Below are 288,358 nucleotides of genomic sequence, written 5' to 3' on the forward strand. Positions count from 1 at the left end.
CTGACTGTTCATTTACTGTTTTCAGCAAGTGTCCAAATCAGATCTGGGCCTGTTCAGACTAGGCCACATTATTGACACACCTGACAGGTTGCTGTTTGCCTGGCACAGCCAGACTTTTCTCCCCGTATTTTTCAAACACTGTGAGAAATAGTCTGGAACCCAGCCCATTAACGGCCTCTCGAGTAAGGTACAAAATCAATCGTCCAATCAGATTCGTTTATTTGCGTGACGTGTTCTTAACGAGGAACGTCACTCTTGCGCGCCGAAAGTCGTGTCTACAACAACACAGATGGCGAACGGGAGAGCCGAGAATATGTTCCAATCCGCGGTAAAACCAGTTTTAAATGACCAAAAACACATCGAAACAAGTCATTGACAACAGTCAACATGGTTCGCGCAAGTCATGTTTAATAAACTTCTCCATTCTCCGCTCACGCAAATTACTTGTCGCTTTAACAACGTCACGTCTGCCCGTCGCTGATTGTTCCACTCCGCTGTCTGTTTGCTGTGGCTTGCTCCGCCCTCGGAATTTTATCCGCCGGACGGTCGCCAGACTCAATCGCTGGAACAGCGGTGAGTCTGGTATACCAGGCAAGGTTGCTGTGGCAATGAAGGCGCCGTCCAGCATAGAGAGACGTCACGGTCAAAACCCGTCTGAGCTGTTCAGACTGAGAGCATTTTGTCCATATCTGATTTGAAACTACTTCCCGTATCTGGTTTCAATCAGTCTCGCAAAAATCTGATTTCTGTGATTTGTGACCGATCAGACTACAAAAGAATCATCCAGTTTCAATCTGAATGGGCTAAAAATCTGATTTGTGCTGCTAGTCTGAACAAGGCCGATGTCTCTAAACGATTCATCAACAATCAAATTGATACCCATCAATTTGCCAATCGATGAGTTGTCGATCTGTCGTGGCAGCCCTAATACCAGCTCATCATTCGATTGCTGCCAACTCCTCCGAGTTAAAATAGACTGGACGTCCATCGGTGGCACAGAAACACCATAACTGCCAGCCCCTCCAGTTCAAATGAATGGCAGTGAATGTGTTAAAATACAAACCTTGTAAAATATCCCCTCCATGCAAGCGAAATGCACATTAGCTGATCAATACCCGGGCAGTTTTATGACTTCTTACTGGATGAAAAGATTCCATTTCATATTGGACTGTGGTCTAGCGTGCACCAAGGAATACAAATAAAATACAATGACTTGACTTATGACTTTAATTACTTGCATGACGGTGTCTGCAGCATGGTGGGGTCATTAGGGTCATTGAATTACTGTACCAGTCTCTGCAGCGTAGCCTTTTCACGCCAAACTTGATCCATGTTTTAATCTATGTGTTCTTGTACTTATTCAAGCCACCAACAGCGAGCTCAACATAAAGAATCTAGCCGTGCGTGTTGTCACGTCACTTTGCCAAGGGATGAAGTTGACATTTCTTTTAGGGATCGTGTATAGTTAGAAGTTTGTTCGACGGCTACTTTTGAGACGGATTTTGTACTCTACGAGAAAATAGAAATGATTCCAGGATGGACAAAAGTTGGAAAAAGTTTGACCAACTGAGGAGTTTCAGGTTTGCATGACGCTAATTAGCTAGAGCGACTGGGCTAATGAGTTTTTGGGGATATGAGCACTCGTTTGCCAAATTTTTACTTGGAATTTCAAGCTAATTATGAGAAACGAGCGATATGTCTAGTGAATATGAGGAGATAAAAGCTGTCTTTCAGGCAACCTCTGATAGCGTGAATTGAACATATGATTTGAGACAAATTACTTTTTTTTTTATTTTTTTTTTTAGATTTGACTTGTGATTAAGTACGAGTGAAATGCTTTATGAATTTTCATGAAATCTGATTTTAAATTTAAATTTAATCAGATCTAAATGTCGCCCTAAAATATCATTAATTCTACAATTAGGATTGCAAGCAAAATCTGAGCTATGTGTGCGCTTACTACACGGACGTATCATAGGGCGCTTTCACACGAGCACTATTTGGTCCGTTTTAAATGGACCAGAGTACACTGACGTATCATAGGGCGCTTTCACACGAGCACTGTTTGATCCGTTTTAAATGGACTAGAGTTCTTTTTCTCCGATAATCCGCTTCATTTTGTAAATTTGAATGCACATTCGAACTCTAGTTTGGAACAAACAACCGAACTCTGGTCCGCTCAAATATTGTGCGTCTCGGTCCACTTTAAACGCACCCTGCTTCGCTTGTGAATGCAACTGGAGCAGGGTGTGCTTTTGCTACTTTATGTGCAGCGTCACAACGTGGAGCTGGGATGCCCTAGGCTGTGATAGTACACGCTGGGCATCCTTGGAGGCGGAAATATAGTGCTGACGCTATTCAAAATCAAGAATGGCAAGATGACAGACAATAAGCTTTGGCCAAATGTTGTTGTGCTGCGCTAAGCAGTTGCATTTGATACACAGAATCTGGTTCTAATTTTGCGATTGTGTTTTGCATGCTGTTGCTGAACGTACCATGTGAGAATGACTGGCCGAGACAGGAAGAGCCTCTCGGGGCGGCTATTTTGTGAGTGTCGCTCTCCTGGAAGTGGTGACAATTTGACAGTGCAAAAAGTCACGAAAGTGAGAATGATCGCACACCTGTGTGACCTTGTTTAATTTTTCTTTATGCATTTTTTTATATACTCCAGTTTGCTCGGAGAGAGGGAGCGACACTGCCGCTGGTCATGCTACATTGCGTTTATTTTTTCAAACTTACATGCATACAAACTTCTGCTTCACATAACAGTCAGTTGACAAAAAATTAACACATACAAATGCACAGTTTTATCATCATTGCGAAATGAAGGATTGTAAAAAAAAAAAATCCTATATTCAGTTTAACATGCAAAAATAATGCTGTGCTACATTACGTGCAGCATCATAGCACCACACTTTGACACTCCAAGCTCCCTCCCTCCCCTCCCAAGAGGGAGGTATTTCCTCTTCTATTTGTCCAACCAGTGAGGGCGCCTTTCGTCCATGTATTGCTACTTTTTCAAAGACTCATTTGTTGGCGTGAGGTAGCTCTCCAACCCGACCCTGGTCCCCTTGGTCTAGTCTGAAAGCACTCTTAGCTTACTACCTGCCTTTCACAGCGATAGACGTTCGGTTTATTTGAACTAGCAGTACTAGTACTAGTTGGAGTACTTTAAAATAAAATACAAATTAAACCTGGAAAAGATCACAAAGTAAGTTTTCTGTTTCAAACGTTATTTTAATTTAAAAAAAAAAAAATTTTCAGAGCCACTGACAGCACTCAGTGTCCAAATTTTTTGACTGTAATTATACATCATAGATTAAATACAATGTTAATAAAAGCTACATTAATGAAATTAAAAGTTGACTCATTGCATGCCACTGACATAGATATACAGTGGGGCAAATAAGTATTTAGTCAAGCACCAATTGTCCAAGTTGTCCTACTTGAAAAGTTTACAGAGGCCTGTAATTGTCAACATGGGTAAACCTTAACCATGAGAGACAGAATGTGGAAATAAAACAGAAAGTCACATTGTTTGATTTTTAAAGAATTTATTTCCAAATTACAGTGGAAAATGAGTATTTGGTGACCTACAAACAAGCAAGATTTCTGGCTGTCAAAGAGGTCTAACCTCTTCTAACGAAGTCTAACGAGGCTCCATTCATTACCTGTATTAATGGCACCTGTTTTAACTCATTATCGGGATAAAAGACACCTGTCCACAACCTCAGTCAGTCACACTCCAAACTCCACTATGGCCAAGACCAAAGAGCTGTTGAAGGACACCAGAGACAAAATTGTAGACCTGCACAAGGCTGGGAAGACTGAATCTGCAATTGGTAAAACGCTTGGTGTATAGAAATCAACTGTGGGAGCAATTATTAGAAAACGGAAGACATACAAGACCACTGATATTCTCCATCGATCTGGGGCTCCATGCAAGATCTCACCCCGTGGCATCAAAATGATAACAAGAACGGTGAGCAAAAATCCCAGAGCCACACGGGGGGACCTAAAGAATGACGTACAGAGAGCTGGGACCACAGTAACAAAGGCTACTATCAGTAACACAGTGCGCCGCCAGGGACTCAAATCCTGCACTGCCAGACGTGTCCGCCTGCTGAAGCCAGTACATGTCCCGGCCTGTCTGCGGTTTGCGAGAGAGCATTTGGATGATCCAGAAGATGACTGGGAGAATGTGTTATGGTCAGATGAAACCAAAATATAACTTTTTGGTAGAAACAGAGGTTCTCATGTTTGGAGGAGAAAGAATAGTGAATTGCATCCAAAGAACACTATGCCCACTGTGAAGCATGGGGGTGGAAACATCATGCTTTGGGGCTGTTTTTCTGCAAAGGACCGGGACGACTGATCTGTGTAAAGAAAAGAATGAATAGGGCCATGTATCGAGAGATTTTTAGCGAAAATCTCCTTCCATCAGCAAGGGCATTGAAGATGAGACGTGGCTGGGTCTTTCAGCATGAAACTGATCCCAAACACACAGCCAGGGCAACAAAGGAATGGCTTCGTAAGAAGCATTTCAAGGTCCTGGAGTGGCCTAGCCAGTCTCCAGATCTCAACCCCATAGAAAATTTGTGGAGGGAGTTGAAAGTCCGTGTTGCCCAATGACAGCCCCAAAACATCACTGCTCCAGAGGAGATCTGTATGGAGGAATGGGCCAAAATACCAGCAACAGTGTGTGAAAAGCTTGTGAAGAGTTACAGAAAACGTTTGGCCTCCGTTATTGCCAACAAAGGGTACATAAGAAAGTATTGAGATGAACTTTTGGTATTGAACAAATACTTATTTTCCACCATGATTTGCAAATAAATTATTTAAAAATCATACAATGTGATTTTCTGTTTTTTTTTTCACATTCTGTCTTTCATGGTTGACGTTTACCCATGTTGACAATTGCAGGCCTCTCTAATATTTTCAAGTGGGAGAACTTGCACAATTAGTGGTTGACTAAATACTTATTTGCCCCACTGTACATCTGATTCATTTAAATTGGGAGGACTGGCTGCCAATGATTATCTTTCAATGCTATTGATAGCGCTGAGCGTCCAATCCATTTTGACTGGGAGGGGTGAATGTCCCAGTCAAAATGGGTTAGACGTCGTCAGTGACAGTCAGTGAGTTAACACCTGTAATAAATACATTTTTGTTGGTCAAAACTATGTTTCCGATATGCTTTCCTGCCCCCCGACCTGCATGTTCTCAGGCCTCCAGCTCTCACGTCGTGTTTCCACTAACAACAGTAACAAAAGCCGCACTCCCAGCGTCATCCGGCTTCCCCGCTGAGATTCGGACAATGCGTGCCAGCTAGGGGAATATATAGCGAAGGCAGTGGGGGGTCCGGGGGGGGGGGGGGGGGGTACAAGGTTGTGAAAGAGGCTTTAATACTGGAGCCAGAGAAGGATGATCTCTTTATGAAAGCCGCGCAAGCTGTCACCCAGTTCCATTGCAAACTTCCCATTCATGTATTATCATTCCGTTATTAAGGGAGCAGCGAACCAGTCGTGCGCTCCAAAAAGACGTCGCTGACCCTTACGTGCATTTCAGGTCAACTTTGACGGCCATTAAAACTGCCCTCAATGGAAGTCTTTCACCCTGAAATTTGTTGAGTTTTACAAAAGTGACTAAAAAACATCATGAACAATGTTACTTTGGGGGAAATTTTGCTGGAAAGCTTTACAGATTTCAAATTTGTGGACAAAAAATTGATTATAAATTTGTCATTTTTAAAAATCTCTCTGTAATACCCATTTTTATTATTTCGTTTTTTGCGATTTAAAATTCAAGTGATTTTTGTTTTATCACTTGTAAGCAAAAATGTGGGATACAATTTTTTTAAATAACAGATTTCTGTGATCAAAAAAAAAAAAGCAAAAAGTAAACATTGTACAATATTTTGTGGGTTGTTGCTCAAATGTCAAATTTTGTGGACAAAAATTGATTATAAATTTACTGCTATATGTTTTCTGTGATACCACTTTTTATTCAATACCATTTTTTTTTTTGTGAGTAAAAGTCAAAAATTTGGAAAACAAATGCTTTTGAAATGTCAGATTTGTGGTGTAAAGATGGTTTTAAACTCACCTTTTTGTTGAATTGATGTTTTTGTGATACCAATTTTTATACAACAGCAGTTTTGTGGTGTAACATTACATGGAAAATGGCAATAGGGCCCTACCCCCTTCCGACTCGATTTTGGATTAGCGTCCTGTGATGAAAACCTCCCAGCCGCCATCTTTGTTTTGGTTTAAGCCCCCGGGAGCTATTTTTAGCATGCGGGGCGAAGGCGAGGAGCAGCTGGGATTAGCCCTTGAAAAAAGATACTGCTAATTCGCCTGCTAATGCTAACAGAGCTAGCGCTAGGCTGGCTTCAAATTCTTTTTCGGGGAGGGGGTGCAAGGTTGTATATATATATAACATTATTTGAAAAATGAGGAGGCTATATTGGAAGGCTGATGACATCTTGACAGTCTGTGTGTGATGTTACTGTAAACAAAAGGAGGACATCAAAAATGGAGTCGATGACATCATCAGGGTTGACTTGATGTCAAGAAGAGAGCCAAATAGCAGGTTTGAGAAGAACAAGGGAGTCAACACACATAAGTAATTATGTTAATATTTTATTTCAAACAATAAAATAAAGTTGTTCAAGTAGGCTTTTCCTAATATTTATGGAACCCAGGCTGAAATCGTACTCCTCATTTGAAACCCGAACCTTGGTTTGAAACACAAAAGTTAAACTCTACAACTAACTTGCAGTCCCATCCTGGATTTTTTTAAATCCCAATTTGAAACTCCTAAATTTGTCTTGAAACCTTAATTTGAAATCTTAACCCTAATTTTCCAACCCAAATCTAAACTGCTTTTTTTTCAACTTTCAAATCCAAGACCTAGTTTAAAAACCATACAGTTGTCTTAAAACCCGAATTTGAAACACAACCCAATTTTAGAACCATAATCCAGAATTTTTTACTTTAACCCGAACCCTAATTTAAAACCCTCAACCTTGATTTGAAACCTTAATTTCAAAGATGAATATTGCCTTGAAAGCCTTAATTTATAGCCTATTTTTAGACTCAACCCTAATTTTAAACCCCCATCCTGGGCTTTTTTTTTTTTTTTTTTTAAACTTTGCAACCCTAACCCTAATAGCGTACCGCACGAATGCTATTTTTAGACCGTGACATTGCCATCGTAACGTGAAAGTGAGTCATTATAGACAGGCCCTCGCATACAAGCCATGTTATTTCTCCTTGTTTTCCTTGGTAATCTTTCAAAAAAGAACATGCCGATCAAACACTGCTGGTATGGAACTTTTACAAACGACTCTAGACATTACGACATATCTTCGAAGGACGTTTTCTTCATACGTTTTCCGAAACCAAAAACCGGAGGAAAAAATGTGAAGAATACATCAACTTGCACGGACGTCCAAAAGACCAGTTAAACGACAGCAAGGTGAAGCCATTCACATTTCATATGCAATAAACATTTTTTGGGGGGCTATAGTCCTAGAGAGGATGAAGAGGTAAGCCATTTTCGTATTTTATTTTTTAGCGTGGCGTTTTGCCGTGCTGCTTCTGTCTGACAATGAAAGACCTGAAAAAAATTAAAATGGGATCTGACTGCCACTGTTACGTTTCCTGTTGTAAAAAAAACAACTTTAAGATGAGGGAAGTGTAAATAAAGTGTAGAATTAAGATTTGTTATTAGTGAAAAAAATTAAAAGTGTTCGTTGGCTGTCACTAAGTAGCATTCGCGACCGCTACACAAAAATAGCAATGTAAATTGACCCCAAGAACGATAAGAAACGTAAGACAACCAGAGGATATAATATATAAGAAAGACAGGGCATATGGTGGTAAAGGATAGATTGTTGAAACAGGAGAATGTAATTGCCAGTGGCGTAAGGCAATGCACACAAGAAAAAGGTGTCGATAAAACAAGCTAACTCTGGATCAGGTCATCTTTGTTTCCCGTCTTTTTCAGCTCTCGAAACACAAGCCATCTCTTTAACTGAACATTTGTATGTTATTCCACATCTTTACCAGGCACCAGGGACACAATTGTCGGACACAATTGTTAGGTTTAGCTCAGCAAACATCTCATTCGTGCACTATTTCCATGCATTTGCTATTAGGGAAAAACAGGAGGTTGACCCGCCTAGCAACAATTGCTAACGTCATGAATATTAATGAGCAAAAGTGACGTGTTGCTTGCGATACGCCATTGTAAGCCACTACTCTTTTCTTGAAACCCTAATTTGAAACCCAACCCTAATTTTGAACCAACACCCAACATTATTTTTTACACTTATTAAAACCTCAACCCTAATTTTAACCACAAACCTTGGTTTAAACTAATTTGAAACGCTAACCCTTAAATTACAGAATATGAACATGGTATCTACTTAGAACCAACTTTTTATTGTTTTTTTTAAACGTCTATTGAAGTAAAGCATGTTTGTTTCTTGAGTCTCTATCAGCAGCCGTGTCAGATGTGACACCAGCTGCCGGCGTACGACGTCAAGCGTAGTGCATATTTAGGATACGTCACGCAATCGTGTAAAAAAAAAAAATCACGCTGCGAGTACACAATCTGTTATATACGAGACAGACAGCTGCTTCTGTACTCTGACAGACAAAATTTAAAAATCCAATCTTTCCGACGCGCCAGAGCTTTTCCAAGAATTTCAAGATGGCGCTCACATTCTCATGTTCCAAGTGTTTATATCAGGAAGCATATTGAAATCATTGGGGCGGACAGTTGACACACGTCAACGGTCCCCGACTGAACCAGGAGTTCCATTCTAAAGCTTCTTCCGACTTTGAACAGCTGTGCACAGAAATAGAAGCTTTACGGCTCACGTGGACGCGACAGCCGCGGAAACCTCACCTTGCACACCTCCGGCCAGGTGGGACGCAGTTCGACTTTGATGGCTGCTGGCGCGCTATTTCGGGGCTTCGCGGCAAAGATTTTGGGGGGCACACTTGATCTATTTTGTTGTGTTTCCCAGATATTTTGGGCGTAACACCACTGTGCACCATGAGATGGTGGAAGTAAAAACACTGTAAATAATGAGTAACTGAATTAAAAATTTAGAATATTAGTCAAATACTGGTAGCTCTGATTGACAGTATATTCTTAACAATATCCTATTTTATTCAAAATTTTACACTTATTCAATGGTGGTCAGTGTAAGTATTGATACTTCCCGTATTTACAAATATTTAAACAAGAATAAAGTAGAAATATGCTTGTCTTTATTAAATCCTTCATTGAGTAAGTCCACCCAAGTCACTTACACACAATGAGTTGCCACAGCAACTGTTTAACAAGCTAAACGATGATTGACGCGCGCATCGCTCTGCAGTTTCGGCTTCCAAGCTTCCAGGCGAGATCAAACCTTAACGACTGTTAATAATCGTTAAATTTAATAACCAACTCCAGTGCAGTGCCTTACCATGAAAAACAGCAGGAGGGAGAGTGATCAGATTGGGACAGCTCATCTGTATTTATTAATTTTTGTATTGAAAAACAATCTGCGACGGACTGAGGGCGCGAAGTTTGAAGCGCAAAGTAACGAGGATCACTGTATTTAATACAGTAAAAGAACATTTTGGGATTTACACTTTTAATTGTAACAATAAATACTGATCATATACACATAACTTAGTTTAAAAAAGTATTTAATTTAATTTGTTATTCAATCTATTTAATACAGTCACATATTTTTTTTTGTTTTACACTTATTTAACTGTTCTGATGGTAAATATTTATTATTTTACGGAAAATTATAGTATTTTTCTCCAGTTCTTCAATATACATTTTACCTAATAACTACGATTTTTTTATGTGCGTCTTACCTTTTTATTTTATTTATATATCTAACTAACCTTTCACAGTACAAACTCACGCTGTTAAACAAAACTCCATAGCACTTTATTTGTAAGCATCTTGTGTAGGGATAGGAATCGAAATCCGATTCCAATTCCCAACCGGTTCCTAATGTTTCGAGGCCTCGACATCACAATGAAAAAGCCTTAACGATCCCTTTAACGATTCCCAAAGGCGCGTATTGCGTCGTCACGTGACGCGACATGTCTTGTTGTCCAGACGCATCAAACTAGCATGGCGCCAAGAACCACTCGCTCCAAAGTTTGGCTACACTTCACCAGGAAAGTGGGTGAAAATAAAAGGTTACGATGGTTTAGCACGAGCATTGCAGCCGTAAATATAACAATGACAGCACATAGTGTCTACACTTCACGAGGAAAAATTACAACAAAGCGACTTGCAGTCATTGCAAGGTGGAGGTAACTGCGTCGGGAGGGAATACGACTGTACTGTCCTCATTGAGACGCAAAGGCTCAGTCGTGGCTATACAGAAACTAAACTCCCAAATGACGATGCAGAAGAAGTTGCTATAATATGCTGACTTTATTCAGCCGTCGTTATGACACCATCACTTGAAGAGTGAAACTAAAAGGAGAAACAAAACAAATCAATTTCATCCCCAATAACAAACAGGTTCGCAAAAAAAAAAAAAAAAATAGCAACAACAACAACAACACAAAAGATGATACATACAGGCGTTGCCGCTGTAGATATTTTACAAACATGAACAAAGAACGTAGGCTCGTAGCAGTGTTTCCCTCTCTCACTACCTCGCTCACTCGCTTGGTTTCTTTGTAGCTGCACTTCTTCTTCGTGTGTTAGCACGCTTTTTTTCATGCGAGCGCGTTCTTCTTCGCGTGAGGAAGCGCAAGGGCGCCCCCAGTTGAGCGTGAAAGCACTCTAAAAACCACAGGTCCCCATACTACGGCCCGCTATCTGGCCCCCTGAACGATACCAGAGAGCATTTTGATTTTTTTTTTTTTTTCCCAATAGTGTTATTTATTTCCTGGCTTTTTTCTGTGAAGAACCCAGAGAGGGTTATTTGGTTATTATCTATTTAATTAATAGTGTTATTTTATTTTATTTTATTTTATTTACTTTTGTTCCGTGAAGAATCCAGAAAGGGTTATTTGATTGTGGCTTTCTGAAAAACAATACATTTTTACATTTAGGCACTCCTGCAATCGTCACACTTTTTCTGTTCATTCTATCATCAGAGAAGGGAAAAGTTATGTGGCCCTCACAGGAAAAGGTCTGGGGACCCCTGCTAAAAACTAAAAGGCATGCATTTCAATATAATGGTAAATAATACACTTTGACACATATTACCAAAGGCAGAACAACGACCTATGTGCCGTGTACCTTTTTTTAAAATTTCTATTAGAAAAATGTTTCAGTAAAATGTTACACATTCTTGTGTATTTGCCACCTATTTCGACAGTTAACATTGAGACCTTGGGCCTCTTTTGACCTCGTTGTGAGTTTGTAAGGTCGTGACTTCTGATTAAGCAAACTCGATGCCAATAAAAACGTTTGTTCTTCTTTCCCCCCAAATTAGAATCGATAAGAGACTCGATAAAGAATCGAATCGTTAAGCAATATCGATAATGGAATCGGAATCGTAAAAATCCTATCAATTCCCATCCCTAATCTTGTGACAGTGTCATAAGACTATCATAATAACCCAGTTCCTGCACCCTAACCTCAACCTAAAGATGTTTGAAACAATGTCAACTTTTTCATCAAAAGTGACATCATTTATTACATGACACTTAATAACATTTATTCACAGGTGTCATGTCATAATTATGACACTGTCAATAAAAGTATTCAAATAAAATGTAACCCAAAACTCACGACTCAGAAAATGTTCTGAACCTTGTGCAGGTGAAATTTACTCTTTGGTTGCCATTGACGGCCGTAGATGTCCAATCCATTTGAAGTGGGAGTGGGACGGGGGAGGGGTCCCACCTCCACCCCCGCCCTCCCACTTCAAATGGATAACTTCCACAGTTAACATTCCACAGTTAAAATTCTAGCACCAATGTCTGACTCATACCCCACAAACTTCTATCATGTTGTAACACTTGTCTTCAGAGGAACATCTTCTTCTCCTTTTCCACTACACAAAAATAGAAAAATCACTCATCAGCATTAAACTATCACGCTAACGCTTACGACACTAGTCACGCGACCCACCATCTGGCCCGCTCCACGTCCCCAACGGTCTCTGGCAGCCGGACGTGGAGGGTCTCGGGCAGCCAGAGCGCCACCAGGCCGCAGAAGACTGCGCCGGCGCACAGCAGAATTTGAGGGAGGAGCGTCCACACGTTGTCCAGGAGGAGAACCAGTGGCGCCATAGATACTCCCACACGACTCATCACGCTCGTAAAACCCATGCCGTTCTGTCTGAACACAAAAACGCACGTAATACTCACGCAATCTTCAATATTGACAGCATTTTTACCTGAGCACAGTAGGGTAAAGCTCTGTGGTGTACAGGTAGATGGTCGTGAAGGATGCTTCGGAAAGGCCTTTTCCCAAAACCGCCACCGCTGATCGCACGTGCCACAAATCTTTAACAACATCCAAAAAAATTTGTTTTTTTTCTTTCAACAAAAGCTGCTCGACTCAAGCCCACACATGCCATAAATAGTGAAAAAATATGGATTCTTCCGCTGCTTAAAAACAGTCCCTCATGGGAAATTATTATATAATGCTTTATTTTTTTATTTTTTTATTTTTTAAATAGCTACATACAAAAAAATTGATTTCTGGAGTTTAACCCACCACTACTTGCTAACATATTTCTCACAACCTTAATGGAGTATATTTATGATATACGTTTAAAATGTGACAAGCATAATTTCAAATACTAACTCCAATGTACTATATTTACCTTATATTTAATGTCCTCAATGTCCATCTATATTTACAGTACATTACAGTATATTTCATGACTGTACTCCTGGTTTTCATACGTTTCTCATTTAAGACATTTATATTATAGTTCAATCTAAAAACTAATAAATACATTAATTAAAAAATTGGTAACATTGAAGATAAAAACCATACTTACAAACTAATTAAAACAAAAATGTGATAAAAAAAACTTGAATTTCAAAACAAAATAAACAAAATAATACAGTATATATTTAGATTAATATATTTTTTAAATTAAGTATATAATTAGTAATAATTAATGTACTGAAATTTTAAAAATTCAAATAAAGTAAAATAAATAAAAAATAATGTGTATACACCACAAATGTAACATATTTGCTGTCGATACATGCCATTTTCACTTCATATTTAAGTTCATTACACCTTTAATGTAATACTTATTTTCATTGTTATATTTTTTTATTTATTTACTCACTCACTTCTAATGTAGCATAGTCTTCTTGATATGTAATGCTCTCTACATCTGGTCTATGCCATGAATGTTTATACACCTCTAATACGCCATTTTTTACATGTTTTTAAATGTACCATCCAGACAATTTATGTTTATACATCTTTAATATACTGTAAGAACATCTTTTCATCTTAGACATTCAATCATGTGGCTCTTTTGAGCTGCCGAGTTTGTCACTAGTAGATGTTCAATCCATTTGAAGTGGGAGGATTGGCAGATAATCGCTGCCAACCTTCCACTTCAAATGGATTGGATGTCCAGTGCCGTCAATGACGACCAAAGAATTAATATCAAGACAAAATATTTACCCCATACTGAATTCCTGTAAACATCTGGCGTGTCATATTACTATACTTATATACTATAATATAATATACTTGACATGATATTCACCCCTTGGGACCAAAATGTTGAGCCCGATGCAGGTTCCTGTCAGCACCAAGGTGCTGACCAAACACGGCCGGCGACCGATCCTGTTTATCAGCACGGAAAGCAGCAGCTTGGCAGGAACCTCCACGGCGGCGTAAACGAAGTGCGTCAGGTACAAGTTGAGGCCGAAGCCGCCCAAGTTTAAGCTGATGCCGTAGTACGTCACTGCCGTGCCGTACCTGCCCAATGAAAATCAAGATGGTAGATAGATACACAAATTTTCTTTTTTAATACAAGTGGCAACTACCATGCGATTCCGGTGATCAGCGAGATTTTTCTTAGCTTTGGCGTCTGGAACAGGTGAAGGAACGTGTACTTTTGGTCCTTATCCGAAGTTTCCATGTCGGACAAAGCCTGTGACCACAAACACACAGAGACAATATTAACATTAATAAGCAACAGAACATTCGATCAAAGCATCGTGATATTTCTGACCTCTGTGACCTTTAACCCACTCGTTTCTCATCATTTAACCTACCTTATGAATTTGCGTTCAATGAGCTAATCCGTTAGCAATTTATCGGAAAATTCCTTGTCTGACCTCTGTGACCTTTGACCTCCTCATCCCAAATTTGAACTCATTAGGTGCCACTGAAAGCATTAGACGTCCAATTCGTGAATGAATGAATGTTTATACGCCCCTAGCGACGTAAATGGTACTACAGGATAAGCATTCACCGATAGCCCTCATCCTTTCATTACCCCTCCTACTACAAATGGATTGGATGTCCATCGCTGTCACTTCAGTGAATGAGTGAATAAATAAACATTTTTTTTATTATTATCATTTTAATTAAAAGAGCATATTCTCTAGGGTCTGGCATCGTTTGAATTAAAACGATTTCAATTCCACGTTTTGATTCCGGTTACGAACGATTCTTGATTCCGATTCTTTTAAGAAGCAGGGTCAAAAAAAAAAAAAAAAAAAGGGTCAGGGTCAAAAAATGTATAGTTTAAAAATTTATTAGTTTGTATTAATGTCTTAACTTTTCGATGATTTTTTAAATGAAATGAAATTAAAATAAATTATGATTTATGATTATTATTTATTAATTATTATTATAATTTATTGTCAATACAATTAATATGAAATTTATGAAGTATATGAACTTCTCACAGGGCTATTTTTAACTTGTATATAAATATCGGTCTTTGAACTTGAATATGATGATGTTTCTTTCCACAGGAGTGCACTTTCACAAAGATGTTATTTTTCAAAAGCTCAGAAAACATTTACACATTCTTTTGCCATACATGTACCTTAGCAGGGAGCTACGACGAAGCATTAGTATAAATTCTTCTATTGATTATAATTTGAAGATTTTTTAATACTGTTGATTTTAACGGTGGCATCTACTGCTCTAAGATGGCGGCTGTTTACTAACGCCGGCGAGTCTGTCATTTCGCATCTAGTTCTCTATACATGTTTTAACGCCGCTGAGTCTGTCATTTCGCATCTAGTTCTATATACATGGGATATCTACCATAGCCCGACGTAATAATACGACTTATTTTACTATTCCTTCCATTAATCCATCCATCCATCCATCCATCCATCCATCCATCCACTGCTTAATCCCGGGTCGGGTCGCGGGGACAGCAGAAGACAGAGGTTTTGTTTGTTTTACTTACCTGGTTCTGACGGTGCAGCCATGGTTGTCCATGGTTGTAATTAAGTTGCAACGAATAAACATGCCTTTCTTGTGGCTTCTTCGTGGTTTTCGGCAGCAATTTTTTCCGCTGAGTGTTCAGGGCATCGAAACATGGAATCGAAATTTAAAAATTCGAACGGTTCCGGGAGCATCGGAGTGTTAGAACCGTGTCCCATCGATGCTCGATGCCAAACCCTAATATTCACAGTTTGTCTTCCCTCCTTTTTGGTTACATAATGGTAGAATTATCTACTGATTTCTCACTTGTTTTATTTGAAAAATTAAAAATAAAAAAACAAAAAGGAAATATTTGCTATTAAGAGACTTTAAAAAGTGGTATCACATTAAAAGTTTGTTTTTCATTTAGAAAAGTTTCTAAAGTCAGACTTTTTATACTAAAAAAATGTACATTTGAAATGTTACAATGATCACTTGACAAAAAATGATTGACCACAAACATACCTCCATTTGGACTTTGGACAGTTTAGGTCTGTTGTTAAGTCTGGCGCATCTGTCCAGGTAAAATTTCGCTTTTTCCGCGTCGCCATTGGTCAGAAGCCATCGGGCCGACTCAGGCACCCACCTGCATTATGACGATAGACGTCATCACATTCCGGCATAAGACGTTGTCGGTTGTTGGGTACTGACCACCAGGTGAGGATGCCAAAGGCCAGCGGGGTGGTGACGGCCACAACCAGCGGTCGCCAATCATTGATGAAGAACGCAAAAGCGCCCAGCAGCATGTTGCCTAGCGACCACGTCAGGCTGCCGATGATGCACATGGACGCACGGTGAGATGAGTCCACCCACTCGACGCCTAAAATTCAGTCGTATGTAAAACGCAGACCTCCGATGGCCAAAGCGCATACAACACAATGAGCTGCGCAATGTCCATTAAAATATGAACCGTAAATGGTGTCTTTCTTTGAATGATCATGTTCCTCTGCGATTGACGGCGATTGACGATGGCAAATATTCGCTGCCAGCCTCTCCCGGCTCAAATGGATCGGATTTTTATCGCCGTCAATGGCAGCCATCGAGTTAAAACTTTTTGGAAAAATTGTGGACTCACAGAGGGTGATGGAGATGAGGCTGAGACCCGCCAGTGCAGCACCGCTGAGGAACCTGAGCACGGCGAAGACTACGTAGGATTTGGCCGACGCACTGGCCAAGCCGAACGTTAAGGACAACACGTACGAGATCAACAGGCTCCATTTGCGCCCGTAACTGCACACATAAAACAGCACTGAGTGACAACTTGGCCAATCTATTCGCTTGGTGTTGACATACGAGCAAGTTTCACACATTGCCCAAAAAATTGCATCTTCTAGAACAGGGGTCGGGAACCTATGGCTCACGAGCCATATCTGGCTCTTTTGACGGCCGCATCTGGCTCGCAGACAAATCTTTAATTATTAAAAAAAAAAAAAAAAAGCCTCGTTATAATCCTTTGCGCGTTGCGCAAAACAGCAACAATCCCCGGCAACTAGAAAGCCGGTTCGCAGTTATTTTAGTGGGAAAGTGGCAAACATACATGTCGTTGCGTCTATCTATGTATTTATCTGTCTATCAATCGCATTGGCAACGCAGATGATGCAGACATTGATCGAGTGGGGCCGCCGTATTTTGCTGTCAAAAAGAGCGGCCGATGTGCGCATGTGCGTAGTAATTTTCCCACAGTTTTAGTATCGTTTTCCCCGCTAATTTTAGAAACCCCTTTTGAGAAGATGGCAAAAAGAAAAAAAGACGATGAGTATCGTACTTTTCAGCAGGAATGGACAGAGGAATTTGCCTTTGTGGAGAGAGCAGGTTCTGCGGTGTGTCTAATATGCAACGATAAAATTGCATCTATGAAAAGGTCAAATATAAAGCGGCACTTCGACACCCGCCATACTACATTTGCATTGAAATATTCGACGGGGGACAACAGGAAGAAAGCATGTCAAGAGCTTCTTACAAGAGTGCAAGCTAGTCAGTAGCAACTCCGTGTTTGGACCAAACAAGGTGACTGGAATTCGGCTAGCTTTGCTGGCGCTTTAGCAATTGTGAGAAACGGGAAGCCATTCGCAGATGGGGAGTACGCCAAAGCATTCATGCTTGATGTTGCCAATGAATTTTTTGGCGACTTTTCGGATAAAGACAAGATTATTAAACGGATAAAAGACATCCCCTGTCAGCAAGAACTGTTCACGATCGTACCGTCATGATGTCAAATCAAACTGAGGCAACGCAAGTGAAGGACGTAAATTCGGCTCCATTTTTTCACTCGCTTTGGATGAGTCAACGGACGTAAGCAATTTATCACAGTTCAGCGTGATCGCAAGGTATGTTGTCGGTGACACATTACATGAGGAAAGTCTGGCAGTTTTGGCTATGCAAGGAACAACAAGAGGGGAGGATTTATTCAAGTCCTTCATTGAGTTCGCTAAAGAAAAAAAATCTACCAATGGACAAACTTGTTTCGGTGTGCACTGATGGTGCTCCGTGTATGCTTGGAAAAAACAGAGGATTCATGTCGCTTCTTCGTGAACATGAAAAGAGACGTATCCTAAGTTTCTCAATGCCTGCATCACGCTTAACCTCATCAAGTATCAACCAGACTACAAAGCCATCAGCAACACCATGCAGCACCAGAAGTCGCATTAATGGTATGAAATATTCATCATTGATTAGCAACAGCATAACAATGTTATTAAAAAGAATTCAGAGACTTATTGTACTTTAAAAATGTTGAAATTACATAAAATGCACACATTACTCATATTTTTAGTTTTAAACATATTGTATGGCTCTCACGGGATTACATTTTTTTAAAATGTGGTGTTTATGGCTCTCTCACCCAGAAAGGTTCCCGACCCCTGTTCTAAGGAAGATGGTGAGATGCCGCCAAAGCACTAATTAGTCAATTGCATTCCATATAGGTATGGTCTTCCAAAATGAACCTCCCTCGATCACTTTAGCATACAGTAGTTGTTCATACCGAGATGCCACGAGAAAACGCTATTTTCATTCGAAATAATACATACTTTTCCTAAATGAAACTTTTTTTGCAATTAGATGACATAAAGCACCGATTTTCTACTCCGTACGATTACAGTCTTCCGAAATGAAACTCCTCCTCTCACTTGGATTTAGTTTTTTTCATGAAGATGCCATACGATGGCACTAAAGAACTTCTTTTGCCTCAATGCACCCCTGTTTGGCCAAAATAAAGCTCATCTTTTCATTAAAACAAAAACAAAAAAAAAACAAAACAAAACAAAAAAAAAAAAAAGAGTTTTTTTTTCACTAAATTGCCATTAGGTGGCGTCAAAGCTCTACTTTTTAATAGCCAACAAACCGAGAGGAGGAGAGAGGGAGAGAGATGGGAGAGAGGAGAGAGAACTATGATCTCCCACTTCAACATTTTTTACACAAGATGGCGCCAAAGCACTAATTTTAATCCACTACGCCTATTTTCGACCTAAATGACGCTCCGGCTTTAACCCTTTCAGCGAGTTAAAGCCGTGCCAATGTTTATTCTTGAGTGTTCTTTTATCCTTGTTTTCCTCATCAGACAAAACTTTTCGTCTTTTTTTGCTCTGCCACCCTTGCAGATTTCGTGCAAAAGCATTCGCATTGACATCTTTATAATGAATAGGGAAAGGGGAAAATGATGAATGCTGTAAAGCAGTCAGCACATTTGTAGTTTTTTTTTTTGTGTGTGTGGCAGGGTTCCTGCACCCTCCTCAAAGTTAATTAGTGCTGATGAAAGCGATACATACCCCCTCATTCAACTAGTTGTCAGTCGACATATCATCAAAAATGTTAGGAAAATATTTCATAAAGGTTGAAAAGTTGCCTAGTGTTGGTTTAATAAAAGCTTAATTCAATTATATTAATCCTATTATAAAACACTGTTTTTTGTTCAGGATATTAAACTCATGACATGCTCTCTGTAAGAGTTTAAAAAAAAAAAAAAAATTGTGAACGAGAAGTTCAACAGTTTTTCTTTTCACTCACTAAGTTGCCACAAGATGGCAAGAAAGCTCTTTTGGATCCAACAGACCTACACTGCTGGCAAAAAGTTTTGGCACCCCTGCAGTTCTGTCAGATAATGCTCAATTTCTCCCATAAAATGATTGCAATTACAAATAATTTGGTAGTAATATCTTCATTCATTTAGCTTGCAACGAAAAAACAAAACAAAAACAAAAAACAATGGGGAAAAAAAATCATTATCATTTTAAACAAAACTCCAAAAAATGGGCTGCACAAAAGTATTGGCACCCTTTGAAAAATCATGTGATGCTTCTCTAATTTGTGCAATTAATAGCACCTGTTACCTACCTGTGGTACATAACAGGTGGTGGCAATAACTACATCACACTTGCAGCCAGTTAAAATGGATTAAAGTTGACCCAACCTCTGTCTGTGTCCTTGTGTGTACCACATTGACCACGGAGGAAAGAAAGAAGACCAAAAAACTGTCTGAGGACTTGAGAAATAAAATTGCGAGGAAGCGTGGGCAATCTCAAGGCTACAAGTACATCTCCAAAGACCTGAATGTTCCTGTGTCTACCATGCACTGTGTCATCAATAAGTGTAAAGCCCTGTGTGGCTGACCTCCCTAGATGTGGACGGAAAATAAAAATTGAAGAGAGATTTCAATGAAAAGTTACGCGGATGGTGGATAAAGAACCTCGACTAACATCCAAACAAGTTCAAGCTGTCCCGCAGTCCGAGGGTACAACAGTGTCAACCAGTACTATCTGTCGGCGTCTGAGTGAAAAGGGACTCTATGGTGGGATACCCAGGAAGACCCCACTTCTGACCCAGAGACATAAAACAGCCAGGCTGGAGTTTGCCAAAACTTACCTGAGAAAGCCAAAAACGTTTTGGAAGAATGTTCTCACAGCAGATGAGACGAGAGTAGAGCTTTTTGGGAAAGGGCATCAACATGAGAGTTTACAGGGAAAAAAGCGAGGCCTTCAAAGAAAAGAACACGGTCCCCACAGTCAAACATGGCAGTGGTTCCCTGATGTTTTGGGGTTGCTTTACTGCCTCTGGCACTGGACTGCTTGACTGTGTGCATGGCATTGTGAAGTCTGATGACAAACAACAAATTTTCCAGCATAATGTAGGGCACAGTTTGAGAAAGTTGCCCCCCCCCCCCCCCCCCCTCCTTAAAGCTCATGGGTTTTCCAGCAGGACAATGACCCAAAACACACTTCAAAAGCTCTAGAAAATGGTTTGAGAGAAAGCACTGGAGACTTCTAAGGGTCCAGCAATGAGTCCAGACCTGAATCCCATAAAACACCTGTGGAGAGATCTGAAAATGGCAGTTTGGAGAAGGCACCCTTCAAATCTCAGAGACCTGGATCATTTGGCCAAAGAAAAGTGGTCTAAAATTCCAGCATAGCATTGTAAGAAAGATGGACACCGGAAGCGGTTGTTCGCAGTTATTTTGTATAAAGGTTGTGCTACCAAGTATTAGGCTGAGGGTGCCAATACTTTTGTCCGGCCCATTTTTTTGAGTAAAATGATTGATTTAATTTTTTTCCCCATTCTCTTTTGTGTTTTTTTTTTTTTTTTTTTCATTGCAAGCAAAATAAATGAAGATATTATTACCAAAGCATTTGTAATTGCAATCATTTTCTGGGAGAAAATGAGCATTATCTGACAGAATTGTAGGGGTGCCAATACTTTTGGCCAGCAGTGTATGTTCAGCCAAAATTAAACTCCTCTGCCTTTTCAATTTTTTTTTAGTTTTTTTTTGCACCAAGATGCCACAAGATGACAGCAAAGCACTATATTCCACAGATATATTTTCTGCCTAAAGGGGCCTCCCCCTCTCTAGTAAACATAGTTTTGATACAAATTAATGTCCTTTCTAAGCAGTAAACATACTTTATTTACAAACTATGCTATTTTTTTTTTCATACTGTTTCTGAAAATGACTTACTTATCTGACAACACGCCAAACACCACAGAACCGAGCGTCAAACCAAGGAAGAAAATGGTGTTGGTGGTTTGGGGGAGATGCTTCCAGTCACAAACTAGATCCCACTGCAACAACATAAAAAAATCAACATGAGCATACACTGCAGGGGCGGCACTTAGGGGGTTGGTTGCTGAGGGTGCAGCCGCACCCGGGGCCAGCCCTCATGGGGGCCCAGTTTGCGGGTGTAAAGGGGGTGTGGTTGGGTAAGGGGAGGGTCTAACAGAAAGGTACGATGATGAGCGGAGCTGTAATATAGTGTTATAATATCGCTGTCAGCCCCCGCATCTGAGGGGCCCACAACAAATTAGCACCCCCTCCCCCAACAGACACACTACATAGTCATTTAGAGGAGGGGCCACAAAGGAGTGGAGTGGCCCTCAGATAATTGTCAACTAGCAACCCCGCCCTCTGTCGGACAGTCAACTCAGGGGGCCAGTTTTTACTCATCGCACCAGGGCTCGTTTCACATTTATTCCGCCACTGATTCATTGCCAACCCTCTGTGCTCATATGGCAAAATCGTACCTCAGTTGCGATGGTGGAAGAAAAAGTGGAATTGTCGTAAATCCACCCGTAACGACACCCGGTGGTGGGCGTCTCCCCGGAGTCATTTGCCGCTAAAATTTGGCATGATGTTTCGTCACCCAGGTCCGCCGACGAGTCCCATGGACCGATGCGGCACCGGTGAGATGGCACGGCGGCGATGAAATTGTTGAGCAGGAAATTGCAGGGGAGAACGATTCGTGGGATCACCGCGAGAGCCACCAGCACCCCCTGGAAGGGCCCGAAAGAGCCCACCTCAGCGAGGATGGTGTCGAACGACATTCCAGCACGGTGCGCTTTTGACTCTCACCAGAAGACCAGTTTTTCATTTAAGGAGGCGTACTAATCACTAACACTACCTTTGAACAACACGTGGTTACCCATTACAGGACAAATGGTTGACTTAGTGAGAGACGTGAAGGATGCACAAAATCAGTCATTTTGACATATAAAAAAAGCTAAATTGTTGAGACTTTAAATTTGTTGTTGCAGATTAGAAATGTCTCCATTCGGTTTAATTGAAAAAATGTTTCCAAACCTTTGAATGGTGGTGTATTTTAACACTATTTTCTGTATAAAAGATTGACAAAACTATAATGGAGCCTTGAGAGTTCACACAACCTAAGATGATGATGAACGATCAACCATTTGGTGTCTAATCATCCTTTTAGGGCAGGGGTCCCCAACGACCGGGCCGCAGACCGGTACCGGTCCGTGGCGCATTTGGTACCGGGCCGTGCAGTTATAAATAATTTATTATGACTGCATTCTGGCCAATTGACTTTGACCTGTGCCGCTTAACACACCAATATCCCTGTCTACTCTAGATATACAACTACAGGATAGGAGGTCGTCATAGAAATGCATTGATTGCGCTGTTAGCACAAAATCTCTTTTGTATATCTATGCGCGCTGGACTCGATAATAACGTATGACGTAGGTCGTCGCCAATCACATTTCTTCCCGGAAATAATTAGCCCCCACACTACAGGGTGACCCAAAAAAAAGTTTACACTGCCATAATACAACTTAAATGCCATGTTTATTCATCTTAGAATTAGAATTTAATCACAAATTATACATTATTGTAAAGAACATGTACAGTACACTCTATTTTTCAATGTGTCCTCCCTTACATGTCACAACAGCCTCCAGGCGCCTGCTGAACGCTTGACAGGTCTTCTTTATGTAGGATGCTGTCATCTTTTCCCAAGATCTAACAATGGACCTCTCCAAGGCTGCCACAGAAGTTTGTGGCTTCTTACAGGCACTGCCCTCCACAGTTGCCCATATGCTATAATCCAGGGGATTGAGATCTGGACTCTGGGGTGGCCACATATCACCTTGTCAATCAACTTTTTGGTCCGCACGGATCGGGTTTTCCAGACCCAGGTTTTCGTGAGGCTGTTCCAGTATCTTTCAACTTCTTTTTAACTTTGTAGACTGCACATCTGGATATTCTCAGATTTGCTGCAATCTCAGTAGGTGTCAGACCGGCGCGCAGCAATTCAGGTACAGCTAAAGTTTTCTTCATTTTCAGCAGAAGCACAGGAATTGTAGAGACGAGAAATTATCAGCTGCATTGAGTGACCTTAATGAATCACTTAAGCATAGCAACCTATTTAGATATGTTTCAATGGCTTTTAAACAAGCAGTCAACTGAGTGTAAACTTTTTTTTGGGTCACCCTGTAGAATGACTGAATAACAGACGTCTTTGGACAGACTTTTTACGGGGAAAAGGGAACCTGACGAGCCAGAAGATGTGCCTACAACCTCGAAGAAAACAACATTTATGCTACTTCCCAATCACTAAAGACCCACGAACTGCGAAGGAGTGAATTCGTGACCCGTATGTGAATAAACAGAGTTATTCGAGCATGTCTGTGGAACAGGAATATCAGCTTGTAGAGATCGCAAATCACGGCGACTTAAACGTACATTTGAAACAACAACTCTATCGAAGTTCTGGATTAAAGTCATTTCGGAATATCCTGACATCGCTAGGAGCGCGCTGAAAACTGTGCTACAATTTCCAACATCGTGTATTTGTGATGCTAGCTTCTCACTCTCCCATCTCGGGACCATCTCGTCTCAACGAAACAAACTCAGGCCTCCCACTGATTCAGCGGGTGAGTTGCATTTTTTCCCTGTACTTAACACGACGGGGCTAAAAACAAATGCTATTTTATAGCTGCTGTATTTTTCTGCCGCACATTGCCGGTGTTCTGACAAAGTTGGCATGCGCGTAACTTTAAAAAGGACCGCAAATGCAGCGATTCCAAAGTACACACTACAAACTTTCTTTAAAGAAAGGAATATTAACTTACGTTTGCCATGTCAGGTGCACACAACAACTGCACGTAGCCCTCTCACTTAACGACTTCGCCGTGTCGTTAAGCATTAATTTATGCCATTTCCGTGTTGCACATGTATGTTTATGATGTAAATAGTTTTTTAGCACCATTGGATAACATTGAGAGTCCAACTGAATATAAAAGACGGCTTTTTTCACCGCCACAAAAGCTTTGAGAGCAAAATTTTATAAGGTTGCAAAATTTGACAGGACACCGGTCCTTGAAAAAAAGACCCAAATCACACCGGTCCGTGGTGCAAAAAAGGTTGGGGACCCCTGTTGTAGGGTGAATTGAAATGAATGTATCAATAGGAGACGTCAAATCCATTTGATGTGGGAGGGATGGCATTTGATCATTCACTGACACCCTCCTACATCAAATGGATTGGACGTCTAGTGCCGTCAATGGCAGCTAATGAGTGAAGCAGAGTCTGACCAAGCCATGATAGAATTACTTTACATTCAAATCAGTATGCAGACATTTTGTATTAAAAAAACTATGCATATGGAGGAAAACACTCAGGTGACTTGAAGTTCCGTTCTGAGACCCCCAATTTGGCCAAATTTCAAAATTGTCCGATATGCATGTGTCATTGGAAATCTTAAAATCTCAATCTCAATCAATCTCAAACAGCAAAACCCTAACTGGAGGCGAGAGCACGCGAGAGCAGGATTAAAGACGCCACTATATTATCGCGTACCTACCTCGCGATCCAAAAACTCCATGTAGCATGTATCAACGAGTTTCAAGACACAGCTGTGAATGGCCACAGCCAGATTTTTTGGGATTTTATGGGTGAAACATGGTGATATAACAAGGGTCGTGATGCAGAAATAGCAGACAACAAGGAGTGGTTGAGATTTTCTTTTTCATATAGTCACCCTTTTAAACGTTATTTTTCAATTTTTCTTTGTTTGGATCGATTATTTATCATCTAACATATTGGGGAAAATGCGATAGTAACAAAAAAAAAAATACAATTAGGCGATAGTTATGAGGTAGATATCCGTGACTTCTTTACAGACGCCAAATTTTTCATTGTGACGTAATTCGTTTAAAAGTTTAAAATATGCGAGTGAATAATGTTTTAAAGTCGTTTTGCTTTTTTAAGCTAAATATTAGACATCAATTAATGATTCTAAGCTAAAAATGACAGACATTTTGAACAATAAATATAATTACTTACCTTCTTTTTATGGCTAGGTTGAAACATAAGCGGTTGCGCGACGCACGTAATCGAGGGTTTTCAGGGTAAAACGGACAAATTAAAAATAGTTTGGGGGCTTATATGGGCAGCATATAGACATATTGTTCTATCAAACACAACAGTTGTTTTGGCTTTAAATACTGCAGTTTCTTTTAAAGAGGAGTGCAAGAGCAGAAACTGCTTTTCAGTCTTGTCCGTGTTTTCCGCCATATACATTTTTTTAACGTGGTATAGGTGCAGTTTTGGATGATACCACACTGAATTGAAATCGTGAGCCAAGGATGGTATAGGTGCAACACAAATTTTTAACCTGAAAAATGACCTTCTTTAACTCATTGGCTGCCGTTGACAGCGAAAGACATCCAAGCCATTTAAAGTGAAAGGGCTGATCACGCTGAAAAAAAAAAAATAATAATCATAGTAATAATAAAATCTTTGCATACAGGTGATAAAAGTTAACTTTGGTTACCATTGAAGTCTGCTAAGGATAAATAAGTCAATTATATTCGTAGCAGGAGCATGAAAAGAGCCACATTATTGGACGTCTACAGCCGTCACTGGCACTGAAAGCTCTTCCCTCAAAGCCAGGCCTCCCAGTCAATATGTACCGTAGACAGTCACAGCTTAATCATTATGCTATTGGTTTGACAAAATGAACTGCAAAACATTTACAACATAGATAGCTTTAGGAGTTACTGTGGTGAAACTAAAAATAATTTAACTTGACAAACTTGCACTTTGCACTTTGATTTGGCCAATCACAAAAGCTGAAAAACACCTAAATGTTTAAAACCTTTCAGATTTAGTTTATAGGCAGATTTTTTTCTTCATCCATGCATCAGTCCTTAAAAACAAAAAACAATGCATAAATGATGCAGCCACACTGATGACCTCTAGAGGTCGACAGTCTAACGGCGAACGTCAACCAGACAGCCAGATGTTGACTTTCATACGTTGGAAAATGATCATTTTTCGATAGATATTCCTAAAGGACCTAATTTCTTTAATTAAAAAAACACAACCAAAAAATAGAAAATACAAAAAACTTCATCAAAAGATAAAAAATAAAATTTTAAAAATGGAAGATTAAAAACAATTTAAAAGAAAATAAAAGGTAATAGTATATTATGATATATATTTATATACATTTAAATATTTATAACATAATTTATTCATGACAAAAAAAAAAAAAAAAAAACAGAAAGGAGAACATTTCTTTTTAATCTTATTTTTTACTAAAATATATACTATTTTCACTGATTTTTTTTTTAAAAGAAAAAAACTTTTCCCAAAAACTTTTGGATTCCTCAAATTGTTCGTGTATATTCTTTAAATGTAAACTCAGACATCAAAGCGTTAAGAAAAAACATTTCCATACAATACGTAACATTTTTGCTTTTTCTATAAAAACACTGAAATACTGCATTGACATGCATTAAAATATGAAACAGGCATGACTGCAATGTATGCTTTTGGAAAAGGCTACTGTAATTAGAATTGTGAGCAAGTAGGTAATACTATCAAGACAAAAAAGAAAAAAAAAAAAAATGCTGTTTTGGAACCGGCATGTCAATCAAAATCTTATTAACAGTATTTTTTCCTCAAATTGTCTTTCATTTGGAATGAAATGGATTCAAATTTCAAGGCGAGACGGCAAATGTCCAGAAAAAGACACACAAACAGAAAGTTCTCACGAGAAAGCTGACACCGTGCCTCCGCGGAAGTCTGTCCGCCTGCTGTGTTTGGCTTGACGTCCAATCCGAAAGCCGATGAAGAGGCCCCACACGTCATCGCTGCCTCTCGGGGGTCTACGCTAAATTGGCCACCAAAGTCAACACAAAAAGGTCAAGAATTCATTTGAATTGTGGCAGCAAGGGACAAGTGGTAGCATCCACTCTTTGGAGATGATGATGCTAACATTAGAGCTGTCATCAAACGATTATTTTGATTATCAATTAACCCGTTGATGCCTGAACTTAATCACTGCCATGGACAATGATAGACGTTTAAAACAATTTGACTGGGAACGTTCAAGCGCTGCTAGTCCTCCCAGTCAAAATGGATTGGAGTCAGTCGTCTTCAATAGCAACCAAATACAGTGGTACCTCTACTTAAGACATTAATTGGTTCCGGAAGTAGTCTCCTAATCCGAAAATTCCATAAAGTAGAGATTGGTTTTCCATATAAATGCCCTAATCTGTTCTAAGCGCTCAAGGAACGCCACATTATATCTTATAATCGAGGTAAAACCGGACTAAAGCAACAGCAAAACACATTTGAATCATTTCATATACCTGACCTGTTAATACCTGTTATGAAGTAGATAATAAAACAATGCAAAGGGAAAATATATATATATATATATATATATATATATATATATATATATATATATATATATATATATATATATATATATATATATATATATATATATATTAGGGCTGTCAAACGATTACAATTTTTAATCGAGTTAATTACGATTAATTAATTTTTAAGCTGTAATTAATCGCAATTAATCGCAATTCAAACCATCTATAAAATATGCCATATTTTTCTGTAAATTATATATATATATTCTGTAAAATAAATTGTTGGAATGGAAAGATAAGACACAAGATGGATATATATATTCAACATACGGTATATAAGGACTGTAGTGGGCATTTCACTCTACTGTCATTTAAATCTGTCTATGCTGTCCTCACTCCGAAGCGTCTACTTTTTCCAAAGCTAGACAGCTAGTGAACAACGCCTTAATAATCAGACTTCTTCCTTTTTCATCTGATCTATTAATAAAATGGCCTCAAACCATTGTTCTCTTTAGACCGTAGTGAAACTACAAAAAAAAGTACACATGCATTGCATTAGCAACAACGTTAGCTTAGCACGCTATACAGGTTCACTAAACATAAACAAAAAGCGTCTCATACAAAAAATATAACATTTTGCTTACTAACATAATATGTACATTCTTTACAACAACCGTACTTACGGACAAATCTTGTCCAAGGATCATATAAGCACAACATTACAACGTAGGCGTCAGCCCGAGACATCATGCAGCCATATTGAACTGGCAAGAAAGCAATAAACCATGTCGCAAAGCGACCACAAGAGTTCGCTGTTAGACAGCACAAAAAAACCTTGCTGCTGCCCCCCGGCCGGCGGAGTCGTTGGCGGGGCCTCTTGGGGCCCGCGGGGCCTTGGGTGAGGCTTGCTGTCCCTTGCCGGTGGGGTGGACGTCCCCTGGTCGCCGGCGCTTGGTGTGGCGCCTGCTCGGGGTGCGGGGTGGGTGCTCGGTGGTGGGGGGGGGGGGGCGGTCGCGGAGGCGCCGTGGGTGGTCTGGGGCGGGGATTGATCGGGGCCCTGACACCTCTTCTGCCCTGCGGCCGGTGGTTCTGGTGGACGGGGCCACGCCCGCGGGAGCCTGCCTCTTAACTCACGCACTTCTCACTTCGGCACTGTAAATATTTTTCACCTTGGCACTTACATGCTCATACATTTCTCCGGGGAGAGTTGGGACGGGGCTTTACAGTCCCGGCCAGGCTCCCCCCTGTTTTTAATGCACCACACACCAAGGTTGTGGGATGGTTGGGACCTGTTGGGGGTGGGGGTACCTCACGGCTGCCTCCTCACCACAGGCCCCGCCATCTCTGCACCTTTTTTAAATGCACCACACATCATACTCCACAGGAGAGCTCTGGCAAAGGGCGGTGGGACGGGCGGCTGGGCAGAAGCTCCATGCTGCGGTCCCACTGCCCCAAGCCAAGCTCTCCTATTTTAATGCATACATTGCACTACCCTCCCCTCACACCCCCATCACGGTGCTGGGTGATGGCTGCCAGTCGGGAACCTGGCAGCCACAGTAATAGGGTGGTAGGTGGGTCCCACACTTTTTTATATGGCGTGGCTCCTGGGGTGTGGCCTCCCCTCTGCCTCGGCTGCCGGCCGCGGGAGTAGGTTGGGGGGTCGGGTCCCCAATCTTGCATCGCCCCGTGGCAGTTCCTGGGCGTTCTCCTGCCTCCGCCTTCCCCTCTCTTCTCTGGCTGGGCATCCGCCCTGCGCTCCGTCGCGGGTCGCTGACTGGGCGCCGGTGTATCAGCGGGGTGTCGCCTGCACCGGCGGGGGACCCTGCCTTGCCTGGGGCTTGGTGGGCCGCTGGGGGTCCCGTGGCGTGCCGTGCCGGTTGGGGGGCTGTGGCTCGTGGCCCGGGTGGGCGGGCGGGAGTGGGTGTAGGCGTGGGGTTGGTGGTGCGTCCCCTCCTGCCATCCCTGAAGGCCGGTTGATGGGTGCGCGGGTGGCCCGGGGGACCACCCTGGGTCCCGGGGGGGGGACGATGGCTCCTTTGCTGGGCTGCGGGAGGAGGGATGGGCTGCGCATGGCCCCCCGCCCCCGCGCCCGCCCTCCCTCCCTCCCCGGGCTGGCTGGGTGGGGGCTGTGGCCCTGGGTTGGCGCCCGCGCGGCTTCTCCGCCCGTCTGCGTGGCTGTCGCGCGCCCGGTGGGGCCTGCGTGCTGCTGGATGTGGTAGGGCATTCTCGGGTCGGGGGTCCCGGTGCCGGGATTGGCGATGCGGCGGCGTAGGGTTGGTCGCCAACGGGCTTACTCGTAAGAGATTCACACGATTACTGGGTTCTAGATCACAGAACTGATTTGTGCACACTCTACCCCTTTCAATCACTTAGCTTATAGGCTTATAGACACCCCCACCCCCATTCTCCTCTTTCACTGGCCAATAGGCCCCCACATGGTGTAAACCGGAAATACATCTCGCTGACGATAGCACCAGCATTTTAGTAACTAGTTTAGATGTTCAATGTATATCTAGTTGTTGTTTGTGTATGTGTTTCTTTTCCTTCTTCTCTTGTATTTCTTTTCTTCTGTCCCCCCATAATCCCTTCCTGTTCGCTGCTTTGTCATAATAAAAAGGTATTTTGAATGATCACAATGTGAGTATGTCAGACTCTCAATGTGAAACATTAAAACTGTTCAGAATCTGGGCACTTAGACTTCCATTCTCTGTGTCAAACAGCTGAACAGGACAGGTTTAAAAAAAAAAAAAAAAAAAAAAAAAAAAAAAAAACCTTGCTGTAAAACTTACCAAAAGGCAGAATACTGTCTGACATGGGACAGTGCAGGACATGTGCGTTAATTGCGTCAAATATTTTAACGTGATTAATTAAAAAAATTAATTACCGCGCGTTAACGCGATAATTTTTGACAGCCCTAATATATATATATATATATATATATATACACACAATATATATACATTGGGGAGAACAAGTATTTGATACACTGCCAATGGGAAAACCCATTGACAGTGTATCAAATACTTGTTCTCCCCACTGTATATATACAGTATATCTTACCTTTTGAGTGAGGTAATGTCCTCTTTTACGTGATCGATGATACCTATCGCCTATCTCACTCTTGGTGACACAAAAATGCGAGGTGACCTGTGCTTGTGCTCTAATGTAGTGAAGCGTGTGTGGGTTTATTTAAAAAAAAAAAAAATTACTTTGTGAGACAAAAACACGAGACTTGTGCTCTTTTGGCTCAGACGTCGACCCGCCATAACAACACTGTCGCGCCTGTGCACGTCATCATACTACGACACCCAAATTGATATGTAATCAACAATCGGCCAATAGGGAAGCAGATTACCAATAGTAAAGCATGATGGGAAAGATTATGACCAATAGGACAACAGGATCTTGGGGCGCAATATTTAAAAGAAGAAAGCAGGAGGTACATATGTATCTTTTTCAAAATTGCATACATACAGCATACCATTTTTGGTCCAAAATGATACATTTTGGGTCAGAAAGGGTATGTTTGGTCAATAGAAGGTCAATTTAGGTTTAACAATAATGGTAACGGTTTGGTCAAAAAGGTGATCTAACCCCTTCAGACCTGCATTTTTTATACCGTTAAAAAAAAAAAAACATCTTTGCTGACTGTGACTCTACACAAGCACCAGAAAAAAGTGCAATTTTTTGGTCCGGGATATTTTATGCTTTTATTGGTTGTTTTTAATGTGAATGTTAATATTAATGTTTTTTTGATGAGAAATGAGCACTTTATGTTAGCCTTTTTGAAGTTTGATCAACCATTTTCAAAGAGACAAAAATAACAAAGAGGGCGTGTCAAACATGATTTGATTTCGGTGGGGAAAGTTTCGTCCAATTATCTCTCAGAAGTGGCAATAGCAACTAAATTCAGTGTATCTATTGGTTTAGAAATGCAAACACGTCATGTCCTTCAGGACATGACGTGTTTGCATTTCTGTTTGTCTGAAGGTCTGAAGGGGTTAAAGGTGTGTGTGTGTGTGTGTGGGGGGGGGGGGTAATCTAAAATGCGTAATTTTGGTTTTAAAAAAAAAATCTGATTGGTTGGAGTGGGGATTGGTGTGAAATGATTCATTATGGTAAAAAATGATTGTTTGGTCTTTAATTTGGGTTCTGAAAGGAGGCAATTAAAGCAAACAATGACAAAAAACTTTATCCAAAATATTTCATTTTTGTTTGAAATGTTTGGTTAAAGAAAAAATATTGTCCGAAATTTTAATTTTCCGTCAAAAATAGTCAAAATTGGACTGAATGGCATGGCAATGAAAATAAAACATGATCATTCAAAGCCAGCCATCCCAGTTCAAATGGATTTGATGTTAAACCTTGAAAATGTTGCTTTTTCTAAAGGGTCAAAGTTCAAAATACCTCATCTGTTCAGGCCTAGGCCTTCCAAAGACATATTACATCACCCAAATAATTTACAGTGCGCCATTGTCTCCTTTGTCCGTGTTCAGGAACTGACAAGAAATGCGATGTTTGGCCCAAACGGAGCCCAGGATTGTCTCGGGGAGCATTGTTGCTCTCCGCCAGAAAAAGTGGCTTACGCAAGCATTACTCAACCATCCTTCGCTTTCGACCTCTTCCTGAGGAAACCTATTCAAAATCCATCTTCCGTCTTGGATGAAGACAAATCAGCAAAATATGGCAAAGGTGTCTATCAACTCATTGGCTGCTATAAACAGCGCAAGAAATCCAATTGTTCATCCTTGCCAGTTAAAATGAAGTGGACATCTAGCGGCACTGAAAGATGAGCATTCAAAGACAGTCCTAGTTTGAATCAATTGGATTTCTATTGTTGTCAACAGCAGGCCGGGCGGCAAGAAAGACACTCGCTTAATTACAAGAATTTTGCCATACTGTATATTGTTTTGTTTACTGTCGGAAATTTTGCAGTGAAATAGAATACCATTTGGCACATCCATCCATTGACGATGATGATGAGTCAAACTGACAAAACTCATTGTGATTAACCCCTTGATAACTGAATTCACATTTGACAAATATAAATATAGCATTGGAGGAATATGTAAGTACATCAAAATGGTATTCATTAAGAAAGAATAGAAAATTAAACAGTTAATTTTGCGAGATAGAATTTTATTAACAGACTCATTGTCCAAATTACAAAAACACAATAGGAATATATTTAATGTGCCTGTGGCACAAAAAAAGCATGCTTATTTCATATTACACGTGCTATTTTATACTCCTGAATGAAATGGACCGCTTGGATGTGTGTGGAAGCGATCGATATATTAATTCAATTTTTTAAATCCCGCGCCATGAAAATGAGTGACTTCCGGCTAGAGTCTGGATTGAGGAAGAAGGCGAATGTGACGTCAGCGGACTAATCATCTTCACAATACAGTCTTTACTATAGTATGCAGAAGGACTACGGATTCAGCTGATTTGGTGGATTAATTTGTCTATTTTTTGCGTCACCCAAGCCCAATGTGCTGCAGGCTTTTGTTGCTACACCAGGGAGAGTGGTGTGAGGCTTTTTGGATTACAAAAAGATCGTGTTCATCGCTTAGCATAGGCGAAACAAGTCCGACAATCTAGGGACCATTGGACGGATGACAAAGTGAGTAAGCTATGTGTTTTATCTCATGTCAAATATTGAGATCATGGCAAACGTTTTAATAAGGAGGTGGCTTGCATCTTGTGGGTAACAATGCTCCCTATCCATGGAAAAGGCCACTCGGCAGATGACCTGCGGCTTGTCGCACACCATGATCGCTGGCAGATAAAGGCTTGCCCGGCTATAGAGCGCTATCCTCGGCTTGGGCCCAGAGAGCCCCTGCTCTAGTCTCTGGTTCTCAATTGTGTCGAGCCTTAAACCCCCTCGGCCCTCTTCACGTGCCTGCCTAGAGAGCGCTATACTCAGCTTGGGCTCGAGCAGCCACGCGCTCCGACATCGACTGGTTTGTCCAACGAGAATGCACCATTTTTGGCGTTCATTCCCTACTGCATCCCCAGCGACTAGCACTGCCTGCCTGCCGGGGCGGCAGCAGGGGAACGACGAGCCGAAAGTTGCTCGTCGCAGGGGGCTGGCCGATCGGTTAAGACAATGAGCCCTGCAGCGTTGTGTGACATGAGTCGGGGTAGTTTTGTTTGATTTTTCGTTTTTGAAAGGCGAGGAAAAGACTTGGAAGAGCCGCTCAGTTCGGGTTAGCATGTCGCCTAGCTCTCACGCCTCCTGTTTTGTTTACGCTCTTTTCTTCGTCTCGGAAGCTGTGCCAGACTAACTCCGGTGGTATAAAATACCGGTCGGGAGGTTTAAGAAGTCGGCGGTTTTTACCATTATGCAGTCATTTAGCCCTGTCGTACTAAATAAATGCATTTTTGATATTTCATATTCCATTTAGCACAATACTGTTATTTGTCATGACCATACAATTTATTTAGCAATTGGGGAAAATATACTTAGACAAAATGAATATCCTGTAATAAATATTGGAGTAAACAGATTAAAGCAATGAAGACATTTTTCTGCTCTCTGGCACATTTTCCTCATTCTGAATCTTCCTCCTCCATTGGGTTGAATTCTAAATCAACTGAAATCGTTACTCTGCTGACGTCATCACCCAGATGGCGGCGCTGGAGCGCTATAATGACAGGAGTAGCTAAACGGCAGATTGAAGGACTCATTTCTCATCATCTGCGCTTTGCCAAATTGTTGTATATAGTTGAATCGTCTCAAAATATAATTTTAATTCACATAATAATGCTATTTAAGATTTTTTATGGTGTCACAGGCACTTTAAATGTTACCACACAACAAATGTCAAAATGAAAAGGAGGTAATAATAGACCCCAATCACGTGTGTCACAACTCCGCCTCCCTGACTGGTGCCGCCATATTGTCCGTCAGCTCATCGTGTTTACATATTACCGCTATGTACATTCCTCCTATTACTGCGTGTTTTTCTGCTTGTCTAAGGAATCACCGCCTAGTAAACGAACCCAAAAACCTTCCTGACAATCGTTAACAGTGATTAATCAAAATGGTGAAGGCATGTGTGGTGGTTGGCTGCAGTAACAAAGAAGTTAAACCGTCATTTTAGTAGTTGCTGTGTGCCCATTCTTAAAAGGGCAAATCTCGAAAGCAGCACGATTTGTTTATCCGGGTCCATGATGCGTTTGTGTCGACAGCCGTTAGACAGCGGCGAAAACATCAATATGATGCCAACACGATCACAGACATTATCAGACGAAGACTACGAAGCTCGTCGCCACGGTCGCACAGCAAGAAGGTGAGCGCAACGTCAAGTGTTGTGCCGAAAAATAGCCGTCCTGCGTGAAATGTCCCGCCCAAACGGAAACGACTTTCTTGTTCCGTGAATATGTATTATTTTACTCTGCTTGAACTAATAAATGTCATACCTGTGTGATTGTCATTGGGATATGGTTGTGAAAACCTGTAGACTAATACATTTCTGTTTAAAGATTGTTATGTGGCCCAGTCCACGATTTGTTATTTAAATACAGTACTAATATTTTGTGTAATTTAATTATTTAAAACTGATCTTACAGTCGTAAATCCATTACTGTAATGCGTCCATGAAAACGTTTGATGTTTTCACGTCAATAAAGCGTTATAAACAAGCGCTCCAGTCAGGGGGGACATTTCACACGGGGCTGCTATTTTTCGGCACACACCGGCCCGTTGTCGATCAAGTTTCATTTTACAGTCGTGACAACGGTGACGCTCAGCTGACCAAATGTCGGTTTATATTCGGGCCGGTGCCGATTTTGGGTACCCGACTCCTCATCGTGACATAAACTGGAGTATGATTGGAAATTTTGTGGTCTCAGGACGAGCTCTGATGCACGGGACGGGACCGGACGGGAGAAAACATAGGTTTGGGCATCAAATATGGATCTGGCGACTAGATCGACCGAAGCTTTTCCAAATAACAGCTTTTATGCAACTCATCCAATGAGTTTACAGCGTCTGATAGCACCGGGGCTTCCATAATTTGCAAGTGAATCCACCTTTAGAAACTACGACAATACGGACACACAATGACGGACAATATGGCGGCACAATACAGTGATCACCTGATTGTGTGACGTTGGTGATTGGAGTCTATGAAGGCCTCCTGAATATTTAATATTTTCAAAAAAATAATTGTAATTCTAAAAATCTTAATATTTTTTTTAATCAATTGTTTTCCATCTCTTATTTCAGCCATTACAGTTAAAATTGAGGCAAGGAAGGCGATGGAACAATCGCCATCAATGGCAGTGAAACATGATCACGCAATGTCAGCCATCAGTTCAAATGGATTTATGTATTTGTCAATGGCAGGGAATCAGTTAACTATTTATGACTGAAATTAACAATTTGCAACCAAGAATTAACAATTTAACCATGCCGCCATACCCTTCAGTCCAAATGGATCAGACGTCTATCGTTTCAATGGCAGCCAATGAGTTAACAGTGTTTGTGCAGGGACAGGAAGGCTGTGAAGAAGGTCAAGCCTTCCCAAACACAAAAGTGAGTTCCAAGTACGTAGAGCGGCAGTCTCGCGGGAACAAAAAAAAAAAAAAAAAACTCCAATGGAAAATCATATTTCAAGCCAGGGCAAAATGTTGTGAAACAATTTGATGAACTCATAAACTAGATGAGGAATCTTGAAAACAAACATGGAGGATTTCAAACATGGGAACAAGATTCTTTGTTTACTGTTTCCATGTATTTGAGGGGCGCTCAGGAACGGAGCAAGGCATGAATGGGACTTTGACAAACTTGTGGAGATGAGATCATACCGTGCGTTAATCACGAATGGTTTGATTGCTGCTGTACAACCATCTCAAATTCGGACCAACTGTGTTTTTAAAAGATTCAAAGTGGGCTCTAGTGTGGTCTAAGAAAACCAATAGGCCTTTTATTAGCAGATGTCTAGTCTGTTGAGGGTTTTTGGTCTTTTAGTAGTCGCAGGATGCCCGAATTGATTCATGGATTGGACGTCCAGCGCCATCAATGGCAGGTAAAAATGTAGTTTCTTCTTCCTCTGAACAAGATGAACCCTATTTGACTTTCAATCATTCGTAAAGTGGATCCTTAAAAGTTCACCCTTCCCAAGATGATGATAGATGACCAATTGTTTGACGTTTAATTGTTCTTCGGCGGTGAATTGAAATGAGTTTATCATTAGTAGACGTCCAATCCATTTGGCGTGCCGGGAATGACAGACAATTAGTTAAGCAGTGTCTGACCAAGCCACGATAATCAATGACTTTACAGTCAAGTGAGAATGCAGTAATTTAGGAAAGAAAAAAATAATTGTCTATATGTATTTTTAAATAATGTGGATTCGTTACAGTATCAGTATCGGGAGACCAAAAAAATGGTTTCGATGCAACACTACAGGTAGTCCCCGAGTTACGAACAAGCTCCATTCCTATGCTGTTGACATAACAGAATTTCCATGCAAGTCTGAATTAACCCCTTTAAGTACCACTAAATCTCAAAATATCCATCTAAAACGTCCAGCAGCATTGTACTGTATTTTGTTTAATGATGGAGGATACACTGCCCTCTGGTGGCAGCGTTGAGTCTGGCTGGACTGTCGCCATGTATGACTTAGGAGCAGACTCAGACATTTGACATAGATAAAGGAGAGCTGCGTGCCAATTCGGCCCACATCAGGCTGTAAGTTTTTTCAACTAGTATATGTTTGTGTATAGATTTGCAATTAAGTTTCGAGCTACAGTTTGTGGAGTTATGTGTGAGCGATTTGCTATGAGATTTGTAAATATGTTAGCATTTGTAGCATTTAAGCTAGCGGACTTTGTTAGGCTTATTTAAATCTACATGTTGATCAGACTAGATGGATGTTTGAACACATTGTTTTGTGTCGTGTTTTATTTTTAAAATGTGCATTGTGTTACAGCTTTAGAAATTGTCAAAATTGAAGTGAGAAACTTCGAAAAGCACAATTGCCTTGTTTGCCGTCTGTAAAGCTGAACAGCTTCATACTTAGTGAGGACAGTACACGTCATATTAATGAAGTAAAAAAATAAGATCCTGTGAAGTACAATAAGGTACTGTTTATTTAACTCAAAAAAAAAAAAAATGACTGGAGACAAAATGGCGGAAAAGACTGGCGTCGTAAATTCGAAATCGCGAAGTTGAGTGCGTCGTAACCCAGGGACCTGTACTTAGAATTTAATGTCCTCAATTCTTAAAAATAAATAAAGAGCTAAATGTAAAAAACTTCAAATCTAAAATAAAAACGCATAGTATATTTATGGTTACCCATCTGTTTAAAAAATTAATTTAAAAAAATGTATATCTTGAGGTCAACGTCTCTAAATTGTTTGTTGAAAAATATGAGCAAATGAATTGTCGTCTATTTGTCAACATGGCAGCTTTAGTTTACATGCCATTATCATAAAGAACAATTTCCCCCCAAAATTTGTATATTATGTAAAAAATGAAAATGAATATATAAACAGAATATTTGTTTTTCTTTTAATGATTTAAAAATACATTTCAAAAAGAATATATACAGTTTCCCACTTTTTTAAAGGGAATCAAAAATTTGAAATTAAAAAACGAAAAGAAAAATGTTATTTAAAAGCACAAAAAAAGGTTAACTGACTCATCTCTGGTTCTAACTTGGCACATAGCATCTACAAATGCATAAAGAAATCGATGAGCCGTGTTAGATCAATAGTATGCTTTAATAACAAGATATCAGTGCAGAAAAGACAACTTTTGAGCGGATAAATTCCCCATGATAACAATGGTAATATACGGTAAATTATAATGTTTATATACCGTAATCGAAAATCAACAGGGATTTGTGGCATATACAGACGCGGAATGGGCTCAGCAGTTCAACGCGGATCCCAGAGTGAAAAACCAAAACCCTGTTTTTTGATGCAAAAGCACAACATGCTGACATCGTTTTCCTGAGCTCCATCGTTCCGGAATGTTTGGAATGGGAATATAGGAACTAGGGGGCCTTTAAGCAGCACTAACGCTGGTGCCAGTTCTTCTGTTGTCAAAGTAATGTTAATAAATCCGTCCATGTCGGGACTTTTTCCCCCCCGACGTGAATGATGCGAGAAACGGTGGATTTTTACCTAACGTTCCAACGACGCCACTTTCGTTCACCAACTCTTCCCACGTACGATTACACAGTTCAGTCAATCTAAATCAAAGGCCATTTGTTTGCAAAACCCCATTTTGAATACACAGTCAGAACCATCAAAAAGGTGTTAGCCACTCTCACCAGGGGGTTGGTTCTAGCAGGGACAACAAGTAGGGTCAATTGTCGTTTATCTGGTTTGAACGGTTTTCAAAGAGACTACAAGGCTTCTATTAGGGCCGTTGTTTTAACAGTGACAATGAGTGTGGATATTTGGGATGAAAAGATACATCAACGGATGGAAATCGATAGAAACATAAAACATCCATTGACATAGGGGCCGTTTACATGGTGACTCTCCGAGAATACGAAAAATTACAAATTTGTATTTGCATTTGCGTCTCCATTCAAACAATGTCGCAATTCCGCGTGAAAACAATGTAGTATTCATGCCAGGCCCTAGGGGGCAGTGCAGATTTACAGGGCGACAGAGTATAATGCACTTTGACCCCACCAAGCTCCCTCAGCCCGGAAAAAAATATGCTCGCCCACTCGAAGCAATTGCATTTTTCTTTTGTTCAAAAAGGCACAAAAATGGAAACATTCAACATATTTCATTTAAATTTTTTATTAAAACCGTAAATTAAAGTCGACATTCCGCCACATTTGCTGTTTTTAATGTTTAGTAACACCACTACGCACGCCCAATGTGACGTGTACGAGTGCTGACGTTATCCGCGCGAGCGCGCTGCGGGAGCCTTTGATATGCATGTCAAGGAAGCCCCCCCTCAATCCCCCGCAATCGGATTCTTCCACTTTGGAGGCAGGATTCAGAATTTTTTGTCTTCACCCACACCACATTCACGCGAGGCGAGGTCCGCTACTCAGTCGTTGCGTCTTTGTGTCGCAGAGTCGCCATGTAAACTGCCCCATAGTTTTGTGTAAAACTTGCTGTTCAAAGGTCGGATGTGCTTCAGCAATAAAAACCTTCCAACTGCTTTGTATATATTTTTGGTGGAACGGAACTGAAATTGAGGAAACAAATTCAATCGAATCGTGGCAGTGTTTGTAACATTGGCAAATGTTATTCACTGTAAAATAAAAAAAATATGCTGTAATTCAATAGTTTAAATAAACTGGACTTGTATTTTAAGTAAATAGGACTTAAGTACGGTAAATAGAACTCTAAATATTAAGCATACTACATTAATTTGATAAAATGAGTGAGGATTATCATATATAGCATAGAATTTAAGATTTTGAGTAATGCCTATTTACAATCTTATGTTAAGATAATTTACTGGAAGTTTTTTTTTTTTTTTTTTTAAACAGTGTATCATCGTCAAAAGAATTGATATCGCATTGTCATGAAATCAGTGATTACACCCCTTGCTGAGAGGTTTGTTGACACTGTTGTTTCTAAAGAGACCAACAAAATGGATATAGACAACATACTTTGTGGGTTCTGCATTTTGATGAATGCAAACAATTCTAGATATAACAACGCGGATTAGAAGTGTCTCATAACTGTACTAATGGAAACCTCAGGGGGACCATATAGTCGCGACTTTTTGGGTTCTGTCCTTTGACTACTGTTAAGGTTATAGAAATGACAACAGGCTAGGTGTTACACTTGTCTCCTAACCGTTCAAATGGGGTGATAAGTGATAATGTTGTAATAGAATAAAAGTCCTGTGTTTTGGAATATAAAATTCTAGCAACTTTATTGGCTCTAGTATGGTTCTGGTGCACTTCTGGGGACCTCAAATGTGGGCTCAAATGGCGGATTACAATTGTTCCTGTTTTCTGACGCTGTGAGTTCTAGAAGTGAATAACAAGGGTCAGCTAAAATTAGCAGCGGTTCAAATAGGGATTCACTGCCATTGACAGTGATCGGCAGATCCATTTGAACTTGGACAGCTTTTAACACTACTGTCCGTGCTAGACATCCGATCCACTTTTACTGGTGGTAGCATTTGAATGATTTCTGCGAGCCTTCCAGTCAAGATGGATTGGACATCTATCGTCCTCAATGGCAGCCAATAAGTTAGAAATTTTGATTGTTTCTACTCCAGTTAATTAATGCGTATCAACGCCACTGAAGTCACAGATTCACTTCCTACCCGTTCCAGTACAAACAGATCGGACGTCTGTCACCGTCAATGGCAGCCAATCCCGTAAATTTGAAAAATGGGATCAAATAAGGCACATTTTGTGGGAACCGAATGAAACTTCAAGGAAATCATCAGCATGATGTGAAGCAAATAGCACTTATATGTCAATTTTCCACGTTACAGGACAACATGGCAGCCGCACCTCCTTTACAATATCCAAAAAATGCTACATATCTGAAAAGGCAAAAGAACATTTCATCCTTTTTCTACTTTAAAGCACAAAGGAAGGAAACCGAAAGAGTACTGGCCAACCAAAAGGAGAGCAAAAGAAGAAACCAAAATGGCGAGGACCACGTACCAAGAAACATCGACGCTACGAGTCCACTGTCAACATTCTGAATGCGCCGTGCGCACGTGTGCAAAGCTCTACGGGTGAAAAGTGGTCACCGTGAGAATTATCTCAAAAAAAGAAGAGAAACGCCAACACGAAGGCATAAATATTGGAGATAAATAGAAATGTGAGAAGGGCAGTATATGTCTGCGGCTTGAACGACAAGGGTGCATCTGGAAATACGGCCATACGTCACAATAAAACGCTAACGCACAGAAGTATTCCTAAACATCTCCCAGATTGACCAAATTTCCGTTAACATCTGCTTAAAAAATGGCCACCTAACTTGCTTCCGCAAGCTGCCATTTGGCGCTGAGTTGACGGGAGCATGATTGATGTTAGGGTTACAAATAGGGTTAGCTATTGACCCCTTGCCACTGGCTAAATTTACATGGACAAAACTTCTTTAATCTGATCAGAGTTCGGATTCAAATCATGATCAGATGTACTGTGAAGTACTGATTAGGATTTGTGTTTATGTGTGTTTAGCCACTTCCATATCAACAAAACAACAAAGCTGTCCATTTGTACTTTAAACGTTAGCGATATTTAGCTAATTTTTCCAATTTTTCTACGATCAAGTCTTTGAAGATTGTTTAATATATCCGGCAACATGTTTGTCAGGCAAGTTGAGTTTTCGCGGCCGCCACTGTGCTTCTAATAGCTTCTGGAAATAACAAATGCCTTTTAGTACATAGACGTAGCCTGGAGTGGGAACCTCTGGCTAGCTCACGATACGATACGAGGCTCACGATAATGATCTCACAATAAATAAGGGCGTAAGTTTGGTCTCAATATTGGTAGGGACGATAGAACACACTTTTTCCTGGGGACAGGACATTAATAAGACCAAACAGATTGGTGAACGGGGGTCAGGGCTACATTTCTCACCAATGTGAACCTAATTAATTTATAGGCTAAAGGATTAATGCAAAATAAATCTGTATTGACTTATACTTACTTTTGCACTGCATATTTATAACATCTGATTTTTCTTAAACCTAGTTGAATAATTTTCTCCATCTTGTTTTGAATGTTAAAGGTTAGTTAACAGATAACAGATTCATGCGTCAGATTTTTCCCTTACTTTAAGAAAATGTTATTTTTTTCTTATTAAGCCCATTCATCTAAAACTTAAATTTTTTTTCACCTAAATCAAGACACAAATTGCATTCAAATAATGTTTCGATTAGGGCTGTCAAACGATTAAAATTGTTTAGCGAGTTAATCACAGCTTAAAATTGTAATTAATTGCGATTAATCGCAATTCAGACGATCTATAAAATATGCCATATTTTTCTGTAAATTATTGTTGGAATGGAAAGATAAGACAAGACGGATATATACATTCAACATATTGTACACAAGTACTGCATTTGTTTATTATAACAATAAATCAACAAGATGGCATTAACATTATTAACATTCTGTTAAAGCGATCCATGGATAGAAAGACTTGTAGTTCTTAAAAGATGAATGTTAGTACAAGTTATAGAAATTTTATATTAAAACCCCTCAATGTTTTCGTTTTATTAAAATTTGTAAAAATTTCAAACAAAAAATAAACTAGTAGCTTGCCGTTGTTCAGCACCACCAATTCTCATGGTGCTGAAAACCATAAAATCAGTCGCACACAAGCACCAGCAGAGGGAGACAAAACTCCAAAAACACAAGTAACAAGTGCACATGACACTGTACTGTCATTTTAATCTGTTTGAGAGGGGCATGTGCGTTAATTGCGTCAAATATTTTAACGTGATTAATTAAACGAATTAATTACCGCCCGTTAACACGATAATTTTGACAGCCCTAGTTTCGATGTAATGTAATGTTTTGAACAACATTTATCCTTGAATTAAGAAAATTTCTGACAAACAAGCTTGTTTGAAAGATTAAATATACAAACTTTTTGCTAAAAATAAGTCTGTATTTGCAGCCAGCTATTTTTCTTATTTCAAGAAATCTAAACGAGTAAAATTAACTTGAAGCACTGGCAGATAATTTTACTTATTACTAGATTTACACTGAAAACAAGGGAATTTATGTTTTAAAAAACTACTGAAGAAACAAGAAAGTGCGTCTTAGTGGCGGGAGGAGGGGGCGGGGGTCAAGTCATCAGCCAATCAAATGTGTGTTTGAGGGAAAAAACTGGACTGGCACATTCAGCTAGTGAAAAGGGGTCAATTTAAGTCTGAACATAATGAAAATAATTCACTTAACAATGGTAGGGTCAATTCCATCCTTACAGAAGACAATCTAAATTGCCTATAGAACCGAATTATATAATGCAAATAAGGTTTCTTAAAAGTTGGTGGGGACAATTTGAGCATGCTGAAAAGTTGGTAGTGTTATGTCCCTACCGTCCTTATGCAAACCTACGCGCTTGCGACAAAACTATTATCAACGTGTTAGCAACTATTATCAATGAGTCAGGAAATCATTACAGGATATTCTACAAAACAATAAACAGAAAAACACTATTTTTATCCTTCTGCTGTGAATTGGAATGAATTTATCACTAGTAGACCTCCAATCCATTTGAAGTCCCCTTCAAATGGACTGGATGTCTATGGCGGTCAATGGCAACCAATGACTTTAATTTTGGGGCATTTCAGGTCATTTGCTGTTGATTTTCAGTCACGTCCTATTTATTTTGGGGCATTTATCCATCACTTCTTGTTAATTTGGGTCACTCCCTCGAAAATCAGAAAGACTGGCTATCAATTCTCTGGTTTCGAATGAACCAATGTTCATTCAAACTTTCTAGTCTAACTGGATTGGGTGTCTAGCTCTGTCAATGGCACGTAGACACTATTCTAGTGGAAGACTTTGGTAGCAACTTGTTGGTCCCTTTTTCTTTTTAAACCGCGACACCTTTTTAAAATGTTATATAGCGACTCTTAGCAGGAGCATACCGATAACCTTTGGGATATAAGGTATAACGATATTTTGTCACACCTCTACTGACGTCCCAAATACTGTAGATTTTTTCCTAATATTTTGAAGTTGGTTTCCATTTGCGATGATCAGATTATATACGAATCGACATAAACACCCCTTTCTTCGGAATAAAATCTTGGATCGCGTGAGAATATTCTAAATGCTGTGTGTACATGACAGATTTTTATTCCGATCAGGTTTTTAATCATAATAAATGTGTCAATGTAAACGTAGCCAGTGACGCATTCCCAGACGCGCCCTTATCTCGCAAGCTGCAGACAGACCCTTCTGGAGAAAGGCAGCTTTGATTGACACGTTGAGGGCAAGATTAAAAAAAGGGTCCAATGGCATTAGTCAGACGCAAAAGTTGCAGTAATTGGAGCAAATTCCGCTCAGTGACCCCTTCAACCACCGCTGCCCCCGACAAAGAGGATTAGGACCACATTGAACAAAAGAGAAAATTAAACCCGAATTGTCCAAAAATGACCAAAAATTAAGAAGTCAATATTTGCAGATCACACACAAAAAAGGTAAAATTTCAAGGAATCAAAATTGCAAGATCGTTAGAATGAATAAATAAAAAAAGTATCAAAATCAGTCATATTACCGGAATAGTTGAATATATTCAACATTTTTGATTCCAATTTAAAATATGTTCAAATATGGATTTTTTTTTTTATTTTTTATTTTTTACAAGAATTAAAAATAAAGTTGATTGTAGGTTGGTTTGGTTTATTTAATTTTTACGATGAAATAGTTTAAATATTACCATAGTAAAATAGTTTTTAAACAAAATAGAGTAGGATTTTATGAAGCTAAATTGGCAAATTTACAAGCTAAAAGCCATTATATTATGGAGGAAGTAATCATTTTCTAACAACAAAGTCAAAGTAATAGTAACAAATTTAAATAAAAACATAGTTAACGTTTATGGGGGAAAAGTTGGAATAAAAAAAACAGTTTGAGATGGAAATGAAAAGTAATACAAAATAAAAAAATAAAAATAAAAAAAAATGGTGAGAAAAAAAGTACTTTTTTGTAGTCATAAAAAATTTTGTAAGGGACAAAAAGTCATCATTTTACATAAAGATGTCATTTCATAAGAGTGCAACAGGACTATAATTAAACAATAACGTCTCCATTTTAAGAGATTAAAATCATAAAGTGGTCTTGGGAATTAACAAATGTTGTGAGAAATAATTATTTTTTGCGGAGTTTGTCACTGATAGACATCCAATCCATTTGAAGGGGGAAGGGTGGCAGCGAATGAACAAACATTCGCTTTCAAATGGATTGGACGTCTATAACAAACAATGGCAACCAATGAAGTAGTAACACATTTTAATGAATATATAATGTGAAATGGCAAAACTATGGCCGATCATGCGATTCATAGGGCTGTTTTTTTTTTTTTTCAATGTGGCTGTAATCCTCTCGTGACGGTGGTTAACTTTTAGCCTCATCACAAATTGCACAACAACAACAAAAAATACAAAAACAATAACACCCTGTGGTCACGCAATAAAATAACATCCAACAAAGTAGAAGTATACAAGTGGAGCATATCAAGATTGTACTTGTATTGCATGTTTTTTTTTTTTCGTTTTTTTTTTTTAATGTGTGAATACTTCCCACAGATTGGATAATAGCTTAATATATATAAAAATGTTTTATTGTCATTTGACAGCAGCTAGCGCTTGTGACATTGTCAGGGAGATAAATAAGTTTTATTTTGCGTTGTTGAGAAAAACATGCTTTCACGTACGCATTTGGACTCTGAAAACGTACATTTTGCATGCTTCTCAAGCGGGTAAAGCTCTTTTCAAATGTATGAATTTTGTGTCCAATTTTTGGGATGAGCAAAAAAAAAAAAAAAAAAAAAGCTATTTTGTCAATTTGAGAAATGTGTTTTGTACAAATTTTGTTTAAAATGGAGTTAAACTTTTTCTTTTCTCAAGCGAACAAAAATCAGAACTTTGACGAAAAATTTGTACGAACCAATTTTGGACTTTAACCCTTTTGATGCTTTAATTAATGCTGCCTTCACATGACTTGGGAAAGATGATCCCTACCACTTGAATTACGAGTGTGTCCTGTTCATGTGATTTTGTTGCGGATCTAGAAAAATATTTATGAGGTAGCTAGAGGGAGGCAGCAACTTTTCGAAGGTGACAAATATTTCTTGATGATATAAAACATCAGTGATTCTTTGAACAATGATACGGTATTCTGCAGCGATATGATTCAAAGGCCTTCGATCGATTGTATACAAAATGACAGACACAATCAGTTCCAATTTATCTAAAGCGATAAAAAATGCCCATCAGTTTTGATCTAAGAATTTTGTTGATTTTTTTTTTCACAAAATGGCATACCAAAAATGGAATCGTTTTACATTTTGATAGAATTCAATTCACTTGTGCTTAACTTTTTATATTATTATTATTATTGTAAGAATATTCACTGACACCCCAACTTAATCGATGGCAGTAAATATAAAATTTAAGTTTTCATCAGTGCCGACTGGGGTGGCAATTGGGAGTGGCAAGCCTATCATTTAGGGTGGCAGTTGCCAACCCCCCTCCCCATGTCACTGGTGGATCCGCCCCTGATTGGAGGAGAAAAAAAAAAGCATGCAAAAGAATGCATCAACATCCAAAAGGTAAGGTTTTGTCTGTAACTGAACATTTTAGCACTTAATCACACTTGGTATAGAAATTATTATTTTATTAATGTGTACAAAACATTATTATGCGCCATCAAAAAAGTCAAAGCTGGTTATGAATAATCTTAAAAAACTTCTAGTTTCTTACCATTCACAACTTCTTGTTTGTGCACCGCCATTTTGAAAAGTAAAAGGTCCACTCATCTGGGAAACTCCGGTATCATCATAAAATCCCAGTTCTCCAATAGAAAATACGACTAGAGGGTGCGTTCACTTGCAGTTTTCCACTCGACAAGTGGTAATTACCATATTTACGACACTATATGAAGGCAGCATTGGGACTTAAAGCGCTCTATTTTGTCTTTTGTCATGAAACAAAAGCAAAAAGCTTTTTTCCAGACTGTTTGTTTTTAAATCCGGATTGTGTTTCTCATAAACAATCTGACATTTTGTGTCAAAAGAAAAACCTCTCTTTGGGAATCAAATTTGTCATAAAGCATCTTATTTTCATTGACATTTTGGCTGGATTTGCGTACTGAGTGGTCCAAATATATTAACAGCAAGTGTCATTGACGATGATAGATGTCAAATTATGTGTATCTTTTGTCACTCATATGTAATACCACCGTCAATGGCAGCCTGGCAGCCAAGGAGTTAAAAAACAAAACAAAACAACAACAACAACAAAAACGAGTAGGCTCTCCAACTCTCGGGAACAATTTGGCTCAAATTAGCTTGAAAAAGGTCCAAAAATTGCGCAGGTGGGTCGGGCTTGCAAGTGTGCACATATGTGTAATATTAGCATTAGCCACCTAGTTAGTGACTGGAATGACAAAATGGCTTTAAGGCAGGTTTAGTGTGCATGAGGCGAATGCCTGTTGGGCGGTCAGGGGCTTTGCTTCTAGGTGGCCTGATCCAAAGCTTGGAGCAGGTCGCAGCCTTGGAGCAGGTGCAGGTTGCCCTGCAGCGGAACGTTGACTTCGCATTCGTAGCGGGTCAACTCGGGCAGGAAATTCGGCTCCAATGATGGGCCCAGAAGACGACTGGCAAGACCTGCGAGGGGGAAATATGTGAGGAAAGCGGGTCACAAGTCGCTAACGTCGAGCTGTGCCTCACCCGTCATACTTCCGGGATATTCAGACTTTCGGTGCTGGGGCGGAGCGCTGAAACACGGGATTCTGGTGCCGAGCATCATCTGGATGGGCGAGACTGTATCGGGCAAGGGTCCCGCTCGAGTGTCCGTTTCACCCCTCATTTTCTTTTGCAAGCTTCCTGGCGCCCGATTTTGACCCTTAACACAACAACCAAAATAAATAAATTAGCCACATGGACAAAAGTATACAGAAAGCGAAGTCTTGTGGGGTGCTTTTCCAAGAGGAAGCACTTGTTTTCATATATTACTGTAGGGAAAGTTATTGTCCTAAAAAAAAACAACAACTCATTAACAGTGCAAATGACAGTGACAGACGTCCAATAATCTGGCTCTTTTCATCTGACTCTTTTCATCCGACTGCTTTCTATGCGTTTAAATGATTTTATAAACAGTAGATGAATGGCAGCGAATGAACGTTCCTTCATTTGCTGCCAACCCTTCAACTTCAAACTGATTGGACGTCTATCACCATCAATAACAGCAAGTCAGTTGAGAATATTGGACATCCATATGTTTGAATTGGACGACAGTATGTTCATTATTTTGACATCACTTTATGTAACTTGTAATCCTCCGATACCTGTTCATGCATAGTCGCTGAATGTTAATTAACTCACCATCATCTGCCCGAAGGAGCGCTTGATGTTTTTGACCGGACTCGCATCTCTGTAGTTGCGCCCCAAATCTTCCACGGACCTAGGCAAACACACACGTTGAATTCGTCGACAATCATGGATAATAAATGATGCTCTTTAAGGTGTGTTGTTTTATTCTCGTCGTGTTTTAGAATTAATGTGCACAGTTAACATTTACGCTTTCCTTACTTCACCAGATAGGATAACTTCTGTCGAATCAGCCTTTGCTTTGTCCTTGGCCACGTGGCCCCAATGTAGTCCATTCTATTCTACTGTACTCTATGTTGCTTTCCTGCCCCTCACATCACATCTTTTTGTTTTCCCCTGAATAAAAAGGGTTGAAATTACAGCAACCAGAGGGAGCAGCTACCAACCTTCACAAAAGCTACATCGACCTCCTGCGTGGTCTTTTTAACCAAGCTAGGTATCTATCTATCAATCAGTCTAACATTTTCTTGGTCCTTTCTTGCCTCGCCGCAACCCTTTTTGGCTGTGGCGACTTTCCAGCAACCGTTTTTTAATAATAATAATTAGTGCTGTCAAATTTAGCATGTTAACTATTTTTTTAATTAATCACATTAAAATATTTGATGCAATTAGCGCATGCATGGAATGACCCGTTCATGCGTTGCTTCAAACAGTTTACAATGACGCCGTTTTAGCACATTGAGAGCGAAAAGGCAGAAAAATACGAGCAGACACAGGCGTTCATTGGACCGCCCCTTATATTGGCTAAAGCTTTGGCAACTCTTTCACAACAAATATAAGTACTGTGGCGAACGACGTGGGGAAGAATGACAGGAGACGATCTTTTTCTTAACACGCTTAATTGAACACAACGCAAAACATACTGTATACCATTTGTAGCCACCACTGACAGTCACCACTGAGGCTGCCCAACTTCCCATCATGCATTTGGGCAGAACAGTTAAGTCGCTAATTTTATTTTATTAATACGACAACATTAAGAGGGGTTTTAATATAAAGTTACTATAACTTGCACTCACATTTATCTTTTAAGAACTACAAGTCTTTCTATCCGTGGATCCCTTTAACAGAAAGAATGTTAATAATGTTAATGCCATCTTGTGGATTTATTGTTATAAAACAAAAGCAGTACTTATGTACAATATGTTGAATGTTTATGTCCGTCTTGTATCTTATCTTTCCATTCCAACAATAATTTACTGAAAAACATGGCATATTTTAGAGATGGTTTGAATTGCGATTAATTACAATTAATTGTTTTTTAAGCTGTGATTAACTCGATTAAAAATTTTAACCGTTTGACAGCCCTAATTATAATAATAATACATTTTATTTCTAGAGCGCTTTTCAAGACATGTAAAGACGCATCACAAGAGAGATAGGAACACAATACCATAACAACAATAACAAAACAATCATAAAATTAGATTAAAAGCAGGACAAAAGGACATAAAAATTTAGGCGGTCAAGATAAAACCGAGATAAGAATCATGGTGGGTAAGAAAGAGTAAACAGGTGTGTTTTGAATCTTGATTTGAAAAGTGAGAGGGTAGATATATTGTGAAGATCGAGGGGTAGGGAGTTCCAGAGCTGCCGAGCACAGTGACCAGTGTTGTTAATCTTACTTTAAAAAATTATGGTTACAAATTACTTCTCCCAAAAAGTAATTGTGTTAGTAACTCAGTTACCTGAATGTAAGAGTAATTAGTTACTTGGCAAAGTAACTGGTGATTATTTTCATGTTTTTTTTTCCTCAAAAAAAAAAAAAAAAAAAAAGGTCACACAATGTGAAGTTTAAAGGGTTTTGGGGACAATTGGCCCTAGCCCAATTCTTTACCCTAAACTTAACTATACACAGGGGTATTGCAGATATTGCGATAACTAGATGGTAATCTTTGCTATGTGTGGAAGTCATTTAATGTTGTGAATCAACTGTTAAAGTTGTTAATATTGCTGCCGTTATTTCATTAGTTCCCTTCTGTCTACTTTCGACATGTGTAAGTTTTAAAACTGTTTCATCATTTAAATATAGATTTAAGTCATGATTTTGCTGATTTAGGAGCATTTTAGATAAAAACACTTAGGTTCGCTGGGAGGTTTCTCTACAACAGAGCCTTTCTGAGAGGTCTACTGCTTTAAGATGGCGGCTGTTTACTAACGCATCTAGTTCTTTATACATGCTGCTAATGCCACCGTGTCAGTCATTTGCATCTAGTTCTATATTATGTGACATCTACCATAGCATCATGTGGGCGTAGTTTGTAGGCTATCAGCTACAGTCAGGTATTATGGGAGCCACCTAGCATCGCGTTTGCAACGCCGTCACAACTCCCTTGCCTCCTACCCACTCCTGCTCTGCTCTCTCGTCTCCGTTAGTCAGTTTCTCTCTGACTTTTCTCGTGTCATATAACTACGTTGCCAAGATGAGAAATTAAATATATTACTCAATACTAAAAAAAATAACGCCGTTATATTCTAACGCTGTTAGTAACAACACTGACAGTGACCAAAAGCTTTTTTTTGGGGGGGGGGGGGGGGGGGGGACTTAAAGGTGGAGGATAGAGGAGGAGCGAAGTGAACGGGGGAGGGAGGCGCATTTAATACAGAGGAGATTGTATAAGTAGGGAAGGGCCAGGCCATGGCGGAGCCCGAAGAGCAGTGAGTTACAGTAATCGAGCCGGGACTAGTAATCTAGTAAAGTGACTAGTAATCGAGCCGGGAAGTGACTAGACTGCAGACAAGAGTGGAAGTGTTATGGCTGGTGAGAGAAGGGAGGCTGCGAGAAATATTGCGAAGGTGGAAATAAGCTGATCTGGTGCTGTCGTTGATATGGGAGCTGAAGGAGAGCGTGCTGTTGAGGAGGACACCCAGACTCTTAACCTGAGTAGAAGGGGAGATTGGTACATTGTTGATGGTAATAGAGAAGTTATTGCCACTAGAGCGCAAAGTGTTGTTTCTTACAAGGAAGACTTTGGATTTTGAGCTATTGGGGAGGAAGTTGGAGAAGAACCAAGTGTTCATGTCTTCTAAACAGAGGGTGAGGGAGGAGGGTCGAAGGGAAGACATTGGCATTGAGGAAATGTAGAGCTGGGTGTCATCCGCATATCAGTGGAAATGAATATTGTGTTTGTGGAAGATGGAACCGAGGAGGAGAATATAAAAAATGAAGCTAGTTTTCATTGAGGAAATGTGATTTTTCTGGTTTGTTGGCGCCTGAGGATTGACCCAATTCCAGATTACATCAGAACAGTAACATCATGCAATCTCCTTTTGATGAGCTTGTGGAACAGTGGAACTCGTACACGGAGCAGTGTGGCTATTTCGTGGAAGCTTACAAAATAGCGGAAGAGAACGTAATGCCCACGTTTTTTAGCTGTATTGGGCCAAAAAATTGGGTTCCGATACAATGTCAATATAATTGCGTTTGAAGGGTGTAATATTAGGAAATCAAAATCATATTATTACACATCTTAAGACGTGCAGAGTTTAACTTTGGTCCAAACGCAGCTTTTCATTGCCACAAATTTGACCCGTTCTGCTAGTTGACAGCAATCAAAATACCCCCGTTTCTTTAACATATTCAATCATGGGTGTCGTCACCTGTCATTTTGCATGCCATGCAGCAGGTTCTGCTGGAAACATGGCTGCCGCTCGGTCGCCATAGAAAATGTCTTGTTGACCGCTTGTTGATGGTAAGTCAAAAGAGGGTCCGGGGGCCACTGCAGGTTCTGAATGCCACCCATTGAAGACAGGGGGGTGCTGGCCGGTGCCCGGTAAGGCGGGTTCTGCGCGTGCCCAATCACGTAAGCACTGGCCCTCGGGTCCAGAGCCCCTTGACCCCGGGCCTGCTCCTCCGCCCAGGAGGGGGCTGCGGTTGGCGGACAGTAGCGCTCTTGCCTGCGGGGCGGGGAGGAAAGGGGCTGGAAGAGGCTGACAATGTTGCTGAAACTCTGCTGGGACGGGGGGTGTCCACCGCCGATCAGCGGGGAGCCTCTTAGGGGCCCCGCGTCCAGGGGCTCGGCCTCGGGGTTGATGGGATTGAGCTGGAAGTCTTCTCCGTCCATGGGGATGTACGGAGCCAACGTCTCCAAGTCAAAGTCGCTCAAGTCCCGCTGAGATAAAAATTCCAGAATTTGAAATTCATACAAAACACTCTTGTGCCATTGCTGATGATAGAAAATCATTTGGTTCTTTTCATCCTTCTGCTGTTTATCACTAGTAGACATCCAATAGAATTTAAGTGGGAGAGCCGGCAGCAAACAACAACTACTACAAATGACATACTCTTAAATTAGTAGCAGAGGGATATCACTGGACGCCAGATGATTGGATGTCTATCATTGTCAACAGCACTGAAAGAGTTAATTGGCTATTCTACTAGTCAATGAATTAGATATTGTTGCCCTAAAAACCTTTTTAGCCTCTTCAAAGTAACACCCTCGTTGATTACACAAACCATTAATACATAAATAATTACATAGGTAATGATTACATAGGTAATAATAATTTTTAAAATTCAATTCAATAATTCAATAATTAATTACAAAACAAAGTCTTATTGATATTGTATTTTTTTGTTTGTTTTATTTACAGTAGATATTTTTTATTTTTCTTTGAACATAAAATGGGGAGAAAAAAACGGTAAATATTCTTATTTCTGCCGTCCTTGAAGAAAGCTGACTGATCAAATTGGGTTATTTGCTTTGGAAAACTATCATAGAATTACATGGTTCCATAGTATTTATTGTCTTTCTTCAGCACACAAGTTTTGGTTTCACGACTGATTTTCATAAGGCGAATACTCTATTTGAGTAGTCAAATATGAAAATGATCATTTGTGGCGGCCCTTGTTAATATACAATTTGCTGGTTGAAATGTAAAACCAGACAGCACCTAATATTTTTCTTAAAAGGAAGCCAATTTACAGCTTTTTAAAGATGTTTCTCTTAATTGCCTTCCCCAAAGGAAAATGACACACTCACACACCTGAGTCTTTGCAGAGTTGTCGTCCTCCGTGTCCAAAGCGAAAAGCTTTTCCGTCAGCTCCACCTTCAGTTCTCCGTCGGTAGTGTTGAAGTAGTCGCCGGGGCTGCTGGGCTGAAAACCACCACCAAAAGATTCTTTAAAATGTCACTTTCGCTATGTTAGGGGGCGCCGTGGCCCACTCTCACCGTGGAGCAGCTACTCAGACTAGGGGTGGCACTGCAGGGCGGCGGGATCTGCTGTGCCGTGAAAGTGGAGGTGGCAGCGGCAGCCACGCCGGACACGTCGCCAACCGCCGGAGGGGTGGCGGCCTCCAGCATCTCGTCGGCCCAGGTCGGGGTGCCCCGGACGGGCATGGAGGCTGAGGGGTGCTGGGCATAAGCCAGCGCTGGTCTCTCAAAAAGAGGATGGCCTACCACAGCACAAACAAGTAAGTAAGTAAGTCTCTTTAAGTAAGCCAAATCTGCCAATTTTTATGTCCACTTCATCCAAAATGTAAAAGCATGTTTAATGAATTTTTGACTTTTGACTTTTTTTTTTTTTTTATCGCTTTTACAAAGGCCCTTTTAAGCAATTTTAAGATCGCTTCCAAGTTGTCACATTAGAACTAGAAGGATGTAATTTAACTACAGTTATCCCTCGTTACTTTGCGCTTCAAACTTCGCTTCCCTCGCTCTATTGCAGATTTTTTTTAATGAAAAAAAAAGTGCAGTATTTCATTTATCAATTTATAATTTATCAAAATATACATATAATTTTTTTTTTTTTAAGTATACTTTGGGGAAAAAGGGGGAAAACATGTCTAATCTCTACAATGCTTTTAAATCTGAATACATTGAACACATCAATTTTTTTTCTTATGTAAATAAGCTCTGCCTCTACACATTCAAAATAAAGTACAGTTGATTTAAATGATTTTTCTATTGTTACTACTAGGACTAATATTTATTTTTTTACAAAATATGATGCCTGTATTTTTATTATATAAAAAAGAAAGTAAAAATAAAGCTTACATTAATTATTTTTTTGGTGCCTGTATTTTGCAATATTCTATATCTACAATTCTTTTTTTTTTTTTTGAGAACACTTTACTCAAATTTCAGCCCCTCCTCCATTAAATACCCCCAAAAGCGGGTGATATTCGGATAAATTTGCATATAAATAGCTTCTTTCCCCCCTCTTTTTTTTTTTTTTTTTTTTTACAAATTTGAAGAATATTTTCCCAAAAATTCAGACCGAAATCAAGGCTGATGATGGTGTCTCCCGCTGTCGGTGCCAGCTGTGCAAGCTCTTCAGGTTCCTCCTTGAGTTTAGTGAAGAGCGCCTCGTCGCTCCCTCCGTTCTCCCCGGTGAAGAACACGCCGGCCATTTTTGGCTTGAACAGCGCCTCTGTTTGCTCCAGAGAGAAGATGGTGCTTTTCTCCTCGATGTCACTGTGTTTTTCAATTAAAAAAATAAAAAGTAAAAAAAAAAAACACTGAAAATGTATTTTTCGGGTTACTTAACCGGGAAAGTTCCCTCGAAATTTGGTCCCACCTGAGCACGTAGTTGACACAGACGATGCACTGAGGCTGCGAATTGCGGCCGTTGTAAATGACCGTGGCCTGCGTCTCCACCCACACATAGCCACCGCTCTTAGCTAGCATTCGGTACTGGCTGCTAACTGCTTGGCCTTTGCTGCACACTGAACAAAAAAACACATTAAAAATGAGCTCGAAACAATAAAACAATATCAAACTTTCTAGCAACATTTTACACGTCCATCATCATTATCGCCATAAATAGACCTGATCCTGCAATGACATCTTTTCCAGCAGATGGCGCCTAATTTGCAGTGACTTGCAAAATTTTGGGACTATGACATCTCTAAATTGGTTCCCCCACCAACTCTATGTGAATAATGGGTGCAAGGCTATTGAAAAAAGCAGCACAAGTAATCCACACAATTAGATCCAATATCAATATTAATGAATTTATAATTAAATAAAAGACATTACGCTAACTTAATATACAGCAGTCTTATGTCAAAACTACTAATTACGTAAGTATTAGTAGATAATTAGATATCTTTACATTGTAGGTTAAATATGCATGCTCCTCCTTATTTGATAGTTTTAGTTTGCAGCACTACTTCATGCATTTAACATTTTTGGCCAGTCAGTTTAATGTCCACTCAAAAAGTCAGGTGCGGAATTTGCATTACTATATCAATTTTGAGTGCATTCCATCATATTTGCCACTAAAAACATTTTTCCCCCCCCATAGTCATGAAAGATCTCCACCTCCATTCTGGGAAAATTGTAACCTCTGAGATGAACAGAATGTTTAGTAAATGGCCCAAAGTGACATTTGCTACAGTGCGTGGGAAGGAAGCAGAGGACGCCAGTTCGTTGACCGGCGATGAAGAATGTTTTGTAGTTTGTGTGCGTCTTACTGTTCTGGTGACTCTTAGTGACGCTGTCCAAGTCCAGAGCGTGATAAAAGTCGTAAACCGACCGGCCCAGGAGATCGTCGGGTGTGTAGCCCATCAAATCGCTCACTCTGGAAAAAATATCAACACACACATTATGAATGGTCATGTTTCGGTGCCAATGTTTTTGGGGCAAATTGATGTAAAACTGGCAGCCTCTGGGTCAGTTATGGCCTGCCGCATCTAGTTGTGCAGCAAGTGTAAGTCAATCAAGTGTATTGACCTCCTGTTTTTCGCTAGAACAGAATTTATGCTAAATTGTCTTACTGAGTTCATTTTGTCTACACTTATAGATTAGTTGAATTTTTCTTTTATCCCAGACAATTGCTTTAGGTTGTTTTAATTACCTGACATGTTTCGGCGAACACTTCCGCTTTCATCAGTCACTGGTGTTTGTGTGATCAACTAATGGATGAATGCGTGACTCACCTGTCAGATTGACAGCTGATAAAGACGCGTCACACCAACACCAGTGACTCTCTGATAAAGGTGGAAGTGTTCGCCGAAACATGTCAGGTAATTAAAAACACCTAAAATAATTGTGTGGGATAAAAGAAAAATTCAACTAATTTATGCTAAATTGTCCGTAGTCCAAAAATAAAAAAATATTGACCGTTTTTTATTGTTTAGACAATTAAATTGAAAATTACAGCTAAAAATGAGAAAATCCTAAGGTAATCATTAAAAGATAAAAGAATAATAAAAGTAAACATGGAATATTAATACTTAAAAAAATTTGTAAAGTATTTAACAACTTTCTTTTTTCCAAATAGTTTTATAAAGGAGAATTTTAAAAAATATATTAAATTACTATTATTTTTGTGTACTTATGCATTACTGCAAAGCTTTTTTACTTTATTTATTTATTTTTTGTTAAATGAAAATTCAGGCATCAAAGGATTAAGAGAATAAAAATTAGGCTAAACAATTTTGAGGTTAATGTCTCTAAACGGTTAATTGACAATCAAAATAGACGACTCATTTGCTGAACGATTAGTCAATTAATTGTGGCAGCCCTAGTTTACCTACCATTGACGGCACTAGACATTTTGACATTTAGACTTTCAGTCATAATGGATTGGCCGTCTATCGCCCTTCAATGGCAGCCAAACGAGTTAAAAAAAAAAAAAAAGAAAGAAAGAAAAAAGAAAACGGGTTTTGCGACATAATCGCCTTCCACGGGGATCGTGTCTGCCGCCCTCTACTGGCCATCCCGTGCAAACCCTTATGCGTGCTCGCCAATGACGCACGACTTTTTGACAGGAGGCACTTTTGACTAAAAAGTGCGAGTGCATGTGTGCGAGTCCTCTAACGAGCGCCAGCACCTTCAATAACCTCATTCATTTAATTGGATGCAGAATTCGAGGCGCCCAAATTTTGGATGAAAAGAAAAATGGACCCTTGTTTGTAGGGGAGTCGCGCACGCGCGTGCGCATACGAGCGCAAAAGAAACCTTTGTCCCGCATGAGCAGCTTGAAAAGATTACAAGTCTGCATGCACAAGGTTGTGTAACCAAAGAGTGTGTGTTTGTGTGTCAATAAGATTTCAAATGCTGGTTCCTTTCACTGGTTTGCTAACCAAAAGAGCAGCACGGAATAACAATATATTTAAATAATTTAAGGTATCAGTTTTTCAAGATGCATTGCATTTATTGATGTATTTTCGTTTACACAGTTGTTAAAAAAATAACTTTAGTTGACTTCCAAATTTGCATTTATTTTAATTTATTTACTTTTTAAAAATATATGTATTTAAAATTTTATTAACAGTGCTGGCCAAAAGTATTGGCACCCCTGCAATTCTGTCAGATAATGGTCAATTTCTCCCAGAAAATGATTGCAATTAAAAATGCAGTTTAGTCTTCTTTGGCCAACTGCTCCAGGTCTCAGATTTGAAGGGTGTCTTCTCCAAACTGCCATTTTCAGATCTCTCCACAGGTGTTCTATGGGATTCAGGTCTGGACTCACTGCTGGCCACTTTAGAAGTCTCCAGTGCTTTCTCTCAAACCATTTTCTAGTGCTTTTTGAAGTATGTTTTGGGTCATTGTCCTGCTGGAAGACCCATGACCTCTGAGGGAGACCCAGCTTTCTCACACTGGGCCCTACATTATGCTGCAAAATTTGTTGGTAGTCTTCAGACTTCATAATGCCATGCACACGGTCAAGCAGTCTAGTGCCAGAGGCAGCAAAAAAAAAAAAAAAAAAACATCAGGGAACCTCCGCCATGTTTGATTATGGAGACAGTGTTCTTTTCTTTGAAGGCCTCGTTTTTTCCCCCCTGTAAACTCTAGGTTGATGCCTTTTCCCAAGAAGCTCTACTTTTGTCTCATCTGACCAGAGAACATTCTTCCAAAATGCTTTGGCTTTCTCAGGTAAGTTTTTGCAAACTCCAGCCTGGCTTTTTTATGTTGCTGGGTCAGAAGTGGGTTCTTCCATGGGCATCCTACCATAGAGTCCCTTTTCATTCAGATCCCGATACCCCAACGGATAGTACGGGTTGACACTGTTGTACCGTAGGACTGCAGGACAGCTTGAACTAGTTAGGATGTTAGTCGAGGTTCTTTATCCACCATCCGCACAATTGTTCGTTGAAATCTCTCGTCAATTTTTTTTTCTGTCCCCATCTAGGGAGGTTAGCCGCAGTGCCATGGGCTTTACACTTATTGATGACACTGCGCACGGTAGACACAGGAACATTCAGGTCTTTGGAGATGGACTTGTGGCCTTGAGATTGCCCATGCTTCCTCACAATTTTGCTTCTCAAGTCCTCAGACAGTTCTTTGGTCTTCATTCCTCCATGCTCAATGTGGTACACACAAGGACATAGTACAAAGGTTGAATCAACTTTAATCCATTTTAACTGGCTGCAAGTGAGACCACCTGTTATGTGCTACAGGTAAGTAAAATGTAATTTTTTTCCCTTTCCCTTTTTCATTGCAATCAAAACAAATGCAGATATTACCACCAAAGCATTTGTAATTGCAATCATTTTCTGGGAGAAATTGAGCATTATCTGACAGAAATGCAGGGGTGCCAATACTTTTGGCTAGCCTTGCATGTATGTATTTATTTCGACATTTAATTATTTTGTTATTCGTGTATTTATTTCCATTGAATTGAAATAGAATTAAAAAGTCAAATAAATAATGAAATTAATAATGAATAAATACTAACTGTAATAAAATGTTGGAAGTATATCAAAATTGACATAAATCAATAAAAATGGAATAACAACATACTGTATTTAATGATTATTTAACTCCATCCAATCATCCTTCTGCTCTGAAGAGTTTACACGTTTGTTCATTCGGTGCCAGCCCTCCCACTTCAACTCAAAGGCAGCTAATGAGTTCATTACTGTAATTTTGGTATTCGTGGTCTTTTAAAGCAGTGTTTTTCCAACCACTGTGCCGTGGCATACTACTGTGCCATAGTGTAGTGTCTGGTGTGCTGTGGAAAATCATCAAAAATGTTTTGGGGAAATGAATGTGCAAATGTTCCTTCCATTGCTGAGTGTCTGATTTCCAATGGTTGGTAATCATGCAATACTATTCCATATCAGTAGGTGTCAAAATAGCAATTTACTTTGTTAAGTGATGCCGAAGAGGTCAGAGTTATGACGGTAAGAGCGATGGTAATGGTTATTACAAAACAAAGATGCTAACTCAAAAATAGACAAAATTAATTGAATTTCTGTCAAAAGGAAGCAAGGATTGTTTCCTCTTGGAGAGTCTCTCTTGTGAGGCAATAAACAAATGCTACCCTTCATTGGAATTTACCATAGATTGCAAAGTAACGGGATTAACTTTTATCGCGGATTATACCAGTGATACCTACTCCAATACACCAGGTTCCGGTGTCACACTGAGTGAGTAACAATATGATTACCGTTATTTTCGGACGATAAGCCGCTACTTTTTTCCTTCATTTTGAATCCTGCGGCTTATAGTTCAGTGCAGCTGTTTTGTTGATTTATTTGGGTTAACAGGTAACACTTTATTTGACAGCAGTGTCATAAGACCGTCATAATTATGACATGACACTATCATGGGCATTACTGAATGCTTATGACAGATGTTATTAGGTGTCATCCGGAAAATTATGTCACTAACTCCATTTATGTCCAGCTCAGATCTTTTACATCCATTCAAAAGTGAGATCATTTGCCGGATGACACTAAATGACATCTGTTATAAGCATTCATTAATGCTCATGATAGTGTCATGTCATAATTTTAATTGTCTAATAACACTCTTATTGCGCCACTGTCAAATAAAGTGTTACCAAATAACATAACTGGCAATTAATGAAAGAACTGTCACATTAACTGAAGAAATAATTAGCACAGAACACAAATTTTGATAGTTATTTACATCTGTAGTGCTGCAATGCATGCTAGGAGGCATGTTGGACAGCAACAGTGTTGACAGCAGGTGGCAGCAGAGGTTGACCGTCTCCCCCAAGGGATTCCCTCCCAGTGTTGGCCAAATGAAGCTCCTTGAAGCAATGAAACTTTGCAGCCAATTGGTTCAAATCTGGTGGTTCATTTGGTCTTATGACAGTCGGATGATGCCGCTGTCAAATAAAGTGTTACCGGTTAATATCCTGGTGTAAATATCCCATACAGTGAGGATAGCCGCGGCTTATAGTCCAGTGCGGCTTATCTATGAACAAATGTCATTTTGGTGTAAAATTTGGTGGGTGGCGGCTTATAGTCAGGTGCGCCTTAGAGTGCGAAAGGTACGGTAATTTGTGATTGTTTTATGCTTATTCAATACAGTACACGGCTGTATAATGTTAATATAGATTACAGAAATTCATTTTTACATTTTTTGCTGGTGGTGCTCAATAAAGGTTGAAAATCACTGGTTTAAAGCAATGAAAGCCAGATAAAAACATGGCACACCTTTCATCACAATAGGTGAACTTCATGTCCATGCTGTGTCGGCTGAGGAAGGTCCTGCTGTCGAGTGGTGCGTCAATGTTGGTCGGGTGCGGGATGGGTTGGCACAGGAGAACTGTGCAGGTCATCGCCGGCTCCTTCAATCTGCACAACGGAAGCTGCGGCAAGCCCGTGTACATCTTCAGCTGGCCCGTGCAGTGCAGCACCTGAGCCGCAAGTGATTCGTGTTAACAGCTGCTTTTATTTCGCGAGCTTTCTTTTTGTCGCTCACCTTCCAGCTAGCGGACTTGAGGTTAACAGTGCGCCCTCTGTTGGTCACCGTGCATTTCATCCGCATGAAGAAATCCCGCTCCACGCTCTGCTGTTTGCCCTTCTTTCCACCTCAAGAAAGAAAAAAGGCATAATTTAAAACGTTATTTAGTTGGTCATTGCAATTCTGAAAAACTTAATCAAGTATGCAAATGACTGAAAGGTTAAAACATGTTATTGGGTGAAAATATAAGAATCTGTACAAAATACTAGCGTTGTACACATAAGGCACTAAAATGACATCATCAGTAACGAGGAGTACTATGACAAAGCGTGCTGATGCTGTACAATACGTACTTTTGGAGATCTAGTTTCAAACCGCTGGCCGCCCTACCCATGATGGCCGCCAGCTACGCACGCCGCCGTAAAAAGCACATATCAATCATCGTCCAGTCTTGTGCCATCCAATCATTCTTCTGCTGGGAATTTCAATGAGTTTATCACTAGTTTAATCCATCTGAAGCCGGAAGCCGGTAAATAATAAATAGAAACATATGGTGCTTGTGCATAACAGTGGCGATCCTGGAAGTGGCAACAGTTTTGACAGGCAGAAATGTCGTGATAAAAACTGAACGCATGCCTCTTTTACTTGGAGTATTATGCAGGTCACTTTTTTGGGTTTAATTTTCCTCAATGCATTTTTATAGACCCATGTTCGGTCGGCATCAAGTTGGGAGGGGCCAGCCCTGCAGCTGGCTGATTGGAGATAACGCGGGAGACGAGCTCTGTAAAAAACGCTCATCTACGCGTCATCCACGAGAGGACCATAAATGGGCACTGAATTGAAGCATATTATGGCGACATAGTTTTTAGGTTCGAGACAAATGTGTGGAAAAGAAAAGAGCGAGAATGCCACGTCGTGATCGTCCGCCTCCGTTGTTTACAATGCACGGCATGACGTCACTTCCTTAGTATCCGATTGTTGTATGGAGACAGATGTCTATATTAAGCGGCGGGTAATATTACCCGGCTACATTATCCGTGAACAACTAATCCGGATAATAGGCATACTAGTGTAGCAGACATGCTGTATAGTCCAACTAATTACACGTTTAAGGCTTTTATCCGTCGTAGCGTAGACGTAGCCGCACGTGAGAAAGATCCAGCTGCGGCCCGCAGTATTCACCAACCGCACCCCCTGGTTTCAACGACTATTCAGATCAAGCATTCGTCATCCACCAACCGTGCCCGCTGCTTTCAAAGACCAATCAGATCGAGCGTTCAACATCCGCCAAACGCGACCTCTGCTTTCAACAACCCTAATCCTTAAACCCTAACCCCTTTTCTGAGTCATGGGACGCAGAAGGCACCAAAAAGGGGCGTGGAAGGATGGGTGTGGAAGGCGAGTACTGCGTGACGCAGCTGGGCCTACTTGAAGTACGCCAACTGACCCATAAATACACCAGTGATTCCCTCTTGGCAATTTCATTTGGCCTTTTTATACTCGACCATTATTTTAGCTCATCCCCAGCCCAAAATAAAATTCAATCTAGTCTTCTCTGTCCATCTTGTAGCTTTATCGGAAAGAACAAAAAAAATGTGCTCGATGTGTTTACCCTAGTATTCTGTACGGTGCTAGATCTACTTGAGTGCGCTGTAACGACTTCGTGCACATGAAATGAATACTTGGTGCATACGAAGTAGTAGCTCGTGCACATGAGCAATTTGAGCGTGCGCACGAGTTTTTCATTTTCTGGGGCTCTGTACTAATAGAGTGAAAATATCCTTATTTTTTTATTGTGGACTTTTGTTATTATGTTTTGTTGACAACCCATTTTGGTCGCTGCAATATGAAGCCTTCTGATTGGCTAACAGCAGTTACGTGTCACACTTCACTTTAATTTGAAACCAAAACCCGAGAGGCTCGTAAATACGCCCCTTTTCATCTTCTTGGACTTTTCATTTCTCGCCGTGCGTCATTTGTTGGCAAGCGCGTGACTTTTTGGGGCGCACTCAAGGATGGTGACGAGAGGAAAAGCAAGTAAGAAACAAAGCAGATTGCTGCGCTTGCGCCGCTGATAAGCTATCAACGGCATGTGCGTAGTGTCATGCGTGTGTGATTTTCTCTCACACTCTCACAGAGTTGCAGTTTGCTGTCGACACGACCTCTGAGCCCGGGCTGCGCTAGCATGTCACTCTCATGAGATAGAGGACGTTACGTAAGCAGTATGGGCTTTACTTTTGACCCACAAGCCCATTGAAATTGGGTCAATGCTGATGTCAGCACCATGTGTATACAGTAATGGATCGGAAATTTAAAAAAAAAAATGTAAACGTGCAATAGGCATCTGATTCGTTCATTCGCCCCTTCCGGTCCAAATGGATCAGACGTCTATCGCCGTCAATGACGGACAATGAGTTGTTTTATGTGTAAAGGAGATGGATAAGGAAAAAGTGACTTGGAATTGGCAAAATTTATTAAAATTTAATCTGTGTTTATTTTTTCCATTTATATTTTATATATTTATTCATTTATTTCAAGATCCTTTCCAAGTTCCAAATGGTTCTTTACATTTTTAAAAAATTCCAATTAAAGACAAAAAAACATGTTTATTAAAATCCTTCATTCATTCATTCAATTTTACATTATTCCGATTTTTAGCTAATTTCATGTGCATGTATTTCTATGCATTTACTTCATGTTTTTTAAATTTGATATATTTATGTACTTACAAGTGTCAATATTTATTTGATTTGATTTATATTTTAATAATCGTTAGAATCCTACTGCAAACGTAGCCAGCCACATTTACTGTGAAAACCAGTTTGAAAATGTATTTGTCTACATTTTTAATACATTTTGCTAGCAGTATTTTTATTTTAACATTTATTTTAGGTATAGTATTTATATGTATGTATTGTATTATATATGTGGATTTATTCATTTAAGCATTTATCAACAGTTTTGCTTTATTGAACCTTATCTATTTCGTTAGTCATTGTCATTAATTTACTTTTTTTAAACATTTATTTCAAGTTCTGTTTGTATAAATTTATAGTTTTTTTCTACTTTGATTTCTCTTTTTTTCCCAACTACATACTAAATGATTATTTCAATCTAATCTAATTCAACATTTATTTTAACTTCACTTTATTTCAACATAAACGATGTATTTTTATGAATTCATATTTATTTTTCTTTTTATATGTATTTCAATTTGTATTGATTATACGATTATTTCAATTTAATCTATTTCAAGATTCATGTACTAAATTTTTATCACTATTTTACAATGTTTTAAAATATATATTTATTTCACTTTTTTCCCCCCCGACAACAGTGGTGTCTGAAATGATAAAATACTAATTCACACATTAAGCTTTTGATTGCCTATGACTGACTGGTCATCGTTAACAAAAAAAAAAAAAAAAAAAAAATCAACAAAACGTGTGCATTTGTCAACTAAAAACGACTGACTTGCTGTTTTGAGGCTGAGGTTCTCTCTGATCTCGTCGTGGTCACACGGGTGCGTGAAGTCGAAGATGCTTTGGCCGGTCAGCTCCACCTGAATGTAAAAAAAAAAAAAATACACGTTCAACATTCCACACCGATGCGAGGAAAAGCTTTTTGGGAGCCCTGAAAATAAAGCAGATGACGCTTGGTCGCCGTGGTTACTCACACCAACACAAAAATGGCTTGATGATGAAGATGATGATTGGTCTGGTCTTAAAAGCAACGCTGGCTGAGCGACTAATCTGTCTGTTGCTCGACTAAATTTCATTATGTAGTCAAACGGACTTTTAAGATACGCGTAAACATGTTAGGAGAAAACATAAGTGCCATTTAGTGGCCCGACATGCGGAGATAACGCAATTATCTGTTTATTTATTATTTAGGATTTTGGCTGTGAACAGATGATAGATGAGGACCGTACTAAGGGACAGGTGGCTTACTCATTTTTAACTCATTGGCTGACACTGACGGCGGTGGACGTCAAATCCATTTTGACGGGGAGAGGACGAATGAATGTTCGTTTAATCGCCCTCCCCAAAATCAAAATGGATTGGACGTCTAGCGCTGTCAATGGAAGCCAATGAGTGCCTTATAAATACATAAGATGAATGGTAATTAAAATGGCGTTGAAAGATGAGCATTCACAGCCAAGGATTTGGCATCCATTGTTGTCAATGGCATTCAATGAGTTAAAAAAATCTATACAAACCATTTGTGTAAAAAAAGTGTGATGCCCAACCCTTTATGGGGCGCACATTTCATAAATACAGTACTGTGAATTTTACAAAACTTTGGAAGTCTATTGTGGGCAAGAACCCTAGTTTATTTCAAATGGAAATGCCCCCAAATCAACAGGAAATGACAGTAGGATTTTGTTTCTTTTAATTTACTGGTCTGCAGAGCTAAGCATCCCTACATAATTTCTCCAGAATTTGCCCGCCCCCGCCCCCCAAACCAAAAAAAAAATCATCATAAACCAAACTTACTATATAGAAAATAACTGAAAGGTCACATAACTAAAGAAAAAAAAATCCTTCAGGGACAATAATTAATTAATTACAAACATCAGAGTTAGCATTTTCTAGTAAATTAGGTTACAAACATCAGAGTTTGCATTTTCTAGTAAATTTAGTTCAGTGGGAAACTCAAGAGTCACATGAATGGACGTAAATCATCATTAATGGCGCTGAAAGTTTTTATCACTCATTAAAATCCCAGCTTTTTCTTTTAAACATTCATGATCTTATTGGTGTGGAGACAACTCAGCGCCTCCTACGGTCATGGAGGCCAAACGACAAGGGGTAACTGAAGCAGAATTGCCCCATGACGTGATTAGTTTCACTTGTTTTTGTGTACCTGCGTAAGTCCCATGAACTTGCTGATGTTCTCCGACAGGAAGATCATGTCGCCGTCCGACGTTACCACGGTGATGAAGCCCTCCAGAGAGTTAAGGTACAGGCTACTCATCTGCTTGTCGCCGCCACCGCTGTGGCCGTCTAAGGGCGAACACAAAAACACACACATTAGGGCAAACCTGTTTGTGTGCACATGCTACAATGCCCGCACGATTTGAACAATTAGTTCTTTGAGCATGAACACTCTTAACTCATTCCTGCCATTGACCGCAATTGACATCCAACCCGTTTGTGCGCAAGAGCAATTTTTGAGCAAGTAGTAGGGTGACAATAAGTCGTTGATAACAGACCTGACATGCAAGAAAAATCAGCATGTGAATTTAGTCAGTCATTCTGACTCTAATTTGCGACAAATGCAAATGTAAGGGTGAATATGTTTACAAACCTTTTGTAGTAACTCTTTCAGTTGATGATAAACATTTAAGTGAGTCTGTTACTAGTAGATGTCCAAACGATTTAAACTAAGAGAATTTTTTTTTTTTTTTTTTTAACAAACATGTTCAGCTGCTGAGACATGAAGAATGGAAATCTGAGTCTCTTTATTGGCCGAAGAGTTTTTAATGTGCCACATGGGAGTTTCCCCATAATGGTTGTTTATATTGTGTTGTTTATTCAGAGAGCAGCTGGAGAGAAAAGGGTTTTGGAGGAACAGAGCAAAAGCAAGAGTGATACAAAAAAACAAAACAAAAAACAAACAAAAAAAATCACTAAATATATTGCTCCCTAATACAGCACAGTTGCTGTTGCCGGTCCTCTGAGAATGATGTGATTTCTGATCACGTGATAAGATCAGGTACGCCCATTATTATTTTGTAATTAATTATTCTATTTTTTGTATGGTACATACATACACACACATGCACATATGTTAACAGCCCGATGTGATGTCCACATGACAATGGCAGTTCTCAATTATAACTTTTTCTTATTATTAATATGTCTATTTTTATGAATAAAAAGATACATTAACAAAGTGTTAAAAAAAACACACAATTTATGAAATAAAAACACAAATACACTCATGCTCATGGTTAATAACACTCTAAAGTAGATATATTTGGAATTTCATAGGTAAGTGATGAAGTCATTTTGATTAGTCGACAAACAAGCCACAAAATTGCTCTAAAAAGTTTTCAGATGTGGACGCTCTTTTCAGACAACAGGTAGCATGAATCCATGCCAGAATACAAAACTTTAAAAATGCAAAAATTAACGCAAAAAAAAAGTTTGCCTATAATTTAATCAACCATCATTCAAGCACATTTTTGTGTGTGCATGTGTGTGTGTGTTTCTTTCCCCACAAAGGAAAGTAGTAAACGTGGGAGGGGTGTTTTGTCCAAGGGGAAGATGGCAGTTCCTCCAGTGCTTCCCTCCGATAAGAATTTGCCTTCTCCAAACTTCCAGTGTGTCCATGGGGGACCAGAATCTGGCCGCTGGCCCAAATGGTGGCTGACGCCCCCTGGGTTGGGGCGGGGGGGCGGTGGTTCTCACGGGGGAGACTCTGGGGTCCTGTCCAAAAGGCTGGTGGCGGACACCTTTGGCCTACATACGAAGCGCTGATTAGTGGACTTTTGCGGCCCGCTTGCACTTTTCCTCTATTCTTCTAGGGTTGCATAAGCCATTTTCATGACCGATAGGGAAAATGTTAACTAACTAATTAACTGGCCATTGACAGCGCTAGATTGGATGTGTATGGCTGTCCATGGCTAGCAAGGCAAGTGTATTAAATTTGTAAGGGCTCGGGCGGCGCCATTTTGGATTAGCCGCAGCATCCTCATTGATTAAGACCTGTAAAAACAGCATTGCAATAATCCAAGCTATTAAAAATGAATGATTATTCTATTTTATTTATTTTTCTTTAAAAAAAACAAAACAATTAATATACTCTGGTTTCTGTAGTCTTCATTAAATGCAAATGAGTTTTTTTTTTTCATTATTAAATTATATATCTCAAATATACTGTATATATCTTGTTCTTATATTCTCTTTGCTTATTTTTTTTTTTAAGTATTTGTTGTTTTATTTATTTTTTTATTTGTTATTTATGTAAAAAAGATAATACAGTGCTATCTCGACATACGATCGCTTTGACACACTATCTTTTCGACATCCGACATAAAATTTGACTCGCCATTTGTTCCTACATTCGATGACATGCTCGAAATACGACGATTTATGACCGCGCCGCATTTTTGTTAATTTGCCGTAAGACGGACGCACGGCGGATTTTCTTGTGAGAGAAATCAACACTTGTACCAAGAAGATTAGTGCAGGTGGTGAAAAAAGGAAAAAGGTGACGCTTACCATTGAAATGAAGATGGAAATGATAGAAAAATATGAACGTGGTGTGCGCATCCATGAACTGGCTCAACAATACGGCCGTAGAATGTCTACAATCTCGACAGTCCTCCTCCGACCTCCGTTCGCCAGTCTTTAAAAAGTTGACAATTACTTTGTCAGGTTTTTAATCATTTATTCCAAAACTTGTGCAACACAACACTCCAACAGTCCTCCTCAGTTAACTGCATCAAAACATTAAAAGAGAAAGTAAAGTCTCTACCGCACTCTATCTCACTGTCACATCAGCCATCTGGTGCGTTCAGGTACAGCACGCAAAACACGTCAGCCACATTAGAACCCGAGTCGCTACATTATTACAGGAATTGTTATTGTTATTTTTATATCATTATTATGATTTTTATTTATAATTTATTTGTTTTCCTATGTGTAATAGCCATTTGTAATCGTACCAGCAGTATTTATTAAGGACTTAGTGCAAAAATTTCAGGCTATGGAACAAATTCATGGAATTCTAATGTATTTTTATGGGAAAATCCTGCTCGACATACGACCATTTCGACTTACAAACAGGGTCCTTGAACAAATTAACTAAAACATTTTGCATACACTAACCTAACTGTCAATAACACTTGGTTTTATGTATATGCAAACCGACGAGTAACTCATTGCCAAAACAATCAGAAACTAATTGACTCTGAAAACAATTGGTTTTGTTTTTTTTCTAATTGTTGTGTGAAATAAGCTCCAATTTGCAGCAAAAACCTAACTTAAAGGAACGTGCGCAAATCGGCGCCATGTAGCGGGTATGTTATGGCTTGCCGCCGCAACACGAGCAGCCAGTCCTTTACTTCCTCTCCAATCGGTCCTCGCATCTCCCAAGCTTTTTAATCATGACTCTCATCTCACCCTGTCCTCATATGCACTTTGTGTACCTCCCCACTCCTCCTGCCTTTCATTCACTCGGCACAAAAGAAATTGCCATATCCGCAATGTGAAAAACAAGACTTGTCATGTGGAGCTCAGGTGCTTTAAACCAAAACTGCAACTTTGACTCAAATTTACCAGAATATTGCAATCTTTGAGTGAACGATCACTGCCAAAATGGCTTCAAACGCTTGTGTTTGAGTGCCATTGATGGCGCTAGACGTCCAATCTGTCTTGACTGGCAGGGCGTGAATGAACATTCCTTCACTCAAATCAGCGACTGAGTGCGTACTAGGGGTGCGACAAAATATGGAAAAGGTGATATATCGTGATATTTTATATCCTAACAGGTTATCAATATATGCTCTTGGCAAGAATGGATATATCATTTTAAAAAGGAGTTACTTTAACCCTTTAACACCGAACGTGTCGGCAGCGACGCGTTTACGCATATTGTCTTTGAAGCTTCGTCACGCTGTAATTACGTCACCCACGTGCCGCTGGTTGGTCTCATTTGAAAGTGCGGAAGTTGATGTCCACACCAGTTTTTATTTGAAGTCAATCGACCAAGAAAAACGCAAGATAATGTCATTTGAATTTGATATTTTTATTGCACTCATAAATATGCATTAAAACGCTGCATGGACCATGTATCTATCTCCATATTTCCATCATTTCTTGTCCTTTGTCAAACCCGAAAGCAGCACAAAAGACTACATATCCCAAGAGCCATTGTGATGTCAAGAAGGACGAACCGAAATTTCCGAGCGAGGCGCCAACTAATGAAAGGGAGGCATGCGAAGCAAGCAACGGCAGGTTGGTTTGAGCGAGTGACTTTGAAACGTGCAGAATAAATCTAAAACTACATTTAGTGCAAGCTAATGCATTATTTCATAAACTCAAGGAAGAAGATCAGCCGTATTTGTCGTTGTTTTCTTTGGATGAGTCGCCGTCTCGGCGAGTAGAAGTGACAGCAGCGCGCAAACGGCGAAAGAGTTGGCTGTGTGACATTGTGTGTGACGCAGCTCCGTGATTGGGTCACATGCCTGAATTTGAATTAAACTGAACTACTTGTCAATATTTTTTAAAATACTTTTTTTCAATGTTATATTTTTTTTTTCTTCACTATAATCTTTTCAATTTTATGTAGATGTGTGTTCAAGATGCTTGATTGCATGTACGTATATACTTTTAATAAGGTGATGGGTACAACACCTAACTTCACAAAGAGATATCCTCCAAACCCTTTGTGTGTTAGATGATATATATATAATCTTTTTTCTCACTATTTTCCACTGTATATAACCTGTTTTGACCATAGTATGTGTAAAGGCCAAAAACGCCTATGACCATACCTGCTGTTTGTGTTAAATTGTCAAACATAAAACTATTCAATCTTATTTTTTTCTATTGAATGTTTATCCTAACAAGTTGAATAAATATTATCAGGCTTCAAAATGTTTGGTCGAGCATGTTTGATTGTCAATGGGACATCAACATTACAAATTTTGGAAAAAAAGATTTTGGAATTTTTTTTTTTTTTTTTTGTCTTTTTGGGTCCAAAATGTGGATTATAATTTGTCAGTGAAGAAAACAACAGTTTGGACATGAAGTTCAAGGTGTCCTGAAAAAATGGACCCAACTTGGCCATTGTAAACATTTTTTTCTTTGAAATATAAAGGCAACATCAAATGCATGCAAATTCAGCCAAAATAGGCTTAGGTGTTAAAGGGCTAAAAAAGGAACCAAAAAGTTGCTACCGAAATCTTCAAGGATAGTGTCTTTGTTGACTCAATGGCTACCACTGACGGCACGAGACGCCCAATTCATTATTTAGACTAGGAAGGGTGTTCATTGGAAACCAGAGCATTTGCAACCAGTCTTCCCGATTTTCGGTGAATTTACAGGTCACTTTTTGTTCATTTTAGGGCATTTGCAGGGGATTTCCTGTTGTGTTTGAGTCACTGCCTATACATTTGGAGAGATTCCCGGGTCACTTCTTGTTCTGTAACCAAAAATTGACAAGAAGTAATCCAATAGTGCCCCAAAATCGACAGGAAATTACCAAGAAATGCTACACAATCGGCTGTAAGTGACTGAAAATTAACAGCAAATGACGGGAAATGCCCCGAAATTCAACTCATTGACCACCATAGACGTCCAATCCGTTTGAAGTGGGAGGGTGGCGGCGAATGAACGTTCGTTCATTCGCCGCCACCCTCCCACTTCAAACGGATTGGACGTCTACAAGTGATAAACTTAATTTAATTTACAGCAGAAGGCTCTTTATTACTTGTTGTAAAATATTGTAAAATGATTTCCTGACCCATGTATTCATCATTGTTATATCGCTATATTGTGAGATGATCGTTATCGTGAGGTATGTATCACGATTTGCATCGTATCGTAAGTTACCCAGAGGTTTTCACCCCAAGTGCGTACCTGTGCCGAAGAGTCGTCGCGTGCGCAGGAAGCTGATGGCCAGCCGCATGATGGACGCTTTGTCCAGGTGAGCGCTAACGCTGTGCGGAAGTGGAAGCTGGTGGGCCAACTCGTAGAAAACTTCGGTCTCTTTGCTACGGCGGCAGCGAGCGGCGTCGCGGGATTTCTCTTTGCGACGCTCTGAGCTGCTCCTGGCAAAAATTGGGATGTAAAAAGCCATCAAAACTACATTAGGAGAAAAAAAGTCATAATATTGCGAGATTAAAGTCATATTACGAGTTATAAATCGGACTACTGCGAGATTTGTTATATTATTCATACTTACATACCGTATTGGCCCGAATATAAGACGGACCTGATTATAAGACGACCCCCTCTTTTTGAAGACTCAAGTTTGAAAAGAAGACTTTTTGAACATTTTTATACAGAGAATAATTACAGTACATCCGAAACAAATGATTATAACAATATATTTGAGAGAAAAAGCATGTTATTTTGCCTCATTCAAATCTTAATATCTGAACATTTAAATATGTAAACTAAAGTGCAATCACATTCGTTAATGAATGGCTTCTAGTTTTTGAAATGTAAATAAACCAATCAATTATGATAAAACAACAAAATTGCAAAAACTGCATTAACCATCAAAGTGAAGTCTAACTGTAACTGTAGTCTTGAAACAAATCTGAATAGGGAAAACCACTGCAATAAAATAATGCAAACTGGTTAAACTTGAGCGTAGCTGAGATCTGTCATGACAGAACATCGCTTCAATAATATCTGGCGCCATCTAGCGTCGTGAATGGGCATAACATCTAGACCGCGAATGTAAGACGACCCCCTCTTTTTCAATCTTATTTCAATGCAAAAAACACCGTCTTAAATTCGGGCCAATACGGTATTACTTGAATAAGCTAAATTAGCTACTACGTACTTTACGCAGCCTGTCTGTTGAAATGAATCATAAGTGAAACCGATTCTTAAATACAGTCTTAGAAGATGCGCAATAATGTTTGGGTTAGGGTTAGGCTCCTCCCACTTCAAATGGATAGGACATCTATCGCTGTCAATGGCAGTCACTGAGTGAAGGGGTGGGCCGTATTAAATCTACACCCAACAGAAACAAAGATAAACACAACTATACAGCCAGGGAACAAAAGAAGAATATGGGAATTAAAAGTATGTGGTTCAACTGGTGAACAAACACAACAAAGAAAAACATACAGTCACATGTGGTGTGACATTTTAGGGTGTATTTCCAAGAAGGAATTGCCTGAGCTTGCCTTACACATCAATATGGACAATTTCTTGTTCATTATCACATGATTTTTTTTGAGTCTGAGCATTTTCACCAAAAATGTATATCAGCCACAAATAATTATTTAATCCGTTCATCCATATACAGTATAAATCACATCATATTGATGCCTGCTTAAAAAAACAAGGAAATCATTTTTTAAGAATGACTTGCACATGTTTTGAGTGACGATTTTACTGTCGTATATACAGTGCTGACCAAAAATATTGACACCCCTGCAATTCTGTCAGGTAATGTTCAATTTCTCCCAGAAAATGATTGCAATTACAAATGCTTCGGTAGTAATACCTTTTCATTTATTTTGCTTGCAATGGAAAAACACAAAAGCGAATGAAAAAAAAAAATCTTTATCATTTTACACAAAACTCCAAAAATGGGCCGGACAAAAGTATTGGCACCCTCAGCCTAATACTTGACAGCACAACCTTTAGACAAAATAATTGCAAACAACCACTTCCGGTATCCATCAATGAGATTTGTACAATGCTCTGCTGGAAATTTAGACCATTCTTCTTTGGCCAACTGCTCCAGGTCTCTGAGATTTGAAGGGTGCCTTCTCCAAACTGCCATTTTCAGATCTATCCACAGGTGTTCTATGGGATTCAGATGTGGACTTATTGCTGGCCACTTTAGGAGTCTCCAGTGCTTTCTCTCAAACCATTTTCTATTGCTTTTTGAAGTGTGTTTTGGGTCATTGTCCTGATGGAAGACCCATGACCTCTGAGGGAGACCTAGCTTTCTCACACTGGGCCCTACATTATGCTGCAAAATTTGTTGGTATTCTTCAGACTTCATAATGCCAAGCACACCGTCAAGAAGTCCAGTGCCGGAGGTAGCAAAGCAACCACAAAACATCAGGGAACATCCGCCATGTTTGACTGTAGGGACCGTGTTCTTAACTTTGAAGGCCGCGTTTTTTTTTTCCCCCTGCAAACTCTATGTTGATGCATTTTCCCAAAAAGCTCTACTTTTGTCTCATCTGACCAGAGAACATTCTTCCAAGAGGGTTTTGGCTTTCTCAGGTAAGTTTTGACAAACTCCAGCCTGGCTTTCTTATGTCTCTGGGTCAGAGGTGGGGTCTTCCTGTGTATCCTACCATAGAGTTCGTTTTCATTCAGACGCCGACAGATAGTACGGGTTGACACTGTTGTACCCTCAGACTGTAGGACAGCTTGAACTTGTTTGGATGTTAGTCGAGGTTCTTTATCCACCATCTGCTCAATCTTGCGTTGAAATCTGTTGTCAATTTTTCTTTTAAGCCATGGGCTTACACTTATTTATGACACTGCACACGGTAGACACAGGAACATTCAGGTCCTTGGAGATGGACTTGTAGCCTTGAAATTGCCCATGCTTCCTCACAATTTTGTTTCTCAAGTCCTCAGACAGTTCTTTGGTCTTCTTTCTTTTCTCCATGCTCAATATGGTACACACAAGCACACAAGACAGAGGTTGAGTCAACTTTAATCCATTTTAACTGGCTGCAAGTGTGATTTAGTCATTGCCACCACCTTTTATATGCCACAGGTAAGTAACAGTTGGTGTTAATTACACAAATTAGAGAAACATCACATGATTTTTCAAAGGGTGTCAATACTTTTGTTGGGCCCATTTTTGGAGTTTTGTGAGAAATGGTAATGATTTAATTTTTTTTTCATTCTCTTTTGTGTTTTTTCATTGCAAGCAAAGTAAATGAAGACATTACATTTGTAAGTGCAATCATTTTCTGGGAGAAACTGAGCATTATCTGACAGAATTGCAGGGCTGCCTTTACGTTTGCCCAGCACTTTATGCACTGTTCTATTAATTGAGGCTAAACATTTTAGCTTCAAATGGCCATTGAACGCAAAAATTATGCACCGAAAAAAGTTGAAATATCAAAAACATTCAAATATGTAATTAGCAAAAGCATATACAGTAGTACCTCAAATTACGATCACTTCAACGCACACGATCTTTGCGACATCAGACATAAAATTTGACTCGCCAATTGTTCCTACATCCGACAACATGCTTGAAATACAACGATTTATGACATCGCCGCAGACGGACGAACGGCGGATTTTCTTGTGAGAGAAACCAGCAAGGATTCAAAGAAAGTTAGTGCAAGTGATGAAAAAAGAAAAAAGTTGACTTGAAATGAAGATGGAAAAAAATGAGTGCGCGTCCGTGAACTGGCTCGACAATACGGCCGTGGAATGTCTACAATACTCCTCTGGCCTCCGTTTGTCAGTCTTTATAAGTTAAAGCGACAATTATTATTTTGGTAACATTGCCAAAGAAATTGTTTCGTCAGGTTTTTCATCATTTATTTCAGAACGTGTGCAACATAACATGCCTACTGTCCGCCGCAGTTGACGCCAACAACAAAACATTAAAAGAGAAAGTAAAATCTCTACCACACTCCCTATGTTACTGCCACGTCAGCCACACAGTGCGTTCAGGTACAGCATGCAAAACACATCTGCCACATTAGTAGTCGATTTATTACATTGTTACAGGAATTATTAATTATTATTACGTCCTATACTGTATTGTTATTCCGATTTTTATTTATAATGTATTTGTTTTTCAATGTGTAATTGCCATTGGTAAAACATCGCCAAAGAAATCGCCAGCTTCGTGAGGTTTTTAATCATTTATTTCACAAGCTGTGCAACACAACATGCCTACTGTCCGCCACAGCTGACGCCAACAACATAACATTAAAAGAGAAAGTAAAATCTCTACCGCACCCTCTATCTTACTGCAACGTCAGCCACACGGTGCGTTTAGGTACAGCACGCAAAACACATCTGCCACATTAGGAGCCAATTCATTACATTATAACAGGAATTATTAATTATTATTACTATACTTTATTGTTATTCCGATTTCAATTTATAATGTATTTATAATGTATTTGTTTTTCCAATGTGTAATTGCCATTGGTAAAACATCGCCAAAGAAATCGCCAGCTTCGTGAGGTTTTTAATCATTTCACAAGCTGTGCAACACAACATGCCTCCTGTCCGCCACAGTTGACGCCAACAACATAACTTTAAAAGAGAAAGTAAAATCTCTACCGCACCCTCTATCTTACTGCAACGTCAGCCACACGGTGCGTTTAGGTACAGCACGCAAAACACATCTGCCACATTAGGAGCCAATTCATTACATTATAACAGGAATTATTAATTATTATTACTATACTTTATTGTTATTCCGATTTCAATTTATAATGTATTTGTAATTGCCATTTGTAATAGTACCAGCAGTATTTATTAAGGATTTAGTGTAGGTTTTCGGGCCGTGGAACGAATTAATGGAATTATAAAGTATTCTTATGGGAAAATCCTGCTCGAGGACCATTTCGACTTAAAAACAAGGTCCTGGAACGAATTAACTTTGTATGTAGGGGTACCACTGTATTTGCAAATTTCTCATTTTGATTAGTTACCAATTGAATCAGTCTGCTTTCATTAAAAAAGACAATTCTGAATAATTAGTGGGTTTTCCTTTTTCATTTTTAATGAAAAAAAAAGTGGTTCCTTTGGATTTTTTTTTTCATTCATCTTCCAAGCTGATAATTCTAACAATGGAGGTGGGGGTGCTGGAGCCTATCCAGCTAACTATGGGCAGTAGGCCCATTTTTTAAATTAATTAAATTATATATATATACAGTATTTTAACTAAATATGCACCGATACCAGTATCGGCAGGGGGGGCCGATCCGGCCCGAAATGGTATCAGCGAGTACCAACACAGAGGGCACCGATACCATTTACCGGTCCAGTATTACAACACTTGACCGCAACCTGTTCTTCTCCTGATGCTCACTACACTCTTTGTTGTGTGATGACCCGTGATCTCTTTGCATGTCAAGTAGCTATCGCTATTGGCCTGCTCCAGACCAATGAGAGCGGGCCAATAGCTGGCTCTTAACCAGTGCCGGGGCAGCTTTTTCATATGTAGGAAAAACAAACTACAAGAGGAAAATGTCAGCGGTCGGGAAATATTTCAGCTAATAATTTACGCCGAGTACAATGGCGGCATGCGAGATTTGCTGCCTGAGAGTTTCTAGAGGTGGCGTTAATTCGGCAAGTTTCAATACCTCGAACCTGATAAAACATTTGAAGCCGAAACGTGAATGGACACAAAGAGTTTGAGGCTACAACAGCAGCAACTGCTACACAGAGAAGGGGCTGGACCGGAGCAACAAACCCTGGTCAGTTTACCTCGTCTACTTTACTTTGTCTTTTACTGAAAGAAACGCCGCAGTAATTTGAGACCTGTCTCAAAAGTAGGGTTGCCACCTTTCAAAAATAGAAATAAGGGACGTTCCCCTCAGGCCCAAAGCCGTACAGGTGACGAAAAAAGGAACATCACCAAAACTCCTAAAATGCAGAGAAATGTATCTATTTATATATTCCGTATTGGTTCAATACGCAACGCAACTTTTAACTCCCAATTCAAAACGATTCCTTATTTCAAAGGATCGGTGGTAAGCCTATTCAAAAGTGCTGTAGAAGTAAGCAAAGCAAAGTACGCTAAGCTAAATGGCTAAGTGTGTGTTGCTGCTGTTGCACAGAGAGGAAGGCTAATAGAGAGACAGGATGCTGTGGTCAATTATCATTACTTATAATTTCATGAAAATTGCACTGTTCGGCCTTTGAGAGCCAAAACTCAGGGTTTAAAAAAAAAAAAAAAAAAAAGTTTATTGATTATTAAGTCAGTGTATTGATTATTAATTATGGGTAAATGGGTAATGGGTAATGGGTAATGGTTAATGGTTAATGGTTAATGGGTAACGGGTAACGGGTATGGTATGGTATGGTATGGTACGGTATGATATCTGTATTGGCCGATACTGCACAACCAAGTATCGGTATTAGGGCCAAAAAATTGTATCTGTGCAACACTAGTTTTAACCCTTAAGATCGATTTTGATTACTTTTATATCAATTATTATTGTAGATTGTTTTTATTCTTACTATACGGCGGAAAACACAGACAAGACTGAAAAAGCAGTTTCTGCTCTTGCACTCCTCTTTAAAAGAAACTGCTGTATTTAAAGCCAAAACAACTGTTGTGTTTGATAGAACAATATGTCTATGCTGTCATAGCAGATTCATGGCGCATTAAGCCCCCTATTTTTAATTTGCCCGTTTTACCCTGAAAACCCCCATTTGCAGACGTCGCGCAATCGCTTTTGTTTCAACCCAGCCATAAAACGAAGGTAATTAATTATATTTATTATTCCAAATGTCTGTCATTTTAAGCTTAGAATCATTAATTGATGTCTCATTTCGTTTTTACAAAAAAAAAAAAAAAAAAAAAAAAAAAAAAAAAAAACGACTTAAGAAAATTATTCACTCGCATAAGTTGGGGGAAAAAACTTTTAAAAAGGTAAATATATGAAAAAGAAAATGTTCTCTCGCCTCCAGATAGTTTTTAAAACAGCAAACCCTTTTTTTTTTTTTTTTAAATGCCCTCCTTTTCAAAAATTTTCTTCCCCCAGAAAATGGAGATTTTAAGCTTTCCAATGATGTATCACACATGCATATAGGACAATTTTGAAATTTGGCCAAATTGGGGGTCTCAGAGCAGAACTTCAAGGCACCTGAGTGTTTTCCGCCATGTATATATTATTTATTGTACAGGGTGACCTAGGAAAAAGGACTCAAAAATTTGAATATGTGTAATTTCTGTAATGTAGCAGTAACTTCAGTTTTTTTTTTTCATAATATCATACATCATACTAAAAAAAAAAACTAGTTTACATCCAATTAATTTCGACAGGGACAGCAAATGAACAAAAGTTCAAATGAACGCTCAAAATGAATTGACGGCTAGCGCCATCAATGGGAGCGAATGAGTGCCTTATAAAGGGTTAAATACATCAGGAGAATTATGATTACATCCAATTAACAAAATTGATTGTAGTTTAATTTTATCACCATTTATTTCTCAATTGGTCAACACATCCCCAAATTGGTCAATTTTGAAGAATAAACAGTGTGTTTCCAACTAAAGGCAGACGCTCACAGAATGTCGATGACAAGATAACATCCTGGAAAGGCTGAGAAGAGAGCTCTATGATTTTTTTTATCCAATGTGCCATCATTGTGTCTCTGTGTTGTTTATACTCATTAACCTACACTAAATTGTGAGTGTGTGTGGTCACTCTTTGATTGTGCGCGTCTATTGTCAACGTATACAGACGCAGGATGCCAAACAATCGGGCGGCGGCGGCAGCAGGACTCCTGGCGGGGCACGGATGCTTGTGATGTACTCGCAAAGCATTTCCTGTCTGGAAGGCCAACATGTGACCGAGTTCAAGCGATAACGTTCAACCGTGTGCCAACTAGTGAAAAGCTTCCTGCTAGGCAAATGTTGTGAACTTTCAGACTCACTCGCAAAGGTTGAAAATAGATTTTTGCACCAAAAAGTCTCATGGCTTAATTCTAACAGATAATGTGAAACATCTTTTGACAGGCAAACCGAATTCATGAATGTGTACAATCATGTAGAGTCATGTTGTGTACAAAACAATTCTCCTAGCTTAAAGTGCGTACGACATGAGAAAAAAAGTCTTAAATAGGAAAATTATGTGAATTAGATTCATATTTTGAGACGATTCGACTATATACAACAATTTAGCAAAGCGCAGATGACAAGAAATTAGTCTTTTAATCTGCTAGTTAGCCACGCCTACCATTATACGGCTCTAGAGTCTCCAACGGGTGGATGACGTCAGCGGAGTCACGATTTCATCTGATTTAGTATGCAGCCCATTGAGGGGGAATTATTCACAACAAGGAAAACGCGAAGAAGGGAGCCGCAAAATGTCATTGTTTCAGTTTCTCTACTCCAATATTTTTACAGGATATTGTTTTATCCAAGTATTTTCCCCAATAGCTAAATAAATGGCTTGAGAAGGACCTGTGGGCCCATTGAGGGGGAATTATTCACAACGAGGAAAACGAGAAGAAGAGAGACGCAAAATGTCATTGTTTCAGTTTCTCTACTCCAATATTTTTACAGGATATTGTTTTTATCCAAGTATTTTCCCCAATAGCTAAATAAATGGATTGAGAAGGACCAGTCAGCCCGTTGAGGGGGAATTATTCAGAAAGAGGAAAACATGATGAAGAGAGCCGCAAAATGTCATTGTTTCAGTATCTCTACTCCAATATTTTTACAGGATATTATTTTTTATCCAAGTATTTTTCCCCAATAGCTAAATAAATGGCATGGTCATGACAAATAGTCTTGTGCTAAATGGAATATGAAATAATAAAAAAGCATTTATTCAAGAGGACATGGCAAAATTACTCCATTATGGTCAAAACTGTCGACTTCACCTTTATTGTCGCACCTCCCGAACGATATTTTATGCAACCTAAATCGGGCTTATGTCATTTCCCTTCCCCGGCTTCGGAGAATGTAAACAAACCAAGAAGCGTGACAGCTAGCTGACATGCTAACCTGAACCGAGTGATGTTTCAAACTCTTCGAAGCGGAAAATCACACATAACTAGCCTGGAATTTCACATGACGACTGGGTTGTCGATTGTCTTCGCCGATCAGCAAGCCGCCTGGCGGAGAGCAATTTACAGCTAGTTCCTAGCTACTACGGACAGGGGAGCTCGCCGGGGAAGCACCTGGACAATGACCGCTGCCAATCAATGACAATGAAATGCCAATCCATGATCAAACCTGAGTAGTCCTTTATTTAAAGAAAGTTTTTACTGTTTACTTTGTAATCGCTGTATTTCGCGGCTATTTTTAACTCCTACTTGCAATTTCTGATCAGTCGGAATATTTGACAGAACACCGGGCACATGAAGAGGGCTATAAACCGAGTATAGTTCTCTCCCAGCGGGGGGATGTGCGACAAGCCGCCGGTCGTCGGCTGAGGGGACAAGGAGCATGTCACAAAATGCAAGCCACCAACATATTAAAATGATCCCAGTATTTGACATAATACAAAACACAATGTTTACTCATGTCCTCGTAAGTCCCATGGTCCCACAGTAGTAGGGCTTGTTTTGGCCAATATCCACCGGTGAATGGGAACCTTTTAAAACCCCAAAAAGGCACACACACCTCTCCCTCGTGCAGCAAGATTTTTCTGCAGCCGTTTGGCTGGTGTGATGTGAAAAATAAATGTATTAATCTGCAAAATCAGCTGAATCCTTAGTCCTCATACAACAGTACAGTTGTATAGTGAAGAGGACTCCTTCCTCCGTACACGTCACAGCACCCTCTTTCTCAACTCGAGACTGTTGCCGGAAGTCACTCATTTTCATGGCGCGGGATTCAAAAAACTAAAATATAGAGATCGCTTCCACACACATCCAAGCGGTCCATATCATTCAGGAGCATAAAATACCGCGTGTATTATGAAATAAACATGCTTTTTCGTGTCACAGGCACTTTAATGCTAAATGACAATATGACACATATTTTATTATAAATTAGCACATATATCTTCCAGACATACTGGGGATGTGTAAAAGTAGATGTGTTCATCATTTTGACACCAAAAAAATCTTCTAGCTTCATGCTAACGGATTATGTGAAACATCCATGATATGCTAACAGAAATTAGCATGAATATCTTCTCAGACTCACTTGAGATATGTGAAAATAGATTTAGTGTTTATCATTTTGGCCCTCAATAATCTTCTAGTATCAACCTAATGGATTGGAGTCTGTCAAAACTCTTTGACAGGCTAACAGAAATTTGCATAAATATCTCCCAGACTCGCTTGAGATGTCTAAAATAGGGTGTGCTGTGATCATTTTGTCTTCTAGCTTCATGCTAATGGATTATGCGAAACGTCTTTTACAGAATAATAGAATTTAGATCTTCCTTTACTTTCAGTGCAGCAAACTCACTCCAGAAGTTCAGTGAGGATCTCTGAATGATCCAATGTTGTCCTAAATGACCGATGATGATAAATAGAATCCACCTGTGTGTAATCAAGTCTCCGTATAAATGCACCTGCTCTGTGATAGTCTCAGTGTGCAGAGAGCATTATGAAAACCAAGGAGCACACCAGGCAGGTCCGAGATACTGTTGTGGAGAAGTTTAAAGCCGGATTTGGATACAAAAAGATTTCCCAAGCTTTAAACATCTCAAGGAGCACTGTGCAAGCCATCATATTGAAATGGAAGGAGCATCAGTCCACTACAAATCTACCAAGACCCGGCCGTCCTTCCAAACTTTCTTCTCAAACAAGGAGAAAACTGATCAGAGATGCAGCCAAGAGGCCCATGATCACTCTGGATGAACTGCAGAGATCTACAGCTGAGGTGGGAGAGTGTCTATAGGACAACAATCAGTCGTACACTGCACAAATCTGGCCTTTATGGAAGAGTGGCAAGAAGAAAGCCATTTCTCAAAGATATCCATAAAAAGTCTCATTTAAAATTTGCCACAAGCCACCTGGGAGACACACCAAACATGTGGAAGAAGGTGCTCTGGTCAGATGAAACCAAAATTGAACTTTTTGGCCACAATGCAAAACGATATGTTTGGCGTAAAAGCAACACAGCTCATCGCCCTGAACACACCATCCCCACTGTCAAACATGGTGGTGGCAGCATCATGGTTTGGGCCTGCTTTTCTTCAGCAGGGACAGGGAAGATGGTTAAAATTGACGGAAAGATGGATGCAGCCAAATACAGGAACATTCTGGAAGAAAACCTGTTGGTATCTGCACAAGACCTGAGACTGGGACGGAGATTTATCTTCCAACAGGACAATGATCCAAAACATAAAGCCAAATCTACAATGGAATGGTTCAAAAATAAACGTATCCAGGTGTTAGAATGGCCAAGTCAAAGTCCAGACCTGAATCCAATCGAGAATCTGTGGAAAGAGCTGAAGACTGCTGTTCACAAACACTCTCCATCCAACCTCACTGAGCTCGAGCTGTTTTGCAAGGAAGAATGGGCAAGAATGTCAGTCTCTCGATGTGCAAAACTGATAGAAACATACCCCAAGCGACTTGCAGCTGTAATTGGAGCAAAAGGTGGCGCTACAAAGTATTAACGCAAGGGGGCCGAATAATATTGCACGCCCCACTTTTCAGTTTTTTATTTGTTAAAAAAGTTTAAATTATCCAATAAATGTTGTTCCACTTCACGATTGTGTCCCACTTGTTGTTGATTCTTGACAAAAAAATTAAAATTTTATATCTTTATGTTTGAAGCCTGAAATGTGGCGAAAGGTTGCAAGGTTTAAGGGGGCCGAATACTTTTGCAAGGCACTGTATATATATGTATATATATATATATATATATATATATATATATATACACTTGTATTTTTAAAAAAGTCAAAGCAAGATGAGTTTTCAGCGACCCTATCTCTGATATAAGGGACTCAAACACATTCCAAAGCAAGGATCAATCAATGTACACTCACTCACTGCAGATGAGTTCATCAAAGGGACTCCAGCCAAATATGTCAATATTTGATAAGGTTTGCCTGAGCAACACTGTTGCATGCCAAACGATAATGTGGACTACAAAGGACTACAAATATGGATGAAAAAATGAGCTTTTGATGGAATGGAGTGGAATAATGCATCTGGACTAGGAACAAGGCATATGCCAGTATGAGATTTTGACGGTATGATAACCTGAAGCCAAAATATCACTGTTTCACGGTATTGCAATTACATCTCTTAAGCCTGAGTTATACTCCCGCGTTGCGTTGACGGCGTAGCGCCTACGGCGTCATTCGACATATGATAGTTCTGCGGCCAGGTGACGCGTTGGTCTGCAATTCACCGCCAAGCCACTAGAGGGGTGTAGCGTTGTAATCGTACGGTTTTGGGGCATGCTTGTTTACTTCCGCTAGTCGGAGAAATAAACAATGCAAGATGGGACTCTTGAAAGTAAATATTCTGCTCATCAACACTGAATAAATATGGAACATACAAATGTTGACGGGCAGGCGACGCAGAAGACGGTTTCGAGGCGGTCTGGCCGACTTTTGATGCCGCACAGAGAGTTTTAGACTCGGGTGGAGAGAGCTAGCTGTGGCGGCTAGCTTCAAACTGGCGTCGAGCACTGCGTTGAAGGTCTGCAAAGCCCTCCAGCCTGATTTGTTTGCCGTGTCCTACAACCAGCCAGTGGGAGGCCATAGCAGATTTCTGGCGTCTAGGAAACTTCCCAAACTGCGTTGGGAGGCTTGATTTTAAGGTTATCATAAAAAGCACCGAGGCACTCTCAATCAGTGATGATGTATTGTGTGTGTGAACTGTCTGTTATTGAAAATTAAAGATCAAAACAACTCTTTTGACACCAAATCTGTGCTTTATTCTTCATATACTTGAAACATATGTACACAGTAAATGATGAAGTGCACCAACCAAAAATACGACATAAAGTGATAAAAAGTTGGCAGTTTTTGGCCGACTGGGTCACCGCTTCGTGTGGCCACTCGATTCCGAACACCCACGTCTCGGTGGTTCTTCCATTTTTTTTCCCGATCGCCGACCTTGCCATTTGGCAATCACAATAATAATGTCTTGACGAGACTTGCTCTTCGATGACACTCCCGTCGGCTTGGTGCATTTTTGCGTGTAGAAAATAATGTTTGATTCTACTCTACAATGGCAGGGATTTCCCGCTGAACCGGAAACAACAGTGTGGGCGGACCAATCACAGTCCGTTTTCGCTACGTCATACGCGTCTACGCGACGCGAAGGTTAGAAAAATCGAGAGGCGCACGTAAGCCTACGGCGTAGGGTCGTAACTCGATTCTTCCTTGACGGCGTAGGTCTGACGCGGAAGTATAACTCGGCCTTAAAATGTGTTAGAGATATCTGGGTTTAAAAAAAAAAAAAAAAAAAAAAGAACCTTTTTTTCTATTGAACAGGATTTCTATTTTTCAAAACATAAGCAAATTGGAAAATAAGTATAATGTTAAGTTTGAAAAAAAAAAATAATATATACATATATATATATATTCTAAATAAAATTAAAATAACTGCAGTCCTTTAGGTGAGCCTAAACACCCACAGCCGTAGCTCAACATTCTTACCATCAGAACAAAAAAAATTGAATTATTTTCCATAAAAAGAATGTGTGTATGACTTGTATCAGGTTTACATTATGCGCGCACACACACACTTTCTCAAAACAGACAGGTGCCAGAGAGAAAAAAAGACAAAATGTTTTACCACCGCTAGACACACTAAACACGCTGGAGTTAACTCTAGTAGCTGCTAGGAAACGTTCATGACAGTGTTAACTAAGCCTTTAATTTTGTAAAAATGTGAAAACATATTGGAGGTATGCCTCCTCGGCAGCCACCCTCCCCAAAAATGTGTTACATGTCGGCCATCTGTAAATTCACTGCAGCTGAATTATTCCCATACCAGCGATTTCGTTTTCTTCGCTGGGGTAACAAGTTCAGGAGTTTCACCTCCTCCAGCCATCGTGTAGCACAGCTGACTCACTGACACTGAGCAACAACCGGTGGGGGAGGGTTTAGCCTTGCAGCAGCAAGCGAGGGATTTTTCCATGCATTTTTGGGACATAAAAAATATCTAATAGCGTAGGTACGGTATGATGGAATATTGACGCTTCCATACCAAGGTATACCTTGAAATCGGTAATCGGCAAATGTCTAATCTGGACAAACCTTCCAAAATTGCCAACAATTAACCCTTTATTGGATATTCATTGGCTGCCATTGACGTCCAATCTATTTGCTGGATCTATTTGGATGGCTAGAGAGCAAATGTTCATTCGATGCCAGCCCCCCAACAATACGTGACTACAATTATGGCCCGCAAAAAAAGTGTGCGATGCACACGTTAAGAGCGCAGATGTTTTCAAGATGTTTCAAACATATCGAAAAGCCCCAGGATGTTAGCGTGGGTGGTAGAGAGGAAGCCACTTGTGCCAAGATGGCCGCCAAACTCATGTTTTGCCGCACCAGATCAAAGTAAGGCGGCCAGCCAAAACGACTACAGTCATCCAGCTCGCGTTTCTTGCCCACCATCTTTCAGACATGTCTTTCCGCGTCTCGAATTAAAAGATGACGACAATAATGACGACTCCCAGCAGAACACGCATGCATTCTAAGACAGACTGTATCCTTGCATCCATTTTTCTACGAGAGATGCCAAAAATGATTATATTGATATTTTCACGTTCACATTTTAGCTTGAAACGAGCACTGGAACCAGAACAATGCACTGACAAGTTGGACTGTGACTATTATGGAAGAATGCAAGTTGTTTTCCAAAGCAAAAGCAGATGTTTGCGAATATCTTGATTCATTACTAAGATAATCATGTGCCTCCAATCACCACAAAATAATAAAATTAAAACAATTAAAAAAAAAAAAAAGATATATTTACTGTTTTTATCTTATTTCATTTTTATTTCGAATCAATACAATTAGAATAAAATAACAATTATACAAAAAAATATATAAATAAAAGACGGTAACGCTTTGACAGTGGCGACTAGAAATTGACCGATATGGGTTTTTCAGGACCGATGCCGATTATTATTAGTCAGAGGGGCCGATAACAGATTTTTTGGAGCTGATATTCATTTGCAGTAAAAGTGTAAAGATTGGCGTAAAAAAATGAATAATGCAAACAGTGAATGTCACTGAAATGCCAAAAGCATGTTTGTTGAATCAAATAGAAAATAATTCCAGAAGTGCCTGAATTTCCATGACTCAGAAACATCTTGAATAAAAGAAATAAATAGCTCTCTGAAATTTTTTCACAGAAAAAGAAAGCCTTGATGATCTCTAAGTATCCTTGAGCAAGATACTAAACCACATGTTGCCCCTGGTGCTGCGTCACCAGTAGGTAGATGAGGAGAACGTGTGAAGTGCTTTGAGGGCCTTACAAAGGTGGGTAAGTGCAATAAATGGTAAATGGTGTTACACTTGTATAGCACCTTTCCACCAACAATCAGAGGATGGAGTGGAACCTAGAGCAGGAGAGACAGGTGCGGCTGTATCTGAGCCGAAATAACCCAGTTTTACATTGATTTTTTTCATATCAGCCGGTCGGATAGGAAAAAAAAAAAAGGCCGATACCAATATACATCAAATTTTCAAATATCGGCGTCAATAATTGTCCCGGCCGATAATCGGTCTACCTCTGCAATAAAAGTCATCATTATGACATGACACTGTCATGAGTGTTATGGAATGCTTCTGCTTACTCCATTTATGTCCAGTCCGCATCTTATATATCCACTGTAAAGTGACATCTGTCATAAGCATTCATTAATGCTCATGACAGTGGCATGTCTTATGACAGCCTTATAAAGCCACCGTCAAATAAAGTGTTACCAAAAATTCTCATGGCTTTAATTAGAGATATCCCGATCCGATATTTGGATCGGATTGAACGCTGATATGGGCAAAAAAATGCACATCGGTATCGGATCGGCCGACGCGGAAAAATTCCGATCCAGTTTTTTTGTAAGTCCGGGTTTTCCAGCGCACCGATTTACATAATCCATTCCAATTTTTGCTTCGGTATCCCTGAAATCCGGTCCGCATTTCACGGCACACCTTCAACAAACTACATTACCGTCTCCCCATTTACCCAGAGACATTATAGGTAAAAATGTCAGCTGTGTGGGATCATTTCACCTTAAAGGACAACAAAGACGAAGAGGCAGAGTGCAACATATGCCACAATAAAGTCAAGCGTGGTGGTAAAGCTGTGATAAGTTTTAATACAACCAACCTAATTAAGCATATAGCGAAATACCACCACAAACAATATAAGGAGTATGTTAAGAAAACTGAAGACAAAAAGAAAGGTCCTGCGGAACTAACACTGGCAGAAACTTTTGCTATGCGTGACAAACTGGCACTCGACAGTCCCAAAGCCCAGGGAATAACAAGAGTCATTGCCGAAGAATTCATTCTGGATGACGAGCCATTATCTCTCGTGAGTAAAGACGCACCATCCAACACTTAGAACCACGGTACAACATGCCCAGCCGTCATTACATCCTTGAGCGATTTGGCTGTGGAAGATTCGAGAACGATTCACAAACATCCAAATTCCGATTATTGAAATATGTCAAGTAAAGCGGAACTAATACACAGCGCGGTCTTCGGGACGCAATGAGAAACTGACCGCATTGCGTCTCGAGAGTAAACATGCTTGTCATAGACCCGGGTAATGCCAATGCTCAACTCACGGCTTCAGCTCAACTCATGCCGCTGGATAAAAAACACAAGAATACCTGACTGCTGCTGACAGCCGCTACAAACTACGTCAAGATCGTTTTACTGGAGATAATAGATATCATATATATATAGAACTAGATACAAAACGACAGACTCGACTGCGTTAGCAACATTGAAGTATTGAAAACTAGATGCGTTAGTAAACAGCCGCCATCTTAAAGCAGAAGACTTCCTTAGTAGGCTGTTGTGAACCTTCCAAGCGAACCTAATTAACTTTTTATCTAAAATACTCCTAAATCGGCAAAATCTTGACTTGAATCTATCTTCAAAACAGTTCTAAAACTTTCACATGTCGAAAGTAGACAGAAGGGAAATTATGGAATAACGGGAGCAATTTTAACAACTTTAACAGTTGATTCGCAAAATTAAATGAATTGAATGTAGTTTAAAGCTGCTGATACAGAATGGGGACTTGAGCATTTTATTTACTGTTTTAAAAAGTTAACTTGATACTGAAATAGTCGTTTATTTAAACCTGAGAGGCTTTTTATACAATTATTGTAACTAATGCACGAAACATTAAAAGCATCTAATAGCTTTGGGGGGTGGGGGGGTTCCACTGAGGTTGTTTGTGTGTTTTGCTTTTTTAAGACAGTTTACAATATTATTTGCACGTTTTACTGACTGACTATGCCATTTCTGTTTGTTATTTATAATGTTTTGTGTTTGTCACTGAATAAACAGGTCAGTTTCTTGTTAGCAACCGTTGTGTGTTATTCAAACTCACCTAATTCAGCTGGCTAGTTGTTATCAAGAGTACTAAAACACTTTTCAAAATGAGTCTGACAACTAAGTAAGGAGGCTAAATAACTTTAAACTTTTATACATGCTCAGATAGGCTGGTATCGGTATTGGCCGGTATCGGTATCGGATCGGAAGTGCAAAATAATATCGATATCGGATCGGAAGTTCAAAAACCTGGATCGGGACATCCCTAGCTTTAATGGTAGTTTATGAATTGAATCTGGCTGCCATAGACGGCGATAGACATCCAATCCATTTGGACTCAGAGGGGCTGGCAGCGATCACCCAAATGGATTGGGCATCTATTACCGTCAATGGCTCTGAGTCATACAAGTCAATAGTCAACCCAGTTAAAATAGATCTGCTCTTTATCGCTGTCATTGCTGCAATTCTAGTTATTTACACATATTTGAATATACATACACACTTTCAAATACAACCACCTTTCACCCCCAATCATATGCTTTGGTGTCGTGTTTTACTTTTAAACACCCCCACTCACTTTCTCACACGCACACAAAGTATTCCTGGGCCTATACTACTGTTGTGATAACAACCTAACAGATGCGGCTCTTATACGAAACAACTAAATACACTGCTGGTGTGTGTGCAATTTGCCCATGTGACTGTGTACCTGCACTTGCATATCCTAATGTGTGCACGTATCAACTAGCTGCGCGTGTGTGTCAATTGCTACCACACTTCTGGTTCAGGAAAACAAGGGCCTCGGACAACTAATGGCCGCTGTTTGTTGTCCAAATGCTGACAGAATGGAACCATCTTGTGTTCATTATTCAAGACACATATGTATCCCAATTGGATTAGCAGGGAATAATCACGTTTCATCCAGGGTGATACAATGTTGTGCTTTCCTGGAAATTGTGAAACTGTTTAAGTAATCCAAACTATTAAATATTAGTGGCCCCGATTTTGACAAAAATAGACATTTATTCCTAGGTGAAACCTTCTATTTTCATATTGTCTGTAAAGAAACAAACTTTTCACTTTGATTGTTTTTCTTTTTGGTGGATGTTGAGCTGCCACAAACGATTATTTTGATATTCAGGTAATCAAAGATTTTTGTTATGAGTCAAGTAATCAGTTCAGAAATAAGTCATGTTAGTTCACGTATGATTGTTTTTCAAAGCAAAAACAAACCCCTACTGGGACCTCCCCACTCAAAAAAGGATAGAAAAAAAAACAAATTCCATTGCTATTTGTTAAAGAATATTATATGAATGTGCTTGTTCTACTATATGAACAAAATGAATCAAGTGCTATAGGAATAATTATTCATTTTTATTTAGAAATTATATCTTTCCCACAGTGTTTGGTTTGGTTTCATATAGTTTCATTTTTTTGGGAAAGTATTTCGCTATACTACGATATACTTTCACAGACTGAAATCCACAAAATGTATGACTTAGGGGCCGTTTATACGACAACGGCAGTGGGGGTGACAATGCAAAACTTTTCCAGAGAACCCCATCCTTTACACAGTGACGGCGTTTTGAGAGGCTGAAAACCCAAAAATTGAAAACGCCTTCCAGAGTGGAAATCTTGAAAACGCTCCCCCCGCCATCGCCATTTAAACAGTTTACAACGCAAAATTAAGTTTTGGATGACAACAACGTCAGAACAGTTGGTTGTGATAATGCTCCAATAAACAGAAGAATGGAAGGGTTACACGCAGGAATCAAGTTTTGGTGGTGCTGCCACCTACACATCGGGAATGCATACTACATCGGCAAATTGGAGATTTCATGCACTTTCGCACATTCTTGCATGCAGTTTTCCTTACTTGTGAACAAGGAATTAAAATAACAGCAAAACCGTGGTGGCTCGCGGACCGGGTGGGCGGTTAGGTGTTGGGGTTTGCGTGGAGGGCGTTGGCACGCTTCCCCTCATCCCATCCCTGAAGGCTGGTTGAGGGAGGCGTGGATGGCCCGGGGAACCACCCTGGATCCCAGGGGGATGATGGCTGCCCTATTGCTGGCGCTGCGGGAGAGGGATGGGCTGCACTGGCTCGACACCACCCCCATTGGCTGGGGAAGGGCCGTGGCCATGGGGCGGCTCCAGCGCGCCAGTTCCACCCGTTTGCAGGACTATCACGTCTGATGGGATTCACGCATGACTAGGTGCAATTACACAATCAAGTAGAGAAACTCGGTGTTATGATTAGTGATCAGGCAGCATAGAATAAGATGCCAACATATCCACACTCATAAGGGTTTCACACAAATACTGGATTCTACACCTCACATGGTTGATTGGCGTACACTTCACCCCTCTCAATCACTTATCTTTCTGACTCTTCACCCCCTTTCTACTTGGTCATCAGGCCCACCACATGGTGTCAATCGGAAATATAACTAGCTAACGATACCACCAACATATATAGTTAGTGTAGCTTTTCAACGTATTTCTTGTTGTTTGTGCTTCTTTTGTCTTTCTTTCCTATTCTGTTTTTTTTCCGTCCCCCCCATAACCCCTTCCTGTTCGATGCTTTCTCCTAATAAACGAGGCACCTCGAATGATCAAAATGGGAGTATGTTATACTCCCATGTGATACATTAAAACTGTTCAGAGCAATTAGACACTCAGATTTCCATTCTCTGTGTCAAGCAGCTGAATTGGACAGGTTCAAAAAAATAACAGCAAAACACTACTTTTGCATTATTACGTAAGATCATTGTCGTGTAAACTTGGCCTGATAGGCCTTGTGTTTCCCTATGTGCAACTGAAACATAAATAGGTGTTTTAATGACACAGTATTTAACATTTTTTATATCGTATCGTGACATATCACAAGACCCTGGGATATTTAGGTTCAAAGTATCGTGTATTTAAGTGTATCGCTCCATCCCTAGTTACGTATCAACCCCGCTTGATCAATAGTCTCAAGGGCAACGCGAGTGATTCTCAGCTATCCTCGACCCAATCGTCCGGTACTCTTGGAGGGCGCAAAAACCTCTGTTAGCCCAGGGCACCATTTAGGCCAGGACCGCCTCTGGTTAGATGTAAATTCATGCAGGAATGGCATAAGCAAACTGTTAAAAATAATCAGGAAATTCAGATTTATCAAAACTAAAATCCATTGTATCTATCTATTGTAACTTGAGTTCCCCGAAACTATAAAAACAGACTTAATTGAAAGACAATAAGACAGCAGATTGTTTTCTCCTTTCCCTTTTAAACTAGCCTACTGGCTCACTCTCCCACACGCATGCACCTTTCCTTGCTTCCAGTAAAGCGTCCCGCAGTCGTGGCGCCACACAAACAACACTTCAACAATACAACGCCAGCTAATCTGTGATCCTGCGGAACACAGAGTTCTGGAAACGCAGCCAAACAAACACGCATGCACGCGCGCGGCCCGATTGGGCTCAATCAGCGGACGAGCGATGCTAGAGATTAGCCGTGATTGCGACGGACCACCAAAAGAGAAAAAGTGTGCCGACTGAGGGAGCAATGGAGGACACAGGTGGCGTTCACCAGTCGGACTCCCCGTCGGAATACCAAACAGGAAGAAGAAACTGTTCTGTGTTCTTTGGAGTGACGTTTAACGCACCGCCAGCCATTGACTGGGATAGACGTCTAATCCGTTTGAAACCAGTTCAAACAGATTGGATGTCTATCGCCATCAGTGGCAGTTAAATGTGATCGTTCACTGCCTGCATGTTTTGCCAAAAACATGAGCGCATCTCTGGCCCGTCTTGTTATTGGGTTGCTAATGAACATGTCAGGTTATATGACGTCAGCTTGAAATTGCGTGCGAGAGTGATTTAACCCGGTAGAAGTATGTTGAATGTGCGCCACTAACAACAAACGTTGGAGAAGACACTTGGCACTGAAATATACTAAACAAAATCAAGTACTTTCTAAGGAGGACTAGGAGTGCCAAAATCTAGAAGTACTAAATACTAGTATATAACTAGAGAAGTAGCACTCTTGAGACTACCTAAGCACCCAAATTCGAATCACATATTTCTCAACTTTTCTCTTCAAATCAATTCACCTGGCCTGAAAATTTTAGCTGAATAGGTAATCCGTAATCAAGTGATCACAAAATTCCTTATCTTACCTCTCTGACCCTTGACCTCATGACCCAAATTTCCATTACATGTTCCAAGCATATGGTGTGCTGCAAGTTTCATCATTACAACATTTTTTTGTTTAGTTTTGTTGAAAATTCATTAATAATTTCAGTTCAGTGTAAAAAATGGAGATGGAAAACGACTAAATACTGAACTAAATACATAAAAACATAAAAATTTGAAAGTGTAAATCGTCACCCTATTTAAATAATTGGCCATGTCATTTTTTACAAATTTTGCTATAAATTGTGGTAAATCTAAAAGATTTATCAAATGGCTAATTTCTTTTTTATGTTTTCTCCAAAAAAACGTGAGAATTTTTAAAAGAAGTTTAAGTTTGAAGAAATTTGGAGTTATATTTTAAAAATGAAATGTTGTAATAAATCTTTAAAGAAATACAAAATTCAGTGTATGGAAATAAAGTGAAATAGCGTGAATAAATGAAATTCTAATCCATAAATAAATGAGTAAAAACCAAAAAGTTGGAATAAATAAAATGTAAATTTTTTAACAAAATGTTGAAATAAACACAAGATGAGATACATTACTGAAATACAAGAATAATTACATGAAATAACATGTCATGACTCATCATTATTGATTAAGCACTGGTTGGCGCACAGAATAAAATGTTAAAAAACTATTTTTTAAAGAGAAAAAAAAAACTATGATAATGATAGCCGCAAAATGTTGTAATGATATCTTCCCTGTGATATGAATGTGCTGTCACAAGATAACAATGATATCATATCTAAATCTCAGTAAGATGTCATACTTGCAAAATATATTAGACTAAATTGTAGTCTCACACGAATACCATTTCTTGGCTCCCCATACTAATTTCACTACCCAGCTGTGTGGTATCGGCCAATACACATACAGGACAGACGCCACATTTTTAAAAAATAAATTAAAAAAAAAAAAGTTTGTGTCAACAACATTTGTGACAACCTTGTATGGGTGACAATAAAAAAATAGTTGGTTTCAGGCCTAATAATTGTATTATACCCACAGTCAGTGTCATTGTGTTACGTTAATACAATACATTAGGTTAGCTCATCAGCTAATCAGTTACGCTAACAAACGACAAGTTCGATAGCCTGCTTTTTCTAGTTTTCCCTCCTTCAAATAAAGCCAACCTCTTTATAGACCCTCATGACAATGTCAGTGTTCATAAAACTTGGAAACCTGGTTAGTATTACCGTTTAATTTTTTTTACACAATTTAAAGTATAAGGCCACACATTGGTAATGTGATTTCATTCTGCAGCTTCTTCTTCTTGGTGGGCTTTTGTAACTGGCAGACACCTTGGAAAGGCAAGGGTGGTTAGAAAAAAAATCTCAGACACTACATATTGAGCAGCATCGGCGCATTATTTCTTAAACCGATAACAATGCCTGCATTTTAATGCCGTATCGGGGCGCTTTCCAATAAATATATCAGTACCACACTACTAAACTGGCTAGTCCAGTATTGGGAAAAATGCTCCTTAGTCAAAATATTACAATGATATTAATGTTGTTGTATACCCTTTAATTTATTCACTGCAATATTTTTTATGTCAGCTGTCAATCAAGTACATGCCCCGCCCTCAAATCACCTCACACAAAAAACAGTCAGTTTGGCGGCCAACGAGAAAAAAAATCATAAAAATGACTTCACAGGGTTTTTTAGCGCCTGTCGTTTGTTAGGCAGTAACAGCTGATAAAGTCACTAAAAAGAAGAGAAAAAAAAAACTGTACCCAAAAAATGCCTGGACCTACGCCAAGGCAAGCTTCCATTTTGTTAGCAGCAGGAAAGAAAGCATGAGAGCTGACGGCCGCCAGGAAGTAGGAAGTCTTGAGGAGACAGACATCTGAAGACGGACACAATAAGACCTCCGCCAAGGCCGACCTACTGATTTCAAGTGGATTAGGCAATCGTGTCAAAACGTTATGACATAAAATGACAACATGCTTTGTTTCATAACAGCAGTTCTGCCAATTTTAACCCTTTATTGGATACTCATTTAACACATTGGCTGCCATTACCGTCACTAAACATTCAATCCATTTTGACTGGGAAGGGTGAATGAATGCTTGTTCAGTCACCCCCTCCAAGTCAAAATGGATTGGACATCTAGCGCTGTCAATGGCACTAAAAATATCCCATTGGGAGGGTGGCAGCATGTCAACCCTCCTACTTCAAGTGGATTGGATGTCAACGGCAACCAATCATTGTTGTTTTGGTCAACAATGACGATTGTGAAAATATTTCATTGACCAACCATTTTTTCATTACCATGACATGATGATCAAGAGCTAAAAACCTGGTTTGGGAGACTAGAACATAAAGAGACGATTGCCAGTTTCGTCTTACGAGACGAAAATGTGACATAGTTTGTGTCATATGTTCACAATATGTGGTATTTTCATAGGTACAGTGGGGCAAATGAGTATTTAGTCAACCACTAATTGTGCAAGTTCTCCCACTTTAAAATATTAGAGCGGCCTGTAATTGTCAACATGGGTAAACCTCAACCACGAGAGACAAATGTGGGGAAAAAAAGAAAACTGAAAATCACATTGTTTGATTTTTAAAGAATTTATTTGCAAATCATGGTGGCAATAAGTATTTGGTCAATACCAAATACAATACCATCTCAATACTTTGTTATGTACCCTTTGTTGACAATAATGGGGGACAAACGTTTTCTGTAACTCTTCACAAGCTTTTCACACACTGTTGCTGGTATTTTGGCCCATTCCTTAATGCAGATCTCCTCTAGAGCTGTGATGTTTTGGGGCTGTCGTTGGGCAACACGGACTTTCAACTCCCGCCAGATTTTGTATTGGGTTGAGATCTGGAGACTGGCTAGGCCAATCAAGGACCTTGAAATGCTTCTTACGAAGTCACTCCTTTGTTGCCCTGGCTGTGTGTTTGGGATCATTGTCATGCTGAAAAACCCAGCCACGTCTCATCTTCAATGCCCTTGCTGACGGAAGGAGATTTTCACTCTAAATCTCTCGATACATGGCCCCATTCATTCTTTCCTTTACACAGATCAGTTGTCCTAGTCCCTTTGCAGAAAAACAGCCCCAAAGCATGATGTTTCCACCCCCATGCTTCACAGTGGGTATGGTGTTCTTCGGATGCAATTCAGTGTTCTTTCTCCTCCAAACACGAGAACCTGTGTTTCTACCAAAAAGTTCATTTTTGGTTTCATCTGACCATAACACATTCTCCCAGTCCTCTTCTGGATCCTCCAAATGCTCTCTAGCGAACCGCAGACGGGCCTGGACGTGTACTTTCTTCAGCAGGCGGACACGTCTGACAGTGCAGGATTTGACTCCCTGGCGGCGCAGTGTGTTACTGATTGTAGCCTTTGTTACTGTAGTCCCAGCTCTCTGTGGGTCATCCACTAGGTCCCCCCGTGTGGTTCTGGGATTTTTGCTTTGTTATCATTTTGACGCCACGGGGTGATATCTTGCATGGAGCCCCAGATCGAGGGAGATTATCAGTGGTCTCGTACGTCCTCCATTTTCTAATAATTGCTCCCACAGTTGATTTCTTTAAACCAAGTGTTTTATCTATTGAAGATTCAGTCTTCCCAGCCTGATGCAGGTCTACAATTTTGTCTATGGTGTCCTTCGACAGCTCTTTGGTCTTGGCCATAGTGGAGTGTGACTGACTGAGAGTGTGGACAGATGTCTTTTATACCGATAATGAGTTAAAACAGGTGCCATTAATACAGGTAATGAGTGGAGCCTCCTTAGATCTCGTTAGAAGAAGTTAGACCTCTTTGACAGCCAGAAATTTTGCTTGTTTGTAGGTGACCAAATACTTATTTTCCACTCTAATTTGGAAATAAATTCTTTAAAAATCAAACAATGTGATTTTCTGGTTTTTTTTCCACATTCTGTCTCTCATGGTTGAGGTTTACCCATGTTGACAATTACAGGCCTCTCTAATCTTTTCAAGAAGGAGAACTTGTACAATTGGTGGTTGACTAAATACTTATTTGCCCCACTGCATGTCCGCATGCATCGGTGCAGTGTTTAGGTCGTGCCGCTCATGTGAGATATGCTCCCTCACTCTCCTAGTTTAGGATGCGTTTTAAGATAGGCTACCTGCACTCCATCTTGCATGTTTGGAAACACATGGTAATATTTGTTTTCTTATCTTGGCAAGAGAGAACATGCAATGTTGCTTTAGCCTTTAAAGCAGTGGTCCCCAACCTTTTTTGCACCACGGACTGGTCTGATGTGTGACTTTTTATCACGGCAATGTGTGGCAGAAAATTACAGTAAATACAAAATAAAATGTAACTCACTGTACACTGAATCAACCTTTTTTAAAAGCGGCCTCTCCTAAAACTTGACGGCAAATCCTTGATCACAGGCGTGAGTTCTTCTCCAAACATGACAGGTTTCTTGGCTTTAGCAATACGGTTCGCCACGAGGTATGACACTCTCTTTGCTTTTGTTTCCTTGTTTGCTAGCTTTTAGCCACATATTAGGCCAAATGGACTTGGTTGTAGGCTCCTCTTCTGGCTCAGCAGGTGGCCTTTTCCCCGAAAAAAAAATATATATATATATATATATCTGTCCAAAGACGTCGACACCCGCAGCAAACCGCCAACAGCAGCTAATGTTACTGTTTACATTGACTGATGCTGGGCTGCTATATGTATGCAAACACTCCAGTGGCGTTCAACCAATGGAGGGCGACGTACACAAATCTCTACTAGGATTAGTCAATAGAGTAGACAAGCATATTGATGTGTCAAGAGGCACAGGCCAGACTGTCGTTTATTATTTCCTTGCAGCCCGGTAGCAAATGCGCCACGGACCAGTACCGGTCCCCGGCCCAATCACCGGGCCGGGGACTGGGATAGCTTTAAAGGTCTGTGCTGAGTGATCACCACTCCCTAAATGTAACTCGTTGCATTAGCTTAGCATTTCGCGTTGGCATCAAGCGTAGCGAGCATCCGCTCAGACATTTGGACAACTTTTTTTTTTTTTTTTAAGTTCATGGCTTCTAGGTGGTTTTAAATTAAAATATTGTAGCTACTGCTTTTCCTGCCGAGTGTGCTTTATGTTCACCAAGTTGTCGTTGTCCAATATATGCTCGTCTATGTTCATTCGAAATTGTATACATTTATTTTAGGACTAAAACTTTTGAATTTGACAGATGAAACATTTTTGAGTAACTGCCAACTAAAGCTAAAAAAAATATGACAAGTATTTTCATCCAAAAGACAAAAGACAAAAATTAAAAGGGCTGCCAAAAACAACACTGAAACCAATCAGTTAATCATGCCAACATTTTAAAAATGTTAACTTCACACATTAGCTCACTCACCATTTCCTCTTCCTAAAAAATAATCAATGAGTTTACTATTTCTCATAGACGTCCAATTCATTTGAACTAGGAGAGTGGCAGCAAATGAACGATTTCCTCTCCCTAAAATGGCCGAACGGTGTGATGAGGAGGAGCATGTGTGTGTGTGTGTTTATATGTGTAAAAGTCTGCTTCGAGCACAGAGGTGACAACAAAATTCAAAGATCCAACAAAGGGTTCATCAGGGTAACAAGAACGGGATGAAGTTCCACAAGATGACATCACTGACATTCAGAACGTATCGAACTACATTAAGGAAGAACAACATCATAGCCTATGTAATTCAATGTTCAAATTTTAAAAGTCAACAAAAACGTGTTTTATGCCTAAAAATAAAGAGTGAATCAGGGTCAATGTCATTACAATGTGTCATTAAGATGACCAAAAAAATTGTACACATACAAAAACACTTTTTTACTCATTCACTTTGATTGACGGGGCATTCTTGTCAATCCTGTTTTTTGATCAATTTAGAGCACTGGAACAATTTTAATGCTGCAAAACATCCAGAAGATGGAACTAATGCATCGTTTTTTTTTTTATTATCACCTTCTGAGTTGAAATGACAAGGTTCAAGGAAAAACAGTTGCATTTTGGAAAAGCAATGTTTTATTGATTACTAAACAATGAAAAAATGTGAAGCTGAAAATAAATCCATGTGCAAGAAGATAATATTTTACATTTATCATCAGAGAAATCAATACGTTTTGGGTCATGAAAAGTCATTAGAAATTCTCAAATGGCTGGCATAGAGCACGTTAATATGAATACACTATGATGTATTCGTTTTATGTCCTATGTCGAGAAAATTAATTATAAAGATGGCCCACACACGTGGGGGTGATGTAAAAGCCACCGCCTGTGAAAAATGATCTTAACAAGCACCGAATTGATCAATTTCAGGCCTAAGTCATTAAAAACATTTAAATTGATTATCAAAACTAATTGTTGGTTGCAGTCCTATATTCATTTATTTGACACGCACACTTTTCCTGCTACTAAAAATACAATTCTCATTATCATTTGACATTACAAAACAAAACTCAAAAAAAGCAACGACGCTATTAAAATGACCACCTTCCAATTGGGGGGGCAAAAAAAATTATTTCACATTTATGCAGCTATGGACATATTCAGTAGTTCAATATTCTTATGTCATGAATGCAATCGTTTCGTCAGATATCGGCAGGTATACCTAATCAAATGTCCAATCGGGCTTTGAAGCGGAAGGTTTAAAGTTTAAAGTTTCACTTTAATTTATTTTTCGACTGTGTGTTTTTTTTTTTAATGCATTCAATGCCTTTTTATTGCACATGCAGCGAACAAGAGTTGATAGGGCCTAAATTGCAAAAAAAAAAGTTTGCAGAAATATAAATTAAAAGCGTGATCTTACCTCTTTTTCTCCTTGTCGACGTTCATCTTTTACGGAAAACAAATCCACAGATCATCAGAAGACAGAAAAACAAACAAGAGAAAGAATTCAAAGTGCGTGTTCGTCAGGGTCAAAAACTGCGCCGCTTTAATCCGCTCGGAGTGAAGGTGAGTCGGTCACAAGCAGGACGGAAACTCTCTGGTTGCCCCGGGGAACAGGGCCGTACAGTCTCAGAGCACTGCCGAGGATTGCACAGCCTCTTCCCGCAAGAGACCTCCACAAGGCCCGCTGGAAAGGAAAAGTTGTCGGTCCGTGATCCAAACTGTTGCTCGATTGCTCAGTGCTCGTCTGACTCTTTTACTGATTGACTGCCTGGCCGGCTGACAGACTGGTAGCGGAGTTGCAGCTCCGGAGCGCCGATTTGCTGTGAGTCAGCGCAAGGGAACGCCCCATTTCCAGCTGGCCCCGCCTCCTGCAAACCTGCACTCCCGTTTTTTTATGCAACAGGTGGCACATACAAACGGAGACTCTATTCAGACTTTTTTATAATGACAAAGTATTTTGAATATATCAAAATGCATTCTTTAGAGGGAACCTCGGAGTTAAAGACTTGTAGGCTCTAATAAGCGACAATTGTTCTTTTTTACTACAATATGTTATAAGAAACACATCAAATATTGCCAATGATTTAAAAACCTATAATATTTAGTACATGTTTTGACCGACCAAGGGCGCCGTGTTTTATGTGTGCAATGGACGCTCGGGGTGATGACGTAAACTACGTCATCACCCCGAGCGTCACTCAACCTGGCGAGACGGCCAACAAATGCGCACATCAGTTAAAAGTGGCGAATACTTACTATTTGTGTTTTTATTGAGTCTTTTATTACTTTTCATTGCCTCAAAATACTTTTTGCATGTGTTTCCCTTTCATATTTTTAACTCATTTGCTCCCAAAAACGTATAAATACGTTCTATTTTTAATTGTTTAAGTGTCCCAGAGACGTATTTATACGTCTTTTAGGTTTTTTGGTTTTTTTTTACAAGAGACATCTCTGGGTTGTGATCAATTTAGCTCGAAAACACAAAGCTGAAAATCTATTTTAAACAATAAAACTGGCCACTGGAGGGCAGTAGCGCATTTGGTAAGACCGCAACCAGATTCAATGGCAACGAACGGCCGGGCCGCATGGCCGGTGCGCCGGCGGAAGACGACCGAATGGCGTCCAGGGTGCCAGGTGGCGGACGACTGAGCAAAACAACCTAGAGGACGCCCGGGATGCCAGGCGCTGGACGACCGAGCAGAACGACCAGGACCACCAGTGCAGCGTACGATGCCGTTGAGTCCGTGCTGCTCGCCGAGCAGACCCTCAGAGACTCAAAAAAATCCATCTATATGATACAGGGCAGCGATGAGGGAGAAGTTTACCCGGCTGTCACGGCCACAATAGCATCATCTCTCAGTTAGCTATGTGTAAATAAATTGTTACTTTGCTATCAAAAGCTCTATTAGTCTTGTTGTTTTATGTTATTTTGTAAAAGGAAGACATTACTGAGATGTTTGGGATGTAACTAAAGCAAAAAATAGCTGTGTTAAAGTCAAAGTTATGTTTGAAATGTATGCTTTCACAAAATGCTCAATTTCTCTGTTTTTTCATCAGAAATTGGAAAATTGCTCAAACTAAGCTATTTTCTAATGCGGATTTCTAAAGAATGGAAAAAGATATGAACTTACTTTTTTCTTGCTAAAAGAAGAGAGTCTAATCTTTCTTTTGGTGGGTTCCATGTTTATATAGCAATAGAACAGAATTTTCTGTGGGCCTTGCAAAATCAGTCAAAATCTAGTAAAACTGTCGGGAGCGAAGGGGGTTGCACTGGTGAAAATGGCTGGGAGTTAAGCAGATTTTTGATCTGTTGACCATATAAGTCGCATAGCGTATTTAAACCACCATTATTTGATATTACCACGTTTAAGTATTTTCTCAAGGCATGTTTAGTTTGTTCTGTCCGTATGCATCTAAGCAAAACAAGCTGAAAGTGCACGGTAGAACTTTAGGCGTCAAATTCGCCTCTTGTAGGACGTTTTGCCGGTGTAGCACATTTTGGCAGAACACCAGTTTTGTCCTACTCTCATCTCGTCTCATCCCGTCTTTTCTGTTCATTTTGCTTTTGCTACTCGTTTTGTAAAATATCGACAGTGCTGTCATGCTCATTAATGTTCCTCTCGGGTTCAAATTGAATGGGTTGAACAGATTACATGTTTGAAAGTGAAAACATCAAGAGGGGTTTTAATATCAAATTATTTTAACTCATAATAACGTTAATCTGTTAAGAACTACAAGTCTTTATATCATATATCCGTTGATCCCTTTTTAACGAAAAAAAGTTTTTTAGTTTTAGTCGAACACCGAGTTTTGCACTAACAACATTTTTTGGCTTATGACAACGATTCCAACACCTGGCTATGTATTTTCGGCCTATGCTGCTACGGTACCGATACCCTGTTTTTGTTGTTGTTTTTTTTAATGTACTTCTTCTTTTAATACTAAATTACTGCATACTCACTTGAATGCGAAGTAACTGCTATTGTGGCTTGGTCAGACATTGCTTTTTTTGGTCCTGTTTAACACGACGTCAGTGCTTAACTCATTGGCTGCCGTCGATGGCACATTCATTCATTTGCCCGTCCTCGAACCCCTTTTCCACAGAGCTGGAACTGGTGCTTGTTCCGTATATGCTTGGGTGAGCACCGGTTCTTTGTGTTTCGATCAGCCAAGCACGAGCACTAGCCCCTGGAAACTGGTGCCAGGCAGGCACCAACTCATTGCTGGGCCAGACGAGAGCCAGTGAAAGGCTAACTACATTAGGAGCCGGATTCATTGACAGCACAGGGGCGTGAGGTGGGGTTATTGTGCATGTAAAAATGCGTAAATTCATTGACAGCACAGGGGCTTGAGGCGGGGTTATTGTGTAGGTAAAGATGCGTAAATTCATACCGAATCCAACCCTTGAGCAGAATGTTCTTGCATTTTGATGTAAAAATACAAACCCTGGCTAATCAGCTGGACGCACGCGACAAGCTTTATTGTTTTTGTGGGCTTACTTCTTCGTTTCTTTTGACACCGCTAGTATGGTTTATGTATTAATGTACTGATGTATTCTGGTGACGTATGACGTGGCCCCAATTTGGATCCTTGGCACATGGAAAGCCAAATGGTGTTTGGGAAGCACGCAAAACGAACTTACAAAGCACAAGTACCAGCAACGAACGAGCACGCTCATTCTTTAGGTGGAAAAAGGGTACCAAGTCAAAAACGGTTTGGACATCTGTCGCCATCAATGGCACAGAAACATAAGCATTCACAGCCAGTCCTCCCAGTTCCAGTGGAATAGACGTCTACTACTGACAAACTCATTTAAATTCACAGCAGAAAGACTGGATGCCTCACGATTAGATGTCTATCATCATCAATGGCACTGAAAGAGTTAAACTGCATGATATTGAAGTTGCATTGATGTAAAGCAGACATGTCCAAAGTCCGGCCCGGGGGCCAAATGCGGCCCGTGGTCAAATTTCATCCGGCCCCCGGCCTCTGTCATAAAATCAATAACGTCTGGCCCACATACAGACTTAATAAATTGGTAAGCAGTACTGCTACCAGCATATGAAGTAGCTTAATAAATTGGTCAGCAGTACTGCTACCAGCATATGAAGTAGCTTACACACTGAATGCTGCTCCTCCTTTACCCACTAAAAGGCAGCAACACTGTAGGCAACATTACCCCATGTCACCCTTCCAATTTTCTAAAATGGCGACAATCAACAAAAAAAGAAAGTTGACTGCGACGGCCGACGCGCCAAGGATAGGTGGATATTGGACTATTTCATCACTAAAATACGCAACAACTGTGTCTGCCTCATTTGCAAAGAGACAGTCGCTGTTTTTAAAGAGTTCAATGTGAGGCGATATTACCAAACAAGACACACTGACATGTACGACAAGATTACAGGCGAGAAATTGAAGCAACTTGAAGCTAGTTTAATTTCACGGCAGCAGTATTTCGCAAGAGCCCGAGAGTCGAAAGAGAACACCACAAAGGCTAGTTGCGAAATTGTTGAAATTATTAATTATAAAAAATAATAAAGCAAATGTGACGCACAGAATGGCTTGCTAAACTGTGCTTAAATATATTGTTCTACGTAAAGGACGTCAGCCAAGGTCGGCCCCCACATTTTTACCACACCAAATCTGGCCCCCTTTGCAAAAAGTTTGGACACCCCTGATGTAAAGCAACTTGTTGCAGCAAAAGTTGTTTTTAGAAATGTATATAAAACAGAGTGGTTTTCAATGATTTTCGAGAAAATATCTTTTTTTTCCCCACAATTTAATTATAAAATATTGTTTCAAATTTTACGAAAAATACAAATTATATATTTATAATATTAAGAAATTAAAAAATAAGTCAATGTTTTTATCTACATGTCGTGTTGGAAAAGGTTTGTATACGTCTTGTTTTTAAATCACATTTTAATTTCTAAAAAATAAAATGAAGAAAAAAGATTAACAAAAAAAATTATTTTGCTACCAATCAACATTCACTACACCGTCTTGTATCTTTTTTAAAATATTGGTAAGGCCCCCCACATGGTGTTCATGTGTGAATATGTATAATTAGCTAACGATAGCACCACTATGTTCATAAGTAGCATAAGCCTGTAATAATGTATTCGTTGTTCTTCTCCCGTCAGTTTGCTTCCTTTCTGTCCCCCCAAAACCCCTTCCTGTTCGCGGCTTTCTCCTAATTAATAAAACATAATGGAAGCACATCAAACTCTCGTGGGACACATTAAAACTGTTCAAACCATAAGGACTCAGATTCCTATTCTCTGTCTCTATGAATGAATGAATGAAATAGTGGTAAGGAAGATTTATCAGTTACATATCTCTGTGTACCATCAGTACAGATCCAGAAAAACAACAACAAAATTTGGTTAGTCATGACATATTTAATTCATCTGCAAAACAAAAATACACATTTGAAAATAACAGTACAGTTGGCATCAGGACGAACCCACACAAACAGAAACAAACAAAAAATGTACATAAAATTTCACTAGTGCAGGGAGGCTGACAATCGCTAAAAGTTTCAAAATGGAACATTCTTGACTTTCTGCATTTCTTCCAGCATGATTTATTGAATTTTTTTTTTTTTTTTATGGTTCTTCATGAATGAGCCTCTGAAATTTCATTTTTCGACATTGAAGTTGCTTTGGGGGCTGATTTTTTAAACATTAATGCACTGACTTCTTAGTATTGTAACATGTTAGCATTTGAGCAAGTAAAGGCAAATGGTGGAAGAAATGTCGTGCATGTGGTTTTGGGATGGCCTCGAAAACGCACTCTAAACCTTTTGAACGAACTGGCCCTCCCGGTTCAAATGGATTGGACGTCTGTCGCCGTCAATGGCACTGAAACAAGTTCACTCGCTGCCAGCTCACAATATTCATATATATCAAAAACGAAGTTCAATAAATCATTGCTGAATTTCTTACTGCGATTTCTGGTGAAAGAATAAAAGATCACATGGAATTGATAAGTTCAGCTAACTTTCCAGCATGTAAAACGAAGCACTTGTTATGTTGGTTATGAAAAACAATTTCTATCATGCTTTGTAAGTCAATTTCACTGATTTAAGCATAAGTGGTCATTTTAACTACTTTTTTGGGTGTTTTTTTTTGTTGTTGTTGCTCAAAACACAGAGTATGGACCAGCCTACATACTATATCTTAATGAGGCTTATTGTAAATATTAAACATCAATTCAGTTTCCTCATATATTAAAACAAAATTCCTTCATAAATCTTTTACCCTGTATATGTTTGCCATAAAAAAATCGTACTGTTGCGCTTAATTTATAGTTGTGTTGCACTGGTGCGGCACCCAAATGTCAGTATCGGGGAGTACTTAAAAAATAAGCTCCTGATGCTGTGAAATATGTAATTTTTGAGATCTAGTTTCCATCCCCTTCCCAAGATGGCCACCATGCCGCCGTAGGAAAGGAGCACTCGTCGCCCTTCCCAATATGATGATAATATAAGTTCAATCGTGTGGCATCTAACCATCCTTCTGCTGTGAATTTTGATGTGTTTATCACTAGTAGACATCCAATCTATTTGAAGTGGGAGGGTTGCAGCGAATGAACGTTCACTAGCGCCATTAAAGGTAGCTACTGCTTTGACATATAATCTTTAAAAAATTGGTTGCGAAATAAACTAGGCTAAATTTAAATGCCAATACATTGACTATGATTGGAATGTTGTCCCTACCAACATGGCCACCCTGAGGTCATTTTGGTTGGAGTGATGAAAGGTCTTTTCATGGAGCTGCCATGAGTTGAAATGGGTTTATCAATAATATACGTCCAATCCGTTTGAAGTGGGAGGGTGGCAGCGAATGAACGTTTGCTGCCATACCTTCCCACTTCAAATAAATTGGACGTCAAGTGCCGTCAGTTGTAGACAGTGAGTTGAGCAATGTCTGACTAACCCATGGTAGCAATGCCTTTACCAAGTTTGTATGAAGTATAATTATCATTATTAAAAGAAAAAAAACGTGGTTTCGGTACACTTTTGGCATCCGCTGGGTGTCGGAATTGGTATTAGAAACCAAAAAGGGCATCAGTGCAACACTCATCTGCAGGTTTCTCCATGTAAAATTAACATAATTCTCCATTTTTTTGAATGCCTGGAATGTAATTAGCTGGATTCGCATGATTATTTAAGGGAATTTCTGTTTTGATTTTTTGGTAACACTTTTGACAGTGGCGTCATAAGACCGGTATGATTATGACATGAAACTGTCATGAGCATTAATGAATACTTATGACAGAAGTCATCAAGTGTCTTTTGAATGGATGCAAAAGATGGGCACTGGACATAAATGGAGTTAGTGAGATCATTTGCCGAATGACACGTAACGACATCTGTCATGTCATAATTATGACTGTCTTATGACATCACAATCAACTAAAGTTTTACCGATTTTTTTTTTCAATTTAGCTTTAGTCAAACTGAATTCAACCTGAAAAAAATTCGTCAAAATTCCACAAGAAGTGCATCAGTGACTCTCCTTGCCCGCATGTGAGGATATCATTCCAAATTTAGGCTCTTCACATGAAACAATTGGATCAAGCCGCAAAGTCAAGGGGAAAGCAGCCAAAATGTGTTATTATTTCTGGAAGCAAACAATCATATCTCCGTGCCAATGAAGGCGACGGATGTGAATTTTTGTTGAAGGATCAGGAAAGTGTCTACGCCACCACGTCATCTTCCAAGTAGGAGAAACCTTTGAACTCGTCCTGGTTGATCTGATTGACCACGCTGTCGTCCACCGGCGTCAGGACCGGTTCTTCTCGTGTGAAGTCCTGGTCAAAGTTGTTCACGTCCCGTTTGGTTTTCTTGAAAGAAAAAATTAGCTCATTCAATGTGATTGACGGCGAGAAAGATCCAATGATGTGGCTCTTTTCATAATTTTGCTGTGAACTTCAAAGATTCTATCGCTAGAAGACGTTCAATGGCAGCCAATGGATTTAACAAAAAATAATAATAATAATATTTGTTTGAAGTGGGAGTCAAGAAATGTTCATTGTCCGCCAATCTCCCACTTAAAATGGATTGGGCGTCTACAGCTGTCAATGGTCAGGTCATTTGCTGTTGATTTTCAGTCACTTCCGGTTGATTTGGCGGTATTCATGGGTCACTTCCTGTTGGTTTTTGGTTACAAAACAGGAGGTGACCTGTGACTGGACGTCTACTAGAGACAAACTCATTTAAATTCACAGAGGAAGGATGATTGGATCATCGTCAAGTCACCGGCTGCCAACAGAAACACTAAAAATTTACTGACGATTCGGGGCTTGAACGGCGGTTGGATCTGCCGTCCCTCCAGCAGCGTCCAGTCGATTTCTCGGAAAAAAGGGTGGAGCTTGATGGCGTCCTCCAGGCCGTTGGCCGCCACGCAACCCAGACGCTTGCTAGGACTTTTGGTCATGAACTGAACACAAGATGATGTCTCATGATGTCAATTTCATTCATAATTCAATCAAAAATTTCAGTATGTTTACGCTGACCTCTTTGAGTATTTGCACCGCCTCTTTGCTGAGCCAGACCGGGTAAAGGACGTCGTCGTGCAGGATGGACTCGAACAAGTCGTCCTCGTTGTCGGCCTCGAACGGAGGCTGACCCGCCATCATCTCGTACATCAGGACCCCGAGGGCCCACCAGTCAACCGACGGGCCGTAGTCCAGTTCCTGAAGGATCTGTACGAAAAATGGGCCAAGATTTATGGACTTCCTGCTCCTTATTTTGCCGATTTTACAACTAATTAATGATGAAATAAATTGATAAGGCTTTTGATTACGGGCGTGAACCTCTGGGTAACCCATGATACGATACCATTTGCGCTACAAGGCTCACGATTGCTACCATCTCAACATTGCGAAATAACATACATGGGTCAAGAAATAATTCTCCAATATTTTACTATACAAGTAATAAACAGAAAAACAAGCTCTTATTAATTTATTACTGGTAGACGTCCAATCCGTCTGAACTTATTCTGGAAGTTTTCAAAATGTTTTAGTAGTTTTGAAAACAAAGGTTTGAATCGAATGGTGTATCACCTGAACCAACAAATATGCATTGCAAAACCCCACCTCCGTAAAACTTGAAAAAAAATAAAATAACCAACTTTTAGATGTATGGTTTAACAAGAACAGTCATGTTAATTTAAAGTAAGTGGAAGAATCTGACGCATTATTCTGTGAACTATATTTAACACTCAAAACAAGATGGAGAAAATTATTCGACTAGATTTTAGAAAAATTATCAGTTTAAATTGTTATAAATTTACTGTGTGAAAGTTAGTACGAGTCAATTCAGATTTATTTTGAATTGATCATTTAGCCTATCAATTAATCAGGTTCATATTGGTAAAAAATGTAGCTCTGACTCATGTTCACCTTATCTGTTTGGTCTTATTAATGTCCCGTCCCCATCAAAAACTGTACATGCAGATTATGCTGTTATATTGTCCCTACCACTATTGAGCCCAAACCTACGCCCTTTCCTAAAATGAACAGAATGTGACCTGTAAATGCCCCGAAAATCGGAAACACTGGCGTTCATTTGCCCCTCCCAGTCTAAATGGATTTGGCAATGGCAGCCAATCGAAATACTACCATTCAAGTGGAAGATTTTGGTAGCAAATTGTCGGTTTCTTTTTTTAAACTGCGACACCTTTTTAAAAGGATATATCGATTCTTGGCAGGAGCAGGAACCTTTTGGGATGCAAACTTTCACGATATATCACCATTTTGAAATTTTGTCACGCCCCTACTTCTGATTGACATTGTTGACCTAAAAATGATCCAAATCCTCTTTTTTTGAGCCTCTTAACTCATTGGCTACTGTCTACTAGTGACAAAGTCGTCTGATTGGACGTCAATCTTTGTCAATGGCACTGAAAGCGTTAATTAACATACTTTGAGCCCCGCTCAAACAGATTAAAATGACAGTACAGTGTATTGTCTGCTTGTTACTTGTTTTTTGGTGTTTGGCGCCCTCTGCTGGCGCTTGGGTCCAACTGATTTTATGGGTTGGTACCATGAGTGAGCATGGTGTAATAATTGACATCAACAATGGCGAGCTATTAGTTTATTTTTTGATTGAAAAATTTTACAAATTTTGAGAAAACGAAAACATTAAGAGGGGTTTTAATATAAAATTTCTATAACTTTTACTAGCATTTATCTTTTAAGAACTACAAGTCGTTCTATCCATGGATCACTTTAAGAGAATGTTAATAATGTTAATGCCATCTTGTTGATTTACTGTTATAATAAACAAATACAGTACTTATGTACGTATGTTGAATGTATATATCCGTCTTGTGTCTTATCTTTCCATTCCAACAATAATTTACAGATAAATATGGCATATTTTATAGATGGTTTGAATTGCGATTAATCACGATTAATTAATTTTTAAGCTGTAATTAACTTGATTAAAAATGTTAATCGTTTGACAACCCTAATATATATATATATATATATATATATATATATATATATATATATATATATATTTTTTTTTTTTTTAATGAGGAAAACACTACACATTCTGATTTCTGCAGTCTTTGATGTTACATTAAACACAACAAAAATGAACTTTCATGTGCAGCACAAAATGCTACAGCTACAACGCGAGTTTGACACCTGTGTCTTAAAGGGTTTTGGATTTCACCTCTGGTGCGATGTAGTCCGGCGTCCCACAGAAGGTGTTGGTGCTTCCCCCGTTGAGAATTCCCTCTTTGCACATTCCGAAGTCAGCTAGTTTACAGTGTCCGTCTGCGTCTAGTAGGATGTTGTCCAGCTTCAAGTCCCTGAAGGGAAAAAAAGTTCACAAGAGCTTTTTTACAGGTTTTAAGTGTGGGTTACGACTTTTGAGGACCACTTAGAAAAGAACTTAGAATTTAATTTTTGCGTCACTTCGTTGTTAACACATTTGCTGCCAAAGGTGGATGTCTATTGTTGTCAATGGCAGGTGATTTGTTATTTTTAGGGTACTTACAGGTCACTTTCTGTTGATTTTGGGTCACTTGTTCTTCATTTTGGGGCATTCCGGGTTCACTTCCTGTTAATTTCAGGTCACTTTGTTGTTGATTTTGGGTCATTTTTTTTGATGATTTGGGGGGATTCTCTGGTCACTTCCAGAGTTGGGTAGTAACGCGATACATGCACGCCTGTTACATTTACTTGAGTAACTTTTTGATAAAAATGTACTCCTAAGAGTGGTTTTACTAAGCTATACTTTTTACTTGAGTAGATTTGTAAAGAAAACATGCTACTTTTACTCTGCTACTTTGGGCTACACAAGAGTCGTTGGATTTTTAAAATCTTTATTCTATATATTCATTTTTTCTTTTCTTTTTTTTGCCAGCAATGCTAAGAGTAGTCACGTGTCTGGTGTATTACCGGGGTATCTTTACAGATTCCACCAATGAGACGTCGCAACAATAGTCACATGACTCCATTATCATATTAACAATCAGACACAAGCTTGCCGTCCTATGTTCACGCAACCCTGTTCAATAATGTGGTGTCTTTAACGCACCGTAAAAAATGAAGCATTTGATATAGAGCGCTGCCCTCAACATGACTCAAAAGCGCAGATTTTAACCTCTCTCCCAGTTTTTATTTGGCACCGATTGACCACGGAAAACGGGAGAATGATCCTTTTAATTTCAAAATAGAAATTATGAAGGAACGCTTCACTATTCCAACCGGGAACTATTTTCTTCACCAGAGGGCAGTCATGCTCTTTGGACGAATAATGCTTCATTTTTTTTTTTTTTTTTTTTCTCTCGTCGAAATTCAATTATTTTTATTATCTTATTTTCTGTGTATTTCTTTGGCTTAATGTGGTTATGTAATGGGTTATTGTACAATATCATTATAACAACAGTCCATATAGATAATTTTGTGTTCAGAAAAAAAATACCATTGTTTAAAAAAAATATTTTGCCTTGCAAAAGTATTCGGCCCCCTTGAACCTTGCAACCTTTCGCCACATTTCAGGGTCCAAACATAAAGATATAAAATTTTAATTTTTTGCCAAGAATCAACAACAAGTGGGACACAATCGTGAAGCGGAACAAAATTTATTGGATAATTTAAACTTTTTTAACAAATAAAAAACTGAAAAGTGGGGCGTGCAATATTATTCGGCCCCTTTACTTTCAGTGCAGCAAACTCACTCCAGAAGTTCAGTGAGGATCTCTGAATGATCCAGTGTTGTTCCTTAATGACCGATGATGATAGATAGAATCCACCTGTGTGTAATCAAGTCTCCGTATAAATGCACCTGCTCTGTGATAGTGTCAGGGTTCTGTTTAAAGTGCAGAGAGCATTATGAAAACCAAGGAACACACCAGGCAGGTCCGAGATACTGTTGTGGAGAAGTTTAAAGCCGGATTTGGATACAAAAAGATTTCCCAAGCTTTAAACATCTCAAGGAGCACTGCGCAAGCCATCATATTGAAATGGAAGGAGCATCAGACCACTGCAAATCTACCAAGAGGCCCATGATCACTCTGGATGAACTGCAGAGATCTACAGCTGAGGTGGGAGAGTCTGTCCATAGGACAACAATCAGTCGTATACTGCACAAATCTGGCCTTTATGGACGAGTGGCAAGAAGAAAGCCATTCCTCAAAGATATCCATAAAAAGTCTCGTTTAAAGTTTGCCACAAGCCACCTGGGAGACACACCAAACATGTGGAAGAAGGTGCTCTGGTCAGATGAAACCAAAATTGAACTTTTTGGCAACAATGCAAAACGATATGTTTGGCGTAAAAGCAACACAGCTCATCCCCCTGAACACACCATCCCCACTGTCAAACATGGTGGTGGCAGCATCATGGTTTGGGCCTGCTTTTCTTCAGCAGGGACAGGGAAGATGGTTAAAATTGACGGGAAGATGGATGCAGCCAAATACAGGAACATTCTGGAAGAAAACCTGTTGGTATCTGCACAAGACCTGCGACTGGGTCGGAGATTTATCTTCCAACAGGACAATGATCCAAAACATAAAGCCAAATCTACAATGGAATGGTTAAAAAATAAATGTATCCAGGTGTTAGAATGGCCAAGTCAAAGTCCAGACCTGAATCCAATCGAGAATCTGTGGAAAGAGCTGAAGACTGCTGTTCACAAACACTCTCCATCCAACCTCACTGAGCTCGAGCTGTTTTGCAAGGAAGAATGGGCAAGAATGTCAGTCTCTCGATGTGCAAAACTGATAGAAACATACCCCAAGCGACTTGCAGCTGTAATTGGAGCAAAAGGTGGCGCTACAAAGTATTAACTCAAGGGGGCCGAATAATATTGCACGCCCCACTTTTCAGTTTTTTATTTGTTAAAAAAGTTGAAATTATCCAATAAATTTTGTTCCACTTCACGATTGTGTCCCACTTGTTGTTTATTCTTGACAAAAAATTAAAATTTTATATCTTTATGTTTGAAGCCTGAAATGTGGCGAAAGGTTGCAAGGTTCAAGGGGGCCGAATACTTTTGCAAGGCACTGTATGTATCCAACAAAAAAAAGATAAGCAGTTACTCATAATGTTAATCATTACTTGAGTATTCTTTTCACCAAATACTTTTTTACTTGTATTTGAGTACATTTTTTGGATGACTAATTTTACTTTTACTTCAGTAATATTATTTTAAAGTGACGCCACTCTTACTTGAATAAAAAATTTTAGCTACTCTAACCACCTCTGGTCACTTCCTTTACATTTTGGATCACTTCCTGTTAATTTTGAGGCAATTTGTGGTCAAAACTAAGTAATAATGACCAATAGAAAGTTTTTGCAGGTTTGAGTTGAAAATCACCAGGAGTGAATGGGAAAAAAAATTACGGGAATTTTTATGAGGAGGTTTTTGTCAAATTTTGGCAGAACTGTATGTTTTTGCCAAAAAATGTTTGAGAATGATTATTTGGGGGATTTTTAAAGTGTAAATTATGTAAAGAACAATCATGTAGTACAAGTAGCATTTTGAACATTTGAAATTCTTAATGCTTTTGCTATTGGAAATGGATGGGGCAAAAAAATAAATAAATAAAAATGTTTTTGCGTAACCGTGAACGATACGGGTGAAATCGAAAGAGCCTGCGTTACTTGCGTTTGCTTTGCAAGCAGATAAGAGTCAACGCGTTGAGAGATTCCAGAGTCGACGCTGAATGCGACCGCTCGGCGCTTGATGGTTGATTGCGAGAAAAATGTCAACACTGCGACTGACTTTTTTTTCTGTCAAAAGCGTAGCTGCCCGGGCAAGCCCCAGGTAGGAGGGGAGAAGGGGAAGTTGGCTCCGATTTGCTTGTGCAGCTGTTTGTAATTGGGAATGCCGCGGATAAAAAAGTTCATTAATCTTCCTTAAAAGGTAATTTGCTAACTTAAAGACTATACAGCATAGCAATAATCACATGCTGCTCATGCATTTCTTTTTTTTTTTTTTTTATTCAGGCAGCATTCCCATGAAGCTTAGTAAATCTATTAGTGGCGATTAGTTGCTAACTTTTATGTTAATTCATTTGACGCTCTCGGGTGAATCTGGATGAAAATGGACATACAGCGGGGCAAATAAGTATTTAGTCAACCACCAATTGTGCAAGTTTTCCTACTTGAAAAGATTATAGAGGCCTGTAATTGTCAACATGGGTAAGTCTCAACCATGAGAGACAGAATGTGGACAAAAACAGAAAGTCACATTCTTTGATTTTTAAAGAATTTATTTCCAAATTAGAGAGAAAATAAGTATTTGGTCACGTACAAACAAGCAAGATTTCTGGCTGTCAAAGAGGTCTAACTTCTTCTAACGAGGTCTAATGAGGCTCCATTCGTTACCTGTGTTAAAGGCACCCGTTTTAACTCATTATCGGTATAAAAGACACCTGTCCACCCTCTCAGTCAGTCACACTCCAAACTCCACTATGGCCAAGACCAAAGAGCTGTCGAAGGACACCAGCGACAAAATTGTAGACCTGCACCAAGCTGGGAAGACTGAATCTGCAATTGGTAAAACGCTTGGTGTAAAGAAATCAGCTGTGGGAGCAATTATTAGAAAATGAAAGACATACAAGACCACTGATAATCTCCCTCTATCTGGGCCTCCATGCAAGATCTCACATCGTGGCGTCAAAATGATAACAAGAATACTGAATTGCATCCGAAGAACACCATACCCACTGTGAAGCATGGGGGTGGAAACATCATGCTTTGGGGCTGTTTTTCTGCGAAGGGACCAGGACGACTGATCTGTTTAAAGGAAAGAATGAATGGGGCCATGTATCGAGAGATTTTGAGTGAAAATCTCCTTCCATCAAGGGCATCCAGCAAGAAGATGAGACGTGGCTGGGTCTTTCAGCATGACAATGATCCCAAACACACAGCCAGGGCAACAAAGGAGTGGCTTCGTAAGAAGCATTTCAAGGTCCTGGAGTGGGCTAGCCAGTCTTCAGATCTCAACCCCATAGAAAATCTGTGGAGGGAGTTGAAAGTCCGTGTTGCCCAACGACAGCCCCAAAACATCACTGCTCTAGAGGAGATCTGCATAGAGGAATGGGCCAAAATACCAGCAACAGTGTGTGAAAAGCTAGTGAAGAGTTACAGAAAATGTTTGGCCTCCGTTATTGCCAACAAAGGGTACATAAAGTATTGAGATGAACTTTTGGTCTTGACCAAATACTTATTTTCCACCATGATTTGCAAATAAATTCTTTAAAAATCAAACAACGTGATTTTCTGTTTTTTTTCCACATTCTGTCTGTTTACCCATGTTGACAATTACAGTCCTCTCTAATATTTTCAAGTGGGAGAACTTGCACAATTAGTGGTTGACTAAATACTTATTTGCTCCACTGTATCTTAGATTCCGTTGTAATGAACATGCAAGGTGGCGGCCAGTTTATAAAATTTAACTGCGAGGCTGGCAGTGAATGAACGAACTTTTGCTGCCAGCCAAAAGCTACATGATAAAGATTAGACGTCCAATCGTTTGGGATCCAATCATCCTTCTGCTGTGAACTGAAATGAGTTTCTAACTGGTAGACATCCAATCCACTTGAAGTCGGAATGTGCCAGCGAATGAACCTTTGTACAGTATATTAGCATTAGCAGCCAATGAATGAAGCAGTTTCTGACCGAGGCATGATATCAATGACTTTATATCCAAGAGACCATGCGGTAATTTTGTATTGTAAGGAATAAAATGTACGTATATTAGTCTGTTAAAAAACATGGTATCGGAACAGTATCTGCATCACAGCCAGCTATTGGAATCAATAATGGGAGTCAAAAATATGGTTTCAGAAAAAGACTACTCAAGCCCGGCAACACTCTCTAGGGGGATCGAGGGGCGTATCCACAAGCGTGGCACAGGGTACAACTTCGACCCACAGTCGCCACCGATGAAAACAAACGATCAAGAAGCTCCGGCCAATTTCAAATTTACAGCCATCAATATATAATAATAATACTGATAATAATACTATAAAATATATTGTATGAAGCCAAGTTTCTCTATATTAGTTTGTAAATGTCACTTGTGCCTTTATTTATTTATTTATTTATTTATTTATTTATTTATTTATTTATTTTTTAAACCTGTCCTGTTCAGCTGTTTGACACAGAGAATGGAAGTCTAAGTGCCCGGATTCTGAACAGTTTTAATGTTTCACATGGAGAGTCTGACATACTCCCATTGTGATCCTTCAAAATACCTTTTTATTATGACAAATATGCAGCCCATCCCTCCTCCCGCCGCCCAGCAAAGGAGCCACCGCCCCCACCCCCGGGACCCAGGGTGGTCCTCCTTGGTGTGTGGTGCATTAAAAACAGGGGGGAGTCGGGCTGCCTTTAGATACGATTTCTTAGCAAACTGATTCAATATGTATACACATCTGCCACATGTTGACGCTAGGGGTGTAACAACTAATTCATGGGGCTTAATATATTGAACATGAGTCGAGCAAAAAATATAAAAATGATTTTTGGCATGCCGTTATGTTAAAAAAAAAAAGTTTTTTATTCAAAAAATTGTCAAACACATAAAAACTTTTTTTTTTTTGCGTTAAGTAAATTGACAGATTTTGTTAAATGTCTTCATCATTTTGCATTAAATCGATCGGAGGCCTTTGAATCGAATCGTCGCAGAATATCCTATCGTTGTCCAAAGAATACCACCAAGAAATATTTGCCACCCTAAAAAATTCCTGCCCCCGTCTCGACACCCCATACATATTTTTTAGATCCGCCCCTGGTTCCAACGCTAATCCAGTCATCCTCAATATTCTAACGAGTGCAATTGTAGCTCTCGCACAGACACAATGCCTTTGAGAACATGCTGTTCTCTTTAAAACATATAAGCGAATACAACTACCGTTCCGCCCCTAATGCGCTAATATGCCACGAAGGCGGTGTGAAAGGGGCCACAGAGGATATGAAAATCTAACGACACCCGAGGGCGACTCCTGGCCAAACACACGTGGGCCATAGACGAACAAACTGGCAATAAATCTCATTCATTAGCAGCTTATTTGTGATGTCGCATGATGTTTTTTTGCGCAGGGATGCCTGCAGGCCGGCTGCAGGTGTTTGGCATTTATACGATCACGACGGCGAGGAGATGATTTGCATTCAATGCGGTCTGGGAGCTGAAAATCGGACAAGATAAACGGCATCATCTTGTTCTTTTGAGGACTTTATTGCTTAATGCTAATTACGTTTCGGTTTATGTCAATGTCATTGCTTGCAGTGGCGGGTGGTCCATTAATGAAATTTCATTTAGCCATTGTATTCCAAAACGGCCAACCATCTTGAGCATATTGCATCTTGAGGCTTTTTTTGTGGGTCTACTCATGCTGAATGGGCCCACCAATATTCATGTTGTTCAAAGAAACTGGCTTAGAGGGCTGATTTTTTTTTAGATGACCTATAAAATTAATCAACGACTCTTTGAATGAACACTTCACACCAAAATGGCCAACCCCCTTGTTCAGTATCACTTCTTGATTTTTGTAGATTTACTTAAAAATAATGGACCCACCAAATTTAATTAAATTTCTCAGTGAAATGTGGCGAGACAGCGACAACCAAAAGTGGTATTTGCCATGTGGCAAAATGGATTTTGCCATGTGGTATTTTTTTTGCCATGTGGCAAAATGGATTTTGACATGGGGCATTTTTTGGGGGTATGTGGCAAAATGGATTTTGGTTTGTGGCATTTGGGGGGGGGGGTATGTGGCATTTTTGGAGGTTTATGTCAGTTTTGCAGGCCATGCACGTCCATGCCATTGACGGCTATACACGTCCAAATTTTCCAATAATTTTAAATGACAGAAAAAAATGTGTGGCTGTCATTTTTGACCATGCACTTTACATTAGAGTGCATTGACATTCAACTGGCACCCAAGTCAGGCTATGCCATTGACGGCTATGCACGTCCAAATTTTCCATTCATTTTAAATGGCAGAAAAACATGTGTGACTGTGATTTTTGGCACTCCACTTACCGTTAAAGCACATTGACATACAACTGAAACCCAAGTCAGGCTATGCCATTGACGGCTATGCAAGTACAAATTCTTGTTAAATGGCAGAAAAACATGTGGCTGTGATTTGTGTGACCACACACTTTACTTTACAGCGCATTGACATTGAACTGGCACCCAAGTCAATGTGCTGTAATACCAACCCCCCCACACCCCCCAAAAAAAGATAAATGAGACAAACCACAATCCATTTTGCCACATAGCAAAAAAAAAATGCCACATGATAAAATCAGTTTTGCCACATGGCAAGAAAAATGCCACATGGCAAAGAAAAAATGCCACATGGCAAAATTCATTTTGTCACATGAGAAAAAAAATCCCACATGGCAAAATTCATTTTGCTACATGACAAAAAAAAAAAATGCCACATGGCAAAATCCATTTTGCCTCATGGCAAATACCACTTTTGGTTCTTGGCCCTGCTGGAGATGTGATTCAGGGGCTGATTTTTTTTAAAAGAAAAAAGTCACAAACAAATTTTAGTTCAAGTTATATTCCAGTTGAAAAAACTTGGTAAATATTTTGAGGCGGACGTCAATTACTCATAAATTTGCGCTATTCTCGTCAAGCCTTTGTCCTAGCTATTAGCAAAGGTTTACTCACTGTGTCAGGAATTTGAACTTTATACTTACTTTCTCAACACAGTATTGCTATTATTCTCACTGAGCGATTGTGTTAAATGAGCCTTGTATTGGCGGCTGGTAATAACTCATAGTGCATAATTATCATTTCATCTCAGCGCACTGTACAAACGGCGGCGGTTTGGAGTGTGAAGCGCATCCAAAGACTTTTAACCTCGTGCCAGGCAGCTGACACGAGCTGGCATTTACACAGATGGTGCACACAATAAAACGCTTTTCAACAAATCGGACTGCATTTTTATATTCAGAAACCTGCTCCTAAATTTGAAGTTTGTGAATATTTGGAGATGAAATGTCATTGCTTCTCGTTAAAGGCACTAGATGTCTAATTACAGAAAGTGACGCATGGTAGAGTCAGCGGAGAAACCCCATGGATTTCTCCAGAAATTGTATCATCTAGTGACTGTATGCTTTTATAAATTATAATTTTAAAAAGCATTTTTTATCACAAGAACACCATAAACATTTTTAGGGTTAATTTGCGTTTGGTTGAATGGATTAATGGCGCATTAGTATTTAAAAGAATCCTATGTTAGATTGGTGGCCAAAAATGGTACTGCAACCAGGATCAAAATATTGAAGAGCAGTTGGAGCAGTTGTTGTAGCAGCATCATGCTGCCTTCATATGCGCCAGGAAAGATGATCTTTACCACTTGCTAATCTTGTTTTAGCAAAAAAAAAAAAAAAAAAAAAAAACATAGCAACCACGGACTTCATTTTGGTTTGTTGCATGGGCAAAACGGTTTTAGACCTACAGTGGTATGAAAAAGTATCTGAACCTTTTGGAATTTCTCACATTTCTGCATAAAATCACCATTAAAAGTGATCTGATCCTTTTCAAAATCACACAGATGAAAAAAACTCTGCTTTAACTAAAACCACCCGAACATTTATAGGTTTTCATATTTTAATGAGGATATTATGCAAACAATGACAGAAGGGGGAAAGATAAGTAAGTGAACCATCACATTGAATATTTTGTGCCCTTTGGCAGCAGAAACCAGATGCTTCCTTTAACTGCAGATCAGTCTGGCACATCGATCAGGACTAATCTTGGCCAAGTCTTCTCTACAAAACTGCTGTAGTTCAGTCAGATTCCTGGGATGTCTGCCATGAATCGCTGTCATTAGGTCATACCACAGCCTCTCAGTGGGGTTCAAGTCTGGACTTTGACTTGGCCACTCCAGAATGTGTATTTTGTTCTTCTGAAACCATTCTGAAGTTGATTTACTTCTGTGTTTTGGATCATTGTCTTGCAGCATCCATCTGTCTGACAGATAGCCTTAGGTTTTCCTGCAAAACTTTTCAATTTATTCTTCCATTAATGATTGCAAGTTGTCCAGGCCCCGAGGCAGCAAAACAGACCAAAATCGTGAAGCTCCCTCCACCATGCTTCACGGTGGGGATGAGGTGTTGATGTTGGTGAGCTGTTCCATTTCTCCTCCACACATGACGTTGTGTGTTACTCCCAAACAATTCAACTTTGGCAACACTTCTGTGGAGTGTCCAAGTGCCTTTTTAACATTACATGAGCGACAATGTTTTCTTTAGACAGCACTGGCTTCCTCCGTGGAGTCCTCCCATGAACACCATTCTTGGCCATAGTTTTACATATAGTTGAGATATTGGACTGTGCCAGTGATTTCTGTAAGTCTTTAGCAAACACTCTAGCGTTCTTTTATACCTCTCTGACTATTCTGCACTGGCGTCATCTTTGGTGGATGGCCACTCCTTAGGAGAGAAGCAACAGTGCCAAACTCTCTCCAAACTTCTCTGACTATTGATTGATGAACATCCAGACTTTTAGAAATGGTTTTGTATCCTTTCCCAGCTTTATACAAATCAACAATCCTCGATCACAGGTCTTCAGACAGCTCTTTTGATCGAGGCATGATGCACATCAGACAATCCTTACCAGGTGTGTGTTTTGTAGTGGGCCGGGCTGCTTTAAACATCTCATCAGTGATTGGGTACATACCTGACTTAAATTGTTTGGTAAGATTCGTTTCAATTGCTCTTCAAGTCTCCTTAGGCAGAGGGTTCACTTACTTATTTTTCCCCCCATTCTGTCATTCTTTCTATGCCATCCTCATTAAAATAAGAAAACCTATAAATGTTTGGGTGGTTTTAGTAAAAGCAGACTGTTTTTTTCATCTGTCTGATTTTGACAAAGATCAGATCACATTTGATGGTGATTTTATGCAGAAATGTGAGAAATTCCAAAAGGTTCAGATACTTTTTCATAGCACTGTATTAATTTGTCAATCAATTCATGCATTCTCGAGCATTTAGATGCAAGAAAATGCATCAAGATACAAAGAGTAGGTTTTTGTTTGTAACTCAAATACACGGTTTAAAAAATAAGCGTTTTCTAAATGTGAACACTACGTTATGACGTCTGGCGTCAAAAAAGTGCAAATTGACGATAATTCTTTTCAAAAATTGTAGTTTCCTTACTTTCATGACTTTTTGTTTGTGCTGACATTTTTTTGAAAAGAAACTCGGGTATCAAAATAAAATCCCAGTTCTCCAGTAGAAAATACAACTTTAGGCGGTGTTTACGTGGAATTTTCAACTCAATGGGTATTTACCGTAATTACAACACCATATGAAGGCAGCATGAGTTCAAGTAGTCAAAAGATTCCCGATTTCTGGAAATCTGGTTGCAGACACAGAATTTAAACTCGTAATTGGCTGATTGGTGGAGGAAGAGACATCCGTCATAAACACAAAATCAAAAGAATATCAACTTTCATACGGGCTGACAATCGACTTTTGAAATGAGAAAAACTAAGCTTTACCATTAGAACCATATCTGCAAAAACATACCTAATGTGTAGTGAAATATTACGGCCGTTTAATGAATAATTGAAGTGCATTTCTTACCTATGGCTCCTTTAAAGTGCATGTGACACAAAAAAGCATGTTTATTTTATAATACACGCAGCATTTTATGCTCCTGAATGATATGGACCATTTGGATGTGTGTGGAAGCGATCGCTATATGTATTTAGTTTTTCGAATCCCGCGCCATGAAAATGAGTGACTTCCGGCTTCGGTCTTGCATTGAGGAGGAGGGCGCTGAGACGTGTATGGTTGAAGGCGTCCTCTTCACTAAACAGCCGTACTGTTGTGTATGAGGACTAAGGATTCAGCTGATTTTGCGGATTAATACGTTTATTTTTCGCATCACGCCAGCCAAACGGCTGCAGAAAAATCTTGCTTTATGAGGGAGAGGCGTGTGCGCATTTTTGGAGTTTCAAAAGGTTCCCATTCACCGTGGATATTGGCCAAGCCATGCTACTGTGGGACCATTGGACTTACGAGGAAGTGAGTAAACATCTTGTTTTGTATTATGTCAAATATTAATACAGCAATTACAAAGTAAACAACACAAACTTTATTTAAATAAAGGACTACTTACGTTTGATCATTGATAGGCATATAAAAAGCTCTCCTCAAGCACATTAGCTGCACGTTAGCTGCACAACAACTGCAGCCGCGCTCCTCCGGGGAACGAACTGTAAATTGCTCTCCGCCGGGCGCTTTGACGATCCACGAAGACAATCGACAACACAGTCGTCATGTCAAATAATCCGGGCTAGTTATGTGTGATTTTCCACTTCGAAGACTTTGAAACATCACTCGGTTCGGGTTAGCATGTCGGCTAGCTGTCACGCCTCTTGGTTTGTTTACATTCTCCGAAGCCGGGGAAGGGAAATGACATATGTCCGATTTAGGTGTCATAACATATCATTCGGGAGGTGCGACAGTAAAGGGGAAGTCGACAGTTTTGACCATTATGGAGTAATTTTGCCATGTCGTCCTGAATAAGTGCATTTTTATTATTTCATATTCCATTTAGCACAAGACTGTTATTTGTCATGACCATGCCATTTATTTAGCAATTGGGGAAAATACTTGGACAAAAAGAATATCCTGTAAAAATATTGAAGTAAAGAGACAGAAACAATGACATTTTGCAGCTCTCTTCGTCGCGTTTTCCTTGTGAATAGTTCCCCCTCGACGGGGTGACTGGTCCTTCTCAAGCCATTTATTTAGCTATTGGGGAAAAATACTTGGATAAAAAGAATATCCTGTAAAAATATTGGAGAGACTGAAACAATGACATTTTGCGGCTCTCTTCGTCGCGTTTTCCTCGTTCTGAATAATTCCCCCGCAATGGGCTGAATAGTAAAACTGATGAGCCCAGTCTCCCGCTGACGTCATCCACCTGTTGGGGACGCTCGAGCCCTATAATGGTAGGCTTGGCTAACCGGCAGATTACAAGACTAATTTCTCATCATCTGCGCTTTGCTAAATTGTTGTATATAGTCGAATCGTCTCAAAATATGATTCTAATTCACATAATAATGCTATTTAAGACTTTTTTTCTCCTGTCGTATGCTCTTTAAGATATACATATATTTTTAAAAACAAGAAAAAAAGGAGCGTTAATTCTCCAAAGCTGGGAAACACTCATGATTTTTAATAGAAAAGTGTCTCCAAACATGTCTTTTTGGACAGGCCTTTTTTTTTTTTTTTACCCGATTTGTGGAAAGCACGTCAGAAATCACCTTCATATATCAGGACCACATACACCCGTGTGTAGCAATCAGGTTTAATTGAGGGCATTTCCTGTGTTTGCTGTTGATCTTGGAGAGATATTTTCCATGACATTGTGATGACACTTTGACAGCTAACCTCTCTCAGCAGCGCGCACGCAAACACAGTTGGTCTACAGTATACATCTTGAGAAAAACAAACTCAACGCTGCAGGGGGTCTTTCCCTGACATTGTCCCGTTTCCGTGGCAATTTAGCCGCCTCGAGGACGTTTGCGTGTGAAGGTCGTGCATAGTCGTCAGAATTTGTTGAGGATCTGTAATTCTTTCGGTGCCATTTACGATGACATACGATTGATCATGTTATCCTTCTGCTAGATTTTGTTACTACATTCCAATCCATCCACTTCAAATGAATTGGACGTCTACTTGTGACAAACTATCTTAGTGAACTAGTAGTTTACAGTTTTGATAGTCAATTTAGAGACACTGTTGGCCTAAAAATCATCCATAGCCTCTGTTTTGAGCCTCTTAATAGCAAATATTTTCATTTTTCAAATGCTTTTATTTTGTAATTTAAAAAGAATTATGAAAAAAACAATACATGCTCTTCACATTAGTTTTTCATTATTTATTTATTTATTTATTCTATTTTTGTGCTTTAATTTGTTTTCTTTATTTAAAAAAGAAAAACCTGTAAACAAACTTGGTGTATTCAGTAGAGATGTGATCGGGTCCGATCACGTCATTTTCAAAGTATCGGAATCGGCAAAAAACATATTGGACATGCCTTTGTTTAATATACTGTATATATACATATTTTAATTAAATCGTTTTCTAATTGTATTTAACGTTACAGACATAATATGTTACACTCATCCAGAGTCTTTAGTTTAGGCTTAAGGTAGGGTTATCAAATTTATCCCGATAACGGCGGTAATTAATTTTAAAAAAAATGTATCACGTTCAAATATTTAATGCATGCACTGCACAACCCACTCACGCATTGTCGCACTCAATCTGTAATGGTGCCGTTTTACCTATATAGAGAGCTATAAAGCAGTGTAAAATGAGTAGAGTGAACTTTGGCAGCCTTTGGAGCCTTTTTTTAATTGGCTATAGCCTTACAACCCCTCTCCCTACGATTAGAAATATCGTGGGAAGCAATGTGGGGAAGCAAAGTAGCAATTGATCTTTTTCTTAACACCCTATGTTATTTCCTAACGCAGAGAAGATATATCAATTGGTAGCACTACGCACAGTCATGGTTGCACTTCCCATCACGCATTTGGGCATGGCTACAGTATGATTTACTGAAAGCTCAACGAATACACTAGATGGCAATATTTAGTCACAATATACAAAGTCACACGTCTTTCTATCCGTGGATCCCTCTCACAGAAAGAATGTTAATAATATAAATGCCATCTTAAGGATTTATTGTCATAATAAACAAATGCAGTACTTATGTACTGTATGTTGAATGTATATATTCGTCCGAGTTTTATTCATTTTTTTCTCAATGCATTGCCAAAATGTATATGATCGGGAAAAATTATCGGGAATGATTGGAATTGAATCGGGAGCAAAAAAAAAAGCAATCAGATTGGGAAATATCGGGATCAGCAGATACTCAATTTAAAATGATCGAGATCGGATCGGGAGCAAAAAAACGTGATCAGAACAACCCTAGTATACAGTATATGTGTTATATATACAGTGAGGAGCAGAGGTATTTGCACCTCTTGTGATTTTGCAAGTTCACCTACTTAGAAAATAGGTAGAGTTCTGAAATTTCAATCCTAGTTGCATTTCCACTTATAGACATATTCTAAGTACAGTTGTGGTCAAAAGTTTACATACACTTGTGAAGAACATAATGTCATGGCTCTCTTGAGTTTCCAGTTATTTCTACAACTCTGATTTTTCTCTGATAGAGTGATTGGAACAGATACTTCTTTGTCACAAAAAACATTCATGAAGTTTGGTTCTTTTATAACTTTATTATGGGTGAACAGAAAAAAGTGATCAAATCTGCTGGGTCAAAAATATACATACAGCAGCGCTAATATTTGGTAACATGTCCCTTGGCCATTTTCACTTCAATTAGGCGCTTTTGGTAGCCATCCACAAGCTTCTGGCAAGCGTCTGGTTATATCTTTGACCACTCCTCTTGACAGAATTGGTGCAGTTCAGTTAAATTTGATGGCGTTCTGACATGGACTTGTTTCTTCAGCATTGTCCACAAGTTCTCAATGGGGTTTAAGTCAGGACTTTGGGAAGGCCATTCAAAAACCTTAACTCTAGCCTGATATAGCCATTCCATTACCACTTTTAATGTGTGTTTGGGGTCATTGTCCTGTTGGAGCACCTAACTGCGCCCAAGACCCAATCTTCGGGCTGATGACGTTAGGTTATCTTGAAGAATTTGAAGGTACTCCTCCTTCTTCATTATCCCATTTACTCTCTGTAAAGCACCAGTTCCATTGGCAGCAAAACAGCCCCACAGCATAATACTACCACCACTGTGCTTGACGGTAGGCATGGTGTACTTGGGATTAAAGGCCTCACCTTTTCTCCTCCAAACATATTGCTGGGCATTGTGGCCAAACAGCTCGATTTTTGTTTCGTCTGACCACAGAACTTTCCTCCAGAAGGTCTTATCTTTGTCCATGTGATCAGCAGCAAACTTCAGTCGAGCCTTAAGGTGCCGCTTTTGGAGCAAGGGCTTCCTTCTTGCACGGCAGCCTCTCAGTCCATGGAGATGCAAAACACACTTGACTGTGGACACTGACACCTGTGTTCCAGCAGCTTCTAATTCTTGGCAGATCTGCTTTTTGGTGATTCTCGGTTGAATCTTCGCCCTCCTGACCAACTTTCTCTCAGCAGCAGGTGATAGCTTGCGTTTTCTTCCTGATCGTGGCAGTGACAAAACAGTGCCATGCACTTTATACTTACAAACAATTGTTTGCACTGTTGCTCTTGGGACCTACAGCTGCTTTGAAATGGCTCCAAGTGACTTTCCTGACTTGTTCAAGTCAATAATCACTCACAAGAAATTGCTAATTCGTGTTGCTGTATGTATCTTTTTGACCCAGCAGATTTAATCACTTTTTCTGTTAACCCATAATAAAGTCATAAAAGAACCAAACTTCATGAATGTTTTTTGTAACAAAGAAGTATCTGTTCCAATCACTCTATCGGAGAAAAATCTGAGTTGTAGAAATAACTGGAAACTCAAGAGAGCCATGACATTATGTTCTTCACAAGTGTATGTAAACTTTTGACCACAACTGTATTTGTACCCCTGAGAATCAGCAATAGTTATGACACTCAGATTTGTCAGTCTACAGTAAAAAAAGTCCACCTTGACCCCTTGAGTAACCACCAACCCATCACCCATTGGAGCTTATTATTGTCACCTGTGCACCCCGCAGTGAGTCATAATCTAACTGCTACCATGGGCAAGACCAGAGAGCTTTCAAAAGACACCAGAGAAAAAATAGTTGAGCTCCACAAAGCTGGAAACGGCTATGGGACGATTGGAAAGCAGCTTGGTGAGAATAAATCAAACAGTTTCATCAATTGTTAGAAAATGGCCAAGGCTAAACATGACTGATAATCGACCTCGGATTGTAAAATCTCTCCTCGTGGGGCATCACTCACGATGAAAAAAGTGAGGGCTCAGTCTGCAACTACACGGCTGGAGCTGCTCAATGACGTGAAGAGAGCTGGATGCACAGTTTCAAAGGCTACTGTTAGTAGAACACTATGGTGCAATGGTTTAAAATCATGAATTGCTCAGAAGGTTCCCCAGTACATGTGAAGGACAGTCTGAAATTTGCCAGGGACCATCTGAATGATGCAGAGGGGTCATGGGAGAAAGTCATGTGGTCAGATGAGGCCAAAGAAGATTTTGGTGCAAATTTTACTCATTGTGTGTTGAGGAAAAAGAAGGATTGTTACAATCCCAAGAACACCATCCCCACTGTGAAGTATGGGAGCGGAAACCTCATGCTTTTGGGCTGCTTTTCAGCAAAGGGGACAGGACGACAGTAAACCAGAGAATAAAAGGAGCAGAGGATGAAATATTAGCACTGATTTTCTCAGGGTAAAAATACTTACGAACCCCAGTAAATTACAAATAAACTATTGAAAAATAATACAATGGGCGTTCTGGATTGTTTTTTTAACCTTGTGTGTCTATAAGTGGAAATGCATCTGTGATTGAAATTTCAGACCTCTATCTATTTTCTAAGTGGGTGAACTTGCAAAATCACAAGGGTTGCAAATACATCTGCTCCTCACTAATGTATATATATATTAGAGCTGAAACGAATACTCGAGCAACTCGAGTAACTCGAGTTTAAAAACTGATCCGAGTAATTTTATTCACCTCGAGTAATCGTTTATTTTGACAGCTCTAAGCATCACGTTTCGCTCGGACTACTTTTAATGCGGGACAACGCGCTGACGTCACGTGCGTAGAGGAAGAAGCAATAAAAAAATATAAAAAACATTTCCGCAGCCGACAGCCGCTCCAAACTACGCCGACGTTGCTAAAAACTAGCCCGCGTGATGTTAAGTTGGTAGCAGGTAGCATCTGAGGAGTCTCATAGAGATCACATGTATGTTGAACTAGATGCAATATGATAGACTTGGCCGCGTCTGGGCAGCGGTAATAAACAGCGGCCATCTTAAAGCAGTAGAGCGCTAAGCGCTAATAAAGAGCGCTAAGCGCTAAAAAATAAGATTAACGTTACTGTCTGAGTCACTAGCTCACGCAACGTTAGCCCTGCGGAGGGCTAGGTTTCTATTAATTATGACCACTTTCGATGCGTGGCTAACGTGTCTTACATACAGGCTTTAACATAACATAGCTTTGTGGAGTGATAAGGGTGTAAAATAAAAACTCAATGATGCTAACTATCAATTTTAGCTTAGTAGTCATTGCTGGATAAAGCAGCAAGTAGCACTGGTCCCTAATGTGCTCCAATACAGCCTGTATCATACATTTATCTTGAACACTGCAAAAACACAAAATCCTATCAGGACTTACAGTTTAGAGTAGCGTAAAACTTAACTAGAACTTAAAAATGGCTTGACACAAATAGAAATTCAATTGAAACAGGTGGGAAAAAATCCTAACTTTTAAGTGATGTGTGTTATCAAGCGTAATGGCATTTTTAGGTATAAATATATATATATATATTAATAAGATCTAAAGGTTTTTTGAGTGAAAGCAGTGAATTTGTCTTTTTTTTTAATTCTAGTTACATCTGAGATGCAATTGTTGGCTGTTTTCAACAATATACATCGAAAATAAAGACATTGATTGACTGAAGATGGTTCAAGATTAGATGAAATGTCTTGTTTTCTCATGTATATTTATAATTGCTCTTCACCTAAAAATATATTTGTTTTATCCGATTACTCGATTAATCGATAGAATTTTCAGTCGATTACTCGATTACTAAAATATTCGATAGCTGCAGCCCTAATATATATATATATATATAATTTTTTTTTTAAATAAATGTGCAGCTTTTCCACTTCAAATGGCTTGGACGTCGATCATGTAAATAATATTGCAAGCATTTTGCATTTTCTCGAACTCATTAATGGCATTTCCATGTATTCCAATAGGGTAAGATGATTTAAGACGCAAACGATTTGAGTTACAAGTACGAAATTGAACTGTAAAGTGCACCACTGTATTTTTTTCATTGAGTATTTTTTTCTTCATGAGTTGTTAGAAAAATAGAGTCAAGAGTAGAGTCAGAGGTTTCGAAATGCTACATCACGTAACTGAATTGTCTCTATAAACTTTACTGTCATGATCTGAACGCTCTTTTGCTTTGTTTGTGCATCAAAATGGATTGAACGTCTACCACTGCCAATGGCAATGGAATTAGGTCATTCCTATATTTTGGCAAGGGGTTCGATTTTAAAGGTTCCTCTTGTAAAGATAAGAATCAGGTACATTTTAATTGTCAAGTTGACTGTAACATCTGCCCCCAAACCTGCCTGGACCTGCTCAATGCAAAAAGTATCCACCTGACATCGGCTTGTTTTCCCTCAGTCTTCTCCGCCCCCAAAAAATCCACGCTGTCGCGTTCCAAAGGAGCAAAGCGACCGGAGAAAACGTGTGGCGACAGCGAGGCAAGAAAGAGAAGACATTTCGAACAAGAGTGTTGTTGATCTTCACGGCTTCGTGGAGGGTGTGATTTTTTTTTGGCTGTCTCGGCGATTACCACGCCAAGGTGCGTGTGTTGAAATGCTCCGTCGCAGAATACAACTTCAAAGCCGAGAGAGAACGTCTTTGTTGAGCAGCAAGATGGAACACGGCTTTTCATAAAAATAAAAAAAAGTATCAATGACAGGCGTGATCACACAGTAGATGACTGTTAAATACAGTGTTGATGTCATATAATTGCTCCTAATGATACCATCTCAAAACTCTGCTCTCATCGCACTTCCAGGACGTGAAAACTTGACGACAACCAAATTAACATTGTGAGTGCTTTGAGTGTTATGGTTGAACTTTAACCTAACGTGTAGGTTGAACATTATTTTTCAGAAAGAGCAGACGGAGATGGAGCTGGAATATACTAGTATTGTTTGAATGTTAAAATATCTCTAATACACCCTCTCCCCCTTGATGACCCCCACCAACCAGACATTCACCTAGGGGTGCCCGTTTATACTCATCGCACCCGGGTCATGTTCATATTTGTTCCGGCACTGTATATTATACAAAATTGAGATTTTTCTGGTCAGGTCGCCAGTTAGTCCTAGTCCAAGTCCGGAGGAAACATTTACCTATATATGACGCCGTGCTGGTGCAGAAACATGAGCGCTGATGTGACTTCAGCGGCGTAGAATCGCGAGCGGGCCTCGTCGAACTTCCTGGACCGCTGGATCTGGAACATGAGGTCGCCTCCATTCACATACTCCATCACAAAAAAGAGGCGGTCCTACATGGCGGGAAATGACAACATTAGCTCTTGTTGACACAAAGCATTGAAGTAATCAATGTTCTCGGTGTGCCGTGAAATTTAATTACTTGCTGCTATCGGACCGCCGATGGCAGCGAGTAAGTAAATTTCATGGCACACCGAGACAAACAATGCACAATAAATTTTTCGATTAAATTTATACATAGTTCTATACATTTTTTTTTTTTTATTATTTCAATTTATATTTATTTATTCATTTCAAGTTGTGTTTAATTTTTAAGTAAATGGGAAATACATTTTTATATTTTGATCGCTGCTCGCCTACATTTATTGATTTCACTCATTTTCCGAGCAACTTATCCTCACGAGGGTCACGGGGGTGCTGGAGTCTATCCCAGCTAGCCATGCACTGTAGGCGGGGGTACACCCTGAATCAGTTGCCAGCCGATTGCAGGGCACAAGGAGACGAACAATCATTCACGCACAGTCCTACCTAGGGACAATTTAGAATTTTAGAGTATATACTGCCAATGGGTTTTCCCATTGGCAGTGTATCAAATACTTGTTCTCCCCACTGTATATATATATTAAATATATATATATATATATATATATATATATATATATATGTACGATCAGCCTACAATGTAGGAGGAAACTTGAGTACCCGGAGAAAACCCCCACACACACACACACCCACACCCACACACACACGGGGAAAACATGCAGACTACAGAGGAAGGCCAGAGCCTGGGATTGAACCCTTGGTCTCAGAACTGTGAGGCTGTTGTTCTAGCCACTCGGCCACTGTGCTGCTTTATTGATTTCAATCATGTTTTTTTTACGCATTTATACATGAAGATTTTTTTTTTATTTTTTTTTTTTATACACTTCTTTTAATTTGATATTTTTATTTATTGCCGTTTTATTTTCAGTTTTTTATTCATTCATATCAACATTTATCTAAAAATACTATTATTTCAATTTTTATTTGTCTGTTTTAGTCATTTCAAAATCATTCATCATTCAAAAGTCATTTACAAAATGTGTTTTTTTTGTATTTCAATCTGTTTTTTTTTTGTTTTGTTTTTTTGTAGTTTTCCACCCATTTGTTTTACCCATCGTTCACTCACTGCCACCTCTCCAAGTCAATCGAATTGGACGTCTATAAATAAGTACATTTCACACCACAGAGATAAAGAATAAACTGCTTACTAGTTAATAACATAATGACTTCTGCATTGTTTTGTTCGTATCATCATACAACTAAAAACAAACCGATTTAGACTCAATAAATTGCTGAATTTGAGCGACAGGAGACCACAATAATCCAATCCCGCCACACCCGTGTGACACCCTTCCTGCAACTCACACACACACATGCATTGCACAATACAGTCCTGCACCCTGCCAGCTCTGTTTTCTGAAATTGGACCTTCCTGAATTCCAGCTTTCTTCGTATAGGAAGTCGATGTGTGTGCGTGTGTGATATAAAAAGCAGTGTATATAAAGAGCCAGGAAAGACTCCAAGCTACTCCAAGTGTACTTCTGTATGAGAACCACAAGCTAATCAATTAAGACTAGTGTTGCACAAACACAGATTTTGGCTCCCGATTCAGATTCTATGTGTGACTGATGCCAGTACCATATTAAAAAAAAAATATATATATATATATATATATATATATACGTATATATTATTAAAAAAAAAAATTTAAACAGCAAAACCCTATCTGGAGGTGAGAGCACGCGAGAGCAGAATTACAGACGCCATGACTTTAACGAGATATTATCGCGTACTTACCTTGTTTCAATCCAAAAACTCCATGTAGCATGTATCACTGAGTTTCAAGACACAGTTGTGAATGGCCACAGCTGGACTTTTTTGGGATTTAATGGGTGAAACGTGGTAGCATAACAAGGGTTGCGATGCAGAAATCAAGGAGTGGTCACGATTTTCTTTTTCATATATTTACCCTTGTAAACATTTTTTATCAATTTTTCTTTGGTTAGATCCATTATTTATCATCTAACATATCGGAGAAAATGTGACAGTAACAAAAAAAATTCAATTAAGCGATAGTTATGAGGTAGATATCCATGACTTTTTTGCAGACACCATTATTTTTCATCGTGACGAAATTTGTTTAAAATATGCGAGTAAATAATTTTTGAAAGTCTTTTTTTTTTTTTTTTTTGACGAAATATTAGACATCAATTAATGGTTCAAAGCTAAAAATGACAGACATTTTGAATGATAAAAATAATTAATTACCTTCGTTTTATGGCTAAACAAAAGCAGTTGCGCGACGTCTGTAAACAGGGGTTTCTGGGGTAAAACGGACAAATTAAAAATAGTTTGGGGGCTTAATGCGCCATGGATCTGCTATGGCAGCATATAGACATATAGTTCTGACAAACACAACCGTTGTTCTGGCTTAAAATACAGCAGTTTATTTTAAAGAGGAGTGCATGAGCAGAAACTGCTTTTTCAGTCTTGTCTGTGTTTTCCGCCATACTAGTATATATATACAGTGCTGCTCAAAAGTTTGTGAACCCCCTCAACATTTTGGAATTTTCTATTATTTCAACCTGATTTCCTAATCAATCAATTCAGTAGTTTTTTTTTTGTTTTTTTAACAGTTGTGTTGTCGAGACTAAATTAAAAAGAGTTTTCATCAACTGATGTAGGTGCAAAATTGAACTGTTTGGTCACAACCAAAACCGCCATGTCTGGCGAAAAGTCAACACTGCATACCACCAAAAGAACCTTCTCCCAACAGTGAAGCATGGAGGTGGGAATGTCAAGATCTGGGCTTGCTTTTCATCCTCAGGACCTGGACATTTCCACATAGTCCAGGGAATCATGAATTCTGAGGAATATTGTCAAATCCTAGAACATAACCTGACGCCATCTGTTTTGAAGTTAAAGCTTGGCAGAAGGTGGATCATGCAACATGATAATGATCCAAAGCATTCCAGCAATACAACCAAGGAATGGCTGAAAAAGAAGAAGATTCGTGTTCTGGACTGGCCCAGTCAAAGTCCTGACCTAAATCCCATTGAAATGCTGTGGCGGGACCTGAAGCGAGCAGTTCATGCCAGACGCCCATCAAACCTCTCTCAACTGACTGCGTTCTGCAAGGAAGAATGGGCAAAAATCCCCCAAAGTAGATGTGAGAGGCTGATTAGTCGCTACAGAAACCGTTTGGTTGAGGTAATCTCTGCAAAAGGAGGCGCAATATCCTATTAACTGAAGGGGTTCACATACTTTTGCACACATGATATCTGAGTTTTTCTTAAATCAACCACTTTTGTTAAATAAAGAATGACAATATAACTATTTCTTTTGTTTCAGTCCATTATTTGGAATGTCAGTATTGTGGATTTGGGTATAACTTAACATTTAATAAGGTTATTTTAGTTTTTTTTTACAAAAAATCTGACCATCGCTGTGGGGTTCACAAACTTTCGAGCAGCACTGTATATATATATATATATATATATATATATATATATATATATATACATATACATATATATACAGTGGGGAGAACAAGTATTTGATACACTGCCAATGGGTTTTCCCATTGTGAGTATCAAATGCTTGTTCTCCCCACTGTATATACAGTTGTGGTCAAAAGTTTACATACACTTGTGAAGAACATAATGTCATGGCTCTCTTGAGTTTCCAGTTATTTCTACAACTCTGATTTTTCTCTGATAGAGTGATTGGAACAGATACTTCTTTGTCACAAAAGCATTCATGAAGTTTGGTTCTTTTATGACTTTATTATGGGTGAACAGAAAAAAGCGATCAAATCTGCTGGGTCAAAAATATACATACAGCAGCGCTAATATTTGGTAACATGTCCCTTGGCCATTTTCACTTCAATTAGGCGCTTTTGGTAGCCATCCACAAGCTTCTGGCAAGCTTCTGGTTGAATCTTTGACCACTCCTCTTGACAGAATTGGTGCAGTTCAGTTAAATTTCATGGTTTTCTGACATGGACTTGTTTCTTCAGCATTGTGCACAAGTTCTCAATGGGGTTTAAGTCAGGACTTTGGGAAGGCCATTCAAAAACCTCAATTCTAGCCATATTTAGCCATTCCATTACCACTTTTGGTGTGTGTTTGGGGTCATTGTCCTATTGGAACACCCAACTGCGCCCAAGACCCAATCTTCGGGCTGATGACGTTAGGTTATCTTGAAGAATTTGAAGGTAATCCTCCTTCTTCATTATCCCATTTACTCTCTGTAAAGCACCAGTTCCATTGGCAGCAAAACAGCCCCACAGCATAATACTACCACCACCGTGCTTGACGGTAGGCATGGTGTACTTTGGGTTAAAGGCTTCTAATTCTTGGCAGATCTGCTTTTTGGTGATTCTCGGTTGAATCTTCACCCTCCTGACCAATTTTCTCTCAGTACCAGGTGATAGCTTGCGTTTTCTTCCTGATCGTGGCAGTGACAAAACAGTGCCATGCACTTTATACTTACAAACAATTGTTTGCACTGTTGCTCTTGGGACCTGCAGCTGCTTTGAAATGGCTCTAAGTGACTTTCCTGACTTGTTCAAGTCAATGATTCGCTTTTTCAGATCCATGTATGTATATTTTTGACCCAGCAGATTTGATCACTTTTTCTGTACACACTAGTGGCACTAGGGGCAGTAACCCCCAAGCTGGGTGCATGGCTCCAACAGATACCAGGAACAACGTCCGACGTCTCCATTCAGAAGAACGCAATCCTAGGGACAGCTAAGATCCTGCGCAGGGCCCTCAAGCTCCCAGGTCTCTGGTAGAGGACCCGAGCTTGAAAGGAGAGACCATACCGCCCGGGTGGGCGAGACGACAATTAAAAAAAATTTTTTTTTATATTAGGGCTGTCAAAATTATCACGTTCACGGGCGGTAATTATTTAAATTAATCATGTTAAAATATTTGACGCATTTAACGCACATGCCCCCGCTCAAACAGATGTGTGTGTGTGTGCACAGTGTAATGTCCACTTGTTACTTGTGTTTTTTGGTGTTTTATCACCCTCTGCTGTCGCTTGGGTGCGACTGATTTTATGGGTTTCAGCACCACATGAGCATTGTGTAATTATTGACATCAACAATGGCGAGCTACTAGTTTATTTTTTGATTGACAATTTTATGAATTTTATTAAAACAAAAACATTAAGAGGGGTTTTAATATAAAATTTCTATAACTTGAACTAACATTTATCTTTTAAGAACTACAAGTCTTTCTATCCATGGATCGCTTTAACAGAATGTTAATAATGTTAATGCCATCTTGTTGATTTATTCTTATAATAAACAAATACAGTACTCATGTACCGTATGTTGAATGTATATATCCGTCTTGTGTCTTATCTTTCCATTCCAACAATAATTTACAGAAAAATATGGCATATTTTATAGATGGTTTGAATTGCGATTAATTACGATTAATTAATTTTTAAGCTGTAATTAAATCGATTATAAATTTAAATCTTTTGACAGCCCTAATATATATAACTAAATTAGTGAATACTCACTTGAATTCAAAGTAATTGCGTACATGGCTCGGTCTTACACAGCTCCTGATACCGATTCTGTGTGTTATTAACTGATGCCGATGGTGTACCGATACCATATATTTTTTTTAATTATATATACATATAAAATATAAATAATACTAAATTATTACACTCTTTTGAATGCTAAGTAAGTGCAAACATGGCTTGGTCAGCCACTGCTTATTTCACTGTCTGCCACTGACAGCGTTAGACGTCCATTCCATTCGAAGTGGAAGTTCTAGCAGCGAATGATCGTTTGCTGCCAGCCCTCCCACTTTGAATGGATTGGACATCAACTAGTGATAAACTCATTTCAATCCACTGCAGAGGCATGGAAACCTTTTATTGTCGATCTACCAACATGGTCGCCTTAAGGTATGTTGGTAGGTTGACATTCCCATCAAAGTCAATGCATTGACGTTAAAATTAAGTCATAACTACCTTATTTCTCAATTGAAGATTATTTTATCAATGTCAAAGCATCTGCTATTTACTCAGTGGCTCCCATTGACGTTAATAGCAGTCCATCCATTTGAACGGACATCTACAAGTGATAATCTCAATGAAATTCACATCAGGATGATGAGCGGACGCCATACGATTGGATGTCTAGCATCATCTTTTCACAGCGCTGTGTGTCATGGCGGCCATATTGGATAGGGAGACCAACAATTTTAACTAGATTTCGAAAATTACATTTCTTAGTACTTGCCGATACCAATGACATCATTTTAGTGCCGTATCGGTACGGATATGTACGGTGTACACTGTAAATTGTTTAAATGTTTAAATTCGGGCTGCCTTGATTAATCGACAACTAATCAACTTTCAGCTTTATTGAAAGGTTGTTGAATGACGAGTTTTTGAGCCTCTTAACTCTTTCAGTGCCACTGACAATGACAGACGTCTAATCATGTGGGATCCAATCATCTTTCTCCTGTAAAATTAAATGTGTCACTACTAGACATTGTAAAAAAAATGCCATGACTTTGGCTTTATCGAGTACGATTATTTTTTTAAAGGATAAAATTGTGATCCAACGTTACCCTGGCCGAAATCATCTCGGCGGGATGAGCGCTAACAGTTGGCCACGTTCCGATAAAAATAGGGCAGCAATTCCACATTTTTGTTTTTGTTTGACACGAGGTCACATGACACATTTTTGATTGTGCGGCTGCCAAGTGACCTCAGCGAGCTGGCTTTGTACTCCATGCCAAATTGGATTTCACTGCTTTTAACTCTTCCTCATAATTTAAATAATCATATAAACAATATGAATATTTGTGCAGCAGGAAGTTGTTTATGTACATTTTAATGACACTCTCGGAAATGTTTATTCGCGTTTAATTGGGCGGCTCCTGAAGTCGGGAATGGGGAGCGCATTTAAACAAACTATTTCCACTTCCTGCTTTTAAAGACACACAATACACACAGAGAGGAGAAACCAATCGTTCTGACAGATGTGCGCCTCTTGCGCGGGTTGGTGACGATGAGTGTCACCATAGCAACTAATGGGACAATTTGACCAAGTAAAGAAACAACACAGGTCAACAAAGGTGGTAGAAAATGGAGGTTTTTCATAAATTGTTCCAATGGATGGATGCTATTCATTGATTCAAAAAGGGGTTCAAATTCTCAAATTCAAAAACTATAATAGCTACCATCATTTTTATTTCATTTCTTTATTATTTGGCGGGGGGGGGGGGGTTTAAAGTCAATCATCAAATGTACATTTAAGGTCGCCGTGATTTGCGATCTCTACTAGCTGATATTCCTGTTGCACAGACATGCTCGAATAACTCAGTTTATTCACATACGGGTCACGAATCCACTCATTCGCACTTCGTGGGTCTTTAGTGATTGGGAAGTAGCATTGATTTTGTTTTCTTCGAGGTTGTAGTAGTTGTAGTTGTAATCTTCTGGCTCGTCAGGTGCAGTTTTCCCCGTAAAAAAATCTGTCCAAAGATGTCTGTTTTTCAGTCATTCTAGTGTGGGGTCTAATTATTTCCGGGAACAAATGTGATGCTCCCGCCCTACGTCATCTATCATTATCGAGGACAAGCGCACATAGATATGGCGGAAAAAACTCAGGTGACTTCCGCTCTGAGACCCCCAATTTAGCCAACTTTCAAAATTGTCCGATATGCATGTGTGATACATTATTGGAAAATTTAAAATCTCAATTTTCTGGGGGAAGAAAAATTTTGAGCAGGAGGCCATTTTAAAAAAAAAAATTTTTTCAAACAACAAAACCCTATCTGGAGGTGAGAGCACGCGAGAACAGAATTACAGAAGCCATGACTTTAACGAGATATTATCGTGTACTTACTTTGTTTTGATCCAAAAACTCCATGTAGCATGTATCACTGAGTGTAAAGACACAGCTGTGAATGGCCACAGTTGGATTTTTGGGGGATTTTTGGGGTGAAACATGGTAATATAACAAGGGTCGCGATGCAGAAATCGCAGACATCAAGGAGTAGTCGAGATTTTCTTTTTCATATATTTACGTTTTTTTTTTTCAACATTTTTTTTGGTTGGATCAATTATTTATTATCTAACATATTGGGGAAAATGCGACAGTAATAAAAAAAATACAATTAAGCGATAGTTATGAGGTAGATATCCATGACTTTTTTACAGACGCCACTTTTTTCATTGTGACATAATTTGTTTAAAAGTTTAAAATATGTGAGTGAATAATTTTTTTAAGTGTTTTTTTTTTTTAAACCAAAATATGAGACATCAATGAATGATTCTAAGCTAAAAACGACAGACATTTGGAATATAAAATATAATTAATTATCTTCGTTTTATGGCTGGGTTGAAACAAAAGCGGTTGCACAACGTCTGTAAACGGGGGTTTTCAGGGTAAAACGGACAAATTAAAAATAGTTTGGGGGCTTCATGTGCCATGAATCTGCTATGGCAGCATATAGACATATTGTTCTATCAAATACAACAGTTGTTTTATCTTAAAATACAGCAGTTTCATTTAAAGCGGGGTGCAAGAGCAGAAACTGCTTTATCAGTCTTGCCTGTGTTTTCTGCCATATATAAAACAAGATGTACTGCTAGCAGTCCAATCAATGGATTTCTATGACAACATTCTATCCTGTAGTATTATATCTAGAGTAGACAGCGATGTTGGTGTGTTAAGGGGCACACGCCAAACTTAATTTGGCCAGAATGCAGTCCTTAATAAATTATTATTTCTGTGCGGCCCGGTAGCAAATGCGCTACAGACCGATACCGGTCCGCGGCCTGGCGGTTGGGGACCCCTGCTGTAAAGGGCACGGTTTGTGGGTGTAAAGTGGGTGTGGTTTGATGAGGTGAGGGTCAACCAAAAAGTTAAGATGATGTGCGGAGCTGAAATATACTAATAGTTTTAAGGGGTACAATATCTCTGGCAGACCCTCGCTTGGCCTGTTGTAGAGGCCGGCAGAAAAATTTCCACTTGCACCCCACTTGCACATACACACACACTCACATACTGGATCATCATCTTGAGGGGCCAACGAATAATTGTCCCCGAGCACACCCCGTAATCCACTCGGGGAATGGGCCGTTTAAGCTCATTGCACCCGGACTCTGTTCACATTTGTTCTGCCACAGGACAGAATAGAAGAGTTTTTAGAAACATTTTTATTAATGTAGTTGTCCTTTATGGTGGACATTTTGTGACATGACTCCATTGTTTTTTGTTGGACTTCCTGTCACCGCCCATCAGATGTCTTCCTCCCTCATTGTTCCTCCTCCTCTTCCTCCACGCAATCAACTGTGGCATCGCGCCGCTTCTCCTTATCGGCCTAATTACAGCCCAGAAATGTAAATACGGTTACGCAACGGTAGCGGTGGCCTGCATTCCACCACGGGAATGGAGACAAAATGTTAGACTACTGAATATTAACACATTGGCTGCCATTGACAGCCATAGACGTACAATCCATTTGAAGTAGGAGGCTGGCAGCGAATGAACATTCATTGACCATCGCTTCCAGTCCTTCCCAGTCGAAATGGATTGGACAATAATTGCAGTCACTTGGTGATTTCAATATTAATTTCCCTCTTTTACTAACTACAACAACATATACTCTGTGACATGGTGAGTTACGCTAATGATAACTTTTGAGTAGATGTCCACTGTCCCTGATTTTAAATTAGCACAACTTTTGGGGAGTTTAAATTATTTTTACGGTCAAGTATGACTAAAGTTCAGGAGCCAACTGTGTGTGTGTTTGATTCCCAAGTTTCCAAAAGCGTGTTGAGGAATGCGATGGGATCTCATTTCAACTGGATTAGAAAACAATAATTGGGCCGAGCAGACGTTACGTAAGACGTCAAAACCAGCAAGTGTGCGTGTGAATGTATAGTGTGTGCAGTGTCTCTGTGTTTATTGTGATCACATGGAGAAATGGCAAGTAGGCGGGTCCACGTTCTACACATGATAAGCATCAAAGATGTTACATAAGCGGCCGGAATCCCTTTGTCTGAAGCCAGCGTGCGTGTGTGTGTGCGAGTGTGTTCATGTGGTGTGATGGCGACTGGACGGGCATGAGCAAACATGTAAACAAACGTGTCATGTGACCTCCCGGTCGCCCACCCAGCATGTGCGCATTGTTTGTGTTTGTTGTGTGAGCGACATAACACTGGAGACGCCATCTTGCAGTGTTCCAGAACCTTCCCAGAAAATAAACAAGGCACTCATCTAAGTATTTGACCTCAGACAAACCATCTCAATGGACTATAACCCTTTCATGCATGATTTATGTTTTTTTTTTTTAACCTTACCATTGACTTCATAATGTATTGACGGCACACGGTGCGCAGCACCTATTCATATGGGACCTATCTCCGTCAAAGCTGTGGAAACACGAATTAATGCTGAATCCCTGAATTCTTTATATATATGGACGGAAAACAGTCTCGATTCTTAGTTAAAAGCCAAAAAAAATGTGCAGTTAGCATTTATTTTACATTAATATTGCGAACTATGATGCTAGTCAGTAAGCAAATTAGCAGTCGCCAAATACCAGATAAAGAGATTTTTCCATTGAAAATTCTTGTGAATAAATGCTTCAATCCCTGTATTCTTTATAGATATGGACGTAAATCAGTCTCGATTCTTGGTTAAAAGCAAAAAAAAAAAACGTGCAGTTAGCATTTATTTTATGTAAATATTGTGAACTATGATGCTAGTCAGTAAGCAAATTAGCGGCCGCCATATGTAAACAAAGAGCTTTTTCTGTTGAAAATTCTTGTAAGTGCTGAAATCCCTGAATTCTTTATAAATATGGACATAAAGCAGTCTCGATCCTTGGGTAAAAGCAAAAAAAAATTTTTTTTTAAAGGGCAGTTAGCATTTATTTTACATAAATACTGTATGTCGAATGTGCTGCTAGTCTTTAAGTCACTGTGGCGGCCCACTTAGTACTACAAAGAGCTCTTTGCGTTAAAACTCTTGTGAATAAATGATTAAATCCCTGAAGTCTTTATAGATATGGACGTAAAACAGTTTCAATTATTGGTTAAAAGCAAAAAAACAGCAGTTAGCAGTTATTTTACGTAAATATTGCGAAGTATAATGCCAATGCTGTAGAGGCTAATTCCTCCAATTTTTTTTTTTTTTCACAACGTTTCAAAATGCATGCATGGTAGGAAAAATATAATAATTACCTTGAATCCTCGAACAAATCACTCCTGAGACAATCCTTCCTGTTTGTATGCAGTACAGCTTTCGTACTTTTTCAACCTAAATCCAGCGTTACATCGCTGCATGTGACTGACTGCTAATAAATGAAGCAGAGTGTGGGACAGACAACTTCGGGAAGGCGTGATGCAGTGAATGGGGAATGTGTCACGTCAATATATTATGAAGTCTATAACCTTACCTAACATTTCATTCATTGGCTCCCATGGACAGCGCTAGATGTCCAATCCATTTTGACTGGAACGGTCATTCGCCCCTCCCAGTCAAAATGGATTGGATTTTTAGTGCCGTCATTGGCACTGAAACGTGAGCATGCACAGCCTGACTCGCATATGACTTATTACCACTTGTACTTTCCGGCTTTATGTGACGAGCGAAGGCACCTGTTCCAATGTCTCGGCGAGGTCAGGCTTGGATGCAAATGAAAAGACTTACCTCGGGCGCACCAGCACATATGTAATGCATGTATACATTCCCCAGCGGGAACACTTATGCAACATACACTAGACAAAACATACATCAGCCACAGGAAGTGGCTGTGCGTGCCGGCGCCCTTCCAGTGGCCCCCAAGTACAAGTTGACGACGGATGGCGACTGCAATCAAAAGAGGGCTTAGTGTGCATTTTCTTCAGCTTATGATGATGTAACAGCTCAGAAGTCAATTTACTCAGATTACAATATTAACTCATAGACTTCACTATCAGTTGAAGGGACACGGGCTCTGGGCCGATACGTAGGAGGCCTATTTTCAAAAACTTATAATTCAAATATTTTCAAAACCAAAGCTGCTAGCGACCTAAAATTAAAACAGGCATCTCTTAGGCATATATGAGTCTCCATGAACAGCGACATAAAAAAATTAGGGGTGTCAAACGATTAAAATTTTTAATCGCGTTAATTACAGCTAAAAAAATAATTAATCGTATTTAATCGCAATTCAAACCATCAATAAAATATGCCATATTTTTCTGTAAATTATTGTTGGAATGGAAAGATAAGACACAAGATGGATATATACGTACATTCAACATACGGTACATAAGTACTGTATATGTTTATTATAACAATAAATCAACAAGATGGCATTAACATTATTAACATTCTGTTAAAGCGATCCATGGATAGAAAGACTTGTAGTTCTTAAAAAATAAATCTTAGTACAAGTTATAGAAATTTTATATTAAAACCCCTCTTAATGTTTTCGTTTTAATAAAATTTGTAAAATTTTCAATCAAAAAATAAACTAGTAGCCTACCATTGTTGATGTCAATAATTACTTACACAATGTTCATGGGTGCTGAAGCCTATAAAATCAGTCGCACCCAAGTGCCAGCAGAGGGCAACAAAACTCCAAAAAACACAACGAGATGACATTTCACTGTGCTGTCATTTTAATCTGTTTGAGCGGGGCATGTGCGTTAATTGCGTCAAATATTTTAACGTGATTAATTTTAAAAAATTAATTAACGCCCATTAACGCAATAATTTTGACAGCCCAACAAAAAATTCAAAGTCGTTCCTGAACAATCCAAATTTTTTTTTATACAAGTATAACAAAACTTGAAGTGGCTATAAATTCTCAAATTTTACACTTGATGCACAAAAATCACCAAATGCAGAGATAATCACCGATATTTTCAGGATCAATAGCAATACAAGTTATTGCCCAAAATAGCAACTTAATTTTTTTTTATTTAGTGCGAGTTTTCAACCGCCCAAAAATTACTCAATTTTTACATCAGAAACTTAATACTCGAGGAAAGCATGCGGAATCAACTTAATTTTTTTTTTCATTTAGTGCAAGTTTTCCACAGCCAAAAAATTACTCAATTTTTACATCAGAAACTTAATACTCAAGGAAAGCATGCGGAATCATCTTAGTTTTGCTCAAGAAAAGCCAAATTTGCATTTCGCTATATACAATCACAACTTATTTAGGTTGAATTCCGATGCTACCATTGCCTCAATACGGAGGCATGTCTTGCTGGCTATCTGCCCCTCATCATTTTTAGATTGAAATGTTACATAAAATAAAACACGTAAAAGGCTCATTTTTTTGTATGGACGCAGAATTGTCTAAATTACTATTTTTTTGTCAAAAAACGGGCAGTTGGCTGAAAATTACCACATCATTTGAAAGTAAACTTACGCTACTGTGTATGGATACAAAATGGCGGCCATCATAAAACAAAGAGCTTTTTAAGTTGAATTTTTTAAAATAAATGCTTGCGTCCATGTATTCCTCTAGATATGAACATAGAACAGTCTAGATTCTTGGTTAAGAGCAAAAAAACCAGCAGTTATCATTCATTTTACGTAAATATATCGAGCTAACATTAGGCTATTGTGTAACTCCAATGTAGCGGCCATCACAAAACAAAGAGCTTTTTAAGTTGAAAATTCTTGTAAATAAATGCGTACATCCCTGAATTTCTATAGTTATAAACATAGAACAGTCCATTTTATTGGTTACAAGAAGAAAACCAGGCAGTTATCATTTATTTTACATAAATATTTCGAGCTAAAGTTACTAAAGCTAACTTTTTCCATACATTTTTCTTCACAACATTTCAAAGTGAATGAATGGGGCTATTTTATATAATAATTACCTTGAATCCTCGACCAAATCACTCGACACACTCCTACCTGCTTGTATACAGTAAAACGTTTGTCCTTTTTCCACCTAAATCCGGCGTTTGAATGCAGCGTATGTTTGTGTTTATCACAGTGAAAGCCAAATGCTCTGCCTGGGTCGGACCCCAACGGGAAGGCGTGGTACAATGTTTGTGGGAGCAGTCTTGTCAACTGATGGTGAAGTCTATGATTAACTCATTGGCTGTCAATGATAGCAATAGCTCCCCAATCCAGGGGCGGAATTCAGGGTGGTGCTGAGGGTACGGTCACACAACCAGCACTTTGCAGGTGTAAAGCCTCCCTTCCTTCTTCTCCATCCAGCCCTCAGTGGTAAGTACAGCATCTCATTGTTTTTATTTGAATGTATTTTTTAAAAATTTAGACAACATATTTTGACTTAAATTGCAACTTTGACAGTGAAATCCAGCTTGGGCAGAGGAACTGAACTCATAGAAGACTCCCTCTATATACATATATGGCACGAATAAATGAATGTAAAGTAAATAAATAAAATAAATTAAAATTGATAAGAAAATATTAACTGTTTATTTAAAGATTTATTTACTTGTTTTTTTAAATAAATACAAGAATATTTACCAATAAATGAAGTGTAAGTGCCACTAGGCGTCCAATTCATTTTGACTGAGAGGGGCAAATGAACAAACGTGTGAGTTCAATGGGTTTACTTTCTCATACAATTGCATGGAAAAGTGTGTCCATGAGTCAAAATTATTAGCCTTGACCCTGTAGCTATTTAGCGCCCTCACCAGGCGTTATATGCTACTGCAAGTGCAAGCGCTCTTACTTTGGTCTGGAAGCAGCAGTGCAGCTGTGTCAAGTAGGGATGTTTTCGCGCCAGCGCCAGAACACGCTTTTCGGTCAGCGTACAGTCCACGTCGTCGTCCTGCAGGATGACGTCCTTCTTCAGAACTTTGACGGCGTAAACATCATCGCTGCCCTTGCGCTCCGCCAGCATCACCTCCGCAAACGAGCCAGATATTTAACTTTTGACCTTAGACTTTAAACCAATAATGTCAGGCTTACCTTTCCAAAACTTCCTTTCCCCAAAACTTTGATGAAAACAAAATCTTTCAGGTCAATTTTTTGACGCTCGGCAGCAGTGTGACCTTTGACCTCGCCGTTTTCCCGCATTTCCGAGGAGAGCGACGACGACTCCTGGCCGCGGTGGTCGAAGGACAATGCTTTCCGGATGTACTCCAGTTCCTTCGCATCTGTGAAAGGGGGGGGGGGGGGGGGGGGGTGAGTGGATAGTGGGTTTCTTCAGTGGTGCCCGTCAGTCGGTACCGACCTGGGTCACACGGAGACGTAGGGGCCGACCTGGAGCGGTCTTCTTCGGTCTGAGGTAAATCGGGAAGCCGATCGGGGTCGTCGACCTGAGGAAGCTGTTCACAAATGATAGTGTTAACTTTTTGAGGGCATGTATTTATTTGATTTTAGTTTGGTTTTGATTTTCATTTTTTAACTAAAGGTAGTCCCCGGGTTACGACGTACTCGATTTAAGAGATTTCGACTTTACGACACAAGAGTTTCGTTCGCCATTTTGTCTCCTGTCTTTTTTTTTTTTTTTTGTCGCATAAACAGTACCTTATTGTACCTCACACAGTATCTTATTTTTTTAAATGCTTACTGTTCTGTCCTCACAAAACGTGAAGTTGTTCAGCTTTACAGACAGCCACCAAGGCAATTGTGCTTTTTGAAGCTTTTTATTTCCTTCACTTTTGACAATTTGTAAAGCTGTAACACACATATGTACACTTACCAGCATGTTCAAAACAACACGCATTTTAACAATAAAACACTTGACACAAGACAATTGGTGTTCAAATGTACATCTAGTCTGATCAATATGGAAATTTAATAGATTAAGTTAGCCTAATTTGTCTAACAAAATTTTGCTATCTTAAATGTTACGAATGCTAATGTATTAACAATTCTCATAGCAAATCGTTCCCATGTAACGCCACAAACTGTAGCTGTAAACATAATTGCGAATGCATAGATAAACATACGTATATTAGCTGAAACAACGTACAGCCTTATGCAGGCCAAACCAGAGCGCAGCAATCCTTTATCCATGTCAGACGTCTGAGTCTGCTTCTCAGTCATACAAGGCGACAGTCCAGCCAGTCCCAACGCTGCCACCAGAGGGCAGTGTATCCTTCGTCATTAAACAAAATACAATACTTTCTGACTTTTTGGATAGTTACTTTGAGATTTACTAAATGGATTAATTTCGATTTACATGGAAATTCGGGTTATGTCATCAGCATAGGAACTGAACTCGTTCGTAACCCGGGGACTACCACTGACACTGATAGACAAACCAGTTGCTTTAAAAATGATCTGATTTAACTTTTAACTTGACAATGAATTTGGCATATTACCCCTTAAAAATCTGAAACAACAACCTTCCTTCTGTTCAAAAGGCAATTAATGTTATTTCATAATTTAAAATTGGCTGTCATTGATGAGGATAAACGTCCAATAGATTTGAACTGGGATGGTTGGCATTGAATCACTGTGTTTCAATTGAATCACTGTGTTTCATTGAGATTGACAGCGCTGGAAGTCCAATCCATTAGGACTGGGAGGGTTGGCGGCGATCAATTAAACATTCCCAGTCAAAATGGATTGGAATTCTAATGCCGTCAATGACAGAAAAGTTAAACACTGCCACATAATGCTAATTTTAATTAACGTGTCACTGTCGCCCTCCGTTGTATACTAGCATTATGATAACACACTGACAGCATTCATTCATTGGCTCCTTCCAGTCCAAATGGTTTGGACGTCTAGGGCAGTCACTGGTACCCAACTAGTTGAAGACCACCACATGATGTTCATTTTCAATTTTCCAATGTACGAATAAAGGTTTCCCCTTTTTTTTTTTTGGTGCTGCAAACCTGCGGATGCACAGACTTTTTCCGCCTCTGCGCGCTGTTGGAGATCTTGTCCGGCGTGACCCCAAGATCGGAGAGAACTTTAGCGATGCCGCGCGCGTCCACGCCGCAGTTGGGTGCCACGTTGCTCTCACAGCGCCTGTGGACGTTCACCTTACACACTGACATACCCAAACAGATATTTTCTCAGCTTCGGAACGAGGAGTCAAAAGCGAGCACGTGCTGAAACGCTACCTTTGCACTGCAGGCCTTGCCTGAGCAGCCCCCACAGCAGCGAACCGCAGTGGTCGCAGAAGGTGAGAACTTTGAAGTTGTGGATTCGGAACTTGTGTGGTAGGTTGACGCTGAACCTTTGTGAGGCCACCGTCTAAAAGACAGATATATATCAAAGCGACCCATCACGGTATTGACTGAATTTTTTCATTCAAGTACAGTTCCGTTGAATTGAACGTCAACTACAGAAAATTCACGTTGAATGTTTAAGATATATTTTTTTCTCAAATATTTAGGAGCAAAGACAACTTTTGACTGTAGTACAATTTAACTCAAGCCTTAAATCCATTACCATTTCATGTATTCTTTCAAAAATTGTGCCGTTTTTAATGCTCAAATAGTGGCTTATAGAATAACTAAAGCCTCTGCCATTTTTCTGAACATTTTGGCCTAAAAAAACAACGTATTTTAACTTATTGCCTGCACTGATGGCGATGGACGTCCAATTTATTAGAACTGGCATTGATCAATCAATATTGGTACAGAGGGGCAAATGAGTACTTAGTCAACCAATAATTGTGCAAGTTCTCCCACTTGAAAATATTAGAGAGGCCTGTAATTGTCAACATGGGTAAACCTCAACCATGAGAGACAGAATGTGGAAAGGGAAAAAAAAACAGAAAATCACATTGTTTGATTTATAAAGAATTTATTTGCAAATCATGGTGGAAAATAAGTATTTGGTCAATACCAAAAGTTCATCTCAATACTTTGTTATGTACCCTTTGTTGGCAATAACGGAGGCCAATAACTCTTCATAAGCTTTTCAAACATTGTTGCTGGTATTTTGACCCATTCGTCCATGCAGATCTCCTCTAGAGCAGTGATGTTTTGGGGCTGTCGTTGGGCAACATGGACTTTCAACTCCCTCCACAGATTTTCTATGGGGTGGCGATCTGGAGACTGGTTAGGCCACTCCAGGACCTTGAAATCCTTCTTACGAAGCCACTCCTTTGTTGCCCTGGCTGTGTGTTTGGAATCATTGTCATGCCAAAAGACCCAGCCACGTCTCATCTTCAATGCCCTTGCTGATGGAAGGAGATTTTCACTCACACTCTTGATACATGGCCCCATTCATTCTTTCCTTTACACAGATCAGTCGTCCTGGTCCATTTGCAGAAAAATAGCCCCAAAGCATGATGTTTCCACCCACATGCTTCACAGTGGGTATGGTGTTCTTCGGCTGCAATTCAGTATTCTTTCTTCTCCAAACACGAGAACCTATGTTTGTACCAAAAAGTTCTATTTTGGTTTCAACTGACCATAACACATTCTCCCAGTCCTCTTCTGGATCATCCAAATGCACTCGAACCGCAGATGGGCCTGGATGTGTACTTTCTTATGCAGGGGGACACGTCTGGCAGTGCAGGATTTGAGTCCCTGGAGGTGCATTTTGTTACTGATAGTAGCCTTTGTTACTGTGGTCCCAGATCTCTTTAGGTCATTCACTAGGTCCCCCCGTGTGTTTGTGGGATTTTTGCTCACTGTTCTTGTTAGCATTTTGACGCCACGGGTTGAGATCTTGCAAGGAGCCCCAGATCGAGGGAGATTATCAGTGGTCTTGTAAGTCTTCCATTTTCTAATAATTGCTCCCACAGTTGATTTCTTTACACCAAGCGTTTTACCTATTGCAGATTCAGTCTTCCCAACCTGGTGCAGGTCTTGGCCATAGTGGAGTTTGGAGTGTGACTGACAGGTGTCTTTTATACCGATAATGAGTTAAAACAGGTGCCATTAATACAGGTAACAAGTGGAACCTCGTTAGACCTTGTTAGAAGAAGTTAGACCCCTTTGACGGACAGAAATCTTGCTTGTTTGTAGGTGACCAAAAACTTATTTTCCACTCTAATTTGCAAATAAATTATTTAAAAATCAAACAATGTGATTTTCTGTTTTTTTTTCCCCACATTCTGTCTCTCATGGTTGAGGTTTACCCAAGTTGACAATTACAGGCCTCTCTAATCTTTTCAAGTAGGAGAACTTGCACAATTGGTGGTTGACTAAATACTTATTTGCCCCACTGTATATATTTTAAATATAAAAAAGATATACAACTGTCAATATTCTCTTGTATTTTTAATTAAAAACATGTATTTAAAACTTATATAACTTATTATTTTATTTTTTTAAAAGGTTTTAAATGTTTTAGTGAATGATCACTGCCATCCCTCCCTGTCGCAATGGATTGGACTTCCATCTACGTCAATGGCAGTCAGTGAGTCAGTGTTGGCCTTGCTGGTAGTACTCAGACAGCCAAATATTCTTTTGGCAGTCAAATGTTTGTGAATAACTGAATTTGAAGAAAAACAGGCTTTTCCTCTAACCTCCTCCACTTTGTCCTCTTGCTTCTTCATGGCCGCACACTTGGTGATGATGAGCTCATGGCAGCGCTTGTGGACCACACACGTGCAGACTGGACAAGAAGAGCCCGACACCGGCATCAGAACTGCGAAGAGGTGGCATTGAGAACTTTCCTACCTTGACACTGGTAGCCCTGCTTTCCCAACACACCCCTGAAGAAAACACAATAAAGAGCATGTAGAGCATGACAGACCCTTCATAACATTTCAGTGCAATTGACGGCGATTGACGTCCAATCTATGTGAAGCGGGAGGGATGGCAGTGAATGTCTATCAGCGTCAATGGCAAAGACTGTGTGTGCGACCGACCATATGAAGTCCCTGCAGTGCGAGCAGTAGGTGGGCTGCCTCAGGTAGGTGGCCATAAACTTGTGACCGTTGACTTGATGGACCCGTCGACGAAGGGCACCCTGACGCTTCCTGGGGCGCATCCGCTGGCGGAAGACGCGCTCCTCATTGTCACTGCTCACCGTCGTCGCTAGCAAATGCACAAAATCGTGAAGTATGACAATTCACATTTTTTCTACTGTTGAATCGGTTTTTACAGGGGGGAAAATATCCCATTTGTTGCCAGAATGGTTGTCTTACAATAAATTCACATTGTTATTGTTAGGCGGAATTCTCACATTTCCAAAAATTGAATAAAATAAAATAAATAAAATAAAATACTATTTACCGGTATTTGTCATTGTTTTGACATAAAATTGGATGAGTCACGCCAGTTATTTACGTAAACAATATGAAGATAAAATGTAAATATAAAAATATAACATAAGAATACAAATACAAAAATATTTACCCAAGGACAGCAGTTTAAGGTTGCAAATTATAACACAGCATAGTAATGTAAAAGTCATTAAAAAGCTAATTACTACTTTTGAATTCATTATTATACAGACAGTGATTCATCGCAACTAATCTCACGCAGTTAGTCGCAATTAAAACTAGAGATCAACCAAAATGGGTTTTTCGGGACCGGTACTGATACCGATTATTAGTAGTTAGAGGGGCCGATAACCGATTTTTGGAGCCGATATACATTTGCAGTAAAAGTGTAAAAATTGGCGTTAGAAAACTGAATAATGAAAACACTGGGTTTTATTGAAATGACGAAAGCATGCTTATTAAATCACAGAAATAGAATACCTCCGCAAGTGCATGAATTTCCTAGACTCAGAAACATTTCGTATAAATTTGAATAAAAGGTTAAATAAATATCTGTGATTTTTTTTTCCACAGAAAAGAAAGCCCTGATGGCCTCGTCTAAGTATCCTTGAGCAAGATACTAAACTACATGTTGCTCCTGGTGCTGCGTCACCAGTAGGCAGATGAGGCAAGGGTGTAGGTTTGCATAGGGACGGTAGGGACATTACACTACCAACTTTTCAGGATGCTCAAATTGTCCCCACCAACTTTTAAGCCACTTTATTTGCATTATATAATGAGTTCAGTCATATAGGTAATTTAGATTGTCTTCCCATATGTTGTAAGGAAAGAATAGACCCTACCATTATTTAAGTGAATTATTTACATTATATTCGGACTTCGATTTCTCCCTTTTCACTGTTTGAAGGTCCATTTCTTCCCCTCAAGCACACGTTTGATTGGCTGATGACTTCACCCCCCCAGCCCGTCCTCCCGCCACAGACGCACACAACTCCACCAACAGAAATGCAACATACCCCGTCCTCCGCCCCTTCGAAGAGGAGGGATATTAAAATTTTTTTTCGGCCAATACAGATTTATTTTGCTTTGATCATTTTGACCATCAATTAATTAGGTTCATATTTGTGACAAATGTGTCCCAGCCCCAGCAAAAAGTGTACATGCAGGTTATGCTGTTATATCGTCCCCTTGAATGTTGAGACCAAACCTACACCCCATAAGCGGATTTTAGGGGGGGGGGGGGGGGGGGGGCAGGCCCCTCCTGGTGGCCGAAAAGTGTCATCGCATGAAACTGACTTTCCTATATATATGAAAGTTGTAAAGCAATAAAACTGCAACAAAAATGAATGAAATGAACAAAAAATATATTTTTATAATGAGTCAAAATTAATTTTCGAACAGATCTTGTGACTAGCACCTTAGACGGTCATTTGCTTTGCATATAATTTTCATAAAACAAAAAAAATAGGGGAGGGCAATTTTATTTTTCAAATGATGTTTTTTCTTTGATTGAAAATGTTTTGGGGGATTGAAGCAACTTTTTGGGGAATTGAATGATTTCAACACAAATGGCCCAAACACAAAAAGGATTGCTTCAATCAAATAAAACTTTGTCAATGAATAATTAAGTGTTCAAATGCAAATTTTTCAATCGCAAATATTTTTTCACATTCAAAAACGTTTTCTATGATTAAAAATTTTTATTTTTTTGATTGAAGTGATTTTTCTTTTTGAAAATATATATATTTTTTGAAGCAACTTATCTTTTGATTGAATAATAAAGTCAAAAACGTCCTTGCCAAAATGTGCCCCAAACACAAATCAACCTTACTTCAATCAAAAAAGTTACTTCAATCCCAAAAACAATTCAAAGAAAAATAGCTTTCACATGCATTTTAGGAGTCTCAAATTTATTTTTGCATTCAAACACTTTTTTTTTTAATTGAAGCGACTTTTTTGGGATTAAAAATATATATTTTGATTGAAGCAACTTTTTTTTTAATTGAAGCAACTTTTTTTTTTTGATTGAATAATAAAGACACAAATCTACCTCCATATGGCTCCGCCCTAGGGGATACCATTTTTAACTGGGGTAACTACATTGGCACGACACCGGCGTGCATACCATACTGTATTCAATGGTTGACGATCTTGGCGAAAAGGATTGCCTAAGCAGCCTGATTTAGATTTCCCCTCAAGAATGAAGGGAAATAATTAAAAAAAACGCTCATTGTCAACTTATTATTATAAATATTCTTGTAAGTTAATTTTATTGCTGTCACTGCATTTCGGGGTCATCAACATGTTGTGCCCCCCCCCCCCCCCCCCCCCCCCGCCCCTAAAGTCAAACTCCGCCTATGCTACACCCTTGAGATAAGGATATATAGAGTGAAGTGATTTGAGGGCCTTAAAAGGGTGGAAAGGTGCAATACAAATGTAACACCATTTATAATTTCAATGAAACAAATCAGACGATGAGGTGAACACTAGTGCAGGAGACAGCATAGGCAGGAGAGAGTGGCGCTGCTGCATCTGACCCGAATTACCCCAGAATTTTTTTAATTGATTTTTTTCATATTTGCCGGTCGCATTTAAAAAAAAAAAAAAAAAAAAAAAGGCAGATACCGATATACGACAAATTTCCAAATATCGGCGCTGATAATCGGTCTATCTCTAATTAAAACAATTGCCCAGCCCTCATTACATTTACATTTACAGACTTCAATAAAACGGCACTTACAATGTATGTACACTAGATGGGAGCATAGCACAAAATGGAATGGGGAACACGTGTTTTAAAATGTTATAAAATTCTGTTAATCCTGTGTATGAAAGGCTTTGTCTTTCTGTCATTGTGTGGAACCACATTTAGATTTATTCAAGGGATATTCTATTTTCTGCAGAAATTTTGCGAACATTTTACACAATTAGACCCAATGTAGAAAGGATTACTGAATTACTGCCTATTTAGCAACAGGAGGCACTTTGTCCTTTGTGTGTGTGGGTGAGTGGGGTGTATGAAAAAGCTAATAGATTGATTGCTGCTCTCAAGTCGAGCATGTGATGTGGAGCTGGGCAAACACATTGAAGAAATGACTGCAATTTAAAGCCACACACGAATGATCAGTTTGTACAAAATGTCTTTTTTAGGATGTGACGCGTCAGACTCAGAGCACAAGTCGGGCAATTGACATTCAAAAAATCTCAGAGCACAATATTAATTAAATATGACACAAAAAGAAGGAATTTAGATGGGGTCGCTGCTAAATCTTCTCACAAATTGATTTACAGTATTTTGTATGTGAGCCAGTGGTGTTACCAGCATACCAGGTGTGGGTGGGCATTGGTCTTACCGGGGGGGGGGGGGCAAATAAAAGTTGATTTGATTTGACTTAGAACACATCCATAACTGAACAGTATGGACATGCAGGTGACAATGTTTTTTTTTAGGTAACCTATTGTGGTTCCTCAGTTTTATTCTTATTGTTATTATTATAGTTATTCTTTGTTTCGCAGCCCCTTTGAGCTCAACTTGACCCCCTTAGAATGCTTCAATGTGCACCAAAATCGGCAGGCAGGTCAAGACAGGTGCAATCTTTGATACCATGTAAAGAACAATTCCAAATACACTATGTAGCGCTCCCTTGCAGTCATTCTTTGTCCCGCCGACGCTTTGAGCCCTACTTTGACCTCCTCAGAATGCTTCAAAACTCACCAAACCTAACAGCAAGGTGAACACTGATGAAAACTTTGATAAAATGTAAAATACATATATATATATATATATATATATATATATATATATGTATGTATCAAAATATGTCTAAATGTGTGTAGCGCCCCCTAGGGACAAAACCAACATTTCATTTCATTTTTTTTTTAAAGGTGAAAGAGGAGGTAACAACGCAAAGGTTAAAATTTAGAACACATCAGTACTATATGAATGGGATACCATACGCGGTGCCCAGACTGCCGTTAGTACTACATCCAGTTTTCTTTGGATGGGCAGAGCGTGTCCATGGGTGGGCACATATTCAGTTTTTTCACATTTTATTTTTTAAATTCAAAATATACGTATCCAGTACAGTATGTGTGCGTGTGTGCGTCTGTGTGTGTGTATTTTTTTTTAATAAATAAAAATTAATAATGTAATCCTTTTGTGTTTTTGAAAATAAAAAAATGAAATTTAAACAAGGAAATAAAACATTATTTATGGGAATAGAGGTTCAAAATTAGGTTTTGGGGCCATTTTTAGTTCAACAATATCAAAAAAAAAAAAATTTTCAGTCTGCAAAGCTTTTACATTTAACATGCCATTGTCAGTGATGGACGTCCAATTCATTTAAAGTGGGACTACTGTCTGTTAATGATCATCCTTCAGTGCCTTTGATGTCAGCGCAGTCAGTGACAGCCAATAATCAAGACTTTACTTTTCCATGAAAGCAATCGTACCTTCTCTTGATGTTTCGGAAAGATCAATAATGACGTAAACTTTCCCTTCAGGTTCCAGATCTACCTGAAAAGACAAGAAAAAACAAAAGATTAGCTCACACAAAGCCCAAATGCATCGGGTGTTGATAACGTCATCACTGTATGTTAATATTAAAGTACAACAATGACTCTTTACAAGGCACTCATTTAAAAAAAAAAAAGTGTTAGTAGGGGAAATTTATTATGGAAATGCCCGCCAAGTCAACAGGAAGTGACCAAATTGGACAGGCAGCAACCCAGAAAAGTCAAAAATCAATGGCCTTGACAACAATGTACATCGAAGCCATTGGCACTAATGTATGTCCATGCCAATGACGCATATTCACCTCCATGCCACATACAGTACGTCCATGTACATCCGTGCTATTGACACCCATGTACGTAGATGCTATTGAGGCAAATATACTTCGAAACCATTGACGCCATATATGTCCAGGCCATTGTATGTCGATGCCACAGATGTCAAACCAATTCCTCTTGCACCAGTGGACTAGCAGGGATCAAGGGGTCGTTGCAACCCCTCCCAGCCCAAAAGGAATGAGTGTCTATTGCCTGCAATGGCACTGAAGTTCACCGCTCAGAGCTTCAAAACAATCCTCACGCACATAAAAAGTTCTACACTAGCATACGCACAATAAAAAGTGAAGTTGTCAAAATGTGTACACAGAAGACGGAAAGCAGAGACCAAGTCCAGCGACTGAGAAAGTTTACAGGTTTGGAATTCTTTGTTTTAGCTGTCATGTAAAAGATGAAGCTATTGTTTGTTACCTCAGCCAAGCTCAAAGGCGCACATGGAACTTTATGAGAACAAGTTCCATGTAACAACCAAGTCATGTATTTCATTTCACGCAAAGCCCATTAAAGAGCGTACCTGAAAGTCCTTGAAAAATTAAAGTTCTCTTTTAGTCAAGTACATTTCATCCTCATCTTTGAAATAAGATGTTAAAAATACTTATGTATAAGTGATCTAGTATTTAGCCTCTGGGATTTTTCACACTGAACCCAGCAAAGACAGAAAATGTATACCGTGGTGCCTTAAGATGAGTTAAAGGAAAACAAATATCTTTATTAATTTCTTTTTATTTATTTAAAAATATGTATATAAAAATATATATGTTTAAGTTTCTGCTATTTTAATTTTTATTCATGTTCCTTTTACAGGTTGAAGGCCTGTTAAGATGCTACTCGGGGCCGTTTACATGGTGACTCCGTGAAGACGAAAAATTTCATGTTTACATTTATATGGGCTCATCTCCATTCAAAGCTGCAATTCCGCATGAAAATGATGTACTATTCATGCCAGGCCCTAGGGGGCACTGCAGATTTACAAGGCGACAGCGAATGATGCACTTTGACCCCACTTTGACCCCAAAGTTCCTCAGCCCGGAAAAAAATATGCCTGCGCACTCGAAGCGATGGCATTTTTCTTTTGTTCAAAAAGCCACAAAATGGAAACATTCAATATATTTAATTTAAAAATATTATTAAAACAGTAAATAAAGCCGACACTCCGCCATATTTGCTGTTTTTAATGTTTAGTAGCACCGCTGCGCACGCCGAATGTGCTGTGTGAGTGCTGACGTTATCAGCGTGGTGTCGCGCCGCGGAAGCCTTTGATATGCATGCAGAGATAGCTCCCCTCAATCCCCCCCAATCGAATTCTTCCACTTTGGAGGCAGGATTCAGAATTTTTCGTCTTCGCCGACACCATATACACGCGTGGCAACTCCACAACACAGTCATTGCGTCTTCGTGTCGCAGAGTTGCCATGTAAACTGCCCCTCAGGTTATTGTTTTCGTTCTTGTTGACACCAACTTTGAAGTCCTATTCCTCTGTCATTTCAGAACCAGTTGTCTTGAAACTTGGTAGTTATGTAGCACAAGCCAATATCAATTGATCCTCGGAGCCTAATTATAAAAAAGAAATTATAACAGGGCTGATTCATTAATTGTAGAATTATTAGCGAGGAGAGTGCAGCCTGCTGTAGGTTAGGCATTGACAGGTAGAGGGCAGTGTGGACATATTTTTCGCGCCTCATGCTCGTTCCATTTCACTCATTGGCTTCCATCGACAGCGTTAGACGTCCAATTCATTTCATTCACTGTCAGCCCACCCACTTCAAAAAGATTGGAGATGTACTAGAAGTAAACTAGCGATAAACGATTGGACACCATATCACGATGAACAACACTGAAAGAGTTCAGAGCAGATCGAGACACAAAATATGCCGTTGCTGTGCTATTTTGGACCGAATGTTAAAAAAAAAAAAAAAAAAAACACAACAGCACCGCTTCCTGCTTCTCGGCACCAACAACGACTACAGCGCGTGGCCACCTTATGAGCGCCTATCTCCAGGGAGAGTTCATGCGATGGACTGGTTAGTCTGTGGTACATAGATTGAATTAATATTCCAATAATTGATTGAATAAGCATCGGATTCTTATTTGAGCAGATGAGTCAACCTAATCGCTTAAATAATACGTGAATAGACAACTATCAGCTCTACACAAAATTAAAAAGAAGCTGAAAGATACTGGAACAGCCTCACGAAAACCTGGGTCTGGACGTGCCCGATCTGTGCGGACCAAAAAGTTGATTGACAAGGTCAAACGGCGCATCAAGACAAATCCTGTGAGGTCCATGAGAAAGATGGCACGTGAGCTTGATGTGAGCCGCTCATCAATGCAACGGCTCATCAAGAATGATCTGAACATGAAGTCCAGGGCCAGAGTAAAGGTTCCACTGCTTACTGAGGCGCAACAAGAAAGTCGGTTCAGTCGGTCCAAGGTGTTGTTGAACGATGTCCAGCATGCTGCAGCAGGTCGTGCGATCTTGTTCTCAGATGAAAAGATTTTTACTGTGAATGCAATCCTCAACCGCAGAAATGACCGATGGATTGGAGGTGGGCCTTCAGATGTCCCTGATAATGTAAAGTATACCAACACTACAAAACACCCAGCTTCTGTCATGGTTTATGGCCTCATCTCATCAGATGGAAAGAATATGTCTCCAGTGTTCATTCCTTCAGGAGTGCGCATCAACACAGACAAATATCTGGCTATTATGAATGATAAAGTCAAGCCATGGATCCTTGCCAACTACCCGGATGGGAATTATGTGTTCCAGCAGGACGGTGCACCATCACACACCTCCAAAAGGACTCAGGAATGGTTGGATGCCAACTTGCAGGCATTCTGGTCCAAGGATATGTGGCCACCCCAGAGTCCAGATCTCAATCCCCTGGATTATAGCATATGGGCAACTGTGGAGGACAGTGCCCGTAAGAAGCCACACCCTTCTGTGTCAGCCTTGGAGAGGTCCATTGTTAGATCTTGGGAAAAGATGACAGCATCCTACATAAAGAAGACCTGTCAAGCGTTCCGCAGGCGCCTGGAGGCTGTTGTGACACTTAAGGGAGGACACATTGACAAATAGAGTGTACTGTACATGTTCTTTACAATAATGTATAATTTGTGATGAAATTCTAATTCTAAGCTGAATAAACATGGCATTTAAGTTGTATTAGGGCAGTGTAAACTCTTTTTTGGGTCACCCTGTAGTTAGCAGCACCCAAAAGTGCTAATTTTCCACATTCACGCATGTTGACTAAGTTAGCAAAACACTGTATTTCCATTAGCAGCGATGACGTCACGGTGGCGATCTAAAGGTCAACATCTCGAACACACCGCCTCCCTTCCTGTGAGTGCATTCAGACACGCAGGTGCGCGCTGATCCAAATATAGCGTCGGTAAAGGAAGGAAATCCACTATTCTGTCACACACACACATATGCACGCACGCATGAAGCACCTTAATCACCCCAATGCATGCATGTATCTCCACAACTCCATTGTAAAACACAATTTAACAACACATCAGTCGCGTTTGAGGATATTCACCACATTTATTTTTGATAGTCTATGAATCACTCCTTCACTCTTTCAGCACAAATTAAAATCCAATTTTGTGGCGTTTAATCATCCTGATGCTGTGAATGGAAATGGGTTCATCATGAGTGGATTGACAGGCCTCCAATCCTTTTGAACTGCGAGGGTGGCGGTGAATGAACATTCGTGACTTCATTTTGCGATGAGTCAACTAATAGTGTCATTAAAATAGCATGTTATTATTTACTATTCTATCACTCTGGGCTTTACATTTTATCTGAAAAATGTACATTGGAACCAACAAATGATGCGCTGAGAAACGTTGGACTATAAGTATTACACAAATATGAACTTGATATTATCTATAAAAAATAAAATAAAAAATACAAGAAAAACAGATGGTTTGATCCATTACAAAGATCTGCTTTCTTTGAGGAATACCGAAATTAGACAGCATTTACTAATTGTTTGTTTGATAGGGATGGGAATTGATAGGATTTTTACGATTCCGATTCCATTATCGATATTGCTTAACAATTCGATTCTTTATCGATTCTCTTATCGATTCTAATTCGGGGGAAAAGAACAAACGTTTTGATGTTTGTTTAATCAGAAGTCACAACCTTACAAACTCACAACGAGATCAAAAGAGGCCCAAAGCCTCAATTTTAACTGTGGCAATAAGTGGCAAATACACAAGAATGTGTAACATTTTACTGAAACATTTATCTAATAGAAATAAAAAATATTGGTATATATTGGCAGATAGGTTTTTGTTCTGCCTTTGGCAATATGTGTTAAAGCATGGGTCCCCAAACTTTTTCCTGTGAGGGCCACATAACTTTTCCCTTCTCTGATGAGGGGCCGGGGTCAGTTTGTTACAGAAAAAGTGTGACGATTGCAGAAGTGCATAAATGTAAAAAAATTTTGTTTTTCAGAAAGCCACAATCAAATAACCCTTTCTGGATTCTTTATAATAATAATAATAATTAATAATAAAAACACTATTAATTAAATAGATAATAACCAAATAACCCTCTCTGAATTCTTCAAGGAAAAGGCCAGAAAATAAATAACACGATTGAGAGAGAAAACAAAAAAAATTCAAAATGGCCGGACCAAATGTGGAGGTGGGCCGTATTTGGGCCACGGGCCGCAGTTTGAGGACTCCTGGAGCACGCATACACCCACAGAAGAAATGCCGCATCCAAGTGAGTGAGAGAGGGAAACACTTCTACGAGCCTACGTTCTTTGTTAATGTTAATATCTACAGAGGCAACGCCTGTATGTATCATCTTTTGTGTTGTTGTTGTTGTGTTTCCACTCGCGATCGGACACTTAAATCCAGTTGTGTAGTGGTTTGAACGATGTGCTAATGCTAGCGAACGAATGCTAACCATACTGTTATTAGCAGCTAATCATCGCTGATTTACGTTGATGCAAACCTGTTTGTTATTGGGGACGAAATTGATTTGTTTCATTTCTATTCTTAGTTTCACTCTTCAAGTGATGGTTGAATAAAGTCAGCAAATTATACCAACGTCTTCTGCATCGTCATTTGGGAGTTTAGCTAGCTGTATAGCCGGGACTTTTATTTTATTTTTTTATAGCCAGGACTGAGCCTTAGCCTCTCTGTGGGGACAGCGCAATCGTATTCCCTCCCGATGCAGTTATCTCCACCTTGCAATGACTGCAAGTCGCTTTGTTGTAATTTTTCCTCGTGAAGTGAAGACACACTTTCGAGCGTTTGAACCTACGTGCTGTCATTGTTATGTTTATGGCTGCAATGCTCGTGCTTACCCGTCGTAACCTTTCATTTTCACACTCTTTCCTGGTGAAGTGTAGTCAAACTTTGGAGCGAGTGGTTCTTGGCACCATGCTAGTTTGATGCGTCTGGACAACAACACACGTCACGACGCAATACGCGTCTTTAGGAATCGTTAAAGGGATCGTGAAGGCTTTTTCATTGTGATGTCGAGGCCTCGAAACACTCGGAACCGGTTCCGAATTGGAATCGGATTTCGATTCCCATCCCTATTGTTTGAAATAAATACATGCGTAAAATTAAATTAAAAAGGAAAATATGTTTACTGCTTTTTTTTACCTCCTTTAGTAGGTGAAACCTCCGGAGGGCGGAACTTATGATTCGCTTCAGTATGTCTGTATGTTGGTGATCAAGATGTCTCAAGAACAAATAAACTTGCAGAATATGTTTGTGATATGAAACGAAAGAGGTGATCACATTTTAGGGTCATGAGGTCAAATGTCACAAATATACTTCACTATCAGTTGACGGGACACGGGGCTCGGGGCAGATCCATAGGGGGCCTATTTTCAAAAATTCAAAATTCAAATATTTTCAAAACCAAAGCCGCTAGTGACCTAAAACCAAAACCGGCACCTCCCTTAGGCATATATGAGTCTCATTGAGCAGCGACATCAAAAAATTCAAAGTCATTCCCTAATAAAATCCCAATCAATAATTTTTTTATACAGTATAACAAAACTTAAAATGGCTCTAAAAATCTTACATTAAAAATTTTACATTAGATGCACACAAATGACCAAATGCAGGGATAATCACCTATATTTACAGGCTCAATAGCAAAATTTATCAAATCATCTACGTTTTGCCCAAAATAAAAACCAAATTTTTTCTTATTTAGTGCAAGTTTTCAACAATTAATAAATTACTCAATTTTCACATGAGAAATTTAATACTTGAGGAAAGCATGTGGAAATCGTCTTAATTTTACTCAAAAAAAGCAGAATTTGCATTTTTCTATATAAAATCACACGTTATTTAGGTTAAATTCCCATGTTACTATTGCCGGAGGCACGTCTTGTTAGCTATCTGGCTCTCGTCGTTTTTAGATTGAAATGTTACATAAAATGAAACATGTAAAAGGTCATTTTTATTGTGGATGCAGAAATATCTAAATCACTACTTTTTTGCCAAAAAAATAGGCAGTTGGCCGAAAATTACTTGATCATTTGACTGTAAAGTTACGCTATTGTGTATGGATGCAATATGGCAGCCATCACAAAACAAAGAGCTTTTTAAGTTGAAAATTCTAGGAAATAAATGCGTACATCCCGGAATTTCTACTGATATAACCATAAAACAGTCTAGATTTTTTTACGTAAATATTTCAAGCTAAAGGTACGCTATTTTTTTTCCATGCATTTTTCCAATACGTTTCAAAGTACATGAATGGGGATATATTATATAATAATTACCTTGAATCCTCGACCAAATCACTCGAGACACTCCTGTCAGCTTGTATGTAGGGCTGTCCCAAACGACTAATTCACCTTTTTCCTTTTAAACCTTATTTATACATCAATGAATTGCCTTTCTGAATTGCCTCTACCTTAAATTATTACCTTATCATTGACAATCTCTCCCTTGAGTGCAATCACTGTATATACTGTATATATTTATGACCTTTTAACCTTATATAATTGTCTGTACCATAAAATAAACCATAACATGAACTAAACCTTTCAATTATCATTAAGAACAATACTAACAGCACTTATAGGCCCATTGCCACTGAAACATCATTATTTAGTAAGGCGACAGCACCCTCTGGTGTACAAAAAAAAAGGGAAAAAAAATTTACAAACTGGGTGACGGCGCTTCAGGTGTTTATTCACGGCCGACGTGCAGCCAAGCTTGGCATTGAAGACACAGGACAGAAGAGTGTATGTACCCTCCTTTGTTTCTTTGAAATAAGTCAATGTTTTGGACACCCTGGTGCGCCTTTTTTGGCTTTGTGCTGCTTTTCCCACTTGCATACAGAGCATCCGACATTCTGAACTTTCCACGCATATATTTTTTTAACCCTTCATTAACCGTCGACGGGATGTTGTGCTCGTCGACGGATTTACGTCATCGATGACGTTGACTGTCGACTAGTCGGGACAGCTCTACTTGTATGCATTAAAACATCCGTCCTTTTTCCACCTAAATCCGGCGTTTGAACGCAGCGTGTGTTTGAGTTTATCACAGTGAAAGCCAAACACTCTGCCTGGGTCGGCCCCCAATGGGAAGGCGTGGGGCAATGTTTGTGGGAGCAATCTTGTCAACTGATGGTGATGTCTATGGGTCATAGAGGTCAGAAATGGATGTTCGCATTAAGTTGATAATGGATTAGCCTATTTTACTCAAATATACAGGGCAAGTGATATATTGAGAAGGGAAATGGTGAAAGGTCACATAGTTCAGAAATATGGCGTTGCTTAGATTTTGGCTGCTTAGGTAGTAGTCTGCTCTTAGAGCTTACGTTTTTGTTTTTTACAAAAATAAATTGATATATATATTTTTAAACAAATGTAAAATTGATTTTTTTCGCACTTTTTTAATTAAAAACTGAAAAAATGTTTACAAAAATTAATAAATAATAGAATATTTAATAATAATAATGACCTGGATTTATAGCGCTTTCCATGGACACTTTATGTAGTATTCTTTTACTCCACACTCGATGGTGGTAAGCCACTACTGTAGCCACAGCTGCCCTGGGGCAGTCCGACAGAAGCGAGGCAACCAATCCGTGCCATCGGCCGTTCCGACCACTCGTTCTCACACTCCTTTCACACAGGCAAGTAGCGTGAAGTATCTTGCCCAAGGATACAACAACAGTGGGCACAGGTGGGAGCTGAAATCGAATCCCTGATCCTTCAACCAGTGGACCACCTGCGCTACTGTCACCCCCAATTTATACTCTTTTATAATTAAAGGGTCAAAAAGACGATTTGGAAAAGTCTAAATATCTATAAACAATGAATGGACCATCAAAATAACTTTAAATACTATTAATTTGACCACCGTTTTGTTATCGGATAGTCGATTAATCTTCACAGCCTTAATGCACGCATATGTAAGTACAGTATATACAGTATAGTAACATACAGTGCTTACGCACATATACAGTACACATACATACATTTATCCGGTACATATACTGTACATAAATGTATTGACTGTGTAGTTTATTTTGTACTGGGCCAAAATATCTCATGATCTTGTTTTTTCATGAATAACTGGCACACACACGTAAATTAAATTGCAGGCTTTAACTCAATTGCAAGCAGCCACTCCTGCTTATGAAAGTGATTTGATTACGGATTTATTTCTCAAAATGTGCACCCGCCAATGTCCTGCTCCCATTGGAGTTAACAGCGTGGCGGCGGGATCCATCCGCTCCTACATTATCTCAAGTCACCACACTAGTTTGTGTTGGATGTCGACACCAATGTCAGCGTGGCGAGATTTGTTGGGCTCTTTGCCTTCCATACTTGTTCTGGATGGCTCGTGTGTTGATGTGTATGTGTGCGTGTTTATGTGTGTGTGTTCTGCAGTTTGTCAGCGCAAAGAGGCCGTGTGTTCTGTCACAGACAAAATGTCCTGTCTTGTTTATCTCCCTTCTTGTGGCTACAGCCTTTATTTTTCCTTGTAACTTCTTCAGACACAGTACAGTTTGACACCGCCGCGACAATTCTAAAGGTCTTGTTCAAGCAATTGGTTTTAACCCCTTTAGAGATTTGAAAAAAGGTTGGGATTTTACAGATAAATAGTGGATATAAGGGAGGATGCATGTGGTGGTGATAGAAGATTTTTCATGGGGATTGAGGGAAAAGTTCAAACTGTAATGTCATACTTGAGCCTCATTGGCTGCCACTAATGGGTATAGACGTCCAATCTTTAGAACTGGAAGGCGTACCCCGGTTCAGTTAACTTGCAGTTCACCATTTTGTCAATGAATCTTCATTTGCTGACAACCCTGTTTATTCATTTTCTTTATTTAATTTTTAAGTTATTTATTTTTGCATTTTTGTGTATTATAACAGAAGGAACAAAGTTTTTTATTTTTCATTATTTTAATTGAAATTTAACATTTAAAAAAATGTTTATCCATTTACTTTTAAAAGATTTGGAAAGGGAAAAAAAATGTAAATCTTGTCCAATTTTTTTTTTTTTTTTAGCAAGAAAGATGAACTCAAAGCACATGATTTCACTTTCGAACAACATGCACCGCGGGCCTTGAGTTTGAGACCTGTACTGTTGGTTAAAGAATTAGAAAATAAATCGCTGACTTTCTGTTCATTTTATGATCAAATGGATTGGACATCGATCATCGGCAATGGCAAACAATGAGTTAAAATATCGCAAAAGGGTAAGTTCGGAATTTTTGAAATCAGGCTTAATCTTCGAGTTAGTGAGGGTTTAATTTGTCGGTGGAGTTGATTTCAACAAATTCCGTGTAATTTCTTAGTTATTCGTTAGTTTCAGAGCTTCAGAGTGGCTAAGCTAGTCAGTTGGGCCGACTTAGCATGCCAATGAAAAAACATGCCCACACAAAAATCATCGATGAACTATGCAATCAATAGTAATGGCTATGTTTTCTGGATAGTTATTAAAACTTATCATCGCATGTCAATAATGGCGTACTGCAAGCAATACGTCACTTCCGCTCATTAATATTCATGACGTTAGCTACTGTGCTAAGGGATGACACGCCACCGTTTGTTCTTAATAGGAAATGAATGGAAATCGTGTACGAAGGAGATGTTTACAAAGCTAAACCTACCAATTCTCTCCGAAAATGATGTCCCTGGTGCCAAATTCACTTGCAAAGATGTGGAAGTACATAAAAATGTTCAGTTAAAGAGATGGCTTGAGTGTCGAGGGCTGAAAAAGACGGGAAAAACGAGCCGATCTTAGCATAGCCTTAGCTTTCTTATCGACACCTTTTTCTTACGCGACTGACAATGACATTCTCCTGTTTCAACAAGCTATCCTTTACCACCAAAGCCCTCTTTCCTATATATTATATCTTCTGGTTGTCCTACGTCTCTGACCGTTCTTGGGGGGAATTTATATTCTGTGTTGCGATCGCAAATGCTAATCAGTGACAGCCAATGAACACTTTTAATTTTTTCGTTATTAAAAAATCTTAATTCTATCATTTATATACACTTCCCCCTTACTAAAGTTGTGTTTTTTTACAACAGAAACAGTAACAGTGGCAGTCAGATACCATTGTACTTCTTTTCAGGTCATTCATTTTCAGACAGAAGCAGTACGGCACAACGTCATGCTAAAACATAAGTTAAAAATATGAAAATGGCTTAACTCTTTGTCCTCTGAAAGACCATGCCAACCCAACAAAATGTTTACTGCATATGAAATGTGAATGGATTCACAGAGCTGCTGTTAAAGTCGGCACAAGTTTATTCAGTCTTCACATTTTTTCCTCCCGAGTTTTTGGTTTCGGGAAACGTATGAAGAAAACATCCTTCATATTTTGTAATGTCTATAGTCGTTTCTACAAGTTCCAAAAAAGCAATGTGTGGTCGGCATTAGAGGTGTGCAAAATTTCCGATTCTTAGATTATTCGCGATTCGGCCGTGGAAGATTCGAGAACGATTCACAAACATCCAAATTCCGATTATTGAAATATGCCAAGTAAAGCGGAAGTACAACACACTCAGCGCGCCGCGCGGTCAATGAGCAACGGAGCGAGAGTAGCTAAACATCATGCTTCTCATTACCCGGCCCCTCGGGTAATGCCAATGCTCAACTCACGGCTCTAGCTCAACTCATGCCACGAGATAAAAACACACAACAACATACCTGAAGCTGCTACAAAAGTACGTCATCCACATAATGTTACGGTAGATATCATTTATATAAGACTAGATGCACTACGGTAGCGGTAGCGTTTGCAGCACATCTACAAAAAGCTAGATGCAGACGTAGTAAACGGCCGCCATCTTAAAGCAGTACACTTCTCTGCAAGGCTGTTGTAGCGAACCTTCCAAGCAAACCTAATTAACTTTTTATCTAAAATACTCCTAAATCGGTAAAATATTGACTTGAATCTATCTTTAAAATAGTTTTAAAACTTTCACATGTCGAAAGTTGACAAAAGGGAAATTATGGATTAACGGGAGCAATTTTAACAACTTTAACGGTTGATTCACAACATTAAATCAATTGAATGTAGTTTAAAGCTGCTGATACAGAATGGGGACTGGAGTTTTTTATTTACTGTTATTTTTGTATATTTGTTTACTGCTATATGTTAACTTGATACTGAAATAGTAGTTTGGTTTAGCCTGAGAGTATTTTTGAACAATTTTGGAACAAATGTACAAAATATATAAAAAAAAAAAAAAAAGGGGGGGGGGGGGGTGGATCAATAATCGTTTTAGAATCGAATCGGACCATCTGAATCGTAATCGTAATCGAATCGTTAGGTGCCCAAAGATTCCCAGCTCTAGTCGGCATGTTCGTTTTTGAAAGATTACCGGAGAAAAGTAGTACAAATAACATTGTTTCTATGCGAGGGCGGGTCTATAATGTCCCACTTCGACTTTACTTCCGCCTTACGATGCGACGTCACGGTCTAAAAATAGCATGCATGTGGTACGCCATTGCAGTATGAACAGTAACATTTGTAATGTGACACACATCGGGGTTTTTTCACCGCTGATTTTTTTATGTCGTGGCCAGCAGCAAGTAACCAGTTTATATTGTTCCTCGTTCTTTAAAGGGAATTTGTGGAAATTCTTCTTTGCCTATTTCTTCTGTCTGTTTCCACAGCCTCTAAATGCACAGTTCGTCATGTTGCAGGCCGTCAGTTAACTCAGCAGACTGATGCTGAATTCGAGGAAGGTGAAATGTCAAGAGTTTCCAACCTCCGATCTGGACAAACATCATTGGAACGCCTACACTATTTGATCGCTTACGAGAAAGCAGGTTTGCTGGAGGTCAAAATGTCTTTTGATGGCTAAAATAAAAAACAACTTGTCACGATCAGCCATCTTTGCTGTTTACATTCGCTTGGAATGTTTTGAGGTAGCATCGTGTACCCTCCCAGCAGGATAAGTCAGACTTCCCAACTTCCTCGAATGCAACGTGAGCACAAGTGACCGAATCACTCCTCTCTATTGTGGTCGGATTACGCATTTAAAAAAAAAAAAGTCCTGCAGAATGAATTACGGCAGTTTTTTTGTGACATTGTTTTGACCGCATGGGTGTTTTGGAACAATGATCTGCATTTTGAATTTATTTGACTATGTTGGACCTGTTTGTAGCTCTGTATCATTTTTTTATTGTTATGCTAAGTCGGCCCCATTGACTCGCGCTAGCTTAGACATTCCGGAGCCCTGAAACTAACAAATAACTTACAAACTCTACGGAATTTGTTGAAATCAACTCCACCAACTAATTAAACCCCCGCTAACTTGAAGATTAGGCCTAATGTAAAAAATTCTGAACTTCCACTTAAGTAGTGCAAAATGTATAAGTAAAAAACACAAATAGCCTAATGACTCAGGAAGCGAGTGGGAGATGATGAGAAGAATGCATGTGGGCAACACGAGCTTGTCACATTACTATTAAACATGAATAGCCTTACTATACTCATTCTACTGTACAGTTGTTTGGTACATCGCCATAGCAACCGAGTTCATTTATAGCTTAAATTATGTATGACATTGTATTGCCCTATTGATTGTTTCTGTGAAAATGAAAATCTGCTTGTAGTGTTTCCCAATGTGCAGTGACCTTATGTTCATTCTTACCAAACAACACTTTATGTTGTTGTCCACTCTTATCACATCTATGAGGAAATTCATTGACGTGAGTAGCATTCCAGACATATTGTAAATTAATATATTAATGAATGAGTTAGCTTATCTTTGCAAAGGCGGAATTTTGGGGTAGGGAGTTCAATGAGGAAGCGTGTTTGTACTGTTTTGAAGGCTCCTCCAGTGCATTCGGACCAAACTGTCTGTTTTAGGGTGCGGCTTCTTGAGACTTTTTTGCCGGTCTTCTCCGGATTGACCAGTCTACCAAATTTCATCCAACTATATACCTGAAACCAGCTTCAATTTTTAAAAGGATGTCTTGTCTAGAAATAGTTTGTGTGGATTCTTGAGACTTCTTTTGTGGGTCTTCTCAGGTTAGCCATGTATACCATATTTCGTGTTGCTATATGAATTAAAAAAAAAACAAAAAAAAAATTGACCAAACTGCATAATGTCAATGTGAACTAGGGATGTCCCGACCCGATACCAAAAAAATTTTAGTACTGTCCCACTATGCTGCCTTAGTAATGTGATTTAAAAAAAAAAATTTTTTTTAACAAGAATAATGTAGAAAAATGTTTGTCTTTATTAAATGTGTCATTTGACGCTCACGCTGCAGAGAACAGCCTCTCACTTACACAATGAGTTGCCACGGCACACTTATGAAAGTTTAACGATGATTGACAGATCTGTGCCTTTGATCGTAGAGCTACCAAGCTTCTCTGGCAAGATCAAAGTTACAAACCTGTCAATCATCGTTAACGTTAAGTACCAAACGCAAGCTGGACAGTTTGGCCGGTATCAGGAGCAGAGATAAGAGGCTGTGGCGCTTTATGAGCATGAAGCTGAAAAACAAATATATATTTTAAATTAAAAACCACATCCTTTTCACCAGATTCTGATCCTCTGAAAAATGGCGCGATCGGCCCGATTTCCGATCACGTGATCGGATCGGGATATCCCTAATGTGAACAGGGCCTGGGTGAGATGAGCATAAACAGGATCCCTAGTTGGGGTGCTAGTGGACAATTATTCACGGGCCCCTCCACACTTTCGCGGTCACCTCAAGGCGATCGTCTCGTGTGTTTGTGTGGGATGTCAAGTGAAATTTTTTTTGCAGGCCCCTCTATATGGGGGGGGGGGGGGGGGGGGTTAGTTGGAAGAGATATTTTAACATTTAAAACACTATATTCCAGCTCCGCGCATCATCTTAGCTTTCCGTTTGACCCTTCCCTTTCCCAACCACGCCCACTTTACGCCCCACAAACCAGGCCCATTAGAGGCCCAGGCCCAGGTGTGGATGCCCCCCCAGCACCTCCCCCGAGTCCCGCCCCTGTGCGTACTGCTATGTAAATTTTTTGACTTTTTGACATTTTTTTTTAGGACAAGTTGAACACTGAAATAACCACAATAGGTGGCTTGATATTTAAATGCTAGATTTTCTGTGTTTTTTGGACTATTTTTTTCATGTTTCATGTCAAATTTCATTCTCCAATAAATGAAATGGGCTTCAGGGGCTGGATTACGAAACATTTATTTTTTCAGACAGCTCTTGGAAAATAACCTCTAACGACCCAATTTGTCCACTCATAAATTTGGATTAATTTACGAGAAATGAACCATTTATGTGCGTTAAATTATACGACCAGATTTCTAAACGAGACTGTGCCCTCAGTGAACCAATGGAATAATAAAACTTGTTTACGTTTTTGCTTGAAGCGGGTGACAGTGACGGGTTGGCTTAGCGTTCCAGATATTTCTGCATGACGTCTTGAGCCGAGCCCGAAAGAAATACGAAAAATCCTGGGAAGAGGATAATAGGGAAGGGGGGGCGCACCTTCTTTCTCTGGGAAGCCGACTGACAGTGAAAACAGGAAGTAGCGCCTGCAAGATGATGGCTTTATTTTTAGACGCAAATACACACACGCTTCCTTGGGTCCGACCCTACACTTAACCCCCACAGGGAAACGGGAGGTCAAGTACAAGTTCATGTACGTATTTTCAAGTAACAACTTAAAGGTTCCAGTGTCAAAGACTCATATGAAGTTGCTTTGACCTCAATAATTAACTTAGTGGCTGCCGTTGACGGTGATAGACGTCCAATCTATTTGAACTGGCAGTCAATGACAAGGTTTTAAGTGACATTAACATGGCCTTTCACAATACTGAGATCATTCTCGGGTTCCTGCCTTTCTGTATGGAGTTCGTAATGTTCTACCCGTGCCTGTGTGGGTTTTCTCCAGGTACTCAGGTTTTCTCCACATCCTAAAAACATTTGTGGTAGGCTGATTGACCACTTCAAATTGTCCTAAGGTATGAGTGTGTGCCTGAATGGTTGTTTGTCTCCTTGTGCACTGTGACTGTCTGGTAACCAATTTATGGTGAACCCGCCTAATACCATTACCAGGATAGGCTACAGCACCCCCACGACACTTGTGAGTTAAGTAGAATGAAAGAATGCCATTACCATTGAGAGCTTCTACTCAAAATGGGTTGAAAATGGGGTCTTTTTCCCCCCCTTTTTGAATCATGTTTTTAATTTTTTTTTTTTTTTTTAATGGATTGGTCTTTTTTTTTATGTATGCTCTAAACTTTTATTACTTCTAAAAGGGATTTGACCCCTTAAGATTTTTTTTTTTAATTATGTGCGTTTTTCTTATTGTGTTTATTTGCCTTATAAGTTTTATTTTTTTCATTGACATATTTATAGTTTCATTTTCCTTTTTTTTTTTTTAAATTTGATTGTATTTTTTTTAAATGTGCATCTAAGATTTTGATTGATCTTTTATGTCCTACAGAAATGGTGTCTTGCAGTGTTTAATAGATAAAAAAATGAACTTGAAAATTTGAGTTGTACTTACTTTAAAAATTTCAGTTAGCATTAGCACAACTTTTTGGAAGTTTTATTGTTTTAAAATGTTGTTTAATTCTATATTTTAAAAAACATTAGAAAAGACGTGTTTTTGTAACCAAACGTTTTGATTAGATTTGATGACTGAACATTGACTCAGTTTAAAGTGCGTATGACCCAAAAAGCATGTTTATTTCATATTTCACGCGATGTTTTACGCTCCTGAATGAGATGGACTGCTTGGATGTGAGGAAGCGATCGTTTTATGTATTCAATTTTTGAATCCCGCGCCATGAAAATTTGTTATTTCCGGCTCCAGTCTCGGGTTTAGGACGAATGCGAACGTGACGTCACCCGGGTCAGCGTCTCACAATACAGCATTGCTTTATAGCATGCAGACGGACTGCGGATTCAGCTGATTTTGCGGATTAATTTCTTTATTTTTCGCATCACGTCAGCTAAATGTCCTGCAGATTTATTGCTGCACTACGGAGAGGCGTGTGAGCCTTTTTGGGTTTCAGAAAGTTCCCGTTCACCCCGAGATCGGCCAAAACAAGTGTGCGACAACTGTGGGACCATTGGACTTAGGAGGAAGTGAGTAAACATCGTGTTTCGTATTATGTCAAATACTGGGATCATTTTAATATGGAGGTGGCTTGAATTTTGTGGCGATTACAAAGTGAATCGTCACAAAATGCAAGCAATTACAAAGTGAACACTACAGACCCTCTTTAAATAAAGGACTATTTACTTACGTTTGATCATGGACGACATGTAGAAAAGTTCTCAGACACATCCTGTCATGTTAGCTGGACAACAACTGCAGCCGCGCTCTCACTGTTTACGTCTTTGCCGTGTAGTTAAGCATTAATTTACGCTAATTCGTCTTGACCATGTGGCAGCTACGCGCTCCTACGACGTCGGCCGGTTTGTCCGAGGATAATTCTCCAGCTGCTTCCCGGTAAACATGCTCTCCTGCCTGCAGCAGGGGATGAGCTGTAACTTGCTCGCCGCCGGGTGGGTTGCCGATCGGCGTTGACAATTGACAATCCCGCCTCTGTGTGACATTATCCCGAGTAGATTTGAGTGATTTTTCGCTTCGAAAGCCCAGAATAGACTTTGAAACATCACTCGGCTCGGGTTAGCGTGTCGGCTAGCCATCACGCCTCCTGGTTTGTTTACGGTCTCAGTGCCAGTGCCGGTTACGCTCCCCAAAGTCGGGGCAGGGAAATGACAAAAGCCTGACTAATTACGGTGGCATAAAATATCGTTCGGGAGGTGTGACAGTAAAGGTGAAGTCGACAGTTTTCACCATTATGGATTAATTTTGCCATGTCGTACTGAATAAATGCATTTTTAATATTTCATATTTGATTTAACACAAGACTGTTATTTGTCATGACCACACCTTTTATTTAGCAATTGGGGAAACTATATTTTGATAAAAAGAATATCCTGTGAAAATATTGGCGATTGAAAGAATGACATTTTGTTGCTCTCTTCGTCGCATTTTCCTCATTATGAATAATTCCCCCTCAATGGGCTGAAGTCTGAATCAGATGAAACATTCTCCTGCCGGCGTCATCCTGCCGTTGAGGACGCTAGAGCCCTATAATTGTAGGCGTGGTTTAACCGCAGATTAAAAGACTAATTTCTCGTCATCTGCACTTTGCCAATTTGTTGTATGTAGACGAATCGTCTAAAAATATGATTCTAATTCACATAATAATGCAATTGAAAACATTTTTTTTACCCTGTCGTATGCACTTCAATGTCTCTTCAAATTGGAAATTTGAAGATGGGCATTACGAGGGTGACGCCTATTTTAAGGAGATTCGTCAGAATTTCAATTTTACCACAAACTTCGGCGGATTTTTTGGGTAGCTGTAAAATTGGCCGATGGACCAATTCGTAAGAAACTCTTACTCGCGAATGCTGAACAAAACAGCTATATATTAAGCTTGAGAACGATAAATCGATACGACCGGATATCCGGTTTTACAGGCGAGAGATACAGCTGTATCGATAGTAAACTTAACATTCGACAGTAATTAGCCATTAAATATTCAACGAACCGATAGTAGAGACAGAATTCGGCTGTCGCGAGCACAAGAATCGCCTTCTAATGCCTAGTTCAATGCATTGCTTAATATGATAATAATTTAGCTTTTACTTCACATGCTGCACTTCTGTCATTCATCACACAGCGCACTAAGCTTGAGACTGCACGCATATAATATGGACAAGCACCTCTCACAGTTGTGGTTGCCTCAACTTCCCATGCATTTCGGCAGAACCGCTACTAGTCGCTGTCATTACCCGATCGTCATGGGCGTGTCATAACAACGCGAGATCTAACAAAACCACTGTAGCGCATGCTCCGTAGCGTTTTCTTCACAGCCCAAAACGAAACTAGTAGTGGCAACGAAGCAACATGCTAAAACAATGAACAGTTTGAGCACCGACGGCAGCGACGTGCAGCGATTGATTTTCAACGCACCCAGGAAAACAAAAGTCGGACTTTGAAGTGATGAAGGGAGCCAGATCTGTTCACATGGGACAGAGCTTGTGTGAAGTGTGGAGCAGTACAGATATCGTGAGTTTTTAACCCTGAAAAATACCCAATTACAATAGTGGAAAGGGCAGCGCGACCCTCTGGAGACTTTGTTTCCACGAAACGCAGTCTACTTAAACATGAACATGTGGATTAGTTGATCTTCCACAAGAAAAATCTGCCCTTCAAAAAAGATATGGACAGTGATGAGGAATGAAAAACGTAGAAGCACAGGCATAAGTGAATGACTTTGCTGTGTATAAGATTAAAGTAGTGATTATTGACCTGTCTGTCTAAAATGCCATGTTTTTATTCCCCCAATTATACCAGTGGTAAAGCATAATTTATTATTTATTTATGATAACACTAGCAGGTGTAATTCTTTTTTTCTAGAGCTGCTGCATATAATTAATATTTTTTGTTCTAAGATGTTTACGTTGAAAGTTTGCTCTTAAATTACTTACCTCTTTTGTTCAAAACACCAGGAAATACAGTAATTGAATTACTGCACTTTATTGTTGTCTGTCACTGGAGTTTTATTTTATTATCAATCCCATACAACAAAATGACGGTCATATAGTAAGCCTTATTTATTTTTTTTCATAAAAAATAAAACATAACATTGGTAGGAAATTTTGTTTAATTTTGCTATTAGAAATGTGGTCTTTTTTAAATGTTTAAAATACTGTACGAACACACACAACAAATGTTTACTATCGTATCGTTTTCAATCTGTATCGAACCATATCGTTCTTAAACTGTATCGAATCCTATCGAATCGCTCGGCCTTAAAAATGTATCGTTTTTTAATCGAATTGTAACCTGTGTATCTAGATACATATCGAATCGGCTTCATGCCAGAGATTCCCAACCTTACTATATATGCGACCGTCACGTAAAACCGATCTCTTTCACCAGACTTGTATCAATTGATTTAAAAAATATTATCCATAACAGATCAGATCAGGTTGGTCTAGCTAGCATTTTGAACAAGAGCAACTCCAAATTTGTCTGACAACGACGTGTCTTGACATGACGTGATGATTTTGCCATTTCAGGAATGGAAACCCCCTACTGAGGGTGTCCAGCTCTCACAGAAGCTTCTAATCATTAGGAAAGCCTCTTGTTATTGTCGCACTGTTCGTCCTTGGGTACGGCGTGAAAGGACAAGCACTGACGCACATCAAAACATCACCGCCTGCTGAGTCACTGCTTCTTTCTGGCGGGGACTGTCTGCACAATAACAAAGTAGTAAAATGCTCTTACTGTTAAAAAGATATAAGACATTTAAGTATGAGAATATTTACTTATAGCTGTGAATGCTCATAAATCAGTGCCATTGACGGTGCGAGACATCCAATGTATTTTGACTGGGAAGCGGGTAATGTTCGTTTATTCGCTCCTCACATTGAAAGGGGCGTCTCACTCTGTCAAGGGCAATCAATGACTTAAATAGATTAGATAACTGATAATACAGTATACAGTACAAATGGTACCTTTTTGCTACTATTTTTGTGTCTTTTGGCCAATTGAAAACCATCAAAATGTCATTTTTAATTGCATCATTTAGCCATTTTTGGACAGTTTTCGCGACTTCATTGTTCATGAAAGAGGCATTCAGTGGCATACAGCTATTCAATAGAGCAAATGAATTATGACATTTGAAAGAAAAAGTGACCATGGTAAAGATTTGTATGTATATATTTTATGTTATTTGTTTTGAAAATGGATGAATGATGCAAATTAGAAGGGTTTGGCGGGAAAAAAGGGTGAATACTGGTTTTACAGGATGAGTGAAACTCGAATGATCGCTGCCAACCCTCTCGGTTCAAATTGTTTGGACGTCTTGGCAGCCAGTGAGATCATTAATTGTGGCACCGCTAATCAGCGGTGGGTAGAGTAGCCAAAAATAAGTAGCATTACTTCTAAATTGTTATTACTCAAGTCGAAGTAAAAATGGTCATTCAAAAATGTACTCATGTGCTAGTAAAAATGTATTAATTCAAAAGAATACTAAAGTAATGAGTAACATTGTGAGTAACTGCTTACCATGTCAGATTTGTTTTTAAAATAATGATTTCTTTTCTCAGCACTTCATCTATATGAGTACGGTTTTATTATACTGTAGTATAACCTATTACCTGACCACATTAGATTAAAAAAACATTGAATTCAGACCAGAACAACACTTGAAACATCACCCATCCAAAGAGGATGAGTGTCAATGGGAGAAAAATAAAAACATTGTTACCTCTGATTAGGATAATGGAGTCATTTGGTTATTATTGCAATTTCTCATTGATGAAACTGAGACAGCCACTGTCAGCATCTCTGGCAAAAATAAACTCAATATGTAGAATAAAGATTCAAAATGTAACGACTTTAGTGTAGCCCAAGAGTAGAGTTTCTTCTTCACAAATTTACTCAGGTAAAAGTATTGCGTGGTAAAACTACTCTAAGAAGTACCTTTTTTTTTTTTTTTCCAAAAAGTTAATCATGTAAATGTAACACGTTACTTCCCACCTCTGCTGTTAATTATAGTATGGTGAAGGTGTATGTCAGGGGTCCCCAAACGATGGCCCGCGGGCCGGATATACAGCCCGCCTCCACATTTGGTCCGGCCCCCTGAACAATACCAGAGAGCATTTAGATATATATATACATTTTTCCCCCCAAAGTGTTATTTATTTCCTGGCTTTTTTCTGTGAAGAACCCAGAGAAGGTTATTTGGTTATTATATTATATTATATTATATTATATTTATTTTATTTACTTTTGTTCCGCGAAGAATCCAGAAGGGGTTATTTGACTGAGGCTTTCTGAAAAACAATGAATATTTACATTTAGTCACTCCTGCAATTGTCACACTTTTTCTGTTACAAACTGACCCCGGCCCCTCATCAGAGAAGGGAAAAGTTATGTGGCCCTCACAGGAAAAAGTTTGGGGACCCCTGGTGTATGTTATCGATTGAGGATCTCTTCGATATAATGACGTCATTCAAGCGAGGAGATGTTAACTCATGGATAGCCATTGACGGCGCTAGACTTCTAATCCATTTTGGCAGGGAAACGTGAACATTCACAGCCAAGCCTCCCATACAGTTTAAATGATTCTGTCGTTGTCAATGGCGGGCAAATAGTTGAATATGACGAACAGAGCGGGGAATCGGGGATGCCGCGGTGAAGAGCATCCTCTTGTCACGTGATGAACAAGGAAGCCGCTTTACCGGGGGGATCACGTGACTAGCGGAGCACCGTCGGCGGTCTGATCTTACCCACTCCTCAAAGTGCTTGCGGCCGCCGTGCAGGAGATCCTCGAAGCGGATGACGCAGTTGGCCACGAAGTCATCGTAACCGATGGGCGCGTCGTGGAAGACGGCCAGCTCGATGGCTCTTCCGTCGCGCACCTCTGCCGTGAAGTCGTCGTTCCACGCCGGGCTGTTGGTGCGCGGCCGCGTGCACGTCTGGCCCACCCGCGATTCGTCTACGTTCAGCGCCGCGTACGTGTCCAGCAGGAAGCCCTTGGAGCTCTTGGCGGCGGCTCCGCCGGCGTGACGCAGCGACCACGCCGTGGGCTTCAGGTCCAGCGCCTCGCAGATCCGGATGCGCAGCTGGCCGTTGAACACCACCATGGCCAGTCGCGAAGCCGGCCGGCTCAAATCCTCATGCTTGAGAAGAAGTCAGACTCCGGAGTCAGACTTGGGGGAACCTCTGGCTGTCTGACACCCGCAGCGGAGGCGGGGAGAGGGGCGGGGATCCGCGCGGTAGGTCGCCGACAGCCGCAGATGAGCTCACCTCACGTCAGCTGTGCGGTGAGGGCTGCGTGCAGCGAATAATGCTTAACTGCTAATAACGGCGATATACGATAGACCAATCAATGGCATCTTTATCTTTTTTTTTTTTTCATTAACCGTCATTGACGGCGCTGCATGGGCGTCCATTCCTGTTCAAATTGATTGAACGTCTACTAATAAACACGATTTGACGTCTACTGTATATGGCTGGCACTGAGTACATTGCCATTTGATGGCGATGGATGTCATTCAATTGCTGCTGCCAGGCCACCAGTCAAATTGGATTGGAAGCCACCACCAATTGCAGCCAGTGAATAGAATCACCCAAAATATGGATGATTTAGAAGGAAGAATAAAATGTTCAGTGATGATCGTACACTTTTTAAAATAAAAACTGAAAGAAAAAAAAAATCAACTGTTTGAAAAGTTGAAAAAGACATGTCAATGTCCGAAAAAGAAAAAAACAATTTGAAAGAAATGGAGTCTCAAATATTTTGTAACCAACGGCGTAAGTTTGGATAGGGACGGTATGGACAAAACACTACCAATTTTTAAGATGGGGAAATTTCCCCCACGAACTTCTAAGCAACCTTATTTGCGTAATATAATGACTTCAGTTATATAGGTCATTTATCTGTTCTTCCCATATGTTTTAATGGTTATAATTGACCCCCACCATTATCAAGTGAATTATTTTCATTATGTTCAGACTTACATGTACCTCTTGTCACTTGCTGAATGTGCCGGTCCATTTTATTCATCCTAAATGCACATTTGATTGGCTAATGACGTGACACCCCCCTCTCCCTCCCACACAAATAAGATATTAGGGATATTAGGTTTTTTTTCAGCCAACAGAAGCCACTGTAAGAAATGTAAAAAGACGTTAATGTTGTGGAAGTGGGGAACACACCACAAATTTTGCAATTGAAAGTCAGACCTGCATCAGTTTGCATAACATTAAACTGTGTGAATTTGCTAACCTGGAAAACTCGAGTAGGAAGCCGCTTAGAGAGAAGTGGCCTCCTGTATGTTTTCTACTGTTAACATTAATTAAACTGAGAAATGTAGTGAACCGCGGTTTGCCGCCTCCTCCCCAATTTTCCTTTTTATTTTATTTATGTGGTCTTAAAGCAGCCCACAGCAGCTTTTTTTGTTGTTGTTGTTGAGTTGGGCTGTGTTTGTGGACAAAAGCAGTCGTGTTTTTCTTGAATGACGGCTCCATTTTTATTTTTGTTATTCCCTGACAAAGATGTTTTTTCATTTAATTTCTTTGTTTAGACAATGTTGAGTGATCCGAAGACAAATGTTTATTTTTTTTCTAATCCTGGATAGTTGAGATGATTCACAAGCTTGTATTTATTGTGTATGATAATATAACTTAAGTGATGTTGAAATAATGAATTTAAAATTGCTCATAAAATCTGGACATTTTTTCTGGAAGTTTTCAAAATGTTTCTTTAGTAGTTTTTAAAATAAAAGTTTGAATTGAACGGTGTAAGCTCAACCAATACACATAAAACTTAGTATAAATCAATAGTTTTTTTCCCGCATTGGTCATTATAAAATGTCCCGTCCCCAGCAAAAAGTGTACATGCGGGTTATGCTTATGCCTACCAATGTTGAGACCAAACCTACGCCCATTGAAATGTTAATTTCAATGTGTATAAAAATATAGAGGAAAAAAAACTGGCCAGTCTAAAATGTCATCATAGATGCCTTTTAAGTAAAAAAAACAAAAAAAAAGCCAAACATTTTTTAACTGTCATTGAGATGTAATACAGTATTTAAATATCAAATCAAAATAAACATTTCTAAATGTTTGAATGTCATTGTCTGGCCAAATAATTAGCTATTCCCTAAAACTACTAAAAATACATTCCAAGAGACAAGTTTGCAGCAAATGTTGGACTTTATTCCACTTGCAGCAGAAACCATTAACGTGAACTGCTTCCTCTTTAATTCATCCTCTTTTTTTCTCCCATGCCTTCTTTCTTCCAGCGACATGAAAAGTCATGCGGCGGTGGAAAAAAATCACCCAAAAAGTGAGGCTACATGCGTGCACGTCACGGGTAGAAAAACGCTGAAAAGTGGACACTACCGTTCTTTAGGGCACACTCACACTGTGGGGCATTTGGAACTTTAGTCATATCTGCTCAAATAAACACAAAAAGGATAAATTCATTTTAGGAAGGGGGGGGGGTTCAATAAAAGTGAAATCAACTCATTCACTGCTACCATTTTGACTGTCAAGAGTCGATGTCATCATTGTACTTTTATAAGTTTCCACTAACTCTTTCGGTGCCATTGACAATGATAGAAGTCCAATCTTTCTGAAGTGGAACGGTTGCCTTCTATTGCTGTCAAAGGAAGCCAACCGGTTGAAAAATAAAATTTGTTCTTCCCCTGGCCAAGATGCACCCTGCCGCCAACCAATGTGTATCAATAGTAGATGTCCAATCCATTTAAAGTGGGAGGGATGGCAGCGAATGAACGAAAGTTCAATTTATTTTGACACACAAAACAAAGCAAAAAAGCATTCAGACTACAGTTAAAAAGTTTAGAGGCACTTTTCCATTCAATTGCATGGAATGCTGTTTTAACTTTTTGGGGTGGGGTGTTTAATAAGAAAACTCTTCAATTTTGCACTTTCATGAAAACCTATTGATGACATCACAAACGCCCGGCAGCCAAAATGGATTGGACGTCTATGACAGGCAGTGGCAGCTCATGTGATCAAATAAAAAAGCCAAAACTAGGATAATTTTTTTTTTTTTTTTTTTTTACATTTTCAACTCATTCACTGCCATTGACGGCGATAGATGTCCAAACCTTTTGCATCATTGTCTCCAATGGCAGCCAACAAGCAACTGTGGGGTTTGTGGCAAAAGTGAGGAGCGAGCGTGTTAGACGTTGATGGCGTGAGCGTGCTTCTTGCAAAGAGGTTTGTCTTTCTTGGAGTAGAAAGGTTGACCCTCCAGGTTGACGTGGCACACCTGAAAACAAACGCAGGTTACAATCGCTAAATATGTATAACATCCAAAAATTGCTGTTATGCTGGCTGATGAGGAAGTGATAGGTGTCAAATAATGTGGCATCCAATCATCCTTCTGCTGCGAATTTAAATGAGTTTGTTTTTAGTAGACGTCCAATCCATTTGCACTGCTAGAGTTAGCGGTGAATTGGACGTTTATCATTGTCCTTGGTGATGATTTTATTTTTTTAAAATCTAATAATATTTTGACAATTTTTTGCCCTAATATTTTGACCTAATTCTTTATAAATTATCTCCCCCACCCCTGATCTTTGAGGAATAAAAGTAATACTTATATAAGACTATCTACTATAATAGACTATATAAAATATACTATATGAAAGACTATTATAATAAGACTTTGGCTTAGCATAGGTGCACGTGTCCTCACCGCACAGACGAAGCAGGTGTCATGCCAGGTGTGTCCGAGAGCCTCGATGAACTTATCCCCGGCTTCCACCGGGAAGTCACAGCCGTGACACTTGGTGCTGAACAGGGCCACGTAGTCTGAGGAGGCAGGACTTTGTTAACGAGACGCCTATTTGCGCGAGGGCGGCGGCGCACCTTTCTCGCAGTACGGTTCTCCGTCCTCCATGTGGAAGAGGCTGTTACCGAAGGGTTTCCCGCAGGCAGCGCACACGAAACAGGTGGTGTGCCACGTCTGTCTCAGGGCGTGCATCACTTCCTGCCACCAGTACAACAATGTTAGTGGCAAAGGATTTCAAGGTAGGACTAAAGAAAACCATTATGTTGATCATCGGCCATATAAATCAAATTATATTTATTGTGATAATCCGCTAGGTCTTAAAAGTTTAGCTGGAAATGTGTGCATTGAAAATATTAATACTATGGAAGTGTGTCACTGTATGATTGTGTTCCAAAGCAAAAACGGATGTTTGCAAGCATCTTATTTTAATGCATTACAGAAATAATCTGCCTTCATTAAGGACTACACAAAAAATGTATTGTTTTATAAAAATACCATTAAAAATGAAATTAAAATATTTATATTTTTCCATTTTCTTTTTTATTTGAAATATATTTTAACTAAATAAAATGCCCAGTGAATAAGTAAACTGGTTTTTTTTTTTTTTTTTTAAAAGAAATTAACAAATAGTTTAACAAATAAGTAATACAAGAAAATATTTACCATTTTCTTCCTTTTTAAGTAAAAAACCAAAAACTTTTTGCAATTTTATTAATATATATATATATATATACACACAGTATATATATTTAAATAAAATGCAAAATAATAGTAATAGTTAATAATTTTTTTAAAAAAGTTTGAGAAGTGTATATATGTTTTTTTTTAATTAAAAAGCCAGCGTATACTACTAATTTTAATCATTTATTGATACACAACAGTATAAAAGGAATACCCTTTAAGGCAGGGGTGCTCAAGTCCAGTCCTCGAGAGCCCCTATCCAGCTTGTTTTCCATTTCTCCCTCCTCCAACGCACCTGACTCAAATAATCAGGATCATTATCAGGCTCCTGCAGAGCTTGCTGATGAGCTGATCATTTGATTCAGGTGTTTTCAAGGAGGGCGACATGGAAAACAAGCTGGATAGGGGCTCTCGAGGACCGGACTTGGGCACCCCTGCTTTAAGGTATACTTGCTGTGTTTTTCGCCTTTTGAAAGAAAACATTTTGACACCTTACCCCCATGATCTTGGTGCTGCAGCGCGCGCAGGTGGGGGCGAAGAACTCCTCGTAGCAGTTCTCGCAGTAAACGCTGTTCTGTTCCTCCACGAAGCTGACGTCAGCCAGCGACATGTTGCAGTAGTGGCAGTTGAACTCTTCGGGGTGCCACGAGCGACCCAGCGCCACCAGGAACGGACCCCTAAAAATGCCAGAAGCACATTGTGGAAAAATCTCAAAATAGAAATACGACAGACGTTTTCATTCATACCTGATAATACTGTTGCAAGCACCGCACAACGGCGTGCGGCTGCTGGCCGCAAACCTCTCGGCCCGCTGCGCCACCCCTCTGGCCACGGGGGGGAACGGGGCGGGGTTAGGCGCCACCGGAGCCGCCGGGGCCGGGTGGTCAGGGATGTACTGGGGTGGCGGCGGTGCCGCCTGAGGCAAAGGGGGCGCCTTAAGAACAGCTGTGGTGGTCTTGCTCGGGTCAAACTTGTTGGCGAAGGAGCTGTCGGTCACCCAGGGTGGGCGGTTGCCACCGGCGTCCAAAGCCGGGGCGACGGGGTGGGGGAGAGGGGCGACGGGGTGGGGGAGAGGCGGTGCGGCTGGAGGAAATGGAAAGCGTCAGTCAAGCGGCAAAATTCCACTCACCGCCGTTGTTTGCTCACCTGCCGGCTGTGATGGGTAGATGCAGGCTGTACTGACCACCTTAGGAGAGGCGGAGCCCACCGGAATCTGGATGGAGCTCTGCTGGGTGGGTGGAGGCTGCTGGAAATGCTGAGGAGGTGGGGCTTGTGGAGCCGGAGGTGTTGCAGGTGCGGGCTGACCAAATTGACTGGGGAGAGAGCAAGGGATGATGACGATGATGTATTGAACTATTTTACAGCCATTGATAGCAATAGACACCCAGTCCAACTGGATTGGACATCCATCGCCATCAATGGCAGCCAACGTTAAGGGGTGAAAAACTGAAAAGATGGGACTGTGACGATGATGGCGAAGATGAGGAGGCAGGAAGAGCGCTCAGCTTAGGCAACGGGAAAAAAATAGCAGAAGGAGTGAGTCGATGATGGCATCATTTAACCTTTTCTACTCTTCCATCTAAACCTAACATGGCACTCAGTGATACCATGACGTATGAAATGTGAGCAACATAATTTACCTGTTTATAAAAATCCATAATCCCCATTGAAAAGCATAGTACGTACCAGCCAAATGATAATTTAAAAAAAAAAAAAAAAAACATTTTGAGACTTTTTATTTTAGAAAAAAATATTGTTCTATTTTCATTTTCAGTTTACACAAAATTTGAGTTCCGAATAAGTTGACCATAGGTACCACATATATAAAGCTTGTTGTTCTGTGTGCGATGTGAGGCAATGGCGGCAGGTGTCGTCAGTTTTCGGCACTTTTGTGTCATGCCATTCAATAAACGTAAAATTATAGTGTATATGTGATATCTATGGAGTTGACGCTGAGCGTCATATCAAAGATATATTTGTAAGGTTAGATGTCGAAAGGGTAGTAAGTGAGGCATCGGACATATCGTTATACAATTATATATTTTCTCATAACAAAAACCTTTTAAAAATCGGACCAATCGACAACGCAACTTAGGGCACTTGTAACTCAAGGTATCAATGTATTTTGGGTACTTCCTGGGTGTATATTTGACCTCCTGTCAGTGCTCTTTCATGAGGAAACAGTGCCCCTAGCTTGCTTAACATACAGCATCTGTGTACACTCACACAACACGTTAACTCTCTTATTGCCATGTTTTCAAAAAAAGACAAACCCTTCAGTCGGAACCATTTTTGACAGATTTTGAAAGGCCCGCAGAATTATGTGTTCTACGATTATGCATGCACGGAATCTACAAAATGAAAAGATTCTTCTTTCACCAGTGAGAAGAGTTTGATTGTATCTTTTATCATTCTTTCGTAATAATCAGGCAAATAGGGCTTAGTTCTCCAACTTCTATAACTCAGCTGCTTCCACCAGAAACCTCACATATAAAAATAGCGCATCGCTGCCATGTAATGCAGGTTTTGCATCTGTAAAATTGTTTACCAAGTTGATGATTGTACACATCATTGGTATGAATGTTTGGATTATAATGATGAATTTATTCGACTCTGGCAGTGAGTGAGTTCATGCGCGCTAAAGCTGTGCCACATAACACTCAAGAAGCTCCATCAAAGACGACAAGGAAAAGTATCAGCATGGCATGACGCTGGCTGGCGGTACCTGGACACGGCCGCCTTGTGCTGGACGCCTGCGGGCGACTGATGCTTCAGGCTGTAAGTGTGGGGAAAAAAAGAAAACACCAGAGCAAACATCAGTGCCGCACGTGGCATTCAGGAGCTGTAGAACGCCATGTTCCACTAAAGAGTTTGATGCTCAACATCAAGTGAGCCGTCAAGCAGCTCCAACAAAAAGACTTCATTTTCACATTCAAAAAAGAAGTGAAATTTCCAATCCAAGAAGCCAAAAAATGGCAGAGGAAATAAATAGACCAATACTTTCTCAGAAGTGAACTTTCCCAGCTGCATTTGAACGCAACACAACTCTCCAGTCAATTGCAGTCCTGCTCACACTGTTAAACCCATTAGTGTTATTACAACTCCATTGACGGCCATAGGCGTCCAATCCATTTGGAGCATGCAGCAGTCGAACGTCAATCTATTGCCATCAATCGCTATAAATGAGTTCGTAGCATGCAAGACTTAGTATTTTTAGGAAAATGCAAGGACAAAAACAAAAAAAAAATTGATAGCACACACATACCTGACAAGTTGTACGGTTTCGGTGTAATTTGTACAAGTGAGCACTGATTTTTAAATGTGTACGCCGTACGTTCAAAATCTGTACGTTTTTCATGCATTACATTTTTTTTTTTCTCCGTTCGGATTTTGTCACAGTTTCAGCAACGAGACAATGTGCGTTACTATGCGTTACTACGTTGGTTGAATGAGGCGAGAAAAGTCAGAGACACGGAGAGAGAAGAGTGTTGTGACGCTGTAGCAAACGGGATGCTAGGCTAGGTGGCTCCAATATTTCCTGACTGTAGCCGACAGCCTACAATCTCCGGCTAGATATCACATGCATATAGAACTACATGCGAAATGACAGACTCGGCGGCGTTGGTAAACAGACGCCATTTTAAAGCAGTAGACCTCTCAGAAAGGCTCTCAGTGAACGTTCCGGCGAACCTAATTAACTTTTTATCCAAAATACTCCTAAATCGGCAAAATATTTAAATCTATCTTTACATGATGAAACAGTTTTAAAACTTTCACATGTCGAAAGTAGACAGAAGGGAACTAATGCAAAAACGGGAGCAATTTTAACAACTTTTCATTCACAACATTAAATGACTTCCAAACATAGCAAAGGTTACTTTTTTTTTTTTTTTTTTTTTTTAAATGAAAAAAAAAAACAATAAACATGAAAGGTAACACCAGTTACTTTGCCAACTAACTAATTACTCTTACATTCAGGTAACTGAGTTACTAACTCAATTACTTTTTGGGAAAAGTAATTTGTAACTAATTACTTTTTAGAAGGAGGATTAACACTGGTCATAAAGGTGCAGTCTGCAGAATAAAAAGCTATGCTGTGACGAAAGCAGAGATTTTATTCTGCCAATTTGTTGCGGAACACAATTTGCCTCCAACTATTGCTGATCACTTCTCAGAATTAGCAAAACAAATGTTCCCTGACTCAAAGATTGCATCGGTAAGTTAATTTTATCAATTGACCTTTTTAATTTATAATTGGACACACTAACGAACTACCTTCAAGTCAAAGTGAATTACGAGCTGAAGTGCAGCCATATAAAGACATGATAGAAATTGCCAAAACTGCTACATACAATTATAACAAAAGTCATTGTTAAATTTTAGTAATCATGATGTAGCTGAAGGTATTGCTCTTTGATTGCACCAGGTTACAGTGGGGAGAACAGGTATTTGATACACTGTGGCAGTGTGTACGCCACTGACATAACATACAGTAACATACTGTTACTCACTGTAACTGTATGTTACAGTGAGTCAAAGGATAGACTATAAAATACTACTGCTCGTCTACAAAACACTTAATGGCCTTGGACCAAAATACATGCTTGATTTGTTAGATTCCTGAGACATCTAGAACCCTAAGGTCGTCTGGAACCGGTCTCTTGCATGTTCCAAGAACAAGAACCAAGCAGGGTGAGGCAGCATTTAGTTATTATGCTCCTCACCTCTGGAACAAGTTACCTGAACGTCTGAAGTATGCTCAAACTGTTAGCTCCTTTAAATCAGGGCTAAAAACGCTTTTCTTTAGCACTGCATATCCATAACTGTCAATATATTTCAGTCTACTTGCTTTCTATTCCTCTTGTGCTTATCTCCATTGCTGATTTCAATTATTATTAGTAGTAGTAGTTTTTGTATTTTTATTTATTTTTATTCTATTTGTGATTAAATGCGATTTTTATGTATAATTTTATTTCCTATTTTGATTGTCTTGGTTTTTACGTAGTATTGATTTAAATGTGATTTTTATGATCTTCATGTGATGTAAAGCACTTTGAATTGCCTTGTGTTGAATTGTGCTATATAAATAAATTTGCTTTGCCTTGCCTACAATATTACCAATAAATTCATGTTATTTTAAAAATTGAGTTTTATTTTTGTTTCATATTGCACGCCATATACAAAGATGTAAGATTAGTCACCCATTTGTAAGGGCATACGTCACTATTTGTAAGATTGCCAACGGCCTGGGGTTGACAGGTATGCACACATACAAATAATTGTGTTTAGTTAGCTCATCACTGCGATCTGAGTTGCGCGACCATCTCAATAATGCTGTGACCATGACGACAGATCATCAAAACATAACATGGAATAAATATCAATGTGACCTTGTTAAACGTGATCATTAACATTTTTCAACGCCAAACGTTAACAATGAGTACCTAATTAGGTGTCCGATGAGATTTGACAAGTCTGCCCTACAGTGACACATTGCGGTATATACTGCTCATTACAAGACGAGATCGTGCAAAACATTCTCAAAAAACAAAAGACTCAAGAGAAAATATTGTTCACAATATACAATTAATTTCAGATTAAAATTTCCCAGAAAAGTGGCATACTTTAAAAATAAGGTAAACATTCTATATTAATGAAAACTATATTTGGTCTAACTTCAAAATATGTAACTTGTCTGTAAACTTTTCTATTCTTAAAAGACTGCGACTTTCATCTGGTGGTGTCATTTTGGTAGAAAATTAACTTAATTTTGGTTTTAGTGGGGAGTGGCGGTGAGGTGAGCTGGGCAGTAGGGCGTGGCTTGGTGGGAAGGGGCGGGACTTCCTGCGCAGGTTCCCAGGCGCCATTGACACGGCCTACCTGCTAGTATTCATCATCTCATCTTCCTCATCCTTCTCTTTTTTATCCTCCACAACTGCAAGAAACAAGAGATGCAAATGTTGAGTGATGTACAAAAATTACTTCATTTATTTCGTCACAAGTTAATATTTTTAACGTATGCGTCAAATAATATAAAAATCCACAAAAAAATTATAAGTCCTTCCATGCTGAAATAATGGGTTTTCCTATGTCATTTTTCTGTTGGTTTGTGTGCTATGGAAACGCTTGTTAGATTCCTGAATAAAGATCTTGATATGGCGGAAAACACTCAGGTGACTTGAAGTTCCGCTCTGAGACCCCCAATTTGGCCAAATTTAAAAATTGTCCTATATGCATGTGTGATACATCAATGTAAAGCTTAAAATCTCAATTTTCTGGGGGAAGAAAAATTTTGAACAGGAGGGCATTTTAAAAATAATAATAAACAGCAAAACCCTAACTGGAGGTGAGAGCACGCGAGAGCATAATTAAAGACGCCATGATTTTAACGAGATATTATCGCGCACTTACCTCTTTTTGATCCAAAAACTCCATGTAGTATGTATCACCGAGTGTGAGAACACAGTTGTGAATGGCCACAGCTGGATTTGGGGGGGATTTTATGGGTGAAACATGGTAATATAGCAAGGGTCGCGATGCAGAAATCGCAGACATCAAGGAGTAATCGAGATTTTCATATATTTACCCTTTAAATTTTTTTTTTCTTTTCTTTGTTTGGATTATTTATCATCTAACATATCGGGCAAAATGCGACAGTAACAAAAAAAAAAATTCAACTAAGCGATAGTTATGAGGTAGATATCCGTGACTTTTTTTACAGACACCAATTTTTTTCAGTGACGTCATTTGTTTAAAAGTTAAAAATATGCGAGTGAATAATTTTATAGTCTTTTTTAAAAAAAGTTTTTAAAGTCTCTTTTTTAAACTAAATATTAGACATCAATTATTATTGCCAAGCTAAAAATGACAGCCATTTCGAAGGCTAGGTTGAAACAAAAGCGGTTGCGCGACGTCTGTAAACAGGGGTTTCCAGGGTGAAACGGACAAATTAAAAATAGTTTAGGGGCTTATTGCGCCATGAATCTGCTATGGCAGCATATAGACATATTGTTCAATCAAACACAACAGTTCTTTTGGCTTAAAATACAGCAGTTTATTTTAAAGAGGGGTGCAAGAGCAGAAACTGCTTTTTCAGCCTTGTCTGTGTTTTCCGCCATATATATATATATATATATATATATATATATATATTAAGGCTGTCAAAATTTTCGCGTTAACGTGCAGTAATTAATTTTTTTAATTAATCACGTTAAAATATTTGACGCAATTAACGCACATGTACCGCTCAGACAGTATTCTGCCTTTTGGTAAGTTTTACAGCAAGGCTTTTTGTACTAACAGCGAACTCTTGTGGTCGCTTTGCGACATGGTTTATTGTTGTCTTGCCAGTTCAATATGGCTGCAGGACGTCTCGGGCTGACGCCTATGTTGTAATGTTGTGCTTATATGATCCTTGGACAAGATTTGTCCGTAAGTATGGTTGTTGTAAATAATGTACATATTATGTTAGTAAGCAAAATGTTATATTTTTTGTATGAGACGCTTTTTATGTTTTGTGAACCTGTATAGCGTGCTAAGCTAACGTTGTTGCTAATGCAATGCTTGTGTACTTTTTTTTTGTAGTTTTACGACGGTCTAAAGAGGACAATGGTTTGAGGCCATTTTATTAATAAATCAGATGAAAAAGAAAGAAGTCTGATTATTATGGCGTCATTCACTAGCTGTCTAGCTTTAGAAAAAGTAGCCACTTCGAAGTGTGGACAGCATAGACAGATTTAAATGACAGTAGAGTGAAATGTCCACTACAGTCCTTATGTACCGTATGTTGAATGTATATATCCATCTTGTGTCTTATCTTTCCATTCCAACAATTTATTTTACATAATATATGTATGATTTACAGAAAAATATGGCATATTTTATAAATGGTTTGAATTGCGATTAATTACGATTAATGAATTTTTAAGCTGTAATTAACTCGATTAAAAATTTTAATCGTTTGACAGCCCTAATATATATATATATATATATATATATATATATATATATATATATATATATATATATATATATATATATAATGAATATACATCATTATACAAACAAGTCTATGATACAGATTTATACATTAAAATGTTTTTTTTTTCTTTAAAAAGAAATTGACACAAATGAAGCAATTTGACAATTTTTTATCGCAATTCAATTCCATTTTTTTGCATCCTATTTCTTGCCTTGTTGCATTCCACTTCCCGTTCCCATCATGTGGGCGAGCGCCAGGAAGGTTTTGGACTGCACGCCAGCTCCAGGTGGGCGGCGTCCTCGCCCATCCTCATCCTCCTCTTCTTCGGCACTCAAGACTGCCCGGTAGACGGGTGAGGCGCTGTCCACCGGACGCTCTGCTAATGGACTGCAACCAGACACAGAGGGGACGCCGCCACCGCCAACCCATCCGCATACGCATAAGACCGCCACAAGAAGTCAGCATGGGAGCTAGGGAGCTTACTTTTTGCTTTTTGGAGGGGGTTGTGCAGGTATCACAAAACTAAGTTGGTCAAATGAATTAAAAGGCATTAAAAAAAATAGTAGAAAAACAATGTTAAAGCTCAGTACAGAAGGAGAAAAGGGAGCTCAAAAATTTGCTTTCATTTATATTCGGCACAGTTTTTAGTTTAGTTTTTTAAATCAGCATTGAGCGAAAAATAAAAATTGGCAGACATGTCACAAATCGCTTTTTATATTTAGTAAACTTGATAACTCCAGTACTAACTACTCGAATACAGTGACTCCGGGGCTTTATGCCTTCGGCTTAGGTGTTCAAATCTTCATGTTAGAGGTCTCAAAATGCACAATCCAATACACACAAAAGTGTTAGATATAGGGTTGCAAATTTCCCACAGAGGTTCCAGAGGATCTCAAAAATTTCAACCCATGCATCCTCATCAAAATCCAGCTACATCCCCTATGAGGTTTTTTTTTTTGGAAGTTATTTTTAACCCTTAATAGTGCACTAATTGGTTGCTATTAAAAGCGCAATCCAACATATTTTGATTGTCAAAATGAATTGGATGTCTAGCGCCTTTAATGGCCCTAAAAGATGAGGAATAACAGCCAATCCTACCAGTTAACTGGTCGGTATCTGCTTTGCCGTCAATAACAGGCAATGAGTAATACTATATTATAATTAGAGGTGAGAATCTTGGGGCACCTAATGATTCGATTACGATTCAGAGGCTACGATTCAATTATAAATCGATTACTGATGCACCCCCCCAGATATTGGCTGCTTTTAATGTTTCATACATTAGTTACAAAAATTGTACAAAAATCCTCTCAGGTTTAAATAAACTACTATTTCAGTATCAAATTAACAGTTCAAAACAGTAAATAAAATACTCAAGTCCCCATTCTGTATCAGCAGCTTTGAACTACATTCAATTAATGTTGTGAATCAACTGTTAAAATTGTTAAAATTGCTCCTGTTATTCCATAATTTCCCTTCTGTCTACTTTCAACACGTGAAAGTTTTAGTATTTTAAATAAAAAGGTATAAAAAAGTTCATTAGGTTCGCTCGGAAGGTTCGCTACAACAGCCTTCCAGAGAAGTCTACTGCTTTAAGATGGCGGCTGTTTACTAACGACGGCGCGTCTGTCATTTTGCATCTAGTTTTCTATACATGTGCTGCTAACGCCGCCGAGTCTGTCATTTCGCATATAGTTTTTTTACACGTGTGATATCTACCGTAGCATTATGTGGGCGTAGTTTGAAGCGGCTGTCGGCGCAGGCAGGTATCTTTTTTTTTTTTTTTTTTTTTTTTTTTTTTATGTAGCAGCATGAATTGAGCCAGAGCCGTGAATTGAGCATGATGTTTACTCTCGGTCCATTCCTCACTGCGTCCCGAAGACCGCGCTGACTGTGTTTTAGTTCCGCTTTACTTGGCATATTTCAATAATAGCAATTTGGATGTTTGTGAATCGTTCTCGAATCTTCCACGGCCGAATCACGAATAATCTAAGAATCAGAAATTTCGCACACCTCTAACTATAATACTACGAAATTTCAGCCCAAAATCATAATAATAAAATAATACTGATGCATTGGATTTGTATAACACTGAAAAAAGTGTGTCCGGGAGGATTTGAAGACATATAAAATACTCTTCAGCACAACAATACGTTAGTCACATGACTGGAGATCACTTTTTCCTACACACCCCATCCATATCTTAGCTCACTCCTTTTTCCCACCCACTTCTGTCCATCAAACAAGTGTCACAAACTGACAACACTCAAACAGGGTTCAGCACCGTCCGTGCACTAATAAAGTTGCCAATAAAGGCGTCACCGCCGCTCGTAACTCAAGCGCAAAATCGGGGGATGGTTTACTCTCACCCGACGGCGTCGTGTCCCTTGGTCATGGTCTGTCCGGCGATGGCGTCCATGATGGCGTCCTGAGAGTACATACTGATGGGCGTGTTGTACTGGGCGTGGATGATAGTAGCTTTCCCCCCGGGGCCCGTCACCTCAATGGCCTTGTGGGCAGCGGTGCTGCTTTCCTTCAGCACCGCGCTGGCGCTGATGGTGGGGGCGGGGCTAAGAGGTGAGCAAGTCGCGTGGGTTATAAGAGAAAAAAGTGTGTTTTCCCTAAACGTGCATGTTGGCAACACAACCTCAGAGCGATTCAGGGGTGTTACATGACAGCGTTAAAGAATTTATACGAGCTAAACAAGTTTCTGTGTTAACAGAACTTCAGCAAGGTGTGTGAGCGCATTTAAGCAGGATTTTAGTTGTGGTTAGAAAGCGTTTTCAGTGTTGAAGTTAAAATTTTAAATTTACATTTTAAAATGTACTTTTCTAATTTTGTATTTACTGGAAAAACTTTTTTAATACAATAGATGCAAAATAATATTTTTATCTTATCATTAAACACATTTACAATGAAATAAATAATGATTGAACTCTCAGTATTTGACAGCACTCAATATATACAGTACTGTGCAAAAGTTTTAGGCAGGACACCTGCCTAAAACCTTTGCACAGTACTGTATATTTTTATTATATTATGTATATAAAGAATATACTGTATGTATATATTTTCCCCAAGTGGAAGCTTCCATGATCCTAATAAATTTAATAATTAAAAAATATATATATAGTACTGTGCAAAAGTTTTAGGCAGGTGTCCTGCCTAAAACTTTTGCACAGTACTGTATATTGTATCCACAATGGTGTATATTTGACAACATTAATAAGTATGTTTATATGGGAGAGCATTTTAGCAGTAGAATATTATTCCTGAAAAAAAAAAAAATTAACCCAAAATGATTTAATTGGGGTTTTTGCAAAGGCATATCAGGTGAATGTGAGAGCATTGATTAGTGCGCACGTCTGTTTCAGTAATGTTTGTGAGAGGTCATCGTGAATTGTATTTGTGACGAGCACACACCATCTCAGCCCCCGGCATCAACATGCTCCCGCCAATCAAATGCCGGCTGGCACTGTGTGACCTACACGCCGAGCATCAGACGCGTCGGCGGCGACTGTCAACGTGAGACGGCGAAGCGAACATTTTTCAGTTGGCCGTGTTTGTGTGATGAGTTGAACGGGCACGCACACACCAAGACGTTTGTATCGTTTGAAATGTCAACATGGCCTTTTTAAATACCAGAAGCAAAAAAAAATAAGGCAGTGTAAAAAATGATTTATTGCTCTTGCTTAATGCTAAGCTAACTTTAGCATCCTTGTCTTGTTGATGATTTAAAAAAAAAAAAAACAACATGATTATGATGTAAAATTGACTAAGGGCTAATTAAACAAATATTCTAGTATTAGGTCTGTTATTAAGACAATTAAAGGATGTCTAAAGCATATGTTTCCCCCTGGTGGTTGGCTAACTACTGCTTGAAAATTTTAAATGGTAGAACAAACAACAACAACAATCAAATTAATCCTACAGGCAAAAACTGGTTAAAAAAAAAAAAGTTAAAAAAATAAAATTAAAATAAAAAAATACATTTTCGAGTTATTAAATGAATGGCATACTAATTAAAATATTTAATAAATAATTAAAATTAATTAAAATATTTAATAAATAATTGATTGATGAACAGCAATTGGAAAAACAAAACAAAAATATGCAAATAATAAAATAAACAATAGAATAATTAACAGAGAGCAATTGGAGGGGGAAACTAATGCGGTATAGATGGTGAATTAACTGTAATTGGAAAAAATCGTTCATTCTTTTCATCAGGTAATTGATGGAATATTTAATTCAATAAAAAATTCTAAAAATTAGTTGACAATCCTTTAACATGAATTGATGATGGTTAGGCATTTAACTTTAATGCGTCAACAAACCATTTTCTATTTATGCATTTAGTACACTACTGGCACCATCACTTACAGTAACTTTTATTTAATATATATTTACAGTCATTACGAAAACAACCCAACATGGCTCTTGCTCATTTTTTTTAGTAGCACCATAACACTGCAACTTGAAAAGGAAACACACCCCAAATTAAAGTAGCTTCTTCTCTGAAACAACATGCTGTACAATGTAAATCCAGCACTACCCTGGCAACACACAAACTTAAAACTCAATGCACTCGGCAACCGGGTACTAACTTGGGCGCGGGGGGCCTGAAAACCTGGTTTTGGCCATAGAGAGAGGGCGAAGAATATACAATGAGAAAGATGAGGGGAAAGAGAGGGATCATTAGTCATGTGACATCACTTTTAGTTGGCGTGAAGAGTACGAGAAAGGTAAGAATGCGTGTGTGTGTCATCAGAATGCGAACATCATGGATGGTTTCTACTCTGCCATTCAACATCTAAAAAACGCAACTCCACTACTGCGCTCGTTTTTGATAATTTTTGAAAAAAAAAAAAAAAATTTTGACAGCAAATGTTTGGAAGCCCTTGCTTTTCTCCTCCGTGTGTTGCTGGTATCAACACTTATTATTACGATGAAACAAGACAAGCACAGTGGCACCTTGACTTATGAGTTGAATTCACTCAATTTACTTCGACATCAAATCCGCGTTCAATTTGAAATAAAGCTCTGACTGTTTGAATAATAGACGCACTCATGTTGGTGAAGGCAAAGAAAAAGTCCTCTGACTCGCGCATTTAAATTTTGCAGCGATTACGTTTTTTCAAGCATGTCATGATACCGATTTTTTTTTCCAGATGAAAATTAGATATATATTACATATTACTGTTGCACCGCTACCATAATTAGGCTACCGATGCAAATTTGAATATACTTTTTTTATCTTTTAATACTAAATTACAGCATATTCAAATGTAAAGTCATTGCTCTCATGGCTGTTTCACTCACTGGATGTCAATGACAGCACCAGACGTTCAATCCATTCAAAGTGGAAGGGGGTGGCAGCAGACTTCAAATAGGTTGCACGTCGACCAGTGATAAACACATTTCAGTTCACAGCTAAAGGATGATTGGAACCCCAACATTTGGACGTCTACCAGGATTTTGGGAAGGGTGAAGCTGGTGGACATCTTGAGTGGGTCGACCAGCGTTTGGAAACCAGGGGACCGTTTACATGGTGATGCACCAAGAACACGACAAACTTTATGTTTGCATTTACATGGTCCTGTGCCCATTCGAATGACGTCGCAATTCCGCGTGAAAACAATGTAATATTCATGCCAGGTCCTAGAGGCCAGTGCAGTTTTACAAGGCGACAGCCAATAATGCACTTCCTAGACAACAACCTCCTCAGGGTGGAAGACAACATACCTGCCCACTTAAAGCAATGGCCTTTTTCCCCCCCCACATTATATTTTGCGGTTTTATTCATGGTTTGTCTGTATATTTAATTTTTCTCTTGTATTTATTTTAACTTTTGCTTCAAAAGGCCCAAAAACACGAAAATCGAATATATTTAAATTAAAGATGTTATAAAAACAGTAAATTAAAGCAGCAGTTCTGCCATATTTACTGTTTTGAATGTTTATTAGCAGCGACTGCGCCCATCTAAAGTGACGTGTACGAGTGCTAACGTCATCGGAGCGAGAGCGTTTCATTCATATAAAGTGCCTTGCAAAAGTATTCGGCCCCCTTGAACCTTGCAACCTTTCGCCACATTTCAGGCTTCAAACATAAAGATATAAAATTTTAATTTTTTGTCAAAAATCAACAACAAGTGGGACACAATCGGGAAGTGGAACAACATTTATTGGATAATTTCAACTTTTTTCACAAATAAAAAACTGAAAAGTGGGGCATGCAATATTATTCGGCCCCCTTGCGTTAATACTTTGTAGCGCCACCTTTTGCTCCAATTACAGCTGCAAGTCGCTTGGGGTATGTTTCTATCAGTTTTGCACATCGAGAGACTGACATTCTTCCTTGCAAAACAGCTCGAGATCAGTGAGGTTGGATGGAGAGTGTTTGTGAACAGGAGTCTTCAGCTCTTTCCACAGATTCTCGATTGGATTCAGGTCTGGACTTTGACTTGGCCATTCTAACACCTGGATACGTTTATTTTTGAACCATTCCATTGTAGATTTGGCTTTATGTTTTGGATCATTGTCCTGTTGGAAGATAAATCTCCGTCCCAGTCTCAGGTCTTGTGCAGATACCAACAGGTTTTCTTCCAGAATGTTCCTGTATTTGGCTGCATCCATCTTCCCGTCAATTTTAACCATCTTCCCTGTCCCTGCTGAAGAAAAGCAGGCCCAAACCATGATGCTGCCACCACCATGTTTGACAGTGGGGATGGTGTGTTCAGGGTGATGAGCTGTGTTGCTTTTATGCCAAACATATCATTTTGCATTGTGGCCAAAAAGTTCAATTTTGGTTTCATCTGACCAGAGCACCTTCTTCCACATGTTTGATGTGTCTCCCAGGTGGCTTGTGGCAAACTTTAAATGAGACTTTTTATGGATATCTTTGAGAAATGGCTTTCTTCTTGCCACTCTTCCATAAAGGCCAGATTTGTGCAGTGTACGACTGATTGTTGTCCTATGGACAGACTCTCCCACCTCAGCTGTAGATCTCTGCAGTTCATCCAGAGTGATCATGGGCCTCTTGGCTGCATCTCTGATCAGTTTTCTCCTTGTTTGAGAAGAAAGTTTGGAAGGACGGCCGGGTCTTGGTAGATTTGCAGTGGTCTGATGCTCCTTCCATTTCAATATGAGGGCTTGCACAGTGCTCCTTGAGATGTTTAAAGCTTGGGAAATCTTTTTGTATCCAAATCCGGCTTTAAACTTCTCCACAACAGTATCTCGGACCTGCCTGGTGTGTTCCTTGGTTTTCATAATGCTCTCTGCACTTTAAACAGAACCCTGAGACTATCACAGAGCAGGTGCATTTATACGGAGACTTGATTACACACAGGTGGATTCTATTTATCATCATCGGTCATTTAGGACAACATTGGATCATTCAGAGATCCTCACTGAACTTCTGGAGTGAGTTTGCTGCACTGAAAGTAAAGGGGCCGAATAATATTGCACGCCCCTCTTTTCAGTTTTTTATTTGTTAAAAAAGTTTCAATTATCCAATAAATGTTGTTCTACTTCACGATTGTGTCCCACTTGTTGTTGATTCTTGACAAAAAAATTAAATTTCATATCTTTATGTTTGAAGCCTGAAATGTGGCGAAAGGTTGCAAGATTCAAGGGGGCCGAATACTTTTGCAAGGCACTGTAGTTGCGGAGCAATCCCCGCAATGGTATCCTTCCGCTTTGGAGGCCGGAATCAAAAGTTTGCTTCTTCGGCTTCCGTTTTCGCTGTCACCATGTGAAGGTGAGGCCATTCCGCAACACAACAGTTGAAACTTGGTGTCGCAGCGTCACCATTCAAATTACCCATAAATTTTGAAGAGTACATGCAGTATTGTGCTTCATCGATGCGTTATTTCCTAATACACTCCAAATCCAAAAATGTAATTTTAGTTCCGCATCGGTACCAATACCAGTCTCGACATCGGTGCAACACACAGTTTAATTTTTAATCTTCCATGTTTATGCATTGTTTTGGTTCAGCCTATATCATAAATCAATGATTCAATCAGATAAAGTTCAATAAAATGTAGATGGACTATTATCTTTTTACTTATAATGCCATTTGTAGAATAATCATAAAAGTAATTGGTAAAATAAAAGTCATATATATTTTAGCCTGCAACTCATTGGCTGGTATTAGCGCGATGGACGTCCAATCAGTTTGAACTTGAGGGGAACGATCGCCGTCAGTAGCAGTGGACGAGTAAATTGGGAAAATCTCATAAGTCACGGTCCCTGGCTCACATACCCAGCGGGAAGGCCTGCCTGAATGGCCGCCATCTCCCTGAGAGTTTGCTCTGAGTAGAGGCCGATGGGCGAGTTATACTGCTTCCTACTGGTCGCCTCTGGGGGCGCCGGCGATGCACCGCCCACCGTCAGGCGACCGTTCACCTGCGACCGCGGCAAAAAAATGTACAGACATGACAAATTTCAAAATGATCTCATTTTTACTTCTCTGTTCTCACGTGATCTAATTGTTACTCTGATGGAGTGAAATGCTGAATGTGATTTCGATTCAACCGTTAACTCATTGGCTGCCATTGACGGCGGTGGCCGCCTAAACACGTAGCTAGTTTAATTCATCATTCAATGAGTTTATCAGTAGTAGATGTCCAATCCATTGGCTCAAATGGATTGGATGTCTATCACTGTCAATTGCGGCCAATGGGTATAAGTAGTCAAATTGGAAGTACTGTTGTTTTTAAGGAGCACCCACCAAAATTCAAAGGAAAACTTTTTTTTTGTCCAGATAGAAGTGAAAATACATGGTAATTCAAAGTTAATGGGGAAAAAGGGGGAAATTACATTAGCGATTTTACAATATCTAATACAATATCTTTCTTCTCTATTTAAATTTTAACGATGAAATGAGTCTCTTGGACAAATACAACTTAAATTTTGTAAAATTACCACTACTTAAAAAAAAAAACGGGGAAAAATGCATCTTTGTTCTTCTAGTTCAACCAGGTTTTTTTTTAATTGACTTTGTTGTCCATTTTCTGTGAATTAGGTTACTTTTAAATTTGTACACTTGGCAGTTGCGTTTCAATGGAACTTGGATTTAAAATTCTCTCATTGGGACTCCAAAATGTTAACAATTTTTATTGAATTAATATTAACAATTATACTGTATAATAATGAATCATGATCACAATTTAATCCTAAAAATAATTGTAATTTGTATTTATTCTACATGTTTTAATGTTAATTTTAGTTTCAGTGTGTCTTTAGTCAAATAGTTTAATAATGCTTTAAATTCAACATCGCAAGCGTAAATTTGTTGTTCTGATGCCTTATGGGATAGCTCACCTGCTGGTGAGGGATCATGGAGATACCGGCGTCAATTCTGGGCGTTGGCATGACAACGGGACGTTTGGACCTGCGCGGAGACAGAAAAACTCGCTACAGATTCTGTGGTTTTGTCAAGCAATTTATTGGTCAATATGCTTCACGATCTTATACCATCATTTCTAAGAAAGCACACCTTTCCCCCCAGGTTGTTCTTTGAAACAAGTGACCCCAATGGCTCATTGTTAACCTGTGGACGTCATGGTAACGCTTCAAGAAGCAAAGCGCATGTCACACCTTTTACTTATGACGACGAAATGACCCTGAAATGAACGAATGCGCGAATAAACATCATCTCCACACGTCAAATAAAATCCAACCTTGTCCTCATCGTCTTATCTGCCTCACCCGGAGCGCCGACACTCGGTTATGAAACGGCGCTCCCAGCTCAGCCCGCGCTGACATTCATTTCCTCATTCATCTTATCAGATCATATTTTGCCGAAAAAAAAGCTTGGGGGCAAACAGGAGGTCACATCCACCTTAAAACAATTTCTCTCTTAGCTCCTGTATATTCGCTGCCATTGACAGCGAAAGATGTCCAATTCATTTGGCCTGGGAGGTTTAGAGATTACTTTTATAATTTTTTAAATTAATTTTAAAAAATAATAAAATAAAAATCCTTAAAGTAAAATAATTAAAAGAATTGAAAAATGATTAATTAAAAAAAAAAAAAATCAACTGCTATTATGGCAATAAACTTCCAATCCATATTGAACATTTTTATTAATATTATTTTTCAATAATCTAAAATATATAACATATATAATTACAAATATTATTTAATAAATAAATAAATAAATAAATAAACATTTTGAAAATTTAACACATTGGTTACCAAAAGACGCCCAATTCATTTTGACTGGGAGGACTGGCAGCAAATGTTTCCTTTTATAATGTTTTTATTTAAAAAAAAAAACTTACACAATCAAAAATAATTAAAAAATAAATGTAATACACAAAGTAAAAATGAAAAAAATTAACAGCGATAGAATGATGGTTGCCATCCCATGCCATGCCATATCGTAGTCAATGGCAGCTGAACCACTCTTCCAACTGGACACCTTTCTTTTCATATGCAAAATTGTGAAAAGCTCATTTTCTAAGCAGATAAACAGTATCAGTCACTTTAAACAAATAAAAAATAGTTGCTAAAAGTCTCGGAAAAGTCACTAAATAGTAACAAAATTGCTTTTTTCAAAGTATGCCAACATGTAACGTGTCCCGACCCCCCAGGATCAACATCTAATCGTGTGTGGGGGACGCATGGCTCTTCATATCAGCTCCCATCTTTTGAGCTTGTATGACCATTATTATTTGTATTATTGCTTTTCTTTCCCTCTGAGCTCTTACTTGGTCATGGTGAGCGACAGGTTGTAGTTGGCCATCTTGATCTTGTTCTGAGCCTCCAAGTGGGTCATGCCGTCCGTGTTGGCACCGTCGATGGCCATGATGACGTCGCCCTGAACCAGGTTGGCGTGCGCCGCTTTGCTGCCAGGTGTGATCTGAACAAATATGTCAGACACACAAATAATTAAATGTTTTTTCTCTGACAAAATGTTTTATTTTTTAATTTCCGAATAAAAAGTTTTAACCACCTACAACTGTAAGCCCCCAGTGTACGCCTTTGTACATGGTATACAGGAATTATTGATTGATCAATAATATCTTTAATAACCAAATAAACACATGTCAACACACCAAACTGTGTTCTCATTGATGTGCAGCAGCCAGATACCACAAGTTGCACTCATCTTCTCACACACTTTAAATCCACTTTAAAAAAACAAAACAAAAATAACACGTCACTACATTTACAAAGAAGAAAAAAATATAAAAATATAATCCACTTGAAGAAGAAGAAAATCCATGCCATCTAAGTTTGAAGTAGACCAAGTCCCTTTTAAAAATCCCTGCCATTGTGATACACGCAAGCCCAGATCTAACAGATAGCGCTGTAGCATAACGGCTTTGTTGCAGCACACTGTGGCAATCCATTCTCTTTAAATCAAAACAAAGTGAAAACACCCAGGGCAAGCCTGAAACGGTTCGTGTGTAATGGGATCAAGAATCAGAAATAAATATCCTGGGCAATAAAGTCTTCAGTGCTGTTTGATAAAGGCAAGTCAGCACTAGCGTCCTCTTGTCATAGGAAACAGTGGATGGAGCATCAGATAGAATTCTATTCATCTATAAAATACATACGTTTTTGATGAAGTCCGACGAAGCTTCTGGCAAGTTTGTCGGCAGTACAATAATAGCAAAGAACAAAATTTGGATATCCATTCTTTTAAAATATGTCTATAATCCATGATGAGAGTTGTTCAAGTTACTCTGAAAAGTCGTCATAGTTACTTCTCTGAGAAACTAATTACTTTGCTAGTTATTCAATTATGAAAGTAACTACTGTAAAAAATAATAATATAGAAAACGGTTTCAAACGTGTTTTTGTTGTTCTGCCGTACAGTAAGAGAAAAGACAACTTCGTCCTAACACTACGAAATGTAATGGAACAATAAAACTTGCAGAGATTTTGACAGGCAGTCAGGCAGCTTTAGTTTGATAAATTTGCCTTCAAAACAAAAGTTGCTGTACAATAAGATACAGTACATACAATTATAACAACAATAGTCAGGGGTGTGTATTGCCGCATAGCTGGCGATACGATTTGTATTAGGGGTGTGACAAAATATCGAAATGGTGATATATCATGATAATATGTATCCCAAAAGGTTATCGATATGCTCCTGCCAAGAATCGAGATATCGTTTTAAAAAGGTGTCAATGTCTAAAAAATAAATAAATTAAATGGAACCAAGAAGTTGCTAACCAAAATCTTCTACCATAATAGTGTCTGCTAATTCTAAGGCTGCATTAACGGTGCTCGACGCCCAATCCATTTAGCCTGGGAACGTTTGTTCATTCGAGACCAGAGTATTCACAGTCATTCTGTCCCATTTTCAGGGCATTTACAGGTCACTTGCTGTTCATTTTAGGGCATTTACAGGTCATTTTCTGTTGAGTTTGAGTCACTGCCTATTCATTTGGGTGATTCCCAGGTCACTTCCTGTTCTGTAACTAAACATAAACAGGAAGTGACCCATAAAATACCCCCAAATCAATAGGAAGTAACTGGAAATCAATAGGTAAATAAACTTAAATGGCCCAAAATTACTTTAATTAATCATTGCCTGGCATTGGCTGCCACTGACAGCCATAGACGTTCATTTGACGATCCGTTTGAAGTGGAACCACCCTCCCAGTTCAAATGGATTGGACGTCTACTATTGATAAACTCTTCCCAATTCACAGCAGAAGCTAATTTGTCTGTTTGTTAGTTGTTTGTAGAATATCCTAGAATGATTTCCTGACCAATGTATCGATCATCGTTGTATCGCCATATCGTCAGATCATCGTTATCGTGAGCTCTGTATCGCAAATCGTATCGCATCGTGAGGTACCAAGAGGTTCCCACTCCTAATTTGTATTGCTATTTACAGGTCACAATTTGATCCCAGTTAATCTCGATACTACACTTGATGGCGATTATTGCGATATTTGTGTATCACTGCAGAAAAAACAATCAAAATGGACATAAGTACATTTATATCAATTTATTCCTGAATCATCAACCAGCACTGAAGCAAAAATGTTTTTGTTTTGTTTGAAAAACACATGGCTTTCATTATCTTTTTTAGTGCAAACCTGCTTTAGTCAAAACCTGCTTAAATGCAGGATTCTAAATACTCCATGCCTCCATTTTTGCAGGTCAAAGCCAAAATGAGCCCAAATTTAAGACTTATAAAAGAATTAATCCAAGGAACCACTGCAGGGCGACGTACACAAATCTCTACTTGGATTAGTCTAATGTTGTTGTTACTTCAGCAAATGGCAAGGCAAAGCTGCTGTGCGCTGCCAACTACTGGACAGGAGTAGAAGTGCAGCCACTGTTTTTTTTAAAATTTATTTCCACCAAAAACACACGGGTAGGGATCGATACAGACGGATTTAGAATTGATACGAGAATTGCATGACGTAATATCGCAATATATCTCAGAATCGATTATTTTTTAATACCCCTAACAAGACTATTAATCCACTGATGACATTGTCAACAAAACCTACCCTACTCTGTCTGTGACTGTCTCTGATTGGCTTAACCCAGGCGTGTCCAAACTATTCCACATAGGGTCGCAGTGGGTGCTGGATTTCATTCGAACAAAACAAGACGACACCTTTTCACCAATCTGGTGTCTGAAAAATGTAATCAGTTGATTGCAGTCAGGTGCTTCTTGTTTTAGCAGAAATGTCATTGGTTAAACTGTCTGTGCTCAATTGGTAGGAACAAAAACCAGGACCCACAGCATTCACTTGAGGAGTGTTTTGGACACTCCTGGCTTACCCTCGCATCTTGCCCTTTGTTAGCCAATCAATAATCTCTTCTGGGACATGCTGTGTTCAAGTTAGAGAGACAAGAGCCACGAGGACTCTGAGGTGAGTATGAGATCACAAAGCTGTCAACAGAGAACATCACAGATACAGAGCAGCAGAGACATCTGTAAAATGACAGATTCACATGCCATGGCGCTACAAGTGGATGTGGTGTTGGTGAATATTACGAAACAGTTGTGAACTTGGACCTTGTTACCTGCATCCTGCATTGTGGCGTGTGAGCGCTGCCAAGGTTCAGTTGAATAAAAGTCAATCACATTTGCTCACAGTGTGTCTCACGTGCATTCATAAGTACCAATAAAATATACGCTGGGAGACTTTGCAAACTAAAAAAAAAATTCTTAAAAACAGCAACAACAAATCTCTGCTTACACCCAAAAAAAAAATGATGATGTGAAACAAGACGGTTATCACAATTGTTACGAGAGTATCGGGTGGCGCCGCCCTAGGAAGCCTTGGCAGCTGTCGACAGACACGCTTGCACTTTTTGCCCCCTTTGTGGTCGCTGTGCTATTTGCAGCCGCTGACCCACAAGCCAGCACCTCTGAACTTTCCACCTGGACAAGTCACTTACAAAAAAACAGGAATAAAATCATCTAGAAATGCAAATGTTGCCAGTATCCATCCGCTTAAAAGCAGCCATTTGCTGCCATTAATGACGCTTACACGAGGAAAGAGTTATAATCCTTTTTGTTTTCATGTTATATAAAGAAACGCAATCATTTAATAAGTTCATAAAATATGTAAAATGATCAGTGTGGAACATTCATGAGTTTGACATTTGTAATAAGCATGAGATGAATATTATGAAATATGAATATTAAATACTAGTTTTCATGAATGATACTAATAAATAGATCTAAAATTAATATACAGTTTAATTGGTCATTGATAATGTGAAAGAAAAAATCCTAAATAATGGTTTGCTATAATGTGGATAACATGAAAAAAAAAATGATAGCGTAAGAAGTCTCAAATTGGCTCATGTTCAAGTGTTTAAATGAGTTATTAACTCATTAGCTGCCATTGAGGGCACTAGATGACCATCCATTTTTACCGGGAGAGCTGGCAGTGATCATTCTAACACATCCAGCCCCCTCAGTCAAATTGGATTAGACTTCTATCACTGTCAATGGCAGTGCAACATGATCACTGAATGCCAGCCATCCCAGTTCAAATGGATTTGATGTCTGTCACTGTCAATCACAGTGAATGTGGTAAATTAATAAAAGGAATGCAAACGATGCTAGCAAAAGTCAGTTATGACATCCAGCAGGGTTCCATGCTTAGACCACAATTAATCACACAAGTGCAATAACATAATGTTGTACTGCATGTGACATCTGATAATGGCATTAAAAATATGTGCATCTATAAAGGTTTATCTCCCAAAGTGAGTGAGTGTTACTGAGTAGACTAAAATATCTATGGAGGTTATCTTGGCCATCTTAAAGTAACTACAGTGACCCCACACGCTCGTAACAGTAGATGCTAACAGAGGGGCTAACTGATAAGATGTGTGTGTGCGTGTGTGTGGGTGTGTTGGCCAACCTTTATTAGCTAAAAATGGCAACATGCCTGTCAACACATGCTGTAACAGCAGCTAACACTGAGCACTGCTACTTAGTTCAAGTGGGCTGTTAACTTCAATGTACTGTACACATACTGTACCGCGTCTGCATTCCTTTTGCTCACATTTGGAAGTGGAATGCAAAAGTGGGTCAAAAAAAAAAAAAAAAAAAAAAAAAAAAAAAAAAAAATTGAGAGCTAAATCCAGCTATTACCTGTTAAAATGGATTGGATGTCTGTTGCTGTCAATGGCAGTGAAAGAGTTAAAATAATGAGGTGATAAAAAAATAAAGAAATAATTATTTGACATCGTATAATGTGTGTCACAATTATTAGCACCCCTGGTGTTAGTACTTTGTACAACCCCCTTTTGCCAACAAAACAGCACCTAATCTTCTCTTATAATGTTTCACAAAATGGGAAAAGACTAAAAGAGGGATCTTCAGCCATTCCTCTTTGCAGAATCTCTCTAAATCATCCAGAGACCTGGGTCCTCTCCTCTGTACTCTCCTCTTCAGCTCACCCCCCAGTTTTTCAATGGGGTTGAGGTCTGGGGACTGAGATGGCCATGGGAGGAGCTTGATTTTGTGTGTGGTGAACCATTTCTGTGTAGATTTGGCCATATGTTTAGGGTCATTATCTTGCTGAAAGACCCAGTGACGACCCATCTTCAGCTTTCAGGCAAAGGGCAACAGATTTTGATTTAAAATGTCCTGGTATTTCAAAGCATTCATGATGCCATGCACCCTAATAAGGTTCCCAGGGCCTTTGGAACCGAAACAGCCGCACAGCATCACTGAACCACCCCCATACTTCACAGTGGGTATGAGGTGCTTTTCAGCATGCGCATCTTTCGTGGCACGCCAGACCCACTTAGAGTGTTTGTTGCCAAAAAGCTCAATCTTGGTCTCATCTGACCAAAGCACACGGTCCCAGTTGAAGCCCCAATACCGCTTGGCGAACTCCAGACGTTTGCGTTTATGATTGAGAGTGAGGAAAGGTTTTCTCCGTGCATGACTCCCAAACAGCTTGTTGGCGTGTAGACAGCACCTCATACCCACTGTGAAGCATGGGGGTGCGTCTGTTGCCCTCTGCCCGAAAGCTGAAGATAGGTCGTCATTGGGTCTTTCAGCAAGACAATGACCCCAAACATATGGCCAAATCTACACAGAAATGGTTCACCACACACAAAATCAAGCTCCTCCCATGGCCATCTCAGTCCCCAGACCTCAACCCCATTGAAAACCTGTGGAGTGAGCTGAAGAGGAGAGTACAGAGGAGAGGACTCAGTCTCTGGATGATTTAGAGAGATTCCGCAAAGAGGAATGGCTGAAGATCCCTCTTTCTGTCTTTTCCCAGCTTGTGAAACATTATAGGAGAAAATTAGGTGCTGTTTTGTTGGCAAAAGGGGGTTGTACAAAGTGTTAACACCAGGGGTGCTAATAATTGTGACACACATTATTTGATGTCAAATAATTATTTCTTTATGTGGGATTTTTTCCCCACTGAATAAATGCACTTGTATTGAAGGTTGGATTTTTCTCTTTTTTTCCCATTAAGGTCCCATATTATTTAGGGGAAAAAATTATTAGAAGCTAAAAAACACATAATTATTATAAATCCAATAATTATGGAGGGAACTGTATATATATATACATATATATACATATATATATATATATATAAAGAAACAAACTGAAAATACTTTAATACTGTATGGTAAATGAAAAAAGTGGTGAAAAAGTTTGGAAAATAACTGCAAAGTTAAATTAAAATGACTGAATAAATTATTAAAAACGAGAAAATTAAGCTTTAACCACCACCCAAGAAATAAGGAAAAAAAGCTGGTAAAATGTAACCAAGATGAAATATTTGGAAAAATCTGATTTTGCTATGGAAAACAGTCATACAATATATTAAATGGTTACATAATATTCCAAAGTCTAACTTTTCTAAGAGGATACTATATGGTTCTGATCCACATTTCCAACTCAATTGTGAAGCCTACAGTCATAGAAAAATAAATAACATGACTTATATTTGAACCGATGAGTCAACTAATCACAAAAATAACAGCGACTTATCTAGACATGTGCCGATTACCGGTTTAAAGGTATACTGTGGTATGAAAACATCAAGGTTTCAAAACCGCAACAATTTTCCGTCATACCGTCTCTAAGGTATTTTTTATGTCCCAAAAATACATGGAGAAATCCTCCGCTTGCAGCTGCAAGGTTCAACCCTCCCCCACTGGTTGTTGCTCAGTGTCAGTGAGTCAGCTGTGCTACACGGTGGCTAGAGCAGGTGAAACTCCTGAACTTTTTCCGGCATGGAAGAAAACGTAATTGCTGTTATGGAAATACTTCAACTACAGAAAAGTTACAGACGGCCGCGGCTTAGGGGAGGAAGGCCAACCGACATATAAAACATGTTTGCGGAAGGTGGCTGCTGAGGAGGCAATACCTCCAATATGATTTCGCATCTTTACAAAATTAAAGGTTAGTAAACACTGTCATCAACATTTCCCACCAGCTACGAGAGTTATATCCAGCGTGTTTAGTCCTACGAGAGTTAACTCCAGCGTGTTTAGTTTGTCTAGTGATGGTAAAACGTGTATTTTTTCTCTCTGGCAACTGTCTGTGTTGAGAAAGAGAGTGTGTGTAGCAGCACAAGCCAAACTTTTTACAGCACAAACAAGCACAAATGTAGCACAAACGATTGACTTAATTTTTATATAAATTTTGCATCTGATGGGGGGCCAACTTCACGGAGGTCTTTACTTGCATTACTTTTGTTCAACGTTTAAGTCAGAAAGGACAATTTTTTGCTAAGTTAGAAAAAAAAAAAAACTATAAAAACCTGTTGTTTGTTTACATACATGGCTATCACATCACCAAAAAGTCATGTCAACATATGTGTTACTTGCAGCCAGTGAGTCCTCTATCAAGTGTTAAACTTGTTCGTCTTTTGTTCTTAGTGTCTCTTTGAAAAAATAGGGGGAAGGAAAAAAAAAAACCCAATCAAAAACCGAACTTCCTGAGAAAGCATCTCATCGTTTGATGGAGTCACATTTGATAAAAAGATGAGTAATGAGTCGGGCCAGGGTGCGGTTTCACACGTTCTACAAAGTCAGTCAGTCACTCACTCACTCCCAGGGTAAAGCAGCTAAAAGATTTCCCACTTGCATATCATTCGGAGTCAGTTATCACAGATGCTTAAAAGAGCAGATGTCTTTCTGCATGCTCACATCCTCAAAATTCCGATGTCTCCATATAAAATATTATCGATTTCAAACAGATTATCATTGAAATATCACCTGTTGAACTCAATGGCTACCATTGACGGTGCTAGACGTCCAATTCATTTGGACTGGGATGGGCGAATCAACAAAGATGAGCATTCACAGCCAGTACTCCCAGTTTGAATAAATTGACGTCTGTTGTAGTCAATAGAAGGCAATGAGTTAAATAATTGGAAATTATGAATGAAAAAAAAAAAAAAAAAACGAGGGAGTTGTTTTCGTTAATATCTGAATTGTTATATAGTTGTTATCAAACATTTTCTTAAAAAATAAACTGATATGAGTCAAGTTCTTTTTCACTGAAATAAGTTTCTACATTTTTTTAAATGAAAATAGTTGCTCTGCCTTTCAAGGGTTAAACATTTTCCGCACTGTCAAAATTAAATATTCAACAGTAAATATTCTCCAAATTTTAATTGATTCATTTTTCTTATTTTTTTATTCAAAACAAAAAAAAGGAGGAGTAAGTATTCTGCATATTTCTGTATTCCTCAATTAAATCAGATGATTATTTTGTAATGGATCAAAATGAAATATTTGCAAACATCTTCTTTTACTTTGGAAAGCACTCATGCAGTTCCATAATAATTGATAGCCCAACTTTTCTCATTGCATCATTTTTGTCTCCGGTATACATTTATAGCTAAAATGCAGTTTTTTGCTTCCATTGTTCAGCTAAAATGTTCAAGCCAGAGTAATATATCGTCATCAGTCGAATTATTGCAAAAATAATGGCCTAAGTAATAAACTATCAAAATATTCTTTTGTAACACCCCTAGTGTCAAGCATAAAAAATGATGAAAAGTCAGCATAAGGGAAGTCACATCCTGTGGACTGGTCACCACAAAGACAGTTAAAGTGCAAGAGGGCATCTGGACTGGATTGGAGGCAACGTAACATGGTGACACCCTGACTCTGGGCTTTTCAGTTGGTCTATTCCGAGCGCACGTGAAACCAACACCGCTCCACTTTTAGGTCCTTGCTGATCCGCTTTCAACCGCCCCTGACGAATGCCGGCAGCTGCCACGCCCTCATTCCCCCCGTCACTTCTCCGTTGCCCCCAAAAGACTTCACCTCTCAGAACACAATCCAATGTGGAAGTGACTCGTCGTCGTATACATTACTGTATTTTGTAAATGTATATTTTGTTTAAGGGTGGGAACCTCTGGGTACTTCGCGATCAGATTTAAAATACAAGGCTCACGATTAATGATTACACAAGTAATAAACAGATGAACAAGCTCTTTTGATTCTTCTGCTGTGAACTGAATTGAGTTTATCACTAGTAAGCGTCCAATTTATTTGAACTGGGAGGGTGGCAGTGAATGAACAAATGTTTCATCCCTCCCACTTCAAATGGATTGGATGTCTATTTCCATCATTGGCATCCAGAGCAAACAATACTTTTAATTTTGGGGCATTTGAGGTCATTTTGCTGTTAATTTTGGGGCATTTATGGGTCACTTCCTGTTTATTTCGGGGCATTCATGGGTCACATCCTGTTTGTAACCCAAAATCAACAGGAATTTGATTTCACCCCAAATGAAAAGGAAATGACTCAAACTCAACAGAAAGGGGCCTATAAATGCCCCGAAAATTGCAAAGACTGGCTGCGAATTAGGGCTGAACGTTATTGGAAAAAAACTTACTTGCGACTTTTTAAGGGTTTGCGATATATTGCGATATACTGTATATTGCTATATTAAAACAAGAAGAATTTTCACCAGATGACTTGAATATCTCTGGGAAACTTTGGTGGACTCACCATGTTTTTGTATTAGTGTATTGCATTCAGTATTTTATCAGATTCCCCCTTGTTTTTCTCATTTATCCTTGTATTCTTGTTTTTTTTCTTTATATTATATTCTTTAAACAATTTATCATACAACCCCTACCAAAAAGTACGGAATCACCAGTCTCGGACGAGCAGTCACTCAGACATTTTATTATGTAGAACAAACTCAAATAAAAAGCTTGAAAAAATAATGAATTAGTTCAAAAGTGCAACTCTTTAGCATTCAGAAACACTAAAAGAAATGAATGAAAAACATTTTGGTGGTCAGTAAATGTTACTTTTATAGATCAAGTGCAGGGAAATAAATAAAGAATCACTCAATTCTGAGGAAAAATATATGGAATCATGAGACACAAACAAAGAAATAACAATCAAAACAAATTTCTAGTATTTTGTTGCACCACCTCTGGCTTTATGACAGCTTGCAATCTCTGAGGCATGGACTTGATGAGTGACAATCAGTATTCTTCATCAATTTGGTGCCAACTCTCTTTGATTGCAGTTGCCAGATCATCCTTGCAGGTCGGAGCCTTGCTGTGGACCATTTTTTTCCATTTCCACCACAGGTTTTCAGTAAGGTTGAGATCTGGGCTATTTGCAGGCCATGACATTGACTGGATGAGTATTTCTCCAAGGAATGCTTTAACAGTTTTAGCTCTGTGGCATGATGCATTCTCATCTTGTAAAATGATTTCATTATCCCCCAAACATATTTTCAATTGAAGGGATAAGAAAGCTGTCTAAAATGTAAATGTAAAATTGTGCATTTATGGAAGATTTAACCACAGCCATCTCCCCAGTGCTTTTGCCTGACATGCAGCCCCATATCATCAAGGACTGAGGGAATTTTGATGTTTTCTTCAGGCAGTCATTTTTGTAAATCTCACTGGAACGGCACCTAAAAAAGGTTCCAGCATCGTCACCTTGTCCAATGAAGATTCTTGACTCATCACTGAAAATGACCTTCGTCCAGTCATTCACGGTCCACGATTGCCTTTCCTTAGCCAATTGCAGTCTTTTTCTTTTCTGTTTAAGTGTCAATGATGGTTTCCTTTTAGCTTTCCTGTATGAAAATCCCATTTCTTTTAGGCAATTTTGCACAGTTCTGTCACATACCTTGACTCCAGCTTCCTCCCATTTCTTCTTCATTGGTCTTGTTGTACATCTTCTGTTTTCAAGACATATGGCCTTTAGTTGTTTGTCATGATGTTTGGCTATCTTCCTCGGTCTACCAGTACTTTAACAACCTTGCCATGCTATTTGTACTTGGTCCAGCTGACTGTAACCACACTTTTTTGGAAACCATATGTGTAGCGTTACCTTCTTCAAGAAGTTTGATAATCCTCTCCTTGGTCCCAAGAGACATCTCTCTTGTTGGAGCCATGATTCTTGTGAATCTACTTGGTCCAGTAGCCCTCCAAGGTATGATAACTGCACTGTTTTTAACTGCTAATCAAATCTGAAGCAGGGGCCCACTTAAGGAAAGGGAATTGACTGGGTGTGTCTGTATTTTCTACTCAAAGTGATTCCATATTTTTTTCTTCAGAATGGAGTGATTCTATATTTAGTTCCCTGCACTTGCTCTATAAAAGTAACATTTACTGACCACTGACCACTGTTTTTTTTATTCATTTCTTTTAGCGTTTCTGAATGCCAATGAGTTGCGCATTTGAACTATTCATTATTTTTTCAAGCTTTTTATCGGAGTTTGTGCTACATGATAAAATGTCTAAGTGATTGGTGGGCTGAGACTAGTGATTCCATACTTTTTGCTAGGGGTTGTATTCTTTATTAGAAAAATGTTATCCTAGTTTTAGATTTAAGGTCCTTCAGTTTACTTTAATCGTATTTATTTATAATTTATTTTGCTTAAGAACTGAAAGTGCAAAAAAGTGCAAAACCACGATATATGATTGCATTTATATAATACTGTTTAATCCAGGTTAAGGGTGTTTATCTGTGAATGATCAAGTTTGCTGTATATAAAAGGGATACAGGAAGCCATGTCTCTGCACACTTGCAGTTTTTATGAAGCAAACCAAAAGTTTACGTGTTCAGAAAAAAAATTATAATGATCGCACAACCTGCGATAGGATGATTGTGCATACGCACATCGCAATGGCGATATTCAAATGATATATTGTGCAGCCCTACTGCGAATGCTCTGGTTTCCAACGAACAAAAATTCATTAATTGGGTGTCATTAAGTTAACAGAGACACATTTTGGTAGCAACCTGTTGGTTCCTTTTTTTTTCCGTAGACAATGACACAACCCAGGTTGCCACCAAAAGCTATAATTAGAATGGTGTCTGCGTTAGCTCACTAGCAGCCATTGACGACGCAAGACATCCAATTAATTTTGACCGGATTGGACATCTAGCGCCGTCATTTTAGGAAATTTACAGGTTACTTCCTTTTGATTAGAGTCAATTCCTACTCATTTGGAGACATTGCTTAGTAACTTCTTTTCAGAAACCCAAAATCAGCAGGAAGTGACCTGTAAACGCCCCAAAAGGAAAAGGAAGTGACAGAAAATCAACAAGAAATGGCGTTAAATGTTCCGAAATTAACTTGCCTGGCATTGGCTGCCACTGATGGCTATAGATGTCCAATCTGAAGTGAAACACTCGTTCATTCGCTTCCATCCCTCCCAGTTCAAATGGATTGGACGTCTATTCGCGATAAAATTCCAATTCACAGCAGAAGGATGAAAATAGTTAGTTTTTTCTGTTTATTAGTTGTTTTATAGAATGATTCCCTGACCCATGTATCACTAAATGTTTTATCGCCATATTGTGAGTTCATCTTTATCGTGAGCCTAGTATCGAAAATCCTATCGTATCATAAGCTGCACAGTAGTTTCCACCCCTCGAAGTATGTGTCTTTAAAGAGGCGTGTCTTCTCCAGTAACACTGAAACATTAGCGCTACTCTTGTTAGTAGGGTTGTTCCGATTATGTTTTTTTTGCTCCCGATCCGATCCCGATCGTTTTAGTTTGAGTATCTGCCGATCCCGATATTTCCCGATCCGATAGCTTTTTTTCTGCTCCCGATTCAATTCCAATCATTCCCGATAATTTTTCCCGATCATATACATTTTGGCAATGCATTAAGAAAAAAATGATAAAACTCGGACGAATATATACATTCAACATACAGTACATAAGTACTGTATTTGTTTATTATGACAATAAATCCTCAAGATGGCATTTACATTATTAACATTCTTTCTGTGAGAGGGATCCACGGATAGAAAGACTTGTGACTTTGCATATTGTGACTAAATATTGCCATCTAGTGTATTTGTTGAGCTTTCAGTAAATGATACTGCAGCCATTCAACCCAAATGCATGATGGGATGTGGACCCATGACTGTGCGTAGTGCTACCAATTGATATATCTTCTCTGCGTTGGGAAATAACATAAGGGGTTAAGAAAAAGATCAATTGCTACCTTGCTTCCCCACATTGCTTCCCATGATATTTCTAATCGTAGGGAGAGGGATTGTAAGGATTTAGCCTATTAAAAAAAGGCTCCAAAGACTGCCATAATTCACTTTACTCATTTTACGCTGCCTTTTATCTCTCTAAATGGGTAAAACGGCACCATTACAGATTGAGCGCGACAATGCGTGAGTGGGTCGTGCAACGCATGCAGTAATTGCATTAAATATTTAACGTGATACATTTTTGAAAAATTAATTACAGCCGTTATCGGTACCTTAAGCCTAAACTAAAGACTCTGGATGAGTGTAACATATTATGTCTGTAACGTTAAATGCAATTAAAAAACGATTTAATTAAAAAATATATATATATATTAAAAAAAGACATGGCCAATAGTTTTTTGCCGATTCCGATACTTTGAAAATGACGTGATCTGACCCGATCGATCGGGATGCCGATTGATCGGGACATCTCTACTGGTTAGCCTAGACATGCTGTTTAGCTTTGTTGGCTAGCACTGAGTTAGCAGAAGCTATGTGATCGTTTAAGTGAAATAGCGTATACAGGGATTCCCCTATATTCAACAGATTGTGGCGCACCGCCACACTAAAATGAAAGCCGCCACGCCTGGCAAATGAGATGTATTTTATTTATTTATTTAAATTAAAAAAAATTTTTTAAGGCCGCTTCAAACTAGCGGCAGCCGAGTGGGAGGAGTTCAGCGGACACCTATTCATTGTGTATTGTAGCCTAATGTTCGTAACTATGCAGGCCCCCCCTTAAGAGACGCAAGGGGAACGAGTAGGAAGAATGGGAGAACGAGCGAGATAGCGAGAGATAGCGGTCGCATGTTGTAGCAGCCCGCTGTTATTTTGTTATTGTTTTTCTTTATTATTGTTACCACAATAAAGTGGGTAAGCAAATACAGACTTCTCTCCTTCTTGCCCATATCCGGGGCATTACAATAATTTGGATCGGACTTTTCGGCGAAAGTGAGCGGTGGACGGTCGTCTTGGACGGAAAGCAAACTTTGACTAACTTGCGCTGAGAGACTGCGGAGAGGCGGGGCCCAAAATAAAGCCTTGCTCTATTTTCAGAGCGTTGGTCACAGTAAACGATTTATCAGTTCAAGCAGAGTAAAATGATACATATTCACGGTACAAGAACGTCGTTTCTGTGTCCATCGATTGGTAAGAAAAGGCTGTTTGTACGAGTGACGTGTGGGCGCTCCCGTCAGGGGGGACATTTCACGTGGAGTGGCTATTTTTCGGCACAACACCGGCGCGCCAACTTCAGACAATTACGGCTGACGAAACTTTGATAAATGCGCCCCCCCACCCAAATTTCGCGAGCTCTGGGACACTCGAAAAATGACTCTCATACCTCTCCTTGCTAAGTTAATGGTACCTCGACGTGCCTTTGTGTGGAAATTTAGTTTACGAACAACGGGGAAAAAACTATTCACCTTCTCACCGAATCAAGTAAAACTCTTTACACTGCTATTAGAATTCCCCCAGTGCTCTAAATGGGTCAGTTGACAGAAGGACTGTTATTGTTGTGGTAATGTAGTACTTATGAGGGTCAAATAAAAGGAAAAAGGAGGACTACGACGGTGGTCTGCAACCCGCGGCTCTCGGGCCGCATGCGGCTCTTTAGCGATGCTTCGGAGCTTTTTTTTTTTTTTTTAAATGGAAAAAGATGGGGGAGGGAAATATATTTTTTTGTTTTAATAGGATTTCTAGGAGGACAAACATGACACAAACATTCTTTCAATTCATTAATATTGTAATGAAGTTAAACTTGTGGTGGCATAGTACAACAGAGTAGTCACGTGGTGCGTCATTCTCTATAGGATCCACTGCAGGGAAAACAAACATTTAATCATGAAGGCTAATTACGTATTTCTATAGTAGGCTAATATAGCTAGTATCGATAATTATAAGGCTTGTAAAAGGCTTTTAATTTTTTGTGGCTCCAGACATACTGTATCAGTTTTTTTTGTGTTTTTTGGGGGGTCAAATATGGCTCTTTCAACAGTTTGGGTTGCCAACCCTGAGTCACTACGAGATGTAAGTCGTACTATTGCCACGAGAAAAAAAGTCGCATTAGTACATCGGGTAACGTAGCTGTAATCAGCTACGCATTTTACATACATGTACTGTAGCTGAGAGGTACAACATTAGCCTGGCTAATGAAATATTTCAAATATATCTTTGTTATGGTTCTTCTTGGGGGAAAAAATGAAGAAAAAAAAAATTCGCTGTGGCACGACATGGTGAGGCTGTCCGACTCCGATGCAGCCCACCACCACAGCTTCAAAAAATCCTAGGGGAAACACTGGTATATTTTCGTTTTATGGTTTAGCTGGACAGTAAACTATAGTTTAAGTGAGCTGAATCAATGGAAGCATACAGCGTCATTTTTGCTCACAAGACAAAGCAAAAAAGTATTTTAGTCGTTTCTCAAGTAGGACTGCTGCAGTAATTCAGAGTCCACATTTTACTAGTACAGTGCTCAATGTGGCCATCACCAGCAGCGCGGACAACATGAAGCTTATATGAGAATTCCTCTCAAATCAACATGGTGGACTGCAACATGCTAAGTGAGGAATTCCATGTAAAACATGAAGCCGTCCAAGCATGAATTTTGTAAGGTTTTTTGTTTTTGACATATACATATATTTCCGATGCACATTTACAGCTAAATTGTGGCACCCAGAGTAATAGAACAGTAAATAACACAATTGATGTATACGACTAGTCGACTTATCGCAAAATTGTCAGGTGATTAGTCGACTTTCAAAATAAAACTTTCATGAGCTGGGCATGATCTTACCCTGGAGATGGTGAGCGGCATGTTGAAGTCTTTCCCTCCCTGGAGTCGGAAGCCCCAAGGTCCGGGCCCAGGTAGCGACACAGTGTACGTGCTCATGTTCCAAGCTGGGGAAAGTTCCTTTTTTTTCTCTCCTGAAAGCGGGGCGATGACTTTTCGGGCGGCCTCAGACAACGGCTAAAGCAGGGGAACGCGAGGGTGGGCCGGGGGCCTCTGAGAGCACAAGACGAGAAGAAATGAACTCGATGAGGTCTAGCCCAAAGTGACAGGCTAAGAATAGACGCGGATAGACGGGCGGTGTGGTGTGGTATGGGGGGTTTTACCGTGGAGGGGGGCGCTGGACTTATATAGCGTGAAAGGGGACACCCATTAAGGCGCACTAGCCGTGATTCACCGGCGCTAATATAGACCCATCGGATTCTTCTCGACCCCGCTTTAGGGTCTCCCTAGAATGGGCGAGGCCGGGATGTATCTCATCATCTTTGACGCTGTAGTAAAACAACAAAAAGGTCAAGCGAGAAGTGAAAATGTCAAATGGCGCATTATTGAGAGGTTACCATTGAAATATCAATGCTGTGCCACATCAAAAAATATTGTTAATAAAAACAACGTTAATAAAAACTAAATTCATTAAATTAAAATGAATAAAAACACTGGTAACACTGTAAAGTTAATCACCATCCCCACCGAGAGCATCCCATTGACAGCGATAGATGTCCAATTCCTTTAGGCTGGGAGGAAGGCTGCCTGTGTGTGAATTCTCATGTTTTAGTGCCATTGACAGCACGTGACGTGACATTCAATGTACGTTCGCCCCTCCCAGTCAAAACAGATTGGACGTCTAGTGCCGTAAAAGGCAGCCAATTTGTTTAATAAGTGCCTTGTAAGGGCTGAAGAAAGAAAAAAAAACAGAGAGGGTTAAGAAGCACAACACATGAGATTTGTAGGGGTATCGCATTCACCCACGCTCACTCATATAAAACTATCACCATGAAAACACATAGGACATCACATAACTCAAAAGCTCATTTCAAAAGTCAAACGTTTCATCTTACTGAAAACAGAGTCCAAGAGAGTGACATCACTCTTCACTCTGAAGATACTGTTTAAAATATACAAAGATTTTTTTGTTCAAATATCGTTCATATTAAAGTGGGTGAAGCTGAAGTCAATGTGCTTGTTATGCAATTTGGAGATGCGTCGTTCCTGTCATAACAAGCAATCACGTCCAACTTAATGACTTTTATTTTGGCAGTCGTTCACAACAGGTGCACGCAGAATATAAAACGTGTTACTGAATTGATTTAACACTGGCAGCTGCACTAACAATTCATTGCAGAATTTGTGCTTACGAGTTTATGTTATATCGTACCGTTAACACATTCCCTGCCATCGACGGAGATAGACATTACATCCCTTTGAACTGGGAGGGGCAATTTATGAATTTATGCTATTGAAACCCCGGCGCCACAAACTCCTACCCCTGATGTGTGCGTTTTTGCTGCATTACACACGCAATATCCCATACCTGTATTAACAAAGGGGTTGCTAGTAGCAATGTCGAAGCCCACTGCGATATATACAGTGGGGCAAATAAGTATTTATTGAATCACCAATTGTGCAAGTTCTCCTACTTGAAAAGATTAGAGAGGCCTGTAATTGTCAACATGTGTAAACCTGAACCATGAGAGACAGAATGTGGAAAAAAAACAACCAGAAAATCCCATTGTTTGATTTTTAAAGAATTTATTTGCAAATCATGGTGGAAAATAAGTATTTGGTCACCTACAAACAAGCAAGATTTCTGGATGTCGAAGAGGTCTAACTTCTTCTAACGAAGTCTAACGAGGCTCCACTCGTTACCTGTATTAATGGCACCTGTTTTAACTCATTATCGGTATAAAAGACACCTGTCCACAATCTCAGTCAGTCACACTCTGATGGGAGAAATATAGTATGAGCCGGAATGAATCAGCATATTGCGTTGATTCCCTTAGTGACTGTATCAGCCTATTGTGATGATTCCCTCTTATGACTGTAACCTTGTTATCTTCGCCACTTTGGCATCCTTGTGATGTAGGATTCCCTTTACCTTGTTTTCCTCGCCACTTTGACATCTTTGTGATGCGTGATTACAAAACATGTGTCAAACCACGTGTAACGAAACCATTGGATCTCAAAACATGTGACCATCTCTTCTCTCACGTGATGCACCACTACAAGAGCTGGGGACTTTTCTCTCTTCGGTTAGAGTCTGCTAGTGGTTAGTATACGGACGCCTAGCTAGTATTCCTCTGCAGCTCAACCGGGGTATCGGCTCTCCGCCCGCTTGTCAACGGTAAGAGTTTTGATTGCTCGAAGGAATATCTTGTGTACTTTAACAGTAGCGCGGTGATTTTAGAAGTGACAATCTATATCTAGCGTTATTGTTGTTCTTGCTTTTTTCCTTGTTCTACATCAGACATGTCCAAAGTGCGGCCCGGGGGCCAAATGCGGCCCGTGGTCAAATTTCATCCGGCCCCCAGCCTCTGTCATAAAATCAATAATGTCTGGCCCGCACACAGACCTAATAAATTGGTCAGCAGTACTGCTACCAGCATATGAAGTAGCTTACACACAAAATGCTGCTCATTTACCCACTAAAAGGCAGCAGCACTCTGAGCAACATTACCCCGCGTGACCCTTTATTCCCAATTTTCTAAAATGGCGACAATCAACAACAACAAAAAAGTTGACTGTGACGGCCGACGCTTCAAGGATAGATGGAAATTGGACTATTTCTTCACTAAAATACGCAAAAACTGTGTCTGCCTCGTTTGCAAAGAGACAGTCGCTGTTTTTAAAGAGTTCGATGTGAGGCGATATTACTAAACAAGACAAGCTGACATGAACGACAAGATTACAGGGAAGATACGTAGCGAGAAATTGAAGCAACTTAAAGCTAGTTTAATTTTACAGCAGCAGTATTTCGCAAGAGCCCAAGAGATGAAAGAGAACGCCACAAAGGCTAGTTGCAAGATTTTGTGGAAATTATTAATTTAAAAAATAATAATAAAGCAAATGTGACACACAGAATGGCTTGCTAAAATTTGCATAGATATATTGTTCTTTGTAAAGGATGTCAGCCAAGGTCGGCCCCCCATATTTTTACCACACCAATTCTGGCCCCCTTTGCAAAAAGTTTGGACACCCCTGTTCTACATTAAACATTTCACAAAACTGTGTGTTACTGACTCACTGCGAACCCGGAAACGAAATTTCTTCAGCAAAAGTGGGACCCGGAAATTTCGTAAAACACACTCCAAACTCCGCTATGGCCAAGACCAAAGAGCTGTCGAAGGACACCAGAGACAAAATTGTAGACCTGCACCACGCTGGGAAGACTGAATCTGCAATAGGTAAAACGTTTGGTGTAACGAAATCAACTGTGGGAGCAATTATTAGAAAATGGAAGACATACAAGACCACTGATCATCTCCCTTGATCTGGGGCTCCATGCAAGATCTCAGCCCGTGGCGTCAAAATGATAACAAAAACAGTGAGCAAAAATCCCAGAACCACACATAGTCACCTAGTGAATGTCCTACAGAGAGCTGGGACCACAGTAACAAAGGCTACTATCAGAATGTGTTATGATCAGAATCAGATGAAACCAAAATATAACTCTTTGGTAGAAACACAGGTTCTCGTGTTTGGAGGAGAAAGAATACTGAATTGCATCCGAAGAACACCATACCCACTGTGAAGCATGGGGGTTGAAACATCATGATTTGGGGCTGTTTTTCTGCAAAGGGACCAGGACAACTGATCTGTGTAAAGTAAAGAATGAATGGGGTCGTGTATCGAGAGATTTTGAGTGAAAATATCCTTCCATCAGCGAGGGCATTGAAGATGAGACGTGGCTGGGTCTTTCATCATGACAATAATCCCAAACACACAGCCAGGGAAACGAAGGAGTGACTTCGTAAGAAGCATTTCAAGATACCCATAGAAAATCTGGGGAGGGAGTTGAAAGTCTGTGTTGCCCAACGGCAGCCCCAAAACATCCCTGCTCTAGAGGAGATCTGCATGGAGGAATGGGCCAAAATACCAGCAACAGTGTGTGAAAAGCTTGTGAAGAGTTACAGAAAACGTTTGGCATCCGTTATTGCCAACAAAGGGTACATAACAAAGTATTGAGATGAACTTTTGTTATTGACCAAATACTTATTTTCCACCATGATTTGCAAATAAATTCTTTAAAAATCAATGTGATTTTCTGTTTTTTCCCCACATTCCGTCTCTCATGGTTGAGGTTTACCCATGTTGACAATTACAGGCCTCTCTAATATTTTCAAGTAGGCATGTGGCGGTTACCGGTTTCACGGTTTACCATGGTGTGAAAACGTCGCGGTTTCAAAACCACTAAAATTTTCCGTCAGACCGTAGTACGGTATTCGCTATTTTTCTTGTGTCAAAAATGCAGCCAGAAGCGGCTTGGCGCTGCAGCGCTCACCCCCTCCCGTTTGTTGCTGTGTGTGAAAGTGACGCTATCGGCTAGCCAGCCAGCTCACCCAAAAACAAATACTCCAAATATAAGGCGTACTGTTCTTCAATTTATTGAGCTCTCAAATTGTGGTAAGTGTAATATACAAAATGAATACATTTAAAATATGTACAATTAGATTTTTCCATGTGAGTAGCTTCAACAGATTAGCACCATGGAAAAAGTTCGCCAAAAACAAAACACACATTTTCCTTTCAAATTCAATATAAAAACTAACTAAAAGCTTACAAAGATGATTGTTAGCCTAGGCTTACCTGGGAGAGCAACTTCGTTGAGTGTGACAGCCGCAGAGTGAGAAAACAAGCTTGAGTCGCTTGAATGAAGCGGTAAAATTGATAGCGTCAAAGATCGCTAATTGCGAAAGATGATCTTGCCCGAAGCACAAATCCACGTTCGCTGGATCAAGGAGGGGTCTCACTCCCAATGTTTTTTTTTTTTTTTTTATTTTATTTTTTAGATGAAACCTTTCCACAACAATGTTGACATTTTAACTAACTTATACATTTTTAAGTAACTTATGAATTCTTTATGTTCTTTTTAACACAAAGGCATGACATCATGTAGACTAGAGTTGACACAGTGGCTGAAAATGGCGAAACTTCACTTAAGCTTTTCCACCCTCAAAAAAAAAGTCATGCAGTATAAATTTCTAAAAAAAATTATTCAAAAGTGTTTTTACTGTTTTTATAGAAATTATTTTGTTCTTGCTCTAATCTTGAGCAACTTGAGCTGTGGCTGTGAGTATAGTCTATAAGTTATATTTAGTTTAATTTTATTTAAAATATTTTTTATTGATTATTTATTTTAACAATATATTCATGTTCCAATTTGCAACTATGGTCTGAAAAAAAAAATCCTGTTCAATGGAAAAAAGTTTTTTTTTTTAACCCATACATCTCAAAATTTTTTGGAGCTATAATTGCAATACCGTGATACCGTGAAACCGCGGTATTTTTGCTCACGGTTATCGTACCATCAAAATATCATACCGGCACATGCCTATTTTCAAGTGGGAGAACTTACACAATTAATGGTTGACTAAATACTTATTTGCCCCACTGTACGCCCGCTGAGACCCAGATAGAAAAAGCACAGCACAATGTGATGCCCCTACAACTGCCCACCGGGGCCCCCCATTAGGCCCGCGGTGCAGTCGCACCACCAGCGCCCCCCAAAGTGCCAACTCTGGGTTTGATGAATGATGAATGTGCATCTTTAGCACTTTAGTGGAGCAGTATTATACAGTTATGCTCCAACAAAATATGTTTGAGATCATCAACCAGAATTCATACATAAGGTGCATTGGAATACAAGGCTTCAAGTCAGGTTTTGGGAAATGTTTTTACATGCGCCTTATGAATTTTTTCAAACAGTTTTCATTCCTCCTACTAGTGTATTTTTAGGTATTTTTGAGTTTTATGACAATTACAGTATTTTTAAAACACATTCCAACTTACTTAATTTTATTCTTCTCAATAAATGATGTGGCTCATCCATCTGAATTAAAAATTAAAAGTTTTGTTTCACTACTACAGTGCTATGCGCAAGTGTGGGGGTGTGTGTGCATGCTATGGCCATCAGTATCAGCGTCTAAGTTTAGACACTTTTGTCACAAGTAGGAATGCCACCTATGTGGACTGGATGAGAGATATTGTATCTCGCCCAGGACGTCTGGGATGCTTCCCTAAAAGATCACATTGCAAATGCGCGGGGATGGGCGACACTAAAACACACTCTGGTGCACACAATTGTCATTTCTTGCAGCTTCCTCATGTGTGCTCATGTGTAAAGATGACACATAATTAGACAAGCACTTTAAGCGGGAAAAAAATACCAAAAAAATATTGTTAAGAAGCTTTTTTTTGAAGTTGAAAAGCTGAAAACACTGTAGCCTAAAACATAGGAGTTAGCATTGTATAGTAGTAGCAGCACAGATATTGTGCAAATTGCAACGTTTACGTCGATTTCATAAGATTGAAAGGTTTTAATCAATCAATTATGAACACATTTAAGAGAATCAATTTAATCACAAGCAATTTACAATTTTGACAGTTTTGTAACAGAAACATTTCTGAGATTTGAATTTAAAAAATGCAATCCAAAAATAATATTGACTGACTTTTATAGTGATCTAAAAATGTACTGTATTTTTTCGGGCTATAAGTCGCAGTTTTTTCATAGTTTGCCTGGGGGTGCGGCTTATACTCTGGAGCGACTTATGTGTGAAATTTTTAACACATTATTATATCATTTCACATGTTATTTTGGTGTTTTGGAGTGACACTGATCGTTTGGTAAACTTGTTAGCATGTTCTTTATGCTATAATTATCTGAATAACTTTTAATAGCTATGTTACGTTAACATACCGGCCACGTTCGCATTTAGTTGTTCATGTATCATGTAACATTATCATACTGTACATTTATTCAGCATGTTTTTCCTCTATTGTATTTTTATTTTAAATTGCCTTTCAAGATAATATATCTGTTCTATGTGTTGGATTTTATCAAGTAAATGTCCCCCAAAAGTGCGATTTATACTCTGGTACGACTTATAGTCCGAAAAATACGGTACCTTTTATTAACTTATTGGCTGTCATTGACTGTGCTCGATGTCCAATTCATTTTGACAAAAATTAAATGGCCATCTAGCGCCGTCCATGGCACTGAAAAATTAGCGTTCTAGGCCAGTCCTCCCAGTTTCAATGTATCACTATTTTTGTTAAAAAATACTATATGTGTAGAAAACCATTTTATTAGTTTCTGAATGATTCAAAAGTCATTTCATTGATAAATATTGGTTTAAGGAGAGGCCAATGAAGCACCCCTTGAACTTTGGTCCAAATAAGTACCATTTTTTTGCATTCCTAGTTTAGATTAACTCTTAATTGGGCGCTAATTTTAGTCTTAACTTGGCTGCTATTGAAAGTGCTAAACGTCCAATCCATTATGACTGGGAGAGGCTGACACTGAATGAATAAGATGGCAATAGCGTACCGCACGAATGCTATTTTTAGACTGCAAGGCAGCGTGACGTTACCATCGTAAACCGGAAGGGGGTCAACATAGAGGTGCGCTCGCAGACGACTCATGCGAATACAGCTTGTTTTGTGCCGGTTATCCCTCAAATATAACATGCTGAGTAAACACTGCTGCTATAGAACTTGTAGAAACGACTCTAGACATAAGGACCGTCCGCATATGAAAGATGTTTTCTTCATTCATTTCCCAAAGCCAAAAACTCAGAAGGATAAATGTGAACGATGGAGCAACTTGCGCGGGTGTCAAAAAGACCAATTTAACGCTAGCAAGGTGAACCCATTCACCTTCATATGTAGTAAAACAATTTGTTGGGGGCCATTGTCCGACAGATGAGAATCTTGATTAGGAGTGGGAACCTCTTGGCAGCTCACGATACGATACGGTTTGCAATACAAAGCTCACGATAACGATCTGACGATACGGGGATACAACGATTATCGATACATTGGTCAGGAAATCATTCTAAGATATTCTAAAAGCAACTAATAAACAGAAAAACAAGCTTCTGCTGTGAATTGGAATTGGAATCAGTTATGCATTTCATCCCAAATTAATGCATTAATTTTGTTTTGTTAAATGTAGGGCTGTCAAATTTATCACGTTAACGGGCGGTAATTAATTCTTTAAAAATTAATCACGTGAAAATATTTATCGCAATTAACGCATTCGCGGTACGACTCATTCACGCATTGCCGCAAACAGCCTACAATGGCACCGTTTTACTTATAAATAGAGATAAGAGGCAGAGTGGAGTAGATACAAGCATTCATTGCGGCCGTGCTTTTAATTGGCAAAAGTTTTGTCATCTCTCCCACAGCAACTCTAAATATTGTGGGAAGCGACATAGGGAAGAATGACAGGAGTTGATCTTTTTCTTAACACCCTGTAGTGTACCCAACGCACAGACGCATTTGCAGCCACCACACACAGTCACGGTTGCACCACTTCCCATAATGCATTTGGGCAGAACAGTTAAGTCGCTACAGTATCATTTACTGTAAGCTCAACAAATACACTAGATGGCAATATTTAGTCACAATATACAAACTCACATTTATCCTTTAAGAATTACAAGTCTTTCTATCTGTAGATCCCTTTCACAGAAAGACTGTTGATAAAGTTAATGCCATCTTGTGGATTTATTGTTATAATAAACAAATACAGTACTTATGTACAGTATGTTGAATGTATAGATCCGTCTTGTCTTATCTTTCCATTCCAAATATAATTTACAGAAAAATATGGCATATTTTATAGATGGTTTGTATTGCGATTAATCAATTTTTATGCTGTGATTAACTCGATTACAAATTTTAATCGTTTGACAGCCCTAGTTAAATGTACACTTTATGCCTAATACATACATAACACAATAAAACAGGATTGTTGTGGAACTCAAAATGTTGACTGAACAGTTATAGACTATGCACATTAAATCATTAGTAACATCAAATATTACATAATACACCAAAGTATATCAGTAGCCGTGTCCTTAAGTCTTTCTGATAGTTTTCCCCTGACCTTTTTAATGCAATAATATAATGAAAACCTGAAATTATGGCTTTTAGTTTTGGCCACCCCAAGATTTTAAGTGGCCCCATCTGGCCACCCCAATGAAAAATTTCTGGAGGCGCCACTGCTCAGTAGATATCTCGTTCCTACACTATTTACATGCGCCTATCATGAGTGACACGGGCGACTTTGACCCCTCTAGCAACAGTCGCTAGCTTTATTAATATTAATGAGCAAAGGTGACGTGCTATTATTAGAGTTAAATACTACGATTTTGAAAATTGGAAGAAAAATAATAATAATAATAATTTATCGTTTATAACATTTCATTGATGTATATATTGATTTGTTTATAAAAATGTACATAAAAATAATGATTAATATTTTTTTAAATTTGTAATAAAATTATAATTGAAATCTGGCATCCATAGACGGGGACATGACATTCTGGGCCACAAGTTAACTAGGTGCACAAATATGGCAATATGGAGATAGAATAGTGCCAAAAGAAGTGAGGTTGTAAAATGAAAATTATACCTGTAAAATGACCAATTTTAACTAAAAAACACTTGTATTTCCAAATTTTGCGTTGTGTAATAAACATGAAAAAAACACGAAGTAAAAAATAAATTCTATAAGTGTTTTTTTTCCAATTACAAGTGATTTTTTTTTGTTCTACAGGTTTTTTTTCTTCACTACGGGTTAAAAATTAGCAATTACAAGTGCACAAGTTTTGTCACATTCTTGTCGAGTTTTATGAGCCAAAAAAGATACTCGTAACCTAGTTTTAAAATAAAAACATACCTGTAAAATGACTAATTTTAACTTGTAAAATAAAAAAAACAACTTGTATTGTCAAATTTTGCGTTGTGAAATAAACATGAAAAAAACACAATGTAAAAAATAAATTCTACAAGTGTTTTTTTTTCCAATTACAAGTGATATTTTTGTTCTACGGGTGTTTTTTCTTAGCTACGGGTTAAAAATTACCAATTACAAGTGCACAAGTTTTGTCACATTCTTGTCGAGTTTTATGGGCCAAAAAAGATACTCGTAACCTAGTTTTAAAATAAAAACATACCTGTACATTTGACTAATTTTAACTTGTATAACAAAAAAAAAAACTTGTATTTCCAAATTTTGCGTTGTGAAATAAACCTGAAAAAAACACAATATAAAAAAAATTCTACAAGTGTTTTTTTTCCATTTACAAGTGATTTTTTTGTTCTACAGGTGTTTTTTCTTTGCTTACAACCTCGCGAGTTTTGTCGCCCCCTTGTCGCGTTTTCAGAGACAAAAGTCACTTGTAACCAAAGATGAAAAAATCTACTTGTACATCGAAATAATCTGTTGTAAAAAACAAACACAAAAATATCATTCCAAGTCGTGGTCAAAAGAAGACGTTAAGAACACAATCTAGTGAATAGTTTTTCGGGTGTTTTTTTCTTTAATGATCTACAAGTGTTTTCTGAGCATGTACAACTAAATTTCGGGGTAAGCATGTGAGCCAAAATTCTGACCAATCAGAACGGCTATTGTTCAGGAGGAGGGCGGGACACACCATTGCCGACCTGCTGGCTTCTGCTTGCTCTTCCATATGACGGCAGATGATAGAAATGGCGAAACACCTTAGGTAAGGAGTTTACCTTGTTTTCTCTTGGGTGTCATGTACTAAAAGGATTTTTCAAGCTAATGTAATCCCTATTTAAATATCAGTTGATTTTGCATTTAAAATAGGGCACGAACATCGATGGCGAGCCAATTACCTACGGTTAGCAATGTTGACTTCGAGTGTTGAGTTGATACGGTGTTACACGCATAGGAAGAACTCGAAAGACATGACAGGAAAAACGGCAATTAACGACGGCGCGTACCGTCGCCCGTGTGATAGATTCCAGAAAACTAGAGATATTATCGTTTTAATTTGATAGTATATATACTATTTTTTTTGTGCATGAGTGAACAGTACAGGGCATTAACGCTATTGGAACGGGGCGTCATTTCTTTATATACGGCAAGTCGGAATTGGCTAATTTGGTTTTATGTTTTTGGCTTAAAATGGTAATATAATATAATCATTATATTAATATTATTAATATTAATGATCATTGTGCAATCATATTTCATATAGATGGCGTTGTGCTGAGAAAGTATAGCAAGCAAGACACGCAGGGCATGGTAGATTTTTACATGGTAGCGATTGTAATATGTATATAAGTATTCAAAAATATAAACGTCCAAGAAAATCCTCAGTTAGTACTTTGATCTTACAAATGTAATGCTTTATGTTACATATGCAACCATTTTGTTTTACTTTACATTTGGCAATCAGCTATTGCAAATTAAAATATTCTGAATTACAATACCTTGTTATACAGATGATTACCAAAACAACCATTGTATATATCATGTTGGGATAGTTTCATTTAAAGACGAATATTTTTTTTCCATATATTGCCATAGACTTCACCATCTCATAGGCTACGTTCATACTACAGGTCTTAATGCACGATTCCGATTTTTTCGTGTTTTTCCGACTCGAGTGAGGCATTAACTTGACGGTCTGAACGTGACAAGTCGCATAGAACGGGACCATTTCAAATCCGATCTGGGTCACTTTCGTATGTGGTCTAAATCCGATCTGGGCCACATTTTTCCAGACTGTCTCGGCGGTCTGTACTGTCCAGTCCCGCAAATCGGATTTAATGCAGCAATTACGTCATCAAATAGCGAGAGAGTCGTTACCGTAGCGATGCACCTGTGCGTTATTAGCGCCTAGCTTGCAGTGAACACGGCTTTTGGGGAAGAGCTGCGCTTGACAGTGCACGGACAGTGCGTGCATGCTATCGATCCATATAAACTTTGAATATAAGCCTAAACGGGGATTATTTATGTCTGTTATTTGTGTCCACCTTTTGAAAAGCAAAATATGATATCCCTGGAATGACGGATGACGTCTGTCATTTATTTTGATGCTTCTGCGCATGCGGGTCTTCTTGCTCAGCGCGTGTCGGACTGCGAATTAGTGCGCATGCGTAATACTTGAACGGTCTCAATGGATAAAGGCAGTCTGAACGGGCACGCCAAAAAAACGGATATGACAAAAAATCGGATTCGTGCATTAAGACCTGTAGTATGAAAGTAGCCATAGCGAAGTCTATGATATTGCCTAGGTATGCGATCGGGATTCAAAATCAGGTGAACTCACACTTGGGTGCAAAAATATGCGATTGAGACATCTCTAATTGTAACCTTGCAATTGAAAAGTTACCTTAAAATAGTTTCAATTTATATAATTTGTTCATTACCTTCGCAGATCCTCAAGACACATTGGAACAATTGGTGAAATTCTCAGTTGGCTGGGAGATTCCATTGGAAGACATGCAAGTGGAGATAGTTGAAGCAGAGCATCCCACATCTTCAACTCGCCTCCCTTGCCTACGATTGCCAAGTCACTACACTACTCAACTTGAGGACTTTAAACAGAGTATTGCAGTGCATCAGTAGATTATCTATTTTGGAATTATAGCGTATTGTTTTTGTATAACTGAGTATTAAAGCTAAACAAAAGAGGAAAAAAATGCGACTACGAGATTTAAGTCGTAGTATTAGTACAAGAAAAAAAGTCATAACATTAGAAGAATAAAGTCATGTATTGCAATATTAAGAGGATAATTTTGTGGTCCTATTTTTTAAACATTTGTTTGACCTGTCGTACTAGACCAGGGGTGCCCAAGTCCAGTCCTCGAGAGCCCCTATCCAGCTCGTTTTCCCATGTCTCCCTCCTTTAACACACCAAAATCAAATGATCAGCTCATCAGCAAGCTCTACAGGAGCCTGATAACAGTCCTGATTATTTGAGTCAGGTGTGTTGGAAGGAGACATGGAAAACAAGCTGGATAGGGGCTCTCGAGGACTGGACTTGGGCACCCCTGTACCAGACTGCTTTTGCTAGGGTGATGATCTTCTTCAAATGTTTGACAATGGGAAAACAGTAAATTTGTTACATGTTCCCTGTTCAATATGGAGGTCCAAAGCCACCAAAATTAAAATTTTTATCTTGATGCATTTCCATATATTTCATCTTTGAATCTTATGTTTCAATCATTCTCGTTTTCATATGCACTTTTATTTTTCCTTCATTTTTAATTTTTGCAGCTTTGGTCCTCCATAGTACAAATGTTCCAAGAATTGCTAATGAAAAATGTTGGTGAAATAAAATGTTCAAAAGGTACGTCATGTTTCCCCCAATTTAAAGGGCGTTTAATGAAATTATACATATTCAATGTACATGCATTACAGTGTCATAAAAAATGTCTGCACCAAGATTACTTGATGTTAGTGGGTCCAAAGCAGCAGCCAATCCAGCATGTTCTGCAGTCGTGAATTGGCATTCAATATGTGGTATGAAAATTCCAGAGTTTGGCTCACTTGTTTTCCCAGTCAATCCGGAATCTGTAGATCCTGTTAAAATATAATGCACCAATTTGAGCAATAACACGAGGTAATACTGTATATGAGCATTGTGACATGGTTAAGTTGCAAGCAAAGTGCCAAAGACAGCCATGACAAAATTCAGTGCATAATCATGACAGTCATACAGTTTATACACAAACGTTTAATATTTACCAAGGAAATTATTCTTTGTCAATGATTTATTTTGCTTTAGTTGCATTATTGAGTAGCAAACTAATACACTTGCCAGGCAATGTTTAATGAATGCAGAAGAACAGTAGAACACCTGTGTATGAAAAAGCTCAGCTAGTTACGGTACGCGTCGTCGTTAGCTACTTTCTATCAAATGTTTTTCCAACTTCTTCCCATCCTTCGCGTACGTGTCACCCAGGACCTTACCAAGTTGCTGTCCGTGGCCATGCAAAGGCAACATAGCTAACCGTGGCTAACTGGCTCGACATCGATTTTCGTGCCCTTCTTTAAATGCAAAATCAACTGATATTGAAATTGTGATTACATTTGCTTGAAAAATCCTTTTAGTACATGACACCCAAAAGAAAACAAAGTAAACTCCTTACCTAAGGTGTTTCGCCATTTCTATCATCTGCCGTCATATGGAAGAGCAAGCAGAAGCCAGCAGGTCGGCAATGGTGTGTCCCGCCCTCCTCCTGAACAATAGCCGTTCTGATTGGTCAGAATTTTGGCTCACATGCTTACCCCGAAATTTAGTTGTACATGCTCAGAAAACACTTGTAGATCATTAAAGAAAAAACACCCGAAAAACTATTCACTAGATTGTGTTCTTAACGTCTTCTTTTGACCACGACTTGGAATGAAATTTTTGTGTTTGTTTTTTCACAAGATTATTTCGATGTACAAGTAGATTTTTTCATCTTTGGTTACAAGTGACTTTTGTCTCTGAAAACGCGACAAAGGGGAGACAAAACTCGCGAGGTTGTAAGCAAAGAAAAAACACCTGTAGAACAAAAAAATCACTTGTAAATGGAAAAAAAACACTTGTAGAATTTTTTTTATATTGTGTTTTTTTCATGTTTATTTCACAACGCAACATTTGGAAATACAATTTTTTTTTTTTTTGTTATACAAGTTAAAATTAGTCAAATGTACAGGTATGTTTTTATTTTAAAACTAGGTTACGAGTATCTTTTTTGGCCCATAAAACTCGACAAGAATGTGACAAAACTTGTGCACTTGTAATTGGTAATTTTTAACCCGTAGTGATGAAAAAACACCCGTAGAACAAAAAAATCACTTGTAATTGGAAAAAAAACACTTGTAGAATTTATTTTTTACATTGTGTTTTTTTCATGTTTATTTCACAACGCAAATTTTGGAAATACACGTTGTTGTTTTTTTGTTTTACAAGTTAAAATTTGTCATTTTACAGGTATGTTTTTATTTTAAAACTAGGTTACGAGTATCTTTTTTGGCTCATAAAACTCGACAAGAATGTGACAAAACTTGTGCACTTGTAATTGGTAATTTTTAACCCGTAGCTAAGAAAAAACACCCGTAGAACAAAAAAAAAATCACTTGTAATTGGAAAAAAAAACACGTGTAGCATTTTTTACATTGTGTTTTTTTCATGTTTATTTCACAACGCAAATTTGGAAATACAAGTTGTTTTTTTGTTTTACAAGTTAAAATTAGTCATTTTACAGGTATGTTTTTATTTTAAAACTAGGTTACGAGTATCTTTTTTGGCTCATAAAACTCGACAAGAAAGTGACAAAACTTGTGCACTTGTAATTGCTAATTTTTAACCCGTAGTGAAGAAAAAAAAACTGTAGAACAAAAAAAATCACTTGTAATTGGAAAAAAAACACTTGTAGAATTTATTTTTTACATCGTGTTTTTTTTTTCATGTTCATTACACAACGCAAAATTTGGAAATACAAGTGTTTTTTAGTTAAAATTGGTCATTTTACAGGTATAATTTTCATTTTACAACCTCACTTCTTTTGGCACTATTCTATCTCCATATGGCAACCGCAGTGTTATGGAAACTCCCTCACTTCTTTGTTGTAAACGTGACGAAACAGCACAAAGCAACAATGAATACTGATGTTGATGGAATAGTCTCTTTTTAATGCTTAAAAATCTCATTCATCAATAAGTTTCTCTCACGCTCAAATTACCGGCGTTTTAGACTGGAAGTACTTGCGTCAACACTTGTCATATTTGTACATCTAGTAGTATATAGAAAACGTTAAAAAGAAAAAGTGCATTCGTACCGTATTTATTGTTCTTCACCTTTCCCGCCCACATGCACCGGATTGACGTCACGTGGTGTGATGATGATGATGGCGACAGTGAAGCTAAAGGGGATTAGGTGGCATGGGAGGACACGAAGAGGAAGTACAAACAAGTGGCAAAGTGCTTTGTAAGTGTTGCGCTGCCATTGTCGTGGCTTCGGAGCACCTGTGGACTCGCTTGCTGCTTTGTCCCACTGCGGGCGTGGCTCTCACCCGGTAACGGTGAAGGTGACGGGCGGAAGGTTTTTTTTTTTTTTTCTTCTTCTGCAGTGGTGCTTTGCTTCTTCTTCTGTGGCTGTGCGCGGCAGCGTTTAATTAGCGGGCTTTTTATTTAAAGAGACAGGTACCACAGCAAGCCACTCCCTGTCACGTCCAAGTTAGATGATGATTATAAAATAGAAAATGACATTTCTGTAGTTTTTGGTCGCGTCCAATTAATTTCCGGGGGGATTTTTATGGAGGTAGATTTGTGTCTTTATTATTCAATAAAAAAATAAATAAATAAATAAAAAGTTGCTTCAATCAAAAAAAAAAATTGCTTTAATCAAAATCTATATTTCCAGTCAAAGAAAAAGTAACTTCAATTTAAAAAAAAAAAATGTGTTTGAATGCAAAAATACATTTGAAGCTCAAAAAAATGTATTTGAAAACTTTTTTTTCTTAAATTTAAGTCAAGTTTTTTTTTTTTTTTTTTTAATTGAAGCAATTTTTTTGATTGAAGTAATGTAGTTTTGCGTTTGGACTACATTTTGGCAAGGACATTTGTGTCTTTATTATTCAATCAAAAAATAAGTTGCTTCATAAAAAAATATATATTTTCAAAAGAAAAATCACTTCAATCAAAAATGAAAAAAAAAAAAAAACATAGAAAAAAGTTTTTGAATGCAAAAAATATTTGAACGCTTAATTTTTCATTGAAACTTTTTTTTTTTTTGGATTGAATAATAAAGACACAAATCTAACTCCATACATTTTCGGCTCACGGTTAACTCATTGGTTGCCATTGACGGCGCTAGACGTCCAATCCATTTGTTCTCATCCTCCCAGTTCAAATGAATTTTGTATGTAAACTAATGATAGCGTGCATCTTGGCCAATTTAAACTTTTAACTCCTTGACTGTGATTGACGGCACGAGAAGCGCCGTCTAATTTGACTTAAATGGATTAGATGTCTAATGCTGTCAGTGGCGCCGAAAGATGATCATTCGCAGCCAGTCCTACCAGTTTAAATGAATTGGACGTCTATCGTTGTCAGTGGCACCCACTGAGTTCATTCTGAGCCACTTCTTCCGTACATTTCCTATTTGTTGGTCACTTCCTGTTGATTTCAGGTCACTTTCGGCACTTAACAATTACTCTGTTGATTTTTGATATATAATTCAACAACGCTCTCCTCATAATATTTGACACTAAACACAACAATCCTAAATTTGCAGAGTGAATTGCTAAATAGTTTGCGAGCAAGGGCGTAGGTTTTGTCTCAACATTGGTAGGGACGATATAACAGCTTAGTCTGCATGTACACTTTTTGCTGGGGACGGGACATTAATTAAACCAAACCGATTGGGTACATTTCTCAAAAATAGCTAGATCCTACGTAAAAATTGAAAAAACATTTTTTCATGGGAGAAAGTCATTTGACAAAATGCTTGCTCCATATAAAGGAAATTTACAGTGGTTGTATTTTTGTTTTGTTTTTACTATTAACTACTAACTACTATTAACAATTTTTTAAACTATTTTTTATTTGTCTGTTATACCCTGGAGACCCCAGTTTACAGACACCGCACAAACACTTTTGTGTCAACACTGCCATAAAAAAATAAGTAATTATATTTATTATTCAAAATGTCTATTATTTTTATTTTAGAATCATTAATTGATGTCTAACATTTAGTTAAAAAAAAAAAAAAACAACTATAAAATTATTCACTCACATATTTAAAACAAACAAATTACGTCACAATGAAAAGAATAGTGTCTGTCAATAGGTCACGGATATCTACCTCATAACTATCGCTTAATTGGATTTTTTTTTTTTTTTGTTACTATCACATTTTCCCCGAAAACAATTTTAAAAGGGTAAATATTTGAAAAAGAACACCTCGACCACTCCTTGATGTCTGTGATTTCTGCATCGCGACCCTTGTTATATTCCCGTGTTTCACTCATAAAATCCCCAAAAAGTCCGGCTGTGGCCATTCACAGCTGTGTCTTGACACTCGGTTATACATTGGGGGGGGTAGTTTTTTCAAAATGATGTAGAAGATAGATAGACATTTTAATTTGGGAAAAAATACACAAAATGCACAGTTGAATTGAATTAATGTTAAGAGTAGAAAACGTACAGAACGACACCTCTAAGCATCTTTCTACTCGAGTTTTACAGGTTAGCAAGTTCACACAGTTTAATTTTATGCTAACTCTATGGCAGGTCGGACTTTCTGTAGCAAAATTAGTGGTGTGTTCCCCACCTCCACAACAATTACGTCTTCTTTTTACATTACTTACAGTGGCTGCTGCTGCTGCTGCTAGCCGGAAAAAAAACTTCTAATATCCCTCCTCTTCAAAGGGGGCGGAGAAGGCAGCATGTCAACGTGTATTTCTGCCGGTATTGTGCGAATGTGGGGGTTCTAGTCATCAGCCAATCAAACGTGCGTTTGGGGGGGGGGGAATATGGACTGGCATATTCAGCAAGTGAAAAGGGTTAAATGTAAGTCTGAACATAATGAAAGTACTGTAATTCACTTTATAATGGTAGGATCAATTCTATCCTTACAACTTATGGGAAGACAATCTAAACTACCCATATAACTGAACTTATTATATAATGCAAATAAGGTTGCTTAAAAGTTGGTTGGGACAATTAGAGCATCCTGAAAAGTTGGTAGTGTTATGTCCCTACCGTCCCTATGCAAACCTACGCCCTTGTGTGCGAGTGACTTTAGTTCATTCAGGCAGAGGTTAGCATGCTTGCCTTTTATTTATTTATTTTGACTCTCCCATTTAATGTTCAGTGTTGTTATCATGTCATCCAATTTTATATTTTAAACCGAAATCACCTTGCAGATGTTTCACTGTCCACACTGGATTTTGAAGACTTTGAAAACAAAACGTCATGCTCGATGATCTTGGAACAAATGAGACTGTTTGTTTCCTTTTTTTTTCATTCATAAAAATAAATAAAAGCAACAATCACATCAACAAAAAACTGCAAAAAGGAAATAACAAATTAAACGTGATGTTCCATTAAGGGATGATGAATACATAATATCCAATGTTTTTACTTCACATTTGAAGATTGTTGTCATGGAAACATTCAGCAGATGAAATATCAATTATATACCAATAAAATGAGCCAACAAAAGGAACACTCCATGTCGTTACCTTCGAGCCAGTCACATGATGTACAGAAAGGTCATAAAAGCACAAAAACACAAATGAAAAGATGTAAATTGTGCTGGAAAATTTTACAAAAAAAGTGCATATTTACAGTATGGCAACAAGGTTCCTTGAATATTTTATGCATTCATTTTAGGTCATCGGTTGACATGGATGGCGCTAGATGTCCAATCGAATCCAAATGGATTGGACGTCTCTTGCCCGAGACGTGATCATTTACTGTGCACAGCCCACATTTGGACTTTTGTGGTTAAAAAAAAAATAAAAAAGTGCTCGGTTAAAACGCTTTCAAAAAGTGATGTTGTGCCATCGGCTATAACTAAACAGACAGTGGTGCATGGAGATGTAACTTAATTTGTTCCACAACCGTGCTCGTGACTAGTTTTGCTGATACGTGACTAAAATGATGTCACAATATGTCTATATGCTGCCATAGCAGTTTCATGGTGCATTATGCCCCCGAAATATTTTTAATTTGTCCGTTTTTCCCTGGAGACCCCCGTTTACAGACACTGCACAACCACTTTTGTTTTCAACCCAGCCAATTAAAGAAGTAATTATATTTATTATTCGAAATGTCTTTTTATTTTATCATAGAATCATTCATTGATGTCTAATATTTAGTTTTAAAAAACTACATGTCTGCTTGTCTGTGTACTTGTCTGTCAATAGGTCACAGATATCTACCTCATAACTATCGCTTAATTGAATTTTTTTTTTTTTTTTAGTTACTATCGCATTTTCCCCGATGATAACCAATCCAATCCAAACAAAGAAAAATGGGGGAAAAACATTTAAAAGGGTAAATATTTGAAAAAGAACATCTTGACCACTCCTTCATGTCTGCGATTTCTGCATCGCGACCCTTGTTATATTCCCGTGTTTTACTCATAAAATCCCCAAAAAGTCCAGCTGTGGCCATTCACAGCTGTGTCTTGACACTCGGTGAGACATGCTACACAGAGTTATTGGATTGAAACAAGGTAAGTACACGATGATATCTCGTTAAAATCAAGGTTTCCTTAATTATGCTCTCTCATGCTCCAACCTCCAGTTAGGGTTTAGGGGTTTAAAAAAAATTGTATATATATATTTTTTTTTATAAATGCCTGTAAGTGCCTAATGTTAAGTGTAAATAATTAATTTTGTTCTATAAAATAAGTTGTTGATTGTTATTTGGTTAAATAAGACAGAACTGCTATTTGTTTATTAAGGTTTAGGTGGACGGGTTTGTGACGTCATGTCGTACGATATAAATCAGCCAAATGTGGCCCGTAGTCAAATTTCATCCGGCCCCCAGCCTGTGTCATAAAATCAATAATGTCTGGCCCGCACACAGACCTAACAAATTGGTCAGCAGTACTGTCACCAGCATATGAAGTAGCTCACACACTAAATGCTGCTCCTCATTTACCCACTAAAAGGCAGCAGCACTCTAAGCAACATTACCCCGCGTGACCCTTTACTCCCAATTTTCTAAAATGGCAACAATCAACAACAACAAAAAAAGTTGACTGTGACAGCTGACGCTTCAAGGATAGGTGGAAATTGGACTATTTCTTCACTAAAATACGCAAAAACTGTGCCTCATTTGCAAAGAGACAGTCGCTGTTTTTAAAGAGTTCGATGTGAGGCGATATTACTAAACAAGACAAGCTGACATGTACGACAAGATTACAGGGAAGATACGTGGCGAGAAATTGAAGCAACTTAAAGCTAGTTTAATTTTACAGCAGCAGTATTTCGCAAGAGCCCAAGAGATGAAAGAGAACGCCACAAAGGCAGTTGCAAGAGTTTGTGGAAATTATTAATTTAAAAAAATAATAATAAAATGTAAAATATAAAATGTAAAATATAAAAATGTGACACACAGAATGGCTTGCTAAAATTTGCATAAATATATTGTTCTACGTAAAGGATGTCAGCCAAGGTCGGCCCCCCACATTTTTACCACACCGATTCTGGCCCCCTTTGCAAAAAGCTTGGACACCCCTGATATAAATGCATACCTGTCAAGTTGTACGGTTCTGGCGTAATTTGTACAAGTGAGCACTGATTTTTAAATGTGTACGGCGTACGTTCAAAATCTGTTTGAAAGTCTGTTTTTCATGCATTACATTTTTTTTTTTCTCCGTTCGGATTTTGTCACCATTTCGGTAACGAGACAACGTGCGTTACTATGCGTTACGTTGGTTGAATGACGCGACAAAAGTCAGAGACATGGAGAGAGAGTGTTTGTTGGGACGCTGTAGCAAACGCGATGCTAGGCGGCGCCAATATTTCCTGACTGTAGCCGACAGCCTACAATTTACGCCTAGATATCACATGCATGAACTAGATGCGAAATGACAGACCCGGCGGCGTTGGTAAGTAGCCGCCATTTTAAAGCAGTAAACTTCTCAGAAAGGCTGTTGTAGTGAACCTTCCTAGCTAACCTAAGTAAGTTTTTTTTATCTAAAATACTCATAAATCAGCAAAATCTTGATTTAAATCTATCTTTAAATCATGAAACAGTTTTAAAACTTTCACATGTCAAAAACGGGAGCAATTTTAACAACTTTAACGGTTGATTCACAACATTAAATGACTTCCAAACATAGCAAAGGTTACTATGTTTTTTTGTTGTGGGTTTTTTTGGGGTTTTTTTTGGTTGTTGTCTTTTTTTGAAAAAATGAAGAGAAAAAAAACATGGAAGGTAACACCAGTTACTTTGCCAAGTAACTAATTACTCTTAAATTCAGGTAACTGAGTTACTAACTCAATAACTTTTTGGGAGAAGTAATTTGTAACTGTGATTAATTACTTTTTAAAAGTAAGATTAACAAAACTGGTAATAAAGAAGATGAAGTCTGTGGAATGAAAAGTGACGAGAGTGAAGATTTTACTCTGCCAATTTGTTGCCGAACACAATTTGCCCGTAACTATTGCTGATCACTTCTCAGAATTAGCAAAAGAAATGTTCCCTGACTCAAAGATTGCATCGGTAGGTTAATTTTATCAATTAACCTTTTAATTTATAATTGGACACACTAACGAACTAACTTCAAGTCAAACTGAACTGCGAGCTGAAGTGCCATGAAGTGCAGCCATCAAAAGACATGACAGAAATTACCAAAAGTGCTATATACAATTATAACAAAAGTCACTGTTGAATTTTAGTAATCATGATGTAGCTGACGATATTGATTGTTCTTTGATTGCACCATGTTATATGTTACAATATTACCAATAAATTCATATTATTTTAAACATTTAGCTTTTTTTGTTTCATATTGCACGCTATATACGTTGTAAGATTAGTCACCAATTTTTAAGGGCATACGTCACTATTTGTGAGATTGTCAACGGCCTTGGGTTGACAGGTATATAAGTAGGCAGCGAGGGCTGCTGTTTTTAGTAGTAAGTCGGCATGATGGCAGGAAGTATTAAGGATAGAGCTTATATAATGTTTTGACCTACGTTCTTCTATATTCTCTCTTTCTATCGATCTCTCAGTTGCTCTCTTTCGTTTGTATTTGATGTCAAGCCGTGGATTGATTGTTGTTGCATTAAAGAACCGACGTAAGGAGCAGTGTGAACGTTTTTCTTCCCCGCTGACCACAGTGAGTGAAGGGAGAAGGAAGAGTATAGCGTCAGATTTAAGGGCTTTTCATCGTGGATTCTACAATGCCTTCCTGTTCAAAGTTTTTCTTCCCCCAGAAAATTGCGATTTTAAGCTTTCCAATGATGTATCACACATGCATATAGGACAATTTTGAAATTTGGCCAAATGAATGGTATCAATGCAACACTACTCATAACACAAAACGCTTGCATCTCTGATCATCTCTTTCAGTTAAAATGAATAGAAATAAAGTACCATTCATTTGTTCCAGTTTGGGAGAATAGATGTCTGTGAGTAAAACTCTTAAATCGTTTCACTTGCACTTCAAGGCACCACTGTATATAAATATGAAAATCTGAAGTCGCTTTTACAGGAAAGTTTGAACTTAAATCCTCGTAATAGCTCATGTGTTTTTCGAGAATTCCAATTTGACGGGGGACAATCACGTGGCTCAGCCGGAGCCCGCTTTCGTGCTGCTGTAGGTGGCCTTGGCGCGAGCGGAATGCGAGCCGGCGCGTCCGACAGGTAGGAAGGGGCTGGACTCGGAGGTAATGACGATGCTCGGGATGCGGGTGAGCGCGTTTCTGCCCACGTGGACGTCGCCGGAGTCGGCGCTCTGACGGTGGAAACAAAGTTTAAGATTAGGAGAGGGGGAAATTGTTGGTTTTAGCATAAATGGATAGTTGTGTGCTTTCAATATGATAACACGGCATGTCCAAATGGGATGGGCAGCCCTGGGCTCTACGGGTAGACACAGTATGTTGCAGATTTCAGAGCAAAAAAAATTGATAGCTCTGAATGGTAGTTGGCATTATTTTGCCGTCCTTTATAGGGCACTCATTAAATTAGCTGTCATTTAAAGATGAGCATTTACAGCCAGTCAAATTAAATGAATTGGACGTCTAGTGTGGACAATGGCAGAATATTTTCTGATTTAATTTTTTAACTTGTTTTTTTTTTTTTTTTTTTTTTTTTTTTTACATTTTTTTGGGTAACACTTCATTTGACAGACCATCATGATTACGACATGACACCGCCATTAACCTTATTGAATGCTTATGACCAGGGGTGAAAGTGGCTAGAATTTCCTGCCGGAACTCCCCGACGTGAAGGTCGCCACTGAGCAAGAAATGTTATTTCTTTCTTTAATTCTTTATTTATTTATTTATCTATTTATTTATTTTATTTTCATTTTCTGGGGAGGGGGGGGGGGGGGGGGGTCCAAACCTCCTAAAACCACTGAAATGCAAAGAAAACTGTTCTGGCACAGTTATTTCTATCACACATACAAAAACGGATTTTCATTCAAAATTATATTTTATCAATGATTTGCAAAATAAAAGTTAACAAAAACAGCAATAACCCCAACCTCCATCTCCTAATTTTTATTTTCCCTCATTTCCTCACATAATAAATGCCAAATCTCAATTTTAACTACTTAAGAACATAGGATGTAAATTAAAATTGAAGTTAATGTAAACATTTACTTTTGCTTTCTTTTTTTTAATAATAAAGATATAACTAACATACATTCAGAAAAATAAGTACAAATGACTTATATTATGCAGAAAGCAATGGAATATATTTTGAAGATTCCACAAACATTTACTTTTTTAAATCATAAGGAAATGAATAAGTAGCCTGACATAAATGAGCAAATAAGTCCAAAGTGCACATTGACAGCTAAGATGTTCAGAACCTCCCCATCAAAGCAAATAAAACTTAATCTGAAGCTGCTGCCCCCGCGACCCGACCCCGGAATAAGCGGAAGATAATGGATGGATGGATGGATGGATGATAAGCCTCCTCAACTCTTTTTTTGTCGCATCAATTCAACATTTTTTTTTTTTATTGCTGTTCCAGAAAACATGCACATTTGAACCAATCAGAGCTAACTATCTATGGAACATGTCAGTATGTCAGCCAATTGAATGGATAAATGAGTCCAGATGTTTTGCTTTGCTGCGTGCATTCGCATATTGACGTGACTCATCATCGTGAAACTCGGATAATTGCAGCAGCTGGGGAAACCTCCATGCCGTCCGTGGAATAAAATAGTAAATAATGGTGGAAACGGATTACGCTACACAAGCGCTTTATTATGCTTGTTGTTAACACTTTTGTATGTAAATCTGATGTTGGTAGATTGTTATCTTCTTGGAGATGAAATGCATGTGTGGCAGCTTTGCATTTTTTTTTACATAGCGTTTTGACAGTTGCCATCATATTTTTGGAATCAAAGCACCCTGTACCGGAACAGCATTCAGGCTCTGAGTCTTATACCGGAACTGTGTTCCTGACCGTTCTGGCCCACTTTCACCCCTGCTTATGACAGATGTCATGAAGTGTCATCCGGCAAATTATGTCACTAACTCCCTTTATGTGCAGTCCAAATCTTTTACATCCATTCAAAAACGACAACATTTGCCGGATTACGCATTTTCACCAATCTGCTGTTACACATCAGTTGATTGCAGTCGGGCGATGCTCGTTTTCGCAGAAACCTCATTGGTTTAACTGACTGTGCTGGATCGCTTGTAACAGAAACCAGAACCCCAAGTGCACCTTGAGGACCGGTTTGGAGACCCCTGGCCTACATGACTAAAAATGTGATGACCACGAATGTGCACAACAAGTCTTTATGGGGTTGATTCACGATTTAGTTTCGATACTCACATTTGGAATGCTGCCGCGTTCAATCGTAGAAATATCCATGTCAAAAGACGTCTGTTGGAAGACCATAAAAATGCATGACAATGAACATATATGCCAAATCTTTATCATTCATTAACATTACCCTCTCAAAGATGCCCGAGTCATGATTCTTCATTTTTGCCTTGAAGCTGGACGAGGTTTTGAATTCGGAGAATTCAGCCGTGTCTCTGCCGATTTCACTGGACACCTGGCGGCTAGCGGGGCGAGAACTCAGACTGGGCAAGTCCGCCTCCGTGTCTGTCAGACCCTGGCCGTGAAACACAAAAACGGGGGCGTGTAATTAGAACGTACCAAGCATGTCCCACTAGTAGGCAGCCCCAAGTATGAACCAGGCTGGATTTGGCACACCTTCCCATGCAGTAAATTCAAAAATTGGATGAAATGGCAGGCTAGAGGGAAAATCCTGGCTTTTACTGCTTTTGCTACCCGATCAGTAGGAGGAATTTTGATTTTCATGAATTTCAGTCAAACGGCATTCTCACCGATTCGCTGTCAGACGCCGAGGACAGTCGACTCTTGCTGTGTCGCCTAAAGTGCGCGCTGATGTCGGAGCTCTGACTGGTGACTGTGGAGCGCCGTGTGGACGCGAAACTGCTACTGGCCGAGCGAAGGTCCGTAGGACGCACGCACAGGAGCGCTCCGAGGCACGGGATGTACTTGGCCAAGGCCACCCTGAACCACAGCAACACACGTCAAATAAATCCAAGCGTTTGAAGGTTTCCCACCACCACAGCACGATTTAATCATCAAAGTGTTGATGCTGATGCATTAAACCCTTTTAACCTGAGACAATGGGACTTCAATCTAGCATGTGATGTGTATTAGAGCGTGTGTGTTAGTGTTTCTCTCCAGCCCAGTTAACATTCAGGTCAATTGAGGAGTGGTTCGCAAAACACCTGTATGTGTTGACTTTGGATAAGCGGTCAGGCATTGGTCTCATTAAGTCTTATAAACCAAATACAGTCTCGTTAAATTTACTGTAAATTACTGGCAGCTAAGGTGGCACGATGAATGAGTGGTTAGCACGTCCACCCCACAGATCATGAGTTCGGGCCTTACTGTGTGGAGTTTTGATGTTCTCCCTGTGCCTGCATGTGTTTTCTCGGGGTATTCCAGTTTCCTCCCACATCCCAAAAGCATGCATGGTAGTAGGAGTGGGAACCTCTTGGTACCTCACGATATGATGCGCGATTCAAAGCTCATGATAACGATGATCTGACAATTTGGCGATACAACGATTATCGATACATTGGTCAAGAAATCTTTCTAGGATATTCTACAAACAACTAATAAACAGAAAAACAAGCTTCTGCAGTGATTTGGAATGAGTTTATCACTTGTAGACGTTCAATCTGTTTGAAGTGGGAGGGATGGCAGCGAATGAACAAATGTTCATTCGCTGCCACCCTCCCAGTTCAAATGGATTGGACGTCTATGGCCGGTAGTGGCAGCCAATGCCAGGCAATGAGGTAATTTTGGGCCATTTAAGGTCATTCACCTGTTCATTTTCAGTTACTTCCTGTTGATTTTGGGGTATTTTATGGGTCTCTTCCTGTTTATTTTGAGTTACAGAACAGGAAATGACCTAGGAATCACCCAAATGAATAGGCAATACTCAAACTCAACAGAAAATGACCTGTAAATGCCCTAAAATGAACAGCAAGTGACCTGTAAATGCCCTAAAAATCAGACAGAATGACTGTGGATGCTCTGGTTTCGAATGAACGAATGTTCCCAGTCTAAATGGATTGGGCGTCAAGCACCATCAATGTAGCCTTAGGATTAACTGAGACTCTATTATGGTGTAAGATTTAGGTAGCAACTTGTTGGTTCATTTTTTTTTTTAATAGACATTGACACCTTTTTAAAACAATATCTCGATTCTTGGCAGGAGCATATCGATAACCTTTTGGGATAAAAAGTATCACGATATACAGTGGGGCAAATAAGTAATTGTGCAAGTTCTCCCACTTGAAAATATTAGAGAGGCCTGTAATTGTCAACATGAGTAAACCTCAACCATGAGAGACCGAATGTGGGGGAAAAAAAACAGAAAATCACATTGTTTGATTTTTAAAGAATTTATTTGTAAATCATGGTGGAAAATAAGTATTTGGTCAATGTCAAAAGTTCATCTCAATACTTTGTTATGTACCAATAACGGAGGCCAAACGTTTTCTGTAACTCATCACAAGCTTTTCACACACTTGCTGGTATTTTGGGTTATTCCTCTATGCCTGTGCTTCTCAATTATTTTCTGTTACGCCCCCCCCAAGGAAGACGTAAATGTTTCACGCCCCCCCAAACTCTCTGCCGCCACTGTAAATAGTATCATTTGTCTATAAAATTACTATTATAAATACGCATCTGCATAACATTGTGTCCTTTTTTTCTAGTAAAGAAAAAAAGTAACATAGATCAACTTATAATAAAATACAACTTTACTAACATTGTTTTGTTTGTAACAGAGAAGACTTGACGCGCATCAATTTGCCTGAATTTTTAAAAAAAAAAGTCACATCCAAACTGTAAAAAATACACTCAAGGTACATTTTTGACCATTTGATACAGAAAAATAAAATGTAACAAAATCAGTAAATAATAACAAATTAAAATTGATTAGAAACATTCACTCATGAGGACAATATGCCAAAAAACTTGACCGAAAAAACAAAACTGAATCAAAGAAAAAAAAAGAGTGTCCTTGGACAGAAGGACAGTTTTTATTTTTGCTACTTACAGTATTTACCTCCTTTGCAATGGTGTGGAGTTATTTTGCAATGAGCATGCTAACAATGTTCACTGGTTTACTGATATAACACTGACAAAGCAGGACGATTGTTGGCAATATTCGGCACGTTTTCACTATAAAGCAATCAAGCGGCTTATCATTGAGATTGGGGTGTAATGTCTTTAAGTGGCGTCTTAATTGATTTGGCTTCTGGCTGTCCGATATAATTATTTTTAGACACAGTAAACAGTGGTCTTTCCTCATCACCCACTGTATTAAAAGTCAAAGCTAAAAGGCAAACGGCCCGAAAAAAGCGCATTCTCGGCGGCCGAGGTAGAACCGTAGGTGAGGGTGGTCGTCGTGACGATCCCAAGCCGAAAATGGCACTTCTCGGGCGGCGACGTGAGAACTGGACAAGACAGTGGGTCGCTGCGTGAGTGAGTCCGGTCGGAAAACAGCTTTCGAAAACAGCGGCAGCACACTGCTCTTCATATCTGTTTTCTGTGTGTGCTGAGTGCTCTTCCTTAGTTCAAAAATACTGCGCGCACTCTGAAAATGAGAGCGCCACTGACAACCACTGAGTGGATGTGCAAGTACACTTTATTCCAGTACGAAAAAAAAAAAGCATGTTCCCCAAGGTCACATGCAGGCATCGCTCTGCGCCCCCCCCAGGGGGGCGCGCCCCACTATTTGAGAAGTACTGCTCTATGCAGATCTCCTCTAGAGCAGTGATGTTTTGGGGCTGTCATTGGGCAACACGGACTTTCAACTCCCTCCACAGATTTTCTATGGGGTTGAGATCTGGAGACTGGCTAGGCCACTCCAGGACCTTGAAATGCTTCTTACGAAGCCACTCCTTTGTTGCCCTGGCTGTGTGTTTGGGATCATTGTCATGCTGAAAGACCCAGCCACGTCTCATCTTCAATGCCTTTGCTGATGGAAGGAGATTTTCACTCAAAATCACTCGATACATGGCTCCATTCATTCTTTCCTTTACACAGATCAGTCGTCCTGGTCCCTTTGCAGAAAAACAGCCCCAAAGCATGATGTTTCCACCCCCATGCTTCACAGTGGGTATGGCGTTCTTCGGATGCAATTCAGTATTCTTGCTCCTCCAAACACGAGAACCTGTGTTTCTACCAATAAGTTCTATTTTGGTTTCATCTGACCATAACACATTCTCCCAGTCCTCTCCTGGATCATCCAAACGCTCTCTAGCGAACCGCAGGCGGGCCTGGATATGTACTTTCTTCAGCAGGGGGACACATCTGGCAGTGCAGGATTTGAGTCCCTGGCAGCACATTGTGTTACTGATATTAGCCTTTGTTATTGTGGTCCCAGCTCTCTGTAGGTCATTCACTAGTTCCCCCCGTGTGGTTCTGGGATTTTTGCTCACCGTTCTTGTTATCATTTTGACGCCACGGGATGAGATCTTGAATGGAGCCCCAGATTGAGGGAGATTATCAGTGGTCTCGTATGTCTTTCATTTTTGTAATAATTGCTCCCACACTTGATTTCTTTACACCGAGCGTTTTACCCATTGCAGATTCAGTCTTCCCAGCCTGGTGCAGGTCTACAATTTTGTCTCTGGTGTCCTTCGACAGCTCTTTGGTCTTGGCCATAGTGGAGTTTGGAGTGTGACTGACTGAGGTTGTGGACAGGTGTCTTTTATACCGATAATAGGTTAAAACAGGTGCCATTAATACAGGTAACGAGTGGAGCCTCGTTAGACCTCGTTAGAAGAAGTTAGACCTCTTCGACAGCCAGCAATCTTGCTTGTTTGTAGGTGACCAAATACTTATTTTCCACTCTAATTTGGAAATAAATTATTTAAAAATCAAACAATGTGATTTTCTGTTTTTTTCACATTCTGTCTCTCGTGGTTGAGGTTTACCCATGTTGACAATTACAGGCCTCTCTAATCTTTTCAAGTGGGAGAACTTGCACAATTGGTGGTTGACTAAATACTTATTTGCCCCACTGTATCACCATTTCGATATTTTGACACAGCCCTACATGGGAGGCTGATTGAATACATTTTTATCCTTTTTAAAAGATTGATGTCTGAACTTTGGGTTGCTTGGAACAGATTAGAGCATCTACATGGAAAATGTATGTCTACTTACGGAATTTTTAGTGTACGTGACTACTTCCAGAACCAATTAATTTCGTCAGTAGGGGTACCACTGTAAGTGCTAAGTTCAGGAAGATCTCACACACTGAGATCTTAAAACAGCACGCGAGCGCATGAAGCAAGCCTGGTCTACGTATTAGCTAAATGGTCAGCACTGTGGCTGATCATCTTTCTGCTATGAATTTAAATGGTAAACTTTTTATTTTCTTCAACAGTGTATCACAAGTTGGACTGGTCGTTTGAGGGCAGTTGTAGCCGAGACAGTTTTCAGATCAGGTCTTAGAATGACAAAAGAACGTGACCAGAGGTCAATTTCATATAAAAACTGTTATTCAAGACTAGCTGTAAGCTAGCGTTTGAAGGCGCTGTTGTGTTAGCGCATACAGTCCGGTTAAGACTTGAGTTTTTGCCTCATCTTCTACCTGTACTTTGGGTGCGTGATGGCATAGATGATGGGGTTGTGGATGGCGGAGGCCTTAGCGATAACAGCAGGCACGGAGTTCATGTAGGGCGTCAAGATGTCTGCGTATCTGCACAAAAGAAAGCCATTTTAGCACTCTGTCGTTTGACTTCAATGCACAAGATAAAAAAGTTTGCACTCAAGTGTCTTACCCGGCAAAAGCGGTGAGCGCCACAGTTGAGTACGGTGACCAGGAGACAACGTAAAGCAGGATGACGATCAAGGCGATCTTAGCCATCTTCCACTCGTTTTGCAGCCGGTTGAACTTCTTGACCGAATCGCGAGAGGACACGTGGGTGAGGCCGCTGCTGCTCATCTTGCCTACCGTCCTGGAAGATGCTAAATGTTGAAAAATACAAGCGCAGCGGACCGGGGCGACACTCGAACTGAGACTCACTTGTTGGTGCGACGCACGGCCCTGAAGATGAAGACGTAGCACGAGACAATGACCGCCAGCGGTAGCAGGAAGACAAACACGAACAGAAGCATGGTGTACGCGCGCACCGACGGTGTGAACGTCACATAGTCCCACGTGCATGACGTCAGCAGGCCCTCCGGCACGTACGCGCCTGACCAAAACAAATGCTGGTTTTTTTTTCTTTTTTTCCCCTTCATTTTAGGAAAATTTTCGATGGCGGCTCACTCCATCCGAAGAAGGGCGGCAGGCTCCACGCCAGCGAGTAGGCCCACGCGGCCGCCAGGACGGCCAGCGCCCGCTTCCGGGACAGCACGCCGATGGAGGTGAGAGGGCGCGTGATGACGAAGTAGCGGTCCACAGCGATCACCGTCAGCGTCATCATGGAGCAGATCCCAAACAGCGCGCCACAGAAGGCGTACAGTTCGCACGCTGAAATCGACGAAAGTGAAAAACATTTCATGGCTGTATGTCATTTCTTTTAGTCCAGTTAGTCCTTTTGTCGCATTTATTTTTCATGACAATTGCGTCTATTCCACTACAACTTTGCTAAATATATTAGCAAGTTTGTTTTATTCCATTTAGTGATTTTTGTTCAATTTGAACGTTTTGTACACTTTATATATTTTGTCCGTTGTTCCTTACATTTTGTACAGTTTGTAGGGTCGAGTCAATTTTATATGCTCCACGTTTTGTACAGTTAGTTAATTCTGCAATTGTGTCCATGTTGTTAAAGTGCCTGTGACACGAAAAAGCATGTTTATTTCATTATACACGCGGCTGTGGCTGACATGCTCCTTGTCCAGTCCGCCGACGACCGGGCGAGCATTATATTCGGCTTTTGCCCTCTTAGTGTGCCCGGTGTTTTGTCAAATTTTCCACCCGATCAAAAATTGCAACTTTGCGTTACAAATAGCCGTGAATACAGCGATTACAAAGTAAACACTACAAACTTTCTTTAAATAAAGGACTACTTTCGTTTGATCATGGATGGCATGTGAAAAGCTCTCCTCATACACATTAGCTGCACGTTAGCTGCACAACAACTGCAGCCGCCCTCCTCAACTGTTTACGACTTCGCCGCGTAGTCAAGCATTATTTTGCCATATTCGTGTTGACCATTTGACAGCTACACGCTCCGTCGACGTCGGCCGGTTTGTTCAGCAGTCATTGTCCAGCTGCTTCCCCGGCGAGCTCTCCTGTCCGTAGTAGCAGGGGAACGAGCTGTAAATTGCTCTCCGCCGGGCAGTTTGCCGATCGGCAATGACACTCGACAACCCAGTCGTCATGTGAAATGATCCAGGCTAGTTATGTGTGATTTTCCGATTCTAAGACTTTGAAACATCACTCGGGTCGGGTTAGCATGTCTGATAGCTGTCACGCCTGTTGGTTTGTTTACATTCTCCGAAGCCGGGCAAGGGAAATGACATAAGCCCGATTTAGGTGGCATAAAATATCGTTCAGGAAGTGTGAAAGTAAAGGTGAAGTCGGCAGTTCTGACCATTATGGAGTAATTTTGCCATGTCGTTTTGAATAAATGCATTTTTATTATTTCATATTCCATTTAGCACAAGACAGTTATTTGCCGTGACCATGCCATTTATTTAGCTATTGGAGAAAAATACTTGGATAAAAAGAATATCCTGTAAAAATATTGGAGTTGAGAGACTGAAGCAATGACATTTTGCGGCTCTCTTCGTCACGGTTTCCTCGTTCTGAATAATTCCCCCTCAACGGGCTGACTGGTCCTTCTCAAGCCATGTATTTAGCTATAGGTAAAAATACTTGGATAAAAATAATATCCTGTAAAAATATTGGAGTAGAGAGACTGAAACAATGACATTTCGCGGCTCTCTTCGTCGCGTTTTCCTCGTTGTGAATAATTCCACCTCAATGGGCTGCATACTAAATCAGATGAAATCGTGACTCCGCTGACGTCATCCACCTGTTGGGGTCGTTAGAGCCCTATAATGGTAGGCGTGGCTAAGTGGCAGATTAAACGACTTAATTTCTCGTCATCTGCACTTTGCTTAATTGTTGTATATAGTCGAATCCTCTCAAAATATGATTCTAATTCACAAAATAATTTAAGACTTTTTTTTCTCCCGTCGTACGCACTTTAATGTAGCCCTTTTGTGTAATTTTTTCCATTTTCTTTTTTTAATTTAGTCAATTTTCCAAATGTTGTAAATTGTCTTAACTGTTGCAGTTTTGTCTTTTTTTGTTTGTTTGAATTTGATCAATTTTGTAGATTCACAATTTGCAGCTTTTATCATTTTGTAACATTTGTCCTTTTTGTCAACTTTCTTCGCATTCTGTACCATTGATTTGCAATTTTGTCCATTTTACAATTTTTCCTTTTTCGAATCATTTCGTCATTTTTTTCCTGTTTGTTAATTGTCTCCCCACCTTTTTCCCCAAAGATCCACCTCTTGTGCATGCTGCTAGTGAAGAACACTGGCGCTTGAGTGACGCACATCAGCAGGTCCGTCACAGCCAAGTTGATGATGAACATGTTGGCCGGAGTGCGCAGGCTGCGGCTCCTGAATGTGTGAAATTGTTTAAAATTAGCAAGATGTGGAGAAAATAATAAGCATTGAAGTTTAAAAAAAAATAAAGAAACGACCAGAAACTACAACATAAAGAAATGAAAAAACTCATTTGACAATGTTAAACATTTAATCATGAGTTTGTCACAGGTGGATTGGATCCATTTAACCTGGCAGGGTTGGCAGCAAATGCACATCAGTCTAACTTCAAAAGTGGTGGAATGTCACAAGTAAAAGTACTTTGTTACTGTACTAAAGTACATTTTTGTGTATCTGTACTTTATTTCAGTACAAAAAAGAAGGGGTACTTTTTACTGTTACTTCACAACATTTTATAGCATGTATCTGTATTTTTTACTCCACTAGTTTTTAAACTGTCGCCTGCGATACACGTGACTTTGTTTCCTTTTTTTTTTTTTTTCATTGTGAATCGATAAGCTCTGTGCAACTATACCGCAATTGAGCACTAGAAGCAGCAACACTAGTACAAGCAAGATTAGGCAGGTGAACAAGATATTGACCAATAAAAAACAGTGGTATGCGCCTGAAAGTTGCTTCCAATCTGCCATTAAGCTAAGCTAAGATTTGTTTTTGAGCTTGTCAAGCATCTGTTCAAAGTGCAATCATTTTTTGTTTTTTTTCCCCATTCTGCTCATTTTGAATGAATGAATTTATTCTCATTGTCATCATCACCAGTATCATTGACAGTTACAGAGTGTGGGATAGTTTGGCCAGAAAGGAGAAACACTGACACAGAATATGGAATAATTTGCCCGAAAAAAGACGATGACAGACAAAGGAAAACGGGAAAAAAGCAAATGCTTATCGATACCCGTCCCCCAACAGCCTGGGACGCACAGTCTAGCATGTTTGAGTTGCATAGTCAATTTTTTTACTCGTATAGCTTTCAAAAAGTCATTGATTGCCATGGCATTTCGCAATATTGTCAATTTGAGTAGGTTCATTGGATAGGTTGACTTCCAAGTTGGTGTAAGGAGGGATGAAGCAATGTTATGTCTTAGTCTCTGTCCCTGACATTTAATCATCCTTTGTTTGCCTTTTTGTTGTGGGAACAATTTGTAGCGGATGTGTGTGTGCAGTGCAGCTATGACTCATTTTGGTCCATGTAGCGATTTAGTATAGTTTCTTTGTACATCTTTTTGAAGTAACTCAATGATTTTATACTCGTAAGCGCTGCATCACATGTATTCCATAGGCGAGCCCCAATGTTCGTAATCAAGAAAGATTTTAATGTTGTCCTAGTTGCCCGAAAACAATCTGATTCCTCTTAGGTCGTAGCTTGATTCCCTTAGTTGGAATAGAGCTTGTAGGTTAGGCGGGAGACTGTTTGCGTGGGCCTTGTACATCATTTGAGCAGTTTTGAAGTTAACCAAGTCATAAAATTTTAATAGCTTGGACTTGAGGTAAAGTTCGTTTGTGTGCGCTCTGAACGGTGCTTTATGAATAATCCTAACTGCCTTTTTTTGAAGGATAAAAAGTGGACAAAGGTGTGTTGTGTACGTGTGCCCCCAGATTTCCAAGCAGTAGCTGAGGTGCGGCAAGACAAGTGCGCTGTAATTTTGTATTTGTATTTTTAAATAAAACTGAGCAGACAATTAATTTTCTCGTTCTTTCTTTGAATATTGACTCAGATCTCTGTGTATATATATATATATATAAGTACCGTAATTTTCACACTATAATGCGCACCTGACTATAAGCCGCTACCCACCAAATTCGGCACGAAAACGGCACTTGTGCATAGATAAGCCGCACTGCCACAGCTGTCCTCAGTATATCATGGGATATTTACACCAAAAGATATTAACCAGTAACACTTTATTTAAAAGTGACATCATACGACTGTCATAAGACCAAAAGAACCACTATGAAGCTTCAACAAGCTTCATTTGGCCATCACTGTTCCCCTGGTGGAGACAGTCAACCTCTGCTGTCACCTGCTGTAAACACTATTGTTGTCCAACATGCCTCCTAGCATGCATTGCAACGCTACTGATGTAAATTCAATCAAAATTCATGTCCTGTGCTAATTATTTCTTCAGTTACTGTTACAGTTGTTTCATTAATTGCTCTTTATAGTATCTGGTAACACTTTATTTGACAGTGGGGCCATAAGACTGTCATTAGATAATCAATTATGACATGACAACAGATGTCATTTAGTGTTATATGGCAAATTATCACACTTTGAAAGGATGTAAAAGATCCAAGCTGGACATAAATGGAGTTAGTGACATAATTTGCCAGATGAAATTTAATGAAATAAGCATTCAGTAATGTCCATGGTAGTCTCATGTCATAATTATGACAGTCTTATGACAGTGTTATGACGCCACTGTCAAATTAAGTGTTACCTATTAACCCAAATAAATCAACAAATAAGCCGCACTGGACTATAAGCCTATAGTATAGCATAGCATAGCATAGCATAGCTTATCTTAGCATAGCGTAGGATAGCATAGCATAGGGCTTATAGTCCAAAAAATACCGTAAATTTTTGCACCTGTACGTTTACTTATGTAAAAAAAAAAGTGAGAATTTCATCCACCACTGCACTTCAAATGAATTGGACAGCTGTAGCCATCCATGGCAGCCAGTCAGTTGAATTCACATTTGGTTAGGGTTAGAATTCTTAGATATTGGCAAGATATTTGTATTGTTCTTTTTACAAACAAACCAATCATAAGTTATTGCCTGCCATTGACGTTACGAAACGTCCAATCTATTTGACGTGCAGGGCTGTTGTTTATTTGCTGCCCACCGTTCCGGTTCAAGTGAATTGGACGTCCATCGCCGTTAATGGCAGATTATAAGTTCACAAATAAAATTTGTTCTTCCTCTTGCCAGGATGCACACTCACAATAATCGGTTTATTGCTAGTAGTAGGCGTTCAATCCACTTGAATTGGAGGGTTGGCAGCGAATGATTCGCTGCTATCACTCCTAGTTCATATGGATTGGACTTATGGCGCCGTCAATGGCAGACGAGTACACAAAATAGTGTAAAATATTCATAATGAGCAAAAAAACTAATGTGTATTTGTCACAATTGGGCCAAAAACGTGACTTGTCCACTAAAGCAAATTTTGAGTTTACATGTTTGTCGCTTGCCAACATGACACCGTTTGTGCCGTCAATAGCCAGGTGCTTCAACGCATTCCTTGGGAACGCTTAATGATCGCTCCTCAATGGCAACTCAAGTATAGACAGACACTAGACTGGTCACCAGTCAGTGGGCCAAATAATAAAGAACTGCTGTCAAAATGAAAGACATCATGTTTGGGCGCGCAGTCACCTGCTGAAGGCGTAGATGACCAGGAAGTTGCCGACCATTCCGGTGATGCCAATGGCTAAGATGACGGAGCCGATGGTGTAGTGGGCATGGTCGGGGACGTCCACCGTGGGGAATGGGCGGGGGGCCCCGGGCGCCATCCCCACCTGAGAGGTGGACAGTGAAGATCAGTACTGTGAACTGAAATAAATATGACTGAGGAGCATGAAATTTAGTTGACATATCTACACCAAAAAAAGTCTCTTGAAGTCATGTACAAAAAGCCACAGGAACCTTATTAATACGCTTTGAAGCAGCCATTTTTGTGAAATTCTGATAATTCTTGGAATGATTTCAAAATCTAGGCTCTGAAGCCTGTTTCATTTAAAAACATGAAAGTTGATTGGCATGTCTACTACGAGGAGCCCCATGAAAAAGTATCTTGAAATCATGTAGAAAAAGCCACAGGAAGCCTATTTTTTCAATTTGATGCAACAAGAAATTATTCTAAAGAAATTATTCTATGGCTACAGGATTTTATTTTTAAAGTCCAGTCTCCAGCATCTGATTTACCTTTACTTGGCAATATGAAATTTGGTAGACATGTCTATCCACAGGAAATCCACAAAAACGTTTTAGAAAGCAATGACCAAAAATACACATAATCTGCCATTTTGGTTTGAAGTGGCCGTTTTAAAGCAAATTCCTCATGACTGAATCAGTCGTGAGGTGCTAGCTAAGTACTCATTTGTTATACTTTCTTCCATCCTATAACAGTATATTGAATTTTCCCACTGGGATAAAAAGAACTTTGCAACTGGCTGTTGCAAAAATCAATATTGAAATATATTTCCCTGCAAAGGTGGAGATATTCAACGTTCTGGTGCATCAGACATTGAGCCCAGTTTTAGCTTAGCCGCAGAGCAACTGACAGGTGAAAAACAGACAGTCATCTAAACTAGAGGCATTTCTGTTGACGTCAACAGAGAAGGAAATATTGATGGAACTTGACATTGATGGCTTTATTGATAAGGTAGCAGCATGCTGACATGTTGCATTTACAAACTGTGGGGTTCAGATCTGTGAGAGTACCACAGAAGGTGTTAGGTCACGTATTTACAGCACTTTCTTTTGGCTATTATAAATTGCATTTTGGAAGAAGTTGAAGATGTGTGTAAAGATGTTTCGATCTCATTTAAGTTTTTGCGATCTTCAGTTTTATTTGATTTGATCAGTATTTTTGAAAAATGAAAACTGGAATGGAGTGACCTATATTTGCCATAATGGGGTAAAGACAATTTATGTCATTTTGCTTCAAAATATTTTCTGGGTTACAACCTCCACAGCTTAGTGGCTGAGTCCTGGTCTGACAATGTCCATATGACATTAGATTGAGTATTATAGTGACTGTTATGCTTATATTAAAGTGCAAATTTGTTTTTAATCTGCAAAAAATATATTGTGTTTGTGAAAATCCATCAAATTATGTCACTAACTCCATTTATGTCCAATCTGCATCTTTTAATCCATTTAAAAGTCACATAATTTGCCAGATGACACTTTATAACATCTGTCATAAGAATTCATTAATGCTAATGACATGTCGTGTCATGTCGAAATTATGGCAGTCCTATGACAGTCTTATGTACCCACTGTCAAAAAAAGTGTTACCAAATTAACCACCAAAATCCTGTTTATTTAGCGATATGAAATTGGTGAACATGTTTATCACAAGAAGACCCACAAAAACATTTTTTTTTGAAAAACAAAAGGATTGTCAACAAAAAAATCAGCCCCAAAATTCAGTTTTGCTTAGCATCATAAAAATTGGCAGACATGTCCATCAGGAGACATACAAAAAAAGTCTCAAGAATAAATTCCCAAAAATACACAGACAGTCTGCCATTTTGGTTTGGAGCTGGCATCTTGGTGTAAACACTGATGATTGACGGTAATAGGAATGTTTTTAAAAATGAATTCCCTAAATTTGGTTTTACTTAGCAATGTGACATTTGGTAGACCCAGTGGCAGACTTGGCAATTTTGGGGCCTAAGGCGAACATATCCAGGGGGCCTCTTCATGGGTCAGGGGTTAAAAAGGTGAGAAGGGTGTGGAGGAAATATGTTCTGGTACACTAGGGCTGTCCTAAATGACAAATTTTCTCCTGATTAGTCAGCCGACTAGTTTTACGATTAATCGACTAATCTAATAATTTTCTTTTTTTTTTTTTTTTTAACTAATTTAGCAATGACATTTTTGTTGACGCTTATTAATTGACAAAACTATTTTGGAACACTGAAATTCTTTATTAAAGTACAAATAATCATGTACATAACAATAATCACAAACAAACAATGAGGTTAAATGCTGATAGCATTTACTAGTGCAAAAGAATGGAAAGTAAACAGATTCAGAACACTGACTTTGCCTTTCCAACATTATTCAAAACAATTCTTAAAAAACATTCTAGCAATATTATTATAGTATACTACTATATATAATAGTAGTATAATAATTATAATAATTATTCATTGCCAATCATATTTGTCATGAAGAGTGTCATTTCAAAGCTATTCTTAGTGTAGAATCTGTATTATGTAATATTCACTCAACATATTATAATATTAATTCTGAAGTATGTGGGATTAACTCCAGAAATCATTATTTATATGACGAACATGATGTGCTTTTGCTGTTAACCAGCTGTTGAGTGTTATTGTATGACTGATTGGAACTGTACTACATTGTTTCGCCACAGGGTTTCGAACAGGCCCTGTTCTCAACTTCTCCCTCATTGCACTTTGGCTCTCATGGAGAGCACGTTTGCTCATGTGTTCGAAATAAACGATAGCCGACGTGCAAAATAGCAAGTGAGCTGTATAAATAGCGAGATTAGTGGCGTGAAAACCGCAGGAGAGCTAAGTGAAGCTGACGAACAGCTAAGCGATGCTAAACGGCGCTGAATGAAGCTAAGCGACTGATACTCAGTCCGTCGTCGTGGAACAGTCCATTGTAGTGCGTGTGTGTGTGGGGGGGGATAATATAAATGCAGCATTCAAATGGCTTTCTTTTTTGCTTTGTTATCTGTTTGTTTGGTATGCCAATATAATTATACATGACGAATAGTTGGGGGTGCTCCTGGATCCGGTGGCCCAAGCTGTTGCTCGTTGGGGCAAGGGCAGCTGGTTGGGGCCCCCCCTACTGGTTGGGGGCCTAAGGCGATCGTCTACTTCGCCTGAATAGAAGATCCGCCTCAGGGTAGAACCTCTTTATCTGAAGGAGACCCACAAAAAAGCCCCAAGATGAAATCCCCAAAAACACGCAAAAAGTCATATTGGTTTCAACCAGCCAGTATCGTGCAAATTCTGATGCAGGAATGCAGAAACAGGAATGCATTAATAGCCAGCTACCAGAAGCCTTTTTCACTTAACAATATGAAATTTGTTAGGCAAATTTAAGGTTTCCGCTGAGTGAAGTAAATTCCAAAATATAATGAATATTAAACACGTGTTGAGCATTAAACACATGATTAGCGAGGCACTTCTTCGCAAGATGGCTACTATTTATCCGTAGTCTAATGCAAATGAAGCCCTCCTTGATGTAATCACATTAAAATTCCTCACAGCGTCAAGTCTTCATGTTAGTCCGTCTGGATAATCAGCAGCCTTAATTCTTTCCGAGATATGAATGACAAAGCTCTCCTCAGAGTCCCTATCATCGCACCTTTAATTAAGCCGCACGTCTCTTGTCTCCATGTCAACGACGTGGAGCAAAGATGGAGGTCGGACAGAGGAGAAGCTTCTTTTTTCCATGTTAGCCTGCGGGAATATTTGACCGTTTAATTTTAAAGAAAAGCAGCTCTAGACCGGAGTGGCCATTTCCGAGAATTCCCATTCGGGAATGTTCAACTATGAAAGCTGAGCTGAGGGGACAAAATGAACTTTGGAGATAAGAAATGTTCTCAAAACAAAGTGTATGGTGAAAGCTTTATCCGTAGTGAAGGCTCTCTTGTTATGATGAATGATTTGCTATTTTGGGGTCCAGAATTGAGAGCCTAAAAATTGTCAAAGTCGTGCTAAAGAGAAAGTGTCTATTGGGTTAGAAATAGCATATCGCCGAGGATATCTGGCCAAAATATCTCCAGTTTTGGAAAAATATCCAGCCAAAGCTCAGTCAATGTCGAGCTCTAACGGAAGCTCCATTAGTTCTGATGAACTAATTTATGTACTTCACAGTGGCGCTAAGTATTCAACTATGTAGGTGACTACTACACAGAGGTTGGTAGTAAGGCATTAATGTACTAGGTTAATTTTACTTGAGTAACTTTTGGAGAAAAATGTATTTCGAAGAGAAGTTTTACTAAGCCATACCTTTTACTTGAGTAGATTTGTGAACAGAAAACGCTACTCTTACTCCGCTACTTTGGGCTACACAAGAGTTGTTACATTTTTCCTCTTTATTCTTCATATTAGGTTTATTTATTGTGTCAGCGATGCCGAGAGTAGCTCCACCAATTTCACTAATGAGACGTCGCAACATTGATCACATGACTACGTCATAGCAATCAGACGCAAGCTTGCCTTTCTATGATCACGCCACCCTGTTCAATCACGTGGCGTCTTTAAAGCACCGTAAAAATGTTGACATAGAGCGCTGCCCTCAGCATGACTCAAAAACACGGATTTTAACTTCCCTCCGAGTCTTTATTTGGCACTGATTGACCACGGAAAACCGGGGATATGATCCTTTTAATGTCATAATAGTAACTATGAAGGAACTATTCACTATTCAAACGAGGAACTATTTTCTCCACTAGAGGGCACACGTGCTCTTTGGACAAATAATGCTTCATTTCTGTCATTTTTTTCTCTTGCCGGAATGAAATGCTTTTTTTGTGTGTGTATTTTTTTGGCTTAATGTGGTTATGTAATTGATTATTGTACAGTATAATTGTAACAACAGTTCATACAGATAACTTTGTGCTGAGAAAAAAAATCAAACAAATTTGTAAGCAGTTACTCACAATGCTACTCATTACTTGAGTATTCTTTTCACCAAATACTTTTTTTTCTTGTACTTGAGTACATTTTTTGGAAGACTGCTCTTACTTGAGTAACAATATTTTGAAGTAATGCTACTCTTACCTGAGTACAGTCATAGAATTCATAATGATATTGACGGAACACGTGGTGCGGGGCCGATTTATCGGGGGCCTATCTCCGTCAAAACTGACCGAGTGGAAACACAGACGGAGAGCTTTTTACGTTGAAAATTCCTGTGAATAAACGCGTAATTCCCTCACTTCTTCATAGATATGGATGTAAAACAGTCTCGATTCTTTGTTATAAGAGCAAAGAACCTTTGGTTTGACAGTATAACAATCCCTGCATACATCTGTCTTTCCATTTCGCTCCTAATGTTTACGCTTGCGACAAATATGTGGGCGTTCATTGGCAGTGGTTACCATTGTTGTTAATAACGGCGTTACAATATAACGGCGTTACTAACGGCGTTATTTTTTTCAGTAGTTGGTAATCTAATTAATTACTTTTCTCATCTTGGCAACGCCGTTACCGTTACTGAGGACGGAAAGGCATGCGTTACTATGCGTTACTATATTGGTCGAAAAGTCTGAGGGAGACGGACTCACCGAGACGACAGAGCAGAGCAGGAGCAGGGAGGAAGCAAGAAAGTTGTGACGCCAAGCAAACGCGATGCTAGGTAGCTCCAATAATACATGTTGTAGCCGATAGCCGACAAACTACGCCCGCTTGTTATGGTAGATATGGTAGACATGGTAGATATCACATGTACTGTATATAGATATAACTAGATGCAAAATGACAGACATGGCACTAAATGCGTTAGTAGACAGCCGCCATCTTAAAGCAGTAGGCTTTTTAGGACGGCTCTGTTGTAGAGAACCTTCCTCGCGAACCTAAGTAACTTTTTATCTAAAATACTTCTAAATCGGCAAAATCTTGACTTGAATCTATCTTTAAATGATGAAACAGTTTTAAAACTTTCATATGTCGAAAGTAGAGAGAAGGGAACTAATGCAATAATGGGAGCAATTTTAACAACTTTTAACAGTTGATTCAGGGTAAAGGGTGAATTAGGGTAAAGAATTGGGCTCGGGCCAATTGTACCAAAAACCTCCACAAAAAACTTGTGTGGCCAATGTTTTTTTTTTTTTTTTCTTTTTTTTTTTAGGGGGGGGGGGGGGAAAGTAATTATCACCAATTACTTTGCCAAGTAACTAATTACTCTTACATTCAGGTAATTGAGTTACTAACGCAATTACTTTTTGGGAGAAGTAATTTGTAACTATAATTAATTACTTTTTTACAGTAAGATTAACAATACTGGTGGTTACAAACATTTATCATCTCAAAATGCATCTTGCCTTACATTTTTTTGTAATTTACAAATCAAAAAATCAGGAATTTAGAGTTAACCAAGACATACAGATCCACCAAAATTTGACATAAAAATCCCCATTTGTTTCCAATGGCCCCATTCATTTCCAATGGAGAAAAAAAAGACCCGATATCAAAAGCTCAAAACTCTATGGGAAGTCACCCAGAATTGTCCTCAAATAAAAAGGAAACAATCCAAAATGTATATGAAGTGACCCAAAATCAACACAAAGTGATCTGTAAGTACCATTATATGCTAATTTGAGGTAAATAACTCAATTCATTTAAACTGTGAGGACTGGCTATGAATGCTTTTGTCTGCGCTAGACGTCCAATGAATGACTGGAAGAGGCAAGTGAACATTCGTTCATTTGCACTCAAACATGAGTTGTGAACCCAAAACTGCCCAAAATTATTGGTAAGTGAACCAAAAATCTATAGGAAAGTACCAATGGGTGTGAGAGCAGAGCACCCCCACGCAATTTCTCCAGAAATCCTATTTTCTCGTTATTGTATTAAAGCTAAAACGCCTCCACTAGAATATTGTTTTGACCACTCAGGTAGACCCAACAAAGTAGATCATGCCTCTCAGTCTCGTTACTAGGCAGATTCTCGATCACTGGTTAGCCCCCCCCCCCCCAAACAAAAAGACACAATTCATGACAATTAATTTGTCATAAAAAAGACTAAAAGATACATAGACGTCAAATCTATTTGAACTCCTATTTCAAATGGTAGGGGCGTCTATCACCACCATGGCTCTGAAACAACCTTTTCACTTCCAGCCCTCCTAGTAACAGACACAAATATATAAACAGTCCCGTATACAGTATATACACATATTAGTCTATATGAGCTGCACATTTTTCTTTGTATCGCTTCATCTTTTCATCCTTTTTTCCCTTTTCATTTTCTCTACATAATTCCGCCGCGTTTCCTCAGGCAGTGACTGCTGTTCGCATACGTTTACACACATCCACACAAAAACATTACAGACACTCTATTATGTACATCTTCTCTTTTGCATTCATTTTTCAGCATGAGCCCCCAGTTATTATTGTTAGCTGGGATAGGCTCCAGCACCCCTGCGACCCTCTTGAGGATAAGCAGCTAGGAAAATGAATGAATGTTTATTTTTGCAAGTACCTTATTTTATTTTTGTATTATTTGTAACTTTGGATTGATTAATTTTGAATTCAGCCTTTTTTTTAATCCCTCTTCTTCATTTTAACGTGCAATAGAACGATGACACCAACGTATCATCAACAGTTATAAACAACATTAATATTACTCTTGCATAATTTGCCTATTTAAACATGAAACTTCTTAATGTCATTGATTTGAATGTATTTCAATCCTTCCAACAACTCATTCACTGTGAGGATGTTGCTATATTTCCACCTTATGATTCAAGGGCGTAGGTTGGCATAAGGACGGTCGGGACATAACACTACCAACTTTTCAGGATGCTCAAATTATCCCCATCAACTTTTAAGCAACCTTATTTGCATTATATAATGACTTCAGTTATATAGGTCCTTTAGATTGTCTTCCTATATATTGTAAGGACAGAATGGATCCTATCATTATTAAGTGAATTACAGTACTTTCATTATGTTCAGACTTGCACTGACCCCTTTTCACTTGCTGAAAGTGCCAATCCATTTTTTCCCCTCAAACGCATGTTTGATTGGCTGATGACTTGACCCCCCCCCCACACACACGCATTCACAGCCCGACAGAAATACAACATACCCCCTCCCCCTTCAAAGACGAGGGATATTAGAACTGTTTTTCTGCCAGCAGCAGCCACTGTAAGTAATGTAAAAAGACATCAATGTTGTGGAAGTGGGGAACACTCCACTAATTTTGCTACTTCTACAGTGCTTCACGTCGATTTTACACAATTACATTTGTTGAAACAAGAAAAACAGCTGAAAATAAGCTTAATAGAGCAAAAAGTTTATATATTTAATCTTAAAAGAAAAACTTGTCAGAAATGTTAATTCAATAATATTGTTCAAAACATTATTTAAAATATATTTTTTTCTTGATTAAGTGAAAAATGACCAACTTTTAGATGTATGGGCTCAATACCAACAAATAGTAATATTTACTTAAAGTAAGTGGAAGAATCTGACGCATTAATCTGTGAACTAGCCTTTAACACTCCAAAAAAGATTTTTTAAAAATTACTTGACTAGATTTAACAAAAATTATCAGATTAAGACCTTATAACTTCGCAGTGTGAAAGTTAGTATAGGTCAATATAGATTTATTTGCATTAATCATTTAGCCTATGAATTAATTAATTAATTAGCTTCATATTGGTGAGAAATGTAGCCCTGGCCCCCATTCACCAAATATGTTTGGTCATCAAAAGCCAGCAAAAGGTGTAGGTTTTATCCTCCCTACCAATATTAAGACCAAACATACGCCCTTGTTATGATTGCATATTCCTTCAATGTGTTTAGTGTTGATGTTGACCTAAGGTATTGTTGTGCCTGAATGCAACATCCATAGTGAAGTAGGTCACTGAAGTTGCCTTTCATACGATCAATATGTGCCGCAACCAGTGTCGATAATATCACACATAGCTTTGATATCAAACGTATTAACATGAGAACGGATATTAATCAATAACAGCATGCTAGTGTAGGACAGTCAATTACTTATTTACCATAATGGGATTGTTTACGTTAAAACGTGGTCAAATGCATTCTATTTCTAAGTGAATTTACAAACCGACGTCTATAAAGACGTCGTTGATAAGTTTCATGCTAGTTTTTCTTCGCTTGGGCGCTAAAGTGTGCCGTCCGAATTCAAACGCGCGTTCAATCGGGCTAATTTGGGATGGCGCAAAGTTGGACTCACCGTCGGCAAGGCTGATGAGGTGGCGGTATGCGACTGATAGGCGTCTAAGGATGCGCCGGAGAGGGTGCTGGTGGTCCAGGCGAGGGTCCCGTTGCTGTTACGGGAGATAAAGGTGTGGTGGCGCGTGGCGCTCATCCTCCTCTTCCTCGCGCTCTCCTCCTACTGACGCCAAACGCACAGGCAACATGTGTCTCAATCTCTCTTTATTGTATACGTGCATGGGCGATTTGTACACACACACGTACTGGTACATATACAGTACATACTAGCTAGATAGAAAAATTGCATCATGAGTTTTAATCTATGTGAAATATTTTGCATTACCTCATGTCTGCCATTAATTCATTGGACGCCATTGATGGCACCAGACGTCCAATCCATTTGAAGTGGGTGGGTTGGCAGTGTATGAACGTATATGCATTACTCGTTGTCTAACTTTGACGGCGCTTGACGCATTGGCGGATTTTGACTTTTGGGGCACCATCATGTTGATGACCACGAAACGCAGTGTCAGCAATAAAATTAACTTACAAGAATATTTATAATATACTTTTCGCCAAGATCGTCATCCATTAAATATGGTACGCCCGCTGGTGTCGTGCCAATGTAGTTACCCTCGTCAAAAATTGTACCCCCTGGGCGGAGTCACTGCGCTGCACTGATTTGCTTAATTTCCATGTTTTGGCGATTTAGTTATCGAGGAGGTTTTAAAACATGGCCCATCCATAAAAAAAAAAAAAAAAAATTAAGTTTTTTTTTCTGTTGTATATCGTAATATACGTAATGAATGTAAAAAAGGCAATGTTTTACTTGTAGGATGACCTATAACTGTTATTACTGTAATTCAAGTCCTGTATGGAGTTTCTCCAGTTTGATAAACGTCGATGTCCAAAATATATAACTGTGGTTCTTTTCTGGCTTCAATAAATTGTATAAGTCGATATAACTCATAACTAATGTGTGTGTGTGCGCTCCCGCGGCCAGGGGATACAATTTTTGACGGGGGTAACTACATTGGCAAGACACCAGTGGTGGCTCTGTTGTACAGTTAGTGTCTTTAGTGGGGTAAATTGAAACTCCGCTCACCATTTTGGCGGTGCTCTCTGGCGTTTCATGGTCCACATTTTCAATCCTTGGTCCAGTAGTTGTTGTCGCTTTTGAAAGCTTAGGTTTGAAAAAATTACGTATATCCATCTTGCCTCTTCGGTGCTCGAGTGGTTTTGGCTAAGCAAAGCAAATGACCGTCTGAGGTGCTAGTCACATGATCTGTTCGAAAAATATTTTTGACCGATTATAAAATATCTTTTTTTTTTTTAATTCATTCATTCATTCCTTTTTGTTGTTTGTTTTATTGCTTTACAACTTTTATAGACAGTATTTTACCGGAAAACTCTCTAATTTTAAAATCACATATAGGAAGCCCCCACCCGTCCCACCTTAAACGCCGCGTATGGTCAACAGTAGCCAATGTGTTAATGATTTGTGTGAATAATTTAGAAAAATACATATTCTCTCCATTTATTATTGCTTAACTGTCTTATATTTGTTAAGAAAACAATTCAGTTATATTATACAGGAATAAACAGTGAACCTTATACTTCCTCTTTTTCAGTTTTTTATTCTATTTTTAACTTGGTAAAAAAAAAAAAAGTAAACTATAATATTTCATCTATCACCATCAATTGCCAAATCCTATGAGTTAGTACGTGAAACTTCCCACGCTTTAACTTGACACCATTGGTGTGTGAACGTAAAGTGCTATGTACTGTACTAGTAAGTACTCTCCATTTACCATTGAACTTTTATCTGGCATGGCAGCAAAAAAAAAAAAAAAAAGTATATATATATATATATATATATATATATATATATATATATATATATATACAGCACAAACAAATCAATGCATTTTTTTCTCTTGACCTAAACTTGCACTTTACCTGTAGTGTAAAAACGAAAAGCCCAAAATATTCCTGTTCCAAATGGCAAAAAAAAGTTGTTTTCAAAGTTCATTGACTGCAACATTCAATCAATTTCTCCATTTTCATCTTCATCTTCATAACGGGGACTCCTTCACTGCCAAAAGACTTCATCTCCACCCAGGTACACATTATATAAGGGACGACACACACGCAGAAGGCGGGAGGGAGGGAAAGCCCGTATTTGTATGTGGGTCGCTGTGTCGATGCAGCACAGGACATTACGAGATGAGGACAAAAAGCTCAAATCCAACCAGAACATTGACCTAGTGGACTGCTGGCATCTGGTGCACTAAAATGTGACTTGAAGGTCATCGTGAAGATCACTCCGTGACTGAGGCAGCAAATTAATTAGAGTGAAAGGTGTATGTGGAGATTAGGACACTGCCTAACTCAGGGTTGTCAAAACTACGGATGGCCCGTGGCACAGTTTTATTGAAAATATCAATGATGCACCGAAACCACTGGTGTTACCAGGATGCCAGATGTGTGTGCATTAGTCTTACCTGGGGGGGCTGGGGCAAAAAAGAAAAAAGCTACAATGCTCAAGTAGGTCGAAATCCAGCGTAGGGCTACTGCACCTTAAAACATGTTTTATTTTCTCCTTGAGATAACTGTTGTCGTGATGTGGTTTAAACAAATAAAAGTTTATTTGATTTGATTTTACTTAGAATACATCCATAACTGAACAGTAGGGACATGCAGATGACAATGTATTTTTTAGGTACCCTATTGTGGTTCCTCGGTTTTATTATTATTATTATTATTATAGTTATTCTTTGTTCCGCAGCCCCTTTGAGCTCAATTTGACCCCCTTAGAATGCTTCAAAATGCACCAAAATCGGCAGGCAGGTCAAGACAGGTGCAATCTTTGATACCGTGTAAAGACAAATTCCAAATACACTTTGTAGCGCCCCCTAGCAGTCATTCTTTGTCCCGCCGACGCTTTGAGCCCTACTTTGACCCCCTTAGATTGCTTCAAAACTCACCAAACTCAACAGCCAGGTGAACACTGGTGAAAACTTTGATAAAATGTGAAAAAAAGAAGGGAAAAAAAATCAAAATATGCTTAAATGTGTGTTGCGCCCCCTAGGAACAAAACCAACATTTCATTTTTCTTTTTTTTTCTTTTTTAAAGGTGAAAGAGGAGGTAACAATGCAAAGGTTAAAACTTAGAACACATCAGTACTATATGAATGGGATACCATACGCAGTGCCCAGACTGCTGTTAGTACTACATCCAGTTTTCTTTGGGTGGGCAGAGCGTGTCCGTGGGTGGGCACTGCCCCCCCCTGTTAACGCCCCTGACCGAAACGAAACCATTTTTGGCTCCCGCTACAGTTTTCAGCAACCAGCTATGTGGTATATGCCGATGATTACACTGTACCAAACCCACGTTTATTGAAAAAATGTACTTTCATTTTCATACTAAGTTACACCGATTTGGCACTGAAATTATGTCCTTGGTGTCAAGGAGTACTAAAAATTAACGTGAAGATGCTTGCGCAATCTCTCTTCAAGAGCTGGTTTCCAACTGCCAGTCGGAAACTGGATTGGACTACTATCGCCGTCAAAGGCAGACAATTAGTAAATAACTGATGCTTTGACATTTATTAAATAATCTTTTAAAAATTGGCTATGACTTCATTTTAATGTCAATACATTGACTTTGATGGGAAAGTCGCCCCTTCCAACATGGCCGTCAGGAAGCCATGTGGTAGAGGTGATGAAAGGTCTCGCACCTGCAGTGAGTTGAAATGATTTTATCACTAGTAGATGTCCAGGCCATTTTAAGTGGGAGTGTTGGTTCACTCACTGTCAGCCTTCTCACTTCAAAGGGATTGGACGTTTACCACTGACCACAGTCAGAGTATGCATTCGGCATCGGCTGATACCACATCAGCCAGGTATCGGAATCGGTATTGGGAGCCCAAAAAATTGCATCGGTGCAATACTTAGAAATTCTTTTTTTTTTTTTTTTTTTAAACTGACTTCGAGGCCGTCTCTACGCAGGGGCAAGAGGGGGCAGTTCTCCCTCAAATAAATGTCTTTCCCCCTCAAATCAAAATTTTAGAAGTTGAGAAAGCAAATTTTAATATACTCACAAAATTCATACATTACAAACTGATAGATTAATCTGCAGTGGTTTGAAAATTTTCACTTAAAAGGGGACACGAAGATGAGATAGTATCAGTTCTCTCTCATCTCTTTCCCTCCACTGTGTGTGCATTCACAAGATGGTCAGTGTGTGTGCACAGTAAAGTGCGCACAACCCCCAGTAAACATCCAATCACTGTTTGTATGTAAATAAGCCTAGACGTCGCCAGACAATGTGGTGTCAGGTTTGTTAGGCTTTAGCGCAGACACGGACTTTGAAGAAGAGTTTTTGCAAAGGGAAGTAGAAGACTGTTGTTTTAGAGTGGAGTGAAGGGAGATTTTTTAACAGTTTGATTGCTAACAAAAAAAAAAGCCCAAAAAAGATCAAATGTTCTGTTCTTTATCTGTTGTGTTTTAAATATTAGTTTAAGAAGTACCGTATTGGCCTGAATATAAGACGGTGTTTTTTGCATTGAAATAAGACTGAAAAAGAGGGGGTTGTCTTTTATATTAGCTGTCTAGACATTATGCCCATTTACGACGCTAGATGGCGCCAGATATCAGTGAAGCGATGTTCTGTCATGACAGATCTCAGCAACTCTCCCCATTCACTACGCTAGATGGCGCCAGATACCATTGAAGCGATGTTCTGTCATGACAGATCACAGCTTCTCTCAAGTTTAACCAGTTTGCAATTTTTTATTGCAATGTTTTTCCTTATTCAGATTTGTTTCAAGACTACAGTTACAGTTAGACTTCACTTTGATGGTAAATGCAGTTATTGCAATTTTGTTCTTTTATCACAATATATTAGTTTACTAATATTTCAAAAACCAGAAGCCATTCATTTACGAATGTGATTGCACTTTAGTTTACATATTTAAATGTTCAGATATTAAGATTTGAATGAGGAAAAATAACATGCTTTTTCTCTCAAATATATTGTTATAATCATTTGTTTCGGATGTACTGTAATTATTTTCTGTCTTTTTTCAAACTTGAGTCTTGAAAAAGAGGGGGTCGTCTTATAATCAGGGCCGTCTTATATTTAGGCCAATACGGTATTTTTTTTTTCTTCTCTTTTTTATTCATAAGAAAAAACTTTCAGTACTAAGGTTACAATTTATTTGAGAATTAGGTTATCCAGTTAAGGTATATGTTGTGTTGTTAGTTTTATAAAATCTGGATGAAGGATATTTTATTTAATTTTATTGTTCAGTTTCCCACCCTGAGGGATTGCCACCTTATAGTGATCAGGGAGTTTGCGTCCCTCAGTGACCTTAAAGCAGTGATGTGAAGTAAGGTTGGCCAACCATGTTTTTGAATAATATCAATGGCTAAACAGTTATAAGCAGGGGTGCACATAATTTTTTTGCCCAGGTTCTCAGAGGAGGACCTGGAGATGTGACTTGGTCCTCATTGAGCTTGAGAGCCGACCCGCCTGATGCGATAAAATTATGACAAGCTTTACTTAGAGCCAATTACCTTTAATTAATTATATAAACAATTAACGCTTGATTAACATCAACTGGCACAACAAAATTGCCATTACTTTGAAGTGAAATGTAAAGAAATAAACATAAAAGCACTAATTCAAAATAAAGGGCATTCATATGCGGCTCTCACATTAACTCCAAGCCTTTGTAAAAGTGGGATGTCCTCCTCATAAGAGCTCATTGAACGTGCATGTTTAGCTTTGTGAAATGCGGGCAAAAAAATGTTTGTCAACGCATGGCGCTGTTCTACAATAACTTTATTCCGCCACTTGTCCATAGGGCGAGTGGGGTCCTGTCTGACATCGATAGTTTGATTAATTGCCACATGCTCTGTTTTTTTCGTGCTTTTCAAAGTTTGGATGGCTAAAATTCTTTGACCCTACATAAAATGCGCTGCTCTTATTAGCGACATTGGGATTCTCACGGCAAAGGTTGCACCACATTTCCGTGCGAGCATCATTTGCTTCTAGCCATGGTACCTCCTGCAGCCACTTTTCAGCAAAAGTCCTTTTTTTCGGTAGCTCCGGTGATGTCTCTGTCGTCTGTCTGTCTTTTGACGGTGGTGGGGGAACACGGAAATAATTACTCAGTGGGGCCTGCCTCTTTGACATTTTGAGAAGTGATTTTCTCGTGTCCGCGGTCAGCTAGGCCTGTCGCGATAACAAATATTAGTGTGCGATAATTATTCTCATAAATTATTGCGATATGCGATAATATTGCGCCCCCCCAATTTTTTTTAACCAATTTACAATAACAACAATAAAAAACAACAATATTGATACCGCACAGCACCACAGAATAAATAAAATGTGTTAAAAAAAAATTTAAAAAAGAAAAAAAAAATGCACTTAATAACTTAAGCATTTAGGCAAATGAAAACTTTTCCCCGTCATAGCTTCTGCAATGGTGTTCCATAGGGATGCAACGATACAGTTAAGTCACGGTTCGGTACGATTTTTGATACGGGGGTCACGATTTTCGATCCGATTCAATACATTTAATGCTCCGTAAAAAAATATAACAATTATATTTTTTGTTTCGTTTTTTTTTTTTTTTTTTTTTTTTTTTTTTGCTAGCGAGCAAAAATTAAATTGCCATCATATAAACATGCATTTTAGTGCATAATATTTACTGTATGTGCTTACTTCTTACTGATCTGAAAAATGTTTGTACAAAAGTGCTGAGAACAATCTTTACTGTTTGTAAAGTGAGGCAAGGCACACTGTTGATTGCTACAGCTTTCTTAGCAGCTAGGTTTACTACATGAGCAAGACATCCTATTTGTGGTCCGAATCCATCTGTGTCACGTACTGAATTAACAATATTTGCAACATTATCTGTAGTCACTAGTATGGAATGATTTGGCCTTCCTAACTTCCATTCAGTCATGACAGTTTAGAATTCATCGATGTAGTATATGGACTACGTAACCCATAATCACTCTGTGCTCACGTAGCCAATGGCATGGGACGTAGCACATCTAGAGTGCCATTTCATGATATCTAGCGTGTGCGCGCATTAAAAAAGTTAACAAGCGCCGCTGAAGTCACGTCTGCTCATTACTACACAACACCAGCATATGACACAGCACTCTTAATTTCAATCAGCTGTTTATTGTCAAAGCGAGGTTGTTCGTAGCAGCCTATTCGGTAACAATGTTTTGGCGGACTTCGTTGTAAATATCCGACGTTGTGCCGAAAAACAGCCACCCGCGTGAAATGTCACTCCTGACGGGAGCGCCCACACGTCAACGACACCGGCGCGCTGTAGATGGTCCACAGTCACTCCGGAGCACTGATGCGGCCGGTATACACTGAACAACAGGATATAATGGGAACGATTGGCTCCGGCGCTAGTTTTTGCCGGACTTGGAACGAAGATGCATTTTGCGCAGTTGGTAACGAGGAATCCGAACTTTTAACAGCACGTCTGCCGCACGCACGCACGCACGTGCACGCGAGGTGATAAATCGCAGCGGAAAAATTACCGCCTTCATTTTTATATATCGCGCGATAAATGGAATTATTGCATATTGCGACAGGCTTATGGTCAGCCATTGGTACGCAAAAGCGTATGGAAGCCGTTGAGGGCCAGCGCGTTTGTCTATGTCCGGTCCGCATGCGCGGACTTATGTGCACCCCTGGTTATAAGCATATTATCGTTTTTTTTTTTTTTTTAACGCAACCCTTCCAGATTCTTCTTTTAACCCATAGCAACGCACTTGACAACGAAAATGCTTTTCTTCGGCAATCTTCGGAAATTACGTCACACCAGGAAGTGCGAAGGAAGTCCGCCAAAGAACAGTATCGCTTGTTGCATTGCTTCTCGGTAAGATGCCACGGCGGTGTGTGACGATGTTTTGTTGTCACTCAAACGAAAAGTTGTATCAGTGGCTGAAGGATAGCAGGACACGTAAATGGACATCTTTCGTTCGCACGAAGCGAATGAATTTCACGCCATCATCGAGTAGTGTTCTCTGCTGCAAACACTTCGAAGATGCCTGCTTCCTTAACCGGTCTGCTTATGATCAAGGATTTGCCAAAAAGTAAGTGTGATTTTTGGATAGATGACTGATGACTTTGTCAAAGCAGAGCTACCAACTGTTGTGGAATGAACAGTATAAGCTAGCGACGTTAGCCGAAAGTTAACTCGTGGTAATCCCCGATCATAGTTGTTGTTGCGTTCGCTAGCTTAAGCGTGTTTAAATTGTGTGTCATCTACGATCTTGTCCGAAAGGGTTAATCCACTGTCAATCGGGAAAGGGGTGTGGATGTACATATAAGCGGGTCGGCGTCGCGGTAATTCATGGTTACGTTGCCGTAAGAGACACACACCGCCGGTGAGTTTGTGCACATTTATTTGTATTATGTATTTCCACCTTCAAGCTTCAAGCATTGCATTGCATTTGTATGGTTCGGCGTTTCTTTCATGGTGATCGCTTGATAGCCTTCTAGTTTGTGTTTTACTGTACGAGAGCCGCTGACAGGTGACAACAAGAAGCGCGTTGCTTTTAATGTCTGGCAGCGAATCAGCGAGCGCGCAGGTCACGCAGTCAGAGGCGTCGCGTCCCATTAGGCATACGCAGGCAATTGCCTAGGGCCCGCAGCCAGCAGGGGCCCCCAGAGGGCCAACAGATTTGGCACACAAAGATTTAGCACACTCAGCTTCACCACACTGTTGCAGCTGCAAGTATTGGGAATGATTCAGCACCATGGAATCATTTGGCAGATTTACTATCAATTGTGTTGTCAGTCCCAAATAGAATACGTTTTTTTGCAAGTCCAATCAATTTTAACAATGTATGAATGTTAAAGGTGTTAAATGGTGTTAGATAGCGCTTGTATTGTTATGTGCCTTCTTGTGACACTGCACGAGAAGTGAGGCGGGATCAATCATCTTGCTCAAGGATATTTAAGAGAGTTCATCAGGCTTGGGATTCAATTCCACAACCCAAGCATATTACCATTAAACAAAATTAACATAAAGATTAAGCCAAAAGTGATTTGCCAAGATCTTCATGAAAAGCCCTTGCTACAATGATTAACGTAGGTTTTCACAGGCCACCTCATGATTCATGTGACTACTTAAAGAAATGGTGATTTTTCCAAGAAAGTCTATTAATGGGTCTATCGTAATCCTCGTTGAATACTCTATAAGAAAAATACAACATATATCCATCTAAAATAATCCTAAACGATTTTATTAGCAATTTTAATACTCCTTATAGCAAGGTTCCTTGGGTATGCAGTATGTCGCTGCGTACGTTCCCATAGCAACCAGTCCTGTTATTGTCCTACGTCACAAGCGCTGCATATTCTGAGAATGAGAATAGGCGTACGCGTAAAGTGCGCATTTCGAGCAGAGGACGGCAACCGCACCTGAGGATTAATCTGTGCGTCCATGAACGAATGTAAGTATTTCCTCTTCATGCCATAAAGTTCTTATGATAAGTTAAGAGCCGTTATCAGCGCGACCGTTTCGTGTTTTTCCTGTTACGTCGGCTGGTTGATCCCACTCGTTCTCGCTGCGTCGAGGAGAGCGTTCTTTACGTTATATTCGCATTGCACATTTGCTTTAAGAGGGAAGGTGTTAGTTTAGCATCTTAAAATAATGTTTTACATCCGTGAGTGTAAAGTGCTTAGTTTTCGCCACTTTTATGGCCAAGATGACCGCACGCAGCGCGCACTCGAACCCCCCCACCTTCGTGTTCATTTTACTGCACAAATATGTATATGTGTCACGTGACTCAGATCGAGAGTGGGTGGCGATCGGGCCTTTTTTTAATTGGCAAAATAAAGACAAGTTATCCGTCTGGAAATGAAAAAAGAAAAAAAAAAAAGAAGAGGAAAAAAGGAAGCAAGACAGCGGTGAGTGTACTATGTTACTGTAGTTTTATGTCCTAATGTAGTAGAAGCCGGCCACTCTGAGTGTCCTAAAAAGCACTCTATGAGACTGAGGCGTTATTATACTTTTATTAAATATGCTATTGCTCCAAGTCCAACTGTCCCCCTTACTTGCACACGCTCAATGGGCCCCATGTTGCTTGTTGCCTGGGGCCCCCTGGGACCCTTGCTACGCCTCTGCACGCAGTGAATCATGGGAAATGTAGTCTCGGGACAACACTGAAGTGGTGCTTTGTAATCTGTTCGCTTGTGTGAAAAAACTAAATTTCCTCACGCCATTAGACGCCACTTCCTCCCAAGAGCCCCATGCTGTGTTGTACTGTTAGCTCCATGTGCTAATAAAGAAACAAAGTTGTCAGCACATCGTGTGTTCGATACATTTGTAAACAAAAAGCTCATAACAAGACACTATGGACGATCCGTTTAAGAGACGCTGGAGTAGTACGAGGCGAGGAGGAAATCAGGGAGAAGCATGTGGCGGCAGTCCGCTATTATTTTGTTTTCTTATTGTTGCCACAATAAAGTGGAGTAAGCCATCAATGACTGATCTCCTTCTTTCCCCCCAAGGTTTTTATATTATTATTTTATATGCACAAGAGCTGCCGGATCTGCCAAAATGAACATGAAGTCTGATTATTATTATTTTTAACAATCTCATCAGATAGACAAAAACATAAAATTATGTGCAAATGCCTGCATCTTCAAATCATGAAAATAATAACAGCCTACATCTTACCTTATCTTGTAATCTCAATGGGTTTTGTATCCATTCCATGTCAGGTAGTCTAGACACATTGTTTGCATCCTGATTAGGGTCTGGCTAATGCATGTTAGGTCCAACATAAAATTCCAACCTCCTCTTCTTCCTCCAACTCTTCAAAAACTTGGATCTCCTCCCTTGCGCTCGATCTATCGCTTATATCGCTGTTTGAATCATTGTTTGAAGGGGTTTGTATGGCGGCCGTATGTATGGAGCTGCCATCGCTGTTCCACTCAAGTTGGACAGGTCTGAAGGTAGAGGCCTGACTAAGTGCAATCCACTTCTCTAGGTTGAGGTTGGACACAGCTAACAACCCAATTCAACGAAGAAAACGCTGTTACTATAAGCACTTGGGTGGGGGGTGCTGGAGCATGATGTGTACATATGATGCCGCCTACACATTTCTGCCCCCTCATGCATGCCTGCCTACAGCCGGCTTCGACTGACTTTATTTATTTATTTTTTTACTTGCCATCACATTTATTGTTGTGAACGCACAAAATTTTGGAGTTAGGGTGGTTACCACCTATCTGACAGTCATCGGCTTGCGGTGTAACCAATAAATCATGTTGTGTTGGTTGTTCATGGCATTGTTTTGACATGGTAGGGACAATATGTAAAAAAAAAATAATAATAATAATCGATGGCACAAATAATTGTGCAATCGCAATATAAATGAGTTCGCAAAATAAACCCCCCAAAATTTATAAGTTTTTTTTCCCTCTTCATTTAACGAGCAGGAATTGTCTCTGACACCAATTTAACTCTATTGACAAATGTCCACCTTAGTCGTTCCTATTTCACAGGTGCATGCGGGTCCATTGTGTACGTTGCATAGAAACGCATTGTATTGTGGATCTCATCAAGACTACTTTGTTTTGAGAAGGAATATCAGAAAATATGGAATGACAATTGTTTTAAAGCTGATATTTCAGCAGAATACTGGTGAAAACATGTAACTGAATTCCAGATTCAATTCCAGTCGCCATTCAAGACATACAACGGTTGCTTCTTCTTCCCTGAATGAAGATAACCGCCATTCAACATACAAATCAAGTCGACACTCCACACTTAAATATTGATTTTCCATGCAACGACCTTCATAAAAGATGTTTTTTTTCCCCCTTTGTTTGTTTGTCTCGCTCGATGGTTGCACAACATCCTCGTCGGTTCATCATTCCGCCACGCCGCCTCGACCCAAATCTCCCCGCCATTCATTTGCTAAAAGGCTGTCGGCTCGATCGGCGGCGACCGACAGACCCGGCGACCTCTTTAAAGTGGGTCGACGTACGAAAGCATCCTTTCCATTCAGGTGGAAGAAGTGGAACGAGGACTTGAGCCAATCGGTCACACAAACGAGTCAGAAGAAACTCACTCTCTGCGACTAATGCGACCTACACGTTTTGGACCCCTGAAAAACTGGTAGTAATTACTAGTGTCACACGGATCCTAGAATCTGTATCAGTACCGATGTGGAACTTAAATGACGTCATCAGGTTTGAGGAGTACTATGAAATCCCATGCCTGTACAGCGCAATATGAACTTTTCGCTGGGCCTTCTTCCCAAGATGATGATAGACGACAAGAGCGTAGGTTTGGTCTCAACAGTGGTAGGGACGGTATAACAGGATAACCTGCATGTACACTTTTTGCTCGGGACGGGACATTAATTAGAACAAACAGATTGGCTGAACGAGGGTCAGGGCTACATTTCTCATGGAATATGAACCTAATTAATTGATAGGCTAAATGATCAATGCAAAATGAATCTGTATTGACTTATACTAACTTTCATGTGTATTGGTCAGGTGGTACACCATTCGATTCAAACCTTTGTTTTCACAAACTTCTCAAGAAACATTTTGAAAACTTAATAAATTAACTTAATAAATGTCTCTATTTTATTACTAAATTTAAATTGCAATATTTGAACATAAATTATATTAACACACATACAGCAAGTGAAAAGAGGTAAATGTAAGTCTTAACATAATGAAAATAATTCACTTAATAATAGTAGGGTCAATTCTATCCTTACAGCATTTGGGAAGACATAATTACCTATATAACTGGACTCATTATTATATGCAAATAAGGTTGCTGAAAAGTCGGTGGGGACAATTTGAGCATCCTGAAAAGTTGGTAGTGTTATGCAGAGGTGAAAGTGGAGCGGAACAAGCCGGAACGGAGTTCCCCTATGAGTTTATTAGGCGGAACTGCCCGGAACGCTGCGTTGATCCCTCAAATATGACGGCGACTGTCCAAACTAAAACTGCCACGCTGCCACACACGCATCTCCAATAAGAATCTACTAACGTCAGATTTACGTACACAAGTGTAGACAACAAACCTAATAAAGAGCTTGTGTAGCGTCATCCATTTCCACCGATATTTGTTATTCATTTATTTCTTCGATGTAGTTCGTTCCAGCGTCTCTCTGTCTCTCTCTCTGCCTCTGACAAGTCGCATCGCAGACAGCAAAAAAAAAACATGGACTCTGCTGTCCGTTCAATGGTGTACCACAAGCAACATGTCACTTCCGCTCATTAATATTCATGACGTTAGCTACTGTTGCTAAGGGAGGACACGCCACCTTTTGTCCCCTATAGACCCTACCCACCGACGTCACGAAATCACGTGCTCGCTGTATGGTTCCGCCCCCTTGTCCGTCATTTTGTGTCTGTATTATCAATGGTCTCAATTGATCGAGCAATTTATAATGCATTTCATGGAAGACTCGGTGCTTTCGGATGCCGTAAACTCACTTGATGCGTTGCATAAAAGGCGTTATGTGGAAAAGCTTCAGTTTATCCATTCGCCAGATCCATATTTGATGCCTAAATCGATGTTTTTCGACCCGCTGTCTCCGCCGTATTTGCCTGACATCTGCTAGCAACCCTGATATGTACAGTGCCTTGCAAAAGTATTCGGCCCCCTTGAATCTTGCAACCTTTCGCCACATTTCAGGCTTCAAACATAAAGATATGAAATTTAATTTTTTTGTCAAGAATCAACAACAAGTGGGACACAGTCGTGAAGTGGGACAACATTTATTGGATAATTTAAACTTTTTTAACAAATAAAAAACTGAGAAGTGGGGCGTGCAATATTATTCGGCCCCTTTACTTTCAGTGCCGCAAACTCACTCCAGAAGTTCAGTGAGGATCTCTGAATGATCCAATGTTGTCCTAAATGACCGATGATGATAAATAGAATCCACCTGTGTGTAATCAAGTCTCCGTATAAATGCACCTGCTCTGTGATAGTCTCAGGGTTCTGTTTAAAGTGCAGAGAGCATTATGAAAACCAAGGAACACACCAGGCAGGTCCGAGATACTGTTGTGGAGAAGTTTAAAGCCGGATTTTGGATACAAAAAGATTTCCCAAGCTTTAAACATCTCAAGGAGCACTGTGCAAGCCATCATATTGAAATGGAAGGAGCATCAGACCACTGCAAATCTACCAAGACCCAGCCGTCCTTCCAAACTTTCTTCTCAAACAAGGAGAAAACTGATCAGAGATGCAGCCAAGAGGCCCATGATCACTCTGGATGAACTGCAGAGATCTACAGCTGAGGTGGGAGAGTCTGTCCATAGGACAACAATCAGTCGTACACTGCACAAATCTGGCCTTTATGGAAGAGTGGCAAGAAGAAAGCCATTTCTCAAAGATATCCATAACAGGTCTCGTTTAAAGTTTGCCACAAGCCACCTGGGAGACACACCAAACATGTGGAAGAAGGTGCTCTGGTCAGATGAAACCAAAATTGAACTTTTTGGCCACAATGCAAAACGATATGTTTGGCGTAAAAGAAACACAGCTCATCACCCTGAACACACCATCCCCACTGTCAAACATGGTGGTGGCAGCATCATGGTTTGGGCATGCTTTTCTTCAGCAGGGACAGGGAAGATGGTTAAAATTGACGGGAAGATGGATGCAGCCAAATACAGGAACATTCTGGAAGAAAACCTGTTGGTATCTGCACAAGACCTGAGACTGGGACGGAGATTTATCTTCCAACAGGACAATGATCCAAAACATAAAGCCAAATCTACAATGGAATGGTTAAAAAATAAACGTATCCAGGTGTTAGAATGGCCAAGTCAAAGTCCAGACCTGAATCCAATTGAGAATCTGTGGAAAGAGCTGAAGACTGCTGTTCACAAACACTCTCCATCCAACCTCACTGAGCTCGAGCTGTTTTGCAAGGAAGAATGGGCAAGAATGTCAGTCTCTCGATGTGCAAAACTGATAGAAACATACCCCAAGCGACTTGCAGCTGTAAATGGAGCAAAAGGTGGCACTACAAAGTATTAACGCAAGGAGGCCGAATAATACTGCACGCCCCACTTTTCAGTTTTTTGTTAAAAAAGTTTAAATTATCCAATAAATTTTGTTCCACTTCACGATTGTGTCCCACTTGTTGTTGATTCTTGACAAAAAAATAAAATTTTATATCTTTATGTTTGAAGCCTGAAATGTGGCGAAAGGTTGCAAGGTTCAAGGGGGCCGAATACTTTTGCAAGGCACTGTACAACTATCTTGTCCACACAAAATCAGCCTATTCTCACGAAAGTTTGAAAAACTTTAAGAGCTTGGAGGCTTATAAATACTTCGTTGCTGGTTGGGTGAAACAGGTCCTCGTCCACGAAAATTCGGCAGGAATCTATCTTGTGCTAGGAAAGGTGAGTTATGAAATTTTCAATTCAAAATCTTTTGTTATTGCTAACATCCACTGTCAAGTCTAATGTATTTCATGTCGTTTGTCAATGGAGTTAGGGCTTTTAATGTTTATATGGTTTAGCGATAGCACTCTCACTACATACATACGTGTATGTTGTCGGCGATTAGCCTAGCAATGATCTTAATTGTGGTTGTCAGCCCAAAACCCTCTAAATATATATTAAATGCATCTTACCAGATATAAAATGACTACTACATAATCTGTGGTAATCGTTTGGAGCCCAGTTTTCTCGTCGAATTGCAGCAGCCCATCTCGCTGTCTTCTCTCCGGGTCTCTCGGAATCCGGTAGAACTTCAAGTCTCTCCGTCTTCTCCATCTATCTTCTCTGTTATTGCAACCGACCGCCACACACGCCTTCACCATTTTGATTATTAATGTTAACGAGCAGAAAAACACGTCGTAAATAGGAGGAATGTACGTAGCCGTAACAGGTAAACATGATGTGTTGACGGACAATGGGGCGGCACCAGTCAGGAGGAAGGAGTTGTGACGTCACGTGGGTAGGGTCTATAGGAAATGGAGATCGTGTACGAAGGAGATGTTTACAAAGCTAAACCTACCAATTCTCTCCAAAAATTATGTCCCTGGTGCCAAATTCACTTGCAATGATTTGGAAGTACATAAAAATGTTCAGTTAAAGAGATGGCTTGAGTCTCGAGGGCTGAAAAAGACGAAGAAAAAAAACGAGCCAACCTTAGCATAGCCTTAGCTTTTTTATCGACACCTTTTTCTTACACGACTGACAATGACATTCTCCTGTTTCAACAGGCTATCCTTTACCACCAGCCCTGTCTTTCCTATATAGTATATACTCTGGTTGTCCTATGTCTCTGACCGTTCTTGGGGGTAATTTATATTTTGTGTAGCAATCGCAAATGCTACTCAGTGACAGCCATGAACACTTTTAATGTTTTCTTTGATAACAAATCTTAATTCTACAATTCATTTACACTTCCCCCTTACTAAAGTTGTTTTTTTTAACAACAGAAAACTTAACAGTGGCAGTCAGTTACCATTTTAATTCTTTTCAGGTCATTCATTGTCAGACAGAAGCAGCACGGCACAACGTCACGCTAAAAAATAAGTTAAAAATATCAAAATGGCTTACCTCTTTGTCCTCTGAAAGACTATGCCAACCCAACAAAAATCTTTACTGCGTATGAAATGTGAATGGATTCACCGAGCTGGTGTTAGTATTAGTAATAGTGTAAAGTGCTTTGAGCGTCTTGAAAGGTGGAAAAGTGCTATACAAGTATAACACCATTTACCAAAGAGAAAAGTTGATTCACTTTTCACATTTTTTCCTCCCGAGTTTTTGGTTTCGGGAAACGTATGAAGAAAACATCCTTCACATGTCAAAATGTCTAGAGTCGCTTCTACAAGTTCCAAAAAAGCAATGTTTGATCGGCATGTTCGTTTTTGAAAGATTACCGGAGAAATAGTAGCAGAATTAACACGGTTTCTATGAGAGGGCGGGTCTATAATGTTCCACTTCTGCTTTACTTCCGCTTAAGGATGCGACGTCACGGTCTAAAAATAGCATGCGTGTGGTACGCCATTGGCTGACAGGCTGGCACGTGATGAGCAAGGATAGTTATCTCTGATTGGTTCAAATGCACGTTCTTTCTCCCCAATAGAGTTGGGTGCAAAACAGGGGACTGAGATGAGCGGAAGAGGAGCCTGACGGGCTGTTTGCAGCCAGAGCCCTCTCCGTTATTTGGAAAAACAAATAGAGGAAAAAAAACAAGCTTGTTGAATTAAAGGAGCAATGCAATGTAAAATTGATCATATCTTTAAGAGAATGGAAAGAATTGATGAGGTTTATTTTATTTCAGTCTTCCATGCAAATGTGCACTTTAGACTTATTTTTGTTAATTTATGTAAGGCTACTTATTTATTTCTTTATAATTAAGAAGAAAAGTCTGTTTGCTTTGTCTTTAAAATATATTCCATTTAACTTTGCATAATGTATGTTATTTGCACTTATTTTTTTGTTAATGTATGTTACTTATATTTCTATTATTAAAAAAAGTCAATATTTACATTATCTTCCAATTTAAAGTGCATCCTATGTTATTGAATAGTTAAAATTGAGGTTTTGCTTTTAGATTTAAAGAAATGAGGGGAAAATAAAAATTAGATGGAGTTTTAGATAGAATTTTGTAAATCAATGGAAAAATACAATTTTAAATGGAAATCAGTTTCTCATTTATGCCTTGTTCCAGTGTAATACAGTAGCCTAATGCATGTGTTAAACCTTTCATTCATTCATTTTCTGAGCCGCTAATCCTCACGAGGGTCACGGGGGCGCTGGAGCCAATCCCAGCTAACTATGGGCAATATGCGGGTTACACCCTGAATCAGTTGCCACCCAATCGCAGGGCACAAGGAGACGAACAACCATTCGCGCACACAGTCATACTTAGGGACAATTTAGAGCGTTCGATCAGCCTACCGTGCATGTTTTTGTAATGTGGGGAGAAACCGGAGTACCCGGAGAAAACCCACGCAGGCACAAGGAGATAATGCAACTCCACACAGGAAGGCCGGAGCCCTGGATTGAACCCTTGATTTTTTGCATTTCTGTGGTTTTAGGAGGTTTGAGATCCCCCCGTAAGCAAAATAATGGTGTCAGGGAGTTCAGGCAAGAAATCCTAGCCACTTTCACCCTTGGTGTTATGTCCCTAGTCCCTATGCAAACATACGCCCTTGATAGACGTCCAAACCAAGGGTGGAGGTTTGCAAAGGGACGGTTGGGACAAAACAGTACGAACTTTTCAGGATGCCCAAATTGTCCCCACCAACTTTTAGGCAACCTTATTTGCATTATGTAATGACTTCAGTTATATAGCTCATTTATATTGTCTTTCCATATGTTTTAATTGTTGTAATTGACCCCACCCTTATTAAGTGAATTATTTTCATTATGTTTAGATTAACATGTACATCTTTTCACTTGCTGAATGTGCTGGTCCATTTTTTTCCTCCTAAAGACACATTTGATTGGCTGATGACTTGACCCTCACACACACGCACATTAGATATTATTGATATGATAAGGTTTTTTTTTCAGCCAGCAGCAGCCATTGTTAGACATGTAAAAAGACATAATTTTTTTGGAAGTGGGGAACACACCATTAATTTTGCTACTGTAGGTCCGACCTGCATCAGTGTAAGCATAACATTAAACTGTGTGAACTTGCTAACCTGCATAACTCAAGTAGGAAGTTGCTTCGAAAGAAGTGTCATTTTCTTTGTGTTTTCTACTGTTAACATTAAATAAACTGTGAGAAATGTAGTGAACTCTGCTGGAAAAAAAGGAATTAGAAAAAAGTTAGCAAGAAGCTGCTTAAAGAGAGAGGGGTGCTGCATAACCTCATATGTAGCTCACACAACACAACATACAACAATCATAATTAATTATGTACATTTTTTTATAAAGTGTTTTGGGGGAGGGGGGGTTGCCGCGAGCTACCCACACGAGCTTTGCGATTTACTGGTCGATCGTGATCGACGTCATGAGCACCTCTGATTTAGCATATCAATCAATTAAGTTCATATACGTGAAAAATGTAGCCCTGACTAGAGATGCCGATCGATCGGGTCCAATCATGTCATTTTCAAAGTATCGGAATCGGCAAAAAAATATCGGCCATGCCTTTTTTAAAAATACAGTATATACTGTATTATTTTTTAATGAAATCGTTTTCTAATTGACATAATATGTTACACTCATCCAGAGTCTTTAGTTTAGGCTTAAGGTAGGGTTATCAAATTTATCCCGATAACAGCGGTAATTAATTTTTTTAAAAAATGTATCACGTTAAAATATTTAACGCAATTAATGCATGCACTGCACGACCCACTCACGCATTGTCGTGCTCAATCTGTAATTGCGCCATTTTACCTATATAGAGGTAAAAGGCAGCGTAAAATGAGTAGAGTGAATTTTGGCAGCCTTTGGAGCCTCTTTTAAATTGGCTAAAACCTTATAATCCCTCTCCCTACAATTAGAAATATCATGGGAAGCAACGTGGGGAAGCAAGGTAGCAATTGATCTTTTTCTTAACACCTTATGTTATTTCCCAAGAAGATATATCAATTGGTAGCACTACGCACAGTCATGGTTCCACTTCTCATCATGCATTTGAGCATGGCTACAGTGTCATTTACTGAAAGCTCAACAAATACACTAGATGGCAATATTTAGTCACAATATACAAAGTCACAAGTCTTTCTATCCGTGGATCCTCTCACAGAAAGAATGTTAATAATGTAAATGCCACCTTGAGGATTTATTGTCATAATAAACAAATACAGTACTTATGCACTGTATGTTGAATGTATATATTCGTCTGAGTTTTATTCATTTTTTTCTTAATGCATTGCCAAAATGTATATGATAGGGAAAAATTATTGGGAATGATTGGAATTGAATCGGGAGCAAAAAAAAAAAAGCAATCGGATCGGGAAATATCGGGATCGGCAGATACTCAAACTAAAACGATCGGGATCGGATCGGGAGCAAAAAAACATGATCGGAACAACCCTAGCCCTGACTCCTGCTCACCCAATCTGTTTGATTTTATTAATGTCCCATCCCAAGCAAAAAGTGTTCATACAGCTTATGCTGTAATATCATCCCTACCAATGTTGAGACCAAACCTACGCCCTTGGTCCAAACGTATGGCATCTGATCATCTTTTTGCTGTGAATTTCAATGTGTTTATCACCAGTAGATGTCTATTTCAAATAAATTGGATGTCTATTGATGTCAATGGATAACTCTTTCATTGCTATTGGCTATTTTTGTCCTTTAGCCGTGGATTAGAATGAGTTTTTCACAATTCAAACAATTTAAACTGGGAGCACTGTTATCGTTCGAATAGATTGGATGTCTATCGCCGTCAATGGTAGCTAAAGCATTAGATAGAGCTATGAGCTTGTCACGGAGCGAATAGAACTTGCATATCAAGGTACAACAGATTAAGGATCAACCAAGATGCATTTTCAGACCATCTCCAGTAGGTCGCGGTACAACTCAAAGAATCGGTGATGGCTACACGAAGAAGAAAAAGACGCTGACAGCAGAGAAGAAGAATTGCACAGCTGTGCACGTTGTCTTACTTTTTCCCTTTTTAAGACCCCCCCAAAAATAAACAAGTAAGCTGAAGGGTAAAAAGTATCATTTTAGAAGATGTCCGGTGAGCTGCGAGCAGAATTGGAGAAACATTTGGAGGCTTTAAATATCCAGACGAGCTGTGTGGATCATCCTCCGGTAAATTGGAAATAATCATTTTCAAATATTTAATTGCCATTAATGAAAGAATCTAAAATCGTAAAAGACGTATCTGTTTGCCGTTGAGGGAAAAAACCAAAACGCATGTAGATGACGTGAGAATGCAGTCCAGTTTAATAAATCCTTATTTTGTGGTTGTCTGCTTACTTTAAGCTAAATTCAAGTTGGAAAACAAGTTTGAGGCCACTGATCGAGGGGACTCCTTGGCTATGTTAAATGATAGATGTTATAGATGCTCTGACGTGAATTTCTTTTCAACTTTGTCATTTTTCCCAAATGAATGCACGCCACGTTGCCACTCTATAAAAGGCTAGTCAATGTCAAGTCATTTATGAGAGGAAATCAAGTGAAAAATTTTTAACTGCAGTTTGTAACTTCATAAAATCCCTTGTACAACAAATACAGCGATAATTGAGAATATAATAGAAAGGCTCTATTGTGATTATAGAGAGTACAACGAGATTTAAACCTTCGCAATATGCACCACACAAAACAAAAGTACAATAAGGCTTATATAAAAACAGGTTACAGTGTAAAAAAAACAGTGCGTATATGACAATTCCCTCCCAGTCAAAAATAATTGGACATCTACCGCCGTCATTGTCAGCTAATGAGTTCTTTTATGAAAACCTTTGGAACAGTAGGAATGTTGTTGACCTGTTTCCATAATTTCAAATGTTGTAAATGGTCATTTGACATCGTTAATGTGTGCCCAATGTAAAAAGAGCAACAAAAAAAAATTAAAGCAACTCTGGCTCATCTGTCGATGTCAATGACTTACATATATGTTCATTGTATTTCCCTGTTGACTTGTCATCCTCCATTCAAGATAAACACATTTGTAATAATAAATTAACAAAGTATTCTTGAGGATTTTACATCCCTTCGAGAACTTTGGGGCATGTTTTCTCATTATCCAGCAGGGGGCGTCAAAACGTAAATGCATATCAATGATTACACCACTGATGAATAACGCTTATAATATTTATGTTTGTGAGGTTTTCACGGTGGAAGAGATGATGCCTCACCTTCAGGATGTGAGCGGTGCCGTCACAAAGAACCTCTTCCTGAAAGACAAGAAGAAGAAAACGCTGTGGTTGGTTTCGGTGCGTCACGATCGCCAGGTGAGGCCCGTCTGGATCAGACGTTTTGCCCATCTACCTAGCTGACGATGTAAATGATCTTGAAGGTTGGACGTCCACTTTTTTGGGTAATGTGTAAATGAATCCCAACACCGCAGCACCTTCTCATAATCCTCCCTGTCGATATTCAGGTGAACCTGAACGAGCTGGCCAAGAAGCTCTCTTTGGGCAGTGGGAACCTTCGCTTTGCAGACGAAGCCACCATGTTGGACAAACTCAAGGTGATGTCAGCTTCATCAAGCACAGACGATCCAAAACTACTTTAGTTTAGCTTTGCGTTAGCATTGAGCACTAACAACAGGTTAGCATTTACAATTGACAGCTACAATTTTCTGGGGGGTTTTTTGTACACATTTTCCGACGTTCTATATTCTTTCGACCGTATTACAAAATAAAGTTGTGCACTTATGACCAGAATGGCCTTTTTACCCTTTATAGCGCAAGAGACTAGTTTTGGTCATTAAAAATATATATATCAACATTTGGCATACAAGTATGGCCTAAAGATAATGATATATTTGAATTCATATTGTTTCATTGTTTAAAATAGATTTTTAATTTAAAAAGTTAAATCATGATCGTCTTTACAGTTTTCTTTCCTGTTTAATTTCAAAATGTGAAAAAAATAATTTATAAATAAAATGTTAATTAAAAAAATTATAAAATTTAATAAAATAGTCCCTGCCATTAACAAAGATAGACATCCTATTGTGCTGTGAATGCTAATATTTCATGTTTTAAATATATATTTTTAATATTTAAAAAGTAAATAAGGATCACATTTAATTTCAGTTTTGTTATTTTTGTCCAATGAATTTTTAGAAGTTTATAAACATTTCAAAGATTAAAAAACGGAAAAATGAAATATTGCCTTTTGTTTTATATTTGAAAAAAGACGAACTGTTAAATTTTCAACATTACAGCAATAAAGTGGAAGGCAGCACAGAGAGGGGGGAAAAAAAGCCCCAAAAAATAAAAGAATTAAAAGAATTTACAAAACAAGCTAAATGAACCAGATTTTTCTCTCCAGTTTTTAAAATGTAATGTTTATTAATTTAAAACAAGTTTTTAAAAAAAATCTTATCTACTGTGTGTTTTAATTTGAATGTACAAAAGGTCTCAAACATCAACTTTGATTATAGTTACTGTTAATTCTTTAGATGCCATTGCCAAAATTAGACATCCAAACCATTTTGACTGGGATGGGCGAAAGAACATTCGTTTATTCGCCCCTGCCAGTCTAAATGGACGTCCACAGCTGGGTTTACATCTACTGTGCTCCAATTGTTAAATGAGTACACCGGGGTTTTAGCAACTCCAATTACAACATAACGTCTCGGTGCCCTTCAGGTGGGTCAGGGGTGTGCCACGGCTTTGGCATTGCTTTTCGACAAGGAACACGCGGTCACGGCGGTTCTGGACCGAGACCTGCTGGAAGGAGGACACAGCCTGATCTACTTCCACCCCATGACCAACGCCGCCACTGTGGGGATGACGCCCCAAGACCTCTTACGCTTCCTCAAGGACATTGGACACGAACCAGTCTTGGAGAATTTTGAGTAGACTGACAGGAGATTCTGCTAATGATTCATCATTATTTTTAAAAATATATTTTTTTATATAATTATAAATACATTGAAATTAATACAGTGTTCATACAACCTAAATGAATATTAAAATGAATAAAAACACACACTCTGGATACAGCCTAAGTTTTTTCTTCATAGTATTTAACTCTTTGCATGCCATTGATGGTGTTTCATTTAAACTGACAGGACTTACTGCGAATGCTGATCTTTCAGTAAACTTTCGTTCATTCGCCCCATGGACGGCTATCGCCATAGTAGTGATGGGTCTATGAGGCCTCACGAAGCTTGTCGACACAATGACACACTGTGTCATTGAATAATGACACCTGCTGAATATCTAAATTCCCTGCAGGTAACCCACTTAACAGACTGACACTGATTTGATGACCTTGCGTATAAAAAAAAAAAAAAAAAATCAAAATTCAAGTTGTTGCATTTATATTGCATTATTCCATATATTTAAATTATGTGAACATATAATGTGAAAATCTAATAGTAATAATAGTAATGAGTGAATGGGGATGCTTGTGGACGTTTTGTTCTGATAAAATTCTATTCAAAAAATGTTTTTTTTTCAATGTTTAAAATTTAGTTGTTCCTTTTTTCAGCAAGCAATTTCTCCTGCTGTGAACAACACACTTGCATGAATCCAACGATGTCGGCATGCACAAAAATTCCTTAGCAGAAAGATCTGCATTGCATGCCATGTTCAGCTCAGCCATGTATCGCTGCACTTCTGCAATTGCATCTACAGTTGCATTACCTCCTTGACTCCCCACTTCGTCATCTAAGTGCAGCCATAGGCCATCAGGGGAAAAAAATTGAAGTGGACAATAAATTATAGCTTAATTACTGATTTCTAATAAATCATCAACAAAGCTACTGTGGGAAAGTAAAGGAACGGCTATATACCTGTGTTTATGCTGGGTGTATCAGAAATTTCATTCTCATGCTTGGCCCAATAATGCCTCAGCATTGAGGAGTTGGCTGTTTGTGCTTGACAGGTCGGAAGTATAAATGCGACCTTTCGCCTGCAAAAAAATAACCTGAATAATAAACCAAGAGTTAAAAATAATTTGAATTTGAATGGAACATGAAAAATCGAAAATTTGAGACAAACCAGGTGAAGATTGAAATAAATACCAGATTCTCGGATGTTGTTTCAGCAATTCCATTGCGTTGACAGATGCGCTTCCCTTTAAACAGTTTGCCGCGTCTTGGCTGGGTCGACGCAGGCCATGCATCAGTCACGTGATTATCTCAGTGCGGTACGCGCACCGATGCAGGGCTTGCTCCATGCAGTAAGTGGCAGCCAAGGAGTAAATGAGTTACAATTTCTGCATGAAAGGTTCAAATAAAGTAGAAGATGCCATTTCTTGAGAAATTGCATGGGGATGCTTTGCTGGTCGGTAACCTCTTCCCAATTTCCTTTGGAATTGACGCCGCCATAAACTGGAAGGGGTGGGGGGACCTTAAAAGCTTTAATATAGATTTTACTTATTTTAAAAGCATTCAAATCATTACTTCAGAATTAGTTTTAAAAACATGTATTGTAAAATGTACCTTTCAAGACCTGAGGGTTGAACCTGACTCTGTCGCCCTCTTGCAGTGATGACAGGGAATGCCACG

At 39.2% G+C, this 288,358-nt stretch overlaps 7 protein-coding genes and 1 long non-coding RNA gene across 16 annotated transcripts in view; 2 read left to right on the forward strand and 6 right to left on the reverse strand.

Annotated features, from left to right (window-relative positions):
- Positions 1–11,943: 11,943 nt before the first annotated feature.
- LOC130923246 (solute carrier family 22 member 7-like) lies at positions 11,944–22,224 on the reverse strand. The gene is made up of 10 exons (XM_057848794.1): positions 21,925–22,224; positions 21,362–21,465; positions 16,490–16,644; positions 16,066–16,234; positions 15,880–16,000; positions 14,013–14,119; positions 13,730–13,944; positions 12,386–12,494; positions 12,118–12,327; positions 11,944–12,040 (listed from the first exon to the last, which is right to left on the reverse strand). Exons 1-10 carry the CDS (start codon positions 22,222–22,224, stop codon positions 11,992–11,994), a joined length of 1,539 nt encoding a protein of 512 aa, XP_057704777.1. The 3' UTR covers positions 11,944–11,991.
- A 23,579-nt stretch (positions 22,225–45,803) lies between these two features.
- On the reverse strand, positions 45,804–100,593 carry epas1b (endothelial PAS domain protein 1b). Of its 3 annotated transcripts, XM_057847660.1 has the most exons (15): positions 100,228–100,593; positions 72,050–72,240; positions 66,324–66,463; positions 64,932–65,019; positions 61,476–61,585; positions 61,208–61,410; positions 56,267–56,373; positions 55,369–55,516; positions 55,069–55,265; positions 54,021–54,244; positions 53,836–53,946; positions 52,450–52,961; positions 48,844–48,922; positions 48,190–48,364; positions 45,804–48,126 (listed from the first exon to the last, which is right to left on the reverse strand). In XM_057847660.1, the coding sequence occupies exons 1-15, from the start codon at positions 100,251–100,253 to the stop codon at positions 47,975–47,977; spliced, it is 2,463 nt and encodes an 820-aa protein (XP_057703643.1). In that variant the 5' UTR covers positions 100,254–100,593; the 3' UTR covers positions 45,804–47,974. The 3 variants fall into 3 exon arrangements, with proteins under 3 accessions (XP_057703643.1, XP_057703644.1, XP_057703645.1); XM_057847661.1 differs by lacking the exon at positions 72,050–72,240; XM_057847662.1 differs by lacking the exons at positions 72,050–72,240; positions 100,228–100,593 and adding an exon at positions 71,368–71,569.
- A 4,782-nt stretch (positions 100,594–105,375) lies between these two features.
- LOC130922623 (protein kinase C epsilon type-like) lies at positions 105,376–177,925 on the reverse strand. The gene is made up of 15 exons (XM_057847507.1): positions 177,332–177,925; positions 155,123–155,186; positions 150,314–150,482; positions 150,123–150,157; positions 149,969–150,057; positions 147,606–147,738; positions 147,375–147,532; positions 145,760–145,853; positions 145,495–145,682; positions 145,256–145,429; positions 130,404–130,558; positions 110,509–110,647; positions 108,336–108,524; positions 108,113–108,259; positions 105,376–107,663 (listed from the first exon to the last, which is right to left on the reverse strand). Exons 1-15 carry the CDS (start codon positions 177,686–177,688, stop codon positions 107,517–107,519), a joined length of 2,238 nt encoding a protein of 745 aa, XP_057703490.1. The 5' UTR covers positions 177,689–177,925; the 3' UTR covers positions 105,376–107,516.
- Positions 177,926–179,714: 1,789 nt separating this feature from the next.
- On the reverse strand, positions 179,715–233,116 carry LOC130922624 (LIM domain-binding protein 3-like). 3 transcript variants are annotated; one of them, XM_057847508.1, is made up of 16 exons: positions 232,603–233,116; positions 217,116–217,280; positions 216,796–217,005; positions 200,751–200,902; positions 199,360–199,429; positions 194,641–194,663; positions 192,403–192,603; positions 190,245–190,420; positions 187,933–187,987; positions 184,778–184,828; positions 183,199–183,365; positions 182,799–183,135; positions 182,549–182,729; positions 181,449–181,569; positions 181,276–181,391; positions 179,715–180,846 (listed from the first exon to the last, which is right to left on the reverse strand). In XM_057847508.1, the coding sequence occupies exons 3-16, from the start codon at positions 216,889–216,891 to the stop codon at positions 180,757–180,759; spliced, it is 1,836 nt and encodes a 611-aa protein (XP_057703491.1). In that variant the 5' UTR covers positions 216,892–217,005; positions 217,116–217,280; positions 232,603–233,116; the 3' UTR covers positions 179,715–180,756. The 3 variants fall into 3 exon arrangements, with proteins under 3 accessions (XP_057703491.1, XP_057703492.1, XP_057703493.1); XM_057847509.1 differs by lacking the exon at positions 184,778–184,828 and having other exon boundaries at positions 179,716–180,846; positions 232,603–233,115; XM_057847510.1 differs by lacking the exons at positions 184,778–184,828; positions 187,933–187,987; positions 190,245–190,420 and having other exon boundaries at positions 179,718–180,846; positions 232,603–233,113.
- LOC130922627 (uncharacterized) lies at positions 219,007–252,128 on the forward strand. The gene is made up of 3 exons (XR_009064553.1): positions 219,007–219,130; positions 248,290–248,410; positions 250,508–252,128. It is a non-coding gene; the product is annotated as an uncharacterized LOC130922627 (long non-coding RNA).
- LOC130922625 (melanopsin-A-like) lies at positions 234,613–265,320 on the reverse strand. Of its 3 annotated transcripts, none has more exons than XM_057847511.1 (12): positions 264,304–265,037; positions 263,218–263,376; positions 253,949–254,091; positions 250,494–250,627; positions 248,313–248,516; positions 248,067–248,238; positions 247,822–247,998; positions 247,632–247,739; positions 242,827–243,016; positions 242,427–242,591; positions 242,306–242,356; positions 234,613–240,245 (listed from the first exon to the last, which is right to left on the reverse strand). In XM_057847511.1, exons 1-12 carry the CDS (start codon positions 264,409–264,411, stop codon positions 240,081–240,083), a joined length of 1,776 nt encoding a protein of 591 aa, XP_057703494.1. In that variant the 5' UTR covers positions 264,412–265,037; the 3' UTR covers positions 234,613–240,080. The 3 variants fall into 3 exon arrangements, with proteins under 3 accessions (XP_057703494.1, XP_057703495.1, XP_057703496.1); XM_057847512.1 differs by lacking the exon at positions 264,304–265,037 and adding an exon at positions 265,158–265,320 and having other exon boundaries at positions 234,614–240,245; XM_057847513.1 differs by lacking the exon at positions 264,304–265,037 and adding an exon at positions 265,158–265,320 and having other exon boundaries at positions 234,614–240,245; positions 263,218–263,379.
- Positions 265,321–283,732: 18,412 nt separating this feature from the next.
- On the forward strand, positions 283,733–286,848 carry LOC130923190 (prolyl-tRNA synthetase associated domain-containing protein 1-like). Its single transcript, XM_057848706.1, has 4 exons — positions 283,733–283,977; positions 284,997–285,122; positions 285,272–285,361; positions 286,491–286,848. Exons 1-4 carry the CDS (start codon positions 283,897–283,899, stop codon positions 286,701–286,703), a joined length of 510 nt encoding a protein of 169 aa, XP_057704689.1. The 5' UTR covers positions 283,733–283,896; the 3' UTR covers positions 286,704–286,848.
- Positions 286,849–288,321: 1,473 nt separating this feature from the next.
- LOC130923183 (TBC1 domain family member 12-like) overlaps positions 288,322–288,358 on the reverse strand; it is a 21,640-nt gene continuing 21,603 nt past the window's right edge. Inside the window, exon 13 of one of the 3 annotated variants that reach the window (XM_057848699.1) lies at positions 288,322–288,358. This exon is cut by the window's right edge and continues 4,685 nt beyond it. The gene's annotated coding sequence lies outside the window, so the exon portion shown is untranslated. The other 2 variants (XM_057848698.1, XM_057848700.1) reach the window with 2 other exon arrangements.

The sequence above is a fragment of the Corythoichthys intestinalis genome, chromosome 10 (genome assembly GCF_030265065.1).
Source record: "Corythoichthys intestinalis isolate RoL2023-P3 chromosome 10, ASM3026506v1, whole genome shotgun sequence".
Taxonomy (NCBI): domain Eukaryota; kingdom Metazoa; phylum Chordata; class Actinopteri; order Syngnathiformes; family Syngnathidae; genus Corythoichthys; species Corythoichthys intestinalis.

Bases quoted from the DNA above. Each gene is read 5' to 3' on its own strand.
- LOC130923246 (XM_057848794.1), bottom strand. From the start codon at position 22,224: ATGTCGTTCGACACCATCCTCGCTGAGGTGGGCTCTTTCGGGCCCTTC. The intron at 16,235-16,489 runs GTGAGTCCACAA...ACTGAATTTTAG, and splicing joins CCTCATCTCCATCACCCTCT to GCGTCGAGTGGGTGGACTCA. The intron at 16,001-16,065 runs GTCAGTACCCAA...GTCATAATGCAG, and splicing joins TTTGGCATCCTCACCTGGTG to GTGGGTGCCTGAGTCGGCCC.
- epas1b (XM_057847660.1), bottom strand. From the start codon at position 100,253: ATGAACGTCGACAAGGAGAAAAAGAG. The intron at 61,586-64,931 runs GTCAGTCGTTTT...TTCTTTCTTGAG, and splicing joins CCTCAGCCTCAAAACAGCAA to GTGGAAAGAAGGGCAAACAG. The intron at 56,374-61,207 runs GTGTGCCATGTT...TATTTTTTCCAG, and splicing joins TTCACCTATTGTGATGAAAG to AGTGAGCGATTTGATGGGCT.
- LOC130922623 (XM_057847507.1), bottom strand. From the start codon at position 177,688: ATGGTGGTGTTCAACGGCCAGCTGCGCATCCGGATCTGCGAGGCGCTG. The intron at 145,683-145,759 runs GTCGGTACCGAC...CCCCTTTCACAG, and splicing joins TACGTCTCCGTGTGACCCAG to ATGCGAAGGAACTGGAGTAC. The intron at 145,430-145,494 runs GTAAGCCTGACA...TCGTTTGCGGAG, and splicing joins GGAAAGGAAGTTTTGGAAAG to GTGATGCTGGCGGAGCGCAA.
- LOC130922624 (XM_057847508.1), bottom strand. From the start codon at position 216,891: ATGAGCACGTACACTGTGTCGCTACCTGGGCCCGGACCTTGGGGCTTC. The intron at 190,421-192,402 runs GTGAGAGTAAAC...GTCTGGTTGCAG, and splicing joins AAGGGACACGACGCCGTCGG to TCCATTAGCAGAGCGTCCGG. The intron at 181,570-182,548 runs GTAAGGTGTCAA...TACTGGTGGCAG, and splicing joins GCAGCACCAAGATCATGGGG to GAAGTGATGCACGCCCTGAG.
- LOC130922625 (XM_057847511.1), bottom strand. From the start codon at position 264,411: ATGGATATACGTAATTTTTTCAAACCTAAGCTTTCAAAAGCGACAACA. The intron at 243,017-247,631 runs GTAGAAGATGAG...GCTGTGGTTCAG, and splicing joins ATCACGCACCCAAAGTACAG to GGTGGCCTTGGCCAAGTACA. The intron at 242,357-242,426 runs GTAATGTTAATG...GTCTTCCAACAG, and splicing joins ACTCGGGCATCTTTGAGAGG to ACGTCTTTTGACATGGATAT.
- LOC130923190 (XM_057848706.1), top strand. From the start codon at position 283,897: ATGTCCGGTGAGCTGCGAGCAGAATTGGAGAAACATTTGGAGGCTTTA. The intron at 283,978-284,996 runs GTAAATTGGAAA...TATGTTTGTGAG, and splicing joins GCTGTGTGGATCATCCTCCG to GTTTTCACGGTGGAAGAGAT. The intron at 285,123-285,271 runs GTGAGGCCCGTC...GTCGATATTCAG, and splicing joins CGGTGCGTCACGATCGCCAG to GTGAACCTGAACGAGCTGGC.